We start from the raw sequence: 231,058 nt of genomic DNA on the forward strand, positions 1-231,058 counted from the left end.
GTTAGCAAAGTGTGCTGGTTTAAAGGTAAACCAGTAGGGGAAAATGAACTCAACCCAAAAGAGAGATTATAAATCAGAATAACAATTTAATAAAATAATACAGTAAGTACGATTATACAGACAAACAATTGGTTTTAACCCACAAAACCCAAATGTATAACCCAGCACCCTGGGGCATGAACAGAGTGGTGTTAGTTGGGCCCCCTGAGTCCAAAGTAAAGGGAGAAGGGGAAAACCTGTTGGTGAGAGTGCTGTTGCAGTCTGGTCAAAAATGGTGATTGCAGTCCAGTCAAGAGTGGTGGTCTGCAGTCTGGTTGAGAGTGGTGGTCTGTAGTTTTGTTGAGAGCAGCGATCTGCAGTCTTCCTCTGGATCACACGAGTGGTTAAAAAAGTCCCAAGACTCCAAGATTATATATCCTTCAGTTCAGGCAGGAATGCCCAGTACCTCCCTCAGGGCAGGGGGTTCCCCAATGGGCCTGAGGATAAAAACACCCTTCTATCTCTCAGGCCTCTTAACACCTAGTTTATAGCCTGATGAGTCAGGCTGTTCTGGGCAGAGGGTGTAAATAGTCTGTTGAAAACAGTTTCTGGGAAATGGCATGGAAGGCTATAGAATACACAGTTTTGGTTACACCCATCCAGTGATGAACTGGTCCCAGCTGTCCTAACTAGGACACAAAGGCATATAGAACTTTCAGAAAACTCCATAAAAGAGTTTGGTGAAATAAACACCTGAAGAAAAGTACAAAGATCAGTGTTTACAGAGCCACAGTGCTGTCTACTCTCTTATATGGATCTGAATCATGGGTCATCTACTGCCACCACCTGCGTCTCCTAGAACGCTTCCATCAACGCTGTCTTCATACAATCCTAAACATCCACTGGTCAGATTATGTGACCAATACATCTGTTCTGGAACAGGCAGCAGTTCCGAGTACTGAGGTCATGTTGCTGAGAACACAGCTGTGTTGGGCAGGACACGTCTCCAGGATGCAGGACTACTGCCTCACTAAGACTGTGCTCTGTGGTGAACTTGCTATGGGCTGCTGCAAGAGAGGAGCCTCAAAGTGGAGATAACAACATCTCAGCCTAGGCCATATTGATCATCATCACTGGTCTACTCTGGCCTCCAATCGGGAGGCCTGGAGACACACCATCTATAATGTTGCTACTTCTTTTGACAATGCACTCAGGTTCACTCTCGAGGAGAAAAGACAACACAGAAAGAATCGTGTCTTGCCGATACCACCTAAGGAGCCTTTCTGCTGTGCCTTTTGCAACTGGACTTGTCTATCTCACATTGATCCTTTTTAGCCACCAGCGCGCTTGCAGCAAATGTGGGTAGAGTCCTTCCCAAATCTTCATTCGTGAAGCCTAGCCATGATGATGATGATACATCTGCCATAATATTCCTGTCTTTGTCTCTCACCCTCTCTCTCTCTTGGCTGGGCTTCTCAAGGTTGTCAGGAGCTTAAGGAACACTCAGAGTCACAAATACATAGTTTTCTGTATCACACACTTCATTCTACATACAGATTTATCACTGAGCCATTTGTGTGAAGAGCCAAAATAGTGATAATATACCTTATTACTAAATATGTATGAATGGCTGCTCAGTTATGCATGAGAGAGTGAAAACTCTCACATTTGGACCTCCAGGGCTGTTAAAGTGACCTCTTAATAGACTGGCAGGGTCTGTAAATATCATTCATTCATTTTATCAGCTTACTTGTTAGAGCTTGAATCTTTTTCTGATATGTTTGCCTACTCCCAATTTTCAAAGGTCAGTTTGGCGAGTATGAATTGTATTCATGATTCACAGAATTACACTCCTCTGTAATGCTGCCAAGAAAACAAACTGAAACACAGTATAACAGCCCTCGGACTAGCATTCACTCTTTACCTGTTATTCTGGGACTTATCTTTAATGTTGCAAGAAGAAGCCACTTTTATTGCTACCACGAGTAGAAGGGAGATTCAAATTCTTGTGAGCAAGCTCCCTTTAAGCTTGAACAACTGCTGTTGTTCATCCATTAACTGTAGATCTTGCTCATACTACCCCTTCATGGTTACTGAGTTTTGATTGCTTTGGCTGGGTGTAACAGAGAGACAAAACAAACACTGTCAATCAGCTTATTTGTTGACTTTGGTGTAGAAATTCACTGGCTTGCCTCTGTACTCTGTACACAGTCCTGGCAGTGCATTGCTCTGTAAAACAAATGTGTTCCTCTATAATCTTCCTTTTTGTTGCCAAATCTCGTAGATACTAAACCAGTGTCCTTCTATATGGTGATAGAAGGCAGCACACAGGCACCATGTTTAATCCACAGTATTTTGTTTCTTCTTTTTCAGTTTACAACTGACTGTTTCCAAATGATCAATCTATCTGTGTTTACCTTCAAATTAAAAGATGTAACTGCCTGGAATTTCACCATTAAATATGAAAGCCCTGTAGTAAACATACTGCCTTGGGATATGAAGTTTAATAAGCTTAGTTGTATTGCTCTATACCATTAGGGATTAACTTGAATGCCACTATATTTCTAGATATAGAAATGTTTGTCTATTAATTACGTGTTTAACATTATGTATTAAAGACATGTACTGCAGCCTGGTAGTAAGGTAAGTAAATACTATTTTCCCCTCCCCAGTGCAGTTTCCAAGGAACACACAGTTTCATTAGCCTACTATGGACAGACTGCCTGTGCCCCACAACTGTCTGTCCATGCCCCACAGCCATCTACCTGTGCCTCGTGCTGCCTGCTGGGCACCCTGCAACCTTGTGTTGGCACCAAAGAGGTGGGGCTCTGATGCTGAGTGTCTTTGCTTTGCTGTGAAACTCAGATGTCATCTGGATCACAGCAGTTCCTGCTTAGGATTGCTTACTGTATTTAGACATTTCTATTTTTCCTTCCTATGGTGCACAGAATGCTACACAACTTCAGTTTCCTAAGTGTCTCCACCTTTTCCAGGCACTTTGCATGCCTGCCTGCCTGCAGATACTTTCCTCATGAGTGTGAAGTGCCAGAAAAATGTTCCTCAGAGAGGCTTTTTTGTTCCTAATGGCCTTCTCAGACAGGCCACAGTGGAATTAGGAATCAGCATGGTGATTTAATTGGCCAGCTTGCTTTATTTTCACACTAGAGATTTTCCCTCAATCTGCTTTCATGGGAATCAAAACTACAGTCCTTAAACGGAGAAGCTGGTATGAAATTAGTATAGTTTACTAGCATGAGAATTAAGTAGAAATGAAAAAAAAACATATTCTGAAGGAGTGTTGTTTCTAGATGATTCTCAATGAACCAAAACTGAATGTTGTGAACTGTCATTTTGCTCTTTCTTACCTTGGTACAGGCCAGGGATGTCTCTTCTTCAGCCAAATTTCACATGGTGACATGTAAACATGGGCATGAAATACCCTCCCCTGACTTTGAAGAAGGATCTGAACTCTTTCACGCTGTCAGTGTTACCCCCTCAAACTGCCTTTCCACATTTGCAGTGTCCTGATGCTTCATGGTTTGCCAGCGATTTTCAATGCTAACATTTATCGGTCACTTCAGAAGTAAGAAAGCATGTAATTATGCCAGATCTCTTCCCAACTGTGTTTAATGATAGGTTAGCCTGTGTTTCAATACTCAAAGTGCATTGTAAAAACAAACCATGTCAGGACTAAGGGCAGAAATTGGCTTAATTGAACGGAACGCTTTATATGACGGCAAGGACTAATGCTACTTCGGCAAAGTTAAGATAGCATTAAATCAGAGATGCTATCTTCATGGAGAGCTAATCGGATCTATTAATATCCTGCTTTATATAAACTAACTTTTTCTATAAGCAAATATCTGCTGCTAGACTAGTTCTATTTTATTCTTCAGTCAGAAAAAAAAAATACCCCTGGACTGATCGAGAACCTTTCCAGTTTGAACCACATTACTTAGCAGACATTGATTTTATTAGTCACATGATGTTGTTCCTATTACCCAGCTGAGTGCATGTTCGAGCTCCTCGAGCAACAGTGCTTGCCTTGGCAAAATATAATATTTGGTTTCCAAGGACACTTTTAAATAAATGGCTAAAATTGTTTTTCTTCAAACGTGGAGGACAAAATCTTTTTCAGTTGAATGTTCACAGAAAGAGAAAACAAAAGGAGTCGAGGCAAACATTGTTGCTTTCAACCCAGGTCTACATTACAATGAATAAACAGAAAATGCTTTTACTGTCTCCAATCCAAGGTTTCAAATATCTCCTCTTTCTGGATTAGGAAGGAAAGAAAACATTTCAAACTAGGATAAAAAAGAGGCCTCAAGACCTGGCAGAGAAGGTCTCTGGTTATGGGAGATCAGATTAAGTCTCAGTCACCATGTTAGCTCTACAAAATAGAACTGCCAAAGGAAGAGCTGAGTTGATACTCTCACAGCACAGCTGATGGCAGAGGTTTGTGTTACTGATTTGAATTGAGGAGTCAAATCCTGAAATTTTAAGCCCCTGGTCCTTGTTCTAGGATAGGGTTATTGCTAATTGAAGGGCATGTGCCTTGTTCTTTCCAGAAACTCCTTCTTGTTCCCTTGAAAAACTTTGGTGTTGAAGAATCAAAAATTCCCAGCAAAAACCAGTTTTGTCCTATAGGTGTTATTTTAAAGCGAGAAGATGATAAGCTATGTGGAGATCGTCTCCTTATACCCAGACTAAAATTTACCAGTGGATTTTGACATCCAATCCTGAATAAACATAAGTGTGGCAGGGAAAGTTCCTTCTCAGAGGAGAACAAACAGCATTTTAAATTGTACTGCATACAGATGGCTCACTGTATCAGGATGGTTCTTTACCTTAGAGACTATAGAAACTCCAACAGTCACACTTTCCACCCATCTGAAGGCAAAAGATTCACCACTAGTATGCATTAGGAATGGAGTCATCAACACAGCAACCACAGTAGAAATATGTTCTTGTTTAACTCTGAGTATCTCTAAGCCTTTCTATTTAATAGATGAAACCTCTTCAGATGCAAAGCTTCATATGCAAAACAGGCACCATTAATAAAATGTTCTGTGACGTTTGGCAAATCAGTAAACTTCTGGCTACATTAATCAATGGGAAGGAATCACTTCAAAAGGCCCATGTTTCTGCCTAAATGTGTGCATGCTGAATTAATGTAAATGGATAATAAAAAAATATTTTCACACTTTACTGACAAATAATGGTAGAAATCATTATCCTAATGGCTTATGAACTTTTTATGCTAGAGTGATGTACAGTGGAAATATAATGACTTTCTATTCTGCACTTGACATAATAAATTAGTGGAAATTATTAATGCACGGCATTTCATTTCTGTGTATGTTTTATGTTAACTACAGAGAAAACACAAGTGATATTCTGTCCGTCAGCATGTCTTAACCTCAGGTCTTCATCTGCACTAACATAATAGGCTGCCTAGCTACAATGGACTAAAACCAGCACAGCTTCTCTAATGTGGATGCAGCTAAATCTTTCATACCCATAGAGCTGCTCTCACAGGAGTAAGAGAGTAAATTGGTTGTATATCTTATCCCTGTCTGCATGTGTGCCATTGACAACAGAGACCTTTTTCATTTATTTATAACTCTAATATGGTTGGTGCTTTTAGCATATAGGAATAGCTTCTGTGTTTGGGTTAAACCTCAGTTATAAATTGACATCAGTATTTCTCCATCTCTGACTCCACATGCACCTGTTAACTTCATGCCATGGTTACTGTTATCATCATTGATATTTAAGCCATGCTTTGTTGTGCTGTTGGGAACAACTGGTGGTGTCCACATGGACAGTGGAATCAACCCCTTCCTACTCTACTATGCTCAGAGTTGCAGTAGGTTTGAGTTATGTATTTTGCTGGAATTACTTGAGGTGATTAATGTTATACCACCATAACTTTCACACCCTCTACTTGAGGTGCTTCTGCTAGTAAAACGCCAACACAGAAAGTTACAACCTTGATATCCTTGCCACTGTCCCTTAGGCTCTTCTGCTGCACCACCATGAACTACTTACCTATTATACAGGATTCACCTGTAGTTAGATATGCCACTATAGATATATTAAAAAATCAAGTTGTGTAGGACCTTTACCTCATATATCTATGTCCACATTTTTGGGAAAGGGAGCTCTTATACTAGCAGAGTTAAAGTAGAGTAAAGGAATATGGCTTTACAGTCTGTAAACCGAAAGATTTGGGGCCAACTTCCTGAAAGAAAGGAAAAGAAGGGTGTTAAATTTTCTGCCACTGTCCTAATGTGCTATTGACTGGAGAATAAGAACACAACCAGCTTTACCTCAAAGAAAATAAAAAAATGAGAAAAGAAAAAAAAAGGGAAAAAAAGGATAAATGGAAAAAGAAAAGCATAAAGAAAGGAGAAGTAGAACAGAACAAAAGGGGGAAAAAAATAAAGGAAAAAGCAAAAAAGAGTAACTCGTCACATTTTCAGAAAAATGCAGTGATGTTTGCAAAATCTGGAATAATTACAGTGTTTCAGTTAGACCAAAAATGTTTGACACTCAGAGTATCTCTTCCAAAGAGCTTCCCCATCAGCGGGTCCTCCCAGGCAGGTAACCAGCACAAGGAAGCTCTTGTGCTCCTCATGATGGCATGCTCCCGGTGGCCCGTGCATCCAGAGCCAGGAGTGCACAGAGGAAATGTCACCTCCAGGGGTGCTGACAGAAATAGCCATTTGTGTAGGGTTTTGTTCTTCTCAGCAGCAGGCCTTTGAGGAATAAAGCCTAGGTTACACAAAAGCATAAAAGCAGAACTCCCTTTTTTGTCTGCAGGTACTTCCATTAAAAAGTTTGGGTCTGCCACTCGCAGAGGTTTCTGTGGAAATGATAATCTGCCCTCGCACCCCTGTGGCAGAAGAAAGGAGTCTCAAAACAGAAGTTCTCACACATCAGTGTTAAAACTCCTCGCAAGGAGCATCTGGACAGTGAAAGACATGCAAGGTGCTTGTTCCTTCCCGTGCATGTCCTCACACACATACAGGGCACTGAGCTTTGCCCTGGAGAGCCAGGAACACATTCTCATTACAAAACCACACAGCAGCAGCAGTCGTGTGACACCACAGTCAGACTAAAAAAAATGTGATGAATTACATGGCTTTCATGTGACAGCTAATTCTCACTCACCTTAACCACAGCACAGTGTACTTCCTGCACTCAACGTTGTAAATGTACCCTCAGAGACACTGATATCACAAACAAGTAAATACAGACAAGGAACTTTCTTTTGTAAGCTTCCGTCTCTTCCCTCATTTCAGATCTTTCTTACCTACCAAGCACTGATGTCTTGCTGTGTATGTCTCAAAATCCAAGAAAGAGTAAATTTAGATTCTCTCAGGGATAGACTTAGAATGAGAACATGCACAGTACTTCAGGGGAAAGAAAAAAAAAGCTTTTCTGGCTCACATAAAATTGGACTTTTTAGTTAAATACAAATTCTCTGCAATTATTATTGTCTGATATTTCAACTGACTCAGATACTGTTTATAAACATAACTGTTACCAAAGGATGCTCAGTCTCCAGAATAGTCAATTTAACAAAAGGTTTGCATCTTGCAAAAACATGATCAGAAAACATAGTAGCATTTAACAGAACCTAGGAGAGGAAATAAAGCAGTGACTTAATGCTGAAAGACTTCACAAATAGACAATAAGCTACCAAGTTCTGCTTCATTCACTGAAAGAAGGAAACCTAATGTATATCACACAATTTGAAGATCAGGACAGTAGGCAAGAGTTCCTCAGCTAATACTGAGCAATCTCCAAGGTGTCTCTGGGGTACAACCCAAGAGGTAAAGGGCATCAATCTACATGTATTAGATTCACAAAGGAGAGGAATCCCCTTTGCCCTTGCTAAGGCACTTGTTCCACTGCTGTTTGATGTCAGTGACACTGGGATAGAACAAGGAGCAGGGTACTAACAAATCTGCCCATAATCTTTGAAGATACTCTCAAGAGTCTTCCAGTGAAGGGGGTATTTTTCAATTCATGCCAAAAGATGAGGTGCACCTGCAAAGAGACATTAACTATACCTATCTTCTCTACCACTATATGTCACCAGGATCTTTTTCAGGGTCATTTGAGACATGAGTCTGATGTTTCCCAGGTGCAATTTTCTTCCTCTTCTTTAGCTGTATAACGATATTGGACAGCTCAGTGATGTGACCAATGTATCACCTGACTTATGCAGAAAGGCAGTATATAATGATGCTGTTTTGCTTTACAGCTTGAGAAAATAGGTAAGGATGATACAATATCTTCAGGAATCTTGACATGATTGATATGTACCCATATTCACAAATGTAACAGTACAAAACAAAACCACAAGGAAGCAAACTCTTGTCAGGGCGTACCATAAGCACAGTAGTAGAGCTGGTTGCATCCCTGCTTTGTCAAGGCAGGAAAGATTGGCTAACACAGTAGTGGGCACACTGCTGCTTAGCTAACATAAACAAACCCTGCAAAGCTGCCATTAAATAAATGAAAAAAACTCAACAACTAAACAGTCTGTCAAAGTACTATCAAGAGAAGAGAAATACCAAGGCAATGTCAGTCTGTTTGCCACCAGGCATGGCTTGATGTTTGTGGAGAGTGACATTGTGAAATGCTCCTGAGAAATCTCCCTTTGGCATGGGTGAGAGTTTTCACATTTACCCTAGAACCACTAACTGAGCTATTTACACTCATTGCCACAAGAGTTTCTGTCAAGAGGACAGCTGGGAGCTCTGGCAGGAAAATGTTTCTTAGGGTGCCATTCACTAAGAAATACATTGTACAAGCAATCAAACTTTTCTGGGTTGTTTCAGCCATAATACAAACATTACCCAGTTTGAAAACAGAGAGATGCTCTGGATGAAAAAAGGAATGTTAATGAGACCATAGAAGAGCTAAAACCAGTCAGTGTCAGGAGAAACATGTGTTTCTTTTACCCTGCATGGTAAGGATGAGATAGTGCTTCAAGAAGCTTTCTCCTTTCTGCAGTTCCAAATTGTAATATAAAGGGAGATAAAAATATTTTGGTGAGGGTTGGGAGGAAGAAATATCTTGGTGAGGGTGAGGAGGAAAGAGGAAGTTGTTTGCTTTCTTTGTGTTTAAAAAAAATGAAATAACTTTTCAAATAATAACCTTGGAAAAAAGATGAAAGGCACAGTTCCAGAAACATCGGCCTTTTAGAAACAAATAATATACTGCTTGGTTTACATAAATCCTAATGTATGCTCATTTTTCACTAATGCTTTTAATGAGGATCAACATGATTAATAATAAGTAGTCAAGGCAACTATTCAATGATGTTTCACAAGATGAACTAATCAACCCTGTCACACTGTTGAAAAGTTATCTGTCCTTTGATTTCCTAGACTTGTAGGTAGCTCTTCTTTCAGAAATTGATGCTTTTATTACCACAAGTTTAAAGCATCATAGCCGAACTAATGTACTACATAAATGTTTCTGCTCCAGTAGGTCATGCGAGATCATCACATACTCTCCATTTTTTCCGTTCTCCAAGTGACAAAACTTCCCATGTCTTTGGATGCAGAGTTATGCTTTCAGATCAAATTGCTTCCCTTCTCCCAAATTATTCTGCAGAAGTGGGAGGAGCGTGGCTGGGCATGTTAGACAAAACCTTGCATTTTAATGTTCTCTCTCCTTAACAGTTCTTTTTCTTTAAGCAAGAAGATCATGTACAAAGCATGCTTTCAATTAATTAAGACAATGATTTTGGCCTTGCTGCCCTCCCTGCTTCATTTACATGATCTAGTGAAAGTCGCTCTGCTAATGCTAATCATATACTGCCTTGTTGACAGTCTGATTTCTGCTCAAGTAATGCACTTAGATTGTGAAACCCCTAGATTTCGTTTGCCTAGCACAAAATTCAATGCTACTTGCATCAGTTATTCGCTGACCAGAGTGCTCCCTTGACACAAGGTATTAGTTAACTTCCTACTTATTGTCCTAGTGCAAGAGCATCAAGTAATTGCTATTTTGAAGCACTCTTTCCCCAAAACCCTGATTGCACGATTCACATGCCCACTGCATACACAGTCTGGATTTTAAAAGGTAAAAGCAACGGGGTATATTCGCAGCTCTATAACAGTGGGAATTAAAAGCATAAATCCTATCACCCTGTACGAGAGGTTTGTAGCTTAGTTGCTGTTATGTGTGTGAAAAATTTGGACTAATCAGGACATCACAGAGAGGTACAATTTGCAAGGGAGGCACTCAGTATAAAACATATTAGGACTTTTCAGGTTCTTTCTCTCTTCTATGCATTTTAGACTTTTTGCCTTACTTTGACCCTATCAAGCTATTTAAAGGATGTTAAGCACTTTGTTCTTTGCAATTCACAGTCCATGGCTCCTATCCTCTCTTTTATCTCTGAAGAAAAAGACAAGAAAAAAGCAAAAAGGTGGGGAAAAAAGCCTCTCTGTCCTCGTTACAGTCATATGGCCAGTGCTAATGCTTTTTACAGAAGTGTCTCACCTGGGATGTTTTACTCATTCTCCTTCGACTGATGTTATTAAAGGTCTTTGGAGATACTTTTGTTTCATCCTTCTGTTCTAGTTTAGCAAGGGTGATGACATACCAACTGAAATGTCTGGAGGCTTGTTAGCAAAAACCCTGTCACTGGGAGGGATAAAAGTGTTTTTATGCTGAGTCCCTGGGGCACTGATCCTGGCAATACAGATGGACTCAGATGCATTCTCCACATGGTCTAACATGACAAACATCTGGATCCTCAAGCCAACAGACTGAGAGTTGTTTTCTCAGGATGAATAGTGTTTCTGAAAACCAAGAGGTGAAATGAGTATCATTGCCAGAAAATCTTAATTTATTTTGGGATATTAGTGGAAAAAATTGCTACTTCTTTCATCTTACGGAGAAGAAGAAACTGATTCTTTTCTCTGAAAAACCCCACAGAATGAGGACCTGAGCAAACTCATCACAGCACATCAAATTTTTGAACAATAGGGGAGTTGGGAGCAATTAACTCCCGTGACGCCAGCCCTCTGTGTTGATCAGTAATGGTTTTAAGCTGAAAATAAGCTCAACACTGACTGTCAAATGTATATGCAATCTTTGCAGTCTAGCTGAAGGACGATCCACAAACACAACCTGGCTGTACATCTGTAATCAAATAATTGACTGGCTGACAACTGAGACCAGTATTTGGCTTGATGCCCCTGACTAGACAGGAAATGCTATTTCCTGCATCTTGATAAAGTAGATGTCACTTGGTCCCTCCAGCAAAATACATGGCACCAGGAGTATCTTTAGTAAAGGTTTCTTCCAACACATGTTGTAGTGGTCAGTTAAAAAATATTCTCCTGTGGTTTTATTAGGCAGTAGCTTTTAATGGGCTAAACATTTAGGGGAAAAAATATGCAACAGATATATCTTCATAGCTGACTACATCTGTTGCAGTGTTGCTTTCCCAAGCTGATGTTCCTGCTCTCATTTAGGCTGTGCCCTTCCCTGAGGACTCACTCCCTCCTGCACAGAAACACAGCATTTTCTCAGGAAAGCAGGGATATAGCAAGGGCTCATGAGTTCAGGGTGACTTGTGAGCTAACTACAGCTTGGTAGTTCTGAGCTAGTTGTCTTGCTGTCTCGGTTTGTAAACCTACAGGGTTTCATTCTTTGCATGGTTTTCAGGTACAGAAACAGTAACTATGACTGCATTTAGTAAATAGCATATTACTGATGTGTTCCAGTTTGAATATGTGCCTTTCTCTGGAAGTTTACTATATAGACATGGATTAAACTTAAATCCCTAAGCCCCCTTGCACGTTTTTTACTTCATTGCCCAACACTTTAGAAAGTCTCATGGAAGATAGAGTCGGCTTCTCTGGGGATAGCCAGAAATGCGGAGGAAGCAACGTGCAATATGTGCAAGCACCAGTCTCTTCTGTTCTATGATTACTTTTCAGTTGGTTTAATTCCCTGGACCAGCTCACCTCAAAATCACACAAATACAAGCAAGGAAGGAAAGAGCGGAGATGCAGAAGGGACAGGGGGTCAACTGCAATCCCAGATGGCAGCTGCCTCTGTGAATGTGAGATTGGGCTCCCAGCAGACCTCTATTTATAGACTTCCCCAGAGGAGAGGGGAGGTATTTTAGTTCTGGCCCTCTGGGAGAAATAACAGCACTGCCATCTTGCCAGAGCTCAGTGCTGCCAGTCTGTTTTGCCAAGAAGCATTTGGGACTGCAGAGTAGATGCTCCCTTGATGAAATATGAAGAATTTGCATTACCAGATTACTTCACCAATCCAATGCACTTTCTGTCCCTGACAGCAGCCAGCACAGGTTCTTCAGAGACTGAAGTCCTCATTATAGACAATTTTACAGCCAATATAGTTCTAAAAGCCTGAATGCAGACAAATCCCTGCAGTTTTCACATTTGGAGTTTGCACAAGTTAAAGCTGAGAGCTGACTATAGGATTTGGCCTAGAAGAAAGAGTCAAGCCCCTGTTACCTTCAGTGCTTATGCTACTAACAAACAATGAAAAAATAGAAGCAATACTAGAGTTATCTGCACAGTTATAAAGAACAGCCCTTAAAGGCCATAGCCTTTAGTATTACATTTAGAGGGGAGACAGGCAAATCTTCCTATGGTTGCTTTTTTCTTCCCATGCCAGGTGCAGATGTCTGAAAGCATCTCTCCAGGATGAGTTCTTGCAGGACTCCAGATGCAAAACATAACCCCTGTGTGATCCATCAGGCTGGTTATGGCACTTGGTATGCTGCAAAGACAGCTGAGCTGAACTTAAGGAGGCAAAAATCGATTCATAAACAACGTTTAGATTTGAAAACTGTCCAAATGCTTACCGCTCGGGTGCAGATAATTGCACTTGTATGCATTTCTGAAATCTATGGCCAGGGTGAAAACAGGTATCATTCAATAACTCATCTCTCAACAATAGCTGTAAATATACTGGCTGATCTATAAAGACAGCTTGGATTATTTTTTTGTGTTCCTTCATCCACTAGTTCTTTCTTGCCTCCTTTTTCTTTTACATTCCCCACCTCTCTGGAATTAGTTTTGGTTTGCGTGATCCCTGTACTACAAGCATGTCATACACTTACACCACAGCCTGTTACCACTCCATAGGATGAACAGAAAAGGCTCAAAGTTGTTACAAGCATTAACCTGTGCAGGCAACAACAAACACTGTGAAGGACTGCTTTGGAAGTCAGAGACTTTTCATTCTGGGTCAATGGAAGTGATAGAGATTTCTAGGTATGTCTTTGGACTAGACAATTATTTAGGCATAGTCTGTAATCAAGGTCTGTATTTAGCTCACTTCTACCAGGCCAGAAACAACATGAAACACTCAGAATATTTAATGAAGCTGTGATTCCTTAGTAGATGAGGTTGATCCAAGGCAGCTGTGCCCCAGCCCAGCATTGCATCCAGCAGCTCTGCCCCCAGTTAAGATCTTGCCCACTCCCTTGCACCAGAACTGATACGCAGCTGCAAGAAGAGTTTGTTTGGGGAGCTGAAACTAACTACATAAATCTAAAAAAAACAACTTCAGAAGCATTCAGTTAGTTCAGATCTCGTGCCCTGACTTTACAAGCAGTGGCAAAAAAAAGAAGGATGGGAACATAAAATTGGAATCAGAAGGGATGGCGAAATCAGAGCAGCTCTGTTTCAGACTAGCTTATGCTGCATAGCATTACATTCCCACTCACTTCAGGGCCTATGCTTACACTGATTTTGTCCAGCAGAGAAACTTCAGCATATACCAGCGTCCCCACACCTCAACATATTAGGGTCCCCTCATGCCTCCAAATGCATACAAATGTGCACCCTTTGAAGGAACAGTCTGACTCAGACTTTAGAACCAGGCTTCTGGTAACACTGAGAAGAGTGGAGGGTTTTGTGATGGCTGGTGCCCTCAGTCCTGGAGGAGAAGTGCTGTGAGAGACACAGAAAGGCATCTACACTGGTTTTGCTTTTACACCCCTAGTCCTGCTGTTCTCCTACTTGCATGTACCTATCACCCTGGGGATACTTAACTAATGTATAAATTTATCTATAAATTCTCTTCATTACCTTTACTCATCCATCTATTAGAGCAATTTTTATCCCATGATCTGCAGAAACCTGGTGTTCTATACCACTTAATGACAGTCCACAAGGCAACTGTGGCTCTAGGGCTTAAGTCAACATAAACTTGCCTTGCTACCAGGTAATTACTAGGGCAGCAGATCTGCCTACCCACTTGGGCATTTCATTCCCACTCCCTCATTATTTTCTTTTTTGTATGGGGTGCGAGAAAGGAGATGATGAGGGGCAGGACCAAAAGGCTGAGCATGACACAGCTTCATGTGGCTGTGGTGCTGGTCCTACACTGTCTGAAAGAAAACATATATTAAGAATTATTAAGAATATATTAAGAAACTAGCAATAGGTTAAAATTTGCTGAGGGTCTCCTGCTCCTCTAAACATTGCCTATTGGTTCACAGAATAGAGGAGGCTGCAACACCATGGTATTACACTATCCTGTGTGAATCAGGGCTGCTTCAAAGAGGAGGAGAAAACTGCCATCTGACACAATGCAATCACACCTTTGGCTTCTTCTCCATGCCTTTGGGATTTAAGGTCTTTCTTTTTTTTTTTTAACCTTCAGTTCTCCTGAAGACCTAATCTATCTCTTATTCTACACAACCATGTAAAGGTTAAGCTTGAGTGACACAAAGTTCATAGAGAGGCAAGCATCTATTATTACTTCGAAGAACCAAAAGTCAACTTGCTTCTCTGTTATCCTCATGTTAACGTTTCACCTTTGTCTAACACAAAAAGAGTTCTGCAAGGCAGCATAAAGCACATGGTGGAAGCCAGGAGTATATGCTGAACTAGGTGTATTCACTGCTTGCCTCTTGAGCAGTGTGTGAGGTACAAGCAAAATGAATCTTCATGTATTAGCCTAATTTGCAGTTGTACAAGTGACTACACGGGAAACAAAATAATTTGGGGGGGCAGAAATACAAAGATGTGATCCTTAACTGCTCCTCTCTAACGTGGGTTGTGCAGTGCTGTGTTACTGCCTGCAGACTGCCCAAATCCTGGATTAAAAAACCATGTGCTGGACTGCTGACTCCACTGCATTCCTGTGCAGCCTGGTGCCACAGATATCCATCCTGTTGTCACTTCTGTTTAATAATAAAAGCCCTTTCTGCTTTGTATTGTGCTACTTGCAAAACCAACAATAATGAAAGGACATTGTGGTGCAAAGTCAACTGTTCAAAGGTTAGGAAATGGCAGGTTTAAGATTTTCTGCTCCCCTTCCACTAACAATACAGCCTTTCATTACAAGGCCACATAACTATTTTTTCTGATGAAACCCTGTGCCTCACTCAGTGCAATAAATGGTGTCAATGCACAGCTGTGCAATGTATTGTTTTATTCCCTTCACCTGCCATCTAGTTCCAGCCTCTGCTTAAATATACCCTAACCAAATCCCTTCCAACTGCATAAAATAATTTATCTCTTCACGGAGTCTCCTGTGGTGCTTCTAAATATGCCACTTGAATGCTTCCAAAGCAAAAGTTAATTTATCTTTAAATTACAGAGGAGTTTATATTACCTCCATTTTAAAGATGGGAAGCTGATGAAATGAGGTTACACTTATGAAGTACAGTAACCCACCAAAATGTGCCCTCACATCCCATTTCCTGCAATCATCCATCCATGCACCCTGGCTGGAGCACACACCTGTCTCAAGGTGTGCACGCAGGGGTGGGTGTCTGCCCACAGAAAGGGGGCTGTCAGAAGGAGGGCAGGCACCTCCACTTCAGCTCTCTGACATGGGGCTGCAACACAGCACATGCAGCCGCTGCTGCCATGCACTCCTGGCTTATATGCTAACCAGTGAGATGAATTTAAAAAGCCTGCAGATATTTATCAGTAGTCACAGAAACAGATTCCAGATTTTTAGAGAACTTTTACTTCAGCACTGTCAAAACGACCACTCTTGATCTTATGTACAAACATAGCTCAGCATTTTGGTGTGGGTTTGTAAAATCTCCAAGATCTTCAGTAAGGGGATTAAGGAGCACAGTCAAAGCCTGTCTACTGCTATATTTAGTCCTGCATTTTTTGAAATAGAGGTGTATCCACACATAAAATACAGGATCTTTAGAGTGAGTTGCACAGTTCTGAGTGACTTGGAGCCCACTGCGCAGCCACAAAGAGCAATAGGTCTGCTATTCCCACAATGGAGCAGGAGTTTGTGCAGAAAGGCCATGCAGCCATGCCACACCAAGATCTAAGTCCTGTCAAGCAGCTCCATGACATCAGTGGCACAGTGGTACAGGTTATCAGTGCCCTGGAGTCCAGACAACTACCACCAGCACCTCAGTTCACAGCAAGCAGCTCTTAATAATGACTTGACCATTTGGTAATTTGATCAGCAGCAGAAAACACACACTTCCTCTGGAGGAGGAGTCATGGATGTTTCCTTGCCTCTGAGGCACAGAACTGTGGTTCCCTTATAAAGCAAGGACCCCCTTCCCATGTGTTCTGATAGGCATGAGCATCCCTCTTTGCCCTCCCAGGGCTCACCCCTTTTGATGCTATCCTGTCCAAGGAAGCCTGTCTGGATCTTCCCCATGCTGTCTATTTTTTCTATTACAGCATAAATAAAAAGCATGTGTTTAGTTACTCAGAGTGGAACTTTTTTTCACACATTTCCCAGGCCTTTCATTAGTGTGGCTGTTTCACAATGTTTACTTTGTTCACCTCAAGGACTTGGAAGAGCCTTCTTTCCTTTCAGATCATTGATTATCCTTTATTAATTTTTTGCTTTGTCTGCCTGCATCTCCTCCCTGAAAGTGCTGACTGGCCACTTTGTCACATTAGTTTTTCTACACCTGGTGTTTTTCCAGAGATGGTCTTTTTTGTTTTACCCTCAGATCTTGGAGCAGTCTCTCATAGCCTTACTGACTCCTCTGTATCATCTGATTTTTTCATTTACAGTGAAATTGTTTTCAACAACACTAATTATTGTTGCATTTATAATCTAACCTGCTTTCACCTTCTAACATAGCAGTCTGGGTGCTCTATTTGCTGCCCACGGGGATTCATTCCCTGAGTAGCTGAGTTTATTGGAACATTTTGCTTCAGCCATCACATTGCTTCCTTGCAACAGGCAGAGAAAGACTTTAGGGAGGACTGCTTTCATTGAACAACAGTCACCTTTCATTTTCAAGCCTCTGAGATTTCAGGGAGTCCTGTACAGCCAGGAGGCATTGCTATACTCAAAGCTGTCACCTCTTAAATATCAGGATTAAAACACCTTGTATTTGTTATACCCATAGCCCTTTCCACTCTAAATCAAAAGGCAAAAGGTACCTTTTCAAGATCTGCTCCTTTTCCTGAGAGCCTGTCAGGTGATGTTTATGCTTGAGCAAGGACTCACTGTAATAATCTTTCTTTGACAGCACTTACTGCACAACTCGATGGTTCCTACCTCCAGAAATGTGTGTGATCTGACAGCTCTTTCCATTCTACTGTTCCTTCTCCATCTCTAATGAGTTTTGTCCTCTCAGTTTTAGCAATCTAATCTCAAGGTTTCCACTCACTTCCATGTCCCTGTTCCCAGGTTTCATTGCCTGGTTGTGAGCAGCAAAGGGGCATCTTACCAGGAAGAGGTGGTCCACAGGTCGTTCTGTCCAGAACTGGTGAATTTGTCACGTAGTGTTGCTTTCCTCCTTTTACTTTAACATTCTGTATTTCTATCACAAATTTTGGGGCACATTTTCATATTTTTCAGTTTTGAATTTGTTTTCTTTTCCAAATGAAAAAAATGTGTACTGCTAAAGTGAGACTCTCCGTTGCTCCACATCACTCAACAACAAAACTTGCAGCTATTGAGCTTCCCAAAATGAGCCAGAATGCCCTGTGAGGGAATTACCTTCCCTTTGCTGGCAGTTCCTTTTCACCCCATAAACCAGACCATTCCCCCTCAGTCCCCAGCTGCTCCCATGACAACTGCAGCAGTGGCATGGCAGGACCTGTGATGTGTTTCTGGGCACGTGGTTTGCCACACAGCCAGCAGCTGGGCATGCAGCTCAGAGCAGGTGGGACAACAGGGCTACGCTTGCCTGCAGACAAAGGGAGAGAAGGACTAAGTTTGGCTGATAAGGGCATAAGCAGAGACAATAAGAGGGAGAGGAGGCAACCTCTGCAGGGAGGAAGAGGGAGGAAGGATTGAAGGGCAAGGAGCAGTTTTGGAAGGAGATAAAAAATAAAGCCCATTCCTAATTTCTAGACAGTGTTGTTCCCATCCCCCTCCACTTGTCACCTACCACAGAAACTAATAATTTCATCAGATCTCTCAGAAGGGGGAAAGGATGGAAAGCTAGGAAAGAAACAGCTCGAATCCTGAGAAAAAGTCTCTGTTTGTAACCTGGCACTTCTCTTGCGTTGCTGCTGCCTGACACCAGTGCTTTAAGAAAGTAATAACCTTCCCTCCATCTGTTTATGTAGAATCTGTCTAATCCAGTCACTTAATCACAAGGAACAGACTCTGGTACCCCCACCCGCTCCAGCATAAGCCTTTCTTTTGCCTTCCTCCTTCATGTGGCAGCAGCAGGATCGTAAAGTATTCTCTGAGTCCTCAGTTCTCTACCCAACTCTCAAAAGTCATATTTCACTATATCAAATACTAAACATGGGGTGACATTTAATTTTCAGCACAGGTTACCATTCCAGAGCAGCCATCTACAGATCTAATGCCCTGATGTGTGCTGTGTACCTGTTCAGATTATAACGAAGCATTTAGAGAAATACCATTGACTCACCACTCAGCTATTTTAAATTAATTAAAAGCAGACTCAATTTTCACATCTGATCCCAAATCTCTTTGCAAATTTGCAACCTCGGTTTTTCTTTAGACAGTTTCTTTCCTCTTCTCACAGATATCACCTTTCTTGAAGTACAAGATGTGCAAGATAAAAAATTAAAACTGACTATTCAGGAAGAAGCTGTGTGAATGATTATTCTCACAGATATCTAACACTCCCTTTTGACTCACCCCCCACAATATTGTTTGGAGCTTATCTCACTGCATCTAGCACATTTTAAGCCTTCAGAGTCCAAATAGAAATCAAACCTCAACTTAGGTTAAAAAATGTAAGCCCATTTCAAGGGTGAAGTTCACGTATAGGTTCTAGTCTCTCAGTGCATATGCCCTCCCCTCCTCCTCCCAAGTCTAATCCTAACTTTTCTGGCATTGGACTCCCAAGCTCTGTTGATTTATACAGAGGTGTCTGAGGAATTTGCAATGGTCAGCTCTTGTATACTTTTTTTCTCCTCCTGAGTGGCTGCACTAATGGTTTGAACCCTTACAAAGAGCACCAGAGCAGCTGTACTTGGGTCACATCAAAGGTCCAGCAAGTCCAGTACCTCATCTTTAACAGGAGGCAATAGCAGATGCTCATTATAAGCTGCTATCAGTTTACATTAATATGCCAGGCTGCACAAATCACAACTGAAGCCTCTGACTCATCATCTATCTTGGATTTAGCTGCCCTTGTTACAGCCCTCGCTCCTGCTTTTGGGAGTGGATGTGGTGGGGAGAAGGTAATCAGTTTAGCTGCAGCTGTATGTAAGGAAAAGTGAACCAGAGCCTATAGACTTTTCCACACAGTTTAATTGTGACCTCTTTCTTTTCAGTCAGAAATTGAGCTGAGACTCCCAATTGCTACAGCTATCTGCCTGGCTTCATTCTTCTGCTCTTGACACCAAAAATGAAAGTATTTCTTCTAAAGATTTATGTATTTATATAGACTCATCTGAAAAAAGAAAATGTGTTTGAATGTGTAAAATAAACAGTAGAATTAAAAAACAGGGTCTGTGGTCTGTGCACGTAGGTACTACTTGCAGTAATAAAAGCTGGAATAAAAGCTGGAAAATTTTTAGATCAAGGTGATATTTAAATTGAAAGATGTCTTTTAAAATTATCCCCTTTAGATTAGAGTTTTACACATTTGACAGACTGTTAAATCCCACAGAAATCCTCATGAATTTCCACCACTGGGAAGGGCTGTGAATATACAGCTTTTTGTAGGAATGGATATTGTCACTTGAAAATGCAGCTGGACAGACAAAGGTTAGATCAGTGTTGCCTGGTTTTAGGTCATCTGGTAAATCTGGGTTTTTTAATGGGCTTGTATGTGCTTGAATAATTTACAAACTATGCTGTTGCTTCATGAAGCATTGCCAAGTACAGGGACAAGTAACAAGAGTTACTTCTTCCTGAAGGAAGACATACAGAAGGATGTGTAGGAAGAGAAAACTTACAAAATCTGACCTGGGTAATGTTGGTATGGTGTAAGAATACGTTGGTTACTAGAAGATGGCAGGACAGGTTAATATTTTGAATTTGAGCTTATGAACTTTATAGACAGGTGGTGGAACTTTAGCACTGGGCCTGAAATCATCACTGCTTTATCACCCTTCCTTAGTTTGGACTTTGGAAGACTATAGGGAAACAACGTTAGCAAAATTTTGAATGCAGTACTAGACAGAAAAAAGAGGTTTGAGTTAAAGGGATATTTTCACAGAAAGTAAGCCTCCTCTTGCAATTTTTTTTGTCATTGTCAAAATAACTAAATACTTTGACAGCACTAAAACTCTCTCAATTTATTTCTGAAAAATATTCCTTGCCCTTATCTGCTCTCCTAGACAGAAAGCCCTATACTTCTCCTTGCATGGAACCAAGTTTTCTATCCAAGGCTACTAGTAAATAAAAATTTTTTACTTCTTTTGCATATGTGTAAATAACTATGCAAAGTAATGAAGAAAGAGGCTGTGGGACTTTCATGTACTCAGTTTTTTTCAAATCCATTATCCTCCATGATTACAGAATTTTTCTTCTCTCTACTCCTTATGCCTTCCTTTTGCTACACTGTAAATATTAAAAAAAAACCTCCAAAACTTGAAGGCAAAATTCATAATAACAGCAGGTTGGAACAACTGCCAGCTTTCAAAACCATTGTTTAATTGAAAAGTTATAAAGTAAAAGCAAGTACATGAACTGTTGAAATCGTCTGCATGAAACATTTATAGTGAAAAACTCCATTCCGTAAAGATAGATAGAAGGACATATTTTATGCAAAAATAAAACAATTTATTTACTTGCAAAGCTGACATCTTGTAAGTGTGTCTATGAAGAACAAACTGGAGTACAGAGCTGCAGAAAAATGCAAACCCTACTTGCCAAAGCATTCCTACATCCACATAAGTGACCTAAGGGAGTGGATGGGGAGCCAAAGGTGGCACTAAGATGTAATGAATTAACCTGCCTCCTCCCATGTGAAGAAGAGTAAATAAAAATCAAAGGGATCTTTATCCTACTGACAATACGGTATGCAAGGTCACATGGACTAATATTTTAAGAGGATTAAAACTAAATCTCTGCAAACTTTGAAATGGCCCAACCAAGCCTGAAAGCTTTTCAATTTAAATGGGTGCACAGCATGACTTCTATGATGAGATGGAATTTGGTAGGATGAGATGTAGTGAAGTGGACTCTGAAACAATTCAATCCTGCAGGACAGGTTTTACATGGTATCTGTTAATTTGGAGCTGTGCAGGAGGTGGAAACAACACGGATCACCAAAAATAAAGCCCATTATGAACGAAGATTGTGTGAAAAGGAAAAAAATCCTTCGTATTTATTAGTCATCAAATTAGGAGCACCATTTCTGTAGTTCTGCTTCCTTTCTAGGAAAATTGGAAACACCAGGGTCCAGCTGGAGCACACAAACCACTTAAACAGCACTTCCATTACTCTTAAAAGCCACAGTTCTCTGAAAATATGGAAAGTGTACAGGAGAAAGCCTTGCTAGAGACAGTGAAGAGCAATCTTCCATCAAAACATCTCTATTTGAAACTCAGATGTTATCACGTGCAAGGTACATGTGAAGTAAATCTATGCACCATATGGGGAAAATTGCTAATTGTCCAGCAGAATCCAGCCACCAGTTGGCAGGCAACTACTGCAAACAAGAAGCAGTCCCAATAATGACACATAAAAATAGCATAACAACATGCATTCAACCTGAACCATCAATTGTTTTTAGATGTATAGATGACAGAAAAAAAAGAAAAGAAAGAAAATGGGGAAAAAAAAGGGAAAAAGAAAAGCATCTGGTCTGAAAGCAGTATGTAAATTTATGTACGTGTGTTTTAGGAGTATTGTGTGATGCTTCCATTTTAAAAGCAGTGGTAATAGAGCAGCTGGGTAGAGATATTTCCTGTAATGCCGGTGGCTTTGGAGCTCAGACTTGATCCTCCATATGTGGAGAGGAGTGAACATTTGCTTTCCAGAGTAGTGTCCCAGACAAGTAGTTTTCAAATAATTGTGCCCACACTGTGCTTGCACACCTAGGAACTGAAACTGCTGCTGATCTACCAGAAAGTCTGGAAAGATTCAACAATTTTGTCATGAGCACAGAACCCTTCTAGATCTTAAGATAATTGCTCTTTCCTGAAAAAAAATGTGAACAATTTAAATTATTTATGAAAATAAGTGGCTGATGAATTTTGGTTAGCTCTGTACCTTTTATCCTTTCATGTGGAAATGCTGATATGGAGACGCAGCATTTTCTTTCCTTTGCCATAGCCAATACTTTCTTCATAGCTCTGTCTTGTCCACTTTCTTTCAGCCTTCCTGTTGCTTCTACTAAATAAATTCATGAGTTAGGCAAGACACCCTTGGGTGAAATAGAAAAACTACAAGAGAGACAGCATATTTTCAGGAGAAAATATAGGGAGTTTTGACCAGTCAAGTTTTTAACCCAGACCTACTCAGAAGGCAATGTTCAGCATGCATGGACTGAGACTCTCTCAGTAACCCTTAAGACAACAAAAATGAGTACTGCTTCCAAAGTAATTTTTCTTTTCAATGTTATTCAGTGCCAGTGTGCTCCCAGAGGCTTTCTCAGCAAAACATGTTGAAGGTAGCAGGACCAAGAAACTGCAGGGTGAACTCAGTGTTCTCCGGCTACATTTCAGTAGCTCAGACACTCCCTGTGTCCCTAAGAGGTCAAAACAGAAAGACTGAGTGGAGAGGTTAAGTTAAAGAAACCAACAACAACAACAACAACAATATTCAAGAAAGCGGCATTTTAAAAAGACACAGTCAAGTGAGCAACATTCTACGTAATAACCCAGTTTTAAGCACCTATCTGAAGATCTTAATTAGCTCATTCTGCTGTTAATTTCACATATCCCCTCTTTGCCTTCAGTATCTTTATAGAACAATTTTCAGGCAACTGTATCTAAGTTTAAACACATAGCCATCTAGGCAGGATGTGATTATGATTATTTATGATTAGTCCTGCAAGCATTTCCACTTGATCAGTGTAAGAACACTGAGAAATTAACCCACTGCACTCCTGTCCCTAAGTAATTGCCTACACCCCACTAAAATAATAAATGGTTTTTTCCTAACAAACCTTTCATGGGTTACTTTTTTTCTTTTCTAATATACTCTTGTTAGTTTTACAAAAAATTCTCAACTATGTTTTTGCTCGAAAGAAGGTTATTATCTTTTTATTCATAGATATTCTTGGGAGAAAATGTCAGTTTGCAATTTGGGGCCAGCAGTTTCACCTGTTACTGTCTGAGGTAAGGTGCCCAGGGACTGTGCAGGACTGTGCCTGACCATGTTAACTGTCTAAAGTGACAGCTGCCAGCACCCTTGAGACTGGAATGGGCATGGACATAGTGACACTGGATGCCTCATTGATTCACCCAGGTTATCCCCTTGTGGGACCAGAAGAGTACCCCATGCCCCACCTCAGACCTCCTGGCCACAGCTTAAACCCCTGTGGTATGGTCAGAAGAGCAGGTTTGGTTTATTGGAGCGGGACTGACCACCAGGTAACCCCCAGGCAGCACTGCTCACAGGATTTGTGCAACTTATTACCCTATCTCATTTTTGATCCTCCTTTCTGCCACCCTCATACCTCCTGTTGCACACTGCAGCTTCTTCCCAAATAAAGAGCAGCCCTTTTTTTGCCCATGGCTGTCAATTTTGTTACATCAGTACCCAAATAAAGTATTACTGATGTGGTTACCTAGGTGCTGGTGGCCTTGTGGGATTACGGACAGGAAGGTCATTGTACTCCTCAGCTCAATTATCTGTGGTGGCCGACTGTTCCTCATGCAACTCCCTCTTAACCACTTGTGAAATCCATTCATCCATCCATCCATCCCTCCCTCCCTCCCTCCCTCATGGTACTATCTCTGTCAGCTCCTTACATGGTTATCTGTCACATCCAGCAATTTCTCATGGCATGTGCAAACCTTTTCCACTGAACGTCCTACCCATTTGGCTAAATGGCAGGGCAGGACCCAGACAGAGGTGTACACACTTGCCTGTAGCCCTAAAAATCAGGTGAAGAAAGCCATAATCTGAGTCACTTCTGTCTTCCCAAGCAAAATGTTCTTTTTTTGCCCAAATGATACTGCAAACTTGTGTCCAGCGTTTTCTGACCAATCCTTCACCAAAGGCTGCAGTGCAGAGCAATGTACTTGGCAGTCCTTTTTCAAACCTAACTATTTTCCTATACCTAGTGCTTGAATTTTCTTCTGGCTTCTGGTCCACTGTTCCTTTTCCTGGACCATAACTGAGGCAATGCACTGCACTCTATGGAAGAATAACTTTCTGCCAGCGAGTCTAACAGCAATGTTCTTGTGTATAACAGGACACGTGAAAATAGGAGGCCCTTCAGGTCTTGAACATAACATACCTACGGAGTGGGCTGACTGAAGTTTAGCTCTTCAGTGAGATGGGTATAAAATGAAGTTTCGTGTTACAGGTAAACTGATTGAACAGATATTAAAAATTCAATTCCTGGTTTTCCCTACCTTCCTTACCTTCCTGTTACATCAGCTCTGGCTGTTCATCTGACCCCACAGCAGGCTGTTGCAAGAGGAAAAATACAGCAGGAAGCTCTTCATCAGCATAGACAGCAACTCAGTAATGCAAGCATAGTTTAGACTGGAGGCTCAGCTCATTTTTGACTCAAATCATAGTCAGGGACACCTCTTCAAAGTAAATGCAGCCTGGAAGACTCAGACTTTTTGCACTCACACTAACAGCCGTGTGTAAGCCAGCTGTCTCTGATGTGGAAGACTTCTCTCACCAAATGGGACACCATGGTGGTACTTCTTCATGCATGGCCACTGCTGCTATATTGCTTCTTTAGCGGAAAGTAGATATGTTTCCCGTCTTATTTTTGCTTTTCCACAAACAAGGAAAACCTTCCATCTTTCTAAAAAAACTGTTTTCCTTCCAGATATCTCTGGATAGTTACTTCAAAAATAAAAGCACTGAGAAGGGAAAAAGCAGTCATTTTTGAAAGGTCCTGAAAGATATAACTTAGAACTATAACTATCTTTGTTGGACAGCACAGCAAAATAATATTTGAAAGAAGCCAATATATTTTCAATATTGAAGAGGCAGAATACTTCGTACTAAATTACAATATTGACTTTGCTGCCATTACCTCCTTTCATTCATAAGCATTTGAAGCCTTGGCCTCTGCTGTGGGCATCCAGACAGTACCTTTATAGAGCACAATTGATTTTCTTTTGCAAATTTACATGATATCAACATAATCCCACCTAAAAAAATGCAAGGGAATGGAAATAAAGGATGCTAAATTAGCTTCTCCGGGGTTAGAAGTGTATTATGGGTAGCAATTAGAAAATGCCTTCACTAACCATCAACCAAGTGAGCAGATTTAGCACATCACAGAAATTAATGAGTCTCCATGTAAAAGATGATAGCAATTTTTCCTCAAAACTACCTCCCTGCTTGCAGCACAGCAAATACAATTTAACTTCTTGAGGCAATAGAGATGGTTCTCAATGAACTGCTGAGAGAGTTGAATGCAGATGCCATGGTCTGTAATGCAAGGAATGCAATAGGAACCTCTGCTCTAATCTGCTCTACCTTCCTGAAGCTTGACCTCGCTGGCCCAGGGGCTCCAAATCTGAAATCCTTCATATTTTATACATGATGTTTACAGCAAGATATCTATTTGCTGAAACACTTGATCCTTTCATGCTGTGGTTGTCCCTTCCCATTCTCCTAGAGGAATTTCTAGGTAAGGTCTTTCTTAAGAAAAAAAAAAAAGAAAAGAAAAAAAAGATGGGGGAGAAATAACAAAGGGAACGAAATCAGAAAGCTGAAAAATGAGACAAAGCACAGTCTACCCTTGTGCAATTGAAATTCCCATGGTGGTTTATTTCTAGCCAAAGTTCCCCAGGCCACATTCACATGCTAGAGATTGTCTGAAATAAACACCCTATCTCCTCACTGAGAAGCTGCCACGGGCCTAGGAAACAATCAGCCACAAGAGAGTGAGATAAAATTATGAGAAGAGTGTAGGGGTCATAACAGGAATAGAAACACTGAACCAACACAAAGCAGAGGAGTCTCGAGCATCATCACCTCTTTGCAAGGAACCTGAAGGGAGAAGGCTAGTAGCTACCAAGGGAACAACTTCTGTTTGAATGCTCTGCACAGGCTGGGACTAGAGGTAGATTCCTGACACAAAGCAACTGTATATCGAGCCGTTATCTTCTAATTATGCAGCTGACCATCTTTCTTGGTGGTAAAAAAAAGCAAATGAGTGGCAAAAAGAACTAATACAGAGAAAATGAAGACAGAAATTAAACACCTATAAGACTGTGATTTGCTGTACTGCAAAAAGCACACATTCTTCTTTCTTACATCCCATGAAAGATACAATTGTCCACGGAATAAGAGAATTTTGTCATAATGGTACACGGGTCTTGACTGAGGAGTTACAAGGTCAGGAGTTTGTCTTAAGAGTGATGAGTGGAGGACTGATCTGAACAGAAATATTTAAGTCTATTTAAGAATTAAGGTTCATTAAAGGAAAATCCTTCATTGCTTTCTCATTCCATTATCTCCAATGTCACTCTAGTTCTGCCACAAGAGGACATGTTTCTAAGAGTTTTTTTCCACAGGGTCTCACTTTCTTTCCAATGTGATCTTTTCCCATCAATCACTCCAAGCCTTTTCTCTCTGTCCTCTAAATATCTTGCTCCAACTGATTGGTTTCACCCTTCCTGAAGAGTGGCTCCCTCAGCTCATGCTGTGTTCACACCTTCCCTCACCTCCTGCAGCCTGCACAATCTACCTGCCACTCCAGTCACTCAAATACTTCACATGCACAATCCAGGAATTAAACACGATATTCTGCAAGAGAGTGCTTAGAAGAGGACTGCATGTTCATCCAAAATAGGATCACAGTAATGTACCATTCAAACAAGGACAGGTCATGGCAGAGCTATATGCACCAAATATATTGTTATGGAAATTGGAGGCCCCGCTTATTAAAAGTTCTACTACTCAATTTAAAGAACAGTTGAGTAGCTTTCTTTGGCTCTAACACAGTCTGCTGTTTGTCTGCCAGCTGTCATATTGTCCCTATCTGAGTGAGCTTTTATACTTGGAGATCATAAAATATACTTCTGATTAGCACTTTCTTTGCCTTTATAACGAGATAGATCACACCATGCTGAAGGTATTTTCAGATACGTTCTCAGGGAAAAAATAAATCCAATACTCCAGAGAGAAGCTTCGACTTAAAATGAAGCTGTATAAATGGTGCATATCTTTTCCCTAAAACCACATAGTGCAGTTCCACAGCAAAGTTCATTGTGATATGTTTTAACCAGTTGCTTTTGCTTCCATAATTACGAGCATCATATATGTGTTTAGCTTAAGAGAAGAAAAAGTGTTAATCTTTTCCTTCAATCTATAATACACAAATGCTTTATGCAAAACATGTACTTCTAGTGGAGTAGAAAAGATTTGTGAGTCCTCAGTTTACAGGAATCTCATCACCAAAATACACAACCCCTGTGCCTTAGACAAGCCATGGAATGCATAATTCATTAAAAGTATGCATGATTTTACTAAAAAAACAATGGAGGTATGCTACTAAGTAGCTTCGGTGGGCCAACTATACTTATTCTTAACACCTCCACAAATGGATGATACTCAAGGTGGGGAAAAGTATATTACAACATAAACAAGGACAAATATTATTGGTTTGAAAACTTACACAAATAACAGCTTCAGCTACACAAATAACACTTCAGCTACATCTCACATAAGAGGAAAGCTCATCCAAAAGTTGTTCCTGGACTTGTAGAGTGCTCCATGCAGATGCCAAGATGGACATACAAAGCTATTGAGGTGTACAGAAGGCCACATCAAATCATGCATCCGTACATTCTTCCAAGCAACTCCAAAGGCAAAGCATAAGTATTGCTATATTAACTCATTGTCAGGCAAGTCATGAAGACCACAGGGATACACCAGAAGAGAATATCTTTTGTTGCCTCTCCCAACTGTGTAGACTAGTCAATGCCAATAAAAGAATCAAAAACCAGAGCAAGAATGTCTTTTATCAAAGTCCTCTCCAAGTCATGTTAAAGCTAGAAATTAAGGAAGTGGAAAGAAAATTACTGTGTTCCAATTATTTATATCCATGATGAGAAGAAAAGTACAGCATCAGTGCTATCTGTACTATTAAATCATTGCCTAAAACATATCTACTGTATTCTTATAATCAGAACCCAGGAAGCTCCTTTCCCAGTCATGTGTCTTGTTTTCTGGGTAAGGAGTAACTTAAGATTTCCCAAGAAATCTTATTTCATTCTTCAATGAGAGAGGCAGAATATTATCCCCCAAACAGTCTGTTTGTTGAGGTAGTCTTGTAAGAGGCAGGCATTTTAAATTACTAACTCTTTAAAAACATGCTTCACCCAGGTTTGTGATCTCCTGGGTGGATGCTATCACAGCTATGCAACTGTGTAAAACTGAGGCAGCATTCAAAGCTTCAATGCTTTTTAGAAAGGTTTGCCAGAGTTTTGCATAGAACACAACACTGCTGGCAAATGTGAAAAGGTATGTCAGGGAAGCTGGCCACAAAACTCCCACATTTTTGGCTTGTGACCAGGTTTAGGTGGGAGACAGCTGCTAAAGTGAACCTGTCAATACAGCAGAAGCTCCGTGAGTTTCATCATTGAAGCTTCGTTTGAGTTCCTAAATTCCAGATCTGAGTACAGGCCCAGAGTGCCTTCTAACCAACAAAACACACCAGCAGAGTTCCAATAAAAATTATTTTTCTGGACAATCAGGGAACTGTCTCCTAAAGCTATGATGAATTTGGATTCAGCCGTGGAGAACTTTGCACAAGAAAACAAAATTGACTACAATTTTTCAGATGCAGAATAAGACAGGCTTCAGGCAGGATTATTTTCTACTCTTAGTAACAACAATCCTTTTGTGGGCTTGGGTTCTTATCCTTTAATTTTTTTGGTTCCATATAAAAGATTATATATCTGACATTCCTTTACTACTTCCAGTGCCTCAAAAAGGATCCACAAGGTAGATCATGAGTGAATGACTACCTTGCTTATGCTCAGCCAAACTCACCTGGCTGAGTGGTGCAGACAGGGAAACAGCCGGGTCTTCACCTTCAGAAAGAAGCTTTTAGTAGCTGACAGCCCATTTGCTCACTTCTTGTCATTGCAGTACTATTTTGTACTTTTAAGGTTTTTTGTGGACGTAAATGAAAAGGAAAGGAAATTAAACTGCTGTAGTCCCACTCCTATGTGCTGGAAATGGGCAATGTTCAGCAATCCAACTATGCAGGAAAAGCTGGGACAGGATCCACAGTCCTGCCAGATCGTAGTTGAAGCTCCTGGTTTCAGTTTTGTACACTTAATGGGTTTAGCTGAAGTTATCTGAAAAGTGGCCTGTGACACAGGCCAATCTTAGAAGTATTGACTAACAGCCATTGTTTGGGCTTAACAAATGTTTTTATTTCTTTACCCTATTTCCCCCTCTTCAAATTTCTTTATTCTCAATTTTTCTCCCCCTAACAGTGTATCTACCCCCACTGCTGTGACTGAAGCTTGTATCTATACTCAAAATACCTTGAATTTGCGAATTTGCTGTATCTCAAAGGGAAAACCTAGCTAAGGGGATGGGTAGAACACTTGGGAAGCTACACAGCTGTTGGTAGCTAAGTTAGTGACTTTAAGACCTGAGGCTCTTAGGTCTCTTTGCACTCATATACTGTGCTACCACTGTAACTGCAGCAGTATCTCACAGCAACTGGCATTCATGCTTGGGTTTTAGTTAGTTTTAAATTAGTATTTCCAAAGGCTTTACCATGAAGGGGTAAATCCTGTTGGAGAAAGCCCCACACAATAAATAGTGCTGGTATTATCTGTGAATCACTGGGCTGTAAGTGAATAAGGGACGTTCAATCATGTATACATATACATATAATCATCATAGAATCATAGAATAGTTTGGCTTGGAAGGGACCTTATTGATCATCTAGTTCCAACCCCCTTGCCATGGGCAGGGATACCTTCCACTAGATCATATTCTTCAGTATGTAATGTATATAATATATGTATATGTATAAATACACACACATATATATGATCCATACATGTATTTGACTATATCCCAGGTCCATGTAAGGTGATAACCAGTCTCACACACTCTTTCCCTCCAGATAACCTGGCCTTCACATAAACAAAAAGCTGATGCGGGAGGCAAACAAGAGTGAGAGCTGTCTCCAAGAGGCAATCAAGAATCAGCCATTGTATCTTTTTTTCTTCAAATTAAGTTTTAGAAGTCTGTTCATAATCAATTTATTCACAGAAGTGTCTGTTTCCTCACTCAGATTCCAGTCATCTGTGGTACAATTAAATGCATGAAATAAGAGAGTTTTCCCTGGACAATGCTAAATTATTGTCTACTGGAAAGGAAAGTTGTTTTGAAGAAATTCGTGATAAAGGCAAGGCTGTTGATCTGCATAGGCAGAAAGACATATCATGCCAAGTTTCATTTATGTATGTTTTTATTTTTTCACTGTTTTGTCAAGCACCCTGCAGCACAGTTCAGTGATAGCGGGTAGTGTTTGAATGAGTGGGTAAAGGATGTCAAGCTGAGTACAAAAATGAAAGCATTGGCCTTGGTTATGGAAGGTCTGGTTGATTTAAAAGCTAATTCAATGATACAAGCCTTCACTCAGCTGGTTTGTTCAAAGTATGCAAGCTGACTTTTTTCTCTTCTTTTCTTTTTTTCTCCTTTCTTTTGAATGTGTGGTGCAGGCCTCAGGCATCTGTTCACAGGCCTTCTCTTTTTTGTCATGGAGAAAAAGCTTCTCACCTGTCTGAAAGATGGAGTTAGGACACCACACCGCTTTAATTAGTTGTGAAAGAGTTTTCTTGCTTTTTTTGGTTCTGGGCATGCCTTTTTTTGTGTCTCTCATGCCTCCTGAACCTCCCTCAGCTACATTACCTCAGGACACTCACAGCCTGCTACAGCAAGTTGTGAGATACTCAGTATTTGTGTCTGATCAGTGCTGGTCCTCTGTGAGCCACGTGCTGTGCTGAGAGGAGGATGGGGTGGGCATGAGGCAGGGACAGAAATTCTGGCTGCTTGAGGATAAAGCTAATCAGCTCCTCCTTGATCTTGTTTCCAGCCCACTGGCCTGCAGAATGACAGTCTGGAGGTCACTTGCTAGTCTAGACCTCCAGCTGGGCTCCTGATGACACCTAGTTGAGAGCTGGGGCTGTCTTATCCTTTTATAATTGGATCAGTCTTCTGGCTTGTCTGGACAATGGAGAAGTTCTGTAACATTTGCATGTATATTCCAGTACTGTATGGACTTGACTTGTCACAATTGAAGTGACTCAGTCATGTAAGAAAAAAGGAAAATAATAAATCCTTCAGATCCTGCAGGATAAAAATGATCTTCTTGAATCAATCTTCATCTGACAGTAGTGTAATTATGGATTATTTACCAAGATTCAGTCTTATATTCACAGCACAAAAATTGCAAAGGTGCCTGGCACTAGTAAATTAGATAACGAGGAGGGTGATTTGTCATTATTACACATCATTAGTTCTTTTCATGTTTAAACTTGCCCTTTCCAAAGACAGACTTCTTTTGGGTGTCTGGAAGATACAATATGCTTCATTCATGATCCAGCTGGTATGTTAATCACTGCACTGGATTGATTCTTCCCTCTCCCAGAAAACAGCATTAAACGCTTTATAAAATGTGATCAAAGAAAGCAAGCCACAAATGGACAAATAAGTCTTTGCCAATAGAGAGATTTTAAGGTCAGGAACTTTATCAGTAGCAAAAATGTGAAAGGTACAGTTCTTTCACCTGTTCTTGTGACCGACACATCCTGTGTTACCCAGCCCTTTAGGAAAAGAAAGCTCTAAATGGGAAATATGTGAAAATCCCAGAGGTCTGACAGGACTGCCTGAACTGGACCACTTTGAAGTGATGGCATCCTAAAATCCTTTTCCTTGCAGATGGGAAAGTGTTACTGTGCTGCCCTCTAATGCTCACAGCCTTGCATTCGCTCATGGATGGGGAGGGTTGAGGTTAGTGTTGCTTAAAAAGCAAATTGCTGCTTTTTTGTCTGCTCTCATCGCATAAAATTGGAAAAACAAGGCTTTATGCTAAATTCAGTGTCGCTTTTCCTATGCAAGCACACTTGTTATTATGCAGTGAAAGCATGAATTACTGAGCGCTTTGGGGCTGTAATCCAATTTGTGGATATTTCATTTAAAGTGTGCCATGAGTGAATTGTCCCACAGTGATGTATTGATAGGCCCTAGGCTGATACTGTCACTGAGAGGTAAAATAAGACAGCTCAGCACAACTGGAAAAAATAGAGGAACTATTCTTTTACAAAATCGCGATAGACGTGTTAGGTTCCTGTGCCTTTAAATTTTGAAACATGTAGAAATTATGCTCCCTGGTCTATTATATCTTGCAGAACCATTTCACAGGATCACTTAATCTTTTTCAGGAGCTTTCCTACCCTGAGTTTCTTATTGTTCTGCCTCTGCATCACCTAAAACTCTGTCAAAACTTAAAACCGCTATCCTAATCCAAGATTGACTGCCTGAGCTTTGTGCTTTCATACATCCTGTTTTGCACTTAAATAGCAGAGCCCCATCTTCTTCCTTGCAAAGAGGTGCAGAGAAGGAGGAGGTGGAAGTGGTCAGATGCTCCAGTTCAAGGCTCAGAATCATTCAGCCCTCTTCTAGCTTCAAAACTTGACCTTGAAGTCTGAAAGCTACAGCAACAGCCACATGATTATTACCAGGATGGGGGTAGGAGGGGGAACAGGAGGGAGGGTAGGGGTGCAAGCTGGAAAACATTTCCACAGAAACCCAGTGAGGGTCAGGATCTAAACTAGTTTATCAAGCTGCATAAATATTAATTGTATCGTTTAAGACTGTATTCTGCTCCATCTGCAGAGTTTCACTGTAAGAGGTGTCTCTAATAGGGCATGGTGTCTCCAAGCACCTTTTATTAATAATTAAAACACTATATCTCAAATTACCACCCGGTTCATGGAAGAAAATGCTGTGTTGGCAGTGTCAGGCAGGGGAGATCCTAGTGCATAATGCCGAGGTGAAGGGGTTAGGTATGCAGCCTTCTTCTTTTCTCTTCATTATTTACATTTCAGTGCTTCTTAAAAGCCATAGGATCATGCCCTTCTTGTGCTAGACTCCTGCTCCACACCTCTTTTGCCCATCTGCAAAATGACAATGCCTTCATTTGTCAAGATTTTTGAGGCCTACCAATGAAAAGCATCATGGATGAGGTGGCCTGAAAAAGGACTTGTATGCCCAAGAGCTTGTTTATTAGAATGTATCAGTGGAGTTGTTAAATGCTAACACCAACAAATTTTGCCTTGACTGTGACCTTAGACTGTCACAGGCGAGCTCTCTCCAGGCACATAGTAAAAGGTGGCTCTGGAAAACTAAAATATGCATTAATGAAAGAAAATATACATTTAGAAATTCCCTTCTGCCAAGGAAGAACAGGAAACAAACACAGCACAGTGATTCATCAGCGCTTCAGCAAGAAGTGCTTAAGGGCACTAGCAAGACTCAAGTGGTGACAGTAGAGGAATGTCAGTGCCATAGACTGATGAGAAAGGTAGAAGGGTGAAGCACACAGAAAGGCATGTGTGACCAGTGAAAACTCTCCTTCAGGGATCTCAGCCACAGGAAATGCGATCAGAGTAGTAATAAAGGTAGAAGATGCAATCAATCCAGACAAAATAAATATTTTAATTGTGAGTTTCTGCTTTTTTTTTCTATTGGAGGTGAATTTGCATCTGGTAACAGGTGTAAACGTGTGAACAAAGGCAGGTGCATGGCTACTGGTCTGCTATGACAATAGAGTGCAGGGAATGAAGTAGAAATGGCACAGATGGGACTTAGCCCACACAGTACAAAAGGGACTCTGGAACAAAGATATCTTAAAGAAATGATGATCCAAGCATTATGGTTAACATGATGTAATTCCTGCTGCACCAACATTACGTGTTTAGCTCTGGGTGTGGGGGTGCTGGAGCGATCAGGACTCTGCTAGAATGTGATATTAGAAAGCATCCATGCTTGAAGTGACTTTTCTCTGGCCACTTGTAATGTCCCTGGATCACTCTCTGTTCTGCTTTTATTTCAAAGTGAGCAAGGCAACTGAATTTGTGAGTACCTGTAGCTTCGTCCGTACTTAAAATGTTTACATCAGTGCAAGCAGGAGCTGCATCTAGTTGTGTTTGAAATTCCTTGTGTCAGAAATCTCTTTTTTTGTGTGGAATGTTGTAAAAGGATTTCAGAGCTGAGCTCCTATTGTTTGCAGAACAATGTCTACCACATTTTTAATTACTATACAGATTTACTTTACACAGGGGCATGGAGGGAATCACTGATGAGAGCTGAAGTTGTCTGTTTCAGCTACCTGATTTTTCCAGACATTTAAAGCTACTTGTTCTCATCTGCTCTAGCGATAAGATTACTTCAATTCTAAAAGGAACCTGGGTACCAAATTTGTTGGCTAACAAATCTGGAAGAAGGAAAATAAATCTTTAAGAAGCAGATGCTGGTGAGATTGTTTAGAAAAAGGTTTGTTTAGAGCAGACAGTACAACAAGGCAGTCACGTAAATGGAGATGAACCTTTTAATTTCATTTTTAGTAACTATTTTAGCACTCATTACCTTCTTCACTTCCCTTCTGTGCTCCTTTTGTCATTGTTTTCTAATTCCATTTTCCCAGGACAGCTGGTTCACAGGAGGCTCTTAATATTTTGGCTAGGTGTTGTAATTGTGTGAAAACAAATTAGATAGTTAAGTTGAGGGACGAGAGTATAAAGGAACATGTCTGAGGTCACACGATAGGTTAATGGCTAATCACAGTTTGAATACAGGAACTTTTAGTTATTAGACTTTTTCTGCAATTGACTGTGTTGTCTCCTGGAACTCTGGAGTGCAATAGTATCACTTAAAAATTGATGTAACTGTTGCATAGGTGAAAATAAAAAATGTGGTCAGCAGAAAAAAAGTGAGTTATTGGGAATCACTAACAAGCATCCAGCACTGATCACTTCTTAAACAAACAGACTGGACTCTGATGAGATATACTCGATATCCTCAGAACAATTAATCAACTCTCAGAAGTGGCAAGTATCAGTAATACCATCTTACCTATAGATCACTGAATATCCACTGAAGACTCTGTTTGTAATAAAATCTTTCTTCTTTTTGTTTCCTTACTGGAATATGTTGGCACTTACTGCTCTGCTGGGAATGTTATGTGGGAGAAATTCTGGAAGAAGGCAAAGTACTGCTCTCCTTTACCTGTCTCCTTCCAATTAAACCTCCATGGATTTATGTCTTAATAAAATGGTAGTTATACTTTTTTTTTTTTTCAATTCATCTTGCTGTTAAAAACAGCAAGAACATAATAGGCACTGTCTGCAATTGCTTAAATTAAGTATAAACATTTATTGCCTCCTTGGCTAACAAACGCAACCTTGCTATTCATAGGATTGAGGAAAATTCCACTCAAGGTCAAGGGACCTGAAGTTTTCAGGTAGCCTCATTACCCACATTAGCACTGTAGAAGATGAGGTAGAACATCTGGTAGTGCCATAAAAAAGATAGAAATGTATGTATGTTTGCTTTATCTCTTCATGTCAACATTGAGCCTGTGCTCCCATTTTGGGTCAATGCTCTGAAAAACTGCTAGAGTCTCAGTGTTTAAGATTAAGCTCAAAAGATTTCTTGGTCTCTGCAATTCTCTATGTCTGAAAAAACCTGAAATTGTCATCTTTTGCTGCTTGCAAAGGATCTTTTGCAGTTGCATCATATTTCAGGCAGAGATGGCTTAGCCAATCTGATATGGACTTTGTCTCATGCATCTGACTCCTGCAAGGTGGCTCTTTGTTGGAGAGCTATTGGCAATCCTCTGTCATCACGTCTATCAATGAAGTTTGCTTACCATAACAAAAATGAGTTACAAATTGGAAGAAGAGAGGGTGGCTTCACAGCATGACAATTTCTGTGCTCCTTTCTTTCTGCCCTCTAATGAGTTTCTGCCTCAGTGGCTTTGCAGTATGCCTTTAAGATTCTTCAGAGAGTGTGGAAGGGCAGCAACATCTCATCAGTTGCTGCAGGAACAACCCTCCTTAGCTCATTTGAGGTGCACAAATGGAATTTACAGAGCTCCTTGTGTTTTTTTGTCCAACTCCCACCCTCGTAAGAGTAGTTCTGGATCTGTTTTGCATCTGTAGGTTATGAGCACACACTGACAGCTGAAAGACATTGCTTTCTGGCTTTGCATTCCTCCTGAAGTCTGTCACATCGGAGATGCGGAAGGAGGGAAGTGCAAGATCTGACTCTACAACTCCTAGTCATATGGAAATGCTGCTGCTTAGAGTATCTTCGTATGGAACTTTGAAGAGCTTCCCCTTCCTTAGAGGCAGGGGAGCACTGCAGAAGACTGAAAAGCTGGCTGAAATGTACATGTACATGGCCATCTAGACAGTGCTTTGTATCCCATTAGCACTCCTGTTCATTTCAGTACACTGAAAATGTCTCTATTCAGCATTCAGGAACTCCTCAGCAGGCACTATGATCATCAAAAGCTGGACCTTTTGTGATCAAAAGATCCCAGAAACTTACTCGCTCCCTGAAGAACCAGAAATAAGGCAATGAGAACAGAAAGTTATCTACCAAAGGGTTGCTGTGGATCTGTGATGTAAAAGGCAGCCAGGAAAAAGGGAAGACCCTGGTGGGGAAGTGTCAGACATGGAACTGGTCCTCTCCCACTCCGACTCATTCCTAACTGACCTGCATGTTTTCAGCTAAAGCGCAGAAGCGACAAGATCGTCCTCCACTGAACATATTTCAACCTCAGTCATCACATTGCTGTGACCAGGGATAATAAACACAAGCTGTACATACTTCTGGTGACTGGTTGGAAACTGCTGCAGACAGGAGCATAGGAACTGTACCCAGTGATTAACAGTGGGTGATGCTGCCTTTTGCAAGGTGGCCTTAGTGGAGTTCCATGCAGAGATGTGAAACCAAGATAATCTAAACCCACAATTTTGCTCCATATGGTGTATTGCCTTAGCACACTTCCTTGCCTGTATTTTAAAGTGCTTCAATTCAGAGTAATTTAAAACCTCATCAGTACTCACTAGACGGTTGGGGTTTAGAACCTCAGTCAATTAAGTCCATGTGGATGAGTAATAGGAGTAAAAATCACAGTTTTCTGTGTAGAAAAAGAAAGAAAAAAAAAAGAAGAAGAAAAAAGGTTCTATAGCCTAGCTATTCAAAAGCAATTATATTTTTAGTTACATGGAGAGACATTTTCAGACTTCTAATTGCTCCAAATCTATCTGCTAAAGAGTCATTACATTCCATTTTAACCCCTCTCTGACACCAGGAACTAATGCTGTAATTGAACTGTGTCACCAGTGATCTCAGTTCAAAATCATTAGTGGAGTTGTTCTTTTTCATATTTGCTCTAATATTACTGCTCATTGCTTACAGGCTTGGGGCCAGATTTGCTGCCAGCATATGTGGGTACAATGCCACTGAGATGGGTACTGTTGTGTCCAATTAGGCCTGTGATGAGGCTGGCCCCATGTGCCTTCATTAACCAATATATTCCCATTACAGACTGTGATCTGTTCACCCAACAACATCCTCTTAAACATGTGGCAATGCAGTAGAATAAAACTCAGTGAGGTCACACTTTTGAATTCTCCCCATTATTTTATTTTTTTTATATATCCAAACCCCATCTTTGGGCAATTTCATATCCACACATGATTCTGATTTTGCATGTAGACAATAAAGGAACAATATTTGTAAATAACTTGGGTTGCAGTGTGCTCTCTGATTACCGTATGTGTGTATGTGAAATACCCTAGGTCTATGTCCTTTCTCTCCACAACCTTATTTGAAGAATGAAAGAAATTGAATCAGAATGTCATGGTAAACATGTTAATAAGGTTACATGCAGCTTATGTATTGAAGTACAGATTTCGTTGTACTTATGAAAAAGAAACATTAAAGGTCAGGGATATTGCTAAATGCAGGCTTAGAAGGTGATATTTAACCACAAACAGTATGATAGTTATTGGCAACTGATAATGTGAATCCTTTAGCACATAGAATTAAGATTCTACCCACATTTCTAGTTTGAACTCTGTCATAAAAATATGCTCTCTACTATAATCTGGAACACAGATTTTAGCGCAGCAGTGCTTTTTGTTTGTTTTGTTTTTAATTCCAGAAAATCATTCAGCCATTTTATAGCTGAGAAAGGCAAAGAGTAAGCTAGAAGTTTCCAAACCCCCAGTTATGATCTTACACAACTCATCTGAGCTCAAGATTAATGCTTGCAAATACAATAACTCAATCTCATTCCCATTTTACAGTTTAGAGCTCAGTATTTAGTCAGCAGGTACTGAAGGGGTTTGCTGGAACCAGTATCTATCAAACCAGTTGATTCATACGTGCCTTACCACTCTGAGCATGTGTAGACCAGACAGATGTCATTATTTATGACCTACCTCTACCTATATTCCCCGTGATAGAGTGTACACCATTTGGCAGTGTTAGCACATACTGCAAAGCTCTTCTCAGTATAACACTGGTTTGAGCACAACCACACAGCTAACCTTTGCTGGCTTACATCTGATTAGCTGACAGGACAGGAGAAGCTGTTTTGTGACCACCTGTATGTGGTTGTGTAGATAGCACCTGAGGAGAAACAGTTTTCTGGGCCAAACTGTGGCCCATGACCTGTTGGAAGGGTTACAATGAGATGAGCAATCCCAGTTTCCATTTTTACCTGTCTTATATTGAAACTAGACTCTCTAGGGACAGAAAACTGAGTTTGTATCTGGGCCAAGATCCTGGCTAACTAGGTCACCACCATGACAATGCCACCTGCAGTCAGCTTAGCTCCCAGGGGAAGAGCAAATGCCCTGCAGACACAAACAATGTCACACATGCTTCCAACGTTGCCCTCAAAGGAAACAGTCCCTGACTGAGGAAGCTGGTAGCTGAACAGCCCTTTCCTCTCTGAGGAGAGAGCATCAGTGCTAGTAGTGGTACACAGTGAGATGGTGTAGGGAATGGACCCTGGGTAAAACTAACTCAGAGGCAAGGAAAAAAAACCCACAAAACAGCTAGATTTAACCTGCTTGGGTTCCTAATCTTATTCCCTTCCAGCTACATCAACACTTACAGCCTCATCCACTAGCAAGATCCGATGCCAGTACAGTGGGGGAGCAAAGCTGAGGACAGTACAGGGTAACCTGCTGTAACAGCACTGCTGGCTGATGGCAATTCAATGTGTGCAGGGAACTACAGCTCAAAATTCAGGTAAGATGGTTTGGTAATGACCAGCATCACTCCCTAACCACTGTGTCTGTTTGAGAACCCAGTTTTTGACTCAAGAGATGACTGATAAACAACAGTGTTAGGCCCGATTGAATTCCCAAACCTTTGGACTGGTACAACAAGTTTCTTTCTTTCAGGCTTATTAAGAGGTTTTATGTCCTTATTACACAATTTTATCTAAATTTACTGAAGTTTTTTATTATATTACTATGAAATCAACTATATGATCTTCTTTCAGTATTTACTAGCATAACAAAACCTGAAAAATTAACTAAAAAGTGAAATGAAAAAAAAATTTCCAGAGTAAAAATGGAATTAAAAGACTATAAAGATTCCATATTTCCAGCTCCTTTCACTTTATGTAGACATTTACCTCAGCTTTTCCAAAGTACTCAGTACCACTTTATCTTAGCCCCCCCCCCCCGCAAGCTCAGCACCCACCCACAGAAACAGCTCTTTTCACGGCTACTGGAGGGCAGCTGTGTGAAATATTCCTGACAGCACTACTCCACAGCAGGTCACAGACCTGCTTTCCCCACATTTACTTCATTCACCCAAAAGATAGCCTCAGTTCAGCCATATTGAATGCATCCAGATCATACAGGAGCCAAGACACTAGTATAAATGACAATTATTCTTATTAGCTGTTAGAAAATAATCATTATCATTACGTTTCCAAAATTAGGTTGCACATTAATGTGGTGCCCTGTATATTACACCACACAAGTTTAATCTGCAACTAGTTTTTCTTGCTTCTATGGGATTATTTTATTGCCTTAATGTTCCTCTAATAGACAGTATTTTTGGCATATGAAATGATGAGTATATATTGTAAACCAATTAGGCTTTATTTAAAAAACAAATTGTCATAGGCTATGGAAAAATATCATAAAGCACTGAGAAATGCTTGAATTTCTTGATAGTTACTGCCATCAGAAACTGTGTTGTTTAGCCAATCTGCTAAACCATTGGAACAGTTTTATTTTTAGATTATACAGCTCCTGTGCTAACATTTTTCCTGCTCTGTAGAACCTATTATCATACCACACACTATCATACCTACCTTCAATTTAAATCAAAAGTTATGTTTATTCACTGATTCTTTCTAAAAGAGCAGGAGACAAAGATATGCATGCCCTCGAACTAATATTATTCTGTAGAAAATTTCACTTTACCTACCATCATATTTTAAAGAGTTAATTTCCATTTTGACTGTGTTTTATTAATAGGCCACTGGAAACTTATAAACACTTCAAGGCTTTTAAGATTGCGTTTTTGCAAAAATGATTAATTATGCAGTGTTATGGATTATGATGCCCTCTTTTCCATGGTTTACAGACTTTTTACTTGTTGTCATGTAGCTCCAACAGTTTGATGAACACAAGAATATTTTTTCCCTGTGTGTTCTAAAAGAAAGTGTGATTCTTTAAAAAAGACATATTGCAAATTGAAAACCTGCCACTCACACAGTGAGGTTGTCCTGTGGTGTATATCATATGTAACTGCTCTACACTTTCCTAAAGACCAGTTTAGCACTTATGTAAGACCTCAGATGATCAGCCACAGAGACTGACAAGCTTAAAGTCAGGAGGGACAGTGGTAATCGTCAAAACTGACTTCCCACACAATACAGACTATATACATTCCCTCACTAATTCTTCCAAAGGAGACAACTTTTCTTCCTGGGCCATAAGAACTATTTTATCTATGAGACAGCACAGGGACAGTGTCACCTTCTACAGTGCTATTTTTTGCTGAACCAATGTCTGAACAGTTTCTTTACAAAAGTAATTCTTAGATTCTTTATGGACCGCGTGAATGGGAACTGAGTAAATCTTGAATCAGGTATGCCTACTGGAGAATATCAATTTCAGTTCTTAATTAACAAAGACAGGATGTCCCAGCCCTCCTAACACAGACATATCTTTTTCACTGTCTTCCTGAGAATATCACAATGAGTGGATTTATTACCAGGAGTATTAGTGATTTTGTTCAGTAAATCGACAATGTAGAGAAATTACACTTCTGACTTAGAAGCAAATTCCCACATCAGAAACCTGATCTAACAGGCCTTCTCTACTCCACTTGGAGGGCATCCCTGCATTGCAACAAAAGCGTTTTACAAATACAGGCAGAAGACAAGTGATATGCCCGGAATCATGCACCGACGCTGCCGGTCTGCAGGGTGGAGAGATGGCCAAGTGCATTCAGGAGCCCTGAGGCTGATTCACCAATGAAGCACCAACAGAAAGATGCGCTGATCATGAAGAATCACATTTTGACCTGGCCTGTCCATCCATGTAGAGAAGCATGGTGGGGAGGCAGAGAAATCTCTTATTCCCCTAGGGATTTTTCTTGTTACAGGAGACCAGCAATATATGTCTTGTGCAGTAAACAAGGCAGACAGGGGTACCCATTCTTCTCATCCGTAATATAGCAGCAAGCTCAACTGAGTTTGCATGGACAAGAAAATAGAAGAGCCTAGAAGGCAAAAATGACCTATCTCCTCTCTAGTCTAGGACTGGGGGTGGAGGGGTTGATGTGATTTATAATCTGGCGTGCACTTTTCACACGGAGCTGGATAGCCACATGAAGCCTTTTCTCCAGGGACTCTTGGAGATGCAATTCTTATCTGCCACGAACAGTTAGCATGGAAACAAACCGTTTACTTTGTTTCATGGCTAAAATGAAGCAGTTGTATCTGCCATCATTCCTCTATTAGAATCTGACAGAGCAATTCATGATCATGCTTTGGCTTTTATTTGTCCTTTTCACCCTTATTCTTGGAGTAGTTTGCACATGTTGATGAACTCTACCTTGCTTGAAATACAGAGAACAGTATCAAGCCTATGTTACAAACAGGAGAGGCAGAGCATTCTGACCAAGAGAGTACAGACATGTGGCACCTTTTAACTACATGTAAACTGACAGAAGGAGCTGCTGCGGTTTCACTCAGTGCAGTTGCTAATCGCTGCTCTCCCGGCAGAAGCTACTGCTCCTTCAGGCTCCCTCAGCTGCCCATGGAGAAGCTCCCCAACCCATATCAGTCCAAACAAGTGGGCTCTGCTTAAGAAGGCAATGAGGAAGTCTCTGCTAACCCATCTGGTTCAAGTACGCTCCCAAAAGCAGCTCAGGCTGAATTGCCCCTAGTGAAGATGGGTAGCAAGGAGGCAGGGTCAGGCTAGTAACCTCTTTACCTGGCACTACTGCTGAAGCTGGAAAAAGAATGTGTGCTCACACAGTGACTTGCCCAGGGTCAGACTGTGGCATAAACAGACTTACAGTTGGTCTAGTTAATAAGTAGAAGATAAGCACAGGAATGGCTTGAAAAAATTCACAGAAGAAATTCTACAGTGCCATAAAAAGAGAAAAAACAAGGGAAGCAAAGGGGATAGCGGTTTTCCTTATTAGAATAAAGTCCTTTATTCAATATTAGAAGAAAGCTCATTTTCTGTGATTCTTTGCTTTTTGCAACAAAATCTTTACAGAAACAAGTCCTAGTTTTATGAGGCAGCAACTAAACAATCCTTCTCCAAAGCTGTCAGACAGTGGTAATTAAAGCTTCTTTTGAAGAGATTGGATTTGAACCACTGCTTGACAGGGAGAGAGCAATATGCAGTACCCTGCATTCCCTCTGCATCATACAGCCTTTCCATTGCAATGATCTCACTAAAAATGAAAGTTAAATCATGTCAGAAAAACACATAATGAGCTTGTTCTGCAATGTTTAATAAGTTAATCAAGTATGTTAATGATACATAGTTACAAGAAAGGACTTTGACTCAAAATCAAGTCAGGAAACAACAAAGGCTAGTAATAAGAACATCTTTGCATTGACAAAGTCCAGATGAATATGGGATAATTTGGGCATCAAAAAGAGAACAGAGAAACTGGTAATAGCTGGAGCTATGAAGAAGAGCTGAATTTCACAGCATATCCAATTACAAAAGTCATTACTGATGGGAATAGCAAAACGACTTGTCTATAGAGGATTTGAGTAGAACTCAGTGGATTGTCTAAATCTGTACCACATTTCGTATTTATTTTTAAAAGTGGCTTGATATGTGGAATTTGAATCTGAATCCCAAAGTCTTGAAACATCTGGAATGTCTCAGGTTTTTGGTTGGTTCATTTGAAATTAAGGCAGTTGTGAGTTTAGGGTTTCCAACTTTATTTCCCCCTTTATAACAAAAAGGAAGTTTGGAGTGTCTCAGATTGAGGTTTCTGTTTTTCTGGTCAATTCTCTTGTCAAAAATAAAATTACTATAGTAGAATCGTCTCATTGTGAAAGTCCCCATTTTAGATAATGTGATGGGCTGACCCTGCCTAGATGCCTGATGTCCACCAAAGCCACTCCATCACTCCCCTCCTCAGCTGGGCAAGGGAGAGAAAATGTAATGAAAGGCTCAGAGGTCAAGATAAGGACAGGGAGAGATTACTCAGCAATTACCATGATGGGCAAAACAGATTCAGTGTGGGGAAATTAATTGAATTTATTACCAATCAGAGCAGAGTAGGGTAATGAGAAGTAAAACCAAATTCCCCAACCTGTCCATTTTTTGACAGGCTCAGCTTTGCGTCCAAATTCTCTACCTCCTTCCCCCAGTGGCACACGGGGACAGGGAATGGGGGCTGTGGTCAATCACACACTGTCTCTGCCAGTCTTCCAGGGTAGGACTCCTCACACTCTTCCCCTTCCTCAATGTGGGGTCCCTCCCACTGGAGGCAGTCTTCCATTAATTTGTCCAACATGAGTCCTTCTGATGGGCTGCAGTTCTAAATGACCTACTCTAGCATAGGTCCCCTACAGCAAGTCCTGCCAGGAGCTTGCTCCAGTGTGGATTTCCCAGGGTGTCACAGACTCCCTCGGACATTCACCTACTCTGGTGTGGAGTCTCCCAGGCTGCAGGTGGATATCTGCTCCCCCATGGACCTCCCTGGGCTGCAGAGGGACAACCCGCCTCACCATGGTCTGCACCACAGGCTTCTGTGGGAATCTCTGCTCCTGCACCTGGAGCACCTTCTTCCCCGACTTCTTCACTGACCTTGGGGTCTGCAGGGTTGTTTCTGTCATATATTCTCACTCCTCCCTCCAGCTGCAATTGCACAGGGTTTTTTCTGCTTTTAACTCTGCTATCCAAGAGGCATGACCCTGATCACTGAAGGGCTCAGCCTCAGCCAGCGATGAGTCCGTCTTGGAGCCAGCTTGCGTTGATTCTGTCTAGCAGCTTCTCGGAGAAGTCACCCCTCTAGACCTCCCGCTATTAAAACTTGGCCATGCAAACCCAAGACAGATAAGAAATGTCACCTTCTCTTGATCTCAAAACTGTGAGACTTATTTAGGTGGTTGAAAAGAGAGGAAGATCAAAGCACATCCCAGCTGGAACTTAGCTACATGTCTTTCAGTGAAGAGAATTTTGTTTCTACTTTCTTTCCTTTGGAGAGGAAAATTATTGGTCCACTCTGTGTTCAAGTTTAGAGTTCCCAATTTCCAGAGGTGTGGATGCAAAAACCAGTAAGCCTCATTGCAATACTGCATAAGTGTAAAAAAATGTGGTTTCTTTCAATGTCATCAGTGTGCTGGGCAGATTGATGGTGAATCCAGAAATACTGCAAGGCACAGTGGTCTCCCTTGCTATTGCCCTGCTGTGTGGCACTCCTAGACCATCAATATGGTTGATCCAAGGTGCACATTCGCAGGGCACAGTATTTCTCTGATATGAGGACAGTAGCTTTGAACAAAAGCTGTATGGACCTCTCAGTCCACAACACCTATTTGTCTGCATTTAGTAATATATCAATGCAGAAAAGCTGCTTTTAGTTTGGTTCTAGCTTGAACTAAGCCTGAACAAAACATCTCTGAGCTCAGACACAGACCTATTATACTGTATAATCCATTTATAGCTGACTCTGGTGCACCCACTTTGCTCAAAGGCATGCTCTCTGGGTACAGATGGAACTGGGTTTCAAATGTATATTAAAGAATCCACATTCTTTCTTTAAAATCTTTTGCTTCCTTAAATTTACTTAGGTTTATTTTCAAGGGTGGTAATTTGAACTTGGAATTCAATGGTGCTTAACTATTTTGAATTTTTTACATATATATCTGTTTTTTTTGCAGAATAACAAGTATTTTTACTCAGTAATCTGGTTTTGTCTGCAGTATTTGTTGTCCATAAATATCCATCGAAAATCCTGTATGAATAATTCCCATAATGGGGGCTGTTCTCAAACAAACCACAGAGTGGTTTGGCTTAGCTATTTGAGCTTTATGACTGATTAACTGAATGGTAGAGACAGTTTCTGCTCCTTCACTGGAGGGTAGAAATATTGCAATCTGGAGAGTAAGGAGTAAGAGAGCTCTTTACATTCCCAGCATTATCTGTGCTTGAGTACCTAACATTCCAAAGGACTGATTTATTTTTCAATGTTAACACTTTTTAACAAAGTATGATTGTGAGCTGCCTAATGTTTTACGTCTGAAATTCAATTTTACTTGTATTAGGAGCTGCACTAACAGCTACTAGCCCTTCATCAGAAGGCTGAACATCTCACTGAAGGATGAAAGACACTGTGACAGTGCTTGAACTGTTAATAATGCTTTTCTCTAGTAAACTTCATAACCCAGATGTTAAAACCACTTGGAGTTCTAAATGATGACTCTTATGTCATCATCAGTGGCTTTCAAATAGCAGCTTCATAAAATCCCTCCAAAGACCAGCAGTCAGCAGGATAGATCATCTGATGTCCCTGAAAGGTTTTGGTTGTGCTGCTTTGATGGCCAGAATTCAGCATGCCTCAGACCCTGGCAGAGAAGGAGACTGCAAGCGATTGTCTGCATAAAGGAACAGAACATTTCCTAGCACTGCTTCTCTCTTCCTTTGTTTCTTTCTTTTCTCATCTCGAAGGCTACTTTCACTTGGTCTTTCTGACAGCTGCACTTTTGCCTCCCAGTTCCTCTCTCATCAGTTGTTCTGCTTTTTAGAGTAAAACACATAGACTAGGTGGCAAGGAGATGTTTTGTGAACTGCAGTGAATATCTTTTTCTTTCAAGGTTAACCTCATTGAACACACAGAAGTTTTCCCGGATTGTCTTGGCTCTCTTTTTTTTTTTTACTTTCTCTAGACCGAAAAGCTTAGCTTCAAAGTACATTTTTCTCTCAGCTCTTGCAGCAGGAAAAAAAAACAGCTGTGCCATAGCTTTAGTTTTTTAATTTCTTCCAATTGTTGGAGAGACTATTTCTTTTCCACTACAGCAGACTGTCTATGTCTAGCTAAGAAATAATGGAAAATAATAGTAAAGCAGTTTAACGCATTGAATGTATGTGTGAGACACGCACTTCATCCCAAGTCTTTTCTGCTCTTCATATGCTCCTGTTTAGTCCCTGTTATTGTTCAGTCAGCATTTTATAATGACAGGCGTATAAACCTTATAGAACTGTGCAGCTGGAGCATGCCTGAATGCAAATTACTTCTCACAGGAAATTGTGTAACGCACTCAGTACCTGAAAATAAAGATCTAGATAATGAACGTGAAGATAGTTCTTTGGATGTGAGTGGAATTAACTAATTTACAACAGCTAAGGATTTGCTTATGCATACACCTTAAAAAGCAGCTGAAACCCAGCTTGTCCTGTTCATAATTGGCATCTTTTCTGGCCTGGTTCCTCTCACCAGCCCCTGAAAATTAGATGTAAATTTCCCCCTTCCCTCAAGACTGAAATGCTGGGGCTTGAGGGATTTGACTTGGACATGATTTAGGTATAAAATGGTTTTAAGTGCACAGATGTGTCAATCCAACACAAAGATTAAATTTCTTCAGGGAGAGAGTCTTGTCCCTTGCCTTGAACTGATATGTCCTCCAGATAAAACGCCAGACAGTTCAGGAGGCAAGGAGCAGATTTAGAAAATTGTAATGAAGCGAAGACAGGTTCTTCAGCAAGGAACTGATGCAATGTAGCTACTGGAGAAAGCAAGTCAATTGAGCTATGAAGACAGAAATTGAGTCTTCAGTAGTTCCTTTCTCTCCTTGTGCTTCGCAAAATTTAAAAGGGTTTATTATATCCCCTGGACAACTATTAAAAGTAGACCTAAAATTAATTAATTATACCGAGTCCTTCCACAAAGAAAAAGAGTTTTGCTCCAAAGCCTCACAAATAGTTACCAATTTGGATACGGTAAATGGTAGTAACAAATACCATAGAGAGAATAAGTTGGGCTAAAGTTCCAGAGTGGTGATTTGGCTTGTACCAAGTATGTGCTTTGTTTTAATTACTGCTTTGTGAAAAACTCCAACTCCCTCACATACCATACAAGCCTTAAGGAGGGATTTGTAGTGTTTCTTGCCCTTCAGTTTTCCTCGTGGAAAATGTTGATCAGTCTGCCTGAAGAGCCACTGAGGTTCTGAATCAAGGGGAGGAAGGAACAGAAAATACCCACGCCTTAAGTCTTCAGTGGCTGTTTACACTTCAACAAGAGCAGACTAAATCAAAATGACGCTTTCTGATACTTTATATTATGCAAATTGTTCCACAAGGGGTAACACCAGCACACAATGAAGTCCAAAGACCCACAGAAAAAGACTTGCACAGTAATTAAATGTGAGCTGAGTGAAAGGCTGCTGGTAATTCACAGGGTGAAGGGCTAAATGTCTTCATTTTGAAGCATGTGGGGGAACATTCAGGAAGAAGGCAGCCACTTAGAGCAAAACACAGCCTTCAGATAAACCTTTAAAGACACTGTACAGGCACTTTGAATGAAAGAACTATGTGATAGTAAAATATATCGTCCTACCATCCCACAAAAATTCGCACACCTTTAATGTAAAATGAGTGGAGATGTCTTTAAACTATAGGTATGAATTCTTCATACCTATAATTGCCTGGAGCGTTATTATCCTTGGTTCATTGTGACAGCAATAAAAAGCATGCTGCACACGAACTAACACACAGTGAGTTCTGCTGCATGTTGGGGGAACATTCACCATGCATGTCTCTCTTAGTTTATTTTCATAAGTTTTGTCAAAAAACATGAATTCATCCACACTCTAAGAGGAATTTTGCATATAAAGAAAACCAGAACTGAGTTCAGAAGTTACATGGTGTTACAGACAACCAGTATCCATGTAATATCTCACCTATCCAAAAATGTAGCAGAAGACTAATTAGAAAGATACTTCAAATTATGCACTTCGAAACCTAATCTTTACCACACTGTAGATAGTATTGTCATGGCATCCCTCATTCTGACCTGAAAACCAGCCTGAAGGTTCAGCTGAAGCATTGTTATTCCTTCCCCAAACAGACCTGAGATAAAAGTGAGCTAGAGAAAGAAAGGAAAAATCTATGTAATTATGCTCTTGAATGTCTGTTTAGGTTTCCTGGTAATGTGACATCAGTGAGGTGAACATGTTGGTTTTAAATTCCTTGAGTGGTCACTAAGCAAAAAGTGTAGAAAGGTCGGGTTCTATTGTTGCTTTCCTTATTAGCTCCCTAACGGGAAACAACTGCTATCTCAGCCTCAATGAAGAGCCAGAGAGTAGCAGGGCTACTCTTTCTGAGCTTGTTCTCCATGACACATTCATAATTTTGGTTTATTTCAGAAGATTCCTTTAGTTATACTACATTAGACACTTCAGCTGGCTTTTGGGGTGAACTGTGTATTACCACAGAATCATAGAATTGTTTAGTTTGCAAAAGACCTTCAGGATCATAAAGTCCAACTTTTTATCCAGGGCTGCCAAGCCCACCACTAAACCATGTCCCCAAGTGCCACATCTGCACACCTTTTAAATAACTTCAGGGCTGGTGACCCAACCACTTCCCTGGGCATCTTGTTGCAATGCTTGACAACCTTTTTGATGAAGAAATGTTTCCTAATATTCAGTTTAAATAACCCCTGGTGCAACTTGAGGCCATTTCCTCTTGTCCTATTGCTTGTTACCTGGGAGAAGAGACCAACCCCCACCTGGCTACAACCTCCTTTCAGGTAGTTGTAGAGAATTATATGGTCTCCCTTGATCTTTCCCCCTGAAATCCTTTTCTGCTAGGTAGCTTTCCAGACACTCTGCCCCCAGCCTATAGCACTGCATGGGGTTGTTGTGACCCAAGACCAGGATCTGGCACTTAACCTTGTTGAATTTTGTACCATTGGCCTTGGCTTGCTAATCCAGCCTGTCCAGATCCCTCTGCAGAGCCTCCCACTCCCACCCACCTTGGAGCCATCTGTGAACTTACTGAGAGCACAGTCCAGATCATTGATAAAGGTATCAAACAGAACTGGCCCCCACAGAGAGCCCTGGGGAACATCAGTGGTGACTGGTTACCACCTGGATCTAACTCCATTTACCATCACTCTCTGGGCGCAGCCATCCAGACAGTTTTATACCCAGGAAAGAGCATGCCCATAAAATCCATGAGTAGCCAGTTTCCCCACGAGAATGCTACAGAAAATGGTGTCAAAGGCCTTACTAAAGTTGAAGTAGACACCATCCACATCCTTTTCCCCATCCACTAAGCGGGTCACCTTGTCATAGATGTTGGTCAAGCAGGACTGGTCTCTCATAAACCCATGCTGGCTGGGCCTGATCCCCTGATTGTTCTGTCTGTGCTGCATGATGGCACTCAAGACAATCTACTCTGTGACCTTTCCCAGCACTAAGGTCAGACTGTAGCTCCCTGGATCCTCTTTCCAGTCCTTCTTGTAGTTGTATGTTATACTGTAATTTAGTGTATTCAAGCTCTATAGGGTCAGCAGGAGACAATGTTATTAAAAAATTTTGAAGAGTGGTATGAATAGCATGGCATGTTTCAGAGTTCTGCTGCAGTCCTGAATCCATTAATATTTATGCACAAATTGTTTGTGATAAACAAGACAAATCACATTGCTAAGATGAGACGATGGTCATAGAGAGAGGCAACAAGGCACATTGCAAGATCAAAGCTTTTGCCCCTTATCCTTGGGGAACTTTGAGGAATAGGAAGTCAGAAATATGAACATGGGATTTTTCTCCTGCGTGCCATCAAATCCCTGTTCTATTTCACTTGATTGGATGGGATCTGCATCAAGGACTTCCTATACTTCTGCCTAATCAGGTGAAAACACAGTGAAAGATGTGACTAGCCGTCTGTAGGGAACAATTTCTGGGCAACAGATAGGAGTACACATTTGCCTTGCTAGAAACTAATTCAGCCCAGGATTCATCACCCTTCCTGAGGCCCTGCTTCAAAATTCACTGTGATGGATTATATATGTCATTACCAAAAACATCTGAGAACATGTCTCTGGGGGCTACATTTATTAGCAAAAATACAAATAGTCTTTGTTACAATGCATCTCACACCCAGTCAAGGTAGAAGTAAGGGTGATTGCTGCAACATCTTGGGGTTTTGGCAGCTTTCGTAGCAGGATTGCAAAGAGGTTTAGGAATTAATGTTTTATTGCCTATTATTTCTATTATTATTAATCTGAGAAAGGAAGCACAGGCCAAGGAAAATAGATGTCCCATCAGACGAGATGTGAAATGAGCCCAACTCAGTCACAGAATGTTTGTTCCAGACGGTGGAAAGAACAGGAGGAAAGGATCTACCACCCACTGTGGAGAAATATAGAGGAGAAAAGAGAGGAAAGAAGCCCAAGAGTGCAAAGAATAGGCTGAATTCAGGGAAAGGTGGTCTTAATGTCGCATAGCTGGTTAAGAGAAAAGGTTTTGATTGACTGAAAGATTAAGTGATGTGCAGAAGTTCTCAAGCAGCAGCTTTCCACATAAAGCCGAGGTTTTGTTTTATCCTGTTCTTTATCCTGCTGCGACACAGCACACAATATGACTCAAGAAAACTTTCAAGACACGGACCCAGCAGTAGCTACTTTTTTACCATGTATTCAAAATACTTGTCTTTGACATCAGCAACATCTTATGATATGGCATCTGTGACCATTTTCCACAAAAGTACAGTCGCCTCCTTTTGTTTTAAGTCTCTGAATAGTCTCTGTAGCAACTTGGAGAACCCCAGCAGTGAGTTTATGCATGACTCATGAAACAAGATCTCTCTCTGCCTGATGCACAAAGAGAGTATCAGACAGGGTTGCAAGACCATTGCTGAGCTAGGGTGCTTGATGTGATATTCAGTTCAGGCAAAGCCGGGAAGGTCCACCAAACACATTAATTTCAAAGTACATGTGTAAAAATACAATGAGAAAAAACCAAAGAGATAATGATACTAGGTTGTTTGGCATAGGGTTTTTTTCACTCTTCCTCACTCTTCCTTGCTACCATTCCCTTTCCCAAAGCAGCTGTCTTCACAAATTGGGCAAGAGTAAGAAGTGTTTTCATCACTCCTTAAACAGATTCTTTAGAAACATGTTGTAATGAAATATACCTACTACATTTTCAAGGAAAGTCTTTTGCTTAAAAACAATTTCTGTGACCTTTTTAACAATGAAATATCTTCCCATATTGCTCATATTAGTAGAGGGATCTAAGAAACACTTGAAGTTGTTTTTGTGGTGTAAAAAATCCCCACATATTTTTCCCAATCTATTCTGCTTTTTCAGATGAAAGAACAAGTAGTGGTGACAAACAACCCAGTTTATATGTTCACATATCTAAAATGTGAGTTATTTCTTTAATGATCACCAAAAGTGACGCAAAGCCTAATGAAGTCAAAAGGTCAAAAAGCGTCTTTCAAAGTCAAGATATTCTCTGTGAAGATCTTATTTACACTGCTTTATACATCTCTTGGAGTAATAAATTCTAAGTTACAGAAACCTTATATGCAGAGGAAACAATGAGAAAATATTTTGTTTCTGCCATACCTTTCAGCATAGGCAACTGTTAATTAAAAAAACCTGTTACTGGTTAACAAGCATTTGTAATAGCCTTTAACTGAATTGCTTTTGTCAATGAAGACAGGTGTGAAAATCAGTACACCTGTCAGTCCTAGCAAAAATGACAAATCAGTGGGCTAAGTAACTTTCCCATTCTTGTGAAAAAGCCCAAAATGGAAATATATTTTCTTGATGCTGATGCACCATCAAATATTCCACATCACTGTAATCTGAAAAAAAAGTTTGTTTCCTGCTCCCTACATCTCCACACTGACATTTTTTAAAATGCAAATGCTAAGGGTGACTACTTTCTCCAGTATTTTGTTAAGATGTAGGGCTGCAAGAACTGCTATCCTTTATTAGATTTATGAAACAATTAGAGAAAACAAAAAAGTAAGTACAGATTTCAGAGTTCTGGTAAGAAACATCATGTTGAAAAGAAAGCTATAAACAAGTTAGATATATTTGGTCATGGTTAAATCTAATTTTCTAATCAAGTAGAACGCTTGAGAGGAAAGCGCTGACAGACGTGGCACACACTAGCATGGAGAGAGTTGACAAAACTTATAGAACAAATATGAAAAAGAAACTGTTCATGTCCACAAAAATAGGATCAGATGGCAAATTGCAATCACACATAATGCAACGTCTTCATTATTGTCCTTTTGAGTAACCAAAGGAATTACAAAATTTAATTCTAGACTTATTACTAGAAGGGATTTGTAGGTCTCCCTTGAGGTTTGCTACTGAGGAGCCAGAGTTGCTTTGTGAAAAATACTAGAACTGAAGATTTCTACACTTTATTGATTATCTGCAAAATTTCTTGTTTCTGCACACTATTATTCAATTTTTAAATGACAGCACTAGCTGCATGGGATATCATTTTTCAAGAAGAGTATACGTAAAATCAAAGTATTTTGATGGGTCAATTTATGGTGAAGTTCTAGATGTATTCATTACATTATCTGGGAAGATTTAGGTTCACTTATTAAGTATTAGTGTGTGAAAACTTTTCAAGAGTTTGTTGAGGATGATATTGTTTGAGAAGCAGAAATGAAATTCTGGAAAGTGCTATTTACATGTATTTTGAAAGTCCCATTTCTGCTGTGCAGTGCAGAATACAATGACTGTATCCAACAGTGGTCAGGTAGAGCTGTGGCTTGAAATAAATTATATTGGCAGATGAAAATGGTACATTCCTTGCTTTTATATATCAGTGCACAATTATATTTGAAGATTGATCCTTCAATGGGGGCTGGGCACCTATTTTTTTAGAAGTTTTTCCAGGGAACAGCTGCTCATCCCTTTCACTGTGGAATGCCTATCATATTTGAGGATCTGAGGTAACACAATTTTAATTCAGAGGTGTGAGTGCAGACCAAAAGACAATCTGAAGGCAGGAAACCTTGGGGCGGATCCTATATCACAAAGTTCACAGAATGTCCCTCCAAGGCTGCTCTTACTAACATGGAGAAGTACGAAAAAGCAAAGCTATATACTACACAGTAGAGAAGTCCAGCGCTCAAACCCAGTCTCTGGGTATTCAACATGTTCCCCTGGGGTGATGTGAACTGCCACCTTCAGCACCCCTGCATTTAACACATCTGACACAAGATAGCAAACTAGCCAGCTGCTTCCAACTGGTGGTGTCACTGGTCAGGAGAGAAGGAGAAGCTGGTGTATAGGAATGCTTGCTGAGACAAAGACAAAAAAGGTGAGAACAATTAACCTCTGACATACAATATAATATATTATGGTCATCACCAGCTTAATTGACTGTAGAGGCTGCATCAGGAATATCTAACATGTGCATAAGTTTTGCAAGGTTCATTTGCAAAATGCCACGTATTTGCTTTGCCTAGAAGTAATTTGCATTTCTGTTCCCCAGTCATTTTCAGACAGGTGAATGCTAATAAAGCTCCCCAGGTAACAAAGTATTAAGAAGATTTAGAACGTGAAAAAACCACTTAATGTGGTTAAGGGTAGCCACATTAAAGTGCAGGTCATCTAATAGTTTAAAGGAGGATGCAATTCTCAGGAAAAGGTCTCAGGAAAACTTTGCTCATGAGACATTCCAGTGACTGTCACAGGCCAGCACATAGTATGTTATCTTGAAGCCTGGAGACAGAAGTTATTTTTTTAGATCCATCAGTTGTTTCATTTTCTTGGGCATGCTATTTTTCCATTTATCCTGGGGACAGGGAAAACATCTGTACACAGATTGATTCTTCACCTCTGCACACACAAGCTCTACAAAGCATCTTGCTGACAGACACAGAACACACTTCAGTGAGCAGGGAAGAATGGGTGGCTTGGTGCAAGTACATGGAAGATGGCAGTAAATGGGTAATATCTGATTAGGTCTATCTGCAGATTCCTCGTCCCTAAAATGGAGCCATTGAAACTCCATTGTCATACAATTTCAGTTCATGGGGGTAAAAGCACAACAAAATATTTGGAATCGCTTGAATTCTCCATATTAATAGAGTGCCCTGCCATCTGTTTCTCTGCCCACACTTATGGGCTGTTGCTCCATACTTAAGCATTCATTCACACGAGAGGAATATTTGTGTGGCAGGCAGCTAGGACTCTATTGTATAGGTCTTTACAAACACTGCAGTGTGGTTTCCCAGGAATTTCTAAATCTGTCTCCAAACAGTTTGCCTGTGTGATTTTGTTTAGTTGTGGTTTTTTTCCCTCAAGGAAATCAAATCTCACATCTTAATGAGACTAAGTATTTTCCAAATGTAGAGATGCATGCACACATATATAATATTTTAGTATATATTTCTATGCATATATACATATGTATAAAAGTACAATTACAGAGAGATGGGATTAATATCAATTTCAGAATTAAATACTGCTGTAACTGACTCTAGAGAGAGACTTTTGGGGCAACTAAATGTTATTTTTGCTGACAAAACTGCCTTGGGAAGTTTCTCAGCGCTGCCCTGATCCAGCTACTTCTCCCCCTCCTCTGCAGTTTGCTATTGTTTGTGGAACACACTGTGTCTCAGACTCTTGATACAGTTCAGGGCAAAAAGAAAAACTAGGAAAAAAAGGCTTTTGTCCTTGTTTTTTGTTTGTTTGTTTGCTTTTCAACACAGATCTCCCTAATCTGGTCCACGAAATTATCCCAAGAGCAGTTGTGCTGGCACATCTCAATGAGTGTGGGAGCAGGCATAAAGGGCTGAAGGGCAGTGGAGGAAGGGCAGCTCATTTTGCCACCGAGGAGGAACACATACCATGTAACTAATCCCAGCAGCTCTCTACAACAATGAACCAGAACTTCAAACCTTCTAAACTATTTACTATATTTGATTCATATATTTAACTATTTAAATATTCTAAGTGTGAGGGTGTATTTTTTTAAAAGACGATTTTTTTTTTTCACGAAGGCATGCGGACAAGAAATTATTCATTTCTTCCAAAATAGTGTTAGACAGCGAACTGCAGTTTTAAGCTAAAAGAATTTTTTCTTTTTAATGTAACATCTTTCTTGTCAGTGAAATAAACAACCAGCTTATATTTCCAGTTGGTATTCAATTCTTCCTCATATTTGAGTCAGATCTTGTACACTATTATATGAATGCTATTGTTCCTGTTTAACATATGCAGATCACTGGGTGTTTGTTCCTCAATGAAGCAATTTTTTCCTCTAGGATAAATAATTGTGGGCATTTTATTTATGGAAAGGTCAATACTGAATATGCTCATCCTAGTCCGGCAAATAAAATAAGTGTGTGCTTAACCTCGGGGGTGTAATTTCTGCTGCACTCATCAGGGACAATATTTACCTGCTGAGAGCAAAGCATGGGTCCTACTGGGTCACAGCCAGCATGTTCAGAACCTCCCAAAATTGAGCTCACAGTTAATTGAAGTTACAACGTGCACTTCAGCAGGAGTTAGTCACCTAAATACCATTGGAGATCGGGTTTTAAATTCTCTTTGGAATCCTACTAATCCCTTTTTTTTCAGTCATGTTTTACATCAATTCATACACAGCTGTATGCTGTTTATGCTTCCCAAAACACCCTTTTAACAGCTTTAAATTGGTTTTCTTTCTCTTTATGGTGTTTCTGTATTTTTTCTATTATGAAAGCAAACAGGTGCCTCTGTCTGACCTTCTCTGTTCTAGTCGGTAATGGATATATTTATGCTATGTCATAATTTATTTATTTATTTATTTCTAAAGCATTCACCTTTATAATCACCATGCACACAGTAGACATCTTGCTATCCCTCTGATACTTTTTTTTTGCCCTTCTGTGAATCCATTTGCTTTACCCTTTTTGAAGTGCTGTGCCCAGAATTGTAAACAGTATTCAAGGTGAAGGTACACTCAGTTTACTTTATGATACTTTCTTAGTGGCATTCTTTTTCTTTCTTAAGATAGACTTGTTTATTTTATTTGAATTTTGGCTTCCATCAGCAGGTGGTTTTCATCAAGGAGATTGTGATGAAGCTTTCTTTTTTTTTCTGCAGGCACACCAAATTGAATTGCATATAGACTTATCAGTAGTTTACTGTCAATTTCCTCCCATTCAAATTCTTTGCCTACCAACATTTTGTCCTAGATTTAAATGTCTCCTTCTCAGGTCCTCCTCAATCCAAATATTCAAACATGGAGAAATGCTGGTACTCATCTACACACCAAATAATGGCTGAATTACCATTTAACTTATCCTTCCTTCATCTGTTCCGCAGTACGGCTCAGTTCATTCTCCACACACATATCCAACTGAGGTGACAGTCTCATTGAAAGTACAGGTAAGCAACTCCTCTTTCCCTTCCATCCCTGACACTGCTTATTGATACACAAGAAAACAAACAGGAGTCCTACATATACAGATCTCCACATTCCCAGGATGCAACTTGTTTCAGTGGCAAGTTCCTCTACCCAGGAGTGAGGGGCTCCATTGTCCAGATATGTGGCAGTCTGTCTCTAAAACAGTTAATTCCTTTTTTTGCTGTAGCAATGCTCTTTTGCACTGTTCTCAAGCTTTGCCTTATCCTCCTTTGCTTCTTTACAAAAACTGATGAATATGCTGCACCCTTCCAGTCAAAGAGGGTTTGTTTTTCTAATTTATTTTGCAAGTCAACTCCTCCCCGGGCTGCAACCAAACTGCTTAATACAGCCTATGCTACTGACAACTTAGCAGTTTCTAATTAATTATATGACCCTTCTTTCTCATCCCACAAATGCATAGCTGCCTTTATGGTCTCCCAAGGGACATTGTCAGGAAATCTACAGCAGGTGGGAGAGCTCATGTGTCATCTCCTACAAATGGAGGCTGAGAGACTACTTACCCAAGCTAAAGCACAGAGAAGTAACCTAAAATTAGCTGGACATTTGGTGGCAGCAGCTGTATGTAGCAATGCACTGCAAGATGTAGAAACAGATGGCACATCAGAAAACACGGGTGTTGTGTTTGCTGTCTGACTGAAGGCCTCTCTGCCTCCTTCTTGTAACATCCTCACAGAGTATTTTGGGGATAAAATGGGATTCCCTTTCTGCCTCCCTTTCCACTGCTTCTGTAGTCAATTTCTTTGGAACTTCCCTCCCTTCAGAGTTGGTCATTCCTACTGCTTCTTTTCTGCTTTTGATGCCAAAATACATAGAGAAAAGATAGAGAAAAGGTTTTTTTGGTTTTGTTTGTTTTTACAGAAGAGAACCAGCAATGAAAGACCTGTAAAGTTTTAACAAAGCTCTGGCAAAGTTTCCAATTGCTTCTTTCAAAATCAAGGAACTTTTTGCACTTCAGTTGAATTTTAGGGTAATTCAGTTCAAAGAGATTTCCTTGGCAGAAGTCCCTGAGCTCTTTCAGCTACAGATAGCTCCAGACCTAGGACACCCACTGACTTTCTTTCTCCAATAGTAGTATGCAGTATTTCTTGTCATGGAGGGGGAAATAAAAAGCAGAAAAAAATTACTAACTAAAACTACAAATTTAAGAGGAAGTTAAGTGAGAGTATCTAGTAAGTCTCAAGGTGTAAGGGGGTGTAATATGCACCAAGGTAAGTGTTTCATGGCCTCCAGAACACATGAGAATAGATTGTTTTTTCAAACACCCCAGCTTAGCTGGTTCATCTCCGCAGGACATAGTGGCACAACTTGCAGAGAGACCAGTGCTATGTAGGCATTTCAGTCCAAGGCCTAGCATAAACCCACAAAAACCAAGTAGAACACCCATCACTTTCAGAGAGTCAGTGGTCTTCCCTTAGCAGGATGAAAACCATCCTTCTTCTGAAGAAGAACACCAGCTGTGCTGCAGTTAAATCTCTTGGGCCTTCTGCATCTCCACTCTGCTGCTCTATACCTTCCTCTGCTGGTCTTCACACTTCTTTCATAACATCTTCTCACCCTCCCTGACTCCGCTTTGTTGGTGCTGATATGTCTCTCCTAACCTGGTGGCCGTATTCTCCTTCCATAGAAGCTGCTTCACAGCTCCTTTATTTACTCTCTTCCTGTCCAAGTCCTCCCCTCTGTGAAGGGCAGAAGTTAACCAGGTCTACCCATGGGGGACCCACCCTGGTACAGGGACACTCAGAAGAAGCCTGGCAGGAAAATCAGTGGGCATCAAAGGGCAGCAGAAGAGCATTACTGCTTGCTTCTCTGCTGTTTGTCACCTCACCAGGGAGAAGATAAGGTCAGCTGAGACTAGAGATGAGTGTTTTATCCATGTGTTTATAAGTGCTCAAATCCTTCTTCTTCTTCATGATTGTTTTTGTTTATTGGCAACTAATTAAACAAAATCTTCTCACTTGAGACTTCTTTGGCCAGGACACCCTCACAATTCACTCTGCTCGTGAGACCTCCAGTCTACAAATGCATGTGTATATGGCCAAAGACAGGGGATGCATTTTATGCTCCATGCCATAGCTTTCCCTAAATACTTTTACCCTATAATAGCTACAGATGTAAATCCTGTGCACTTGCAAACTAGATGACAAACTTGTGTTCACATATTCCTGACAAACACAAGCCACAAAATCCCCAGGCACTCACCAGCTTGCTGGAAATTGTTGTGACCTTCACTCTGACATGGGATAGAATGGCTAGGGGCAGAAAGGAGTTGCTGATCTGTGATTGCTTATGAGGCAGTGAATCATAGTTATGTTATACCAGAACAACAGGGTTGCATATCTTCCAAATCACTGAAAATTTCAATCCATGAGTGGTATTGTATGACCTGGTTTGATAAGAGCTTCTACCTATCTTTCGTCTGTTGAAAATGACTGAACTGCAATCTCTAGACTGGACAGGAACTTTACAGATTCTACAATCTTTTCCTGTTCATTAAAATCTGGAAATGTGATCTACATTGCACTCCAGGATCTTTAACATACAAATGTTCGTATGCAACAATGTTTGTAATTCAGCATGGACGTTAGGACTGCAGCAGTGAGGTGCTCTTTTCTTGTGGAGAGCAAACTCTCTAGTAGGGTTTGGGGCACTAATTTATAAGTGTTTTCTTTCTGTTTAATTTTGGAGAAAAATAAAGATTGTTGCTTCACAGGAAGTGTTAGAGGTGACACTGTTTGCTTGTGTTTCAGCATGTATAAAGCAAAAATTTACATCTTTCCCAATGTCTGCCAGAGTACACAATGAATGGAGAGGAAATATACTAAAATTTATAAGTGTAGGTATACCTTGAGGAATTGGATATCAAGGTATAAATGCTTTCTGTTCCTTAGGAAAAAATATTGTTGCAATCACAGGCTGCAGGAACTACCAGTTCTTCTGAAGCTTGAAAGCAATTCACTTTTTGGCTATAAAATATGTATTATTCATTTTGCCCAGGTTAACTTTATTTTTCTTTTAAAGGAGCTTTGACACTTTAAACTAGCATTTGTGAATTTAGTGCAAATCTTTGCAATATTAACCAGGTGACAAGCTGGCTGCAGAAAAAGAGAAATATGACCTGTGGAGTAGTCCATTTAAACAGAAGCATGAGTTAGGATTCAGCCTACTTGCAAGCACTAAACAAAGTGCTCAGACATCTTTCTACTGCCTTTCTATAGACACTGCTCTATCCCAGTGTCACAGTAACTCCTGAGTTCTATATAAATTTCTTTCTTTTTTCCATCTCTTTCCTAAGAAATCAACTTTAAAATTATTAGTACTAAGTGAAAATTTCCTGAGGATAATCACTTAAATAAAAAATTGAATTAGGTCTGGTCATGTTCTAACCTGCTTTGCCTTTGTCTTTCACATGCCTCTAGGCAAGCAAATTTTGCTAACATAAGTGCTGAAGAAAAGTTTTGAAATTCACAGTAGAGACAGTGTATTTTAGGACATTCAATGTTGTTTACTTAGAAAGTGTCTGACCTTCCAAAATCCTTTCACACATCCTTAGCACAGAGACTGGGTGATCATTCAGGAAGTGTTTTGGCCACACCTTCTGATAACTGGGAGTCCAGATTCAGTCATATTACCAGAGTGGTAATATGTTCATTGCAAAGTTAATTTGGGGAAATAGTATCAGGAAGGATAGGTAGAAAAAGCAGTCAGATTGAAAAGCCAGAGCATGTCACTATCTCTACTGGTGATGGACTTGTATTATTGTCTGTATCATATATTACTGTTACTTAAGGCTGCAGAAGGTGGAGCTGCTCCATCTCAGTGAAATACTGGAAAACCTGTCTGTCTTTTTAAACAAGATTGAATTAGGAAGATAATTAACAATTTAGCATTTTAGAGTAGACACTGTAGATGTTTTCCAATAATGGCACTCTAGGTTCACGAAGAGTATAGTCACAGAGTGGGAAAATATCATGGACTCCAATGAATTCAGTTGCTGCTCTTCTCTTGTGATAATAAAGTTTTACATCTCTCACACACAAAAAAATCTTAATTTTCAACCATTACACAGATCTCTGCCTCCCCACAGAAACAACAAGATGAAGTCACTCAGAAATCTTACGTGGGTAAGCGTGACTGGTTTTGAGTGGGGTCGTCTGTGAAACAACACAAGAACAAACACATATCCATTTCTTTTTTTCAATAGAAACACTGCCCTGAGAAAAATCAAGAGCTTGAAGCTGAATCTTGACTGAAACCCACTTTGAGCTATGAGCAAAATGCATTACCTCCCAGTGTTTAATTCTTTCCACATTAAGGGCTACACGAGTAGAAAGGGATTACCTAAAAGATACCCAGCTCTCTCATCTATTTTTTCTCCTAACATAATGCTCTGAGGCCCACAAACTTCAGCAAACATCAGAGGTCAAAAGGGTCTCTTCCTATATCAACTGCAAAGAGAATGTAAATGACATTGGGCAAAGGATGTCAGATATCCAATGGTAAGTGAGAACAATAACAGTTAATGGGTGAAATTATCCACCCAAGCAGCTAAGACAAGAAGGATATCTAGAGAAATACTGAACAAGCCAGACAGAATATTTCAGTGCACATCAGCAGAAGAGAAAAAGGTCTTCAGTGGAGAAAACCCGAAATGCTGAACTCACTCTGTGCCAGGAAAATGGGATTAAAAAAACTCATTCATCTTTGACCTTACACAGTGTGAACAAAATGAATGTTCCAATCAAAATATTACAAGATTGTTGCACCCTTATGAAAACTCTGCATTTGGCCACCATGTGTTCCCAACAGTTGGCAAAAGAAGGCAAGGCATCTGATTGCTTTGTTGCAGCCTTTCAAATGTCTTTCATATCTATGTTGGAACATCCTGTAGAAAGAACAATTACTAATAGAATTACAGATGATTTCAAAAATGAGGTGGGTAAGGCACAAACTGGAGCACCTATAATCTCCATAAAGTGCAAGGAGGCACACCAGGCAAAGAAAAATCTGTGCATGGCACAAGAACAAATGCAAAGGCTGACATAAGATTGCACAGTAAGCTCTGTTTAAAAAGAAATTGTGTGATAGCAGATCAAGGAAACAAATGCACTCTTGTGTTCAAGAAAGAGAATGAGCTTAGGCAAAAGTGCCCAACAAATCTCAGAGCTGTGAGCAGCTAACAAAATCCTCATAGATGACAGCTTTGAAGAAAAATAGTTTTACAGAAAAGGCACTGGGCTGAGCCTCAGGAGGTTGGTGTTCCCATTGCTACCCTGCTGCACATGTTCTCTGGGACTGTAGAGGGGAAAAAAGATCCAGCAAATCTTTCCTTTATAGAATTGAAAGAATATTTTCCTTCTCTAACATCCTTTGCCTTATGTATTTATGAGGCATGAACATCTTTGCATTTGCTCTCAGCTGAACCTGCCAGGAGTTACTGTGGAAAACAGCATTCCAGGGACACCTTACAGAAGAAAGGATGTACCAAGAGAACTGTTCTGAAAACCTGCAGATTCAGAAGGAGAAAATGAGGCCATGAATACCACTTACACAGAGGACATCTTTCATGGAATTGAAGGAGGTTGAATCCACTCGCTTCCTTTCATGTCAGTCTAGGTACTTCTATGCTCTACAGATTGTCAGCAGGTAAACCTTACAACCAAAATGGGGTTTCTTGAAGTCTATTGGCACACATTTAACCAAAGGGGCCTTAAATGGTCCATTTGACCCTGCTGTGGGCAGACTGAAAGACATCCCTTGGTCCATTCCAGCCCAACTGATTCAGTGACTCTATTGTTCTATGAAATGTCCAGACTAAATATTAAACAAAATTAATTACATGATTTCTGTCCAGTGCATGGTACAGTTAGAGTTTGATCTTAAGATATGGCCTGAGAAAAGTAGCATAACACTTATGATGCAGAAGGTCCAGCTCCACTCCTGAATATCTCCATCAGCCATGCTCCTAGCCATGCTCTCCCACTGCACACTTTGACCTGATTCTCACACTCATGTAAGTCACACAGCAAGCCATATCAGCCAAATTAGATTGCAAAAAAGGATAATATAAAGCAGTTTCATTTGAGAGCAGATGAATCGCTGTAAAGAAATCAGGAGGGAAAGTTGATGTCTGGGGTCAGAGATGGGGAGGGGAAAAAGGAGAGAGGATGGAGAAAGGAGTCAGAAGAAAGGTTACCACAGTTTCCGCCTTTAGTCAATGGTGAACTTGTACATCAGCTTGGATATATTGTGAAAACATATCCTAAAAACAGAGTTAATTTAAATTTGCAGTTTATCTCAAAATTATCCCACTCCACCCATATCCCATCAAGCAGTTGTATGCAGCAAGCAGAGACTTTGGACCTCAGCAGAATTCCAAAATCAGGAATTAAGTAGTAGTGACAGTGCCTTACACAGCTGATGCTCTTGTGTGCGATATGATGGTGCTCTGACAGGGTGAAGGAAAGGTCAGGAAAATGAGAATGGTAGCTAAAACATGGTCTGAGGAGTTTGATTCTTTACAACACAAAGTGCTATGAGCCAGGACAGAGGAGAACCAGAGCTTTACATTCAAGAAACAGGACATCTTTGTGCCTGCAGGATGGAGCTGGCTCACAATTTGTCAAGAGCAGAGGCAAACTGCAATGTCAGGGCAGCACAGGACAGACAGTGAGGCTGTGTGGAACAGGCAGGTGTTGCCACAGGGAAGCTAAGGCAGTTACCACCCTCACCTCTCCTCTGCTGCCTCCTTTCTTGCCAGGCCCAGCTAGCAAAGCCAATCTTCTTGTCATTGCCTATTACTTCCCTCCAGATGCAGATTTATCTTCACACCTCCTAGCCACTCTAGTGATGCTGTTTTCACACAACAGGACAATGATCAGCCCATTCTGAGGGTCTTGCTTTGCTGTCCCTTATAGGCAGCTGCCTGCATTATTTTTCCCTGAAGCCAGCCCTGCTACCAAATCAATTCCTATCCAGAAGAGTAAATCTGAAGAGGATAGTACACTCCTACCCACACTACAAATTCTTCAAGGTTTTCCGGCATCAATGTCCTCATTGATGATGTCCTATACACAGCCCTCCAAATTATATGCTTTCATCTCTGATTTATTCTGAATGGAGCAACATGATGACTGCAGTGCAGTGCTCTGTAACCTCATAACAGGTTATGTCTTTCTCCAATGACCTGCCTGTTGCAGGCAAACAACTTTGTTTATGTATTTGTCTTTGATCCCAAGGCTATGCAGCAAAGAATCCTAACCCCAAAATGCACTACAAGGACCATAAATGGAAAACAACAAGCCTTTGACACAGGAAAAATTATACACTCAGTCAAAAGCTCACAATAATCTAGAGCTGCTGAAATCATGATGAGTGGTACAAAAATATCAGTGATAATGGACATAGATCTTACTAGCAGAAAAATACATGTTATGTAGCAATGGTTTTGTGAGTGAATGGCATTTAGGAACAGTCAAACTAGAGATACAAAAGACTGTAGTCAATGAGAAGTGATTGCATTGCAAGGAAGCATCTCCCTGGACAGAAGAATTCCAGAGCTGCACTTTGTACTATTAAGGAAAATTTAATCCCAAACAACTGAAAGTTACTCACTCCATAATAAAAGGGATGGATTTAGATCACTGTGCTTGCTTCTAAATTTGAGCTTCCTCACAATTTACAAGCATTTACGACCATGTTTTCAAAGTGAATCTCCTCTGAAGGGCTACAACTAATACTATGGTAAAGTGGCAGCTGTGGCTGGCTCGTCTGTGCTCTTGAACAGAGAAACATATGCAGCTTCTAGAGCTCTCTAGAAATGGAGAAGACCTTCTGTCCCCATACTCTGACCAAATGAAGTGTAGCCTGAAGGAGACTACATGGTTTAGGAACCTGATGGGAAAAGGAGTTTTGAGAATACCTCTTGCTTATATCTGGTAGCTGTGGGGCCAATAGAGCTTAGTACCAGAAAAGGACCACCTTTTGGGGAAAGGAAAGGTAACTGGCTAGGGAAAAGCAAATTCAAAACAGCCTGATTCACATTAGGACTGAGCATAGGTTAGGTGCACTGATTACCATGTCTGGAAGCAAAATTGTCTCCATTTTAGTTGCTTTAATGTTGTACACTGTTTTAGTCTATTTCCATTATTAACCAATTATCCTCAACTTCTTCTTCTCCGCAGTCTGAATTCATGTGGGATAATTCTTGATAGGAAGACAAACCTTTCTTTGGTTCAGCAAAACATACTGACTCCTCAACTTCTACAGCCTAGTTGCTTTATTTCCTTCACTGTTTGCAAATGGCACTAGCTGGTGCTAACACAGAACAACCCTGTGGTCAGCACCACCACAGCCTTGCAAAGCTCCAGCGGATGAGCTGGGACAAGTTTTGCCACAGGAGTGCAATTGGTACCTCCAGTTGACTGCCCTGCCCTCCAGCTGTCCATGCCAATGCCTCAGAGAACATTCCTGTGCTTCAGTGGTACCCACTTCACAGTCCTACATGTTCATCTGTTCCACCAGAGAGGAAAGTTTGGAAAGATTGTTGAAGACTGGAGTGGTAACATATGGCCCTTTTCTATTTTGAGGTGAAAGGACTCCAGTGCATGGGCTACAATGAACAGCTGGGCCAGTAATGCCTTCAGTGGCCTCAAGTGTTTTCCCACTGAATGAGTAAGCTAGACCTGTATGGGATACAAGGACAGGGTTGCTGCTTGAGAAAGTAATTTTTTCAGAACAGATATGCAGTTCATTCTTGCCAAGAAAAAGCACTAATGTGACTTTTCAAAGTTTTCCCTCCTATAAGGTCAGCTCAGAGAAGAGTTCAGCAAGCCCAGAGCTGTATTTCTTTTCTCTGGATGAATGGCTACTCTAAGTTGTTAGTGAGGAACAATATAAGAGAGCTGGTAATAGATGTGCCAAAGTCTTCTCTGTAGAATCAATATTAGCTTGTACTCATAATAGCATTTCAAACCATCATGTACTGAAGTCCTGACCATCTGGGCCAGGAAATGGCAATGGAATTAGCATTTCTCCTCTGCTAGCCCCCAGTATGCTACCCTGTGGCTGTTACAGCCATCTATTTTGCATTCTGGCTCCCCTGTGATATTGACAATGGACAGTAAACAGTGCACTTGATAATAACTTCTCCAAAGGAAAGGGGAGGGGGAAAAACAACCCTCAGCAAAAAAGCATAATGTAGACACACTCTGTAGGAGTTTCCAAGATGGTTTGCAGCAGCTACTCAGGCATCAATGCCAAACAAAATTATCTGAGTGGTAGAAAAAAGTCCCCAAACAGCTGCCACCAGCTGTAGCAGGCCAAGATAGAAATAATGAAAGGAAGATTTTTTCCCTGAGCATTACAAGAAATGGAAGCAGAACTACATAGAGTGTCTGCACCTTCTAAAGACTCTTTTGTTGCACATAATCTTTATAGCAATTTACATATGTCACCATCTGCTGGTACCCTCCATTACTGCATTGCAATATTATGTTACTCTATGACAAGATGATTCATAAAATTCCCATGACTGTGTTTAGAAAAGAGTGGATTGAAAATGCCTGTGTAATGAAAATGGCCAAACTGGTGTGAAACCACCAGAGCTTGAGATTAGTTTGCAGAAGTTCAGCCCATACTTTCGCCTGGAGAACCATACAGGAGGTTTTAGAAAGCCTTGCCTGGGAATGGGAAAAGGGACGGTCACCCAGTGTAACTTGCTACAGAATGATAGAGGGATTTGTTTGATTGCTTGTTATGGATGAAAGGAAAAGGTCTACAGGCAGCCAGGGATAAAGTAGCACTTCAGTCAGTTTGCTGTCCGGTCCCTAGAAACCTACCTTCTATCTTTCCATCCTTTTTTTGCTTTACATCTGCCTGAGTTCTTGTACAAACTCAAATCCCGCAGTCGCTAATTTCAGTTGTTTGGGTTTTTTTCCCTCTCTTTTTTTTCTTTGCAGCAATCTTCTTCAGCTTTTTTTGGGTGATCTCGAAGAATGGCTGGAAGCTCCACCTCATAACTCTTTTGGACAGTGAATCTGCCTAGTAATGCTTTCTTTGTCTGGAGATGAAAACAGTCCTTAATGCAATTCTTCAGCATGGATCAGTGCAGTGTACACAGGCTAATATTGTGTAATGGTGAATCCAGGGATTTTCACAGGCTTAACATAAAATAATCTTCCATGAATTAGTCTCTGAGCGAAAAAGTAATGTAAAAAAATATTTAAACATGCCACATGGCAGCTTTGTTCTCCTGCATACATAGGTTTGATATGTCCATCTACTTCAGGGCTTCTCTTCACAGCCAAAAAAGTTGTATTTCTAGCTGCAGAGAAGTGAATAGAAATGGGCCACCAAGTGAGGACCAGTTGAATAACATTTCCTTCCAGGTAAAATTTACTCTGACCTTAACTGCAAGAGGGAAATGGAGTTGGTCTAGGTGAATTTACCTTGAAGTGAAACTTTGGTATTTTGTTTTCATTGTGCTTTTTCTTTGGGATAGAAAATACTTCCTAGATCAAGGGAAAATAACCTGCTGGTTTAGCAATGGAGACCTGATGCCAGAGAAGCACTGAAAAAAAGAAGTGAACAGCAGAACAGAAATCTCAGAGGACAAAATGTCAAAAATATACCACTATTGCCTGGTTTTGTCATTTTTCTTATTGCCCCTGAAATGTACAACAAGGTGTCTCTCAGTAATAAGAAAGGAGTTAGGGGATTATTTTTTGGTGAGGGGGTATCTCTCTGAGGATTTGGATGGAATATCCATCTTTGTACTCCAGGCTTGAAATCAGCTGTTAAAAACTAAAACTTCAAATAATCTCTTTGCTTTTATCATCAGTTTATAGATATTAGATCACCTTTGTCCTCACTGTATGTATTTTACATGAATAGTGTTACTTCACCTTTTTGTAGTTATTTACATTCAGGAGACATGCTCTAAGCTTCAGGTAAGATTAGAAGATAACAGTTAAATTCTGTACTTTATTTTAAGGAACAAGTCACGTTTCAGGAACAGCTTTATCTAGAAAAGAATTTGAATTTTTCTGTAGCTTATCATGTTTCTGTTGTAATCAGGCAAAATGTCACGCGTTGGCATCTATAGGGGAGCTATTGTCAGTGACCTTTATACTACCTTGAAAAAGCAATAGAAACTTTTTTCCTCATTTGCTTGAAGAAAGAAGAGAGGAAACAACTGTGAACTCTTTCATTAGCAGTTGAATCTTCACTTACTTCTTAACGACAGTCCTTGTCCAGAGCAGGTACCAAGGATCCCAGTCAAGGGAAATAACCTAAATAAATCCCCGAAATGCTGAGAAAACTTTAGAGTAAAGCGACATTGTTTGAGGCATTAAAAGACCCAGGTTTTTGTAAGCTCAAATATTTTCCTTTTTCTCCATGAGACCCTCCTCACAGTGCAGCGTAACTGTGAGTGCTGCACTGTTCAAAACCAAAATTAAGACCAGTTAGCACAGCGTTGTAGATTAAACAAGAGAAAATGTTAGGTAATTAAATGCTAATGATTCAAGCTGGGTGCTTATGTTTTGGATTACTTGCCTAATAATGTTAGCATTTAAATGGTCAGCTTTGAAGTTAACAAACAGCCCATTAAGATGCAACCGGGGAGTTGTGGGCTCTTTGGGTGCTATTGTTTCAGTCTGGCTGGCTGCAGACTCAACAAAACAGCAGCGATGGGATTTACATAGCGAAGACTATTATTGCAATTGGAAGGGCTAGAAGTTTGGTTGTTTTTTTTTTTTTAGTGAAAGCTCGTATTATTGAGAACACAGCATGTGGGAAAAGTCTAAACCTATTCATTTTCTTCTGAGTCCTGGGATTTCTATTGTCCCTGCTGACCACTTAAATACAAATCAGTTCGTTCCTAAGCTCTGATCATCCTGCTGCAGCCATCAAAATTCTACCAGATTGCTGACTCCGAGGTGGTGTTGCTGGATACTAGCAAGGGTTACTATAAAAATGCAGTCCTGACAGTGAAATGGAAAGGAGCTTCAGTGATGAAAATTGCATCACATAATGAGAAATCCTCAAATTAGTGGCTACTTAAAGGACAGGAAGAGTTAATTGTCAAAGGAACAGAATTTTATCCAGGATAACAGGCTCCTGCAGATGCAAGAATAGCACGGCAAAGCCCAAACTTTTATGGAAAATAAACGGCATGATGCAGCTCATGTTCATTGTTCTTCAAATTGCACAACGATGATCCTGTGGCAATGGTCTGTTATTCTAAATCACTGATGTAGACTTAATTATTTTATCTGATAGAGGTTGATGTGGGAGTTACTTACTGTGCCACTGTAGACCTATTGCATTTGGAGTGCCTCTGAAGAGAAAGGCACTGTGGATTTCAGTGCCTGGATTTCATCAAACGTTTTATCTCTACTGTGACTGCTATTCCCAGTACTTTCTATGTGGTGTTAACCAAGGAGAGCTAGTTTTGTGCTAGCGCAAAAGGCAAGTGCTGTAAGAGCTTGATGTCACTTGGTGGCAACTGTAAATATTGACATTTTAGTGGGAACTTGATGCAACACATTAAAGGTAGGGAGGCCTTTTCACTGAATCTAAAGTGAACAATTTCCGGCGCTTTTTGGTGCATTAGGAGGAGGAAAAGATCTGTTCTTAAATTGGCTTTGTTTTCTGATGTCTTCAACATGATGTATAAATGCCAGAACAATCTCCCAGTAAAAGTACTTTACTTCTTGTTTTTGATCTTTTGTGGCCTGCTAAAGTGCTGATTAAAAATGCCACAAAATATGTACTGCTAGCTCTCAGATCTTAATTGAAGAAATAGGTGGTCTGGATGTTTAACGAATACTTCTGTGTGCCAGAAATATGAGGTAGTGAAATAGTTCTTAGTTAGAAACATAAGCCAGTTGCACTAAAACAGTTCAGTTCAGTTATTCACTTGCTATCTTCATGGTCATGATGTAAATTCTGTTATTTATTACAGGGTTTTTTTCTGAGAAATGATAAATAGAATTTATCTATTTATTTTGGTCTCCTGTTCCACTGTGTGTTAACTTAGGGAGACTACCCTTTAAAGGATATTTCTACATCTTGCCACCCACACATGACATGACCAGCAAAATGATGGTCAGTTCAATGCTGCGTGGGCTGCATTTAGCTGTACAAAACAGCACAGATTTGATCATCTGTATTTTATGCAAAGGCTGGATGCAATAACTTAGCAGGTCGTGTGAAAAAATAAACAAACCACACAGAAAAAACCAAATCCAAAATACAATAATGATATAGGTAAAGAGAGAACAATAGTATAAGGTACTAGCATCCCACTGTTTTTTCCCAAGTGTCTACAGCAGTTATAGTGAATGTCTTGTGATTTTTCAACTAGTCCATTTTTAATTGGGTAGGTGACTGAGAGAGTCATTTAAAGCCTGCCTTTCTGACTTCTATTTTTTTCTTTTACAATGACTTTAACAGCATATGATCAGCTCTTTGACCTGATGGAAGGACAGCCAGCAAAGTACCCGCCCCTGTCAACCCTTTCCAGACATCTCCTTTGAGCGAATTACCTTCTTCATGCCCATCCTGACTATTAGGCAATTAGGTAGGAGATCACTACAAATCACATGTGATTTTTAAGCTAAATTGCATCTCTCTGTTATTCTTGAATACTTTAGTTCTTCTGTTACCGTTACAGCAATGCCCATAAACATCAGTTAGGGTTACACAGAAGTCTTGCTATACCTAGTTTAAGCCCTATATTTGAATCTGGTTATGATCCTTACTGAAGATTATGCCATCTTCATCTTGAATTTAGCCTAAATTGCTCCTAGAGAAGCTGAGGACCCCTTTTTAGTGCAGTGTATTTATTTTTTGCCATATATGATGTTTTTGTCTATTTCTGACAGTTAAGAATATGTGAACATTAATAAATTTTGAGCAACTTGGCAAACCTATTATATTTACAATAATTTCTCTGGCATTGTAAATGGCCACTGTATGGATGACACAAGGAATATACATTACTGCAGTTTTTCTGTATTTAAGATTTATTATTATGTGTTGCAGCATTTTAGAATGGCAGTCACAATCTGGGGTCTGCCTCTGAATTCCAAGAAAGGCCAATTACAAACTAGCTCTGTCTGCCTGCTAAAGCCATGTGATGTATTTCATGTTGAAGCTGGAAACTACGTCACTGGCTTCTGTAGCACTTTCTCATGAGTATACATCATTTCCAGGTTCCTATTCTAAAGATGCAAATACTTTGTTTTGCAGCATCTTCATGGGGGGACTGAAAAAGCTTTTTGAGGACCACCCGACTATGTCTATTTTTCTTAGGATTCTTCCAAGACAGATAATTTTCAATGCACTCCACTGCTGACACATTTATCCACTGAATAACTAGTGGTCTCTACACCGCCTCTTCTTCAAGTAATTTCTTCTGTACCAGAATATCAGACTGTAGAATTTAAACAGCTGTTGGGAAGAAGTGATGAAACAACACTCCAAAGAGCAGCTTTCAGATGGGAAGACATAAGCAGTCTGTGAGAGTGTGGCTGCATGGCATGCATGCTCTTGCTAAATTTGCCGTTGAACACACTCATAGATATACCTGGTTGATGATGATGTCATACTGTAGAGAATTTATAATACTTTTCAAAAAAGAGGCCCTATTGTCCTTCCTATGCCTTGAGCATGTCCCAGGCTCTCTCCAAGGTTAGCCTTTGACTTCTGCCTTTACATGGTTAGGGGCTAATCTGCACACGACATCTGAATGTGCTTCAGAGCTCCCTATCAGCTGAAAGACTCTCCATGCCACTATTTCTGCATGCTGCACTTGGCCATCTGAGTTTTCCACTCTCCATCTCAAGTGACAGTGGTCCCAGATTCCTTCCTTGTGGAATTTTAGCAATACTCATAAGAAGGTGGCTTGTTACACCCTGGATTTTAAGCCATAATCTGTGTAGAATGGTTACATGTTATTTAAGACTTGTTACAAGCCTTTTGGTTAATTATAACCTCTAATTAACATCTGGAGAAAGAGTCACACACTCTTCTGTAAGAGAAATTCTTTTAATTTAGTGAGAAAAATAAGATATTTTGGCAAAAGGTTTTTACAGGAGTAAAATACAACCAAGAAAAGGCATTTCACTAAAACATTCAGCACACCCACTCCACAGGAAACACCCATTAAAACAACCCATATACCAGCTTTAGTAAAACACAATTAGTTGGATTTAAGTTACTCACAAGAGAAGGAAAAGAGTAAAAGAAGAAAACAGATTAAAAGAGTAAAGAAAGAAAGAGAGAAAAGGAAAGGAAAATAAGTTACCGACAAGATTCTATGATTCACAGGGTGCCAGCTGGAGAGGGAAAGGAGGAGGAAGATCACGTGGAGTCTCCTGTATTATAGAGCTCCGTTTTCGCTCCCAGACAGGATACCCTGTCCCTGCCTTCCAGGCCAGAGTGAGTTGTGCTGTAGCAGTCACAGGCTCCAGGGGTCATGGTGTGGTCGGACTACCAGGCAGCTCTGCCTTGCCTGACAGCCCGGCTGCAGGGCCTGCAGCTCTGCCCTGTGCTCTGCATGGGCTGCGGGCCTTGCCTTCAGCTCTGCCCTGTGCCCTCAGCACAGGCCTGATGTGCAGGCCCTGCCATGTTCCTGCAGGTCCAGCCCAGCCCTTCCCCACATGCACACAGACACTCACAGTGAGTTGGTTCTGACCCACATCCATAATTCAGTGAGATTCGGATCCAGGATCTGAACATGGGTCCTGCCCTGCAAGGCTGAAGTCTATTGTCTTCAAGCCAAGAAAGAGTCAGTCTAGGATAGTATGGCTCTGCACAAGTCCCATTATCAAACTGTTTAATATTCAGACCTTAAAGAATGACCAGCACTGCTTACGGTGGACATAGAGATATTGCTTCCAGAACAGTTAATAATTGACACATAAATATAAACAAACTATTCTCTATGGCAACTATTGACTGTCTACCTTAGGTATAGATAAAAGCTATATATAGCCATCCCTTCATTTGCCTTATACTATGCAAGTAGATGCAAACCAATTCAAATGCAGTCAGAACTTGCAAAAAATGTTGTCACCAAACCTGCAGTAATCACAGTTTTTAAATAATAAAAGGCAGCTCTTAAAATATTAATTTCTACATTTTCTGTTTTACTCAAGGCAGAAAAATGCTACTAAAATTTTCCTGATATTTTATAGTTTACCTAATATTAACAGAAAACTAAGTGACCTTCAATTTTAGTTGCAGCTCAAAGAGATGGAAACAAAGACTGTTCATCCACAAAACACACTTTCAAAAACACAAATTAAGTGCTTCAAAATTTTACTTTCTAGGGTAAGGTTATGGAATCAGCCCAACTATATTCTCACTGTAGGCAGTGGAATGGTTGGCAATGATGTCAATAGAAATGGTTTAGTAGGTCTAACAGTTGCTGCACTGTGCATAACAGGTTAAGATAAGCCCAGAAAGCAGAAAATTGGAATTTCCCATGACCCTTTTACCCTCTGCTTTTTCAGATGATTAACTCTGCATCACTTTCTACCTGGATGTTGTTCAGCACTTTCCTCTTTTTGGCCAGGTCTCTCCTGGTTCCACCACCATTCCTTGATTACCTCTACCATGAGTAGATTTGCAATGTCTTCATGCAAAGCAGCTGGTTCCCAAGGTGTTATTCATTTGGAATCACCTGTGGCTGGAATTGAGTCATTCGGTTTTAAAAAAGAAATCTTATGAACAATTTATCAACTTAGTAAAATGAAAGTAAAATGGGAGAGGCCATGGGCCCATGAAAGCTGTGGCCTTTGGAATACCTGTAGTACTGATGTCAGAGGCACTTGCAGTGCAGGAGAGCCCCCCACTGTTATGTGTGATAGTCGAGTGGGAAGCCAGCTGTGCCTGTGACATTAGGGCCCCTCTACAACTGAAAAAAACATATCAAAGGGCTGCATCAGATTCTGAAAAGCAGAACTACTTAAAGCAATTCACTCTGCTGCTGCCACTCTGTTTTGATTGATATGAACAAGTCTTATCTTCAAAAATATGTACAGCTAAAGTGAGTATTTCTATAATCACTTCAGATTGCATTTTAGAAAGGAAGACAATTTTGCCTCCTCCCTGGCCCTCTTCCTCCTCTCATGTTCCCTCCACTCTGGAAAAATCTTATGCATGGCTAAAACATATGCTAAATGTGGGAGTTAAAAAATCTTCATGTCTTTGACAGCAGAGCAGCTGTATATATCCCTCTTCTTTAACAGTACGAATTAGGGCTGAAGAACTACTACTCCAAAATCTCTTACCTTTGGACAGATCATTTTTCTGTGTGGTGGTTATGGTTGTCAGCAGCAGTTTGTTAAGTTTGAAAGAATATCTGATATTAGAGGGATGTACCATCTTCTTTTAAAGAAGAGGAAATCCAGGAGGAAAATGACTGTGCTGGTCATGCAGCTATGCATATATTTTCAGTTTGGCTCCTCTGAATTACAGAATATTCTGAGTTGTAAGGGACACACAAGGATCATCGCGTCCAGCTCTTATGTGAATGGCCCATAGGGGGATCAAACCCACAACCTTGGTGTTATTAGCACCACTCTGACCACACGAGCTAATCTCAGGTCTCTTGCAGTCCTTATTCAACAGTACAAATCTTGAAGGCTCTAAAAGGCAGAGTTGCACACTCAAGGATGAAATCCCTATCTCTACCAATCTCAACGCTTGGTCCTGATATGGGAGCAGTGCTAGGGGACAACACTTGCAGTACTAAAAAAATTTCCCCCTGCAAGATGTGTTTAATGTGACTGTGGCTATTCAGGGAGTGAACACAGTCCTCTATTTTTTTAAGAGGTATTATACTGATTTTTAGGACAGCCAAAAAAGGTTTTGATTTTAAAAGCTGTTTCTAACAAAGAAAAAACCTCTAAATATCGGGACCTGATTACAAAAGCTTTAAGGAGAAGAAAATGAGAGACCAATAGCCACAGGAGGATATAAAAATGCAGAGGATTTTGATGAAGAAAAAATGACCCCTAAAAGGACGGTTGTATTTTAAAATAAAGAGGAAGAAAATAGGCAAAGAAATAAAGAGAACTGACTCTAGGTTAAAGCCTATTCACAGAGGCTGACCAGCCCTATTCAATTGCCCTGTTGGTGGACTTTAAATAAAGGTCAGACAAAAAATCCACAGGGGGATTATTTAAATGCTTATTGAAGACAGTGGGTTGCCTGTGGGAGGCAGTGTTAGTTTTATTATATTTCTAATAGTGTTTAATTAATTTATTATTGCATTTGAAATTACTCCTTTCTTAGAGAATTTTAAGTCTTTTTGTACTGTTCAAACTCTCTTCTGTCTACATTTCTCCCCAGAGCTGCAACAGAAACATAAATTTTTGAGTTTAAATTTTATATCTTCATCTTTGTATCTTATCAAAGTTCTCAGGCCTCACCAATAAGCTCCTATGCAAACAATCAATCAAAATATCACCCTTCGCTCCATTTGTCAATGCTCATCTTCTGCCCCTGATATTGAAGCAACATGCCATGCACTCCATGCACTTCAGAACCTTGTCATTCCAAGATTGATGATGAAATCATGGCTGTTTACCCTTTGGCAAGCTTAATTATCAAGCACAAGGTGACAAAAATATTTATCTAGGAGGGTCTGCTGACCTTCTGTTCCCACAGAAATTGGATAATTGGAAAACGTGCAGTAATACAGTCTGTATGGTTGCACAAGCAAAAGAAGGCTGTGCAGCTCCTGAATGTAACCTACATAGATTGAAAAAACCTTTTGGAGCACGGACAGCATTGCTGTATTTTCTCCTTGTTTCTGTAACACATGACAACACTTTCAATCAGGTATACAAGCTTGTGGACAGTTTCCCAGTGGTTGAGAATGTACAGTATCTCTTTGCTAAAATATCTCATCTCTTTACCCAGTTAAGGGAGAAGCTGAAATCTTCCAAAAGACAGTCTTGTATGTGACTGTAATCCATCCAAAATACCTTTTTTTTGCCAATCTTGCAGCTCAGGCCTGTCCAAGGCTTTGCGGCTGGACCATTTAAAGCCTCTCGATACAATTCTTCAGACTTCCAGTATCTGCAGGAGGCTTACAAGAGAGCTGGAGAGGGACTTTTTACACGGGTAGATAGTGATAGGGCAAGGGAGAATGTCTTGAAAGAGAATGTCTTGGAAGAGGGTAGGTTTAGACTGGATATTAGGAAAAAATTCTTAACTGACAGTGTGGTGAGACACTGGAACAAGTTGCTCAGAGAAGCTGTGGATACCCCATCCCTGGAAGTGTTCAAGGCAAGGTTGGATGGGGCTTTGAGCTACCTGGTCTAGTGGGAGGTGTCCCTGCCTGTGGCAGAGGGGTTGGAATGAGATGATCTTTATAGCCCCTTCCGACACAAACCATTATAAGATTCTATGTGACCATAATGGCCTTCTGAAAGCCTTAGGTTGGAAATGTTGCTCTCAGAGCAATCAGGTTTAAAACCCATTGGTTTTGATACTCAAAAGGGATCTGTGCTTAGCCCACACAGATCTCATTCAGAAACTTGTTCTCATGTTTGTTGAGTAGCCTTCAGCTCAGCTCTCTCACAGCCTAAGAGCACCTCACCTGCAGCACCCAGCACCACCAGTCAGCTATGTGCTGCAGGCACTGAGGGACTGGAAGACACTGTTGAGCAGCTATTGTCACTGCCCATCTGAGATGATAAAAAATAGAGGGAAAGAGCACTGCATGACAAACATGGATCTAGCTGCTGCTTGGCTTATTGCCAACCTCCTATACCATTGTGTTGTCCAGCACCAAGTTGTGTACAGGATTTGAGCTCATTGGACCTAGCATGTTGTTTCAGACAGCTCATCTTTTTCTCTTGGCAATAAAGTTGTTGCTCCCTCCAAGAAGCAGACTGAACTATTCCTAAAGGAAAGTGTGATACTAAGGAGGAGAAGGTATTTTTTTAGGCGTATTGGTGTGGAAAGTGAACCTTGGTTTGTGGAGAAGAAAGCAGACTGAACAATACTTTATAATGGAGCTACAAAGAGCAAGTACCTCAATGTCCTGGCAGAGTTAGATGTTTAGTTTAAGCTGGTTCGTGTATTGTAGGGTCTAAGTGGAACCTTCAAGACAAAAATTTTCAGGATGTGAACAATTCAATATCCGTTCTCTTTACTGTGAGTTTAAGCCTAATTTTACACAGGGCCTGAAATGTGAGCACTATTGGGTCCTTTTACTGCTCACTGTGACATAAATATATAAGGAGCACAACAACATACAGATCTACTTTAGGATTGAAATGACTGAAAATTTTCCTTTAAGGCAAAATTGATTTCATAATATGTGAGTACTGTAGGGAAAATTTCTCACTTTTTTTTTTTTTTTTGTAGAGAGTGTGCAAGTTGGTCTCTATCTTTCACAAAATGGTATTTGATATGAATTATTATTAGCTGAAAAAGATAATCTGCTCAGTGAAACATGCTCATTTTCTGATCCTAAGTTGTCTGTGCTCCCTAGAAGCACCAATCCCACAGTAATTCAGAACACAGGCTCTGCTAATGCTATGCTTGATGCACATATTTATCAATCTGATAATTATGCTTAAAATAAGGGAGGGAAACAAAAAAGGCTGACTGAGAAAGAATTCTGATCAAATGCTAGAGGCAGACACAGTCCAGGTCTGCTAGCGCAGAGGTTTACAAGAAAACAGAAAGATAAAATGCAATTTTACATTTTATTCACTGCTGTTTATTCAACTCTTTTCCCCTGAGAATCATTATCAATATTCTGAAGTTATTTATCCTTCCATTTCTGATGGAACTTGGGCTGGGTCAGCAAATCTTTTCCAGAATAAAACATTCTTTCTTTTTTATATTTGCTCACAGATGTTTTAGGATGAGATATTGATTATCCTGCAAATGGACAAGAAAGCAGTTGCTTTTGAAGCAGAGGGGTGTTTTCCTCATTACAGCTCTAAACCACTTGCTGTTTTTTTAAACCCATTCAATCCCCTGGATCTGTTTAATCAGCTTCCCTTCAGCGTTGTTTTTTTTTTGGCCTCTCCTCTCTCAGATCCTTAGGGTTGCAAAATTCCTAGGATATTTCACTGTTTTATTCATGTTGCACAGAGCTGACAGAACTAAGGGACAAGTGTGTGTGTTTGTTTCTATATATGTTTTGAAAAGTTAATGATGCAGTGATACTGCCACTCAAATATTATTGGTGATATGTTTTTGTGGTGGGTTGACCTTGGCTGGCCACCAGGTGCCTACCCAGCTGCTCTTTCACTCTCCCTCCTCAACAGATGCGGGAGAAAATAAGACAGGGTCACGATACAGACTGGTAGATCACTCACCAATTACTGTCATGGGTAAAACAAATTCAACCCAGGGAAAATGAATTTAATTTATTGCCAATTAGAGTAGGATAGTGAGAAAACCAGGCAAAACTAAAACACCTTCCTCCATTCCTCCTTCTTGCCCGGCTCAATTTCACTCCTTCATTTTCTAACTCTTCTTCTGGAGGAGGTAGGGAGGAATGGGGGGTAGGGGTTGTGGTCAGTCCATAACATTTCATCTCTGCTACTTCTTCCTCTTCACTCTTCCCCTCCTCCATCATGGGGTCTCTTCCATGGAGAAGAGTTCTTCAAGAGCTGCTCCAGCATGGGTGCCCCATGGGCAGCAGCTCCTGCCAGAAAATATGCTCCTGCAAGGGCTCCTCTCCATGGACTGTGGCTTCCTTCAGGGCATGTTCACCTGTTTCACCAGGGTCCTTCATGGGCTACAACCTGCTCCATTATGTTCTTCTCCAGGGGCTGCAGGAGATTCTCTGCTCCAGCACCTGGAGCAGCTCTTCTCCCTCCTTCCTCTCTCCTTTTGGTATCCACAGGGCTGTTTTTTACACATTTTTACACTCCTCTCACAGATGCTACCTCACGTTTTTTTATTCTTTGTACATATGTTATCAGAGACGCACCAACAGTGTTGCTGAGAGGCTCAGTTTTGGGCAGCAGCAGATCCTTTTCTGAGCCAGCTGGAAACATCTCTGGCCCACATGGGGCCAACTCCTGATTTCTTCTTACAGAGGCCACTCCTGCAGCCCTGCTTGCTACCAAAACTGTGGAACATAAACCGAATGCATTTTTTTTGAACTTCAAAATAGAATTTAGCTTGGAATGTAGTGGGCATCAAGGACACCTTTGAAAATCTTAGAAATCTGATTTTTTTTTCATTGGTATCACAATACTGTGAGCTGTGAATCTTAAAAGTAGTCGGCTGAGAAAAAATAGCTAATGTGCGTGTCTTGTTTTCTTGTTAAACCAAGAAGGATTGGCCTCCTGAACAAGTAATTTGCAGCCCTACCGGTTTCCTAAAGACCTGTTTGTACTAGATACTAAATACAGATAAAGCTGGAAGTTCATGAGTATGAAAAGCAAAGAAATCATAGGAGACAGGGAAGTGAGGGCTAAAATATCAGAAGAGCAAATAAGCAAAAGAGGTTGGATGCATTTTGCGTTTATTTGTGCATCTTTGGCCTCACAAGAAGATCTGGGTGACCACAGGGCAAATATGAGGCAGCAGTAGTTTTCTGAAGTTTCTGAACTAGAAAGTTCATTGTAAGCATTTTCTTCTTTGATTTTTACAGCCAAATGTTTTCGTTTCCAAATGCTGCAAACTTTTGCAATAGGAACCCCTATTTTTAAGTGAAAATGTGTGAATAAAAAAAACAACTTAGCACCTTCAGGTTGAAGGGCAATTTGGAGGGTGAGGCAAGCATTGCTTTCAGCAAAAAAAATGTTTGAACTAGGAAGAGACTTAATATCCAGAGTCTGGTGTTATAACAATGCACAAGTGTTGTAACACAATATCACATACCATCTGAGTCATCATCATTCTCTTACACGGACAGTCATGGGCTCAACATTTGCCTTGCAGTAATAAACATGAATATCAAGGTCTGTTAAGTTACACTTGAGTAAAAACTGTGTGGTTAGAGGTCATCATTTAGAAAAGTGATGAATGGAATCACAATATTCTTTGAAACTGTTCTTGAAGAAAGCTTGAGGTATAAAATCTCCTATAGTTAGTGCTTCCTAAAATGACACCCTTATTGAATACACAACAAAAGCATTTCATCTCACCCATGTGAAATGGAAAGCATTTTGCATCTTCTTATCTCTTCTGTAAGCTAGACTAACAGCTTTCTATTGCAGTATCCTACCACATACTTAAGGTTGGTGAGAATAAAGCACATTCCAACTCACGCAGAAACAAAGCAGCTCACCAGGGTGCAGCACGGAGGGCTGCTTCCTCTCCTGGCAAGTGCTAAGAGGCAGAGCCCTGCCTTGCTGTACTCCCATCACTGTGTATAGCTTTACACCTCTTCCCTTTCCTTTTGTCTGTTTACAGTAGGGCTGTAATTGATCCCTTCTATTTCACACCTCCTTTTCCTTCCTGAAAAGTGGCTGAACAGCTTCCAGGCTCTGGTAGGACCCCATCTCCCCACCAAGCTGACACTCATACATCAAATTCTTTGACACTTCATGCATACAGCTGTTGGAAGAATTTGGAGAATTTGAACAGCAACAAATGATTGGGTTGGTTAAGACTTTAATCTGACCAAACCAAACCAAAAGTATTCATATCCATTTTCTTCTTGTTTTCTGAGGTATGTTCCAGGCTGAGTTGTCAGTGTAAGACAAAGACCACACAGTGAACATGACATAGAGTGCAGTAGGAATTATTTTTCTTTTTCAGGGAAGGACATTCTCAGCTAAAGAAGAAGAGCCATCAGGTGAAAATTCTGGTTTGCCTGGAGTGTTTTGAAGGTTTGGAAAGCACTTTGTGTATTGGGGTGCCCATGAGAGTCTGGAGGGAAAGTCAGCCTGGGGAATGATGACTCCAAGGGTACCCATCATTTTGAGGCTGGACTCGATTACTCTGTTGCTCCTTCTACATCCTGTATCACTACAACATCACCCTCAGAAATACTAATTGATTGATACCTGCAAATATAAAGCAACTGAAATAAATAAAATTCTCAGCTAGTGTAAATCAGCCTAGCCTGAATGGTTTCAGCAGCTATGAAAAACTGAATAAAGAGATCAGGGATTCTTCCTCAATATAGAAAATATTAAATAGTAGAGTATATTCCATATATGTGTGGGTATGGGTGTAAATGTGTGTTCATATCCATAAAATCATAATAAAATAGCAGCATTCTGTTCTAATATTTTTTAATATCAACCTCAAAATGGACCAAGTGGATAATATTTTGAAGATATCAGGTTTTATTAAAAAAAAAAAGGGGGCAAATCAGTGAAGCTCTATCTCAGCGGTAGTGTTTCCTAATTATGGCCAGTATTCTACATTGCTACTCTTCAGAGCTGAACTGGAGCAGATCTGAGGTTGGGTGACACTAACGTGGGTCTCTGACAAGATGAGCCATTCAAAAGCAGTGTCATTAAAAAGAATGTGCCATTTTCTGACACAACTGAATGCAGTACTTAGCCTACCAAAAGACAGAAAAAAAAGTGCTCTGCCTAGAACTTTTCTCATTTTTCTCAGAACTCCAATAAAAATCCCCATGATTCCTCCCAGCTACCAAATTATTCTTGCTTTTAAAATCTCTTCCCTTTAGCTTCTGATGATTAACTTTCCCTGTAAACTGCTTTGTAATACTCTGTATGGAGGACAGTATATAAAAATAAATTGCTTTGAGTTTGATCCAAACCTCATTTGACTCAAAATTACACTGAGGTTTTGGGCTGCTTTTTTTTCACCTTCACATTTCTAGGTCTGATTGGCAAGCCAAATAATTTCTATTTTCTATCATAAGAGGGCAAACAACTCAATGCTTTTTCAATAAAATTCATATTATTTCAAAATGTAGTTCTCCTTTGTCAGCCCCCACCCCCAAATACTCATTCACACACAATGCCACCTGGATTGCTCATGTCTTTGCATATTACAGAGTCTGCAGAAGTTATGGGATCAGGTTCTACTTCTTTTGGTAAACCTGATCACTGAAGAAAGAGCAAGTCTGTTGGAAAATTAGCCTTTATTTACAACACTGGCAACAGTGAAAAGATGCAGCTTTGTGCTATTGTGCTAAGGTTATTACCTTCCTAGAAGTAAATCTCCGGACACCCAATTAAAATCAAGTTGCAGTTTGCAACAAGCAGCCTGTAAAATTTTCTGGAAAAGAGCTGCCATATTGTCATTCAAAGTACTTTATACTAAACAGTGCAAGACAGCGACAAAACATCTAATTATCTGATTACACTGCAAGAATAGTTTCTTACATGCACTGAATTTTGCATACCATCAATGAAGACTATGTTCATCTGGGACTCACATAAACACAAGAAAAAATGAAAATAAGATAAAACAATGGGTTTCTGCTACTATTGTTCCCAAACTGCTGAGATATTTTAGCTAGTCCTTCAAAATAACAGTGGGAATTCTGGGGACATCCAGCTCAGGAACAGAAGTTTGTTCTGTTCTGTTCTGGCCCTGCACAAGGTGTGTGGTGGCCAGAGATTGGCCATCTGGGTAGCCACCACGATGAGAGCTGTGCACCAGCTGTTTGGCAAAGGTGGGAGGATGAAGTAAAAAAATGTACCTTTAGTCTTATTACTTCACATTTGCCTGCCCCTACCACTGTACAAGAAGCCCTTTGGAGGGCAGCTGGGGCCAGTATATAAATTGCTGTGGTGTGAAGGAGGGTGGGGATTAGCAGCTACTTCATGAGAAGTGCATGTGTTTGTGCTCGCTCTTACCCTGGAAGCATCTCAGCATAACCATCCAAGAGCCCTGGTGGAAACTCGGACACAGACAGTTAAAGAAAATGGATAAATTTCAGTTTTATGCGCAGGTTTACCCCACAGCTCCTTATTTGTCTGAGCAATTCAACAGGTGACAAAAGCAGAAGAGCATCAGAAATGATGCTGTGCTCTTTTTCCATCAGCTTTCCTGTTGATAAGTCTTACCATGACTGGCCTGCCCACTGATTGCACAGACAATATATTTGGTACTGCATATGCAAAAATAAACATTGGTAAGGTACTCTGATTTCTTTCACTGCACTTTGGGGTAAGACAAAGGGAGAAAAAGGGTTTTTTGGATATCTTAAGACAGTAACAATTTTGGTGGAGGCAGTTTTTTACTGTGACAGTACTTCACTGTGTCTTCACATCAGCCATAACATAGTCCCACTTCTTCACAGTCCCAACTCTACACCATTAAACATAAATTGAGGCCTCAAAAGACCCCCTTTTCCAGGAGGGAGAAGCAATTTAGCCTTGATAACATATCAGTCTCCAGCTTGTCCTGAAAAGGCTGTCAATTGTGCTGAATTATGTATAAAATCAATGAGAGGTGCTGTCTGCCAAAGATGGGTTGACATAAGCAATTTCATTTTCACTGAGGGGGGGGTCACAAGTTCCAAATCTTCAAGATCACAGAATAAGTGCCCATTCTATCCTTACTTCTCTAGTTCTAAAATTATACCCATTTTTACTCATTTTTAGAATTAAAAAAAGTCACAACTAGATGATGCTATGAAACATCTCTTTAATTTTCTGCAATGGGCAAATTTTTATGGTGTTGGAGATGTGGTGCTGTTATAATCTACCCTTTCTACTCTAATTTCATTATAGTCTTTATTAAGTGGACATTCTCAAACTTCTTTTTTTTGGTTGGTTGTTGCTTGCTTTTGTTTTTGGTTTTTTTTTGTTTTGGTCTGTTTGTTTGTTTGTTTGTTTTTGTATTTTTTTTTTGGTGGGGGATCCCACACGGTGTTATATTCAAGGAATAAAAATTTACACTCTTAAGACTCGTAAGGATTTTCAAGTGGTGGAGAAAATCTCCCCTCCAATTAGATGCACAAATATGCAGAAGAGCATCATATTCCTTGTGACAATCTTCAGAAAAGCCTGATATTTATTTGAGACTGAATATGAATCCTATGCTTGTAAAACCACAATCACTGTGCAGGTGGTCCACAAACCTACAATAAATACTTATACATTATATAGTTCATGACCCAGCACTTTTCTATATGCTTTTTGCTACTCTATGTATGACCGGAGCAGTGTTGAAATCTAATTTCACAGCAACATCTTTTCCCTCTCCTCTAGAATGGTAGCTGATCTGATATTCCTGTGACAGCTACGAAAAGTCCGAGTGTCTAGTGGTCTTTGAGACCATCAGCCAGTAAAATTGTCATCAAAATTCTCTTCCAAATACTCAGTTCTGAAATAGATTTCTGTAAAAGCTCATTTAAACAGGGTCACCTGTCATCACAACATGGTCCAGAGTTCATCAAACAAAGCACCTTTGTGAATAAAGTGAGTTAACAGAAATATGAAGTCATTAAAGGACATTTTTGAAAAGGAAGCCAACTGACAATTGATAACAACTTGGAATTGTTATGTCAGTCTCTATTTTCAGAAAAAAATGTATTCATGCATATATTACTGGCGATTCAAGATTGTTTAGCCTCAAATGCTATCATATATGGCTTCAGGAGTATTACAGATGTAAATGTTTTCTCTGAGCTGAATGCTGCTTTGAGGGTACTGACAGTGGGAGCCTCTCAGTTGACTCAGGAGTTTTGGCTCTGAACCCACTTTCAAAGGGCTGTGTTCTGCCACTCTCAGTTACGTTCTGTAGTGCGTTGCTCCAGTATCTATGTTGACACTACTGAGTTTTAAAGGGGCAACATTTTTCATGAGAACTTGACCTGATGGACCGCTGTTCAGCAAAAAGGATTGCTTTCCAGCCTCTGAAGGACAAGCCTGAAGGCTAGGGCTCAAAATATTTCCTTGTGGTCATCATCCCATATGAAAACCTTGCCATTTCAATTTTGCCTCCAGAGAGATGAAGGCTAAGTGGGAATGTCCAGAAAACAATTTATTTTGTAAATAAATGCAAAGGATTTGTGATCTGTTTCCTTCACGATAAAGTCCAGAGCTTTCCAGAGATCTTCACGTAAAAGCTCATTATTTTCAGAATAATGGCATTCTCTCAGCATGTAAACATCAAGGTACAGTTACTGAGCATGGACTGGGGCTTTTTACATCCCAAACAGTAATTAAGGCTTTAAAGTCTTTTCTCAGGAATAGCAAGTATTTAATTAGTCATACCAACAAGAAACAACAGGAAACACCAAAGTTACTAACTCAAAAGTTAGAGCTTGGATTTATACATTCCGTAGTCAGATTATTTGGGCTCTAGTCAGTGTGAATTCTTGCCATGTAAAAAAATGGAAAGATCAAAAAACGTGGCAATAGCCTGGAATTCTTCTGTTATGAAACATGACAGCAGAGAAGGTCTTTGAAGTTGCCTCTCCCATTCCATGAAGGGTTTTTAAGGGTTGGGTTTACTATTTTTGGTCATTTTCTTGTTTGCTCTCATTTTGCCCAAATGAGGAAAAGCCAGTTCTCAGAAAGATAGGGCACTGAATATTGCTTCCTGACTAGGTCAGGCTAAAAGATTAATTTTTGTTTATTTCTCAGTTTATCTTGAAATAACCTTGCTGAGCAAACTGCTCTTTGTTAACTTCAAGTCAAAACATACCAGTAATGATTCCACGTTTTTAGCGTAATTCCCTCTAATCATCCTAGCACACTGCTTGTTTTTATATCTGCTTCACACAATGCCACCAGTAATGAATGTTCTAGAATTGGAACATAATTTTGATTATCTAGCCATTACTTTTGATTTATGGCACATAGAGACAGCTGGGTTTTTATAAGCTCACTCTGCAGTACTGCAGATAACAAATGTAATGTAATAATCAAACTGCTGTAATTTGGAACACAGAATGGGTGGGCCCACAGATCTGTCTATATATACCCATACCATATCAACAAATTTTATCTTAAGAAGCAGGAATATAAAGTAATTTCCTCATTGCTACTATTCATTATTCATACCCAGAGCAAAATATGTTGCTTTCAGAACCAGTATTTAGGCTCTTTGGGAGGGAGCGAAACACCTGAAGGTGGTTTGATGAAATTACATAAATGTGTACTGTACCACTATGAGATTTATAAATGCATTGGTGCTAAAAGAAAAAAAAAAGTGTCTCAAAATGAATATATTTTAAGAAATAGTAACAAATATAATCCATTGTGAACAATGCAAAATCTAATTTTTTTTCTGGGTGCAACACAATGCAACACAGGAAAATAGGAAGTCTACAAGAATGTTCTCCACTAGGAGGACAAAAAATAGCCACTTCAAAGAAGAGGAGGTTGGCCATTTTGTTTTGTTACAGGATATTGATTCAAGGCCTGAAAACAGCAGCAAAAGAAATGGTTACAGAAACTGAAAATGGGGAAGAGGAAACAGAAACAAATGCAGAAACATTCTCTCAACCTTGCCAAGAGAACCAAGTAGAATTTGTTTATGCAAAACAAAAGGGCTTTAAAAGTATGCATTAGATGGGAAATACATCAGGGAACAAGAATAATTCATATACCAGAGCACATTCCCTTTGTTAATAAGAGACAAATGGTCCTAAATACTTTCTAAAATTTAGTCTCTCACAAGGTGAGGTGAGGAGAAGAAAGACAGACACCAATAGAAAATAATGACCACCTTTGTCTAGGCAGTAACCAATTGTAAAGGTGACAAGGCATAAAGAAGAGATGTGTAGGTGCTTGTGAGGTCCAAGTTTTGCATTCCAAGGGTCCCACATGGGTGGCTTTTGTGTGCTCAGGGAAAAAGGGCAAGAGATCTGTGACAATGCTTGAATCTTCTGAGTGGCAATAGTTACATACACACAAATGCATTCTCTGCAGCCAGAGCTACAAGGAGAGCAGCTCAGAGAGTATGTGTCCACCACCTCACCCTGACTTGATCTTCCCAAAGAACTCTAAGCAGGCAGTTGCAATTCACATTTTCACCACAGTGTATGTCATTCTGTGACAGAAAAATCAAGAGAGCATACAAATATGAAATCTGACTATAAGTACCCACTGGCAATCGCTGCATTTTTAGATGTTCTAGAAACCCATAGAGGTTTCATACATAAAATACTGCTCAGGACATTAAACTTTGAAAAGGAAGAAAACTCTTCCCAGCTATTGCTATGTTGAGAATACATCCTGAAGTCTACAGCAAAACAACCAAACAACAAGATTAAGAACTTGATTCCTTGAGGCTGCAAAGAATATACAGAACCTGACGTGAGATTTGGCAGTGTTCAACTATCTATGTAAACTGAGGGGGAAAACTGGGAAAGCTCAGTGCTGGAACGTAACCCAACAGGAAAGGCAGCAGCACTGATACCGGGAGCTACAGAGAAGGGGCATCTCCAAGTACTCCGTTATACCAAAAAAAGCTGTTTGGCCAGTGCAGATGCAGCAGCTTGGCTGGAGAGTGTCTTCCACTGATTGATCAAAGGGTCCCTAACAAATGGGATGCTCTTCCCCTATCCGTATGATGGAAGACACCTTGCGTCCCTGTGAGGAGCACTTAGCCTTTTTTCTTTAGCCATTCTTCTCCACTTCCATTTCCCTTAGCTTTGTTGCTAAGGGGAAAGATTTTCATTATTCCAGTGAGAAATAAGTAAAGTGCAATTATCCTATGCTTTAACAAAATTCCTAGGAAAGAACCTTTTCTATAGAAAGACTAAAAATTAAAGTTATGTAAATAAATGTGGAGGAAATGAAACAAGTAAGGACATAATAAAAATCTATATCATCCTTGGTTGAAAAAACTGTGTATAAAATATACCATTGTGAATTAGGTATTAAAGCATTTGAGTGACTTTCCTGATTTTTATTTGAATACTAAATATTGACTGAGGTAAAAGCAGGGACTTTGCTTTTTCATTTATGATCCATCAAGGTAAATCTGCAAAAACCATACTACCACCACTAGCAGGAAGGTAGGAATAGTTGCGTAAATGAAGAATTGGCAGTGGCTTACATGAGACATCTTTAATGACTACAGACAAGTTTGAGAGACCCTTTCCAAGTTGTGTGTCTCATCACCTGTCAGAAGAGGTTTTGCCTTGTGTGTTAAGGTGAATGGGACCATGGCAGAGCAGATACAAATGTTCTTCTAAGTAAGGAATCTGTTAAGGTTCGAAAAACAATACTACAGAACTCCCAAGGAGCATCCTTCACGTGGCTTTTAGTGACTTCGCTACTTTGGTACGAGAACAACCACTTAGAGTTGATCTATTTGGAGAGAGCATGGTAAGTAGACTTTAGACTGTTTTCAGGATGAGTATTAGCATTCTTCACCAGTATTTGGCAATCACAGAGAAAACACAGTAAGCTAGATCCATCCACACATAAAGTCACTGGTATCCATTTAAGATGTTTATTCCCCAAAACTACTCTTCTCCACCTCTATTGACCATGAAGTTCAGAAGGATATAGGCTATGAAGGACTATCATTGAGAGAAAATACAAATTGTAGAAAGGCTGAGATTTCCTAAGGCCTCATTTCTTGCCAGTAACTTCCTTGGATATGGTGTCTACATGGCAGAGATAATATGCAGAACTGCCAAATCCCATTTACAAATTAGGCTGTGAAAATTTCCCAGGATAACTGTAGGGTCAAAACTCAGCCATCTTCCTCTCAGTGCAGTCCTCTGCTGGGATTGAAGCATGTATCATGGGTACAAAACCTGGTTGCCCATTTCTAGAATAAAAACCGAACTGAAACTTGATGAAAGAGGATCAGTTCAAATGTCTTTTTTCTTCTTGAATAAGCATCTGAGATGCAGAAAAATCATTTGCCTTTTGTTCTGCTCAGTAGACACAATGATGATCTAACACTAGGTCTGAGAACCATGGCTACAATTTCAAAGCAGCTGCAGATAGAGCTGGAAGATTGTCTGATCAAGATAAACCTCCTACTGCTGCACAGAAGAGCCAGATGCTCATAAAAGATAACCTCTGCCCACTTTTAACAAAAAAATGTGCTATAGCTCAAACTGGAAATCTTTCACAGATCTTTCCCCCTCTGTATTTTTTAAAGTTCATTTAGCTTTTCTAGTTTGTTTGTTCCAAGAAACAATAATAGAATTATGCTTAAAATACATAAATTACATAAGACAGAAAATCAATGTGCTAAAAGCAGCATTTTGCTTATTTAACATGCATTTACAGTTTAAATCCTGCCCTTCACCAAAATTTTCCTTACTTAACTGTGCATGGTCAGATTTTCATTTTTGTGTTCTGATCTATATCTTTTTTTCCCCTCAGTCTGCAAACTGAATATGGAAATAGTTTACAGGTGGTCATTGGCAACTTTGACACACTACTGAAAAATCAAGGCTTTGTTACAGCATTAAGGTATAGTTGTAAAGGTACGAGATAAATGATAGCCAGGCATGCAGAGGCTGAAATACTATATCTCAGTCTGAGGATTGCTACTTCTCACCTGTGTCAGGAGCAAGAGGAAGAAAGGAGACATGCCCACAAAAAGTGGAGTTACCCCACAAGCAGTGTTTAACGCTCCCCAACTTGGATTTCAGGATTTACCTCCCAAAGTCACAGTCAAATTATGCAAATGACAGTGTGAGTGCTGAGGAAGCACTGAAGTGGCACCAGTGAAGAGCATTACCCAGATTAACTCCCTGCCCATCCAGCTGTCCCAGCACAGAAGGCTGCTATGCCAGTGCCAGAGGCCGGACCCCCTCCCACTGCTCCCCTTCTCTCAACTAAGGAACTGTGGTGTTTCTGCTGACTTTGAGCTTCATACTGTTCACAATTAGGTCCTTAATGACTGTAAATGTAGACATTGGACCTGAGCACATTGCTGCAAGTGAAGAAAGACAGAACTGCTGTACCTACGTTTACTTTGTTTGCAGAGAAATCATCGCAACAGGTCAGAAACATGTTTAGTAATGACTAATCTCCTAATGGGGCTTTTCAATAGGGCTCCATGACCACGAGCACCTCCTTGATGGACATGATTTGGTGTGCCCTCTAGTTAGCAGGGGCTTGTCTTTCCTTCAGCATAAGAAAGTCCAGGTGGCAGATGACTGCCACAATCTGCAAATTATTTTATTTACGCAACCTGCAGCATAATCACACAATCATTACACTGTCAGTCTAGAAATGAGCCAAAAATATTGCAAGTTCTATTATTTAGATAATTCACATTAAACCAAAGAGCTAGCCACCCATGTGGAACTGAAAATTTTGAATTCCCAGACATCCCAGCACAGTTACTTCGCTTTTACTGGGGAACTTGCCTTTCAAATTTGTGCCAGGCTTTCTTCTATATGCAGCTTATTTTCTGTCCAGCAATAAGTATGAAATGCTAAAGAAGTGCATATAAATTCTCATAAAATTCAAACACATTTTATGCACATTTGATTTATTATAGTCAGGGCTGCTCAGGTAGAAGAAAAAAAAATGCCAAACCAAGCACCAGATCCAAAATTAGCATTTTATTCAGAACGTTGGGGTCAGAGGTGTATCATTCATATTCTGGTACACAATACAGAGGCAAAGCTGTTCTCAGAAGTCTCTCCAGTTTGAAAGCTTCTTCTCCCATCCCTCCCCACCCCCAAAACATACTGTATATTTTCTCGTGCCACCAGTATCAGGCCAACTTCCCTCCCCCCCCTCTTTTTTTGGTACAAATTATGTAAAACTTTTTTGTGCTAAGAACTTTTCTCCCTCCCCAAACCAAAAAAATAATAAAAATAAAAATAAAAAAAATATTGAGTACTCTAACTACAGTTCAACAATTGAATCAATGTCACTTGTTTGCAACCTGTTTTGTAAATACTTTATCCATAAACGAAAGATATAAACATGCAAAAACCTGAATCCATAGTCCAAATAATACATACACGTGTTCTGAAGTTTCTGCACTTCTCCACAGACTATGCCAATAAAACATTATGTACACATACCATTTTTTACAGTGAAGTGGGAAAAAAATACTAGAAATTAAAAAAAAAACAAAACCCAAAAGTGTACATGGATTAAGACCAAAATGTGTCTAACATTCTAGCATTAAGAAAAAAAAATCAATTCTGCTACAAACTGGTGATATGAAAACTCCCTTTATTTGCAACCAGCTGCATAAGTTTTAGAATTTTAGTGAAAAAAGTCCCCTAACATCTAAAACTAGAAGTAATGTACATTGTTCTACCTCATGGTCTTCTCTCCCAGATAATAAAATTGTTCCATGAGGATTTTTTTGTTTATTTTTAATCTCCTTATTTTAATAAAAGCAATGCGATGTAACAAAAGCATGTTGAAGCATATTGTGTTTCACCTTACTCCTCCCCACCCCAACATATTTTGTCTCTTTAATGCATCATTTCATAAATCAGTACCATTAAAGCCTTAAACATAAAACTAATTCCGATCTGAAAAAGGTACAAAAAGGCACATAAAATCCCAGTGCTTCTGTACTGTAAAATTCAAGTGTAACTGAGCTCAATATTTTTTTCCAAACAGCATTGGATCACTGATATTCCACGGAGCCCAAATTGGTTTGCAGCCTAAGCCAAAGCCTTCAGCAAGCACTTGTGCTAGTAGACTACAAAGTTAAAGCCTAGCTTCTGTATGCTTTTGGGGAATATCAGTTGAAATGTTTGTACTTGTCCAAAACCAAAGTTCACTTTGAAGTTCAGTCATCGCCTCCACCGTACATATCAGCAAGTTTCTTGAAACGTGGGCCCCAGTCATTTAGGTAGTCATAGTCTTGCTCACCACCACTACTTGAGGAGTTAAGAGAGCTCAAGGATCCAGCAGTGGAGCCACTTCCTTCATAGTCAAAGACTAAGAGGGAGTCATATGGTGGGGCTGTAGGGTCATTGTCAGCTGCTTTAAGTCCCTGCAAGAAGGAGAGGGAGAATAGAAGATAAAGTTCTGTATCTGAGAACAAGACAAAACATAACTGGAATACTGCAGTACAGTCATCTATTAAGCAGCACCTGAGAAAACAATGTTCTTCCTCTTCTCCTGTTCAGTGCAAAACAGGACAGTTATTTTTGTAACTCCTTTTAGAATGACCAGGTTTCCAGCATTACAGTACTGGACATTTCAAATGTAGCTGCAATTACAGGTCTAACAAAACCTTAAGAGAGCATCATGGCACTGGGACCAAAGCTAATAAATAAACAGTTTCAGAGCTATACAGCTCACAACCTGCAGCATGGGCAATATGAGAATGGTTAAGCAGACAGACGGGGAAAGAGAAATAGTCATGTTTGCAGAGATTCCCTTTAACAGCCATCTCACATGGCCAATAACATACCCACTGACTTTTCTGGCCTGCAGTCCATTTGCATGTGCCAAAATCCTTATTTAGTTAGTCCTGTAAATTCATGCACCTCTGTAGGTTGCTGAGAGAAAAAGGTACGGTATGTTGGCTTAAGCCTTATGTGTTTTCCCATAGCTACCCATGAGATTCCACCTGCTCTTCAGAAAAAACATGCACACAGTGATATCAAAGCTAAATACAAGATTATAAACATTTTTGTTTTCTCGTTTCAAGGTACTGAAGTTATCAAAACAGGAATAGTGGGTCTTCAGTAATTTTAAATTTCTAGTCTACGGAACTTAATAACCCAAACTAAAACCAACACAAACAGAGTAAGAGGAAAATCCAGGAAAGAATCACATTTACAGAGAAAAGTCTCTTCCCTCCCTGTTTTCTTACATAAGTCCAAACCAAAAAAATTATACGAGTAACTAATTTTAAAATATGAGACAATTGCTCTGTGCTTACCCACAGAAGATTGACATGTTGAATATAAAAGGCTGAACTCTGAAGTTAAAAAGGACTATTATATTTTGTATTTTTCAGCCTCACAGTTTCTTCCATGGGATTAGCAATTTTTTTCAAGATCTTCCACTTTGAATAGGATCTACTCAGGCAGTCACTGACATAGGATAATCTATCTTCCAGAATTCTATAAGGCTGTGCTGAGATTTTAAATTGCACACTATTAATTTTAACCAGTGCTATTTGTGCTGGTTTTGCTTTTAATTTTTAATGTTTATTTATTTAAAGAATGGTTTTATTATACTCCCACTTATTTGAAGGAATGAGTGTGCCTCCTTCAAATTATTTAACATATTCTGGTTCTAGGAAAGTCTGTTTTACTCTCAATTGTGTTTAGTCCAAATCTGACATAATGGAACCAGATGTTGATTTTTCTTCTAGAAATACACATTACAGCTAAACCTATTAATTAAAGCATATGGCACTGATAAGGTAGAAGCAAATCCTGGTTCTTTATTGCCTATCTAAAATAATTCAGATGTGTGCAAAATGTACGTAAAATAATTTGCAAATCGGTGGTGGAAAGGCCCAGCGTATTTATCAAACTAATGACCTCTAATCAAGAACACATTTTGGACTTGAAATGATCATTTCATGTAGTGCAACAACATCAAGCAGGTTATTAATAGCCTGCATTAGAAGCACAATTTTGAATTATCTGATAAGAATAATTGGTGACGCTTGTTATCTCTCTTCTTTGGCGTTTCCCATCCTGATGGTCATAATAAGCACAAAAGATCTGAGATTTCGAAAAGGCAATTGCCAGTGCTGGAAGACTCTCCTTACCAACTTCAAAGCAGCAGACAGTTCTAAGGCTTTTTCTCAACTTCTGCTGCTGATGCACAAATTCAATTTTATTTCTTAGGCAGTAAATGGCTTTATGGTATCTACATCTTTCCTTGAGCCTCCTTGGGATGACAGACACCCGTGCATTTGGAACACAGGTGACACAGAAGAAGAATAAATAGCACTTGAGGTTAAGGAGTGCTGAGGTATGAATCCCAGGTATCCATGTGTTAAAGTCATTTAGAAAGTCAGTTTGGAGAAGAAATGCTATTTCCCTGCAGTTCCACCTACTTACAGCCAGCCAACCATGGGATAACAATTTATTAATAAAATCAGTCAGCAAAACATTTTCCTACATCACTGCAGAGATTCTGATATCTATCAGCCATCCATGGCAAGGTAGAAGGCAGCCTCTTTCTCTATGCTTTTCCAAAGGGGAAGTTGTAATTTTTGTTTTCAATTTGCTGTTGGTATCTCACGATAGCATTTAAAAAGAAAACTAGTTTGAGCTACTGACTTACAAGATAGTATCTCACTAACAAATTCACAGTTTCAAAGGTTGTGCTAGCAGTGTAATCCATTTCATTCAGAGAATGTAGCTATGGGTCACGTTATGGAGGTATTGATTCAAACCCACAGCACAAGTTACACTAACATTTGCACTTATCTTCTGGATTAAAATTCCTCAGATTCATAGTATAGTGATTCAGCTTAGTATCTAACTCTTCAAATGACAACCAAGCTTTCTCCTATATTTGTGTGGAAAGTTACAAATTAAAATGAGAAAGAAATACTATGATGTTTTCACTCTCCCTCTGCTAAGCCTATGCTTTGAACGTACCCAGTCTACTTCCAGGTGTTGCTGCTGGGTTCTACAGCACGTCTGACAGCTCTGGCAGTGATATCAGCTTATGAAGCTCCCTTTGGTTTCAGCATTGCCACCTTTTTTGTTTATTATGCCACTCCTTTCTGTGGGTGGTACCACAGCCTTCCGTATCTGCACAACTGAAAAAGCAACAAATGGCTGCCAGAAGTGGCTTCTACTGGTTTTGCTGCCATGGTGTTGTCAGCCGCTTCTGAAGAGAGATCTCAGTTTTTGCCAGATGTGTTGAAGAATCTCAGAGCAGCAGAGTTGTTAGAGTTACTTGGTTTACAGTTTCCTGATCTGAAAACCCAAAGTTTTCACTGGAGAGAGAAGCTCATTCAACAACAGAATTTCTGGGGCACATACCTGGGACCAGGGGAACCTGCTGGGATAGTGAACTAAGTCACATTTCCTTGCATCTGCTATACCACTAGTGCAGAGCAAGAAGTCGCAGAAGAACCATGGCAACACAAAGGTCAGCTTGAGACCTAAGACAGACTGAGTCACAATCTCACTTTTTTCCTCTTCCTCTTTTATATAAGTTGTAGCAACTTTCACTAAGGACGAGATAAGGGGCAGAATGGGAGAATCTACAGTGCAAGTTATACTTGCCTTAGTACATGTAGCATTCTCAATTTCTCTCAAATCAAAGGAAAGAAAACCCTTCAAATCTTGAATTAACACGAAACATTACAAAATGTAATGCTTTTATTTTCATTAATTCTACTACTTAATCAGATTCAGCAGACTTTTGATGAGAAGGAAAGGAAGAACAGAGTCCTCCAGGGAAATAAAAAAAAATAGTTTATATCTGGAACCATTTTTTGACTTGACAAGAGAAAATAGAAAACATCGAAGGGACTCTATTCTGCATGGAGGTGCACCCTATCAATAACCATTTACCCAGAATGAATTGAGGGTCCTCCATGTCCTCATGGGATGAGACTTTTAGTTTGTAATTTAAATTTAGTTTACCTCAGGCTATGTCCTCAATTGATTATAAACATATTCTTAGCCACAAACTCTCCACCACAATATAATTTGCTTGAGATTTCTAGGGACAATATAGGTGGTTCTTGAAAACGGGATTAACAAAGCTACTTCAAACAGGACTAATTTATACTGTCCTGCAAATCCTGACTATTCTAAGTGTTAATTATGCTCCACACTCTGCAGGTTATGCTTTAAAAGGCTCAAAATGGAAAACAAGGTCTACAGAGGATTCTTAATAACACATGACTTATTTCACTGACTTGTTTGTACAGTGGACTGGAAGAAAAGGAGGTTTTTCCCTTCCCCTCTTAAATTAGAGATTCATCTATCCATTGAAACAGACAAAACAACGAAGTCCCCAAGGTCATTTAGCTTATGCCTGCAAAACATATTTTGACTATAAGATACCTCTGGAACCTTCGTATTTTAGACAGTTCATGGATCTGTATATATTATCTCAACTTTCTAAGTGTTATAAAAACACATGACTTTTTATCACGCTTTTAACTTGTTTTTCAACTGAGAAGTCATCAGAACACTACAAAATACTCTTATTTATGCACGTCTCATTGAGTTAAGTAGATTTAACACAATGGATGACAGCTAGAAAATAATATACAAGGAGAAACGGAGTATTGCTAAAAGGAAAAAAAACCAAAATGACCCACTAGGTCTTTTTCACTTTTTGTTTTATAACTCTGTAATAAAAATAATAAGAAAAAAAACCCAAACATGCTTTCTTGGCAACAGTAGCTAAACCTGCTAAAACCTGAAATCAATCAAGTTCTTTTTGTCAAAGGCTGGAGCAATTCAGAGGCTAATCTGAACAATGCTGGCTGTGTTTCTGAGGTGCTGGTGAACGTTCAACAGACTAAATTAATTCTCCCAAAGGATCATACTGAGCAGCATCTCTGGGAATAAGGTCAAGTCCTCCAAAAGAGCAGACACCTCCAAAGAGTAGACATCTCCAAAAGTGTTGCATCTTTTCAAACCAAGGGGATAAATACAGACTTTGCTACCGAGGTACTGACAACTCAAAGGCAGCCTCTCCCTGCTCAGCTAGTGACTGGGTTAGTTTTGTGAGTGGTTTGGATTAGAAATGCCCAAGGAAAAATTACATCTAATAATAATGAAGTTGGATGCAGAGATATATGAACTTTGCTCTTTCTTATCCTGCTATGTTATTCTTACAGCTCAGTCTATCATCTGGATGAACTGCTCTAAGAAACATCTGGTACAGGTTTTACTTGAGATATTTATTTCACTTACTTCAAGTAAAACTGAGAGAAACTTACCAGATTGTTTGAGTATAATCTTACCACGACTGCAAAGGGAGTTCTCTGAAGAGAGTCTGAAAACCTGTGCAGTCTGAATGTTTATGCTCTAGATACTGATAATTTTGAAATTTAACTATAATAGTGAATACTATTGTGAGAGACCTATTTCCCCCCCACACACCCAAGACATTTTAGAATCACCATTGTCCATTTTGCTCAGACTTTTGGCAAAACAGACAAAGCATCGACAACTTTTGGGTTAGGCCCACAGTAAAATGATACATTGCTGTGAAATCCTAAGAAAGAAATACCTTATGAAGAAGATAAGCTAAATACATAATGCTTAAAACATAGAAAATACCTCATATAGTTCCTTTCAGTCAGAGGATATAATTAATTCTGAGCTAACTTGCAGACAAGAAAATTGCCATGTTTTCTTTAACTTCGTATATATTTCCAAGGTTTATCTTAGAGTCAATGACATTAATGACATTATTTTACTGTGTATGAATAGCTGGGAGAAGCCTTCTTTTTTGGTGGGTGGTAAGGGGAAGCATAAAGGGAGGTAGTGATATAATACAGTAGACAGAAGGAAGAAAACGGCTCCATGCTCATCCTTACTGTGATATAAACATATTGAGTTAAATCAAGCCAGCAAGTACTGTTTCTTCAGCTCCATGTGTACACATTGATGCCCTCGCCCTCAAGAGCAATAGCCTACTGAAAAATAATATTGCAAGAACAGCTTGCTAAGTAATTTAAAAATTGTAGGAGGCTAGACAAACTCTGGCCCCTTCCTGGTTTTCCAGGAGAAACACACCCATTCCCTGCCTTTGCTCTGTAACAGAGCTTGACAGCTGCTTTGATAACAAGAAAAATCAGGGTTCTGTGCCACTGCCTGCCAGGTGGACAGTGTCTGGTCACAGCTGTGTGAGAACAGGATGGGAATCTCTGATTGTTTGGAAGAAGGTGAGGAAGCACAAGGAAGTTTTTCTGTGTACACTGCCTTGACCAACAAGGTGGGCTTTTTATTGTCCTATTTCTCCACTATTTTCAGAAGCCAGTTATAACTGTAATATTTAGAGGTGTAATGCATGCAGAAACCTGAAGTCTCTTAAAATACAATGTTATATAAGAATATTTGGACATTTCCTGCTAGTCAATTTCCTGTAGATCTTTTTACAACTGTATTGTTGTATACATAAAAGGGGCAAACACAATTTTCTGCAGCTTTCTAACACAAAAGACTGTAGTATATTAGCCTGATTTTTCTTCAAGGCAAACAAGAATAAACATGTTGGCAGAAACACTTCTGCAATACTCTGCAGAATGTGTCCAGGTCTAGTTACCAAAGAAGATATGAGAAAAGAAGAGAAAATAATAAACTACAATTATTATGTAGAGAATATAGTAAAAAATAGTGGTAAATTTTGGGTTAACTTTTTTTTTTCTATAACCAGCAAACAAAGAAAACACATTCTACCATAAGTACCACAACGTCAATGATTTGAGACTGACCAGTGACAGAAATAATGAAACAAATATTTGTAGGAGTATTTCTTTCAGAACTGTGAATAATCTGGTATACTCTGAATCTTAATTACATTTATCTTAACTAGATTGAAGAATCAAAAATAATGCAAAATTTTGAAAGCCCTATGACAAGAAAAGTAGTATTAAAAGCACTTATATAACATTTAATTTAGTTGCCCTGCTCGCTAACTGTATTTGATGGAATTCCTTTGGTCTTATTGAAGGCAGTGAATTTCCACTATTATCTGGATTCAGAGGGTAATGTATGAGGAGAATGAAAATTAACTTCTTCCATGATTAAATTACTGTGAGTTAATAAATGAATTTAGCCTATACTATAATTTTGTTAGTCTGTTTATTACTTGGAACCCACTGAATAATCCTGCTTGGAGATATTGTGGTTGCAGCTGATAACGTATTATGAATGTAATTAATACAAATGTAAGGAAGTTAATTGATATATCTTCTCTTTCTGTTTGAATAAGTTAATTAAATTTGCCTGCACTTTAAAAGAACATATTTACTTCTGTCTAGCAAGACAATTTTAATTGTCTAAGGATGTTTTAAAAAGTTATTATGTTCTAACATAACAGCTACTCATGCAGAGTAGAATAAACAAAATATAAAAGCTTATCAGATCTTAGGAGGAAACTCTTTTTCACTCTTCTACCTCATTAATGAAGTCCCCAATGTCCCCAGGATGAGGAGCAGCTGATCTGACTGGATACTGAGGTTCTGCATGAATTGGCCTTTCATCAAGACGTCTGATTCCAACAGGTTTGATGGCATCTGGTTCCACAGTGTCAGGCTGCTGGAGCTGGCTCAAGTCATAATCCTGCAAAATATGAAACACAGACAGGATGTTAGCAGAATTTCAAACAATATCTGTCAGAGAGAAACATGATGAGGAAAAAAGGGAAAACCCAAAGTACAATTTCACCTGAGGTCCTATTTTCAGGATTGTAATTTTTTCTGAGAATAAGTCAGTAACATTGTTATTTGCATACCAACAGGATGTTATTTGATTTATACTCTCTGCATCTACCATTTTGATTCTATTCCATCAGATTTGTAGAGCTTCTCATAAGTTTTCCATTGAGAAGTAAGGATTTGAGTAGTACTATTAAGAGACTAAACACTTTACCTAGTAACAATAATTTACTGCATAGAGCAAAGATGCTAAATCCAACCCTCATTTTTCTAAGCAGATAAATATCACCCATTCTGAGAAAAGGGCAAGCACAGTGCTCTGCAGTGTTTTCTAATACCTTCAAAGAATGAATTTAAGACTCCTTGCTGATTTCATGCGGCTTCCATAATACGAAAGCCAAAGGGGGGAAAAATGTCGTAAGAGGTACAAAGCTCCTCAGATTTGGCCTTAATTCTAAGCACTTTCTAGAGATTACTCACGAATCTGTTCATTAAGTACTTGATGCCACAGTTTCAAACTCTGGCATACTGAAGAAGTTAGCACAGCACTATGAATTCCAATATGCAATGTTTATGTATGTAAAAGTTTTAATCAGATCAATGTTTATGCATTTAAGATAGATACACCACAGTTCTCTTTGCACAGTGTGATGCATTTCAGCACTGTCATTCACCTGACTCCATGACCTCACTGTTGGCATGTCGAGAGGGTAGTCGTGCTCTAGGATGCCGTTCAAGAACTATCAGTAGATGGGGGCTCATGCCAGCTCTACCATATGCCAGATAACTGCTTGGATTATTTGAGGGGCAGGGTAAAAAGCATCCTAAATAAGCTACTTTATCAACCATCAATATCCATTTTTCAACAGTGATGTTCTGGAAAAAATCTTATTTATAATCACAACTTGCTGGAAGTCATCTGCGCAGACAATTAGATTTTTATTAGTTTCTTACTGGCTTCTCAAGAAAGGAATGCAAGCTTTTACTTCTGCTGTTACCTCACGGGATGTAGGTACTTTTTTAGAGCGTGACCTACTGCACCCTCAAAACCAGACTTCCAACATGAGGAGAAGTCTGTTGATAGCAGTGATGGTGGTTTGTGAGGAGAACAGTAACTGATTACCAAATCCACTACACCTTCTTGTTACTTGGGTCCTCAGATGACTGCACACAAATATATAGGCAAAAAAAGGTGGAACAGCTCCACTGAGATCTGAGAACGCAGTTTCACATGCTTTAATTAGATTACAAGTTCCTTGAGGCAGAGCTGTAACTCCTACCCTTCGGTACTTCATGTACCAAACAGAATAGTAAGTGATCTCCAGGAAGCGCTATGAATTGGAGAAAAGTAAACAGAATAGAACTTTTTATTACGTAAAATCAAAATAGTTTAGAGACATGCTATCAGAAAATCCTATTAAAAAGAGAAGAATGTACTTTTTAGAATTTATAAATATGTAACACGAGTGCTTTTCATACCCACCCAAGAGATAAAGGTGGAAAACACCAACAGGGAGAAATGAAAAACACATTTTTTTTCAATTCTAAGCATTTCATTATGGAGGACTTCAAATTTGACTTGGTATGGTCAAATAAAAATATATTAAAACCCGAAGAGTCTCTGGTCATTTCAATTCTAGACAGAGAAAATGTTTTTTTTTCACCCATTCATACATGTACACAATTCTTTTTACTGGTTAGTGGTCATACAGAAATGTAAAATGAATCAAGTCAGTCAGTCTAGTATCTTCACACTTAAGGACATCTTTTTGTGTGTATTTACAGTTTGAGACATATCCAGGCTCTCATAGCTAAAAACACAGCAAAAACTGCCATCCATGAGGTAACAGCAGTGCAGAATGTGTCCTTACATGGACTCCCACTTTGGTTTTCTTTTCTAGGGTAATTTATGACATTGCCATTTAGCCTTGTGTCAGAGGAAATTTATTTTGCAGGTCTATTAGTGTCCAGACAGGAAGAGAAGATCCATTGTACTTATTACCTTGGACTCTCAAACCCCTCGTATCATTAGAATCAATACTAGCTGTGCATCAGCTGAGTATGGGCAAGTCATCCACCATCTCCCCAAACTGCTTTAGTGCCAGGCAAACACAGCATCATGCAACGACTCCAGCTGTTTCAACATTCTGTCTAAAGTTGACTCTACTCAATTATTGCAAAGTAACAGAAGTAAAAATGTTCTAAAGTGCCAGGGTATAAGCTGTTCAGGGCTGCTGAAGTTCCATCCCTTCACTCAGTGCTGCTTTCACAGATAGAAAAGTGGGAAAGCTTTTCACATATTACCTAAAGCTTCTGAACAGACTTTAAGGTTAGCCCCAAGCAGAGTTTGTTAAGATAGTTAACTGCAGAACTGACAGCTAAATGGAAAAGCACCTCATCAGAGAGAGAACAAGACATGCTGGGGTAAGCTGGGACAGCCAGCTTTGAGCAATATTCTGGGTCATTATTTTTACTATTAATTTCAGGACCACAAGTCAACAGTGTTTTGGTTTTTGCGTCAGTCTTTTTCCATATAACCTGTTCATAATTACAATCTGCTGAGAGACTACTGACAGCAGTTCTTGAGGAACAAGACTTGTCCCTCCACTGGAGGTGTACTTCAGAGAAAGTTGTGAGAATTAATTCATGGGGCTGCTAATTTTTGTCCAAGGCATTTATTTACACTGTTTAGGCCTAACTCCTACAATTCTAGAAAAAATAACTCTTTCCGTTCCTTCAGTTTGGACTTAAGCAAATCCAAAGGGTTTGAGTTTTTCTCCTCAAACTTCTGGACAAACTTAGACTGTTAATGGAAGAGAGAATCTACTTAGTTTTCCTGTATTAGATGGCCACTAAATTTGCACTCATTTTGCATCTAGAAAAAACTCGGGCCTTAGATATCAGAAGTCCCAGTCTACAGTCTACAGGCAACAGGGAAACAGAAACCTCACATTCTATGACAGGAATCTAAGTGAAGCAAGCTGAACAATCCCTTGTCTTTCCCCTTGTTTATTAAGGGACCAATGATCATTGGAGACACTATAGCTATCCTTTAGATAACTGGTGGTTAAAAAGATGACAACCTTAATGCTTTATCAGTAGAACTCTCTTGATGCAATCACCAGCATTTCTGTCTCTTTGGTTAGCATCTTTGGTATCGCTATTTGTTCTTGCTGAAAAAAGCCTTGACATATGTATTAAAAAGCAACATCTGGTTGCTCTTAATAAAATAAAATCACAATGTACTAAAAGGACATTTTATCAGAAGTTGCATCTTGCAAAATCAATGAATGTCAAACAAACCCCCCACAAAACCCCAATAATCCCTTCCCCTCCAAGTTGATTTCAACATTGACCTTATTAGCTTCACTTAGTTCTAGACAGCTTTATCAAAGACTTTCACCATTACTAGTTCACACCTTAGGTTCCTGAGATGTGAGATCCCAGTGAGACAGTGCTCAATGTCAAAATCAGCTAGCCAGGTCCTACGAATTAACCCCCTTACCAGATGTGTACGCAGAAGTCTCCAAAACCCCAAAAAGCATTTCTTTAAGAATATGCAGAGTCCAAGTATCTCAACTTGAACAGAAAAAACATCCAGAATAAAAGAAAAGGCTATTTTATATTCCCCAGTAATCACTGAGAAACAAGAAAATGCAGCCTTCAAAATCTCCTCCTTAAACAACTTCCTCTTGGGCAAGGCAGCTATTCCTAGAACAGCACCTGAGTAATAAGCCCTCATACAGCAGTCATCAGTTACAGCAGAAGAGATTTTTTTAAAAGTAACTCACTTTCTGACTGACATTCAATAGATCCTACAATCCTTGAAAAAAAAAAAAGAGGGGTATAGGTCAGGAAATAAGAGTTTCTCGGAAACTTCTAGTTTTATACAGCTTTCATTTTTCTTTCTCCTGGATTAGCTGTTCTAAATTTGAAGATTTACTTAGTTTCTGGGGAAAAAAACTTAAAGTAAAAATTCTTACAGTAACTGAACCTGCCTTATATGAATGTTTACTGGAACATTAAAAAGCAGAACTGCAAACAACAGAATAAAACTACAACTTACTGAAACTATAAAATGCTATGCATAGACAGGATTGACTTTCTTTGAGATAGGAAAACTCTGAAAATATTGTAATATATTACATCTAAATTGAGCTTTCCACTATAATAGTGTAGTACCTGGAATCTGACTGACATTCATTAATGATTTATGAATCTGGCTTCTCTGTTATCTCAGAGCTCTCCGTTTATTTCCTGGCTGCTCATGAGACTGTGTTATACACTTCTAGGGGTGACTTGGGTTTTTACCTTCTACAGAACTAAAGCTTTGGTAGTCATGAACATAGGCCTGGAAATATGAGTAATATAACAAATACACTACACCTGTTTCTCATTTTCAAAGGATGCAGCCTTTGCAAAGAAATATGAAAGTTCAGATCTATCTCCATACAGGAAACAATCAACTTAATTGTCATCAGATCACTTAATTTGATGGTGTCATTCACTGAACACAATCAGCTGCTGTGGTTTAATTGCATGTAAAGCAACACTGGCAGAAATTTGCATTTCATTTGCCCCTTCTACAGGATGGTGCCTTAGTATTAACTCATTTTTTTATTTTCCAAAGAGAACAGAGCAAATTATGACATGAAGTACCTACGGATAAAAAAATGCGTTTTCCTTTGCGTTCCAAAGACAATTACTGTCTATTCCAAGTGAAATGGGATGAAATATTTTAAGCTGAATGAAAGGGAAGAAATATTTTAAGCTGAATGTTCCCACTGAGGTCTTTTAAAAACAAAGAAAAAGGACGCAAAACCCAATGCTCCTGTATCTTACCATTCCACCATCAAACCCACCAAACATCACCCTAAACAACTGTTAGAAATTTGCACTTAAAATATTGCCTGAGTACTGCATAATGTTCCAACCTACCCTAAATCTTACATTTGCTGAAAAAATGGGACTTCAAGAAAAATAAAGCACAGAGGACTGACTAGATGTAGGCTGCAGGTGGGAGGCCAGTTAAAATACTTGCGCCAACAGTTGCTCTTTATTTGCCACTTGCTTTTAGATTAATTTCTGCCATATTGCTTTTCCTATTTTTTTTATTATAGATGCAACTGGAGTATTACAAGTTAGTAATTTTTAAGATAATCAAGATGCTCAATTTTTTAATAATAAAAAAGGTGAAAGTTAAACTCCAGCTGCAGATAAAACACAGTAACAGGCAGAGGTCTTAGATATGATAAAATAAAACAAATTTGTAATGGAATTATGGTAACCTGACTTTTCATATGATGAAATAAGGATTCACCAAGGAATGACAGTAATTCCTCCACAGGAGCATTGTATGAGTTACTCATTCAAAAAATTGAAGCTACCATCTTAGTAAGCAAACATGATCCCCAAAATAACTACCTTTTAATTATAATATTGTATATTCATAGGGTATATCCTAGCAACCATTATTTCATTTGTTACCTTTAAAACTGCTGAACATAAAACATGTTCCATCTTTAATGCAATGCAAAATAAAGGTTAGAAAGTGAGAGTAAATTATCTGAATAACACTCAGAGAGGGCGGTGAAAAACAAAATATAATCACATGGATTTATAAAGTTTAACTAGTAAGTAAGGACCATTATCGTGTATACAGCAGAGGCTGTAACAAGATCAAGCACAGAAGACTAATATAATCTTAAAATGTAGGCATACAGAAAGTTATGACAATAGGGGAAAAAACCAAACCCACACAAGTTCGGAAGGATTACTTAATTTGCTTTTATTTATGACACACAAATGCTGGAACAAAGCTACCCTTTCTATAAAGATGCAATTTCTGTTTAGAATTTAGATCCTGCACACGTAACAGTAAATCATTGTGCTTTTATTTTTAATGCTATTAACACCATTGAAATAAATGCTACTATTTTTCTTCTTTACATAAAAATGTAATAAAACATGACAAAAAGCAAGCTATTGACTAATGCCAAATAAAGAAGTGATACAGGAAGGACCATGCAGAATCCTCAGAAAGAAAACTATTTTGAATAAAGTAAAATCATTGCATTGGGAACTCTTGTGCTGAAGAGATTTGAGGGTTAGATTAACATACATGTTCAAAACAGCTCATCTGCAATACTTTCAAAGCATACCACCCCCCTGCTCGGGCAACTTGTTTCAACAGGACCACCTGCATGAGGGAGTACTACTAAAATGCAAAAAACATTACAGAAATGAGCTCAAGGGAGAGGAGAGAATCATCTTGTGCAATGAGATGTATACAAAAGCAATTAAATGAAAAAAAAAATGTATCACAGTTATCAGGCTGACATATGTTGCACATACCCCAGTCAAGCACCCACTGCCTCGATGTAAGTCACACAAATAATGACCCGAGATATGCGATGAAAATGAATAAGTGATGCTTATGGGTTGTGATGTGCTATGTGCGTGAACTATGCTGCAGACACGTGCTAAGTGCTTTAATGGTTGGCCAACAGCATATTTTGGTACTTGGAACTGAGAATGGTGTTATAAGTTCACAGCACATTGTATCAGGGGAGAATTTTCACCATTTGTACCTCACAATGCCCCATTTGCTAAACGACTACAAGCTGTAGATTATGCATCCATTAATAATCAAGACAGTCACTACCAGTTTCTTAATCTGAACCTAAACTAGGCACATCTGCTTCAGAATATAAAGAAGTACACTGTCCCCCACCCCAATGAGCTTAAGAATAATTTTAGAAAAAAGAAAACAAAATACCAAGGTTTAACAAAAAAACCCCAAAACTAACCACAAAATGAACAACACTTCTCCCCCACAGCAAACCAGTCCCACTGACTTCTGTGGAATGATGCTGACTCAAAATCTCTTATGGCCCACTCCCCTATAAGTCAGGTAGCTAAACTGTTAAAAGTAGAAAATAGTAAACAAAATCCTGAGAAGAACTCAAGACCTTCTATCTGGAACACCTCTGCATCCTCTCATTCCTCCTTTATTCCCAGCTTCTGCTAGCACAGTGATCTTTCACAAAACCAAGAAAGAGTTTCTGCCTGGAACAACAGGAGAGCTGCAAAGCTTTTGGAGGCCGTTTTTCAGCCTACTTTTCTGAGGAACACAAGTTTAGGTGAAAGCAGTCCAGAACATTTCCAGTGTTGACAATGCTCTTCAGTGGTGAGCAGGCTGACTTCAGTTATGACCCACAGATCAAAAGCTTTTTTGACTTAGAGAATTAAAAGGATTTTTCTGAAATGTTGTGGATATCACATGATCCTGTGTACACTATGCTGGGCTAGAGGAAGACTGAATCATTCAAGATCCTAAATTTTCTTTACATGAATTCAGTCTGTCACACCAAACAAAGCACGCCAAGATGGCATCAGATGGTATTAACAGAAGACCTATACAATGGACTAAATTGCCCTTTTATTACAGATTTCACATCATGATTCCTTGGAATTCCTAACACAGGATTAAAAAAATACACAAGCAAAACCAAACAGGAATTTCACCTTGTTGCTGGCAGTTGCTATGACTCAGAGAAATTTATCTGGAATTTGAACACACCAAATTTTTTACGGGAGACATTACTCTGATAGAACATACAAAGAGTTTGAAAGGAACATGCTAAACATGCTTTAGATGTTTCTGGGTCTGCCATGACAGCTAAGGAAACCCAACTGCATAGCTTCAAAATAAATAAATAAAACCTCTCAAATAAATCAATTACTTTAAGAGAAAAGCCACAAGTTTAAAAGTAATTTGGTTCAGGATACAGAGAGTCCTAAAAGTTCTATCACTTATCTTCAAGCCCTACCAGCCATATATTCAAGTTACCTAAACATTTGGGAAACATGAGGCCACACAGGGAAAATTTTCAAGTATTCAAAAGCATGTGATTTTAAAAAGTAATTTGCTAGCTATAACTAGAGGTAATGGTAATGATTATGAAAATATCTGAAGCTTTTAAAATACTGTTCTCACTAAGATTTACAGGAAGCTTTGAGTATTCCCTTCTATTTCACTGCAGGCAATACACCCTGGGTAGGATGGCTCTGTGTTTGAGTCACCTTGTGTTCTGCCTTCTACTGAAGCTGCTCATTTAATCAATCCTGAGGGTTTTGAGGACAATGTACCATAAAATGTTAATACTGATACAGAGTATTTTCCTCTGTCATTTGTTGATGACTTCTGGATCGAAGATTGACCATGAAATAAGTTTTTTTGATTTTAGTAGAACAATGGCAGATTTAGCCTATGAGGCCTCATTCTGAAAATACATTTTTGATGTCAGTCCCATGCTTTTTTAGAACATTTTCACTTTTACAATTAAATGCTTTTCTTAACTTTGACAGAAATGTAAAGATCTTTATAGCCAACATCCTTTGCCCACGATGTTCTGCACACAGCTTTGCTTATGCAGTATTTTGCTGAGCCACAGTTTGCCAAAATGAGATTACTACTTGTAGAGAACTTGGGACATTTGAAAAGCTTTGCATTCCAAGTTCTTAAATCTCATATAAAATGTCTGCAAACCCAAATAAAATCAAATGAAATATAATCCTCCCACCTTCCCCTGGGCAAAGGAGGTGAGGGGGGCCAGGAGGGAACCAGGAAGAAACAAACCTAGGAACCATTATCTCTAGTTAAGCACAGGCAGAATTTAGATTTTACAAAATGCCAAATCAAAATAAAGTAAAAAAAGCTCCCTGAAAAGCAAGACAGAACTTTTTTTACATCATCCACTGTAGACAGAAAAATAAGTGCCTACATGAAAAGTTTGTGCTCTCTTTTCAGCCACTCTGGATAGGAACAAATTCCTAGCTTTGAAGCTATGGTAGAATCTCCCCCCTTTTTGCCCTACCAGTGGTCTAAAACTCCAGCTATGTAAGTGGTTATAAAAGCTTGTTATATTTTCTGTGAGCTTTTATTTTCTTCTTCCTGACTTGTTTGTTACATTTGGAGTGTGTGTAAAGATGGTTTAGACCCTCAGAGACCAGTCTACTGCTCAATGGTTCAGTGTACCTGAACATGTCTGGCAGCAAAGATAATTAAATTGTAATAGTGGCTTTAAAATTTGTCTTAAGAAAGTAAGTACAGGTTTTGTGGATAAAAATCATTGAATCTTTTGTGAAGCCCTCAAACGTCTCTGTGACTAGATGCTTTCTATGCTCACAGCAAGAAGAAATGATCCTAATTTCACATTTCTTACTATTTTACTGCTACTCCACCCATTTGCAATTTATCCTTTCATTGCCTGCAGTACCCCCATTCACTGCTGGTGAAAGGTTGTGTTTATGGATGGTTTACATCCCTCTAATCTCTATGGCATTCATGGAATGTTACCTCCTGCCACAGTACCTCTCACTAAGACAGCACTTCCATTGGAGAGGTGCACAGTACAAGAAGGTCAGAGGAGAGACTTCAGAGCCATTTCTATTTAACTGTCATTGTAAACTGTTACAATGATTAAAGTTTCTGATCTGCACCACAGTCCCTCCCAACACTACTGTAGCATCACCTATGACTTCCCAATGGAATATACTAAGAGAACCTTACTCTGTCCTGAGCGTTGTGTGGACAATAATTAAAAATCAAAACTCCATGACAACTGCTGAACAGATCCTGCAGAGAATTATGGGTGAACAAGAGCTGAGGATATGTGAACTGAAACATTAGTTCTCACAGCACTGAGAAGCCTTAATTTTTATAAAAAACTTGTAATTCTTTTGTACAATAGCAGATGCACAAACAGGATGCAGTTCTTGTACTCAAACTATCTATGTACAAACAACTGGCATATATGCATAGACTCAAAGGGTTGTTTTCACTTTATTTAACAACATAAGCAATTTTCCAAAAGTGCATAAACTGAGGTTTCCTCTGCAAACTGCTTAAAAAGAACATTATGCAGAAAAGCCAGGAAGTAGGAACAGTACTTGGGGAAATGTAGGAAGCATGGAAATTACTAAGGGGAACACAAATTTCAGACAAACAAACAGATGAGCAGAAGGAAACTATAAAAGTCTGTGCCAGTGAAGGGAGAGACTTTTCAGACAACTCAAGTGCCAGATGACTGAGACTGGGGATGTGTGGCAGAATTACACTTAATTTTTCAAGCCTTCTAAATGGAAAATTTCTTAGACTCTATTATATCCACTGCTCTCTTTGTAATTATTAGACTTACTTCTACCACTAATAATGTGCATAAATCTACTGTTTGTCATGTTCATAAAGCACTTAATAAAAATTCCTCTGAAGGAAGGAAATCGCACTGCTTGGAAATCCACTAACTTTGAGAGAGAAGGAAAAAAGAAGCTATTCTTAGCATATACACATCAGTCCTAGTCCTCTGACATATCAGCAGTGGTTCAACTAGAGGTGACATGAGAGTAAATGCATATGGCACCTGCTTGGAAAGGTATTTGAATAAACACAGATGTGCCCTGACAGCTACTTGAAACCTAAATACTTTCCAAGCTTGAAATCCCAGTGGTGGCCAATCTGTCAATAGCCAACATTACTGTGTATCTAGAAAGGCATTCACCTACCACCAAGTAAGGGTCATATTTGGATCAGATGCTATTAGACACTCTGAGCTGGTGATTCAGTACAACAAGATCCCACACAAAAAGTGAAAAAAGTTTAGACATAAATGAGAGAGGATTTTAATTTTCACTTAAATATAACAGCCTTAGCTGGAATCTGGTCTGAAGGCTGTAACAGGGCAAGATATTGGTTTTACATCCTATCCAAACGGCAAGCAATTGGTATATCTGGGACTGCAAAAAAACCAGCATAAGAAAACAATGTTTTATTTAATGTTTTGAAAACATCACCTATTGCCTTCAGTATTTAATGTAAAAATTAGCTACCTATCATAATGTGTCAATGGAAACAAAACAGATAAAGTGCACAGTGAAGTGCAAATCTATACATAAAAAACACTACTCATTCCTTACCTGATCTTCTTCTCCACCCCCTTCTTCATCGTATTTCAGAATGTTGTCCCTCACATCATCTTCGGGATCAATCAAGAGCTGCTTTGCCTGACGCTCTTTATCACGGCGTTTCATCCATACCACGAACATTAAAACTAAAACTGTAATATAAAAATAGAAGAAACAAAGCCATGTCTTAATTTTGAAACAAGGCCATGAACAATTGTACAAATTTAACACCAAGATTTAAATTAAAAAAAAAAAAAAAAGCCAACAAAGTTGGATTTGACTGTTCTGGATGAGGTGTAGGTTTTTTAAATGAAAAATTTGACAGGAGACAGCTTAAGCAAGAGATGTTTAAACTCAGGCCTCCATAGGCAATTTGATTTGGAATCAATCACATATTCAAGGTTGTAAGTCACAAATCCATTCCAGATCTGCAAAATAAACTTGTCAAGAAAAGAATTAAGAAAGACTATGCTTCATAAACCACTAGATTCAGAAAGGAATCTCTCCTTCAATAAGGCTCTGTTAATTTAATAGCCAACATTTTAAAAGTATCTTGTATCAAGAAAACAATTATACTGTGTGCCTGTGTACAGTCCTGGGCTTAGTCAGGCTCAAATATTATTTTTTTTAAAATTACTCCTTTCCATAATTTTCTATGTTCTAGACTGGTGCATAGTATACTATGAACAGGCTAATCCCTTCCTTGTGTTCCACCACAACTGGAAATCACTTAACTATAATGTGGAGGAGAGTTAGCATATAATTTACTACAAAGGACAGACACTTAGTCATGATGTTTAGTCATTCCCCTTATTGAATGCACTTGATACAAAATAAAATACTAGCACAGTTTTATGCAGTACTTAAACATACACATCTTCGTTCCTGCATAGCTGCCTTTCTCTCAGGCCTTATGTGAAGGGCTGTGATGTATTACATTCCAAAATCATCCAACAGCCTACTTTCATTAAACTGAACCACAACAGTAGTCACACCAGAGCATTCCTTAAAATCACTGTTACTTACTGTGGGTGCCGTCAAATCCACACAATACCAAGCAGCACAAAAGAGACTGGATGTCTGGGGACTAACAGCACCCTCAACTTGGTCACTTCACTGATGTAACATTACGCCCACGGGTATAAATGGAAAATCTCTTTCACAAATCCACTGTGGGGTTTGACTGTCATGCAAGTGCTAGTTACACTGTCTCACAGACTGCAAATTCTGTACTACGAGAAAGTTTTCAAACTTGTTCAAAACACCGAACCACGCAGCAACAACTCCTGGACCTGAGACCTTAATAGCTCCCCTGTCTTTGTCAAGCTACCTGAGACTAAAACATAAGACTGTACTTGCAAAACAAGAATAAAGGAGTTAGGATTAAGAAAGGCATCTACTCACTGAGCAAGATGATGATACAAAGCAGAATCGCAATGATGGCACCAGTGCCCAGCCCTGCCCCAACAATACGGTCAACGTCAGTGCAGTCTCCGTTTAAGTCACACTGGCAAACTTTCACTTTCAGCAAGGACGTGCTAGATGCATGTGGATTTCCAGAATCTGTAATTACTATGGGCACATCATAGATACCGGCCTCCAGGAACCTGATTCTTAGGGAGAGCTGGGCGTGATCACCTGTGTGTGAAAATAAGGCACTTATTAAAAAGTAATGTACTGGTCACATGGGTTTAAAATCGTATTGGCAAAAATGGCTCATCTTTGAGCTCTGCCTTAACTTCTTGCTCAAACCACTACGTGACACTTATGTTCACAGTAATTCAGAAGTCTGTTACTCTCTTTTCTTTCTTAAAATTTCTTGTTCTTTGGGGAACTTACACTAAGATGCTTTCCTGTTCTTATTAACAAAATCAGTGTGTCTTGTGAAATAAAAAGTAAACCGAAGTCAAATACAGGAAGACATAGTTTTTTAAAAAATTATTAAGATTTCTATAATGTTAATTACCACTAATTCGAACAATGGTCCAATTCCTCTTAATACTAGCAGGTGTGTCAGGCAGCTCAAAAGCAAAAGGGCCTGCATTTGGATCTATGTCAGGGTCTACAGCAGTGATGTTAATAGCATTAGGCTGTAGTGTTTCACAAGTGGTGGCTTCTTTTGGATGCACTTGGGGGGCATTATCGTTGATGTCCAGCAGGTATATCTGAAGTGTGCCAGTTCCGCTCATTGGGGGTATTCCTTAAAGAAAAGAAAATAATATGAAACCTGTTTCCATTTGCAAAGTTACTTAAATAAAGCTATACCGACACTTTTCAATTACCATGTACATGTTTACCTAAGTTTTGGGATTCTGTCTCTACAAAACCAATCTAACACTGTCACTGCTCCTCATAACATACTAATTCTTATGTAGTCTGTTCTCAGAGAAATGGTTCTACTCAGCAAAATGCAGCAAATAACTGCAGATCTGCACATCAGGGACTCAACCCCTTCATTGATCAGACAGTTAATCTCCAGAGATGGTCTACATCAAAGGTTTCAAAGAAGAAGGTGCAAAATTCTGATAGTTTGTCCTCTGGATAAATTATTTTGTAACTTTGAAGACTTATGATCACCCTTTACCACAAGTGTGCTATTTAAATTCCTTCTAATACTGACTTTTAGGATGCTACTTCTAAACATCCTTCTTATCCATAACAAATGTGTGATGCTTCCATAAACCTTGCTGAAGTCATACATTTATGTGAAGATTTGGCACTGAATTTCTTAGTATAATTAATAATGGTTCTCATTCTACCTCCTATAATCTTCCAGTTCCATTTATGTTTCTTCTCCAAAACAGAGCCAAACTATGGAAGCAGCTGATCTAGCTTCCAGTTCACAAAATTTTACCATTTGTCTCCTCTCCAAGGCAAATAGTCCCAGTGTTTCAGTTCTCCCTCTAATGCGAGAATGTTCCTAACTGCGTCTGTCCATATTTCTGGTATCAGCTACGAACAGTACAGCATTCCAGCTGAAAACAAAGGACTCATTTCTCAGCAGTGTCAACTGTCATTAACAAACTGACAATGAAAAGATACTTTTCCCTCTGCACTGCTGCAGCTTGAATGTGGCAAAATATAAAACCCCTCCACCAACATGTTACTCCCACAAAATCCACTCATGCTGTGCATTCACTCAATGTACCACACTCTCATGCAGGTTTTTTTCAATTTTCTGTAAACTCAACTAAAGTAGCTAAGCCAGTGCCTTTCTACAAACTCAGAGAATTATTTTTCAGACCATTCCCAAGTAGCTGGGAAATATACAAAGTCTGATAGAATAGAGACTTCCACCTGGATGTATTCTAAGTATATGCTTTTTTCTGCCCCAGTAAAATTGAAAGGCATTCAAGCACACAAAAGAAAGCTTTTGGAAAAAACCCATACAATATTGATAAATACCATTATCGGAAGCAAGAAACGTTGCATTATACATATTGTTTTGCACATATATCGACTCTCTGTCCAAAACAGCTGTAGTAGTTATTTGTCCATTAACAGGGTCAATTTTCAGCCAGTTTGCAGGATCTGAAACTTTTGAGTACCTGTGTATTTAATCATAAATTGTGTTATTTATTTGCTGACATAAATATTGACAACAAAGACAGCATTAGTATTTTAATTTGCATTCTGAACACATTTTTGGAATTTGGAGACAGTATTTCACAAATTTCCATTTATCAAGTCATATGACTAAAATTCTTGAAAATACATATTAAAATCAGTCCTGCATTTAGATTCTTGAAGCCCCTTGCCATGTAAATTATCATGTAACAGGAGGATCTAAAATTACCATAAACTACATAACATTAATACCCAGACTCAGTTAAAATATTCATTAAGGATCCTTCTTGGTTTTCCTATACCTACAGAGCTGTTCATACTAACTTTCATCCAGCGCGAAGAGCCGGAGCGAGGTAAAAATGGATAAAGAGTGTTATAGTCACACTAACTCATGCTGTTCTAGTACTTCCAATATCACTTAATTTTCAGAGTTTTACTGCATGCTTCTCATCTTAATTTGAAAGAGGAATGTCTTTCAAAACCCTCCCCTTCTATCTGATAAATTTGCCCTTTGACATTAATCAAGTGCAAGCTATCTTAGTATCTGACACTAAGTCCTCATGATGTCATGTCTGTAACAGTTACGTCCAGAAATGAGCAAAATATCACAATGAAGAGAAAGTAAAATTCTAATAATCTTGATTTTGAAAGGAAAGACAGAAAGTAAGTTCTGGAATCTCTTCTACATGAGCTAAAAAAAATATTGGATAAGCTGAGTTCTGACCCAAGGCAAGTCACTGCCACAGCTTCGCAGTTAATGACCATGTTTTATACAAGGTATGAAAAAGCATGCTTTAAGATTTCCATGTCTTCTTCTCTTGTCCCATTTAGCAAAGTTTTATTCAAATTATGATCATAGTTATCAGTAGAAAAAGATAGACAACAGCAGCACTTTGCGCTGATGGAGAATAAATCTAAAGAAAACCCTTCAGATTTGATCAACAATCTGATGTGGTTTTGCTGCCATGCTGAAATTACTGATGAATTTAAATTACAAATTATCTTAGTTCACACAAGCATGTGTCTGCTCTGACTGAATATGTTGGGGTGTAACATCAACACAGATGCACAACTGCATTCTACCTTGATGAAATGGGGCTTAGGATGAGAACGTGATCCAGCTTACACATCTATGAATGCTGGTCAGGCCACCTTCTCTACAGGCAAAAATCCCTCTAGAGAGAGTTGCACAAAAGCCACAGGATGTATTGGCACAACTACATGCCACGGTAAATGCAGTCATTTCACGTCATCTTTTTTGCTCTCCACCCATCCCAGAACACAGATATTGCATTTCAGTTGTTAAATAACTGCAAAATATTTATACAGACCTTAGAGATGTTTGCTGCATGTAACGATCTGGGTCCTGAGCAGTGAAAGTTGTCAACATGCTACCAGCAAGTAGCCCTTCTTCTTGACGCACAAGCTTAGGGTTTGGAACAAAATAGGGGCTCTCATTCACATCAATAACCGTAATGGACACAGTTGCTGTTGACTGAGGAGGATGCTGAATCCCCTTAGCCAAAGGCACTTGATTTTCCGCAGCTACAGTAAGTACAAACAACCTGTTGGTCTCGAAGTCAATTGGCTGGGAAGAGCAAAGAGAGAAGCGTTATTGTTTACTAACAGTAGCAATGGACACACAACATTTTTGATTTCATGCACATTTTTAAATTGTACAGTTACTTGTACTGCTTTTCTCAAAAATATGAGCACAGGGTCTAAAGAGAGCAGAATAAATGCATCACCTCAACAGGAGACCATGGGCTTGGGTTTTGCTTAGCAGCAGTTTTCAAGTCAGAACAGTTAGAAACCTTGTCATTCTTGGATTTAACTTATTCTGGTACTGCCATTACAGGTAAATGAGGGAACAAATAGTTTAATTACAAAATGATGTAAAAATCCCCAGCTTTGTGCCAGGCATTCACATGTGGCTCCTGAAGAGCTCTCCTGGGGAGAGAAAGCTGCCTCTTTCTGTTAGGAGGATGAAAGTTTCCTTCAAACGACTTCATGACCACACCTAGCCCCACAGATCTGATATTCTCATGACCTTAACGATTCACTGGAAAGACTCTTGGTAATTCCAGCTACCCCTACTTCTGGTATACATATGGCTCCCATATTGCCAGTGCAGACAACCTTTAGTTTTGAGACTTCCTCATTGAGCCAGAAGTCCAATTTAAGGAGGAGTAAAAACAATTTCAGGCTAGAGTTCCTCTGTCATGCTGCACAGGAGTGAGGCATTCTTGGAGACCTGATTCACCTTAGTACCGTGCACTGTGCTACTCACAAAGATTCTAGACTGGAAGAAACCCTGTACCTTACAGGGACAGTTGGCATGTGACAGTATGAAGTCAGTGACAAGAGACAATCCAATCTTCATTACAGGTTGACAGATCAACTCACTGCAATGCCGATAAAAACTGTAGGCAGGCTTCCAACTCTTCCCATGTCTATGTGCTTAAAGGAGTGCTAAAAAGCACAGACACTCACATAATTCTTGACGAAAGACTGCACTATAACAATTAATACCTCTGGGGAAGAGCAGTTATAAAACAGAGAGAGTTCTTAAAAAAACCCTAGTGTGAATTACCATTATAGTTGTACAAAAGCTGTATCTTTCTGTCACCTAGATACTAAGAATATTAAAAATAAACAAAAAACAAGGAGGAAAAGAATGAAGAGAAGAGAAGAGAAGAGAAGAGAAGAGAAGAGAAGAGAAGAGAAGAGAAGAGAAGAGAAGAGAAGAGAAGAGAAGAGAAGAGAAGAGAAGAGAAGAGAAGAGAAGAGAAGAGAAGAGAAGAGAAGAGAAGAGAAGAGAAGAGAAGAGAAGAGAAGAGAAGAGAAGAGAAGAGAAGAGAAGAGAAAAGAGAAAAGAGAAAAGAGAAGAGAAGAGAAGAGAATGTTTTAGTTTCCAGATGGGAATACTGGCCTCTCACATTTGACTTCATAATGCATCGGCCAAAACCAGAGCAGGCCAAATCAGAGATGAGACACTTATTGGAAGGCCATGAGAAAAGGTTGCTACTGCTTGGTAGTTTAATTATAGAACCACATTGTTATTATCACTTGAAATAAGCCACCCCTCAACACAGAGCTGTGTTGGCTAGGGAACGAAGATAGACAGGTTATTCCATAAAAGGTATTTAAATGATGTTTTAAAAATAGCCACTCTTTAGATGTCTCTTGTAGAAGTAGCCTCCCACCCATCACTTTTTCCTCCCTGACTGTGCTTTGACTGCCTATATCTGTCCCTTAATGGGAACATCTTGACATAAAATGTGCAGACAAAAAGCATGACTACTAACGGAGGCCACGAGGTAGGACACTGTTCCTTTAGACTAGCAAAAAATGCTAAGCAAATGCTTTTTCACAGACTAATTTCTAACTTCTTGCAAATAAAGCTCCAAAATCCATCATTTTCAATAACCTAGCCTGATTTTTAAAACTGATAAGCTGGAATATTACAGACAGTGTAAGCAAGGTAACACTCAAAGAAACAGATTGCAAAGTTCCACAAGACAGACAGTGCCAATCCATTTTCTTTCCAGATTCATGCTGGCCTCAGGAATTCACATTTCCCCCCTTCAATGTTCTCCCACTTATTCCATCTCTGCTTAATTCTCTGAAACATGAGCATCTCTTACCTTTACAACAGTCACCAGCCCATCGTTGCTGTTGGGATCAGTGAGGATGGTGAACCGGCCTGTCGGGTCTCCTCCAGTCATTCGGTACATTGCATTCCACGCAGGAGTGTGGGGCTGATCTTTATCTGTTACCGTCAGATTTGCTACGATCACATCTACCCTGTTTTCTGGCACTTCCCCATAGAACTGTAAAAGATAAGAAAACATTTTACCTTGTCTGGAGAAGCATGAGAAAGTTTCTCATACTGAATATTCATCAAAGTGGGGGAGCGCATCTCTCTTCACTGGAGCTCTGACAATTTACCTAACGAAGTTTACCTGAGGCCACCCAGAGAACCGATGGCTTGATTCCCTTGCCAGCTTTTGCCTTTTGACCAAAGCAGAATACTGTATCTAAGTGATATATACTCTGCACATATTTCAATTCTGCCTGCCAGCGTAGTATTTAATAAGCAATAAATATTTACTGTCTGTGAATATAATGAGAAAAGTGGAGAATGGCTATAAATATATGCATCCTTCAGTAACTCCCATCCTGTACTTACAGTCATGGCAGTGAACTCTGGAGGATTGTCATTGACATCTGTCACAGCGATGACAGCAGTTGCTGTGTTTGAAAGACCATATGTTGGGTTTCCTTCCATGTCCGTAGCTTGAATTATTAATGTATATTGTTGTACTTTCTAAAACACAAGATGACAACATAAGTTTTAGACAAAACTAACATTACCATAGAACAGCAGGTGTTCCCAAAATTGTACTTTGTTAAGCAATAGAACCTATCATACTGTTTATTCCAGTTAACATCACCCAAAACAACAGGAACAAAGTTTGTGCCACAGGAATACAGGTTGCATCTAGGTATACTGAACTACTCTTTGACTTTTTTCACATATCGCCAAGAAAAGGACAGGCTGACTGCTTCCTACTCTCAAAAATCAAACCATTTTATACAGTTAATACTATGATCACAGGTTTAACAACGCTTTTCAAATGGTGAAAAAAGAACCAGAGTGCAGTTTATACTAGAACAGTGTAAGTCCTCAAAAGCATTTGAGAGCACTGAGCCAAGGTAGGTTTCTCGGCCAAACGGCCACAACTGCCAAGGTTTTGTTTCAGCCAAGCCCAAGTATAAAACCACTGCTGCAACTTACTTGAGATCTCTATGGAAACCAAAAGATGTCAAAGCTAACAGAGGGCACTGGGAAAAAGGGGGAGGGAAGCACCAAACAGGCTATTTCCATAAATGTTAAACACCCTGGCCGAATATGGTGGCAGTGGCCCCCCTCTCTCCCCCTGTGCACGCCACCGCTAACGGTCCTCAAGCCAGGCACTCGCTCCCTGCTCACAGCTGGAGCAGGGCCAGGGTCCCTCAAGCACCAGAAATGCCTGGCAGAGACCTGACCTCAGACTGGGTAGATGTTTAAAGCAACATGGACAAGGTTTTATTAAAAAAAAAAAAAAAAAAAAATCAGAAAGATGTTTTCTGTGTAGAGTTGCTGAAAAATCTATTTTAACTCACTGCATGCAATTATTGTCCATGCTCCTTCATTTACCAGTTCATCTTCCTCCCTTTGAGAGAAGTGTTATCATTCAGTTTTTCCCAAAAGAAAACACACCAACATAAGGAGCTGCTATTACTTTGAAATATCACTTTCATGAATGGTTCACTAACACTGGCAAAAACCTTCAGGTAAAATAAAAATACTTCAAGAAAAGCATTTTTTTTTCCAATTTGGTACTTTATTTTCTCCCACTGTCTAAAGAGTTGGATATATGACTGCCCTTTGCAGGACAGTTCAAGAATCACACATTTACAAAAAGAAACTACAGGTACTGATACAAAAAATAAGCAAGGGCAATACCACTGATAATATCTAACTTTCTTTTTGGCCAGACAGTATGACAGACGTGAGAGATTTAATGGTTACGCACACTTCCAAGCAGCAAATATGAGTCACTGAACAGAAAGTTAGTTTTAAAATAAGCTGTATGAATCTTTATCTCCCACTGAAGATAATTTTTGCTCATGCCCTCTTTCACGAATAAACCTTTACACGACACCCCCAATGTGTATTGCTATATATGTACCCCACGGTTCTTTAAAACAGCAAGACTAGCATCATGTATACAGAAATGCAGTATATATGTTTAATAATGCATAAATATGTATATGAATTCTGGTTTGCAAAATATACTTGCAAACTGACCTTCAAAAGGCTTAAATAAACATCCTAAAGGTCTCCTTCATGACACCAACAAGAGAAGCAGTCATGAGGGAATCAAAAAAATACTTTTACTACTTTCATCCAGGAAAAGAAACATATTTTACTTATGGTGAAGCAATAAAATCTAAACCAGTATTGAAGCAAATCTCACTGCCATATGATTCCACGTTATTGAAACAGCAGGTGCTTCTGATTCATCTGGGTCTTAACACATTGATCCCAAGAAGCAAATTTCATTATGGAAACCCTACTATTATTACACGGAGACTCAACTTCCCTACAGTCTTCTTACATAATTCCAACAGAAGCAGCGTACTATAAACTTTCCCCACAAAGTGGCCCAAAAGACAGCACATATGTGATTTTGGTTGCTTGGTTGTTTTTTTCCCTTCTTCCCAGCACTCCCATAAAGAAAATCAACTGCTGAGAATGAAATTTCAGAAATCAACACGCACACAACTTTGCAAGCATGGGGAAACTGGGGGAGGTGGGACTCCTCTTTTTACTGTGGGTTGAGAAGCAGCCAGGAATAAGCTGGGGAGCATGTGTCAGCAGTCTGCACAGACACTTAGCAGCAACACATCCAAAAATGAACTGGCAGCTTCAAGAAAGAACACAGACCTCATCAGTTCACATCTTTCCACTTCGACACAGGCCAAATAAAAGAGCACTTCACTGAATTAACCTCACGTGAGGTAGGAATGTCAGTGTGTAAATTTGAGTACCCTCCCTGACTTCTTCAGCACCTCCAGCAGTAAGGCAGATGTTTTAACGCTGAAGTGAATTCCACAGAAACAGCGGAAGAAATAAGAATAGTTGGATCTCATAAAACAGCACCTTTTGAGATAACAAGTGAAAGATTTCTTCTGCCTTAAGCTGAGTTCCCTTACCTAAGCTACTCTCCTCCTGTGCATGTTAGCACAGATAATGCATTTTGAATGTTAATCTAAAATACTAGCAGATGAGAAATGCTATCAGAGGAACCACTCTTATTTTTTTAATACCTACAACACTTACGGTCCCATAAATAATGTGTCACATTATTTAAGAATTTAAAATTGTGTCTAGTATTTTATGACCTTAATTAGAGCTTTACAAAGAGAGATAAGACTTAGGAGAAAAGGGCGGAATGGCAGAAGCGGGTAGACCAGCTGGGATTCGTGGACAACAGGACACTCCCTGGCCCACTGTCAGCAATCTGCTCAATTCAGATGTGGCTTTCTAGACTCCCAGTCATTTTAATTTAATTGACTTCCACAAAATGACTCAGGAAATGGAGGAAGCAAAGCAATGGCTTGGGAAGGAAACCCATTTTATCTCATATTAGTCTAATTTAATATTTGAATGATTTAACATTAATCATTACTATTCAACATGATTGAGAAATGTTTATATATACTAATTTGGGTATCAGCGGAGTGATCCATCAGGAAAACCAATGGCAAGTGACAAGGCTTCTCCAACTGTTAATGTGAGGGTCTAAGCTCCACAGGCAGCTGGTTTCTTCCAAGTTAAATCCCTCCAGTACAGCTAGTCACTAAGTGATAAAACTCAAGAATTATCGCTGTGTCCTTCTGAAAGTTCACCTGTCAAAGATGACCAGGGGATTTTAAAAACAAGGGCAAAGCTGCCCATCATTTTTTTAATTTAATAAGACAACACTGTAAAGTTCAGGGTTTTCCCTTCCTCAAATCCCTTCTCTTCAAAACCAAGTTAAATAGCATGAATGTTAATAAAACCTCAAAAAATTAATTGCAATATCTAACAGCCTGTTTAGCTTTTCAAATCTACTGATTACCCCTTTCAAACTGAAATGCATCAGAATATTAATAGCCAACCCAGAACATCAGAAAGTATTTTTATTCTAATATATAGTTATTTCAAATAGCTATAAACAAACAGCTAAAAAATGAACAGCAAATCCAGTTTAAAAAAACTTTCAGATTTAATGAGCTCAAATGAGGTTAGTAAAACAGAAGTTGAAACAAGATGTGTTCAAAAGAGACTTGTTTGGATTTTATAGTTTGTTTATAAAATAATGTTTATCTCCTCTGAAGTTTTCAAGTGGTTCAAAAGAACAGTTAGTCCATGTGACAGATCTGGAGTTGAGAGGGAAATATTTTTATTCCCAACCTCACAGATGGGTGAATTAGAGCAGAGGATCTGGCACCCTTCTCTGGTGGTGAGCACAGTGAAGAACTGTCTAGACAGAATGGGACTTCCTTGGCATGTAGCAGTGAATTACTGACGGATTCTTTTAATTTTTCTTTTCCCCCCGAAGTTTTCGAATGTGTGTCCAGTCCTTGAGACAAGTTCATATCTATGCAGTTTCCAGTGCTGACTGGTTTTTTATTTAGAAGTGTGCTTTTCAAATTTTAAATTCAGTAACATTTTTCCTGGTATGTTTCAATAAGCAAAATTCAGATCAGGGAATTACTGCAAATGTAGCAACACAGAATTCAGAAGATTTAAAATATTTACTAGCTCTCTGTGAAGAGAAAGGAAGAGGACAGAGGAGCACAAAAGCTTTCCTGAAGCTTCCAAAAAAAATAAACCATATAGCCAAATTCATTTTCCATCTCCTCTTTGCCCACAGAGTTCATCAAGAGGAAAGGTTTGAAGCTACTCCCACTTTAGCACCAAGGCCTGAGCTCCTTAATTGCATTGCTCTGCTTTAGTGTGTATCTGTTCCTTAAAAGCAAACAGGCTTATGGCACAAGATCCTTTCCACGACCCCACTGAACCAAGGGTGACTACACGAAAAAGAATGTGTAGGTCCAATTTTCCCCTCTAACATAATTTTCTCTCCCCTGGGTTTTTGTACTCTGGGCCTAGGATAGTGACTAGTGTCAACAAGGTGAAGAAAGAGAGGAAGTTCAGACTGGGAAGGGGGAGAAATATTTCACAGAACCATAAAATGGTCTGGGCTGGAAGCAACCTTACGAATCATCTAGTTCCAACCCCCCTGCCATTGGCAGGGACACCTCCAACTACACCATTGCTCAGAACCCCATCCAACCTGGCCTTTAATAATTCCAGGGATGGGGCATCCACAAGTTCTCTGGTCAACCTGTTCCAGTGCCTTACCATCCTCACAGTAAAGACTTTCTTCCTTTTACCTAATTTAAACACACCCGCTTTCAGTTTAAAGCCATTCCCCCTCGTTCTACCATCACATGCCCTTCTAAAAAGTCCCTCTCCAGCTCTCCTGTAGGCCTCATTTAGGTACTGGAAGGCTGCTATAAGGTCTCCCAGGAGCCTTCTCTTCTCCATGCTGAACAACCCCAGGTCTCTCCCCTTGTCTTCATAAGAGAGGTGCTCCAGCCCTCCTATCATATTCACATCCCTCCTCTGGACTTGCTCCAGCAGGTCCATGTCTTTCCCGTACTGAGGACCCCAGAGCTGGATGCAGCACTCCAGGAGGGGTCTCACAAGAGCAGAATAGAAGGGAGAATCACCTTCCTCAACCTGTTGGGTATGCTTCTTTTGATGCAGCCCTGGATATGATTACCTGCAAGTGTATATTGTCAGCTCATGTCCAGCCTCTCATCCACCTGCGCCCCCAAGATGTGCATCTTTAAGTGATTAATTAAGTCAATTAATGAATTAAGTGATTAATTAAGTGAAACCCAGCCTATGGGAATAAGACCTGCCATACCTCTCTGTCAAGCCCAGCTGCTACAGTGATAATATCACCGGTTTCGTTGTTGATTGTAAACATGTTTGGAGAAGGGCTGCTCGGAGCCTGTGACAAGATTCTGTATCTCAGCATCCCATTCTGTGTATTGGGATCATCAGCATCGATGGCAGTAACAGTCATCACGTAGGTTCCTAGCAGCAGGATAAATAATTGATGTTATATAAACATTTTACACTCAGATTACACAAGATCACTTTACAAGCAATGGTCAAAGCATGTATTTCTTTTGGTAAACTCTACACATTCCTTCCTTACTTAAAACAAACTAACTAAACTCAAGACTCACCAACAGAGTAATTAAAATACATAAGAGGAGATAAAAATACTCTGTGTTTATAAAATATCAGATTTGCTTATAAGTGAAGAAGCTCCATAAACAATGAAATCCTACAATTCTGCCACAAATAACATTTCTGTAACAACAACATCTCATGTTTAGATACAAATGTGATTAACTGGGCCAAAGGAAATATACTTAACGTTCAGAATTGGTGCACGTACTGATAGTGACTGAAAACCAATATAAACAATACTCTTTCAAAGGTCTTTGAGATGTATCTCAAACGCCAAGTCAACACTGTGAAGTGAGAAAACCCATTTCTTGTACTAACCTTTCTAAAAAATTCATTTTGCAGTACTGACAAATTAAGGAAGTGGCTTCAGCCATACTGCAAACTTTAGTCTGAGCTGATTAGAATTTTAATGAGATCTGAACAACACTTAGGTTTTCTTGAGAATTCAAATGACATTGATTTCAAATCCCAGTATTTCAAAAGCCTCTGAGAATCAGAACTAGATCTGGATTTGGTGACATTTCCGAAGTCTCTTATACCCTGACCTGTCAACTAAATGAACATCAATGTCTATCATAACAATAAATGTAAGAATTCTGACATTATAAATAGGATTTTCAAAACCACAACCCAAAACTTATAATCTTAAAGCCTTTCCTGCTTTAGGTTACGTATATAGCAATTTCGTCTTTTGGAAATGAATCTTAGCATGCTAAAAAGTGAATTTTAAAAGGGTGAAATAAGAAGATAGTATCTGAGATTTTGTTCCTCACACTAAGACACCTTTGAAAGTATTACAAGGTCTGAAGGCACTACCTTCATCACCTTCAAAATGATACTGTAAATATGATACTACAAAATGATACCCCCATCTCTCAAAAGCCCATGTATTACCTGGCTTGGATCCTTCAGGGACTGTCCCATTCCAAACCTGGTGTAAGAATTCAGGTCTATTGTCATTCATGTCAATGACATTAATAACAATGTCAATAGGATTTTCCACCTGGTTTCCATTTACATCCACTGCGTGTGCTCTCAGCTGTAAAAATCATTAAAAGTATTAGAATTTGCACAAATAGATATAATAATGGTGACAGGAAATTTCAGGCCAGACATTTTTAGCTCAGTGTATTTTTTTATCCATCACTGTTCCCTCATATCGAACTTTTAAGTTCTCAACTTGCTAATGGAACTGCTTTTCAGACTTCTAAAGTATCTTAAGTTGCAGACTTCTTTAATTTGCTGAAAATTATCTTAGATCATGTAATTATGATTACTACCAGTGGCTACTGCCACATATAATTCTGTTTTTAATAATGACCATTAGAATACAGACTCTAAAAAATATGCAGATTTATATTAAACAGGAAACATCTTACAACTGATAGGGAAGGAACACTTTCAAAAATTCTTTACTGATATTACATATATTGGATAGACATGAATGCACAGAAAAAACATAGACAATAAATTTGTGTTATCTAAAACACCAAGGTAGGGTTGTGATAAATCACTGTCAGTAAACTCACTGAAATTCTACTCTAAAATTAAGCTGAAGCTAAATTATGGACTGAGTTTAAAAGTTACTGACATACTTAAATTTAATGCCCTGATTCTCAGAAAGAGCTGAATAACTAACTTTGACATCCTAAATTCAAGAGCAAAAAAAAAAAAAGGAATACAGTACTTTCTGAAAATGTAAACCTATGTATTTAGGCCAGAGTGTGGCAACTGATACGAAAAAGAGCAACTTTCTCCTATAGCAGTCCTGCTGATGCCCATTATACATATATACATGCACACACATATCTTATGGCTACAAACCTACTAGAAAGGAGCAAGACAGCATTATTAACTCACCACTCTGTAAATGACTTATATAAATGTAAATTCCCAAGCCAGTAAATCTTGAATCACCAATGTCAAATGCTCAGTAAAAATCTTACTGATGCCAGAGCTGTTGTTGAGAGAGCCTTTCCCCCTCTCCCCTCCTCCCCCATCATCTCCTGCTGTGTCCTCTGTTTGGGAGCAGCACTCAAAGGGCTTCCCGGAACACAAGGCAAGGAGCGTTTTAATCCTCAACATGCTGGAAAACTCTCTCTAGGAGCTGCGCAACTTCTGTAGTGATTTCAGCATGGTTTCTCAAAAGAACAGACAACTTTGGGTCACAGCCTGGTCCCTTTCCTTGAAACCTTCCTTTTCCTCTAATACTGGAATCTGTGGTCTACTGTGTCAATTTCTTTAGCGCAAAGAATATCATTTTCATAAGCTGACAGACCTAATTTACAATTCCATTAAAATGCTTAGATTTGCCCCTAAAATGAAAATTGGTACGTTATTCTTCCTATCCATTTCTCAAATCACAGCTGCTGCAATTCTTATAGCAGTCACATCCTAATTTGAGTTGTTGAATTAAAAATAAACTTTTGAGAAGTATACAATTCAGTGGAGACTGTGATCAATGGCCTGTATTTGACATATAAGCTACAGTATCAATATTTCAGTCCTTTAAAATTACTTTATCTAAATACACTTAATAACTGTTTACATATGTTAATGCATTTAAGCTGCTTAAATATAGTAAGAGTTAGCCTTATTAACTTCAGTAAATACAAATCTGCTACAAACTCTTCGAATCATATCTCATAGAAAACTAAATGCTGGCTGCTCAAGTCATGTTTGAAGCAGATGTTCATCTTCAATTTGATAATCTGATTTATGGTAAATTAAACTCTTACATGAAAAGAAGCAATCTGTTCCCGGTCTAAAGGCTTTGTCACAGACAGCTGTCCTGAGATGGGGTTGATGATGAAGATGCCTGTTGGAGGTTGGTCAGCGCCCGGGCCCGTCACACTGTACCGTAGCGAAAGGCTTTTATCACGATCGGACCTAATCTACACGTCAAAAAAGATAAAGTTTACATTAGCTACAAACAACCGCTGGATGGGATGGCTGCTGAGGCAAGCAGCAGCTCTGGGGTTTTTTCTCCTCATTTTTTAAGCTAAACCTGTAAAAATAATTATTCTGGAAATGGTATAAGAGTTGGTATAAAGCTTGAAGTTTTCAAAAGCACCCTTTGTTAGAAAGCTGGTCAATCAATTTTTAGAAACTTGAAAATATCCCTGTCTATTTCTCATAATAGAATGAATTGTATTAAACCAAAACAAGTAAGTATTCTTACCTTAAGCAGCATTATTTAGATCTTACAGAAAACATATACTATCATAAAATTATATATGAAATAAAAAGTCTGTTTTGTTTTTTCCCCTCTTCCTGTATCTTCGCAGACCAAAGATACAGACTGTCTTCCACTACTGGCAAAAGCTCTTTAGAAGTTCACCATTTTTGTTTAAAGACTGAACTTTTGTTTCATCTTTTAAGGAAAAAATTGAAGGGTAGCACATCTGTGAGAAGCAGGTGAATCACCAGCATATACATTGACAGAACAGAGCAAAACTGTACCCTATCAACTTGGGCTAATGCTCTGCCAAGTTCCAAGGAATTCATCATGACCAGCCAGTACTAGGATTGGAAGCCAGCCCAGGAGAGGTGCTGGGCTCCTTGCAATGGCCATGTCTGGGCTCTAAAGTCCTGTGGAACAGCTGCTGTTCTCACCCCATCAGATCCTATCCTGGTGTATTCAACTCCTGCTCACGCCCACACCCTTCCCCAGGCAGAGAACTCCAGTGCAGGAGACTGGAGGACTCCTGAACCAACAGAGACACCACTTATTCACTTGAGGAAGTCATCACACCACTCAAACCAAGGTCACCTTGCACCAGTACAAAAGCATAGGGACAACTTAAAACCCAGGAAATTAGAGGCAGCCCAGTATGCTATGCAGAGCTAGTGAAAATAAACCAGCCCAAAAGACTCCAATAAACATTTGGACGATGAACAAGACAGCATTTACACAAAACTTCTTCAAGAGCTCTCAGAGGGACACTGAAACCACACTCCCATTAACTTCCTTACCCTAACTAATTCCTGAGGAAAAGGTCCTTTGGAATTTTCTGGTAGGTTGATTGGAGGAATAACCCAGTCTCTCTTCTGCCTCTTCAAAGGGCTGCTGTGCTTGTATTGTTGCCATGGAAATACGATGTCTTCAATTTTCCTTTGGTCCTTTCCCAGGTACAAGATAAAATTAAGCACATGTTAGAAGGAGAATTACTAGCAGACATCATAAAGTAACTCAGATACAATTACATAATTGACTAAAAGGCCTTCTTTCCTCTCTGTTCATGGAACTGTTTTATTTGCATTCACAGTGCAGTATGAAAATAACCAATATTATTTACAACTGCACCGCAAAATTATAAGAACTCCTTTTTTCCTTATTAAACTTGGAAGAGAAAGGGAATTATAAACCATTTATAACATGGCACTACTGTGTAAACTATTCTGCAATTTCTGAAAAGTAGTTAATATTTTGCAAATTTAATAGTATGCCTTTACGTATTTCTCATTAGCTAGAACTTCAGTTCAGGTAATGTGCTACTGTACACTAAATTTAGATCTGGATGTTCTAAAATATAATTTGAGTTCCGAGAGAAGTTTAATACAAACTGGTAAGGAATGTCTCAAATATTTATGACCCTATTAAATCCCATAGAATTAATGCTGTAATTATTTTAAACCTATGTCAACCATGATGGATGCAGTAGATGACCCACTTTACACACTGGGCATTAATCTCTGCCGGGTGTCAACATTCCCTTCCTATTCCCTTCTGTATCTGCAGTCATTTCATCCTTTGCATGACAGCACACAGAGCTAGCATGCCTAAGGTTGGAGAAAGGGTGACAAAAATGCTTTCCAAATATTTTAAAAGAAAAACTTTTTTTTTATTTTAATTGACTATGTTACAAAGTATAAACAGATGCCCGACTGAAGGCCAAGTTCTACTACACTACATTCTGTTGATGGTAAGGATACCTGAACCATGTCTTTGGAATGAACAGGGCATGCTCTGGCATATCTAAGCATCTGCTCTTTTACTACACTTCCACGAACAGAATGACAGTATTTCCATTGTTAAAAACAAGCCTTAGCAGATTTAACACAATCATTGCGTAAGCAAACAAAAAAATGAGGATTACACAGCACTGGTCTCCAGTGTGTTCTCAGGAAAACTGTCTTGCATAACCGCATCGTCTATTTTGACATTATGCTTAAATCTTTAATGTGTACCTATTACAGGAATGTTAATCTATGAATAAATTTTGTTCTTTATCTGTAAACTAAGCATTTTAAAAGAGAAGGCAAGAAACAGCAGGCAGCAAGTAACAGAAAGAGGTAGACAACCTAATATGCTTTCCTAAAGTAAAGACGCTGGTAATTGCATATTGTTATGTCTGAGTTTTGTTATAGTAAGTGGTTTATCCTATGGTAGCTTCCAGCAGAGGGAGACTATCTTCCTTAACAAGTAAGTGCTGGAATCATGAATAATTAATACAATCTCCAATTTGATTATGACAGGACAAGACAAAGCCAATATTCCCTGCCAGAACTGCTTTCCTGCTTACTGCTGTAAATCTACAGCTCCCATCTAATAAATGTGACTGATGCATTCTATCACAGATTTGTTTATTTTCCGGTTACATTTAACCACTTGAATAAATACTATAATACTTCCAAGAAATTTAAAATAAAGAAATGGCTGTGTGAGATTTAAATTCAGGTATAAATCTCAAACTATACAAACAAAAAGCTCAAACATAAATGAATCCTATACAGTTAAACAGGCATGCCTTTCCATGCCTTAGCAAAGCTACAGAGTAAGACTACAGAAGTTCCTTCTGAAGCTCCAGCTTTGTATGCACCAGGTGCCCATTAATAAGCTGGCTCATGGAGAGGTACATGACAGGCAGAGTCAAACCCCCTATTTTTATGCCTGTTTGTAGAGCTACATTTACACATGCTGTATTTAGTTGCTGTTTTACCTTTTCTGAAGCCCCTGTGAAGGCTGGTTCAGGGGTTAGCTTCACTCTCATTTGCCATTCTTGCTGGGTTTCCTTGTCTTGAGCAGACACAACAAACTCTGTGGGCTCTGCTGAAAGTTGAAAGCTTCGCTCTGCATAGACGACACCATCTTCACCTACTCTGAAATCCGGCTCACTGCTTCCAAAGTCTATTTTTTTGTTTCCATCACAGCTTTGAAACCTCACTGTAAAACAGACACAAAATGATGAACAAAAAAAAATGAAAAAGCGGCCCACTTGAACTCAGTGTGACATACAATGCATTAAGAACAAATTCAAAAGCAGAAATACTTAACTTGTAATCGCTATTATCACATGCAATTATGAGTTAAGACTTGTACTTTAGTGGTCAGTCCACATAACAATGGTATTCTTCTGTGGACTGCTAGGCAGAGATTTTAAGTCTAGACAGACTGCCTTCCTCACAAAGATCGACCCCCCCCACCAGCAAGAAAACCATCTCCTTCCATGTTGGTTTTCAGTGGATGGCTGCAGCGGTTTGTACCTCAAGCTTCATAAAGATTCAGTCAAGTCAATTCAGTAAAAACACTCAAAAAATTTAATTACACTGTAACCATGATTTCAAACACAATGTTCCCTGTCAATACGGTTATGACATAAATCTAGAAATCTGTTAAGAGATAAAGTTCTGTGCCCAGCTCAGCCTGCAATCCAGCTGTGTCATCTCAGGTAGGTTATTTAGGAGTGCGGGGGCTAAGTTTCCTCGTCCCTCATCAACAAGATGGGGGAGGCAGTAAATACTTACCTCACAGAAAAAACCTAAGTTAAAGACCTTGCCTTTTTTATTTATTTTTTAAAGCTATTTTGTGTACTACACATATCCATTAGTCTACTTAGGAGTTACCTATTCTTGTTTAATTCCCTTCCTTCTTCCTTCTGTCATGTCTGAAAGATGCACATTGGAACAAGAAGTCAGTAAAACCAATTGTATAGATAATGATGCAAAGTGCACAAAACAGAACTGGTAACAGGATACTGCCTTCTTTACCCAATTCTTTTCACCACCACTTATCTTCTGGATGACTGTAAATAATAATAAGCAAAAAAATGGAAGTGTGCTTTTATAATCAATGATCATTCTTTAATGTTTCCAAGGCATTATGAAATATTTTGATTGTATGAGAAACAGAAATGCAAAACATCATTATGAAGGTTGTGCTGAAATTCACATAGTGAAGATGAAATGACGCTTTATGCCTCATTTCAGTTACTGGACTTTTTATATTGTGCTAAACCATGCACAAACTATTTAGCTGCAAAACCTAAAGGTCCCTTTCAAGAAAAATTGCTACTAAATGTCATGCATCATACACTTTCTCCTGTAATGCACTGTTTCCAGGAAGGTACTGAGAAGAAGAATCATACTTTTTTGTATTTGAACGTCAAGGATCGAGATGATGTTCAGGTGACAGACTAAATTTCTTTCCTTATTGCATTCTTTCTGTTTTCCAGAATCCCCCATTTGCCCTCTCCTGACAGAAAAGACTTAAGTCTTTCTTTAAGACTTAGTACTTTAGAAGGGCTCAGCAGGTACAAAAACGAGACAAAGCACAGCACTTCTCCAAATAAATGATACAGCATCAACCTTCTTAATAATGAACTTGCTGGACTGGGCAGGGATACTGCTCTTTCCAGATGGCTCGCAGAATTTGAAGGTCTTCCCCTGTGAAATGCCAGCCTCACTTTGGGGAGAAGAGCATGCCATGTCCACAAAACACTGAAGGCTGGAAAAACAATCTGCCTGGGTAAAAGGCTGAAGCCTCACCAGCAGGGCTCCTCCTGTAATCCTTCTTGGAGATGTTGCTTCAGGTCTTCCTCATAAGCAAAGAGAGTGCTTTTTTGAAATTCTAACACTCAGCCTCTCACGTAAGTTTTCACATATATTACTCTCTAAGCAATCCCTGTGGCTCCTCAAGTCCATCCTACCTGATTCATCAAGTACAATGACTTCCTTTCCTATGATCTACAAGCTACAGGTCTGCAGGATTTGGAGAAGGTGACAGAACTGCTTTGCTGTTCACATGGGAAGAGAAAATTGACAGGTAGAAGGTCCAGCTCCCAGATGTTGACCCATTCTTTTCAAAATAAGCCTTGCAGCTTGAGTCAGCTTTCTGAAATACTATGTTGAAATGCAACAGCCAACTGAGAAAAGGGATGATTCTAAGACAAGGATATAAAACTACCAGTTAAAACAGCTATTGCAGTACCTAGAAATCATTACCACAGTCCTAATTTTGTAATTCTGATTGTCCAACTTTTTGAGCTGGACACACTGTATTGCCTAACACAAAAATAAAAAGATGTCCAAGAAGAGCTTACTCAAAAGGTACTACATTTAATTATTTAAGAAGTTAATGACAGGTCTACCAACAGTGCTACTTGTACTTGGTTTCTGAGGCACAGACCACCCAGACCCCAGCAATAAAGGAAGCTGAGCATCCTTGAAGTGCCATCACTTTTTACAAACAAAACCCTCAGAAACAGTTCACATTGAGAGACTAAGTCAAAAAACCAATCAAACAAAAAAACCAACCACACTAAAAACACCAACCCCCCCCCCCAAATAAAGCCAGGCAGCAATAGCTCTGTGCCTCTGTTGACCTCTCAGCTATGACTTCTCTCCAAATCTGCTCTTCAAAAGAGTGTCCTGACTGAAAGAATGAAGAGTGAGCCACATCCTCCTCTGGCTCTTCTCTGACTTACTTCTGAAAAGTAGGGAGTGGGAAAGAGAATGAATATTAATCTAAACTTTGATCATTATTGTTTTGCAAAAAGGTAAAAGCTAAAATGAGTATCAGCCATTAAGGTCCAAAAGATTAAGATATCACAGCCATATTTTATAAAAAATTATTATCCATCTATTACAGAGTAACATACTTTATTCATTTTAGATTTTCGAACTTATAAAGAAGAGGATTCCTTCCTCTCCCATCTTCTTACATATAGACTCCAGCAACAAAAAATATAAAACCAAGAAAAAAACACCCTGCTAGCCACTTCATTGATATTCTTCCTCCAGGCAACAGTAAATTACGAAATTCAATGAAAATCCCTTTCCTTTGACAGTATCCTGGTAAAAACGTATAAAATTGTCAATGCTTTGTGAGAATTATTCTCCCTTTGCAAGGAGTACATATTATCAAATTATACTGAAGTATAACCATCTATAATTAAATTCCCTTGGCAGAGTACAGGTTGTGCAGTAGCTACTCTCCCCCCAGCCGCATGGTTATCAGTCTCGTAAATTTGATTCAGATCACTTTGCTTCATTTTTCAGTGTTCAACTAGTATGAACAAAGAGTGATTTCTGACAGTGGCTTTTTAGGCAAAGATTTTTTTCAAAAATGCTACAAGGGATATTTTTTTTGTACCGTGGATAATGACTGTTTCTGCAACTATGTTCTTTCTAACAACCACAGGAAAGGGAGGCATGCTTTCCATAAGTCACTTTGCATTGACCAATCAATCACAGGGATTCTTTTCACTTAAAAAGAAGGTTAACAAGATACATTATGCAGAATCTTAGTCACTTTGTATGCAGCAGAAAGAGATTAATTATCTGATTTTACTGGTTTTTAATAACACTGCATAAATGATCAGATGTGAGTATCACAATCTGTAAAAATAACTTGTGGATTTTTAAGTATTTCTCATCTGAGTATCTTGTGCATCTTCTGAAAGTATCTACTTTTTAAAAGTATATTATCTGAAAGCCATAGAAAGTATTAAATCATAATAGGAAATATATTGTTTCAATTTTAAAGAGAATACCTTTAGTCAGATCAAGGCAGTAATATGCAACATGGGAGTAAATGCAATCAGTTCCCAGGCTCAAAATACGGCTGTGCACAAGGATTTATAAAACTAGGGTCTTTAAACAAAAGAAAAATTTTATTTCTTAGTATAAGATTATTATTAAATACTATACCCTAAGACAAAAACCCATTAGTATCCTAATTTGTGAGTCTTTCTTTTCCTGTCCTAAACCCAAGACAAGTATATATTACTGAAGCAAGAATAAAAGAGAACCTCTGACTGCAACATTCTGAAATTAAAATCTAAAGCTACGTGGTATGAAAGGAAGCTCTCAGTTTAACACTCTTGCATGGAAGTAATTACAACATATGCATACATATGTAGTGTACAAAACGTTAAGAACTAGACATGCAAATTCATTTAAAGTGCACTAGAGATCTCTACCACTCATGCTCAGGTCTAATGAAATGAATGATTCATAGTACCTACAAAATACATGTCTAAGTCTAACCTCATGTACCTGACTAGTAATCTTCAATTACTTAGAACCATTTCTCCGACAATAAAAAACCTTTTTCAGTTACTTATGTTGGTTTGCACTCTTCGACACCTTGCTTCTGCTCTTTTTCTCTTAGGCAAATAACATCAGAATTACTTGATCCAAGCAAGGACTGAGCAAAAAAATTATATAATGGGCTATATTATTAACATAAATTTTTCATGAACATACTTGTGTATAATATAGAATATTAATACCGCATTTTCTTTACTTTCTTTGATTGCAAGACAAGTTGCAGTGAGTTTGCCATCTGGATTTTTTGTGCTTTGAAAATATTCAATTCACTTCTAGATAACATCCACATGCAAACAAACAAGTGTGCTTCCTGCTGGAAATTTGCTGGAATGGTGTTAATCCTCTTGAATGCTCTTCTCAATGCCTAAGCATTGACCTGAAGGCAAAGGCTCAGTAAGAGGACATTATGGAAATTGCAATGAATGCCAAGTGATAACAACACATGTACTTCAGCAATACAGTTGAGACCGTTCATCATAAAATGGAAAACCTAAGGGTATTTAAACCACTCGGAATCATTCTGCAGCAGACAAAATAAATAGAACAAGAAAGTATCTTAGACACAACTACCTACTAGATACCACTTTTACCTTTGATAGAACGAGAAATTATATGGAAACATTCTCCTTGAACTGTCTAGCTATTTGTATACTTAATATCTGAACGCTACTTTCTCCAAGAACTCTGTATTTAACAAGTCTTCTCAGACAAGAGAAGCAGGAGAAAACTACACAGAAACCCTCACATAATCTCCCCCTTACTTTATAAATTAGTAATTTATTCAGACTGGTTACTTCTGTATCTGTAAGATGATCTGCTAGTCCTACTAAAACAGTGCACATGCTCGTATTTCAGTTCATGGCTTGTTGGAGTGGCATGTGAAATGCCCCTGAGACATCCTTTACTACAATTATAGACGACCTTCAAGAGAAGTGGGGTTTTGACATCACAGTGAACTGTTACAATGACAAAGAACTGAACTACATTCTAACTTGCCTTTTCCATCACCAGCAGCACCTTTAAAGTGGATCTGATTTTAGAACTTCCTGAAACTAGCTTAAAACAATTATTTAATATTTGATTTTTGATACATGGGTGGTCTACAGCAGCCAGAAAAATGTCTTGTTTTCAGTTGTAAGCTGAGAAAAATAGCTACTTGCTGATTCAAAAGACATATGGACTATAATCAGGTTATTTTAGGCAATGGTCATTTTCCTACCGGTATAGTTACTCAATTTGTCATTATACTCTTTAGAGACAATTCAATACACCAGCATTGTTTCTAAAAGGTTCTTCTAGTCTTTCATTTTTAATTCCCTTTCTTTTCTACTTTTATATTCATGCACTTAGTTTATCCTGTACTCCAGACCATCCAGAAAAATCTCAAAGAGATTACTCATTTTGAGCCTTTCTGGAGTAACCAACCTGCGACACTTCAAAAGAAAGCCGGGCTGTCAAAAGGCAGCTACTCACCACTTCCTGAAGGGCAAGTCTGCTAATTCAGTAATTGCTTTTGAAGATCTCTGCCTTTCTGCTGAGCACTGCGTTCTACCACCCCAGCCCATGCCAAGTAGAGGGCTGTTTCAGCAGGTCACACAAACCCAATTGGAGTTTTGCCACTTACTGAGGGCCGAATACGGCCATTTGCTTCTAATTCCTAATTTCATTTGTCTTCAAAAGCTTTAAAACCTGGTGCCATGTGAAAGTCAGGTTATGAAGCTCACAAGAGGTGAAAAAAGCATCACATCAAAAGGTTTCAACTGAGATAAAACTAGGGATACATTCAAGCTATTAACCAACTTTAGGTGTTTCATGATCTGACTAACAGCAGCTTAACTTTCTACATTTCCATGCTGTACTGTTTGTTTAATTGTCTATTCAGTTAGGAAAATAATAATTAAAAGGAAAAGTGATATGCAAGACTTCAGTTTAATTCATACTGTACGCTGTTTTCATTAGCTGAAAGCAGTTTGAGTGATCTGCAGCAGGCCTAAGGTAAAACCTAGTACTAATATATGACTTTACCTTGTGGAATTAGGATGTTAAGTAAGTAGTATACTGCACAAAAGCTATAAAGTTTCATGAAAAGGTTTATGATATGCTGGTAAAAATAACTCGTGCTGGTTACTATAACTATGATTCAATGCAATTCTCTCTCCTGCCCCACTCCCCAGACTACTAGTTCTAAATAGATAAATATGCACATTTCCCAAAATAACGTACTTTTAAAGCAATCTGGCAGCCTACATGACAGAATGATAGTGGACATAGACTTCACTCTCCCTATCTCTGCAACATTTTTTTTTCGTTCTTAATTTTTACAATTACACTGAGATTTTTTTCTTTTAAAGTATTTTGTTGCAGGGTACAATTGGGAAATATTAAAGTTCTGTCATACCTAACAGGACTTCTTCCTCATAAACCCTAATAACTCAAACACAAATGCCTATTTTTAAAGTATTTTCTTTCACAGGTGGCTATCACCAGACTTCCCGATTTCTGTATTCACAGGGAAAGGCTCAACACAGTTCTTTAATAAAATGCCATCTAGTTTCCAGTTCCCATAATCCTTTTTGTTTACAGAACAAAGTCGTAACAGGCATGCCAGAATGAAAATGGGGATAATGTTCTTTCTATTCGATAGAAATGCCTCTGCAGCTTTTCAGTATGGGAATACTAGCCATCAGCAAAACACAGGACTGGTATCTCAAACAGAGTCCAAATTATATCTGATTCACTGACCCTTTTCAGTCCTTGCCTCTACCACTCACTGGCACAAAGATCTTCCGCGCTTTCACACCCCTTTTGTCTTTAGTTCAGAAAAAATAAAATGCAGAAAAAGAGAATAAACATCTTCAAGAAGGGGAAGTACTTATATTTCGACAACTGCTTTTGTTTTAAAACACAAAAAGGTTTCTTTCCCTTTTCTTCCACTCTGTATTGTTTAAGGTAGTTTCACTACAGAACAGCCTATAGGCCCCTGCAGAGTTCTATGCCAGCCTTTTTCTAAATGATGCTAGCTGAAAGAAAACTCAGTAATAAATGTCATTTCTGTACTCGAGAGTACGCAATGCACCTTTAATACTTTCCCAAGTATACCATTCTACACAGTAATAAAAAGAAGGATTAAACACTAATCTCTTATACCCATAATGCATCAACTGACTACACCTGCTAAAATCCAACTTGGTAATTAAAAAATATATCTACTTAACAGCCAAACCAGGAGACTAAAGGGAAAGTACTGTCTCTGCAGACAGCTAGCAGAAAACAGTTGCAAAATTGAGGCACTTAACAGAAACCTATTTTTACCCCTATTCATTTTTATGTGACCTTAAGCAGTGTAAGAAACAAATACCTACAATTATGGTGCAGCAATTAAAGGGCAGTTTTAGAGCTACAGTAATGACTTAAATATCTAGTAAAAACCAGATAAGCAGCTTTCCCTTTTAGTCTATCTTTAGAAAATGCAAAAAAAAAGTTAGTTTTCTCTTTTTTTTTTTTCCCGTTTCTTTTCCCTTGCTAGCAATAAGTAGAGCGAGAACAGAGAATAGATGCCTTTATATGTCCCCTTTGCCAACTGCTCCTGGCCTGAAGTTCTTATATGCTTCACGTTTCAAGCTTTTTTCCTAGCTTTTCTTTCTTTCTTCTTCCTCCTCCCCATCTCTTCAGGTGTTCTGTTTTCTAGTTTTTTAAACTTACTTTATTCCCTGATGCTCTCATTTTTCCTGTTCCCACTTTCAACTGTGCTCCTGACCAAAGTGCCAAAGCTTTACTAATTTCAGGCTGCAGCTCAGGCTTCAAGTACACCTAGGCAGAAGGATAACTGGAGGGCTGTCTTTACAAAAATAAACAAATGAACTACATAAATAAATATGCAGGCTCCTGGAGTTTCTGTAAAGAAGCAGAACTTGCTGAAATATCAAAAGGGTGCATACTTTCAAATGAGCTGATGATCTGTTTCATGAATGCAACCGCTCAGCAGTTTTAAACAGTGGTTTAAGTCCCCACACTAAAAGGGGTTTAGGAACAACAACAGAACATAGGAAAGAAGCATATATTGCTTTTAGGCTATATGTCACTTCTTACTATGAAAAGAAATACAATAAAATAAAAATAGGGTGGTTTCTCATTAAATTACAGGACTGCTCAGGCAGAAGTGAATGTTGTATTTGCATTGCATTGCATCAAACAAAAATTCCCAGCACTGACAAAATGGCAGTGATCTGGTTGATATTCCTTGCCTCCCATTTAAAAAAGAAATGTCTTGAAGCAGATGCAAGAACATTCAATATTCTGTATTCTGCTGCATACCCCACAATACCACCTGTTGCTTGGGACCACATTTTGCAGTCCCTCCCATGTGGCTATGGACACTGTGAGGGGAAAGGGAACAACTTTCCCTAAACTTGCCTTTCAGCTTCACAAACCAGCACACATTTGAATGCGATGATCCTCCACAAACATCAGTACAGATTTTCCTCTCCTTCCTTCCTTCCTTCCTTCCTTCCTTCCTTCCTTCCTCTGTCTGGTCTGTCCAACACTGGTGGCTGTTGTCCCTCTCTCACATGTCATTGCTCTCGGCACGCAACAGTCTAATTTTCCAAAGCTGCAATTATTCTTTATGACTTTTAAAAGGTCCTTAGTCATACTCTAGTTACCGCAGAAGCTCTGCATGTCACTTCGTTCCTAAAAGATGAATGCTGTTATCTCAGGGGGGAACCTGGAGAACCTTCCAGCCAACAGAGCTGGATATGGGCCCAACTGCATGAGCATCCCCACAGCAAACAGCAGGTACAGCCGATCTCAAAGCAGAATCATTGTGTAACACAGGGATGCTCATTACCTCAGCAAATGGTAACGGTGAAAAAATACTCTATTTGTTTGAACACTGTGCTTTTGTACCTAACAGGGGCAAGAAACCTGCCAGTTGCCAAAGGGAGTGGAAGAGACAGCAGAGACAGCCTAGCAGTATTTACACTGATGTGGTTAGATAGCCATAAAAATCATAAATCCCATGGATTACACTATCACTGGATCATGTCCAGTAGGCCTCAGGCAGAAAACTAGTTGGCATGGCAGCTTAATAGAATCTAGTCAGACCTCAGGTTTTTATCATTATTATTTTTAAACAGAGATATCTGACCTTAAAAATAAAAAAAAAAGCACTTGGTGACTGGTGCAGGCTAGTACAGAGTATTTCACAGGCAGGCCACAGTAGTGCTTCCCATAACAAAGTAGAGAACTCAAAAAGCTAGGGCGGTATGTCTGTCTCATCATAAGGGTGTCCCTGTGGGTAAAAGTAACGTCTAGATGGGTATCCTCTCCTTCTGTGTATCGCTTTCAACATTTAAAATGGAAAAGGTGACATGCTAATAAATCATTAATTGATTACCAATAAAGAGGGGGAAATATCAAGAGAACTATCAGGATTTCACCTATTTGAAGATAACTCTTTTATTTGGATGATTCATACATCTTGTTATAGCATCTCTCCAAATACGCCTCATGTTTCCCCTAGTTCCAATAAATGTGTGTACACACCTTAAAAATAAACGAAGGACCACTAGTATTAAAATGAATCAGAAATATACAGGAAATTACTTGACACTGCTGAACATGGAAGTTTACCTAAAACATTGCAACACCATAGGAAAACTTCAGTGTTGTAATCAATCCACACATGGTAGCAAAGAGTAATTAGTACATATTCTACATGTTTTTCCTCATGAGCTAAAATAAGTACAATGATCAGGAAAAAAAAATCCAGTGCTGGAATACTTTTTAGTGGCAATTAGTGAAGGCTCACAGATGATTATTAATTACTTATATCTTCTTGGTTGATTACCTAAACCATATTCTCAATGAGACAAAAACCACCCATCCTTGCAGGGTCACCAAAACTCAACAGCACAAAAGGAAAAAACAAAAGAGGAAGAGAAACTTGGCTTCTTTGGGTCTAAGCTGCAGTCGGGACCCCAGACTCGAGTCTTTTCAAATTACTGTTTTATTTCATGTATGGTCTACCTGACTCTAGATAAGTTAGAGAAATACTAGCTGCAAGCAGAAATAGTATTGTTACTTTATGTTTGACTGCACCCTACAGTGCAAACTCATTAAAATGACCAACATGAGGTCACTTGTGTACAGCTGACACAGTTTAAGTCGAAATTCAAGTGACGCTACTTTCCTTCAAGATCTTTTACCATTCTTTGAATACCTTGTCTAGGCATTACAAAATTAAGAGGCTAAGATAATCCCCTTAAATTTAAATTGACAGTAATAGAATTGACAGAAATAAAAAAGGTGTTCCATCAGGAAAAAAAAAAACCACTGATAAAAACCATTTTCTTCACAAAATGCAGACAAGCATGACAGCAGCACAACACGGTACCAGGGTTATTATAGAAAAGGGAAAAAGAAAATAAACCTTTGGATAAATATACAGACAAATGAGAGAGATACACACAGACTTTATTCAAAACAGAACTTTCAATACAGTCACTGCAAAATTAAGACATACTTAAGGATCCTAAGCCAAGACAATGCTGTGCAAATTTATGCAATTTATTCCAGGTGGAAACAGAAGAGATAGACCTGGCTGAACAGACTCTTGTTTAACAGTCGTGATTCAGTCTAGTCACAGAAGAACACAGAATAAAAAGAACAGATTTTCTGATATATTTGAAGATACACTGCCTATGATAAATGCAGTTTTTTTCTTTTTTTTTTTTGTGTGTGTGTCTAGACTTTCCTGTGGGCCTTGTGAGCACAAAACACAAGACACTTGACATTCAAATTGTGTTAGATTGGAATAATGCCTGAAAATAGCAGGGGCTTGACTGATTGAACTAGAACTGAAAATTCTACTTTTAGCAAAGCCTAAGGATGAGAGCAGGATATTACCTTTCTGAAACCCTTTGCTGGATTGAACAGTTACATGAGCTTTGAGACCAAAGATTACAGTTATAAATATCTCAATGAAAACCCCACATGTGATAATGGCTCTTAAAGGGAATCATTAGGATTCATTTCTGGATGTGGCAATTAACCTATTACTGTCCGAGTCAAGACTGCTTTGTTGAAAAGCAGTGAGCTATTGCACTCTATGCAGTCTTGATTTTTCAATTATTAGTCACGACATTCTAAGATTCTTAGTAAAGATTACGCAGCAACACCCTCTAAATGCCTAGACTGCAAAGTGTCTGGTGATTATTTCTACAGCAATCAGTGTAATGGGATTGATCCTTGACCAGAGTCCTAGGTATAAGATGAAAATAGTAATAACTTCTAACATTTAGATAAGTCAAACACAGTCCAAGTACCTGAATAATGGAAACATTCAATGGTAACTTGCCGAATCAATGCATCACAAAAATGAAACTAATTTTCCTTTAGAAACCCAAGTACTGTCTTATTCCAATAGGAGGGCACTCCTTGCTTTGCTTACCACAACACTAAATACTCATTTCCAAAAGGAATCTGAGTGGAAAAGCCCCATTGTAATAAACATTTCAACATTTCAATGGCTACTTCAACTGCCATCGGTATTCCTCTCCATTTTCCTCAAATAGGCACCTGTGGCATTCACTCACAAGAACAAACATCTCTTTTCACTTCCTCTCCCCCAAAACAATGTCAGTTTGCAAAGGGAATAGAGAAAGCTATGATACACTTGCTGTGTACTTCAGAAAATACTACCCAGTGTGTCCTACAGTGATGACTGCTGATCGAGAGATATTTTTCCTTATGTTAAGCGTTACCATGAACATTGTGTGCTAAGATCACCGAAATGCTGTACTTTGATAGCTAATATAAGCAGATTCGTGATCTATCTAAACAATTGTGAAAGTTCCTCATGACAAAATTCTATCCTTTCTTGGTGCATGATGCACAGCTCCTCTCCAATACTATAACCCAGGCATGGCTTTGTAGGCATGTGAAAATGCTTTCAGTCCATAAATGCAATTGCTTCACCTAAAGAGAGAAGACAAAGTCATTCAGTGAAACAGCATACTGAATTTCTGTTGAAACAAAACTGTAGAGCATGAAATAGCAACCTGTCATCAGATGTTGGGAGTCTGATGTTTGCCAGTAGCAGACAAAAACCGCTCTCTCCTCTCGCTGTGTCTGAGGGAACTGACAAGCCATCTGCATGCAGGTCTGGCCAGACTACATCCTGCAGGCAAGGACTGGACTCTGTGCAGCGATGTTTAGGATCTATTTCACTAGGATTTACGGTTGTATTCTAGAAAATTAAAATAAAATAAAACGAAACAAAAAAACCCAAACAAAACTAGACCAAAGGAAGCAAACAAAAACTACCAAAACAAAAACTCACCCCCAAAAAACCAAATGACCCCCGAACTAATCCAACACTAAAAAGTCACAAAAGAAACCCTCCCTCACACATGTACACCCTAAAAAATTGAACAAAAAAACCAGCCCAAGGCTAAATGTTTTCTATTAATTTCAAGGAATGTTAGGGCACACGTTCTTCACTACTTCTTACTTTCTATTAAAAGGTGCACACCGTAATTGGAAAATAGATCCATATTCACATCACCCTACCCCATTTTAAAGCAAAGGTGAGGAATTCACTTGCCCCCAGGAGAAGGCTCACAAGGAATACAGTCTGAGAGTTTGCAAACACAGGCTCAGTAGTTGTCCAAAAGGCATTATCCAGAAAATGTGGTATCGCATCTCCAGATTTTTTGGACAGGCTACTCACAGTCCCTTTACTGCAGACCTTCCTGCCCCATGGAGAGAGTCCACATGGCTGGCGTATAACACTTTGATGAGGTAATCAGACAGGTTAGCAAGCAATATAATCAATTTGATCAGCCATCTCAGCCGAGCATTCTGAGCCCAGAATAGCTCTTATTAAGTTAGGCAATGCCTACAGTAAATGAGTGATGTGTTATTTTGATTTGCCTCTCAGGGCCCAAGATCGTGGTATCTAAAGCTCACCTTCCCAAGAGAAAGGGATTTCTGCAAACTAAAAGCAGCCTCTTCAGCAGCAGGAGGAAGCAGCAAGTGAGACGGAACAGATCTGACCTTACAATAAACATCTGAGCTACATTTTAAAACACTGGCACCGAGATGTTATTACTTTGCTTTGATATGCTGCCAAGAGAAAGCAAAGAGTCATTGAAAATTGAACTCCATTTTCAAGTCCTGTCCATTTTTCAATAATCCTTGTAATACTGTGTACATAACTTAAGGATTTTACAAAAGACAACAAACTATGATGTCATAAAATAATAATATTTATTTGAAGGTCTTAACAGATTCATGCTTAGTAGTGTCATAAATCAGAAAAATTACCAAAGAACATACACATAATGCCACAAATGAAATACATACGGTAACGTGGGTATGGAGAAAGGCATTTGGGTAAAATAAAAAGACTTTTGGCTCTCAAGCACACAACATGGCTGCTGTTCCTTATTAGACGTTAACAGTTTGATAAAGTTCATTAAAGTGCAGTTTATTGTTTTATAAATGCAGATGTCACTTTTAATGTGCATCTGTTGGCATTTTTCCCATTACAGACATAACTTACAGATTTTCAAAAAAACTGATATTACCAATCCATTTGGTTTTTCCCTAACTCCTTTATTGCTGGATGTCTGCAATACAACGATTCAACTTCTTCATTGAGGACCAAGGAAACAGAGTAACTTGAGACATCTGAAATTTTAGTCATGGAACTGTGGTACTCTCGACAAGCTCCCAGGAAAAAAAATCAGTAACTGCATTTGATCTATTTACAAATCACATTCAACTGTCTCACGTACAGCTGCATAGCTTTGTGTTTATGTTAGCTTACCCTCAGATCCGAGAGATGTCTGCAGTTTTGCCAAGTACTGCAATGTTAACTTGTTTCAGTACTAATTAATATCTTTAATACTACCTTGTCTCCATTACATCTTTCCTTAGCCTGTCTTCTCACACCTGACAGAAGCCAACTGTCCACCTTCACATTTTTTCAACTAGATGTGTCCAAGAGGTGTTTGCCATAAAATGTGTCTATGTTTTTCATGGAAATTCACAGGCCCTTTCTCTCAGGTGCCAGTGAAATTTTTTCTATCATTCTCCAAAATGGGAAGGATGGGGAGGAAACTAAAAAAATGTCAGCTCTAAACGTAGCAGACCCAATGGTCTTCCCAAAATCTTGATGCAGTGTGGCAGAGCCAGGACAAACAGCAATGCCTTATGCAAACAGACCTCCCTCACCTAGGACAGTTTATGTCACAGTATTTTACGAAATAACAACATCGGGCACATCACTTCTTTCCACTATTCTGTCAAATGCATTCTCCCCATCACAACTCGAGATGCTGTTATCTAATGACAGATGAAGAGCAAACAGAACTCATGCTGTATTTACCAAAAATTCAGAAACAATTCTTAAATTAATTCTAAAACCCAGGCAAGATCTAAATTCAGAGGACTTCCACAAAGGAATCAGAAATCAGCATGAAAGTCTGTAAAACAAAATTTGAAGTCATACTTAGTAATCAAAAAATGAATGAGTTAAAACAATACTACTCTCTAAGAACTGTCCTGAAACTCTTTCACCACTTAAACTACATATAGAAATCTTTGTCTTCTTATTTAGAAAATATAAATGAGTATGATTCATGTAAATGTTTCCTCTCTTGTCAAAGAGAATCATTCTCTCTTTGTAGCCTAAATGGGTCAAAAGCATAGGTGAGCTTCTGGTGCTCATTAATCTGAAGGAAAAACTAAATGTTTAAGATCAAAAAAGCTATGTAATTTATCTAGATGGAAAGAATCCACCTTTTCCTAAATGTCTTCAGTCAGGTAGTAGTTACTATTTTTAAAATACTTGATAATATTTGACACTTTTCCTCCTTGTGATCATCAGTTGCAGAAGGCTGAGATTTGAGAGTTTTTTATTAATTTAAGAAAGAAGGCTTTGTCCTTTACTTTTTTCAACTGAGCCTGAAATACAGTTAGAAGACCTAGTCAATACATGTATACAGCTTTTAATTAGAGAACTGGCTCATCAGAACCAAATACACTTTTGATATTGTTTAATGCTGTGTCATAAATTATTTCTGTTTCCCAAAATTAAACTTACCAAGCTTTTAAAAGGTGCATTTAGGTTTCCTGACACAGTACTTTACTACATTTACTGGACCAATAGTAAAGTCTGCATTTCTCATCTGCTCATAAACATCATGCACATATAGTAATGGTTTGACTTGGACATGGATAATAAATTCAAATAAAAACAAAAAGCAAACTTCTTATGGGCTTCAAATTCATCTACTATAGAACATGATCTAAGGTAAATAAAACTGTCCAGTAAAGGAGGCAGGGAATAAACAGGGCATACATCTATCCCTGCCCCTATTAATGCTGCTCTACTGGGTGACCTGAAGAAACATCCCTCCTCAGTCACACAGGAGTTACCCTGCAGAAGCAAAATGGAAGTGGAAAGGTGAGAGGTGAGCAGGATCCACTGCTATTGCTGCCATGGCTGAGCTGGGCAGTTTCACACCGCACAGGGCAAGCACCATCTGAACCTAACCACAGGCAGTTTCTACTCCTCCTGTAATTGTTACAAACCTCTGTCTTTGCAGACAAGAGAAGCCATCTCAGCCTCTCCTCAGACAAGCAATTTATGCTCTGACCCACAAACACAGAGCTCAAGAATACAACATCAAACGCCACCGAAATGCTGTAGCCCTGAGTCTTCCAGTGACACTGCTGCAGGGACAGTTCTGCCATGCAGGCGGGACAGAGGGTCACGCAGGTCAGCCAAATATTAAGGGCAGCAATTTGTTTAGTGACTATTTTGTTTACTGTGCAAGTGGCTTTTGACTAGGAGGGGTGGTAATTCTTTCCAGCTTGCCTTGGGCAGTGAAAGCTATAAAAGCGTTTGTACTTCACTGGTGTCTAGGGAAATTGGGCCGAGTCCTAGGGTCTGTTTCTTTATCAAGTTTGCCAAGTGCTATGCTACGTGTAGCACACTTATTTTTTTCCTCTCTTTCCTGCCTCCCAAATTATTCTACACAACATGTCCAGAAAGAGTAATAAGCATGCCAGTTCAAAAGCAAACAGAAAGCAGGCAAACAAATCCCTCCAAAACTCAGTATTTTAGAAAGTTGTTTTTGCAAAGGTTTACAACTGGAGCAACAATCTACCCTCATCTTCATAGCAAAACAATGAATGCTGCATAAATTCCTCATGAGAAAAATCTCTCTCAGGCCAAAGATTTGCATGGCAAGTTGAAGGAAGCAGTAAATGGCTAAAAAATTATTTTATTTACAGCTTGGCAGAAGTTACATGACAGAGCCTACTAGCAGGTGCTATCAATGGTAAAAACAGAAGCATGGATTTTTTAAGTTTATTTGTGGACCATTGTGTAGTTTAGGTTGCACCACTAGTGCATGCTAAAGAAATTATAACACAGCTGGTGACAACTAGGAATTTCAGTAATAACATGAAACAATCATTTTACCTATCCCCCCAACCCCCTACCTAGGAAAAAGTGAAATTTTTGTCAAAACTCCTAAAACTGAAGTTAACTGTAAAATATTACCATCTCAGAAGACGGCAACTTTGGATAATACTGATCTATTTACAGAGAGAAACAATCCACCTTTCACAATGAAAACATGAAACATGAAACACCAAAATGATTAAATATTTAACAGATTATAAACTGTGATTATTAAATGCAACTTAAAACAATAACTCAGAGAAAAGTGCTTTGTCTTTTAGGTTATTTTGATAGTGCAGTAGATTAAAACTAATTATAGTTTCAAGGTCTTCATTATTACGTAACTCAATGCCCTCATCAGTCAATTTACTAAAAACATTACATAGACATGAAACAAATGATTTATGGTGCAACTTAACAACTAAAGGAGTGCAGCCACGTTATTATAAATGTGAATTTAAGCAGGATCTAAAAAGCCTGAACCAACCAGCCACAGTCTGTATTACAGTAAGGCCAACCATATCAACCTTAAATTCTTACAAGTCTATATAAAATTTAAGTCTCCCCAAAAATATAAATAAGTCACATGTCCTACTTCCCCCCTCCAACTTCTAGGTATTATTTACTCCACTGCCCTGTTAAAACTCTTGGAGGATGGCGTCTAAGGGAAATGCAATTTCATGTTGTTTCGAAAAAAACACCAAACAAACAAACCACCGAAAAAAATCCCACCTCAAAGATTGAAAGCATTAAACTAATCTTGGTATTATTTATACTTGCTTTAAATGAGGCAAGAGACAAAAAAATGAACAGACTGTTACAGAAAAATGCATGAGTTTTCACTTGTGATTTCATTTGAAAGTTAAACAAAAAACCTTCCTGAACATGCATCTCAAATTGATACTTAATAAATAAATAAAATGTCAACAATCTAAAACCAGCTTTTCCAGAGTAAAGTCACTGTGTTTGCAAAGGAAGTGCTAAAGGGAAACAAGTAGATACCAGAAAACTCTCTGTACTGCATGCTGGTATTGATTTGGGGAGGGGGGTGTGTGTGTTGGTATGCACAAGAACTGCAAGAATGCATCCTAGGGAAATGAAATGGAGCTACAACACAGTTTCTGATGCCTGGAATCTTACCACCAAATGGAGGATTTGCTCCCGTGGCTTTTCCTAAAATTTCTCATGGCTAACAGAAAAAGAGGAGGGGTATGTGTGTACGGTATGTGTGTGGGAATCAAGGCTGCCAAAGCATGAAGAGTAACCCAGTCTCCCCCTCCTTTATAGTATATCCCCCTGCCCCTCAATTAGACTGCTCTGCTGGGACCCTGGCAGAAAACCAGAGGAGATGTTCCTAAACACAGTGCTAAGGGAAAACATGGTTGGTCTCAACAACTGCACACAGGCAAGGGGGAATGCTTCTGCCAAGTTAGTTATGGCCCTGGTCATACACATTATGGATTGCTCTCATTCACTCCATTGCAGACTACAGCTCCACTAATAGTGTCTTATTCCCACAGTCCTTTCTTACTGTCTACAGGCAAGTCTTTGCTTATCCTTTTCAACAACAACAACACAGTGCTTGCAGAGATCAATTTTATCTCTAAGAAACTGGATTCTGACGTACAAATAAATTAATGGTTTACAACAAACACTATTAAGGATGTTGCATCCATTTAAAGATTTCTCAACATACATAAATGTTATCTATTTATCTGTATATTTTTACAGTATATTATCTACATACCTTTATAGTGCACTGGGGTTGCCAAGAGAATGAAATTGCCAACACTCAGGCTGGAATTTGCTATGAGAGAATTTTATTTCTTTTTCTTTTGTCTCAGTGTGTGGGTCTCAGACATTCTGGAAAGTGACAGCAGGAAGAACAGTTGCTTTACTCCTACAGACATCCATGTTACCACTTTGACAAGGCCCATAGCAGGGATGGGGTGGTGTTCTTTACTGACATGGCTATGAACTATAAATAATTACATGATCTTTAACTACTCTTCACCTCAGCAGAAAGAGATCACCCTTGGTCCAGCTTCTCATAGACAACTGTAAGGAAACAGAACAACAGCAATTCCCAAAGCCCCTGACCTCATGAAATTCTATTTCATTCACTAGTTTTCTCTAAGCAAGTGGCAGAGCAGTACATTACACAGAAGGGGACATAGAGGCCAAATCTGGGGCAGATGAGCATGAGAAAAGGATTGGGATGATGTTGATCAGAGAACACATATATCATTCCCCTCCTCCCCCCAGTTCTTCTGATTTGCAAATATGCAAACTGACAAGACAGAAATCATAACACAAAGTATTTTGACTTTCTTAACTTTAATCTGAAATCAGTAATCATGAAAGAAGGCGGCCCACGTGGGCAACAAAGAGCAGGCAGGACACAAAATTCAGTACATCTCTATTCAGTGGCAGGAAGGCATCTATTATCAGATGCAGAATGGCCCCGAAACGCAAAGAAAGCCAGCATTGTTGCAGACTGTTACTGGGAACATCATAACTGCTCCTTACAACTATTCAAAGAAAGACGAACTGAGAAAACCCCAAAACAGTATCTTTAAAACAAATATCTGATAAACTAAAGCTTAATTCTAGAAATAAAACTGAAACCAAAGGAAGTACCTCCAGTACACTTAGGTACTACTCAGAAAAAACATGGTTAAAAAAAATGGCTAGAGGTTGGCCCTCACAGCCCATCTCGGCAAACTCACTATAGAGCTGCAGTAAAAGATGCAGTCAGCCTTTTAGACATGGTTGTCTTGGAGACACCAGAACACACTGTATTGATGACAAAGGAAACAAAAAGCTGGATGCACTTTCTAAGGCTTTTAGTCTGCTCTCTTTCATGTGGAGTTTACGGAGGAGGGCCTCCCTGGGATGAGTATGCAGAGAATGCTGGCAGCAGGACCAGCTCATTGAGGTAGAAATCTGCACATGCTTAGGAGGTTTCATGCAGCCCCAGAGCACCTTTTATCCCTGGGAGTGGGAGCCTGAGACATGGCAGCTCCAGCAAATGAGATTCACATTTGCTCACTTTGAAGGTTTAGCCCTGAACAAGCATTAAACCCTTCCACCTAAGGGTCTTTATGAGAAATAAAGCAAGCAATGTCTCCTGGTTTGTGCAAGGGCCCTGGAGCTGCTCTGAGGGCTCTCTCCATTTATTAGAGCGTTCTTCTGCGAGGCTCCTTCCAAACTTGAAGTAGAAATCCAGCAACATACTATGAGGTAACCAGCAGAGAAATGGCTAGAGACGTTTAGGCTTTAACTATGAAAACTACAAGTTTTATCTCAGTGTAATTGAGGTAAGCACGGAAAAGAATTTTGATGGAAATCTATTTTTTTAAGGAGGTCATGAACAGTGAATGCTTCCTATTCCAATTAACGAGTAAGTCTTGTAACTCTAAAATGTGTAACTTCCCTACCACACTCTGTCAGATTCTATCTTTGTGAGGAGACAGGACAAGCATATAGTTTTTGTCCCCTTTAACCTGCTTGGAGATGAAGGCTATTACTATGAAGCTGCACTTGGTTAGACTGGACCTCTTCCATACTGCGCTGTAACGTGCATCGTGTTCAAGGACCTTTTCAATTTGCAGTACTTTTCATTGATAATGTAATTCAGACCTACATCACAGGATGCCATGACAATAGTAGTAACTACTGGTTTTAGATACACACTGTCACAATAACCTATCAGTTCCTGAATTAAGCACTAACATTAAGGTCTAGCTGGATAGAGCGACTATCTAGTTTATAGTGCAATGTTTGCTGCAAGGGTTCTCCCTGTCTCTACATCTAAATCTCCTGCAAGCATGCATGATAAGAGTGCAGGGGCTGTAAATATTTCTCACAAAAAGAGATGGAAGGTCTCACCCTGCCACAAGTCGCCTGTTTGCATATAAAATTCCTGATTTCACAGGTTGCTGACTTTTATATGCCCACTTTCAAATTCTGTGAGTACACCAAAAATTGTGCATGATATATCAACACTTAGTTCTGACTGACAGTAGGATAGGTGAAGATGAGACAAACAGGGAAAATTTGGATCTGATAATTTTTCACATCATACCCTCTTCTTCTTTCACACTGTTCCTCTCTCTTTTGTCTGTACACTGGATTGAAGAGGAGGGAAGTAATGAGGCTACACAGACAGGTGTTCACTCCTTGCCTTCCCAGTCTCTTCTGAAGGGTTATAAAACAGATAGATAATAGGTATCTGACAAAAGGATATTGAAATAATCAGCACCAACACTATCATAGAAGACCTCTTGATATCTTTATGTAAAACTGTGTATCTGTAGTAGACGACTGCCACCCTCTCACAAATATGACTGACAATGGCAAAAAACCTGGGTCAAAAGATGCAGAAGACATTCAACCTGATGGGATCAACTGCTATCCAATGTATTTCCAAATGAGGGCCGCCTACATCACAAAGTAGTATTAAAACAATCTACATCACAAAGTAGTGTTAAAACAACCCATCTCTGTTAATTCTGGCCCATTTGTCTTGCCATTAAATGCAAAACAGTATATTGTATTAACTGAACTGCTGAGAGCAGCTGTGGTTTTTTAGGACCACTAAAAATCGAACTATTTATAAATACCATGATATCGATTTTGGAATCTCATTGCAGGCATCACATAGGTTAGGCATAAGGCATATCTAGACCAGGCCAAACATCATCAAGACAGAATACCTCTCAGTTGGAGAGCCTATGATTTCAGTACGGTTAAAAAAAAAAATAAAATCCGGAAATCCAGTCCTCAGATACCACACTGAACACTGGTTAACTGCACTCTTCCAGGGCTTAGCCTGTGATGCTTTCTCTTCTGCTAAGGCAGCAACACCTTCTTGGAGAGGCATGCCATGAGTAGGACGTACTGCCATGGCTATACCTCTTTACACTCACAGTACAAAGCTTGCCAGGTCCCCTTCTTGTATGTCTATGTCATGGGTCTGTACTTGAAACAAAAAAGATCTACCCAGCATCCCAGTGTTTTCTTGGGTACAAGCCAAAAATCCAAGGACCTTATTAGGATGCTGCAGCATCAGCATGACCAGTCACCAATGCTTGGTCATTCTTTATGAAGTACAGTCTTTGACTTGTCAATCATCTGTATAATGCAAATCTGCCACCATATTCTTAAAAAAAAATTCAGTAATGCAAGTACAAATCTGAAAACTGTGTTAGTTTCCTAGACTGGGTCAAAGTAACAGAGAAGTCTCTTTGATGCATCATTTAGAGTTTCTTTGATAATGAATAAATCCATACACTCCATGTACAGATGACCCATTCCTTGGTGTAGCTAATTTGTGTACCTGAAGCATCTGTGGCAGTACAATTCAGCATGATTTATGAGGGACAAAAAATTCTATTCCCTGAGTTAGTAAAATTAAAAACCCAACTATCCAACAGGTGGAAGTGCAAGATCCTGCCTACAACAGAGAGATCCTCCAGTATGGATACAGGTTAATTTTGTACTCATGGCATCATGATTCCTGCTGTTAAGTTTATAGGAACTAAATAATCAAGCTGTGCTATCATCATTTCGGACATCAATCCCAACAGTAAAGACTAGCCTCAGAAACACACAACTATGTTTTGCTTATGACGAATGAGGCAGAACACAATATAAAATATTCCTTCTCCATTGACTTCAATTTTTAAAACAAATAAAATATTGCAGGAGATTCATCAACAACAGCATCCATTTTGTGAATTGCACTAGAGACACATTCTAAACAGGCAGGCAGAACAAACAGGATAAACAAAGTAGGCATTTGCACATGCTTTTGCATCAAAATCCCTTTTCAGGTTTGATTCCCATCTGCAGCCTACCTCATTCTGTTAGAGGAGGCTCTCAAATGCTGCTCAGAATTGGGGCACAAGATGTTTTTATAAATTGAACCCATGGACATTCAGTAAAACAATTACACAGTGACCATAATGTACGTCCATAGTATGCAAATCTTTAGCGAGGCTTTTAATCTTTCCCTAGATCCAATTCAAAACCCTCAAAACTACAGCGAAGTCTCCTCTTGACTCCCAGACAAAATAAATAAATAAAAGTTCTAATCCTATTTTTCAGGCAAACTGTAATTAAGATCTTCTACCACATTTATTTACAGGCAGGTGCAGTTGAAAAGATAATATGCTTTTACTGACAACTGAATTGTACCATTGTGGTCTTGGCATATCAGATGTTTATTAAAATTATTTCACCATAAGAAAGCTGGGAAATAGCAAATTAGAGGTTTGTTCCTTAGAGTGCATTCCCCTCTGCCTCAGTTCAAAATCACTGCAGTTCAGTTTACCAGAGCTTTTTTAAAGGCCTGTGCTTCATGTAGGTTATGTACACACACTGCCAAATTTCAAAGTTACCACTGACCCATCTACTACGTCCTTGTACAGAAAAACCTAAAAGCAACAAGAAGGGACATAGCTGTAAAAAACAGAACCTGGAATATCTTCTTCCTTCCTTTCGTCATAGAAGACTGTGAATCTATTAACATTTGGACAATAAACCTCTGTATGTTTTCAGTATTTGCAATAATCCGCCAATAGACTGAGTTATCACAAGATCAGTGCCCAAAATAAATATTTGCAAACTAACATATTGAAACTTTTATTACTAAGTAGAACAGGTTTTCTCATTTCTCGCAGCAGAAGCCACTTGCTTCCATTACTCTGTTTTATGGGAATTCTGTTCTTTATTTAGACTTGAGAACGAAAGGCTGCATGGTTTATGGATACAATTATAACTGCAAGTCTGTTTCCAATTTTCCAAAGCCAAACCTTCATTGTAACAGATAAAGTCAGAATTATAGGAACAAAGCATGATCATGGAAGAATGACATCTGTAAGGTAAACACACAGATTATACTGCACAATCAAAAGGTGCATTTTGCAGCCTTAGCTAATACAGATCAGCATAAGGTCATTTGTAGGATTTGCCTAACTGACTGGAAAACAAAGCCTGAACCGCTAAAATAATTTTTGTACTAAAACAAATACTCTTGGACTACTCATATGCTTCGAACTGGACATACGTATAAATCATTGTGGAGATGCAGTCCTGGACTGATAACACATCTCAGTAGTCATGCAACAGCTGAAAAACTGACGTTTTACACTCCTGCTGCTAACAGCACTTTTTTAGCTCTAGCTGGTATTTACATCCCTGCTGTTCCTATGGTGGAAACTGGCAGGATAATAAATTTGGTAGGAGATGCTACTAAGAAGGTATCTACGACTGATTGTTTTATTTAGTTATCTGCTTCCAAAATAGCAAAATCACTTCAAACCCATCAGAGTAGGCTCTTAATACGATACTTGAACATTCCTTCCTCTAGCTCATTTTCCCCTTATTTTTTTTAAATCTGTGTATTATATCCCTTCCACATTTTCTTGAGCTAAATCCCTTTTCTATTGTGCAGATGCAAAAAGAAATGCAAAACAAGCCTGTATTCCTGCTGTGGGATTGTGTCACCAAAGCAGAGAGAAGTTCACTAGAATTATATACTGTCAGCTCTGCTCTACTCCCACCAATGCTCACAGAGAGTCTTACTGTACAGGAAGGAACAGAAGTGCAAAGCTCTAGCATACAGAAAATATGTATGGGAGGGGAGGAAAACAAAATGGGAATCCTGGTATATAATAAATATTACAGACACTGACTGTGTGCAGAAGCAAGAGGAATGCTAGTTCTATAATCAACAGTCTTCCAATTTGCTTCCAAATTATAGGTGTATATAACTCATGGAGTTGGGGGTAAATCACTGCTTAAAGTCAGTAATGTCAAATAAACTATACATTAACAATTAAATGGGTTTTCCCCCCTCTAATGCAATATTCATAACACGAAGTCTGACAAGTTTCTTTTCAGCTGAAATCACAACTAAATACACTTCACAGAAGAGATCTGGTTGCCTGTGAAGTTGTTAAAAAGACTCAGAACCACTTCGGTTCTCGTAAGAGTTTCTTATTCAAGTTTCTGATGGCCGGGAATCTTATTTCAAAATAGTTTCAACATTTACAAGTTCAAAATATATAGATTATTGCTACACTTATTCCAAAGTGGACACATTCCTGCATTAGAAATTCTCTGGTAAAAAGTCAAAATTTACTAATAACACTGGTGAAAAACTTTCATTTTTCAAAGATTATATCTGTAATTGATATTAAAAGTTCAATTTCCATTTTGAGAACAGAACAAAAGAATAAAACACAGACAGCAAATTGAAACATTTTGTATTAATTTATTTCCATTAAAAATGTTTTCTTTAGCCTTTATCCAAAAACAAGTACTAAATACATAAGAAAACCTCACATATATTCAAAAGGACCATCAACTAGTATATTTTCAGAATTTCAGCTTACCCTTAACAAGACTGATATTGTCAGGGGATACAGAAAAATGCAGAATGTACTCAGAATGTAAAACAACAGGTTTTCCTTATCTCAGGACATTTGCATTGTTTATATATACATGGATGCCCTATGCACATATACTAATAAATATATATGGATGCATATCAATGCCTTAGGACACCAAGTGCTGTTTATCTCTGCCCTAAGTGAACGGTGTATTTAAGTCCTTGATATGGGGATGTTTGTTGATGTAGTATTTATGTAATGGCTTCTGTCTTCAGGGAATCCTCAAAGAAGCAGACTTCCAGAAATTATCTGGCATATCTTTTACTCCATTTTCTACCCAATTTATCAAATAATATAAACATTTTAAAGACAAGAACAACTACCTGAAGATGGTGGGTTTCACTGCAACCAACTGTAGCCAAGTTCAAATATCTCATCATCTGGACACTTTCTGTACTCAAATGAAAGACAAATTGCTTTGCTAAAGGGTTAAGACAGACTGGGCAACCTGCCATCTAAAAATAACTCCCTCTCCAATGGACAGGCCAGAAGCCCAGACAACATACACTAGAGGCTTAACAATGAATGATAAGTTTTAGATGAAGAAGTATCTTTCATTAGGCCAGCTCACATAGTTTTTTAAAATGACACAAGATTTGGGGCACACAAAGCCTTTTTTATTCTAAAATCTTTCCAGTGTTATTCTCAGTTGGGCAAGTATTCTTATTTTGGAGTTCAAGAAAGGCTCACAAACAAAGTCAAAAGATTTGCCCTGGGCTACTGTGCAAACCACCAGTAAACTAAGATCAAAGATCAAGTGGTTCTAGATGTAGATTTGGGGGGTGGGGGTGGGGAGTGCGGGGGACACACACGACTCCCATCTAACATCACTTCTCTGATATTTCTGGAGAACTTGTACTGAACAAAGAGATACTTGTGAAAATGCCTTAAGTGAATTTTTGCAGGGCATATTCAAATGATAAAGGTACTTTGGTGTATCTACCCAACAAATACATTCATTGCTGATAATAAATGACACCAGTTTTAGTAAAAAAAAAAGCCCACACTCCACCAATATTGTCTATTTTTAAAAAAAATGTTTAATCCACCTACGCAAGTATGTCCATAAAGTCAAAGAACAGACACCTACAAGGTGGAATAAAGTTTTTTTTTGTGGTATTTGTGGTTGCTTGGTGGGGTTTTTCTTAATAAAGAATTATAACGTTACAGTGAAGCAAATTTGTCCTAAATAAAATTAACTGGACTGAAATAAGAGCCTGTTTTTAGGCAGTGTCTCTGAAAAGGAGAGAATGAGTCAGTACAGATCAGAAGTGGTTTATACATACGGATATCCAGAGGGAAAAAATGACTGAAATATTTGTTTACAGTTCTGAGGTTGAGACTGCCTACAGGTAAATAATCTAGATGAGAATTAGTGTCTGAGGGTGACAGGTCTCTCAAAAGTCTCTGATCTGATATAATCCTTCCACTGAGCTATAGCTAGATATATGTATACTTGCCCCCTGGGGACTCATACACGAGACTCGACCTTGAATGGATACCAGCTGGCCTAGCAAAGGCTCCTATCACTGGATCCAAAATAGCCTTCACCCACCCCCAGTGTGGGTCGCAATTAGCACTGCCACTCGACAAGGAGTAACGTCTTCTCTAGTCTGCGTTGCAGTTGGTGGGCACAAACAAAAAGCTTCCCATAAACTGTTGAGCGGTGTCCAACCAAGCAGGAAGAATCCAGAGGGAAGCTTTAATAGGCCATTGAAGAAAACTGTGATGAGCTAAGTATGAAACAGCAACAGAAATAACAGTGGAAGACTGCAAAACAAGGGCATAAGGCCTAATATGAAAATATGTGCCAGTTGGAAGCAGAGAAGAGCTAACACTAAAAAGGAGATATTACAATGCAATTCTTAGAACAATGAATCAGATAAAAATAACAGGTTCCTACTGTCTTTAACCTGTGATGTATTTAATTTCATTGCATGGCTAGGGATGCTTCCTTGCCATTTGACTGTGCTTCCTCACTGGCTCTCAGCAGTCCGCAGCACATTGTGCCACCAGCTCCTGCTCCCCTCTCAGTGAAGTGCCCCACAAACCCTCACTCAAACTTGCAAATGCTCAAATAGAAACAGACTCGTGATAACTTTACCTTCTCCTCTGGTTTCTACAACCTGTAAGATATCTCTCAAATGTAAGTCTGAAGTTTAAAACCTGGACATTGTGCTGCTAATCACTGCACGCAAGCAACAATTCCCCAAAGAGCACAGGCTACACTTCATAGAGGCTCTGCTTCTCTCTTGGTACAACCTCACAGTTCTATGGTGGCAGGGAAGCTATTAAGTCTAAAGAGCAAAGAGAGGAAAGGTCAGTTAGAAGATGGTGTGTAGTTTTCAATTCATATCTTTACGGAAAAAAGGGGACTTGCGATTACAAAGGGAAATCAAGTACGATGGGTAAAAGATGCCACAAAGTTTTCTCTAATTTTCTGAATCTTTGCATGTATTTCTTCCCTCTGTGTTGCTAAGACCTTACATGAACACTAAAGCTACTGAAAACATACCATTTCTCTCAAAATGTCTAAGCAGCCAAACAAAACACGAATTTAGGTAACTACAAAAAGGCACTTCCCAATTAGGACCCATCAAGGTTTAAAAGCATAGAACTGTTAAGGGTAGAAAAGACCTTTAGAATCATTGAATCCCAAGCATTAATGTGACACTGCTGAGTCCACCTCTAAACCATATCTCTAAGTACGACATCTACATATCTTTTAAACACCTCTAGGGATGGTGACTCAACCACTGCCCTGGGCAGCCTGTTCCAATGCTTGAGAACACTTTCAGTGAAGAATTTTTTCCTTATATCCAATCAAACCTCCCCTGGCACAACTTGAGGCCAAAAAGTACCAGCTGCTGAACTCTGGCTAACAAAGATACACAGTCTGGTACTCTTAGACTTATAAAAGCCAATCTTAAAGGCATTTATTTCTTTAGAGAAGGAATATTTATTCTTTTTGAAAATGTCTGAGATTTGAAGTAAGGTATGCACACAGACATAAGGGAGCAAAATCAGCAGCTGGAAGCTGAGCTTTTCAGACAGGCTGGCAGAAGAAATCACATACTCTCAAAGACTAACTGCAGAAGATTCATTGCTTGGAAGGAAGTCCATCCTAGTTATGTATGAGACAGGTGTCCCTGCTATTTGTGCTTTGAGACTAAGGAAGAAATCTTTTATGTTTAAACATTTCCTCATTTATTCTATTCATATTCCTAATTACTTAGATTCAAGTTCTTCTAAAGTCGTTCTTCCACTTACTAACAGGAAGGAGAAAAACATGCCAGGACACAGGAGTTAAGTACCAGGCTGACCCTTCCACAGACAGAAACCTGATAACTACAGACTTAACTAGGCTTATGTTTTACGTGCTCCAGTGTACTAGATTAGAATCAGATGATGCCGAAGGTAGGACATGAAGGACACAGGTTGTTCCAGCAAGGCTCCTAGGCCTGCTCCAGGACTTGATTCTCAAATTATTTATGTAGTTAATAAGATTTCTTATTTAATAAGCATTTTACTAAATGGTCTATATGGTAAATTGATTGAGCAGAAAGAATCAGTGTAGAATTCTGTCTTGTAACAAACAAGAATCACATCAATAACATCTATAAGGCTATTCTTAGCTAGTTGTATTGAAATGAGAAAAAAAATGGTTTCCATCTGTAGAAAACATTCTCACAATCTGGATAATGAAACATTTAACACTGGTCATGCAAAAACTGCTACTACAATAAATATCCACTACTCCTTCTTCATTCAGAAATGACCTTTAGCGGTAATAGTTACACTCTTCCAGCTGCATGGGCAAACATGGTATCTCCATCCTGTCACTAACAGATTGTCACTCTGATGATGATTTACAGTGACCACACTTAATGAATAAGACTGTATAGTGAAGAATGCAATGTTTCCCTGTCCACTTGCTGAAGTAACTGAAGAAGCTAAAATGGGATTTACAAGCCAAACAGTTTGAGATAAGAACAAAAGAATTCACTTTGTTCAAAGAAATGGCTTTGCTTTTCTAGGACACCTCAGAACAAGTTTATGTTTTATAATTCTGTAACAGCATAGCTGCAAGACAGCTGCTTTCAGAGTCACCCTTAGCAGTTAAAGAGCAAATATGCCTGCAGATAAGCATGGGCCTGAGGGTCTGATTTGCCTCTGCAGTATTAAAGTTTGTGAAACTGTTTCTGTCCTTTTTAGGTTGTTACTTCAAAGGTAGTTCAAGGGTTAGAAAATGAGTATCAATTAAAAATAAACCCAAAAGGAATTACTGGGAATGGAGCAAATCATACTTTTGCTTTAACAGCCTTCACAGAAACATAACATTTGTGCTTCCTGCATTTCAAATTTGACATTCCAACTGGGAAACCCTTTTTATATATTCTGTAATACATTAGGTGTCAGTTGTCCAAACTGACCATTTCATTATAGGTTTTAACCTCTATTCCATCTTCTTTACAAAAATAACCTGGAATTACATTTCATTGATATTTACTTACAAGTCCATCTGTGTCCTCCCCTTACCTCCCCCCACCCCCATGTTGGCTTCTGAATGGTGCTAAGCAACCTGCTGTTTTGTGCCTTTATTAATACTTCAATGGCTCTTTTGCTGAACACAGAGTCTAAACATAAGGAGGCAAGACCAAAAATCCCAGTTTCACCACATATAACCAGCCTAGATGCTTACCAACATTATTACCAGAAGAACAGAAAACTATTCTCAGAGAAACAGCATAGAAGTTACAGAAAGATTTACTGTCTGGCTCTAAAAAGTTTTCATTGAACAGCTGGACAGATAACAATGCAGTAATATAAAAATTATTCAACACGTTTATCTTCTAGCGATGAGCCTGCTCCATCATTAATTCCTTACTTTTCTTTACTAGATATTAACATTCAAAAACAAATGAAATGCTGCTTTAAGTACTCCCATTTCTTTCAGTCTCTCAAAACTGACTACTCCATTGTCTTGCCTCTGATCATCAGGACATTATTCCAATATATTACTTCTGAATTCAACTCTAGAGAGAAGGACAAAACTAAAACAACTGTTAAGTCAGAGGCTTGTTTAGTGCTACCACTGGACAAAACCCAAGTGAAGAGGAAAGAGTGTGGCTATTGCTCTTTACTACCAAGGTGGACAATAAACATTCCCATGTTTACACTGTGGACAACAATCCTTTCAGCTCTCAATTTGAAGCAACCAACAAGCCAAACTGCAAAATGCTTTTTAGAAATAATTTTTAGTGGATTAAAGCATCTTTTAGGTCATACATTTTATACATGGTTAATTTTGCAAGCAATGGAAAAAAAACCACAAGAATTTAATGTAAGGATTGTTAGCTTCAACTCAAATTATTACCTCTTTTTGAACAGAGATACATGTATATTCATTTATTTCTATAATGCTTTTACAATTCTGCTTCTAAACCAGAATTTACAGGACAGTGTATGCTAGACATATGTAACAGGCATAATATTTTTAGCCTGTACATGATAAAGAGATGATAAAAACTATGAGAAGTCCAGGGCTATCCCAGGACCATGAGAAGTCAGGGAATACTTCAGATGTCCCTTTGAACTTTTAAGAATTAAAGGCTAATCGCCTTTTTTAAAACGGAGATTGCTTAAAGCTTTCCACAGTAGATAAAATCTTTACTAGATGAACTACATCTGTTCAACACATCATTTAGAGTCAGCCACACTGGTCATCTTGGAATGAAACACAACAAATCTGTGTAGAGGTTAAAAAGTGATTATTCTGACTTCAGTCCTTGCACACGCACAATTCAGTGTGAGCCCCCTGAGCTCAATGGGGGCTTGTGCTCAGCCACCCTTTCCCAGCCTATGCCCTCATCTCATTACAATTTCTGTATCCTCTGGTCCCGCAGAATTCCCCTTACCTTCCTTTGTGTTAAGGCACTAAAGACAGTAATTTACGTCTAATTAACGGAACTGAGTCATAACGAGCTTTTCTTTTACGAGACTTGAATGTTAAATGTCCAAAATAACCAATGAAACCCGGCTTTTAGTCCTGCTCCCTGTATTAAGTTCCTCCAGCACAAAGCTGTTATTCAGGCCTTGCTTTGCATACAGTCAGAGGGTCGGGGGTTATTCACACTGACAAATTCTTAAGATGGCACACACAGAGCCACCAGCTTTAATATTTTAGCTATGCAGCCATGCTGAAACAGGGATCCGTTGATTTTCTCCTCCAGCTTTGGGAGGGTATCCTTTTATCCCTGGCTGAATTTGACAGTGCCCTTTAGGAGGGATCAATTTCCACACCAAAGAGACAAAAGGCGGGATGAAAGTTGGAAGGCAGGCGCACAAAGGGCTGTGCATCTGCCCAAAGAAAAGCATGATAAAGCAATTCTGCTGCTGATCCAAGATGAACCACCAAGATGTCATGAGGTAAACCAAGGGTATCAAAAGAAACCAACTAAAGCAGGAACAAAAGCATGCACAAAAAAACAGTAAGAAAGAAACTGAGCTTCTTACTCCATGAAAGTAGCAACTATTACTGATCCAGTAAACTGAATTACAATAACACAAAACAAATAAACAAAACTTATAAAGATACTGCCCTATCATCCCAAAAGACAAAGTAAGTTTTTTCTATCATATTTTCATCATTGTGCTTTAAAAACTATATAGACAACGATGACAGTGCATGTATTATGTAAATACTAATATGTTACTATAAGCAGAAAGATATAAAAACAGCCTAAGCAGAACCAGGTACATTACCAACTCACAGTCTTGGACAACTTTGTTCTTCCATGTCCACATAAGGTGCCAGAACTGTGGAAGCGAGTTCAAATGGGCCCTTCCCCCTGCACAGCACAGATGCCTCCACACATCCACTCAACTACAAATGGATGCAAGAAAGAAGAGGTTCCTATGGTACTTCACAGTCTTGGGCCTGCCTGCTTGATTTTACAGAAAATGAAAAAGTCTTTTGTGGGCTACTAAATGCAGTAAAGATGGGAAATTATCTCTTTAATCATTAAAGTAATTCTATGTGTTTGTTGTAACACTGGATTTAAAAACTCTTTTTTCCAAACCAACTCTAGGAAGAATATTTTCTTTAATACTTAACTATTATGCCTGATGTCAAATGACACATAAATAGTTACCCATCTACCTACTCATTTTTATCTGTAGTTCACCTAAGTACAAATTAGTGACAACAAAAAAAATCTCAGACTAAGTTACTAATATTGAAATCCAGTTCGGATGGACACAGATTCAACTCTGTGTCAGTATGGTCCCCTTACCTGCAGCTACCTGCATTTCCACACATATTGTTGCCTCTAACTTTGAGCTCAGCCTCTCCAAAAATGTCACGAAGAACAGCTTAAACACTCATGGCATCTAATTTTCAGCTGTTCTGACTTACCTTCCCAGACCCTCTACATCATTGTTTTTACACAAACTTACGCTACTAAGACAAAAATCATAGTTTTTATACTATAAAATTTATGCAATATGATTTACTACCTAGACTTTTACAGGTTTTTTGGTTACAATAGCTGAATAGATTAATTAAAACATACACACCTTTTTTCCTCTCATGTCGGTCAAAATGACTGATACACATTAAGCTAATAATCTAGTTGCTTGGTAAAAATATTTAATTTGCTTAGTAGAAAGAAAAAGTGATTATTTTTCAGTTGGTTAAAAGCACCATTTGTTGAATTGAATTATAGTAAGAGCACTTTTAATTTTACAATCATATGAAAAGAAAAAACAATGTACGTTTAAAGAATCATGCTTGTCAAACATTCATTTTCTTAATGTCCTATTTTAGTCTTCCATGTTAATGGCTTATTAAATGCACTTTTCAAAGAAATTTACTATATAAAGAAAACAATTTAAGTGTATCACAGTATATTAAAACTAATCCTCTTTTGAAAAAATACTGGTAATGAGTTAAGTTTGTAAATTGAATTGCTTGCAGAAGCAATGTAAGTTCTCAATCAAAGAACTGATTAGTCAAACACGGATATCTTAGTAAAATCACTAGAGTCTCTTTAAATCTAACCACAAAAAGATATGTGGTTTTCCATATCCCCCATACATTATTTTTCTTTACATGTAAATATAGAAAAAAAGACAACGTATCAAAAAGTACATAACATGAGTTTGTCAAGAATTCTGTTCCTCTTTCTTCAGTCATTCCAGTTCTGCTCCTTTCAAACTGAGTCAAATGGATTTGCAAAGGTTGATTATCATCATTTGCATGTAAAATGCATTTTTACTGGAGAAGCACACAGGGCAGATAAAAAGACAAGGGGGAGGGAAACTGCTAATAAAAACATACACCAAACAAGAAAAATTGTCTCCAGAATTCCTCTCCCCCAATATAACCACACCATCACAGCACAGAAATGGCAATTTGCTGCTGAGACCACTCTGCTTGCTAAGAGTATAAGGTTCAGGCTAAAGTGTACTATGTTTTCTCAGAAATTCCAAACGCACAGTTGCCTGGAAGAAATATTACTGAAATAGCATACATAGTATTTCTACCCACAAAGTATGTAAGGTGCACCATAGATAACATGACTCTATTCCTGAAAGTACAAATAAAAAGCTTGACCAACAAAGCTATGCGTAATTTTCTACTTTGGTATTTGCAAAGGATTTTGATAATAGCAAATTTGGTTTCCTTAACATTCATTTCATCCACATTATTTTCTACTCTATCATTTTAACATTTTTCAAACATTATTTATGCAAGTAAACTGAATTATGAAGAAAACCCTGGCTGACTGACAATATATCAATGGATGATGTTGTGATAAACTCAGATTGCTTCAACACAAGCTGTACTAGTCCTGAGAGCATTTTACCTTCTCCTGCACTAGGAAAACTGAATATGAAAGCCTGCTTCATTGTGTTGCTTAAAGTTTAATTGTATATAATAAGAATCTACTCCTAGAATTTAGCAGTCGTGGTCAATGAAATTTTAATGCTAGACAAAGATGCCAGATAGGATTCATTTCTGCAATTTAAGTCTCAAATCTCTTTAATTTATGTAGCAATGTAGTCATCTATTTAGCACTCTACCAAAGGAAAACTTGCAAATCTATGGGAAACTTGATTCTGAAACAGGGATAAAGATGGATGGAACACTGCTAATAAACTTGTGTGCTTTGTTTTGGTTTGGTTTGTTAATAGATGTCTTCAAATGGGAAGCCCACTCTTCTGGCTCTTCCAAATACCAGGTTCTTAATTCTCAGTTACTGGTTCCACCTTGTTAGAAACTATTCATAACTCAGATATAAAAGCCTTTTTGTTCCTATACTTAGCAAACAGCCAACAGGAACAAGAACAGTGACAAAAATTCAGGCTGGAGAGAACTAGTTTAAGGCCTCGTCTCTACGAAGGGTCTTTTTAATTGCTCGGTTAGATTCTTTTCTTTTGCATTTGTGCCCCAATGCAGCTGCACCAATGCCAAACTGACACAAAATAAGGGAGGCAACATTTCACAGCAGTGCAAAACATGTGCATCACTAGCATGACAACACTACAGGAGATCAGAATTTTCAATGAAACATCAGTGTTGTTTCCTATCCCCTTAAGTCTTTGCTTTATAAGGCTTCTCTTTAGGTAACACAATTAACTTCAAGTAGATTAAATTAAGTGTTTGACAAAGGTTATCAGTGGCAGTGTTTCGTTGTTTGGGTTTTTTTTGTGGTATTAATTTATCTTTGCATATTAAGGTTTCAGCAGAAAATGTGCAAATGCTCTGAACAGCAAAACCGTGGCCAGTGCATTTTTCCATTTCTGGGAACAAGGAAATATGCACTTTTCCTATACACAGCAAGATATCTTGCAGGTGTTTACACAGTCATACAGCCAAGGTCCAAGAGCTGGATAAGAGATCCATTTTTAAACATTACCTCTCATGTCAATGATAGTTAAATAGTAATAAATACTGTGCAAAAGAGTTTACCACCACAGTTACATTAAAGGCAAAATTAAATAAAGATGGACTTATCAATCCCAAATATTGCTTTAAAGGTGCTCATCTCAGGCTTTTATTAAGGAACCATGCAAACTTCTCTGCTTTGGAAGTGACTCCAACTTAAAACTAGAAAAAGTCTAAAATGTAATATTAAAGGTATTTAAAAATACATTATTTCAAAACCTTGGGACATGGTGAATAGAACGGTTGCCTTTTTGTTATTTTTTTTCATTTCTGATTAATTATACTACCAGAGATGCGCAAAACTTCTTTTCAGAAAGGTAATGTATTGTTGTCTTCAGAGCAGAACTCACACTGCAGTACACGTTTCTTGATGAGTATAGGACTCCACTGAATAATGTTTTCATACTACTGCAGAGCACAGTATAAATCCTTGGTCACAACTGAAGTGTCCCACAGCTCCACCACAACAGCTAAAATTCCTCATGTCACCAGGCACAGTACAGTTGGTATGTGCTGAAGGGACAGCTAGGGCAGAAACATTGTGTTTTGACTGATGTCGAGAAATATACTGCATAACATATGGTTTTCTCTGGTGCTCATTTCAGAATTAAAAGCATGAAGACAAAAAAAAAGGAAGTATTTTCACTATGGCCAAAATTAAGCATGACTTTCACTAGCATGAGAACAAGAACAGAACACAATAAACTACTTCTACAATTGCACCGCTATTTTATAGGAAAATAATTGGGATTCCAAGAAGGTCCTTCTCTAGCTTAAAGTACTATTTCCTTGAGGTTTCCTAAAGCATATCAGAGTCTTTATTTCATGAAGTAAGCAACTGTCATGCTGTTAGGCAGACAAGTTATGTAGACTAGAATTTAGTCTTTGTAACACAGAGGCTTAGTCTAAACTTCTGTGGAAGGCTTTTGTCTTTGTGGTTCTTCAGTTCCCTGTGCATGACACCACCTCTGTGCTGTTAGCATAGAGCTGAAGTGATCTGTCCATGATTTTTATAAAAAGAGTAAAGAAAATCCAAAAGTTAGTTTCCAGAGGGGTGAAAAAATGCGCAGAGTCATCATCTCTTTCATCAGGACATCCAAAAAGAGCTAGGAACAGATGAAAGTAAGCAGCTGTTGGATTTTTTTTTTCCTTTTTGTGGAGGTCTAAAATATTTTAAACAGGACATGTACCTCTCCATCTAACAAACTTAAATGTCCTGATAAGGTAACTTCTTAATACACCTCCAGAGCAGACCTTCCAAAACACACAAACAAGAAACAGCAAACATAGTAATTAAATAGCTATCTTCATTACAAGTGAGATATAGAACTGATACAAGGCAGCTGGCTGTAGAGACAAGGAAGTCATGATTACTCAATGCATTTCAAATCCTGTTATATTTGTTGCTTTATTCTGCCTTTAGATGTTTTTTTAAAAATATCCACTGTACCGGAAAAAAATCAGAGACTGAGAGGTTCTACCTATCAGATAACAATTCTGGAAGGCAATAATCCTTTTATTTGCTTCAGTCTGGAGATCTGTCTTTCCTCAATGGTGCTTACTTGCACCCAGTGGGGGCAATGAAACTCAAACCACATATTTTTTAAAGGGCAGCTGTTAAATTTGGAAAAGCATATATAATTTGGGGGAAAGAAAAAAAAAAATCATTCTTGGTTGCAATAATTTCTTGCAGATAGCTGCCAGATGGGACAATTCCCCAGACTGATCTGCTTTCTGATTCTGTTTCAGATACCCAGTTTTGCTAAATAATTTTAATTGTCTCACATAAAATGTCTGGCAGTAAGTCATACATATTTCTTCTGTAACTTGCTGTAAAAATTCTACCAGTTCTCACTAGAATAAGAGTTGTCATCATCTGCATATTTGTAACAACTCCTTTCTTTCTTTCTGTCAACTGCGCCTTGATCTTTGTTTTAAAAACATCATTCAAACACACAAAGTGACTCAGGGTTACCAGGTCAAGAAAATACAGCTACAAAAGGACTACAAACCTATGACCTCTCTGATAAGTGGAGTATGGCTAAGCTGCTATGCTTCTTTAAACCAATTTCCCAACCACCAAAAAAATCCACCTTACGTTCACTGCATCTACAGGATGCTGATGCTCCCTTTTAAGTAAGTCCAGTAATACTAGAGACGACTTTCCCCTTCTAACGACTTAAAGCAGAAAAAAAAGAACACATAGCTACATCATCCAGAAAGACTGAAGGTAGGATAATTAGTGATAAAGGCTTAATATATACTATTATCTTCCCTAACTACCACCCTAAACCCTTTGTTTGTCCAAGTCTAAGAAAGAGAAGAATAAAGACAAACCAAAGAAGTTAAGCAACAAACCCAAGAAGCAGCCTAGCAAGAGCAATTAATGCTGGATGATTAAAGAGCTGAATATAGTCTGTATCTTGGCTTAGCAACTACTGAGGAAGGCATGATATTATCTGCAAAGTATTTGAAGGACACAGATTAGGGAGGAGGAGGAATTCTGTAAGGCTGCATGACCCATGAGGGTACCACAAGTGCACCAGCTTGTCTAGATAAGAACAATGGAAGCAGAGTAAGAGCCTCTAATAAGAATCACTTACCACGCAGTTATGTTCAAAGAAGTAACACTTCCCTTGACTCTCTCAACTTCCAAAACCTCGCACCACCTCTGGAGAAAAACAGCATTTCAAATGGGAACAGCTCTTTGCAACTTATGTGAGTTATTCACCTGCAGATTTGTTTTCTTCTCTGCAATTCTGTTGGTTTTCCACATGGGCTTTGTTGGTACAGCAGGAATTATAAAACATGGATTTAGGAAGCACTATTACTGGCCACATGAATAAGAGGTTGTTTTTTTTAAATAAAAACCACGAACAGGAATAGCAAAATAAGAAAGCCCTTAGAGAATCCTTCTCAAACATGAAAAAACCCCAAACTTTTGAATAAAAAAACAACACCAAACCCATAAAACAACAAACACCCCACCTCCTTCCCCAGAAGGATCTGAAGAGAATACTCTGACATGCTCCAGGGATGAACAGCTTACCACAAAGAGGTGAGAGAAATGAACATCATCCCTTTTTTCCTTTTTCAAGATGTTGAGTAAGAATTACATCAATATCTGAAAAGTATCCATAAAACTGTTTTATGAACCACTTTCCAGAGACAGCACTGAACAGGGCAGAGGCAAAACAGCAAGGTTGCTGAACCTGCATATTCATGCATGTGCCAAACAAGTGTAAGACAGGGCACATGACAGAAAGACTTAAATCCCAGAAGTTCATGTAATTCTGTGTAGGAATTTCCTCACATTTCTATCTAGCATTGGTTTCAAAAAGCTATCATGGGAAAAGAAAAAGATCAGGTTTTTGGTTATGTTTCACTTATGAAAGCCTTGATCTACAAGATCAAGGATTAGTATCTGCTACAGCTCAAGATTAGCAACATCGATGCTCCAGGAGAGCAAATTTATATCTGGTCTTTGAAAGGGTCTGTGGTTCTCAGATTTACTACAGAGGGAGATACAAAAATAAATCTATCAAAATTAACTGGCAATAAGAAAAGTTACCTAATTGTCTAAGAAAAAAAAAGAAACCAACAGAACAACCCCAAACAACTAAACAAACAAATGCATCATTGGATACGTGCTTCATAACGACGAAGAAGACACACATACAGAAAAGGAAAGACAAAGAATGGCATTACAGCATCCTATCTACAAAGATGCTTTCCTGAACAAATTATGCATTGATTATAAACTGTGAGCCAAATGCAAAAAGCCAATACACCTATGCGAGTGTTAAATAAAATTATTTTTGGAGGGTGATGGAAAGGCTTGCATAAGTACTAAGAAAAAAGTTTCTTTTATTTTTTTAAGTATACAGTGTATCTCTTACAATACAGCCACACCAGCACCATCGGGTAAACTTTGCAGGACTACAGTTGCAAAAATAAAAGTTTAGCTGAATCCACACAAGTTTTAATACTGAAAATGATAAAGAAAAATGCACTTTGAACTTAGGTTCCAGACTGAAAATGCAAGGCTAGCAATTAGAGGGAACATAATTAAACTTGCAGAGTAAGCATATTTGATGTAGATCTCACTGCTGAACAATACATTGGGAAGTACAATGCCACTTTTACATACAGGTTTTTCAGAATATACACACACACGGACACTGACTTTAGGGTGAGACCAGAATACAACATCCTCTGTTGACTCTTTGTTAATACTTTGTCTCAGTCCTGCACATAGCATGGCTTTCAATTAAACGTCTAGAATGAGTCCCATTCTTTGAAATATTACTATGCTTGAGAAAGTGTCCAATTTTAGATTAAAGGCCATTACAATACCTTTTGTAAGCTTTCCCTCCACCGTAAGGGGTTCTATTTAAAAAAGCCACCCCTTAGGTATTGTACGTAGCCTCCTAACTGGTAATAGCTTGTTCGAAAACCCTAAAGAGTGCTCTGGCAACACTGACCTTTGATGTTGCTTCTTACAGTAATTATGTTTAGAAGGAGAAAAGCATAATTACTTTCCTCTAAATGTGATTGTTATCTCTTAATAGCGGTAAATATAAATAAGGGTCTCCAAATAATGTCAGATTTATATGATGCCTTTTCCTAAAGAAAAAAAATATTTCTAAGGTCAATTTTATTTAAACAAGGTAATCATTTTTGCCTGCCACTTTTATGATAGGGTGCCGTCCCAAAGGGCTCCCCAACAGCCCTGCCATCAGCCTGCCCAGACCAGCCCCTCTGACTTTTCCCTGTAATTTAGGCACAGTACACAAAATTTACATTTCCTTTCCTGGAGTATAATTTTACATCTTTATTCAATACAGTGTCCCTTGGCTCCACACACTAGATAGCAATTATATTTTACCCTCTTTGAGGGGTGGTACTCAGACTACCATGTGATCAGTCCTTAATTTGATTGCTGCCCGCTTTTAACAACCAAGTTCTTAAGAAAAACTCACATTATTTTACTTTACTTTCTATCAAGTAATGTTTATTTGCAGCCTTCAAAACAAATGGAAAACTACAAGAAAGATATACACCCCAGTTATTTGATCGACAAATCTTGGACAGGTTGTCAAGTAATATGCTTACTTACAGCCTGTCCTTTTAGACAGCCCCAGGATTACATTTCATCCTTTTACTACTTTCCCTCCTCCCATAAACATACCTCTGGCAGAGGTTGTCAAGCAGAAGCATCTTAAATGGGCCATCTGCATGGAGTGAATTCCATCCACAAACCCCATTTACTGCTACTCAGTATTTGTATATTTTGTGCATGAATCTTCTACTATATAATTTATGCAGTCGGTTCAAAAGTACACAGAAGTCATTAGATGCAGCTGAACATTTAGTCTACTCAGATTTATGTTATGGAAGTCTGAGCAGCATCAGAAATGAGATTATCTGATTTGCAACGGAAAAGAGAAGAAAGCATGGAGGGAGGGTCTTCAGTCAAATAGATCCTTGTTTTCCAGAGCTAACATTATGTATTTCAAGTTTGCTCTCTGAAAAAGAAATTTAAAGAACAGTTATTCCAATATGACATAGCACACCATTTTGGCCACCTCCTTTTTGGATACTAAGTCACTGCCTTAAAACAATCAAAAGCTCTAAACTTCATGGAAAGCAAGAAGCTTTAACCTAGGTCCAAACAGCTGACATAAATGTGGAAAGCACAGTTTGGTGTCAAAATGACCATCATGGAATCCAAATAAGCTTCACTTAAAAAAAACAACAACAAAACAAAACAGCTCTTGAACAGTTTTGTAAATACAAGCCATTAAAAAAATTACACCTTCTATCATTTCTCAAGTTAATATAGCTGTGGAAAATAATAAAAGAAACTCAACAAGAATCCTTATTTTTCATCATTAATTAGGAATTAGTTTTAAGAAAATTATCTTTTATTGTAAAGGAAATTATGTTTGTTTGTAAATTTCTAGTTGTTATGCAATAAAAACATGCCAGAGACAATTATGTATGTACAATGATCAACACATGTTCCTAAAACTGGGTACAACCTAACACACCTTCCTTCTTTAGCCCACCTGCACAAAGGAAAAAATCAGTGTTTACAAATGTCTCATTCTGAGGTAATACTTTGTTAAAAGGGCTAAGCAAAAACTTTCTCTGTACATTTCGGTTAGCCAGCGTGCAGAAAGGACATGAAGACAAACTGTTAACATATTCTGCAACTCACCTTCTACGTTCTACCAAAAGATAACCCTCCCAAGCTGAGCCTTAAAAGAGTAGGTTTCCTTCAGTATAATTTTTGTAGCTACTGACAAGATTTATCTTGAAAGAACTCCTTGTTTACAGTATATTAATTAAATGCAAGTATTCAGATTTTTTTGGTTTTTTTTATTGAAGCTATTTAAAAACCCTCTAGCACCCTTTTGGTCCACAAATAAAAGAAAAACCCACAACTGCTGGGAAGGGGCCAGGGGGGTTGGGAATGGAAAAATATGGGAGGACAGGGGTCTTGCAAGGCAGTTAATAAAAAAAAAATAAACCTACATGTTCAATGAGCATGACAAATGGTGAAGAGATAAACCAACTCATTTTCTAACACTTTAGCCTTGGCATTTGACCAAGAGGTCCCTTCCTGGCAAGTAGCCCTGCAAGCTACCGACGCTCATAACATCTGTAAGTATAAACTTCTTCTGGACATTTATTCATTCCTAACATATGAGCTCATTAACTTTTTTTCTAGTTGCAATCTGAGTGGATTTTTTTTTTTTCCCAGAAAGACAGAGGGAGAGTACCCAGCTAAACGGGTCCAGCTGCTGCAACAGCAAGCAGCCGAAATGCAACTGCCTGTTCCTGCGACTCTGCCAGTGCACCCCCATGGGCTGGTGCTCAGGCCTTCACCCCACAGTTGCTGCCCGACTCTTTCTAGCCCATTAGAAGAGACTTCAACTGCAAACCCAAACCCAGATTTATTAAAACATCAGGTTTGAACTGAGCAGGAAGGTGGCTGGACTTCCGCACCTCATTTGTACTGTAAAAAGGTACAGCGTTTAACTAAAAACTTTTCAAAACTTGTAGTATCTTGGTCTTGTTGGATACCTTTGTAGTATAATCAACCAGTCAGTAAATTACCAACTTAAAATAGTCTGACTTCAAAGTCTAGTTAGCCTTATCATTATCACAAAATTGAAAGTGGAGAGTGAATTTCCCTGTCTGTTTTTAAACTGACACCACTTCTCCCCACCCTGTAATCTCACTTTAAGAATGAGCATAGCCCTTTCAGTACTGCCATCCTGTGGAATGGCATCCTACAAAGCAAAACCACAAACATTTAAGTAACTTGCTGGATTATAGAGTTTATGAGAAAATAAGTTAACTTTGGTCTTGCACCACATCCCAAGAGAGCAGGAGAAAACTGCAGCATAACTTCTCATTATTCCCACATAACCATTTATGCCTCTTTGCTGTGTAATCCCTGCACTTCCGGTCTTTCATTACATACTCAAGAATGCACATCATGTCTTGTTAAGAATAATTCCACTATTCAACATACCATTTAACTACAACTCTTGAGAAAGAACTAAAACCAACCCCTGCTCCACTGTGAGTCTTAAGAGATGATCAGTTCTCAGCACACAAACCTCTCATAGGCCTGATGCCCAAATCCCAACATTACACACGTGACAGGGCTGTCTACAAGGAATGGGAAGGCTGCAAAAGAACGGAAAGGTAGATCTGTTTGTGCGATCTAACTCCAACTAATAGCACTAGGAATATGCACTTTACACCTACAAATGTTTTTGGCATACACAAGCAATGGACGGTAGAGTTCAGTTTTCCACCTTCTGGACGTGCCACCACTTAAGCACATGAACAAGGAAGTTCTCAGCTGCTAAGTGACAATGGTAACCTGTTCCTGCAGGAGAGTACTGTTCCAACAATGGTGAAGGCAAAGGTGCATTTGGGTACTGAGGTATGCGCTTGAAAAGATGAGGTCTTTCTGGTTTGGCAGGTTAGGGATACAGAAGAGGAAGAAAGCAGCAGGAACTGTGGCAAAAGCAATGCTGGGGTCTGCATTTAGGAAAGCAAGATGAAAATGTGCAGAGGGGCAGGGCTGGGTCCTGTTTTCAGCAGGGTAGGAATACAGCGGGAGCACAGGGAAGACAGATTTGAGAACCCTTAAAGTAACTCGAGAGCCTCTTGTTGCATGGCACAAACTTAAGTCAGAAAGGTCAATTCAGCCTATGTGCAACTACTCTGAAAACAAATGAGGAGTGGAGCAAGATGACTCAATCAAAGAAGTTTGGGGCTATTTTTGTAACACTGTCATTAGTTCTTATGTACAGAAAACCCTAGAGAATGTCTTCCAAGGTTTGCCACAAAGCAAAACCTCCTATTTGAAGAAAATTCAGCTAACTAGTAAAAAAGATGGAATGAACTTTATGTGGCATTTCAACAGCCCTGTCAGAAGATTACAGACGAAATCACAAAATATGCGTACTGTGCAATGGTTAGACCACAGATGGCGATAATGATAGCCTGCACTACCCGAGGTTTGTCATTGTCCAAGAGCTTTGCAAACAAAAAAAGCATCACCACAAAGGTCCTTCCTAACAAAATTTTGTCTGGAAAAATATGAAAGAGCTTTAAACCCGTGACATCCTCCTCTCAACTTTCCTTCTTGACCACATCCCTCTTTAGGCTTCAGCTGGCAAGTAAGTGGGCCAACTTGAGTCTGTTTGCTCTCAGGGAGTGCAAAAGATGAAGGAAGACCAAGTTGGACTGAATGCAATGACATTAATTGTCTCATGCATTAATTCTATATCAAACCTCTGAACCACACTTGCCAGTGGTTCACAGGTCTAGCACTGAGAAATGGAGAGTGGAGCCTTTTTTTAGGGCATGGAACATCATGGGGCAGGCTCTACAGAATCAACAGTGTTCAGCTCATATAAGAAGCAACATGCTAAGGCCCATCCAACTCCCTCGTCTTTCAGCAGTAAACTGGATCTGTAAAGGCAAAAAACCCAGCACATGCAAAAATGTCAGTTGTCTCCAACTGCTAAAAAAGTTCAATCCCACTACCAGAACTGTCACAATTCCTGGTATTAGTACATAAAAGTAACAAATTCCAGGGTGCTGTACCCTTGGTGTAGTGCTCTCCTTCCCTGTAAGAATTTTCTTTAGGCATTTTAATCGCTAGGTTAATTTAGTAGTCAAATGATACAGATGATTGCATGTCAGGTCTAACCACCTAAGGACCAAAGATTCTTTTTATTAATGTCTGGTAACTTTAAATTACTAGGTCTACGTTATTTTACACAGAAGGCAAACAAATGGGAAGTATGAGACTTTTGCTCACATTGTTATGATTTTTTTCCACCTTAAGGTTATGTTATTTCTTTTAACAGTATTTTTTGTGTCACCTTTGCATGTTTGATTGTCATGTCTTATAGACTGTGCCAGTGGAGAAACAAATAAGAACTTCATCCAGCATGGTAGGATTTGACCCCAATTCTTCCTCTTCTAGCTGTAAAGGATGCCCAGAGAAACGTGCTCAGCTACTCACTGCTTTTAAAAGTATTCAGCATTTAAATCTGCACTGCTTTTTTTTCCCTTGAAGTCTTAATTTTTGCTTCACTTTTGACTGAAAATTTCACTTCTACATTTTAACTACTAAATGTATGAAACAATAATGACTACCAACTAATAATAGGTCTAGCAGAAAGTACAGCCAAAATCCATATACTGAAGTTTATGGAAAACCTTGTCACCTTCAGATAACTTCTTAAATCACACCCGCTACAGGCTCTTGGAGGCATGCAGTCCTTTTAAGTTCCTATCTCTGCTCTGTGGCCAGAGACGAAGTCACAGGACCAAAATAAACCACATACACTTCCTGCTGTTACCATCCTGGGAGCTGCCAGGAGATGACTAGAGGTGCCTTGAGCATGTGACCTCGGCATAGCTGCGGCAGGACGGTGGCTGGGTATATGGAACACGTTCTGCATGCCCAAGTCTCATGGGATCTGACACTGAGGTGAGGCCTAGAGATAAGGGCCATCAGCTCACTGCCACACCTCTTAAGTCATTTGCTTTAAATAGCCTCAGTATCTGTAGCATTCAAAGAGAAGTCTGATGCATGTGCACATTATGGTCTCTCTGTGAATTCACTCATTGGATTCTTTTTTTAAGTCACAGAAAATAAAGACAAAAAAGTAAGAGCTGTTATCAAAGAATAGACAGTACCTGATAGCAACAAAATTTCCCTTCTCCAAAGCTTAACGTTAGATTAATAGAGGCTAAAAAAAGAGAGAGGCAGAAAAGAAGAGGAAAAAGAAAATAAAAGGTTAAACAACCATCCTCAACCTTCTCTCCATGATGAAAATACTGACAGCAATAGGTTAGCAATTACCAAAATCTGTCTTCTGTGAGTATTTCAACTCCAAGCCTCTGCTGAGGTGAGGAGGACTCCCCCATTTTTCTTACTTCTTTATCTTTACAATGGACTGTTTCAGCCAAATATATAAAAAGACTTCACATAAGGGTTTTTTACATTGTCGCTTATGGGTGAAACAGACAGTTGCTCTTTGACTTAAGACTTAATTTTTCCTCTCAAAAGGCTATTCTACTTGAGATAGTCTCTGGAAGCTTGTCCTATAGCTAGATCCTTCTTAAATATAGAGATCAGCTTTGACACTTGCTTTTTATTCTTTTTTAAAATGCACTTTTAAGAAATTCATCTCAAGTCACTCAAGACTGAAGATTGCTACTGAGCCTTCATTCTGGGTGCAAGGGTGGAGCACAGGTCTAATCTCCTCAGATACAGATTAGTCTTGCTTGACAGAGCTGGTAGCACACTGTGCCTTGTAAACCCACTGCCTTCTCTCCCATGGCACAGAAATGCCACCATGCCTGGGGGCTGCCCATGCCTCTGCCTCTATCATCACACAGCAGCCAAGTACATGTGGCTCTGTTCAGAGCTATCTGATCCCACAGCTTTCCTTCCCAGATGCACAATACAAAGGTTTTTTAGATCAGCCCTTCAGATTCACAGGACACAAGCCACCTTGACCAATGACACAAAGCCAAGCAGTACAAACAAACTGTAATGAATTACATCACTTAAGGAGGCAATGTTTCAGTAAAGGCAACCAATGACTTCCAACTAGCCAACTTCCAAATAGCCTTCCAACTTCTGAGAGATACTTTTAATCCACATGCTATTCTCCTGTATGCATAATGGTATCCTTGTAAGAGCAAAGGCTGCACCATGGGAGATGACAAACTGGAGTAGGTCTCAAAAACCAGTATTTCATACTGAGCTGTTCAACAGCATTGAAAAAAAAATAAAGGCTGCACAACAGATTACATAAAACCAAGGTCTTCTTGGTTTTGCTTTGTTTTCTTAAAAATCGAAGCCTTTAGTACGTAGCAGAATTCTTGCATTATTGAAAAAGTCCATTCACATCTCAACATTTTTACTGAGAAGTTCTCAGGCACAATTGCTCTGAACTATGAACACTGCTCTGCATTTTTTTAAGTCATTCTTAGCATCCCACTCTAAAAATCCTGTTCCTCCAAGTTCTCCAAGGTTACTGTCAAAGTCAATGTCATGCCACTTTAAAATTGTTCCCAAACACCACAGCTTTTGAAATTTAGGTAGTGAGAAATTTAAGTATAAAGACAGAGAGATGGAGAAAGCACTCAGGAAACACTTCAAGGGAACAGGGTGGTTGAACAAAGGAGGAGGAGACCTTTTTGGCCAATGCAGTCTCCCAGCTGAACTCTCCTACATCAAGCACAGCAAGTACTCCACCTCCAAATCACCTTCAACCCTTTGGCATTTCTAATGACACACAACAGGATGTAGGCTCTTGCTCCCTACAGCATCAGAGACTAGAAAGTGAAAGGATTCCCAAAAAGCAGTGTGATGTTCCCTGTAGTTCCTGTATCAGCTGACAAGATGTTCTATTTTTCAGCACTGTATGGCACTACTCATCTTCAGTATTAACCACGAATTTCTAGACTTTAGGAGCACAGCCTCTCTGCTGATAATGATGAAATTTTACTGTTTTCTGTTGCTTCAAGAACATAAATAAGAAAAAACCAAAACAATATATCTAATGAGACCTGAGCCTATAAAACTTAATTATCATTGAGGTACTGCATTTATCATTTGAGAATAACAGATGTCCCGTGCTTTCACATCTATTGCAGTTTGACAGAACTGAGAAAAAGTTAAAGCACTGATGTCTAACTACCAGTCTTAACGGCAAGTGTGCAGGAAACTACTGATTTCCATATTCTAATCCTCCTCATGGATTTCCCAGCTTGTGACTTGGAATAAAAGAAAAATCCACGGTGACATTAATCAATTTCTTGTGTTTTACTCCTTCCTCACCTAGAATACTTGTAGCAAGACTGAGATGCTCTTTAACTATCATGAAATATTTCTTAAACTCTGCTAAATAGGTGCACTGTTGCAAGTGTATTAAAATTGCTTATTTTAAAATGTAGTATTCATGTTCAGTACCTTATATAGCATTCCAGAAAAGCTGAATATTATCAAGTACCTAGTACTTCTTGAAGTTGCTCTGGTTTTTTTAGTACTACAATTTACTTCTGGAGTATTGCACTATGACAACTGCCACCGATGCAAGGCAGGCAGTCATTGAATTCAGATGAGGAAATCATTCTGTACTACATCTGTCTAAATATTGCAGATTTATTTTCACAGTGTTCTCACAAATGCACAAAATATTTCATATGTAAAGGAAAAAGAATAAAAAAGAAATGCCTTCATTAAATTTTTGACACAACAATGAAAGTTCCCCCCTCCTCCCCTTAAAGTCTGCTTAGAAAATTAAAATTATTGGCAAAGCCACACTGTATTGCATTGAAAAGCCCCCTCTGGCCACAGCTGTCAGCTTTTACTTTTAGCATCAGGATCTGCCCATGGGCACAAAGATAGCTTGTAGCTCACAGGCTCATTACAAGTCAAGGGCAAATAAAAAAATAATCCGTGTAAACCAGCAGGAAACACTAATGTAACCTGGGATGTTTAGTTATGCAACTGCACATCAGTATTCTAATTAAAAAGTACTAACAAACACTCAACTTCAAGGGAAAACCATACTAGGAAAACATGTAAGTCATACGAAAAAGTAACAGAAGTCCTGACCACTGGGTCAGTTTAAAATAAAATCAGATACCAAAAAAATCTTTATCTGAAGAATCACACCTCTTCTTCATCATACACAAAAGCACACTAATTATTAGTCTGTAGAGACATCTTTATTCCTATTCATCCCTGAGCAGGAAATCAGCATCCCTGTCAGTCCCAGTAACATTCACAAAAATAATTTGTAAATCTTTTCTAGAATGTAATATCCCCAGCAGTTTCCACAGAATCTCTCTTTTCCAGTTGAGATATTCCAAAATAAAAAACAAACAAAACCCCAAACCCATAAATACTAGAAACTTACTAAGTTTGTGGTTCATTTTAGACTATCCAGATTTGCCTGGAACTTCAAGTATTCCCAGAAACTCTGGACCTAGTTTTCCTCTTTCTTATACTACATACTTATGTAAATCCACTGGTTTTGATGAATTACTTTTAATCTGACCACTAATTTAAGAGGAGAGATAGATTGTGCTATTTAAAGAACTTTGTAGTAGATAGTTTAGAAGACTGTTTTTTTTTCCTCTCCCTTAATGGGAAGCTTGAAAAATGTTTTCCAAAACAAATCATCATCTTCAGCTTAAGAGGGAACATTCCTGTTGTTTTCAACCCCAACTTAATTAAGTTGATTATTATAAATCACAGAGAATGTTTCTTTTTAACCCCAATTGCCACAACAGAAGCACCTGGAACTAGACTTCAGCCTTAGCTGAGGAGCAGGAAGCCCAGCTGCTGCAGAAAATTACTTCAGAAAGCGCTGTAGACCACTTTCCAAAGACCACTTCAAAGGTCCCTGTAACCAAACAGGAAGGCCTGCGGCTCTTTTGCCTTCCCACCACAAAATACTCCCATCTCTAGACATCTATCTTGACTCTTTGCTGAGGAGAGTGCCAAGCAAAACCTGACAGCAGGGCACACGGATCCTTGTCTTGCTGCTCCAGTTCTTTTGCTGCTGCCTTGGCGTCAGCACATCTTTATTGATAATTCACAGGAGGCTTCGACCCTCAGAGGCAAAGCCTGGACAGGCAGCCTGCGTCACCAGCCTTGCTGCAGGATGGCTGCCTCCAGCAGAGAACCAGGATGGATACATGGAAGTGTTAGGATCTGCTTATTAAAAGATGCCCCTGTCCGAATTAAGGTGCAAACAAGACCATGCCCCAAAGTCAATAGTAGAGATTTTATTTAACAGTAAATATGAGGTAGAGAGAGAAGGAGAGAGAGGAAGTGGGAGGGGAGAAGGAGAGAGACAGAGATTGTGTAAACAGATCACTATCACATGGATCCCTGCCGCATCCCACCAGTCCTTCTTCACTCATTCTAGTTTGCTTGGTGGTGGGGGTCCCGAAGTTGTGCTTCTGGGGTACCACATTTATACAGTCCAAGCCCCAAGTATTCATGGGGGTGCCATTCCCACAATGTGGGCTGGCATGTGTATAAGGACTTACTTCCCTTTTCCACACCTTGCCGTGGTCAGAGTTTTGTCTGGTGTGCTTACAGTCTGCAGGTGGGAATTTTTGTCCAGACAGGTTACCCAGATATGCCTCATCAGGCCTGGCTTTCTACTGTTGCCAGTCTGCATTTTCTCACAGTTTGCACAGCACAATTCTGTCCAGTGTGCTAATTCCAAACCTTCATCTCCATTTAGGCCTTGGAATTAACGCCTTCCTGTTTTGCATCTGTGTTTAATCTGTTGTGGTGGCTTCTCTTATTTTGAGACAGTTCACTGTGCTCTTTAAGTCCTTACAGGAGGCAACAGCATCCTCTGTTACAGCAGGAGGGTCCAGCAGAACTGTCCCTCGAAGCTCTTTACATGGAAGAGTTTGAGGACCGAGCACGGTGCTAAAGCCCCTGGAGCACCTCAGGTAGACTGTCAGGTGACTAAAGAAAGAGTTCAAGAGGCAGTGCATGCAAAAATGGCTTACATATACAGTAGTCAGCTTTGCTTGTTGCATTTTGCCTTTGCAGTAAGCCCTACAACTTTTCTTGTCTGAAGAGACTGTCACTTGTTTAGGGGTTTACTGCTGTATTGTCTCTGTGGAGGGAGAGAGACTGGACAGATTGGAGAAAAGATTAAAATGCTGCACAGCATTCTCATATTTCACAGAAGGGCTTGAGTTAATGGTGAAATATCCATGATTTATACATTAATAAAAAAATGTAATCACAGTGAAAAGGTCATCTCATTTGCATACTAGATGCTCAAATCAACCACCTTGGTTTTGCAGATCTAAAATGACAGCAAAGCAGTACAGTTGGCCACTGAGAGACAAAGGATGAAGACCTCAGTAGAGGATGAGCAATATTTAGACACAGCTAGGATGCCCTTCCAGTAGGACCATTAAAATGATTTAGGCACAAGATGCTGCTAAAAGAGGTGGTCTTGCAGCCCATAGTCCCATCTCCCTCTTCTCCCAGAAGTCACTGGGGTGACACCATGGGACAAGGTGAGTTATCCAGCTGATCCATGGGAGTATCATTTCTCTTTCACTCCAGAGTAAGCCTGCTGTTTGATCAGCCCAATGCATTGACTCATACTGAGGTTGCACAACCACTGTATCTAGCACAAAAGATGCAGCTGGAGCTCTGGGAAGGGCTAGGAAGATATGTGGGTCTGCCCTCTCCCATGGCATTTTACCCTTAGATCACTTTGTTCTAATACAGGACTTAGGCCTTAGACTTGAGAAGTAAAACCTGCCTGAGCTCCTATATCACCAGTGAAGACAGACACTGGGTTGTCTTCTTCTCTGCCAGTGTGACTCACATCAGAGAAGTTGTACCATTCAGCTCCTCATTGAAACACCTCTTTCCCCCACCCCCCAGTCCATCACCCTTTGGTCCTACTACCTATTACTGTACCAAAAACAGAGACCAAGCTTTCATTCAGCCACCTAATCCAGAGCAATCCAAGTGCCTCCACACCAAGTCAAGTCTCCCAGTGCATTTGGATCTAGGAGAGTGAGGCACAAGTAGGACTATTATCAGCAAATGTTATTTTACTGTCCATCTGTTTTATGTTTGTCTCTCACTAGCAAGATACGCTTCTCTATTTGGGAGCTGCTGATGCTGCTCTGCAATTCTTATACTGTATATCAGCATTGCTCTAAATTAGGGGAACTGTACTCTTACAGTGAGGGAACTTGGGGCAATCAGTCTTCTAAACTGGCCTCCTAACCTTCCCAGCCATTGCCAATAACCCCCATGACAGCACCTTTTAAGTCTTTTAATCACAGATGAGTTAACTTTTTTTTTAAAAGCCACCAATAGTGCCTGGAACCTGCAACATCCATCCTGGAGCGCTCCGGACACCTGATGATTCAAGTCAGGGAACGACTAAAAATTCTGCAGCCCGTTGCAAAAGCTTTTTATAAGTTAAACTGTATTCGTTATAGTGAGGAGAATGTATTTTGAACATTTGGTAGGAGCATCAGTCCAAAAGTTGAGAAATGTCATGTTCATCCACACGCACATTTTTGCGTTCAGAAAGGCAGCAGAGAGATTGTGTAAAAATGAATAATAATTCCCCAATGACTTTATCAGAACTAATCCAGTACATCCTGAAACAACCTAAACCTGCTTGCCTGTCCCTTACCAAGTATTAAAGATCTCACTGTCCTCTTGCCATTTCCAGTTCTTTCTAAAGACTTGTCTAATGTTATCATTTCCTTAATAAACATCTTCCCTTTTGCTGCTGGAAAAATTAGCAAAGTTAACATAAAGTATGTGAGCAATATTATAAACACAGTTTGCATTTACAGCATGAAGGTGACCTACTTCTCTCTTAGTTCATGGCACAGTACATTCAGAATTCAATTTATCCGGTTGCATATCTGTGCACGGCTAGCAAAAATTTTAAAATGTAAGATAGCAAGATTCTTACTAAAACAGTAATACACAGACTTTATAACTCTAGCACCAAATAAAAACAAAGACCCATAAGCAAAAAAACCACGTTTTGACCTTCAGTGACATTTTCACACTATACATAGTCCAAAAAATTCTCTGCATCATAAATATACATGGTTGACAGATATTAATTAAAACACTGGTGTAACAGTTTACCAAACTAATTAACTATCTCTATACATTCTACAAGGGTAGAAATGCTTTACAAGAAGTTATTGCAATTAAAAAACATGTATAAAGAACTACATAAAACCCTTACCAGACTTCGCTCATCTTCTAGGCTCATATTCACAATATTTTAATTGTTTGCATATTAAAAACATCAACTCTGACTCAGAGGAATAAACACAGACCACCTCCAGTAACGGTGAGGAAACAAATCAAATATTCCAAAACTCTTCTGGTGTTCTTACTAACTAAGTTGTTATTGATTTATTTGATGGCATTTTCAAAAAGAAGTCATCATGAAAAACATGTAGCATCCAGCCTACAGATAACCTCAGAGTTCATATTACAGGACATTCAGAGTTTGTAAAGGTAACTTAGAAAAGTTATTCAAACCCTTTATGAGAGAAAAAAAGTCTTCAAATGTAAATTTTGTTTTGATTCACTGCAAAAAACCAGGAACCTTCATATCCCCCCAGTGATCCTTACCAGAGAACTGGAGCACTGAGCTCATTACAGTGTATTGATCTCCCAAACAAAGGGGCCCTCATCCATCGATCGGCTCCTGCCAAGGTCCATGCTGCTTGCGAGGCCATGCATGACACAGCTGTGGATCACTCCAAAAAGACAAGCAGCACTACACATTTTCTTCCCCAGGTGGACCCAGGCACAGCGTTCTTTCATGGTATGCAACAGAAGTCACACAACCACCTCTGAGCAGACAGCAGGCAGTCTTCAAAACCAGTTTTCTCAGAGACTTTGGCTACCCTACAAAAAGTTTAGGTACCACTTTAAAGTTGATAGTCACTTACAGGAACAAATGTTCAGAGCTTACTTCTTCAGTCTTTTATCCACGGCCTGCATGATAGATGGGGCTTAAAAAATTAAGAATCTCTGTATATTTGTATCAGTTTTTGTGAGGAACACACACTTAATACTATTAGGAGTCCATAACTTTCCTTTGTATTTTAAATCAGATGAAATATAAAAACCACAGACTGTGAGAAGCTGGTCACCTTAAGCCAGGCTTCATTACCGCACTATGATCTGCCCAGCACAGTGGAGCAGCCATGTTCTGCCAGGATCTCTCTTGGAAAATTGGGTCCTAAAGCCAGGTGCACCTGTGCTTTAAACAGCACCTCCTTTAAACAGCAAACCCACTGAAGCCTAACAAAAATTTTCCATTTTAGTGACTACTTTGGCTTTTTGGGGTGCACCTGTAAATTGCGTTTGTTGCAAAAATCTTAAGGAGGGAATAACTTGCAGATCATTTGCAGCTGTAACAACTGACAAAATCAGCTTCTCTGATGAAAAAATGTTCCATTTTTATAAATAATGACATGTTTAATTCTTAAATATTTAATTTGCACACAGGCATAATGACAAGATTTTAATTGAGACCTGACATGGTCAGAAGTGCAGATAGTGACACGCAGGGTAAGAATGAAAGGGATTGCTTTTGCTGTTAATTTGTACTTTAAGTTTCAATGCAATACAGATTTCATTCCAGTTCTGGGAAACACACAGAACCAATTACATGTAGGCAAAAACATCTCGGATACCTGAACTACTAGAAGCGGTTTTTGCTCCAAGTTGTTAAAACTCCTGCCCTAACATACCTCAGCTCTGCATAAATATGCTTCAAGAGGTTAGAATTCCACTCTGTTTCATTGCTTTTCTCTTTCAGACAGTTGGGAAAGCACTGTGATATTGACCTTCTGCAGCTACCTTCGCACACATGAGCGCTCCCTGCCCGCATGTGCTGTCCCAGTTTCAAATAATTTCAGCAGTATTTCTGCTCTTATGTAATAAGTACCCTTTCAACTGAGACTCCTTTACAAGAAACCAAATCAACCAAAGCTCTTTTTGCATAACCTACCAAGCAGCTATAAGTTAGTGGCTACTGGATGCAGGTGACAGTCTGATCTGAACCCATGACCTCCAAGGGACATACAGTCCCCCATTACCCATCCCCTGAGAACCAAACTAGTAAATTTTTTTTATAAAAGCACAAACATGCACTGAAGCACTGTAAAGGGAAGACTGTGGGTATTTGAACAGAAGAGCACATACGGAATTGGAAACCCAAAGACTTTCACTGATATATTATTTCTATGGTGTAAAATGCATACTAGTTGCTTTACAGAAAACAACACAAGGTTTTTTTGTTTTGGCTTTGTTTTTTTTTTCCCTTGACGAATTCAGATGATAATCAGCACTGAAAGCTAAATCTATGCAAACATTAATTGAATTTAATGAATGCATAGTGGTAAGAATTTGATTTAGGGCAGTACATTCCGAAGAACTTCTATCATAAAGATGATCCTGAACAAACATCATGAACAGCTGATGGAAGGAGTATGAATGGGTTGATAAAACCACACAGCTGACCCACAGATAGAGTCACATTTCCATTGGTCAATAAACAATATGCTTACAGAGGGTAGTTGGCAAGTTATCAGTGTGGCAACGATTGAGAGATGTTTTACAGATTAGAAAATAAAGACATTAAAAGAACCTGAAAACCAAATTTTAAATGTATGATCTTTAATTACCTTTCCCAACAACAGTTCTTATGCACTAGCTTTCTTGTACCATTAGAAAGAAATTCTTTACTTTGTGCATGGTGGGACACTGGAACAGGTTGCCCAGAGAAGCTGTGGATGCCCCAACCCTGGCAGTGTTCAAGGTCAGGTTGGATGGGGCTTTGAGCAACCTGGTCTTGCGGAGGGTGTCGCTGCCTACAGCAGGGAACTTGAAACTAGGTGATCTTTAAGTTCCTTCCAACCCAAACCATTCTGTGATTCCCCTTTGTGGAAAACTACTTGAGCAAGGCATTAAATTCAAGAACCTGTACCTTATGCCGTAGAAAACCTTACAACATAAACACCAAAAGTATTTTATGCATCCAGTTTCTGGCATAAGGCTTGAAATTAAATGGCTACACCATACAGCAATAATTTTAATAATGAACACAAATATGACCGAAATCCAACACAACTTCCACTGACTCAGCTCTGTATTAAATCTGTGCACAAGATGGCAAAACCTGAAAGAAAGACAGGGAAAAAGTCATACACATTTAGCATTATGTTACTAATGTTTAAAAGCTACTCACTTGTGAAAAAAAGGAATTTCTTTTTCCTCTTTTCATGTGCTTAAGCCAAAACACTTATCTATTGTAACCAATGAGCCACCATTAATAAAGCTCTATCCTGAAAACAACTAAGAGCTTACCCTTCACCCACACATAATTTCAATATAGGTATGCTAAATGCAGACACCAAAGTCTACTTACATAGATGTTTTGCTTGTCTTTGATTGCCAGTTTACTTGTATTTGAATATCAATTTGCAAGCTAATTAGAGAACATTGCTGAGCCCATTACAGAAAAATAGTGCTCCACCATTAACGGCAGTGCTATCTCACTAATTCCTTCTAAGACTGGCTTCAAACAACATCTTCATCTCCATTCAAAACAATTAGTGTACATTTATTTCACATTTTAAACTGCAGTGAATCGTTTTAACAGATTGCAGTGCTATTCTGATAGCTTTTATGTTACGAATTCTGCTTTTAGGGATTCCTAACTTTCCTATTTAAGAGAATGTTAAACTGGAACTCACAGAAAGCCTTAAATAATTCCTCCTCTCTACAACCTGAGAATCATATGCCATTAACTTTCAAAACCAAACAAAATCTACTTCTTAAAAGGCAGCACAAGGCACAAGAAAGAGCTTGCTCCTGCAGGCAAGCAGACAAGATCATAATTATCTGCCCCTGCTCACAGGTCTGCCAAACTGCAGCAGACAGTAAAAAGGAAGAGGAAAAAAAAACAAAATGGGCCAGTTTCCGAAGCTCTGCAGGCAGCTCAGAGAAGGAGGAGATGCACCCGAGCCATGTTGTGCTGCTCCTCTGCCCAGAGCATCAGTGCCAACGGGCAGGCAGGGGCTGCAGCCAGTGAGGTGAGGGATGGCAGCAGCGGGCGGTGGTGGGTGCCCTGGTTCTCCAGGATTATCTGCAGCCAGGCTGGCGGGTTAATGGGATTGCTGGCTAAGAACCGCCAGCACAATTCACTACTATGCCTGGGTAGGGCTGGGATGCAGCAGGCAGCAAGGGATGGGAGGGAACTGATCCTCAGTTGCCCAGTCCTGGAATAAATTAAAACAGGACGAAAGCTCTCAGTTGCACTGCAGGAAGAAAAGAGGAGAGGAAAAAACCCAATCAAAACAAAACCAAAAAATCTAATAGAGAATCCAACACAGTGGAGTTTCATTCTGTTATGACCTCCTTTCTCTCATCACCACTAACAGACCACATTTCTCATTAACTTATCTCCTTTACTGCAACAGGTCCCAGCAAATCAGCAACACAAGCTGACCTAAAGCCCATCAGAAAAAGCAGGAACAATTCTGTGACAGAATATCTTGCTGATCTAACTCACTTGTCCTGCAGCTACATCATTGTGATGTATTTATCCCTACAGAAAAGAGAGTTACATTCTTGGCATATCCTCTCCTAGCTTCACTTAAGGCTTGTGTTTTCATAAGCACTTAAAACTGCACATCTATACACAAGGTGAGAAACAAGGAAAAAAATATTACTGGTACCAAATCACATGTTTTGAGATCACTCCACAGACACTGATGGACTCACAATTCTCAAACCCAGTGATGCCTCCAGAACAGTGGACAAGCCATGATGTGCAGCTGTAGGTACTTCTTTAGCCAACCTGATGTCTTGGCTACAGGATCAGTATATCTTAAAAAGGTTCTTCCCTGTGCATGTTCTCATCTTGGATGAATACTCAGAAAATTAATTTTTTTAGCATTAGTATAAATTGCAAAAAAAGGGAAGATACAGACACCGTGTTGTCATTTTGGTGTCAAAAAGGTCAAGCTGTTTCTCCCAGAAAAGCTTCTCAGCACTAGCTGCTCGCCGAATTCACATTGGCGAGCTCCACTGGGTCCTCGGCATTTCCTTTAGGGTGGGTTCAGATGGCCATGACTAAGTCAAATTGGATGCCACGAAGAAATCTGAAAGTACTACAAGATACCTTCCTTTCTATCTTAGGTTGCTTCTTCTCTCTTCTTCCAACTAATTCCAAATTTCTCTGTGCTAGGGTTGTGGAGAACCTGTGCTTTCCTTTCTCCCTTGAACAACACCAGGGTTCGTTCCTCCATTCATTCCACCATCCTTCATAACCTGGATTCTTCTGCTTTCATCTTCTCCCTAGACTCAACTCCATTTTCTACTCCAGAGTTCCACTCCATTTATCACCTAGCATTATTTTCCTTGCCCTGTGGAGGACACATCAACCAGCCGGGGCATATGGAGAGGAGTTGAAAACCACCTGTGGCATTAAATTGGAAGGATTTAAAGTGTACCAAAGGCCAGTTGCTCCTTCTACAGCCTAATTAGAAAATAACAACAACTCTAGTAAATTTCATCCAAAAAATCCGACCCTGTTCCTTTACACTTTCCTTCTCTTCTTCCTTTCTCCTCAGTTCAGCAGGGCTGACTATAATGCCTTGGATGTGTTGTGAAAGCTTGGAAGTGAACTCTTCCAAAAATTATCATTTCCAGACTAAAAAAATGCCCCCACATTGAGTGTCTCAAGTTCAAACAAAAGCAATGAATCTGCCTCACCACATTCAACCCAAATCAGAGCAGTTCAAACTGTACTTGGATTTGTTGACTCACATCCAAGTTTTCAACACAGCGGTATTTGATTTGATGTAGTCTTTAAGTGTTTAAATACTACAGGAATTTATCTGTATTTAGTATGGTAATGTGTTTTACAATAAAGGACGTTTTCCTAAAATATCAGTCCAGTAGGATGCTCTAGCAAATTTGTCTTCCAGATTGTTAGAAAAATGACGAGTCAACAAAAGATGTATTGTGGTCTTAAGCGAGAATTTGAATGCGTAATTATACATACCATGTGTCTCACGTTATGCTAACACAGATGGCCTCACCTGAATTTTTGCTCCATGTATTTCATAGAGTTATATACCAAAGACACAATTTTTTTTTTCTTACAGCTCTTGCATGCAACAGCAACTTTTCTTCTATCTCTAAATAAATCACCCATACCTAAAGGCACCTTTGCCTGCTGGGGAGGCTTTCTGCCACAGCTTTGCAACAACCATTCCTCCCAGCCTTCCCTAGAGCACTGGTCAGCTTTGAAGAAGGCTCTAACTATAGCGATTCCAGGAGAAATAACGGTCCCATGGGAATCAAAGCCAGATGGCATAGTTTAAAACTGAACTGAGGCTACACTAAATGGTGTTAGAAAGAGCATAATGCTAGACCCAGCTCCAGAGGGCAGAAACAAACAACTCCTTTGCCATCCTCCATTGAGCCATGCCCAGAGCTTACTGGAGCAGCTGACAACTCAGTTCTCATAATTCATATTTCTGCACACAAAAAGGACACTACCTTTGAGACCCTTGCAAGTAACCAGCTGAATACAGGAAAAGGGAATAAGTACTAAGTAATTCAGTGCATTCCAAGTAAATGCATCATAAATGGAAATTACTATCTGAGCTGGACTAATTCACTAAGAGAGTAATTTACAGATCCCAGAACACTGCAACCATTCCAGATTTCCATAATTTCTCTGTATTTTTCTCTTTATCAAGACGTAGATATAAAAGCCTACACTAGAAATAAATGCACGGAATAAGGGTAAATCATGTTTCTTCTTTGGAAAAAGCAGACGGAATAGTTCATTCAGGATTTCACTACAAAATATATTTCCACCTCTAATCCAAATATTCCATAACAAGAAAACATTTTCTTTAGTATATGTTTATAGGTTTCTTTTAGAATTTCTTCTCATCTAGAACTCAAGTGATTAATTCTTTGATACTGGATATACAAATTGATCCACATACTACAATTCCATAATAGCTTTACAGTCCACCAAGGGATAATGTGAGTTATGTTTCTGAAATATTTGTCCTTTGTACATATTCAAAACATCACCACATTTCATTATTTATCCTTGTTCTCTGTTTATATATATGTAATGTTGAATATACAAGCTTGCAATGAGAAGATATCAACATTAGTCAATAGTTTAATACTCAAGAGTAAAATCAGGTATCACATACAAGTCAGACAAAAAGGAAAAAAGGAGTCATCATTCAAATAGGTTTTTTACCACTGTTCATCAAGGTGAACACATGCTATGTGTACTCCAGGATATATTCTATGCTTAAGGAATGAGGAAAAAGGAGTAAGGAAACCATATCTCAAGAAAAGCAGTCTCTTGCTTCAGCAGAAGAAAGTTCTGATTTTCAGGGGAACAGTATCTAAGAACACATTAAGAGCTTGGTACGTGAACAGATAAGAGGCATCATAAAACAGGTACTGCGCTAGTGTAGTTAAAGTAAACACAAGCAGCTTTTTCAATCCAGGATAGTAAGCTCAAAACTGACACTGGAGAATTTAGGATGCTGTGGGGCATGGAAAGAGTACAAACAGGAAAACTGTTCAAGAAAAGAAGAGGAAAAGGATTAAAAAGGCAAGAAACAAAAAACTGCAATGCAATTGTAACATACAATAAAACAACAAGGCACAGCATCACCAAGCAACAGCATTAAAATTTACTCTGCTTCACATGGATGAGGACAAAACTAGATCTACTAAATATTAAGATAACTTAAGGGAAAAAAACTAAACCACATATTCCCAACACAAGCTTCTGGGGAAAAAAAATTCTACTCCCACTAAGGCTTAAAAGAATAACTAGAAGGATGGTGGGTTGTGCGATTCTTCTTTTTTTTTTTTTTTTGCAAGGGTGGGCAAGATGAAGAGTATAGGAAAAGAATTTCAGAAAACAATACTTTTGGAAAGAATTGAAACACTTTTTCCCCAGCTTGCCAGCAGCTCATAGAGAGACCCCATCCATCTGAGATTCTTTGGCTGTCTGCCTGGAAGGAACTTGTCAACTTGTCTTTTTGCTTAAGGCAAGGAGACTTCAAACAAAGTGGTTACCATTTTCATTTTTTTCATGGAAAGAAAAAAAAAGGACAGTTTTTTTTTTTTCCCAGGGAAAAACTAGTTTCCCTCTTGGAAAATATGATTCTGCTAAAAGCACTTCCCTTGGCTCTACAGTTAATATGCACTGGAATATCAAAGCCCCCAGTGTATGCTGCCATAGTAAGAATACAACTGTATGAGAGCTGTTCACAGAAAAGAACAACACATAAATCTTAAAAGATGTGCTGCGGTCTTCAGTTTGAAGCATTATGAGTTTTTTAGAAAGAATTTTATTCTTAGCTGATGATAGACATTTGTAGAATAATAAAACACCACTAGCAATAAAAGAAAGCCAAGTGACTTCACCTGGGACAGACAGCATCCATGCAACCCTCCGCTACTATGTCAAGAAGAAATGTTAGTTGCTCTTAAATGCCAGGCAATGCCTGAGTGCCACTCTCCCAGCAACACATTTCTGGGTTGTTTCAGACCAACTGGCATTTTCAACAGCAAACTACAAAATAAGTCTGTGGGAATGCCAAAATCAAGTTTTGTCACTCAGTTTGAAAGCATCAAAACAAATATTATTTTCTAAGCATTTCACTGCTAGAAGAGAAAAGGCAGCAGGGACACCATAGCTCTGTTTAAACATACAAAGTCTTTGAGTAAAAAAATCTAAAGGAGTAGGAGTGCAAGTTTACCCCAGACAAATTGGCTAAGCCCCTTCATTTTATGAGCACTTGGTACTAGGCTCAAAGAGGAAGGAAGGTGCAAGCGTGCCTCTTTCGGCAAAGCTGACGCCGATGCTTACTCTGGCTCAAATGGCTCATGAAACTGCGGCGTTACTCATCCATAATCACTGCTTATCTCTGTGATCAACACCAAAACAAATTTTTTTCTTTATCATCGTGCAACTCAAAGAGATTAGAAATATTTTATAGCTACACAGCGCTCCAAGGATACATTTAGGAATGAATTTGCTTAGCAGAAAACTAAAATCATGCACTTAGTAACAAGACAGACAATGTTAAAATAATGTCTTTGAAAGATAAGAAACTGCTACAATAAGTTATCAGAGTAAGAATCTCTAAGAAATGATTCACCAAATAACCATTCAAGTAACCTTTCTAGGTGAATGATTTTAGCTGAAATGCATTATTTGTATCTTAAAATTTGCAGGATATAGAACAAAGATTAGATAAACTGGCTGGACACATCGAACTGCCACAAGTACTTTTTCCTGGATGAACTACAAAAATGCGATAAAACCAGCACAAACAAGGGCATTTAATATATTAAATGGAACTCTCTCTTAACTTAATCTCTCCTTCTCTGAATATCACATCTTATTTATGGTCCTCCAAACAGCAATCACATTTTATTTACAGAAACAAGTCATAAGTACCGTGCCTACAAATTTGGGTTAGATATCCAGTTCTGCTAGGTGATGGCTGCAGAGTTATTTGCCTATTATTCTTTTCTTTTTTTAAATGTTGGAACATTTAAGTCCTAAAATAATTCAAAGTATATTAAATTCTAAAAACTCCAAGGATTTATTACTAAGATGGTTTTTAGCAATGCATGAAGTTTCTTTTACTTCTGTTTCCAAAATTATTACTTCATTTTTTCCTCCCTTTACAGAAATTAAGGTAGTAATTCTGAGTTCTTTGGTAAAATTCACCGTAATTTCATTGAAGTGACTGGAACCAAGTGGAACAACATGTAAAACAAAATAAACAAATTCAAACCCAGGCCTACAAGACTTAGCTTAAATGTGTATAGTGACCTAAGCATATTATATCTTAAAGTCAGACTTGCCAGACATTGTGCAAGACAAGTTGTAAGACATCAGTTTTGAAGTCTCCAAGGCTATGACCAGTGAAGAGTGTTTAAGGGAGCATGGGGCATTGGTGATACTACGCCAGAAGGAGGCAACAGGACACAGCCTATATAGTGTGGGTTACCTCCTACACAGCTCAATCACAATCTACTAAAGGAGTAGTTTCCAACTTCTTTTGCTGTGACTGCCCAACTAGATGTTTTTCCCTGTTTACTCATCCTGAAACCAAGGACAGCAGGGGCTCTGTCTCTTTTTCCCCCCTCTACCCACATTAATAAATGTAGGGTTTCTTTTCCCTTCACCAATTTATGTTATTCTGAATATGCGGCTCCACTAATTTTTCACATACTGGGACAACTGAATACCTGGATAACAACTGAACATGTAGTTGCCTCTCATGCACAAAAGGACAAATTAGTATATGCCATATGAATGTCCTAACCATATGGATGAACACACCTATTATCAAATATATATTTTTTTTAAATGCAATGGGAACAAATCTGATCCTCCCTCAAAAACAAGCACCACCTGAATACAAGAATAAAGAGAAATCTCTTCAGAAAACATACAGTATCATGTAGTACATGATGGAACCCTGCTGATACTTTTAAAATAAAGATTTCTTACAGCAGTACTTTAAAAGCCAGATATCCTATCTTACTGTAAAAGCTGGAATGCAGAGACCAACAAGCCATATGACAGCACTAATTTTATTTAAATTTTGGTGAGATGGAAGCCAAAGCACTTAAGAGAAGCCTGTCCCCCACTGTACTAGACCAAAGCAAATAAACAAGACAGATAATAAATATATCATCATTTTCTTGGTCAGTATTTTAAGAAGCAACTTGTCAAGAAAGCATCAAGTTAGGTTCAAATGACTCTGCAGCTGAGAATTCCACAAAGTCTCTGTGCTTCTGGTATCAATGCACAAAACCAAAGGAAATTAAGGCTTTCATCTCTAAATCATTCAGAAACTAGTATAAGCATCTACAAGGATGTCACAAGGTTATACAGGGAGAAAATCAGAAAGGCCAAAGTAGAAGTAGATGCTGATGGAAATGGTGCTAAAATAGTTGCTTATGCATTCAACAAGAATCATGGAAGGGAATCCGGCTGCCTCCTGCATGAGCTGCTGTGGAAGAGACACTGGGAGAGGATTGCTCCTGATTTTCAGGTGGTACATCTGAACTCAGTGACAGTGGACAACTGCCTGGACAATCTGCGCCTTGTCCCTTGGGGGTGGAAGCCCAAAGCTGAAGAAACCTCTAGCAAACAAAGGGAACAAAGTCTGTATTGGCTGGCAATCCAACAGTTTCCTACAGACCCTCCAGAAGAACAGTTTCTTGTCCTCAACGTAACAAGATATTACAACACTAAAGGGGACGTCCTGGAGAAGAAAAATAACTCCTGCACACACTATGAATGCCACTACCCCCCATGCACAATGACTGAAAAAATGAGTTACATGAGTTCAGTATCTGTGGGCACTGCCAGGTCACACAGTACTGTGGGTCGCAGTGCCAGCAGGAGGACTGGCCTGCCCACAAGAAACACTGCCAAGAGTGGAACACAATCTGGCTACAGCCTAAAAGATAATTAAAAAAAAAAATCTTTCTGAAAATCCATCAGCAACTAAACGAGGGCTAAGGAAAACCTCCATCCTTTACCGAATGTGGGGGGAATTATAGTGACAAAGGATGAGGAAAAGTCTAAGGTACTCAGTGCCTCCTTTGCCTTCGTCTAATAGTAGATCAGTTGTTCTCCAGGTATGCAGCCTCCTGAGCTGGGAGACAGGGAGGGGGAGCAGAAGGAAGCCCCATAATCCAAGGGGAAATGGTCAGGGACCTGGTACACCACTTAGACATACACAAATCTATGGGGCTTGATGGGTTCCATCCAAGGGAACTGAGGGAGCTAGCAAAACTGGTCACCAAGCAACTTTCCATCATTTACAGAAGTCCTGGATAATCAGGGAGGTTCCAGTTGATTGGAGGTGAGCAAGTATGACACCCATCTACAGGAAGGACTGGAAGGAGGATATGGGGAACTATAGGCCTGTCAGCCTCGGTGGAGGGGAAGGTCTTGGAGCAGATCACCTTGAGTGCTGTCATGTGGCATACAGAGGACAACTGGGGACCAGGTCCAGTCAGCATGGGTTTAGAAAAGGCAGGTTCTGCTTGCCTGACAAAATCTCCTTCCATGACCCACTTAGTGGACGAGGATAATGTCTACTCTGACTTTAGCAAAGCCTTTGATGCCATTTTCCACAGTATTCTCCTGGAGAAACTGGCTGCTCATGGTTTGGATGGGTGCACTATTTGCTGTATAAAAAAAACTAGCTGGATGACTGAGCCCACAGAGTGGGTGGCAAATGGAGTTAGAAACAACTGGCAGCCGATCACTAGTGGTGTTCCCCAGGGCTCAGTGTTGGGGCCAGTCCTGTTCAGTATATTTACTGATGATCTGGAAGAGAGGACCAAGCGCACTCTCAGTCAGTTTGCAGATGACACCAAGCTAGTTAGGAGTGTTGATCTGCTGGAGAGCAGGAAGGTTCTACAGAGGATCAGTGGGCCAAGGCCAACCATATGACCTTATTGCTCTCTACAGCTACCTGAAAGGAGGTTGTATTGAAGTGGCAGTTGGTCTCTTGTCGCAGAAACAAGCAATAGGCATCACCTTCCATCAGGGGAGGTTTAGATCGGATATTAGGAAATTTTTTTCAGCTAAATGGCTGTCAAACATAGGATCAGGCTGCCCAGAGAAGTGGTGGAGTCACAAACCTGGAGGTATTTAAAGGATGTGCAGATGAGGTGCTTAGGGACACAGTGTAATAATAGACTTGGCAGTGCTGTGTTAATGGTTGAACTTGATGATTTTAGAGGTCTTTTCCAACCTAAGTTGGAAAGGCAACAGAGATCAGAATCAGGCATATGATTATCCCCAAGAAGCAAATGTCATGCAACTATAGTTAACTTGCAGCATCATCTGAATCTAGTTTAATAACCAGAAAATAGGCTTTTGACAACAATAGTATTTCAAAATGACAGTATAATTAAATTTAAGTCAAAGCTATGCAATGATGGACTGCATGCTTATGTGTAACCAGCAAATTATATGCTTTTAAGCACGTCAGAATTTTCAAAAGAATTAACCACTGCAGAAATTCAGTTGAGGAAACGGTGGCAGGAAAAAGACTCCCCCAGGTCATTTTTCAACCAGCTGATATGGTGTGATACATAGTGTTTGCCTCATACAGTGTTTCCAATTCTTACTTCCCTAAAATGCTATGCATTTTAATACCATTCAAGGACAAACCAACAGTCATGCTTCACTCACTTCTGAGAAGCAAGGGAGGGGACTATGGGAATGGCACGAGTAATGAAAAAGGAAGTCAGTCTGTCATCCTATGTTATTAGTTGAGATTCAGCTAATGCTGGTCAGTCATTATCATCAGGTTTGCATGAGCAATACCAACAGATAATTAGTGTCCAGCCCACTGTGTTTCCTGGTGGAAAAAGAAAGGGGAGAAGTTGCAGAAAGGGTCTTGATTTCACAGAGTGAAGAGAACTTTCACAAGACAGAGTAGATCTCACAACTTGTGTGATCTCCATTTTAAGACAAACTGACAGTTAACCAGTAAAAAACACGTGGTGATTTCAAGGTGGCACCTTCAGCAAGCACTTGTCTGCTGTGTTGTGTGTTCCTGTTTCCACCCCCATCCATGTTTGTTCATCACCCACCAAGGAGTTCTCAGTGCTGATAGCTATTGCAAAAGTCTATAGTAGAGCCATCTATTAACTCCCATTTGGTGGGAAAGTGAGGAACATTCTCTTTCCTTTTTATTATTTTCTCAATTGGCAGAACATTTACTTTAATACATAAATTTCTAAGCTATCCTTTAATAAAAGAAAAGTCTGTGGTGGTAGAATATATTTCCTTGAAACTGAACAGAAAAAAACTTTAACAACTCAAGTTTAAATACACACTAAAGCTAATCGATTCATCCCGCACTCAAGTTTTCATTATACTTCTAAGAAAGCACAAAACAGGTCTGTAAAACATAATTAAGGAGAGACTGCTACATACAGCCTGTAAAGTCAAGACTATAGCTTTTATTTCATTTGTTTTGCAGACTCATTAGAATTTTTTTCATTTAAATATCTTGAACTGTGTAGCCAAATTTATATGTGAAAGAAACAACAAATTAAACTAAATTAGCCCTTATTTAAGTTGTTTTTGAAACCATCTAAAACTGATGTTCTTAGTTCCACAATTTCTAAATTAGATTAAAAAAAAATTACGTTACCGGTTCAGAAAGCAGACAAATTAATGCACATTTTTTAAAATGTTGTACTTCTGCAAACTTGTATACTGAAACTCAGCTGGTTGGGAAACCTAGGAAAGATTCAGAGCATGTGCCTCTGTGTCCTACTCTATCCCTGAAAAATAGAGACACAAGAAGAACAACGAACCGTATTCCCAGCCTGGACAACCCGCGGGCAGATGTACTGACCGCAGGGCATCCCCAGCGGAGGCAAGGGCTTGCACTCACCAAGCACAACGTGAGCACCAGCATCCTGAGCCTGGGCACTGTGCCATTCAGATGCAGGTAGGTGCCAGGGTGAGAGAGCAGCACACTGTCTATGAGACAGCCCTGGCACTGCTTCTTACAGAGCCTGCAGTGCTGCAGTCACTGACCGAGGGCTCACAGACAATCACTCTCTCATGTTGCTCTCTGTCCTGTTACTTGCTTTTCATAGGTGTCTCTTCTCAGGTTGCCACAAAAAAGCAGTAAGGGAACTGTCTCTGCATTAATATGAGTGCTAGGACTGGGTGTAAGTGCAGTATTTCTATGAAAGATATAACGCACAAAGAAAATTTTCATTGCCTCTTCATCACGCATACTTGGGCTCTAGGTATAGACTGAAACATCAGTGCGAATGATGTGCTGAGAATGAGAATTAGTGGACAACAACAGGAAGTCCTCCAGCACTCAGAGTTTTCAAATTACAGTCAGAGGTGCATGTGCTGCCATTAATGCCAACAGATTTTCCAAGTCCTATGACAGTAATCAAAAAATAATCACAGAGCAGCTGATGTTCTTTCCTGCAAGAGTTTCTGCCCTATTTAAGGATAAAAATGCTTCAGAGTGATTTATGGTTAAAATTAGAGGAACCAAAAAAAAAAAAAAAAAAAAACACCACCAAAATCAAAATATGCTTTCTAACCATACCGTTGAGAAGAGGCTGTCCTCCATGTACACTCCTTGACACCACTGCACTGTGAACATCTTCAGGAAACCCAGTCTTGCATGACATATCTTCTTCACAGGTTGCTTTTATCGGTGCCTGAAACATAAGACAAAATTTATGTAATACTTGCAACCCTCATTCACCAGAGAAACATTCGGGTTGGCATGTACTCCATTTTGCTGCTGTCTTATACAAGCAGAATCTTTGTTTCTGAATGCCTGTAATTAGGACCGCGAGGGCAAAGGGTTAATCTTTCTGATAACTGGAATGGAAGGAACAAATCCCACTTGTCTGGTAAGATCTAAATAATACACAATCTTGATTCTTCTGACAACTGAGCATTTCCACTAAACCAGCCATCAAGACTGAAGGGGAATCATAAGGGGAACAAAAACATTCCTTCCTCTGGAAATAAATGTTGCACAAAACCCTTTGGCAACTTTTTCACAGACAGATAACTTGAGAGGAATGACTTCAACCACTGCTTTAAAATGCTTTATTTAGAGTATTTCTATGTGAGGCTGTACCAGAACAACTAAACCAAGATAAAATGTTACATTTGCACTACCTTAACATTTGTGTTAGCATTCAAAAAGATACCATATAAAGCCAAATGTTTCCAATGCAATCTCTTTCCATTTCAAAGGGACATTAAGTTAAAAGCAGAGCAGCTCATTATTAAATCTGCACAACAAGGGTAGAGCTGAGCCACTGAAACTGTTTTTTCTCTCACTTGTTAAGAAAGTTTACCTTCAAATCACAGTCTTAAATGAGTTTCATAAATGCCTTTTTATTAAAAAATATAATACAGCATTTGGAAACTTGTTTTTTCTGTATCTTCCACATTCAGAAGATACTTCTGATAGCAAAGCTATTTTCCAGGACAGTTCTGTGGCAAAGGACTAAGATTTCTTTTCAGTGGGTTGTTTTTGTCTCATTTCAGTGCTGCATAAGACAACAGTCCATCTTACATGTGAGTATGTAACGATACATGGCAAAATCTCTTTCACACTGCACAAGGCAGACAGACCAGCTCCCATGCCAGCCTGGGCTGAGATACGTACAAGAAATCGCGAGAGCCCTCGCACAATCTCAAACATGCCTACATGCCAAATAAAGGCCTATCCACATGCATGCCCAGATGTAGTACATGGTCTTTGAAAGCACAAGCAACTGTGCCGTTATACCATACTTAAATCTAATCAAGACTTAAATTAGATTTTCCTTTTTATTTTCTCGGATGGTCTTCCACCAAGCAGACCTGTTCAAGGCCATGTAAGCACATCTGCATACACTTGACAAAGAAAGCCCTATACGAAAAAGAAAAAAAAAAGGACAGAGAAAGAAGACAGGATGATGTTATTCACCAATTCACAATAGTAATTTCAGGGAAAAAGTATTAAAGCAGAGGTGGGACAGGAGCACCTCAAACCACAAGGGTTTCGTCAGGGAAAAGGGACTGGACAGAAGCATAATCTCTCCACTGATACACACGTGGTCAAGCTCAGCCTGCCAAGCCCTACTAGAATAATTTTATCACTAATACAAGGAGGCATTTGTAACACATTGCTCTACATTAACACCAACACGTTCCTAACTGTGCAACTCAACACCCACACTAGCAAAAATTAAAAAATTTAAACATTTACTACATAACTAGCAAGTTAATTCACTATCCAGGTAAGTGCTCAGTGAGACAACTTGATAATTATCGAGTTTCAGGTTAATGGAAACTGTGGTGTGGATTTACTTGTGACTTCAGCTCTACATAGGTATCTCACCCATGTACAATTGCTTATGTACTTGAAAATGTTTATATGAGGACCTTAAAGAGAAAGCAAACATAAAGCAACAGTTTAAATTACCATAGGACTATGTTACCTGCAAAACTGGAACTTGGATCTGTAGCTAAGCCCAAACAGTCTATTTAAACACTGAGTTTTTAAGATAAAAAGATGGTAAATCAGAAATAATTAAAATTCCAACTGCCAGTTTCCTCAGCTTTAGAACTCAAATCACAAGTTTGATAAGGTTCCCATAATTTGAAAGAAAAATAGTAAGAGACTCATTTAAACTACTCTACAAAAGATGATGTCAAAGTAAATGTGGTGGAAAAGAAAAAAAAAATAGACTTTAGTGGTATCATTGATATAAAAAGGTACTGGGTGGCTTGGTGGGCAGCTGAGGAGACAGCAGGATTTTTAACAAGTCTGCACCCATGCGCCTGGGAATCTTTCAGCCTTTCCAGTAATCTATATGTACTAAACAGCTCTTATAAACTGAAACAATGCCCACTGAAACAAAGGCTGGGGGACATGAATAGAGAGCCTTCTTTATTCTTTCATTTGCAGTCATCGATTTTATCCGGAAACAAAAGACTGTACTCTGCTCTCCAAAAACAGCCCTTTGTAAAGATTGTTTCAGAATAAAAACACAAGGGAAAGAAGAATTCAAATTTTCAGCAATTCTTAATTGCCCTATGTTAAGCGTTCTGAATTAAGTTGAAGTTGCAACTTCAGACACACCAGGTCATATCGAGTTCAGCCTAAGAGTACTTCAAGATTTAAACCATTTTAACTCCAAGCAAAGGAGGATGCTGAAATATTTTTATCCCCTTATCTGGGGCAAAAGGTGAAAGCTAATGAAGATTATGATTACAAATTACATTATTGTAATTTACAGAGTTTTGTGTGACTAGTACAATTCCCAAGACTGTTTCAAACATAAGATAATATTACTAGTACATTCATCTACAGAAGGACTTTACTCAAAAAAACTCTGTCTTTTAAGATGGAAAGCAATTACTTTAGCTTATACCCACATAAAACCTACTCAGTGCAGTTACAAAACTTTAAACAAGTTCAGCACTTGGAAAATTCTCCTCTCAAGTGCTGACAGACTTTGCTAGAGCAAAATAGAGTTACTATTAAAAAAGTATTCTGCTTTCCTCATCCTTTATGACTTATTTAGTCATTTTTAGCTGCAAAATGAGTAATAAGCGTTACTATCTTCAGATGCTAGAGAGCTAACACCTGGTCAAACATGGTGTCAGATCATGCATATAAACTCAGTACTGTAAGATCTCAGATTAAATGCAACAAACAAACTGCAATTTTGAAGCATCATGATGTAAATTAGAAGTCCTTTGCCAAAACTGTTATTCAATCAATTAAGCGAATTCACCTTTTTGATATACTTAGACAGTTAAGTTTGCAATTTTGATACTGTGCTCCTCACTTACTTTAGTTTCATATCTAGAAATCCGTGTTTTAATTCCAAGGTTATATTCCAGCTCAGTTTAAAAAAAATAAATTACAAAAACACCACAACAACCTGTTGACAATCTCAATTTTATAATTCTAAAGGATTCACATTTACATCTTTTTCTAAACATCACCAGTAGAAGTTTTCCAATACAGGCCTCACAGTTGTGAAGTCTGTAAACTGAAACAAGAATAAAGCCAAGCGGGATTTCTTCACTAGTCTTGACAGTTCTGGATTAATAACCCTTTCCAATTTCCATAGTTTCTAAAAAGTAGACATATTTAAAATGCAGTTCCAAACATCTGGAAACATCCATTTAAAGAAACATCTATTTCAAAATGTAAGCTCACCACTTTCGAATATACCATACACCACTGGAGTTCAATAGTAGCTACATTAATCTGAAATATCAAAGTCTCTGTTCTTCAAAGTCTCTTCTTCTGCATGTATTACAACATAAGATTTCTTAATAGCAATTGTACCAAAATGCAAGGGAAGTTGCTTTTGAAAGACTGCTTTCTTTTATAATCAATGTAATTTACTCCTATAGGAAAATAAGCCTAGGTAGTAAAATGAGAAACAGAGGGGTATGCATCAGAGAAAATATCATACTATAGAGTATAATTGAACACAGTACAGCTACTAGTTGCCAAGTCCAGCCAATTCACCAGGACATTATTGTATGAAGTTCAAAACAATGTCTGACATAATTATATGTATGACTAAGCAAGAACGGGGTATTCAAGCTCTTCCTCCTTAATAACCAATATTAATTTGCAGTTATGACAGTAATATTCAACTTAAGCACAGATCACAGAAACATTTGTGACTGTGTTTAAAGACTGGGTGTTTCTTCATTAATTTAAAAGCCAGGATTGTACCCAATACTCATTTGCAACTTAGGTTGCAACTCTAGAGATTGTCCTGTCCATTTTTAGTTTTGTGTAGAGACATTATCTGACACAGTGGGATATGCTGTAAAAGGTGGGTGTTATTTCATAGCAAGTTTTTACTTACTGCCATAAGGCATACAAAAGATACTCTGCAGGATGATAGAACATCTCTGAAAAGCTTTAGATGCTAAAATTCAAACTGTTAAGCAACTCTCTTAAATCTCCTACTTGCTGCAAAGAAAAGCTGCAACAGTTTATACCCCCACAGTACTCAGTACTTCAGCAAATGTAGTCAAGTATAATTTGTTTTCAACTGTAGAGTGCAACTGAAGCAAAAGAAATGTGCCTTTCATTCAAATTGTTCAGGAAGCCAAGAGTTTCCAAAGTGGGTGCCAGGCTACATCCTCCCAGAGGTCATTCAGTTACACCAGAAAGGGCTTTCGTTAGGCCATCTTCACTTCTACTTAATGCTCTGTTTCATGAACCGTAAGATTTAGATCAGAAATTAAACCAATACTTACAGCTCTCAAGCACCTTCCCCAAGTGACAAAATCTGCAACATCTGTGTTTTAAAAGAAAGTTGTTTTAAACCACCAAAGGTTCATAGAATCATAGAATGCCTTGGGTTGTAAGCAACCTTAAAGATCACCCAGTTTCAATCCCTCTGCCATGGGCACGGACACCTTCCACTAGACCATGTTGCTCAAAGCCCCATCCAGCTTGACCTTGAACAAGTTGAGGTATGGGGCAGCCTCAACTTCTCTGGGCAACCTGTTCCAGTACCTTACCACTGTCACAGTAAAGAATTTCTTCCTAGTATCTAATCTAAACCTACCTTCTTTCAGTTTGTAGCTATTCCCCCTTGTCCTGTCACTACATGCCCTCGCACAAAGTCTCCTTCCACCTTCCTTGTAGGCTCCCTTCAGATACTGGAAGGTTGCAATTAGGTCACTGAAGCCTTCTCTTTTCCAGGCTGAACAATCACAATTCTCTCACACTTTCCTCATAGGAGAGGTGTTCCATCCCTCTACTACTCATCTTCATGACCCTCCAACAGGTCAATGTCCTTCCTCTGCTTGGGACCCCAGAGCTGGATGCAGCACTCCAGGTGGGGTCTCATCACAGCAGAACAGAGGGGCAGAATCACCTCCCTTGACCTGCTGCTCACAGTTTTGGTGCAGCCCAGGATATTGTTGCTTTTCTGGGCTGCAAACACACCTTGTTGGGTCACGTCCAGCCTCTCATCCACCAGCACCCCCCAGCCCTTCTCAGCAAGGACTCTCAACCTGTTCATCTGCCAGCTTTACAAAACACGTTCATAGCCTATTCTGTTAACTCCAACTGAGAAACAATGTTCATTTGCTTTACTAAAAAAGAAGACACTTATTTAGTATATCCCACATAGTTCAAAGCCATCACCCGATATAGACGTTTCCCCTCCCTCAACTAGGAGAACATGGGAGTGCTGCATCTTTCAAAACACGTGGTTCTTCAAGTAAGTCACAGTTCAGAGTAGGGTATCTTAAAATTTCAACTGCAATAATTAAACTAAATAGAATTTCTGTATGTCTAAGCTACATTTTTTTTATAATAATAAAAACATCTCAACCGAATAAACCAGTCCTGTATTGGACCATACATTCTAATTTCTCTACAAGAGGAAATGACCTCTCTCTGATTTGATAATAGCCATTGTATTGCTCACACTGAACGTCTCAGCACATGAAAACTGCTGCTAATGTGTACAGGAGGATGCTGCTTTTTCCTGAGCTTTGGGGAGGCCTTGCTGGGCCTCTTTGGGGGGATCACAAAATTTTAACTATGTCTTCAGCTTCTGGGTGATAATTATATGCTAATTATAAGGAATGGAAGAGTCCCTAGAGGAGTCTGTTGGTAAAAATATATTTTTTAAATATGTCAAGGAGTGCCTAGAGGAGAGGATAAATGCGCCTTTTGGAAACATGATATTTAATTAAATACACGAATACTGACTAAAACCAAATAGTTTAACTGAAACACTGAAAAGATTTGGCAGTGATACACCTTCCATCTTGGAAGCTGCTGATCCTGTATCTGTTTTCATAAACCATTTAAAAATAGAAAGCCTAATTTCTCTTCTTTATTCAGACAGAGCTCCCATGATCTTTCAACAAGAACTGCAAGATCAAATCAAATGATGAATCATGCAGACTTGGTTATACACCTCTCAAGGTGAACTGCAACATGGCCTGACATCTGGGTGAAAAAGGTCCCTCTCAGCTCATCTCACAAACTACAAACACACTTTAGCAAAATACAAATCTTCACTAAATTCATCCTGCAGTAATTCTTTCCTCTCAAGACTCATTTCTTTGTATACCAGTATTAACTTGGCCAATGAGCAAGTCCCAGTTCAGTGGTACGTGAGAAGTACTTTACCACCGCTACTGTAAAAGACATCAAGTATTCCTTTTGCTTTTATTACTCTTCACTCTGACATGTCTCACTGCACCTTACGTACAACTAGTACCACTGGGTTATTGGAAGTACACAGGTATTCAGCAAGGCCACTACAGGTTCCTTCCACACTTTGCAACAAAAATCTAAAATAAAAATGCCAGGGAACCTCTGGGGAATGGACTTATGTTTTGTATGTATGTATACACTGTTTGAAATAAATTAAAATTCTCCTCCTAACGGGAGCGGTGGTGAACTACTGAAACTACTGCAAGTTTTCTAAACTTTTTTGTTAATCTACAAAAGCATTTACAAAACCAATGAGAAACCGAAAGAGAGTTTAACTGGCAAATTATTGTCTAACTCAGGCAGAAAAAGCCATTCAAAAATTCCTTCTCCTTACCACATGACAAAAAGTCCCTTACACAATACTGTCTGTACTGAGTAAAAATAACTTTACTCACAGCTTCCTCAAGCTATTTTTAAATATACACATGCAATTCTGTCACAACTAAATTGTCTCATGTGTTAGTGTTCAGCTATTTAAAAAACTAATAAATTAAATTATTGATATAAAAGCATCAATGAAACTAAGAAAGACAGAACATGACAGGGTTCTTCCAGTGACATTTCTGGGAGGTCCCCCAACTTCTGGGAGCAGAAGGGAAAACAACGGATAGGAAGTTTTTGAATTACACACTCTTGAGTAGATGTAGTTCAAAAATATGGTAATTTGAGACAATATTTTAAAACCTGGTATCAAAACTGTACATTCATCTTCCTAGCACGCTCAGCTGCATGCCTAGGTAGCAGTACTACCCACGAGGAGAGAGAGCACTAGAAAGCTCTCTAGAAAATACATATTTATTAAAAATACATAAATTGACAACAGAAGAGAACATACACCTTTGGTTATGTAAGCAGTATATGTATTCCTGAGCTTCCTATAATATCTGGCCAGACAATTAGAACTCATTTAATAAACAAAATTATCTCCTGCTTTGTCAACCAATGATTTAAATTCCAAAACCTCGCTGCTGAATTATGCAACCTTATCTGTCCTATAATAGATGCAAAAAGTAGCTTTTAGAAATTATTGTAACAAAATATATATTTAAATAATATATTCAGTTTAATATCCAAAGAGATAATTGTAGAACTGAAGGGAAAAAAGTATCTGAATTTTGAGGCTGTGTCAGTGGTATCACTATCACCTAGACCAGAGAGACAATGATTAGAGAGCTCTCTGCTGCAATAGCCTGCCACATTTAACTTTTCCAATAGATTCTTTGAAGAAAAAGTAAAACCAGAACAGAAAGATCTACTTCCAAAAAGGCTGAGGTACTCACATAGCTATCCTGGTCTGGGGCTTATGAGATGTGTTATAAAATGCATTCAATTCATTTCAGTTCACTTTGTAAGGAGTTAATGATGTTGGAGTCTGTTAAGGGGGTTGAAAATCAGAGACATCCTAAAACTATCCTAAAAAATATCTAAGACACAGGTATATTGTGAGAGACAGAATATGTATCCACAACAGGAGATCTCGTTGCTACTTCTTCATAAAACCACATTAATATTTCTCATCCCAATTCTGCCAGCAACTACTGCTGGGGCTGATTACTAGAGGGGTAGAGGTGGCAAGAAACGCCATTGCCGAATTCTCAGCTGAGGCAGCTTAACAGGAGTGTCATTTAGGGTAGTAGCTTTATCACCTGGATACATTCGCTAAGACCTGGAAGATGACCAAAATTGCCTGCAGAGGGTAATAACTTACGTCCTCTGTCATCATAATTCAAATTCAAACCAGTCACCTAAGCTCCGAAGGCTCCAAAACTGCTTAATTGTTTACTTGCTTTTGATTTAGAAATGGACAACATCCACAGAGTGCTTCAATCACCTTATATTATATGTTAAAAAAAAATTATTCCCTTTTTGAGCCCAATTTCTACTCCCCTTTCCAGTTTATTTCTAACAGTATTTTCATTCCTGTAAACTCATGCTAGCTTTCCCATTCCTTCTTAAATCCTGTTGGACTGGAACTGTTGTTTTAGCCAGAAAAACAAGACTCACTCCTTTTATCCTCTTTTCTGTCAGGATTTTTTTCACATAATACTCTCAGACTCATACTGATCTGCTAACCAGCAAAATAAAGGGCAGTTTTCATTCTCTCCTGTCTTGAGCAGGTTACATATCGCTAAAACTCTAGAGCCCCGTTTCCTGTACATAAACAACATCCACAGATCTGCCATAAAATCTGATTCCAGTTACAATCTCTCAAGTAATTCCATAATGTCAGCTTTTCTACACCACTAACAAACAACAAACTGACTAATAACTGTAGAAAATAAAGGTAGATAGCAGTTGCATTCCACAGAGGAAAAACTAAGCGGAAAGGTTCAGCATTTCAAAAGAACCTGACACAGATAACCTCCTACAAACCAAAACTAGTAGGTGCGATGACAGGGGAATAAAAAGTTAGCACTGCACCTAGCTTGGGAAGGTTCTTCGCAGTATGCGTGAAAGAAGGGGAGAGGAAAAAAGAGCTTTTAAAATGAAAGTGTTGTACAGACACAGGTCTATAAATCTGATTTCATACCCAAGTTCCAATTTTGTTACACACTATTAAAAATCAACCCTAACCTGATTTAATGGATACCCAAACAAGGGGGAAATTGGATTCCCCAACCGTAACGTGCCAGTGACACTGAGTGATACATAAAAGCAACACGGTTAGCTCCTGTCCTTAATTCATAGCTTGTGCTTCAATTTCAAACCTGCCTTGGGTAGAAGGGAAAAAAAAAAAACGGAATAAAAGCTTACTGCAGATTTTGTGCTTTAAAGATTTATTGAGATAGGAAGACTAAACAGAACTGAAAGTACATACAGTAAACAGCACATAAGGACTTTAAAAAGAAAAAAAACACAACCCAACATAACAACAGCCGGTAAGTGGCACATCACAAGTTTCTGAACAGGGTGGCTGCTCTCACATGCAGCCGCTCATGCCCAGCCGGATACTCCCGTGTCACGCCAGCCAGCCTGCCTTGCGTCCCCCTAAGACTCAAGGGAAAATCCTCGTACCTCGCCTGGTGCAAGTCATCAGCCCCCGAGACAGCCTCAGAAACTGCGGGAGGGACTCATTCGCCTGGGGACCCCGTGAGGGGATGGGGGTGTCAGAGGGACGGAGAAGCGGAGACGGGCGGACGGCCGGGCTCCTCCTGCCCCCCGCTGCGGCGGAGGCGGCGGGGCCGCACCATGGACAGTGGCTGTCGCCCGCCGCCACCCCCGCCCTGCGCCAGCCGCTGCGGGCTCGGCGGGAGGGCGCCCTGCCCGCCCCAGCACCCCGGCCCCGCTGCCGGCCTCGCCTCAACCCGCTCCCCCGGCCCGGCAGAAATGCCCCAACCGTAAATACCATTAAGAGGCGATGATCTGCGCCATCTGTCCTTCGGACTTACCGCCCTCTCCACCCCCGGCGCGGCGCCGGATACGAGCTCAGCCAGCACAAAGCGAACGGGGAACCCACCGCCACCCTCCCACCTCCGCTCAGGGAGCTCCGCGGGCTCGGCGCCCGCTCCGGACACCGCGCGCTGCCGGAGGGGAGCCCAACCACCGTCCCGCGGGCATTGCCCTCGCTGCCCCAACCGGGATCCATTTTGTCGTCTCCTCGTTCTCCCCCCCCCCCACCAGCGTCCCGGCAGTCCTATCTCGCCGCAGACCCCTACTTTCTGCACCCCACGGGGGGCACATCGCGGCTGGCGGTGCCCGGCGCCTCCCCGCGTCCCGCGACCACCTGCCCAGGACCCCGTCACTCGGGACAGAGCCCGCCTGGAGGGCCCCGGCGAGGCAGCAGCAGGACTCAGATAATAATAAATTAAACACTTCGGAGCCCGAGCCCGTCCCAGTGGAAATTCCCGTTAGCGGCAGGGGGTGGGGAAGCCCAGCGCCCAGGCGGAGGCTGATTAAATTCTTCCCGGGAAGGGATTAGTGGGCACGGGAGCTGGGGGTAGTCGAGACGCGGGGGCCGCCCCCTTCCCCGCACTTCTCTGGCACCCCCGTCCGCCCTTCTCCACGCGGGGCGGGAGAGTGGGATGTGCGCTCCGTTCCCCGCTCCGTTACTTTGTCCCCCGCGCTCATGGCGGGGCCGAGCTCCCGTGCTCCTGCCGGCCGCGCGGGGACCGGCCGGCCCCCCCGTCCCGCGGCACCTGCTCTCCCGGTAGTGAGGGGGGGAATCCGCGCCCCGTCACCTCTCGCGTCTCGGGGACCACCCTCTCCCTCCCAGCCGGCCCTGGGCACGAGCTCCCCTGTCCCCCCGGAGCGCGGAACCGGAGCCCGGCGGGGCTGCCCCGAGCAGGTGGCTCCGCGCAAGCGGCCACAAGCCATCACGGGGCACACCGGCTGCGGGGCAGCGGCGACTGCCACCTTCCCCGACCCCCTTCCCGAGACTCCCCCTCCTCAAAGCGGAGCCTGCCTGTCCCCCCACCCCTCCCATTTGCCCCCCGGCTCTCCCGCCTTCCCCGGGCATCGCCGCCCGTAGGAGAACAAAGAGCCGCAGCCCGGCCCGCTCCCCGCCGGCGGTGCTTACCTGCTGCAGGGCCGCCAGCAGCATCAGCGCTAGCGGCGGCAGGATCCGCGGCGGCGCTCCCGCTACCCGGCACATGGAGGCGAGAAGGGGCGGCGGCAGGGCGGCCCCCAGCAGTTCCGGAGCGCGGCTGGAGCCCGCGGAGCGGGGCGAGGGGAGCGGCGGGGAGGGTCGGGCAGCGGCAGCTGCCGGGAGCTGCGGTCGGCGTCTGCCCCCGCCTGCCGGAGCCGGCTGCCGCTCTAGCTCATGGGCAGCGATGCAGCGGAGGAAGAGAGAGACGGCAGAGAGAGCGGGGGGCGGAGGATGGATGAAACTCAGCTCTGGGTCAGCCTGCTTGTCTCTCTGCCGAGCCCCCTACGCGGTGCAGAGGGTGGGCAGGGAAGAGGAGGAGGAGGAGGATGGGCGAACAAAAGGCTGGGAGATAAGAAAGAAGTAGTCGCTGCTGCTGCTGCGAGGCCAGTGCGGTGGCGGCTCCCTTCGGCTGGCTGACTTCCCCACGTCTGGATCGTGCCCACCTCGCTCCTCCCGCCGGTGGCCCTCAGCGAGCTCGGGCAGGCGGCTCCTCTCAGCGCCTCAGCCCGGGCACGCCAGCACCGCCGCTTCGCCGGCCCCAGCCCTGCTGCATGCTCGCCCCGCACTTTCTCTCTCTCCCTCTTTCTTCTCCTCCCTCCACCCCTCCCCCTGCAGGCAAAGCCCTCCGCCGAAGCACAATGATAACAATACCCCAGCAGCCTCTGCCTGCCGTGCGCCTGTGTACGCGCTCGCCCGGTGCCTGCCTGCCTCCCTGCTGCTGGCAGCTCCCTCTTCGCCTCCCGTCGCTCCCTGCCGGCCGAACGGCCAATGAGAACGGCACGGCAGAGTGAGCGCCGGGGAAATTCGCCGCTGTGCCTGCGAATAGCGCTGCCCCTCCTCGGTCCCCGGAGAGCGGGCGCTGAGGGCAGCGGGGCAGGCGCCAGCGCCCATTCACCCTGCAACACCAGCAGCTCAGGAGCGGGGGAGCGAAATAAATTCCAACCCACACACTTGGTGCACTGAAATGGTTTGGGGGGGGGGGGGCGAGAACTTGTTGGGGAAGGAAGGAGCTGCCGTGCTCGGCAGGGAACAGTCGGTGCAGTGAGAAGCTGCGGGGGCGCCACTGGTGCTCGCCCGCTGCCCGGGTCCTGGCGGCTCGGCAAGTTCCGCTCAGCTGTTACTGCTTAGCTTTTTTTGTTTTTCTTAACCACCTCCCCTCCGTATTTTTTTTCCTAATCTACCTGCTGAATTTTATCAGCAAATGTTTTCAAAAGCTTGGCTTGTCCAAAAATGTCAGCGTGTGGAAGAGAGCTGGGAAGTGCTGCTGAGCGAACAGTTAGAGAAGCGAGTACCAGTGCTGGCTCATTTGCGGAGCTGGCACAGATTTTCTCTCGCCCATAGGTCAGTCGGCGAAGTTGTTTTGTGTCCATGCATCAGAGCTTCCATCCTTGGATATAATAAGGGGAGGATTTGTAGGCATTGGCCCCTAGACAATCTCATGAAGTAGTGATTCAAAATGGTGCATTATTTATTTTAAGGCATCTTGTTTTACACTTGAACTTGGAAGCAAAATACTTCCCCCCCCCCCCCCCCCGCTTTAGAAAATAACACAAACCGTCATGCTCATGTTTTGAAAGGAAACAGCGGATTTGCTTTTATATTTTTGTCGGGGAAGGGCAGGGTAAGTACGCGCTTTTACGATGCTGATTTCATTAGTCTTGAAACTGGAAATAGCGGTCCCTTGTGAGCTGCGATACAGCTCTGTACCCAAGTCAGGGAAGAGGGAGGACAGGCCCAGAAGCCGCGGGGGAGATGCGCGCCCGCCGGTGCCGGAGCGGGAACCGCGCCGCCCGCCGCCTCCGCGGGGCAGAGCAGGGCCCGGGCAGCGAGCGAGCCACTCACCACCTGCAAGTCATAACAACCAAATGAGACTCAGCCGAGAAGAGCAGCCTCAATCAGAAAAACAGACCCCCGCCAACCCCTCCCTGCACTCTCCCTCTTTAAAGTTGTAGCCCGTGCAATTGCACCGATCCCAGGAGTTGTGAAGAACAGTAAGTGAGGGAAACACCACCTGGTCATGAATTTCGGATTAAAATTTAGCCCAAGGCTTAGTGAAAGTAAGCAAGAAGGGTATAGCTGATGTTTAAACATTGGTACAAGGAAGAGTTTCCCGGATTTGCACCTCACGGAACACGTGTTCAGTCTCTTTAGCAATTCTAACGAGAATTGCTTGGATTTGCTTCTGAAACAGTGACTTTCCCTGAGTAATAGACTCCTGTTTGTATTTTCTGGTAGGTAAGCAAAATATTAGCATTTACTAATGACTGTATTTGAGCATTTATTCACTCTTACAAGTGTTCTACGAAATGCAAAGCACCGAGCATAAACAATTCCATAAACCAACTGTCCGGTGAGAGTAATTACCTGTCACCTAAATGAGCCTGGTCCCACACATCCTTCAACCCATCCATCCCTAAAGGCCTGAAAAAAATAAAAGACTGCAGCATAGCTGGAAAGTTACCAGATCTGAGCTCTGGCTGATGCGTCTTACAGTTCTACTACTGCCTTTAAATTTACTTAGCAGAAATAGTAACGCTGGCAGAAAAATTGTTCACACCATCATCATTTTACTGAGTCTTCTAGTCCTGAACAAGTTTCTGTCAAGCAGTTGGCTCCCCTCATTTACATTATAACCAAAAGATTCCTCCAGCTCATAGTTTCCTACTTTTGGATATTGTGATAAAGAGATAAGAGAGCAGGGGTGGGTGATACCTTTTTAAGGTATAATCTTTGCATTGCTTTATGGTGAGCGAGAGCAGAGAAAAAACCTGTGCATTCCTTCCAAACATGAATGATTCCTCGGGTTTTGTGCTTCATCTATAGCATAAACCCAAGAGAAGCTCTTTTTTTTCTTTTGGTCCCCTCAGAAATGATCTAGCATTAAGTAGGCATAGCTGGGAATTCGGAGTTAGATTGAAGTTGTCAAGGCTTTTTATGTATATTATGCAAAACCCAGCAAATGGTGGCAATTTCTGGCCAAGATTCAAACAAGTGATATAGAACTCAAAGAGTTGATCTCCTAACTCGGCCTCAGATTGCATATATGAGCATTTATTGCATTTAACTAGTATAAAGTATAAGTTAATGTTCAACCTAGGAGATCTCAAGGGCTTCCAGAAAAACCTTGTTAAAATTCCATGATTAAGTTGAAGAGAGGATTAGGGTAATTCCCATGTTAGTCATGGAGTTTGAGTCTCTCTTTCAACTTGTCCAAATTAATTTTCATTCCTAAGGTTCATAAAAATCCTGTAAAAAATGAATGTTTTCAGTTTGGAACATACTAGATTGCTTATGTCTTCAAATATTTTGGAAAAAAAGCCCCTTTCCCTGTGGGTCTAGTCTTACATTTAATCTGCCAGGTATTGCCACTACTACTCTCTTCAATTCAAATTATGCAAATTAAGCACTTTACTGACAGTTTAGGCCTTGATCTGACATTTATACATGTGATCTTAGCAAATTGAGTTACACTGCACACATGCATATCCCTGTTCGTATGTCTAAGTATTTACAAGATAGAAGGATAAATGTACTGAGCAAAAGTGCTAAGGGCATATTGGTTTGCCCAGTTTTCATGTATTCTTCATGACATATCAAGAAATATATATATTTTTTTTTAAAGAACCAAAACCAAACCACTCAATACATGGGTCTGAGGGCATTCAATGCATATTAATGAATTTTATCACAATAGTAGAAAAAGCAGTGAATGTTTTTAACTATGACACAAAGGCTACACCACACTATCAGCTAATCCAGATACCCCAGGATATTCTTTTAACAGAAAAGGAGGAAGCACTAATAAAAACAAAAATCCAACTTTTTAGGACAGTGGTTTTTAACTTGGGCTCTGTTGTCATCTTAAGACCCCAGATTTATTGTAAGTAGTCTGTGACAGGCAATGGGGAAAAAGCATATTTGTACATTCTATATAGCAATTTCACAAATGTAGAATTCCTAAAGGGAGGGCGATTTTTCTGAATAGTGAGATTGTTAGTTGTTGGCAACACATAAAAATTATTTATTGTTTTAGGAAGTAAATAATCATGTAGGACCAGGGAAAATGCAGTTTTATGTAGATAGCATCAAATAGATAAGAAAAACTGAGTGTCACAGATGCTAAAACATCTTAAATATTTAAAAAAGTGGGATTATTAAAATATTGTTGTAAGTGCTGCTGTCTTTCTCTTACTTCAATAAAATGACTCTTTGAATTATTTGGTCTGAGTGTTGGGGTTTTTTTAATATGCTTTTTCATATTGATTACCTATGTGAACTAAACTCCTGATAAGTTGTCATTTTATTTAGGCAATAGTCTTAAAAAGAGGAAAAAAAGGGTGGTCTTAGCAGTAAGTAATATTTACTTGACTGCATCTTGTAATTTGTTGCAGAACTTAACCAGTTTATCCTGATGGGCTTTTCTGGACCTATCATTGCTCTAACATGCTTAGCTCTACATATTTCTCCAGTCTGTTTCTTACATCAAGACAATGTAATACATGGAAAGGTAACTACAGCTGCAGCATCAGTGGACTGTTCTGCTCAGCTTTGAAAATCAGCTGGGTTAGGAAACAAGAATGTTGCATTCAGCAGTTCTGTTTCTGCTTTAGCATCCCTTGGCATCATCAATCTCTTTTTGTCTATCTATCCATCTATCTATCTATCTATCTATCTATCTATCTATCTATCTATCTATCTATCTATCTATCTACTATCTATCTAATTTGGTAGAAGAGGATTTTTTTTTCCCTTTTTCTGATAGTTAAATAGTATCTATCGCCATACTTCTATTTTTGTAAATTGCTAATGAATTTTATGAAGGATTTCTCTATGGAGAAGAAGCTGAGCATATGTAATCCAGATGTGATACAGTGTATTTGCATATTGTGTAATTTGCTTTGTGTCTATACCCTTAGTCTGAAGATCTGGGATCAACATAGTCAAGCTTAGTGCTTGTATTTCATTCTTCCAGGGATCTCATTCAGCAGCACTGCCCAGTGCCTGCAAGCTGTTTGGTGTGGAGAGTTTCTATTGAAAATCAAGATAGAGACCTTCTTTTCAGAATAGCATCTATATTCAGTGTGATATCTTCAAAAAAAAAAAAATCTTTTCCAGAACAAGGCCTTAATCATATGGTGTGATAAAGGATGATGGACTTGTAACTGATGATTGACTGAAAGGATGATGACTTGTAACAAGGGCCTGTGATGATTCCTAATCCCCACAATAGAAAGTTTGAGTGTCATAGAACTGTTTCATATTGAATAGGCTAGTAGAAAAGGGTGGACTGGCCTCTTAAAAAGCTAGCTTCAGTAAATGTATTTTTTTGTTATTATTTATGATTTGAAGTACTTCCTTTTTCTTGATTGGCTTTTCAGTTATATCAAGTAATTATTTTATTGGCTTGGGATCAGAAGTCTAGCCTTTTTTCTTTTTTATGCAGTCTACAGAGTCCCAAACTCCCTCTTTAGCCGTAACGAGAATTCACTAGCACGAATGAAGCTGTTGGCTTCTCTAAAGAGGTATGTATGTAACACTACAAAAAGGAAACAAAGAATTTCCAAATGGCCACTCTTGTTACTTCTGACTTCTAGGTAATAAAAATTAAGAAACTAGAATCCTGATTGTTTATAGTAAACCAATACAGATAGATAATAATTTAATTTAATGAAATTTTAATAATTTACTTTAGTGAAATTGTAAGAGCTGTTATGTGGATTGTCACTTTATTATTAAACATAGTTTTTAATATCTATAGTTAGATTTACCTAATATTTTCTATCACCAAATCTTATTTTCATTTACTGTGGTATTTCCTTTTTTTAGTTAACAAGATTCAATTCTCTAGGCTAATTGGCTGTTTCAAGCCAAGTGCTTTTTGAAAACTTCAGAAAAATCCTTTGTCCTTTTTGAAGAATGAGATCAAGGAACATATGTAATTTTATTTTTGTTCTATAAATTCTTATTGCCATTTCAGGGATTTTACTCCAGGCTCTGGAGCATAGACTTAAACTTTGGGAGGATCATGATTCTTATGTTGAGGTTGTGCCTCTTTCGAATTCTGTTAAAGTTGACCAAAATCTGGCATATTTACAGATCTGAAAATTATGTTATAGTTCAGAAGAGTTTCACAGCTACATCCCCTGACAGATCTGTCTGCATCTAATATACCTCTTATTCCCCAAACAACTGCTGTGTTGCAAAAATTCTGCAAACAAGCCTTCTTCATAGAACAAGTCAATGTGCCTTACTTGGAGACTGGAGGAGCTGGACTGGAAATTCCAGTACCTTCTGTTCTATTAAGCACCAGACTATCTATACTCGTGAGTTTGTTGCTCCCCTTGAAAGGCCCCAATAGCACAGGGGATGAGCTGGGCCTGGCTGATGTATCAAAGAGTAAGCTGAAGGGAAGGGTTGAGACTACTTCTCTTGGATGCAGTACTGGGGAAAAAAATGTAGTGCTTAAAGATTTCCTCACAAAACAACAGAAACGTACAGCTTCTTCCAGTGAAGAAACTGTGTTGTCAATATAAACTGTAGATACATGCCATAGATACCTTCCTTTGTCATGGATTATAATAGTGGTAATTAGATTGTCCATTGGAAACGTGAAGGTAGAATATAAAATGGCCCAAAATTATAATATAATTGATATGCTGTTGATACCCTTTTCTGCTTCAAGGAAAGTTTTATGAAAACTGGGGTTGCAATCACAGTGGTCCTGAAAATTGCAGAAAAATTCAAGAAGTTTAGAGCAGTTAAAGAGTTAAGAAGTTGTGGATTCAAGCATCTGAAAATTTGTTTTTATTTTGTTTGTACTTCCTTTATTAAGAGCATTTACTTTTTGTCTGCAAAAATTCAGTCCAAGGTAAAATTACACGTGCAGTGAAGTAGCCATGCAAAAATAATTTACATACTTTTAGAGAAATCTGATGATTAAAAAGACTTTCCTGCTTTTTAAATAATTTTTACATTAGTAGGACTTAAAAATGGCTTTCATCTTTAAAATGACATTTTAGAGATCTTCTTTCTGTTTTGCAGCAATGTAAGCCTAAATTATCCCCAAATGCTATCTGAATTTACATGATCTGATCATTAACCTGAACTTTAGGAAGTCTCTAAAGATTTATTCATAGGGGAAGAATATTCTTCCTTGGTTACATTAGATCTCTGGCAGCCTGGAGACTTGGGGTTTTGTCCTCACAATGCCACGTATGTCCTGTGAAAAGTCTGATCTCTTCAGGCACAGCTGTGACTGCAACTAAGCTCTTCAAAGAAAACAAACAAACAAAAAGACAAAAAAAGTCTTTTTCCTGTGGCGCTGTAGTTTGCTACTATTAACAGCTGCCCACCTTGTCTGTTCTTGAGGGATCTCCATCCCCGGAGCTGAGGGAAACACATGCTTGTACCCGCCTTCACCAGTTAGTTAAAACATATGAACAGCAGCCTGAGCTAAACAACTGAGTGCTGCTCCCAGGTAGCTACCAAGCAGTGGATTAGAAAAAGGCATGATGACTCGGAGGCCAAGGAGCAGGAGGGTTGTTTGGATTAAGGTGTTAACAACTGGCATCACAAGATGAGACAGGGCTCCTTTGTCAAAGCCCTAAATCTACATCCTTCCTCCTTATAAACACCACTCTGCTGCTTCTCACCTTAGGATCAGTGGGAGTTCCTGAGGGCTTGTCATGTTCGAAAGTGTGTTCATTTTTTTTCCCAGACCTTAACAGAAGTATTTAGGAATTGAAATTAAGATTTTTTTTTCTTTTAACCATAGCCTTAATTTATTTTCTGTATTAAAGAGCACAATTCAGTACGTGTGCAGATTCTGAAAACAACTAAGTAACTGAAAAATCCATTACTTTGGCTTTAAAATAAAATCTCTTTTTCTCCACTGCTAATGGAAAATGTCCACTGATATTTTTTATATTTTCTGAAGTCAGAAGGGACCATTTTAATAATTATTTGACTTCATCAAAGCACAGACTTAAGAATATTACCTAGTAGTTTTCCTAACAAAGCCAGGAACTTGTGCAGAGCAAGGGGATGTTTTTGAGGGAGACATAGAAGCTTGAATTAGAGTGACAGAATCCACCACAAGTCTTGTAACTGTTATATTTTCCCAATGAATGAGGTTCTTCTGTGAAAAGTCTGACTTCACAAGTGAGGGACAGACACTTTTTCCACCTAGGCCTTTCTTTGAACCACTCTGGAGAGGGTGCAGTATCAGCTGCTGTTACAACCTTGTCTGTTCACAGTTCCTGAGCTGCAGGCAACAGCAGGGAGCTCAGCATGGACTAAACATCCAAGTATTCACTTTGATTTGTGGAAGGATTTTGCATCCAGTTCTGAGCTTTGTGCTGCTGCCACCCTGTCTGATGCTACTGCAGTGGTACCTACATTGCACCACAGTTATTGCACAGCCAAGAATAGTTTTAGATAAAAACAAGTAAATGTTGAAAATGCTTTTATGCCTCACAGGCTTTGTAGTCAGGCATGCTTTATGCATGCTTCTGATTACCTTAAAGTTGTTACACTGGAAATGTTATGTATCCTAGATTAAATGAACAAAGGTGTAGGCTGTTTTTTGACATACTATTGGTTATAAAACATTACTGAAGTAGTTGCTGCCTAAACTAGGGTTTCTTTTACTACAAAACAATAATCCAATTTTCATTTAAAAATTACTGGTGATGAAGAGTCTAATGTCATCTGTACTAAGTTGTTCCAGTGGATGGTTACCCTTCTCTTTAAAAATGTCTGTGTCATAGAATCATAGAATCACAGAATGATTTGGGTTGGAAGGGACCTTAAAGATCATCTAGTTTCAACACTCCTGCCATGGTCAAGGACAGCTCCCACTAGAAGAGGTTGCTCCATACAACCTGGCCTTAAACACTTCCAGGGAAGTCATGAGTAAGCTGCATTTATCTAACTTGTGCAATTGCTAGACATTCACTCCTGTTACTTCTTTCAGCACTGAAAGAATTACTGTCTCATGTGTCTGTTCACTGTATTGGCACTACAGACCAGTTACCTTTGATAAGACAAAGCTTTTCCTCATTAAACTAACCAAGTCAAAGTCCTTGAGTATTTCATTAAAACACATAGTTCCAAATCATTTAATAAATGTTCCAGTTCTTCCCTGACCCTCTAATTTTTAACATACTGCTTGAAATACTGGTGCTAAAACTGCAGGCTGTATTTCACCAGCAGCTGTAGTCATTTGAAAAAAACAGAAGTAATACGTTTACCAGACTCCTACTCAATGCTCCCATGTTAACAGATACAGTGATCATATTAACCCTTGCTTTGGGAGTTACTTTAGTTGCCAGATGACTCCCCAGTCAGAAGCACAGTTTCCCAGAATAGTATTCCTTGTTCAGGAACACACCCTTCAGTATTTGTTCCCAGGCATCTGACTTTTGCAGGAAGAATCCTCATTTTCCTTTTCACTGGTGATTTTGTAAATACATTCTTTGCAGTTCCACTTCTGGCAGTCTTCCACTTTCATCCCACGCTCATCACTGTACATCGCTCTGTATTCTCTCCTGCCACTGATTTGGAGTCATCATGACCAGATTGCCTCTACAAATAAATACCCTTGGGAAGCCAGGAGTGCCCCAATCCGCTGATAAGCAATATTGAGTTTCCATACCATTAAAACAGCCATGCCCCCTTTGATTCTGCTTGAACATATCATAGGCTTCTGAAGAGAAGCATGTGTAATCCCACCTGGAGATGAGTTAGTAAATTATAAACTCAAGATTTTCATAACTAGAGAAGAAATCCCTTCAAATATGGGGCCTCATGTCAATAGCTAAGAAGTGGCAACAAAGAAACAAGGATGAGGGCACCAGAGGAGGACTGCTGGTAATGGATGTACCACAGTTGTGAGGAGTCTGTGTCATGGTTGCATCAAACAAAACAATTATGTGGTGTTTAGTTATACATCAAACCCACAATTTATATGATCCACGACTGTACCTTTGCATTGCATGCACTAAATTCCAGGCCTTGGGTTGGCTTCGAGTTTTGTTCATGCATGTTACTTTGCCTCACATCTTTTCCTTCCTGGTGCTGTTAATTCCCTTGAGTCAAGGTGCTGTGTAAGCACCATAAACTTCAGTCTGAACTGGAGAACTCTGCTGAGCAACATTTAAGTTTTGGAAAGGGTTCATTCTTTCAGTGGCTTTTGCACATTTTGCATACACATCCATATCATGACTAAGCACCCCTATTCACAGTACTGGTTTTTCTTGAGGAAAACAAAAGTCTGGCAATAGTTGCTGCTGAAGACAGTATTTTAATAGAATCATAGAATTGTTTAGGTCTGGCTCGGGGTGCACTCAATCCCTCTGTTGAGGTCATCGATAAAGGTAGTAAACAGGACTGGCTCCAACACTGAGCCCTGGAGAGCACCACTAGTGACCGGCTGCCAACTGTATGTAACTCCATTTGCCATGACTCTGTGGGCTCAGTCATCCGGCTAGTTTTTTTTACACAGAAAACAGTGCACCCATCCAAATCATGAGCAGCCAGTTTCTCCAGGAGAATGCTATGGTAATTGGTGTCAAAGGCTTTTCTACAGTCTAGGTAGACAACATCAACAACCTTCCACTCATCCACTAAGCAGGTCACACTGTCCTGGAAGGAGATCAGGTTAGTCAAGCAGCACCTTCCTTTCATGAACCCATGCTGGCTAGGCCTGATCCCCTGGTTGTCCTGTACATGCTGCATGATGGCACCCAAGAAGATCTGCTCCATGACCTTCTCCAGCATATGGGTCAAGCTGACAGGCCTGTAGTTGCCTAGATCTCCTTCCAGCCCTTCTTGTAGTTGGGCATCACACTGACTAACCTCCAGTCTAGTGGGACCTCTGTGGTTGTCCAGGTTTATCTATGGTAAATGATAGAAAGTGCCTTGTTGAGCACTTCTGCCAGATCCCTCAGTACGCTTGTGTGGATCCCATCTGGCCCCATAGATTTGTGTGTGTCTTAAGTGGTCACTGACCACTCTCACCTCTTAGTAGATCGCTGACCATTACCCCTTGGATTATGGGGGGCTTTGTTCTGCTCCCCATCCCCGTCTTGCAGCCCAGGGGCTGGGTACTCTGAGAACAACTGGTCTTACTTTCAAAGACTGAGGCAAAGAAGACATTAAATACCTTAGCCTTTTCCTCATCCTTTGTCTCTATATTTTCCCTCACATCCAATAAAGGACAGATATTCTCCTTAGCCCTCCTTTTGTTGCTGATATATTTATAGAAATATTTTTTTTTATTGTCTTTTAGTCTGTAGCCAGATTATGTTCCAGTTGGGCTTCGGCCCTTCTAATTTTCTCCCTCCATAACCTCATGTCATCATTGTAGTGCTCCTGAGTTGCCTGCCCCTTCTTCCAAAGGTCATAAACACTCCTTTTTTTCCCTGTATTCCAACCAAGGCTCTATGTTCTGCCAGGGCAGTCTTCTTCCTCACTAACTCAGAATTTGGCATATTGGAATGGCTTGCTGCTGTGCCTGTAAGATTTCCTTCATGAAGAATGTCCAGCCTTCCTGGACTCCTTTGCCCTTCAGGACTGCCTCCCAAGGGAACCTGTCAACCCATCTCCTAAACAGGCTGAAGTCTTCCCCCTGGAATTCCAAGGTGACCATTCTTCAGGCACCCCTCCTTACTTTTCTGAGAGTCAAAAACTCTGTCATTTCATGATCATAATGCCCAAGACAGCCTTCAGCCATCACCTCACCCATCAGTCCTTCACAAACAAAAAGTGTCCAGTGGAGCACTTTGCCTTGCTGGTTTACTCACTAGCTCTGTCAAGGAGTCCTCTTCCACATGCTCCAGGAACCTTCTAGACTGTTTCCTTTCCCCACTGTGTTGCATTTCCAGCAGATATCTGGTAGGTTGAAGACTCTCATGAGAACAAGGGCTAGTGATTGTGAGACTTCTCTCAGCTGATTATAGAATATTTTATCAGCCTTTGAATCCTGATTGTGTGGTCTGTAACAGACTCCTTAGATGATACCTACCTTGTTGGCCTTCCCCCGGTTCTCACCCATAAACATTCAACCCTATCATCACCATCATTAAGCTCCAGATAATCAAAACGCTCCCTAACATACAGGGCTACCCCACTCACTCTCCTTCCTTGCTTGTTCCTTCTGAGGTGTTTATAACCATTATTGCAACACTCCAGTGGTGTATTTCACCCCACCATGTTTCCGTGATGGCAACTACATGATAGTTTTCATGCTGCTCAGTGGCTTCCAACTCCTCCTGTTCATTGCCCATACTGTTTGTGTTGAATAAGGAGCACTTCAGTTGGGCTATTGATCCCACCTGCAACCTTTTTATGGGGACAAACCCCAATTCCTACATTTTAAGTGCTTCCATGGTTTCTAACACATCGATAACCCTTGCAGCCTTGATGTCAAATGGATCTCCATCCCTACCTCCACTGAGAAAATTATGGAGGCAGTTTTGATGTAGGACATAGGCCAAGTTAACCTCAGCAATACCTCCACGGTAGCTGAACTATCATCCTCGTCATTGTTCAGTTCCACTTTCAAAACCCCATACCTGTTTTGCCAGGGTGTCTGGGAGGGTGGGGCAGTCACAGAGAACTCGCACCTGCTCTACCAGGCAGGAACTTGTCACCATTTTGCACTGTCTCTTTAGTGGCTGTGTTCAGCCAGGGAGAGAGGTGGGTGCTGGCCAAAAGCAAACTCCTGACTGTTGCTTTTCTTCCTCCCACGTTCCTAAAAATTTTAAATATTTTGGGTATTTTAACTGCTCTGTTTTCCTTTGACAGCAGCTTTGGAGTGCAGGTGGAGAGCCATTCTTCTCCCTTTCAACTTCAGTAAGCATTGGTTTTGTGCTCACTGAAATTTTGTGAATGAATACAAGGCTATAAAAGGTATAATATCCATTCACAGTATCTCCCCCAAAATATCTTACAGGTGCTGCTGAAGGAAGCGCTGAAGCAAGGTGCTCATCTAAAAATAATTTTGAAGTTTGTTTTCTTCCTAGTATCACATGTCCAAAGAATCCTGTATAAGCTAATTTCAACATGTGTCTCCTTTCTAATTCTAAAGAGAAGCTCATTATGAAATGAGCCTTAATTTAATACAAGGCTCATTATGGAATAGCAATTTCCTTCAATTAATTTCTGTGAGAACCTTTAGAAAGTTGCATGCTTCTGAGACCCGGTCCTCTGGTCACCGTTGCTCCTGTGGCAAACAGGCAACTGGGATTTCTGTGTACTCAGGTATCACTTCAGTATGAAGATGCAGTGTGGCTACAGGGCACACTTGGACTCAGTGAGTTCTCTGCTCTTCCTCCAGAGAGTTAACAAACCAGGACTTTGGAGTAAAAAGCAATCAAACATGATGCTTTGCAGAGAAAGGAGGCTTATTATAGTGACAGATCAACATGAGAAATAGTGAAAGAACATTGGCTCATGGTTTCTTTAGTGTGCTTAGTTTTTCCTGCAACTGAGATTTCATATCATAAACAGCCAAAATCACATTACAGAGACAATTCAGACACATTTTAAGATATTGCAAACTACTTCCCCTTAAAGAGCAACTACAGAATGCTATTAATTTTACAGTGTATTTTATAATTATTTTTAGAGGTAATATAAGAGAACCGAAAGTTAAGGGCACTGACTTCAAGAAAGAAAAACTCTACTGTGCCTGCTCAAATGGTTGATATTTCCCTTTACTCTTCCAGCAGCTGGGGTGCATCTAGGGTTGAGAGTAAGATGAGGAAAAGATCATGATAAAAAGCACCCTTGTGCATCTTTCCACTTTGTTTATTGGGGTTTTGAGTAAGATCCTTCTATACTTCAGGAAAGTCTTGCCTCTGGGTAATATCCTCAAAAGTAAAACCAGCTTTGATGGTATTAGCAACCATCAAATTGATTTTCTTTTTTTTTTCTTTTTTTTTTTTTTTTTTTTTTTACCTAGCCACCAAAGTCTAACACATTGCTGGTTGAACAACCAGTTACTGTCACAGAAGCTTTAAGTAGAAGAAATTAATTTTAAACATAGTTCAGCTTCTCAAGGGACATCAAAAGAAATCCTAAGGTGGAAGAGTAGCTGGAAATGACACCCCCAAAACTGTGGGAAAGGTGGGAAAGGGGAAGAGGATTTTTTTATGTTGTTAGCACTAATATTATGAAGAGAGGTCACTGAGTGCCTGGGATGTTTCTGTCATGCTGCAGCTTGTGTAAAGGGGGTAGCTCTTCTCCAATGAGAAGCAGACATCTCCACAGGAAAAGAAAAAAGGAAAGATCTGTTTGGGGGATTATTGTATTTGCTCTAAGAGACAGCTGAGAAGTAAATAGTTTCTTATGATAGGACCAAGGGATCAAACTAGAGACAAAGGGTCAGGAAGGGGTCAAAATGAAGAAGATGAATGGAGAAATGATGCCAATGGAAATCTTCAGCAAAAGGTTGAGCAGCATGGCCCCAAGCTCTGCTTCTGTCACTGTGGGGAACAGCCTTTCAAAAAATGGCCATAGGACCTTCTCACAGCAATAACTCTCTCCTTCTTTCCTTCCTTCAGAATAAAACAGTTCTTTCCACACATCCTTGGGAGAAATTCAGCATTTAACCATAAGTGGTCCAAAAGCATTTTCCAATTTTAAACTAAGCAAAATGAAGCCAAACTATTATTTTTTTCTGTCTGAGGAACACAGAGGAAGCACCATATGCTGGGAAACTGAAAATAAATCAGATATTCCCTACTGAGGTGCAAATTCTTAACATTAATATCCAGATTATCCACAGAGCAGATTTTCCTTTGGACACTGCTGAAAATGAACCTCAGTTCTTGGCAATGTTGATGTTTCCACATTAATATTAGTGAAACTTCCTTAATAACTGGTGAGGCCCTGCAGCAACATGGAAAAATACCTTGTCCTGTAGATGCAGATTTTGAGAGATGAAGGCTTGAAACCTTCTGAAGGTTGACTACATCCTTCTACGAGTCCTAATGGAATTATGAATGCAACTATACAATGCAATTCATAGACCTTCCTGAACAACCAAAGTTACTGATATGACACAACAGCACTGCTCCTTTCAGTACTTCTGATTTTCCCTATGACTGCTTTGCTGTGATCTGCTCAAATAATTAGCTAAAGACAAGCAGGTAGCAGAAAAGTGAGCTTTCTGATGACTGAGGTATGGAAACAATGTGCAGATACAGAGAAAAGCAACCTTTGTCATCTTGGTACTTTGCTGCCATTGTTGATGGCATCATTGCTCTGGTCCTTGCCATTGCAATTAACTCAGGAGCAGAAGCCAGGAAAGTTGTACCATGTTCTGTAGAATTGTCTACTGAGCCTGTTACTCCTCTTCCATGAGGCAGATAACCATGACATCTGAAGGTACACAATACTGCATGGTGATATGCATCTGCTATGAAATCCCAGTGGTATAGACACTGCTTCTTTGTATAAATAAGTTTTATATTCACAGCATTAATCAAGATTTCTTCAGGTGTCCTGAAAGCTGTTTAATAACAGAAACGGCAAAAGTAATGGATATCAAAAAAACAATGATGAGAGTGTTAATCTGAGGCACAGTTTGAAATTCTTTTTTTGGGGACTATCCTTCACTGAGAAAAAACCACAACAACCCAAATGTGTAGGATAGAGGTGCGTGGTGGAACATCATACCATAGTGCATCTTCCCAGACTACAGAGTGGTGCATTTGAACAAATAGCATTAAGAGTAACACTGCTGTAAGCTGGTGCCATACAGTGACACAGACCCCCTTGGGTTTGATCTCACTGTAAGCTGGTGCCATACAGTGACACAGACCCTCTTGGGTTTGATATTGCTAAATTGCTGTGCTCAAACTGGTTTATCTTATGTGTGGTCAATTACAGGTGCAGCCTCAGAAAGGTGTATGTGAAGTAGCTCTTCAGTTAATTTTACTTGGTAATGTTTGCTAAAACCTGTACAAGGAGTATTATAAAAGTACTGAGAAAGTTTATTTTGTTGAATGCCATGTCTCTCCCATAGCTCATTCTTGTCTAAAAACTGGGCAAAGCCCTGTAAACCACAGAAGTACAAGATCAAGATTCAAATTAACCTTAATGCTACTTAGTGAGATAATTTAAGCAGTTAAAGTCAGCGTGGTTTTACAGCAATAAAGTACTGTTACAAGGCAAAGTCCCATTGAATAGAATTATATCAGTGTTTAGTACAAAATAATGTACGTTATCCTAGCTATATGAAGTCATGATGGGGTATGGTGCCAATACATTTTAAGAATGCTTTGCATAGACCTAGCAAAAAATGTAAACGTTACCAGTGTCAACTGAAGGGCACCACTAATTTTCTTGAGGTCATGCTGGGTATGAAGAAAACTCCTAATGCAAAATATTGAATATGATATCAAAAAAGGATTTTGTTTGTTTCAAAGTAAAAGAAAATGAAATAAAATGAAATAATAATAATCCGGTTACCAGGAGGCACTCCACCCAGGTGATGATTCATCCTAATCCAAAATAAAACAAAAAAGACCATAACCAAACACTCCTCCCCACCCCCCAACCCCCTCCCTGCCGATAAAATTAAATAAAACTGACTTTCAAAAATAAAATAAACCGAAGCTAGTTACTCTGTTTGTGTTGGATGGAAGAATCAGAAATAGTACTCTGGCCAGCCAATACATTCATCTATCTACACAACCATTATAGTTCTATAGATCTTTAACCACCTACCAATCAGTTCTGTTACTCTATGTTTGTGCAGAAGTGCACAGAAAAGACATGAGGATATCGCCTTAGTCCTTACAGGGCAAATAAATTTTAAAACAGGTTCCCAGAAAGCAAAAACATTTTATTTGTGTTGTATTAAAGACATTAAGTAATATCTTTCTAAGTGTCTTACCAACAGTTCAAACATGGAACTGACAAAGCTACTTCTGTAATTACTTTAATAATTGGTAACCTTGAAGCTGGGAAGGTCTCAGAGGCTTGGATAAAGGAGTCTGCACCTGCTTTACATCGTTGCCTTTATGATCAAATTTTTCAACTCGTAATACTCTATTATAAAGGCTTTAAGTTTACTTAAGTGTTAAATCAACCATTGTATAGAGTAATATAAAAAAAATCAGAAATTTTAGACCCCCTGAAAATTAGGGGGAGAAATTAGGAAATTAGGAGAAAACAGTTTTCTTTGACTCACTGAAGAAGCCTGCTGATGAACTGGCTATTAAAATCCACAAATCACCGGAAAAAAGGAGCAGTGAATATTTTGAGCATATACTAAATTTGAGTCCTCCTTCTTCTTGGTGAATTCCAAACCAAATTTGCTGCTAGGAGTGAGTCCTTTGCCTTCTATTGTCTTTGAATTTCTCATAATCTGAGAATCTGCCTTTTTTCTGGCCCCTATTGCAGGGAATGAACAGTGTGCCTTCTCCTGTATTGCACTTTAGTTACCCCTTAGATGCTCCTTCACTTTCCTTTATCCTCTCTGTCCAAGATTTATACTAATTCCTTGAATTCAGCTTAATCTTCACTGAACTCCATTGAAGCTATCTCTTAAATTCTGAGCAAATATTCCATGAGGAACTTGCTACTATGTTATTAAACAAATGCAGCCAAGGTAATTAAACTTGGCCAGCTGGATGGTTGAAGTTCTTTTTTTAAAGATTCCTGTAGATTTTAAGGTTTTTAATCAATGTAGAAGTAATGTGTTGCTATGGACAATCAATTTATTTACAGCAGAAATTAAAGTCTAATATTTACTATTCAGTGCTCCAGCCAGTTACATGTGTGTGTATGAATTACATACTCTATTCCTAAAAAAAATAAAATTGAAGAAGCTTAACATGAGGCAATTTTCAAAGACTAACAATGTGGACAGTATATGTCCTTTTAACTGAAGACTTTTTTTCTTCAGGTCTCTTCAGTAAGAGGGTAAGTTCTTTAAAATAACAGAGTTAATTGTAGCTAACACTGAAATGATAAATAAAAGATTTGACTCTCTACAGGAGGCTATTTTTTCAACTGATAAAGGAGGAGAGATGTCTGACAGAATAATGGGATTAATTTTAAAAACATGCTCAGCTTTGGACATTATGTCCAGAAGGAATGACATGATTACATGATTACTGTTGTCTTTAAAGAAAGTACAAAAGTTTAATTTTAGGGAAAACACTGGAAATGCTAAGACATTAGGCATTTGATTTGCTTTGATGGCTTAATGGATAGTTTACCTACCTTTCAAATTGATGGCTGACAATTGAAAATGGTACCTTTGTAATAAGTTGTCTGGATTTAACAATCTTGGCTACTACAGGCTTTATTGGAAATCATACTGTTAAAATCTTCAGTTACAAGTCTACGTTTTCTTGAGTCAGTTGTTTTGGATACCACCAACATTCCCTGTTGAGCAACATGGGCAAGGAGCACACAACTCTACTGTACTGATCTAAAAGGAAAAGTCAATCACATTTAAGACAGTTCTCTTTGAAAGTGGACTCTGGATCACCTTAAAATTAATTTACTTTCAAACAATTTAAAATGGTATTTTGTCACATGAACACACAGCTCTCTGAAAAGAAACCTTTACATGTTCACACACTGAAGCAGGATAAAGACATTATAAGAAGCTATTTTGAATTTCCTGACCTTCACAGAATTGAAGTTTCAACTTTAATCAGTGCTAACACAGTTTTTCTTTCCCCCTCCTCTTTTCACAATACAATAAGATTTTATGTGAATATTGTAGTGTGGGTTATAAAATCCCAGAGAATTGAAGTGGCAAGTCTCCAGGATCTGACTGTGCTAAGGGAAGAGATAAATTACCTTTCTTGAAGTAGTGAGTGATTGCTTCATGTTTAAAACCTTTCTACCATTAGGAATGAAAAACAAACACTTAGATTTTGCACTGTCACTCCATTACGATGCCCATGAAGAGAATCACATAAATGTCAACTAAAGTAGGTGTTCACATATATGGGCTTTGAAACAATTTCTAGAGGGGCTGGGGGCTTCACCAGCTCAAAAAATAACATTTCGGAAAGATGTTTTGGGGACAGGTGTCTATTATGCATTACAGTAACTAAAATCTTCCAACTTTTATTGTTTTAAGCAAAAGAAATGTTAGGAACATTTTAGATTACTATTAACATAACTTCTACCTCTTTAACAGAGGGCATTTGTAAAATCAATAAAGTGCGCTTTGAGAAGCATTCTTGTTATACCAGAAAGTTTTAAGCACAAATATTGTTATTCTGCAGGGATTGCCTGTCTCTTTCTATGTAATAACAGAGTTCTAACATTAATAAAAGAAACCTAAGTAACATAAGTACCTCTGCTTAGAACATTAACTGCAATACTAACAGTCCTTGTCATTGTTAAATTTTAAACCTTCATTGCCAAATCCATGAGACAAAATAAATCATTTTGTATAACTGCAGAAACCTTTCTCCCCCAGATTCCTTTCTTTTCCCCTCCAAGACTTTCATGCTATTTTAGTGGTAGGATAACACGTTAACTTCTTTATGCTGCAGTTTGCTGATATGAAGTTTTATTATACATGTTAATATAGGAAAGTTACAAGAAAGTTGCTTGATCTTCTTCCAAGTTTTAAATACCAATTTTAATAGTCTCATTCACTAATTACTATTTATTTCTTACATGCTGCTGTATTTTTCCTTTTCGTATTTCTCTCTCTACCACAGCTGAGTCTATTTAATTGCAGCATGATTTTTCATTCTGCTCAGGTCAGTTTTATTTCCCTTCTTCCCACAACTTTAATAATATTTGCAGAGAAAAATACTGAGCGCTGTGTTATTTTTGGCTTTTGATAAAAGTAGGCAATATATTTTAACTTTGCATTAAAACTAAGGTTAAGTAGTGTTATAACTAAGGTGTGGACCAAAACTGCAAAAGCTGCTTAGCTAAAATGTTTGTTTTTAAGAGGTCTTATTCACATTCAAGCAATAATTCTCAGTGATGCAAAGCTGAGATCTCATTGCTAAAGATAAAAAAAAGAATCAGTTATCCTTTCCATTAACAGGATAAAAAAGAAAAGAAGCAGAAAGGAACAAACTATCTTTTTTTTTTCTACTGAAGGTGGTGTCTTCTTGTTCTAGATGCTTTAAACATGAAACAACCATAGTGTTCTAGCCTGCAGCCTTTCCCTCAACTTTGCCTCTTAAGTCAAGAAATGGAAACATCAATGAAGTTGTTGCTTTTATTGCCCAGACTTGGGGTGTCTTCAGGCGTCCTGAAGGCTTTTCTTGAACTGCATAATGCTTCCAGGGAAAAGTATAAGCTTCCTTATACTGTTCTAGTGTTACCAAAGTGAACTTTAATTAGTCTGTGTGTACCTCAAGGAAAGAAACCATCGTCTCCCTTAATGTTTCTCTGCGTGTATCTGTGTGTTCATAGTACATGTGATCAGAGCAAAATGAGTTCTTCATTCTGATCCAAATCTAAAAATTGGTCACAAGTTAATAAAAAAAGAGCTCATATTCATTAAATGCTCTGTGTTCATTCTCTCTCACTACTTGTTTTCTTCTCTGCTCTGTTTTTTCTCCATTTTTCTCTATTTCCTACACTGTATTTATAATTCAGTGAAATGTCAAGTTACTTACACTAAAATAATTCAGTATTAGATAAATCAACTACTTAAAGCATACACTGTTTTTCCCCCAGTCCTATTCTTCTTTATATCCCAAAGATGTTAATGATGGTAACAGGAGACCTTACAAAATTTCCATGGAAGGTGGAATGTAAGTGCAGCTTACTAATGAACTTAGCAACCCCCCCTTTTGACATGCCAATATTATTGACACTGCTTACCAGACTTCTGCTGCGTTTAGGGACTTTTTGATCTGAGCACCATGTAAACAAAGAAGAAAAATAATTCTGAGCTAATGAGGCTAGATTTAGACTTGGCAGGGCGAGTGAAAGTAGGAAGTTATCTTCATCTTCAGGAAGGATGGAGAAGAGGGAATGTGTACGTTCTGTCTTTGAGAGTGCCTCTAGGCTGATAAGATTTGACTTATGAGACCAATACTACAGACGATGTTATAGTTGAATGAACTTGTTAAGAAAACCAAGAAAAGGAGGCTCTGTAAATTAAGGAGATGGTGTCTTGTGTATTTTTATGTTTCAAAAATCCCAAATTTCAGATAAGTTAGAGGAAAACCAAGACAGGGCATTTCAGCAGTCCACTATTAGATAGTACTTGAAATAAACATTGGCTTATGTTGTTGAAGTTCTCATAAGTACTTACATTACAGTTATTTTTGGAACACTCTACTGAAGTTTAAATTAAAACAGACAACTTGGAACTGCCATAGAAAGTTTTATTTAAAAACTTGCATATAAATCCATATAAAAAGCTGTCAGTAGCTAACTAATAAATACAGCAGAATACCCATAAAGAATCTTGAAAACCTCTACTACAATTCTGTATTACTCTGTTCTAACATTTATCCTAAATAGGGCACTTTATTCTCAGCTCTTTAAGTTACATATGAGCCTGTTAGATCTTCAGTTCTGTCTTCCCTCCACAAGCCTGCTACTTAATGCAGGTGTAAAAGATATTAAAATTCCTATTTCTCTTTATTCACCAGGATGGAATAATGACAAAACAATTAAGTTCAGTCTCACAATTTGACTGAAATATTTCTTTTTCTAACTGAGAAGCTAACACTAAATATTAGCACCTTCAAAGCACTACAGTCTCTCTTTGAATCATTCTTCCCGTCTCATCACCTGACTTGTCAGGGATTTTTGTTGACGTGTATGCAGCAAATGTAAGAAATGTTTAAGCTGCAGCTATGCTGTGGAAAGCATGGTCTGAAGGAGATAGATGTAGAGTCTGTAAATTTCTGTCAATTTTTGTTACTTTGTAAAGCTGTAAAGGCAATTATGTCACAGGATTTGTCTTAAAAAATTTAAACCAGTGTTGTTTCTGTACAAGGACACATTCTCACATCTCTTCTAGATAGGTAGTTTTTTGTTTTCTAGTACAGCTTTATAAAAAAAATACTAACTGTAAAAAGCAAACATTGGATCAAAACCAGACACTCTTTCTTTCTAAAGTTGAGGCAGGATGAACAGCAAAATTATTCTCCTTTCCGCTTCCAGTATCCTTTTATACAGTCCATAATCTGATCAGAACTCCTTTCTCCTCAAGTTTCACAACTCTGATGTTTT

The 231,058-nt window shown here is 39.4% G+C and overlaps 2 protein-coding genes across 5 annotated transcripts; one reads left to right on the top strand and one right to left on the bottom strand.

Moving 5' to 3' along the window:
• Positions 1–90,908: 90,908 nt before the first annotated feature.
• CDH2 (cadherin 2) lies at positions 90,909–209,767 on the bottom strand. 4 transcript variants are annotated; one of them, XM_051774881.1, is made up of 16 exons: positions 209,513–209,767; positions 197,596–197,710; positions 130,007–130,230; positions 128,040–128,186; positions 126,803–126,958; positions 124,959–125,103; positions 123,730–123,902; positions 118,389–118,526; positions 117,844–118,029; positions 115,528–115,784; positions 114,035–114,177; positions 112,596–112,829; positions 112,034–112,267; positions 110,642–110,781; positions 99,405–99,569; positions 90,909–92,326 (listed from the first exon to the last, which is right to left on the bottom strand). In XM_051774881.1, exons 1-16 carry the CDS (start codon positions 209,750–209,752, stop codon positions 92,120–92,122), a joined length of 2,904 nt encoding a protein of 967 aa, XP_051630841.1. In that variant the 5' UTR covers positions 209,753–209,767; the 3' UTR covers positions 90,909–92,119. The 4 variants fall into 4 exon arrangements, with proteins under 4 accessions (XP_051630841.1, XP_051630849.1, XP_051630857.1 ...); XM_051774889.1 differs by lacking the exon at positions 209,513–209,767 and adding an exon at positions 208,793–209,477; XM_051774897.1 differs by lacking the exon at positions 209,513–209,767 and adding an exon at positions 208,327–208,359.
• LOC127462306 (zinc finger MYND domain-containing protein 19-like) lies at positions 193,237–196,843 on the top strand. Its single transcript, XM_051770791.1, is given in 2 exon segments — positions 193,237–193,818; positions 193,821–196,843. Coding segments are annotated over 2 exon segments (720 nt in total). The 3' UTR covers positions 193,959–196,843.
• Positions 209,768–231,058: the final 21,291 nt, after the last annotated feature.

Source organism: Manacus candei, unplaced genomic scaffold (assembly GCF_025592945.1).
Source record: "Manacus candei isolate 608988 ecotype Guabito, Panama unplaced genomic scaffold, ASM2559294v1 h1tg000008l, whole genome shotgun sequence".
Taxonomy (NCBI): Eukaryota; Metazoa; Chordata; class Aves; order Passeriformes; family Pipridae; genus Manacus; species Manacus candei.

Coding starts and splice junctions, on each gene's coding strand:
- CDH2 (XM_051774881.1), bottom strand. CDS start 209,752: ATGGGCGCTGGCGCCTGCCCCGCTGCCCTCAGCGCCCGCTCTCCGGGG. Junction 128,187..130,006: donor TCACAGGGGCTTCAGAAAAG/GTAAAACAGCAA, acceptor TACCTGGGAAAG/GACCAAAGGAAAATTGAAGA. Junction 92,327..99,404: donor TTGGGGACTTCATTAATGAG/GTAGAAGAGTGA, acceptor TCCTTCTTGCAG/GGACTTAAAGCAGCTGACAA.